Genomic DNA, 222,549 nt, shown 5'->3' with positions numbered 1-222,549 from the left:
AAATAAATAATGTTCAAACAGAAAATGCATAGACAGCAAGTTAAAGGATGAGAATGGAAAATACAAAAAAGGAAAAAGAAGAAAAAATACACACACACACACACAAAAAACAAAAACAAAAAAAACCTTTAAGAAGTAATCGTTTTGTTATTCAATAATGGTGTCGATTGTGGATGAGAGAGACCTCAGAAAAAATATAATTGTCCCACTACAATTTTTTTTACTAAAAATTAAAATTAAATAATTGTCAATATAATGAAAATATGCATTCAATGTACGAGGGTTGTTCGGAAATTATTGAGACATTTACTCTTATTTCCTTGGGGGAAAAGATAAACCCTTGAAATTTCACCAAAACGTACACAAGGATAGAGTTTATCAATGTAAAAAAATTATTGTCCATACCATGATTATATCATTCCTGGTAAGCAGACCAAGTTGCCATCGCCCAGTGACCCGGCGCAACCGCAAACTTACCGCAACGTCATTTTAACGCTTCATATTGATCCTATGTTTTAAACAGCTAACAAACAAAGGGAAATTAGAATTAATTCTTCATTTATCATCTTTTGTTTACATTTCAAGATGTCAACATTCGCATATTCCCTCCATTCTTGAATTTTGTGGGAAAAAATCGGGTCATGTCTAACCAAAGGTCAAATTACTGTGAAATGTCTCCTACCGTGATTCTGTGTACATATTTTTGAACTGTTGACATCAGTTAGTGTGTAAAAAGTACTTGTTATTTAGTCACTTTGTCTGTATTCTAGCTAAACAATTAGTGAAAAAAGACGATAAACTGAAGTTCTTTATCCCTTGCCATCGTATAGTTTTTATTAAAGCAACTGTGTGGCATTAAAAGGTCTTTTTCAGAATATTTCCATCAATGATGTATATTTGCTGCGCCGCCTTGACGTCAAATTTCTATATACCATCGTTTTCAAATTCCTATTGCTTGGTATATATATCTGTACTATATCCGTATTTCAACTCAAACACCAGTGAAACTTGATCAAACGTTAGTCACAATGAATAGCAAAATGGACATATATAATCTGATTTCTTTTAGTATAAGCTGCAAGTTTGCAGACACTTAGATAAACGATGTTTTAGTTTTCTTATTCTCCGAGTTTATGCTTGCGCCGGGTACCCCGACCACCGATTTGTTTATCTACTGTTGTAAACAAAATATTGAACATTTTTTAAATATTACTTTCTTTAATTATTTGTAAAGGTTTCTTCAATGTTCATGCCAATTTTCACCCTAATTCGTCACTTAGAAATGGAAATATCCGTGTTGTCTCAATAATTTCCGAACAACCCTCGTATATTGCAATATTCAATCGAAACCAAATTTACATTACATTGTGATTTGAGGATGCAGCATATAAATGACAATACACTGCCATCATTTCATTGTAAATTCGTTCATGAAAATAAAACATAAAAATAGCATGTATCAAATGATCCAAAATCAAGGAAGTTTGCATTTGTTATTCATACAGACTGTTATGTGTGTTTTAAATGATTGACTTAGTTGAATAAAATACAAAATGTTTAAATTCATTATATTTGTTAATATATTGACCTTTTTGGTGTTCTGCAAAAGAGTCACAGGAAAAGGACCGTGTCAAAGGTAAGCAATCTATTATATATTTATTTTATATCAATAAAGATGAAATTTTAAATATGTTAACTGCATAGACTAAGTGATTAAAATAGTTCTAATAAAACAAATCGTGTTTTTTATTTTATAATTTATCGCTTATTAATGAAACGGCGCATATCATAATCTGCATTGAAGGACTGTTTTGAATTAGAAGACAAAGTGTTGTTTTTATAAATGCCAAAATTTAAAATATAACACTTACCCATTTTATTATTTTGAACATCTGAAAATTTTTCCTACATTTTGAAACAATTTTCTTTTATTGAAACATTGCCAGTTCAAGGAATGATTTATGCCGATATTATTTTAGAATATAGTTTCGCTGGTCATATAGTTTCGCTGTAGAACATTCCATGTAAAAAGTAAAAAAAGTTAATGAAATGAAATAAAGGACAATTCTAACAAATGCGACAAATGCCAGAATCAGATCAGCTCGCTTTATTCATATGTGGATGCATTTCATTCAACAATTAAATTATTGTAACAGTTGATATTAATATATGTACGTGTATTCATGTTGCTTTTTTGGAAACATTATTATTATTATTGGTCTTCTTTGATAAAGAACTGTTTTATTAGTAACACATGTCAATTTGGATTGTCTCGCACTATTCAACGATCCATTTAAAACTAATAACATTTGTGTTTTAGATTCTTGAATGGATGTTGTCCAAGCACTTACTGGGATTCAGCAAACAAGACCTGCGTAGGTCCGTGAATATGTGTGTTTTTATATGTGATTATCTGTAATTGGCACTTTGTTTTTAATTACAAACGATTTATCGATATTTGTTTTTTTAAATGGAAAAAATGTAAAAACAATTAATATAAATAATGTTCAACATAACACGGGATTCGAAAGAATGAACACGCTAACTGTAAACGGTCAAACGTCTGGAAAGGTGACTAAATGACAAAGTTCTGTCTCTCACTTTTTTTGCCTTTCAGTAACATATCAGTCGATTGAATGCCATATATTCATCATGTAATTTGTATTAAAGTACCGATTTTTTTTTAAACATTGCGACAAGATATGACGCTTTAATTTAATACAAGGTTATTGATATTTTATATATTGATATATTGATATTATTTCGTTTAACATTTTACACAACACACGCCAAAATTTTGTTAATCGCTGTTGTTCGTTTGTGTACAGTCGAAGTTGTCTATTTATTTCAAATTATATCTCATTCTGACTTTAAATATCTTAAAACTTACAGTTGCATTCATGTTATTCTGGGGACACATACATGTATCTGTATGCAATAGAATTATCTAGATTCATTATATAAAACAAAAACAATATTAAACCCAAATGGAATATCAAATTTTGTAAATTTGATAAATACATATTTTTCATCAATTTATTTTTAAAATTGTAAACAATTAAGGTTTTATTTATTTTAAGGCAGTTTTGATTTATTTCTTAAAGCATGTCCGCCTGGCTACTTTTGGATTAACTGCAGCGGAAGGTGTCCGTATCCTTATTTTGGAGCTATGTGTGATCAATCCTGCCATTGTGAGATGCAGTTTTGTGACTTTATAAATGGGTGCACTAAGGGTAAGGAAAGAAGCTTTCTTTAACAAATACAGTACATGTGATACATGTCATATTCCACTATTTCTGTACCTGATTATTATTTGGCCACGTTTTTTACCTGTCGTAACATTGTTGTTGTTGTTTTTTTTAATAAAACCAAGTGTTGCTGCTATTGCAAGATTATTTTACCCTTATGAAAATGGAGTTCAAGGTATTCCTTTATTTTGCTAAGATTTTCGGATTTACTTGAATCTTTCCTTACCATAAAGACAGTGAAAATTACTAGCTAGACATTCATTTTAAATTGGAATATTTTTTTCACAGTGCATATTGTAAAAAGAGCAACGATACAATTAAACTCCTGGGACAATGGAAGTCAGATGCTTTAAATCTTACATCAGACCGGTTAAATTATGTACTTAAACATAATGACTTAGTCTAGTCAAAATATGTTCACTTTCTATTACGCTGTATCCAGAGCATACCGAATATCCGGTAATAACCTGGATTGAACGTCACAATACAAGTTACAAAGCACCTACTGATCCGCTTGACGTTACATTTGAATTTTGAATGGATTAATATATATCATTTTTTAAAGTAAACGCACTCAATTTGTACAGTAAATTACAGAAAATTAGATTATAAGGGATGAACTCAATATACACCCATATAACGTGGGTTGGAGCAATTTACGCTTTTTATAATTCTTCGCAGATTATAAAGCGTAAACTGCCAAGTTATTATAGCTTGAATCATGATTTTTTGAAGGTACTTCAACGTCACAAGCTAAAATCAAAACTCACGCTGGTGGCTGTTACAGTGGCTCTTCCATTAATATGAATTTACCTTTAGGATAAAATAGTAATATTTAGGTATAAAACACTATTGCAGACAAGGCAAGAAGTTAAAAAATGTAAATATATGCAATGAATCATTATTTTTAAAAGATAATCTCAATGCGCTAATGCGCATTACTCAATTTGTATGTACACACTGCTGCAGTTATAAGACTGTGTCCTTCAAAAAATAATATTTACATTTCCAAATATGTTTCCTTATATGAACCTATAGAATAGCGAAAACGTTCAATTCTGTATCATTTAATATTTATTCGTTTGATGAGATATCGGCGCTTCTGATTGGTCGAAAAATTTCTTTGATACCTGCATCAATAAAATTTTTGCTTTTGATCTACTTTTCCCAACTGTTCTGATCTAACACTATTTATAGAACGAGAATTTCCAAGATAAACACAGTCAATAATCAATAGAAAAATTATTATCTTCATTTCTAAATTGAACTTTTTCGTGACGTCACAATGATCATAGCACGGGCTTATTGCTTGTCGCTTGGATTATTGTTAACATAAAATCTCTATTTTGTCTATTTCAAACGTAGATATAAGTACATGTAATAAACAGCAAGGTTAAAAAGTTCACCGGAATATGAAGTTGGTTTCTACTGAGAAGTCTTTCGGGCTTCAAAGGATTTGATCACGTGACCAACTTTATCCTTATGACGTTATCTTGTTTTGGAGTCGCGATGATAAATAACGTCATCATTTACGAATCAACAAATCAGAGCCGATTAATTGAAATACACAGTAATAATTTAATTGTGGTTGTTAACACGTGCGGCATGTGATTTGATAGAAAAAATTAGTTTAATCTGTATAACCTGGTTTGCACGTCACGAGACACGTCAAAATGCACTAACGTCAAAAACGAACTAATCCCGTTTTTTTTATATTGACCGGCTAGGAATCATATCTAGAGAACATTCCCTCTATTTCAAATAATAGCCTCTGATTTGTTGATTCGTAAACGATGACGTAAATAACTCTTCGCGACTCCAAAACAAGGTGACGTCATAATAGACAGTCAGTCAAGGCAAGTAAACAACGGACGCGCAATGCGACAGTTTGCTATCATAACGGATACAAGGATTTGCGAATTACTGTGAAGTAAAATCGGGTAGAACATCTGTATTTTCATTCTTCCGGTCGGCGGAATATCAACAGTGACCATTTGATGCTGAGGATATTTTGGAAATGAACCTTGCACAAATTTAAATTCGTGAATTCTTTGTTGAGCTGAGAAAATTACGGCGATCTGTTTTCAATTACTTTCTTAAATCTTGGTTTGTTTCTTCATATAACAAAACAAATGTTGACTGTGTTTTCGGGCAACATTGATTATATTAACCCCCTTGGGACAAAAATATTGCCCTCCGCTTCGCGTCGGGCAATATTTCGTCCCTCGGGGGCTAATATAATCAATGTTGCCCTCAACCCCAGTCAATATTTGTATATTCTTAAAAGTAAAACGCACTCAATTTGTATAGTAGATTACAGAAAATAAAATTATAGCGAGCGCAGCTCGCCGGCGCGCAGCGCCGGCGCGAAGCGAGCTCTACCGGCAAGGCGTGTGTGAATAGAAAATTCGGACTAGTTGCACATTCATTCAACGGATTTTTTTGGCGTCAGTAAATCGGACCAGTAATGCATCGTTTTAATCGTCCCAGTAGTTCCCTGTAATCTTGGCAATTTTTATCACTTCACACTCTCACGAGAATCAGCAAGACAAATTTAGACAGTAAAAACAATAACGATGTAAGCGACATACAGTCAATGTTACCTCTAAAGTTCACCTCAGTACACTTTCAATCAAAAATAATCGTGTGACGTCACAAACGTTTACACATTGATCCGATATATTTTTTCGGAGTCAGTAAATTTTGACCCACAATTCATAGTACCAATGGTTTCCAACCTCACGTTCCAACATCACGTTCTCCCGAGAATCAAAGTAAAACATTTGAAAAACTTATAAGATGTGTAATTTTAAGAACATCATGCTTTTTAAGTAAATAAAACAGTATACTTCGCATACTTTTATTTCTCAGGGGAATTTTAAAGAGTAAGACGACAACTTAACCAACGTCAGCTTTGACGTCACAATAAGCACTGATAAGGGGAAATTACTCTAATTGAAGTTATTGTAAATCTGCTGAAATGACCAAAATCCTCTTAAAATCTTGCAAAGGCTAAGATAAAGAACAGCTGACGAATAAGGACATTTCTTCAGATACAGGAAACAGTTGTAAATTGCACTAATTTGGATGAATGCTCACAAATATTTTATTCGCTATAATTACGGTAATTTCCTGAAACGTCTTTTTTTAAAGGGGGTGGGTGGGTGGATGGCAGCCTCATCCAAAAAATCTTTGCAAGCAAAAAGAAAAATAAATCATGAAAATTCTAATCCTTCAGCTTTTTAGCAGTTCAATGGTTTCTTTATTTTCACTTCCATTTATTACATGCGGGGGCGGGGGGGGGGGGGGGGGACAACACCATGTTCTTTTAACATGATAAGCAAATATTTTTAAGCGTAAATTAAAAATAAAATTAAACATTAATTTTTTTTTTTAAGTGGAGGGGCAAATCCATGGTAAGTCGATTTTCTATGTATAAATTGACAAAAATGAAAAAAATTTTAGCATGGGGGGAGCTCTATGATGAGTCAAGTTTTATATGTAAGTTTAAGAAAAAATGTCTACTGCAAAAAAAAAGGGGGAAATCAATCAATCAATCATAATCACAATCACTTTAAAAGAGGAGATGCAATGCAATGAATATTTATATATTAAAATCTTTATTATTTAACAACATTGTATCTGAGATTAAACTATTGTTCTACATATAAATAAATAAATTATAACAAATCTTATAAACTATGAATAATGAAAATTTACTGAAAAATAGGTATGTTTTATTTTTTGGCATTCAAATTTCACGTTGTTAATTTTATTTTATTAATTTATTATAATTCATTGTTTGATCACATGCTGTGCTCGCCCCAACGGTCGCACCGTAAAACATATTAAGAAATGAACTCAATACCTACCCAAGTTATACTCGTATAACCTGGGTTGGAGCAATTTACGCTTTTTATAATTCGCTTCGCGGATTATAAAGCGTAAACTGCCCCAACCCAGGTTATACTCGTATAAGTGGGTAGATATTGAGTTTATTTCTTAATTACACAATATGATTCATAGCTGGTCAATATTAGAAAAAATTATTGACCGGTCAATATTTTTCGAATTAATTACCGGTAATATTACAATCATTGACTATTCGTCTATATAGAGTTATAAAGTGAGAATATACTTCTGGATATAACAATATGTTTTATATTATTACATGAGGTGTTGATTTTTCGATCATTTACAGGCAATGATATTTACACCACAGAAGCTGTTTCAACGAGTATACCTTTTAAAGGTAAATAGTAGTTCTTTCAGTTTCGTTAGTTACATATAAAAGTCGTAAAAGCATAATTTATACAATGCTACGAGTCAGATAAAGCAAATATAAAAATCACACAATTATAGATGTTCTATTGATCTCATACAATTTGATTTATATTATAAAGCTTTTGAGATAGTCCCTTTTATGACCCGAATTGAATTTTTTCAAAGATAAGAAAACGATGATTCAACGTTGTGTTATGCAGTTATTGTGGCATTGCATTGTGCAATGCAATTAAGTGCGTCATTTCGGAGATAAATCTAACTGTTTTAATGTAAAGTTTCACTGAAATAAAACTTGAAAGAAATTATTGTCTCTAAATAATTTTTCTTAGAGCTTAATCACCTGATTATATTGAAATAATGATCAGAAGACTTGAATAATCAAAGTTTGTTGATATACATGTACATAAAGTTGCGAATGCTCGTTAGTTTGAATTGACTCGATCTCAAACGAGGAACAGTTGTTGTTTTATAAAACAAACATTAGCCTAATGATTCTAAATTGAAAATATTGAATAATGATGCTTACAAGTGGTGGAATCAAAGTCTTAAGAAACATTATTTCGGTAAGTTCTTGTATGTATATAGAATATCACACTTTTGTTATGATCTCGGCCCTGGTATCAGCCCGAGCGGTTGGTATCGGCCCAAGCCCGAAGGGCGCGGGCCGATACCATCCGAGGGCTGATACCAGGGACGAGATCAAAACAAAAGTGTGATGTTGTTTATATCATATATCTAAATTCAAAGACTTTTATTTAAATTTAAATTCCAAATAAGGAATATAATTTATCATGAAGAATCTATAGATTTTTTTCGGATCTACAAAACTTGTTCGATTTTATTTCTTTTTATATGTGTTAAAACTGTAAGAGTTGTCGGACTTTGTTGACAAACCATCGTCATTTGAAATACAGTAGAAGGGAGTCTGTCGTCTGAAATGAAGCACTATCTTCTAGAATTCAAAATTATCGCGAGAGAAACTTCCCTCCTACGCAGCTTCGTAATGAGTCAAATTATTTCACTGGGATTTCGTAAGTTTCCCGTCAGATTCCATTCATAAAGATCCATACTGTTATAGCAACTAGAATGTTGTTTGAGAACGTCATAAGCGCGTCCATTACTTTAACCCCTTAATTTTTACAGTCTAATCTCTTTCTAAGATTAAGTCTAGTTCCATCCTTCTCTATATCCTCCATAATTTAAACGTTGATTGATAATAAATAAAGCGTGCTATTGTTCTAAATACACAACCGTTGTGTAGGTTACCTCCCCTTACTTGGATACAAATCACTCTTTGGCGCTATTTTTGATTTATTATTTTTCAATTTTCGGTAATAAATAAAAATATTCAGACGTGTAAGGTGATAATTTGTATTATGTTTTCGTTATTCTATCGTTATTTCACAAACTAGTCTTAATTTAAAGCAGAGATATATGGAAATTATCAATTTCAAATTTGAGGGCAATACACCCCCTTGACGACGGGCTGAGACAGAGAAATATCAGCCTCGAGGGCGATACAGCCCTAGCTTCCGGTTGCTGTCTCACCTAGTCCAAAACACGTGTATCAGGGCTGATACACTACTAGGTATATGATATAAACATAACTTAAGCATTCTGTTTTCATCTCTTCTTTTAGAATGAACTCCACGATAGCTAACGTGATTTGCATTTTGATAAATTACATACGTCGTCGGAAGCAAATTGAAAGGGGGGGGGATAAACTTATCATAAATTTTGACAAACAAAAAAAAAGGTTTTCTGTTAATTATGTTTTGTATAACTTTGCAAAAAAAAGGGGATGAGGTTCCCCCCCCCCCCCCGATCCGACGCCTATGCTTCACAGATATGTGTTTTCCTTCATAATTGTAATTTAAATCTTTGACAAAATCTTTTTGAAATTTTATATCATTTTTGGCAGTAGATATAGATATGTTGAAAGTACTAGCATATCTTCGAAAATAGGTCACTGAAGCGTTGGAGCGAAGGGCTGTGTCAAAAATAGTTAAGACCGGAAGTATTTGATAAAGCATTACCCGTCTGATAAAGCAAAGGTTTATCACACGGGTAATATACACCACACGTATGAGGTAAAGTGCTGTAACACACATAGGGTACTGAAAGGTTAAAATGACAAGATTTATTATGATGTCCCAAACGTTGAACGCTGTTAAATGCAACGTCACCAGCGAAAATCAAAGTTAACGCTTGTGGCTCGCCGCTGTTACAGTGGTTCTTCCATTGATATGAACTTACCCTTAGGATAGAATAGGGTACTAAAGGTGGAAGGCTGTATCGTCACAACATGTCTGAGATCCGTTCGAAACGCCATTTTGTTCCTGATTGATAACATTATTTGTTTTGCCTCGGACTAGAATGTCTCAAAGTCATTGGATGAATCGCATTACGTGATTGCCTTTAAATTTCTTTACACGGCGAGCGTCAAAATCAATACGACAACATGGCAGACGTAACATTATTTAAGCTGATATTTTACACAAACGTTCAACTATACCTTTAATTTTTAAGCCCCAAAATCTAAAGTGAGACCCTTTTGCCCGTGACGTAATATATAACGATCCTACAATGGCATCCAGGTTTGCACAGACGACTGTCGAGGATGATGAAAAATTAGAGAATAAAGCTATGAATTTAATTGTTATATAATTGTTATCTTTTTTGTTTACATATCAAACTTAAGGTCCTCGACAAAACAAAACACTTATTAGGTTTGTTACTGACTGTTTACAAAAACTTGTGGGGTCGGTAGAGTCCATAGTCCAAGGCAAGGCGGACCCCACAAATTTCTGTAAACAGTCAGTAACAATCCTGATAAGTAATAGTCGTGTTACAAAATAGCTATACACCGTTTAAATGTTTAAACGTGAAATCTAAATAATATACTGTTTCCTTGTTCTGCTGCTTTTGGCAATACGTTATTGTCATGTCATCTGCAACAGACGATCATACATGAACATATGTGAGGGATCATCGATATAGGTAAGCAGATATATAATATTTTTACTTAATCTAGATCTATATATCTATCTATACTACTATATTAAAAAAAAAGACTTGAATTTCTGGGCTTTAATACCGAGAAATCAGAAGAGTACTGTCATTTGTTTTATATATTTTAAACATCATTGGTACTTAAAGATTACCAATTTGTTTTTTGTTTTTCCTCAATCAAGCTTCGCTAATTAATCTGGAATTCTTCGATTTTACAATCTTGCGCATGTGCATTACATTCATGCTAAATCACGGGAGGCTCTTTAGTTTATGTTCCCGATATCACATTTGCATGGATAAACTCAGAAGCGTAATAATTTTATTGCAATTACGTGTAAATTTTCATTGAAAATTTGCCATATATTTCTGTTCATCAAAGGAAATACGGGAGATAACTCTAACTCATCGCATATAATATGAACAATCCCATGAGTTCCGAATATCAACATTGTGTATTCGAAGCGAGTAAAAAAGGTTGGTGAAAAAGTGTTAAATTTTTCATTATATAATATGAATTAAATTTTTTGGTGAAAGGTATTTACAGCATCAAAATGGTCTGTTATGAATAATTTGACTGGGTTTTTTTTCCAATGCAGCTTCGTCAATTTTCTCCAAAATCGTTTCGGAGGGATTCTGCAATTTTTTGCTACATTAAAACCGCTATATGGGAGGCATATTAACTGTGGTGATGGCCTGTCCCGAGACACAGTTAGATTATTCTAACTAAGCAGAGTGTAGTGAAATTAATACCTTTATTGTAGGCTTAAAGCTTGGTTATGTAAAATTCAAAAATACGGTGTGTCGATAGTATCCGATATCATAATTATGCAATGTCAACCCGTGCACGCACGGGTCAAAGTCTAGTATTGATTAAAAGAAGAAAAATAGCAAAACAATTATCCAAAGATAGACAACTGTAACTTGAAATAGCTTCTGTCTTGTTGCATTTCTTGTTTACACGTAAAACAGAGGACACTTACTATTGTTTGGCTTCGAAACACGGGCTTCATTAGCAACAGTCGTTTTTTTTTTTTTGAATTAGTAAAAATAGATAATAGTAAATAAATTCATTTGAGTGCAGTTTCTGTAAACATCAAAGGAATGGACAGAGCGTTTTACAAAAGATATATTATATTTATTATATTATATTAGATATATATATTCTAAAGTTATATTAAGATAGTAATGAAAATGCAATTTGTTATGAAATATGCATTTCTCAATTTTATTTTTTTTTCTTCAGATTGTGGGGCCATTTTAAAAGTTGGACAGAAAATGATCAATACGAATTTGCTCCCAATAACTTTGATCGTACATGTATATAGTATATCTATAGAAAGTGATTTTGTTTATTAACTTTGTTCTTATTTTTATCATATTGTATCAATATACTTCATTGACTACATAGTCGATATTCACAAGATATACCACAACAAGATTTAGTTTTTTGTTTTTGTTTTTTGTTTATTTTTTTTTAAACGATAAAGAATGTAGTAAAATGGGCGTGTCAACTTATTTTTGTCATTGAAATAATGTCTTAGATATATAAATGTAAGCAATTAGTTCAGACTTGACTTTCTGTTATATTAAAATTACCTTTGGTATACAGTAGTTTTACTGCTTTAGATATTTTTTTTGAGTGAGGATTTTCTTTATGGTCAGCAGGGGTAATTTAGGGGTTCGGACACTAAAGACCAGCTTTCAAAACATATTTCTTGCCAGTTTAAACATTCTCTTTTGATTTTGTTAATGTCTTTCATGTCTTTTATTCATATTATTTAGTTTCTTGGTGTAAAGAGGCAGCTATGAGTAAATGTTAAAGAGTTACCGGTAATGGCAATTAGAACCGTTTTAACAAGACTTTAAACAGTACGTGACAAACTCAAACTAAAGAAGGCGGGGTCTACTCATGGTTAACTGTCCAGTCATTGGCAAATAGATATGAATATATTAAACGCAATAAAACTTGCCCAACCTTATACAAAACTGTATTTTTCTTTTGAAACAGCGTCAATTTCACATGACAGAGCAGTTCTTAGAAGAAAAAAACTTCCCGATTTTTACAGTCTATGAATATCAATGAGCTTTTCTTTGCGAATTAGATGAAAGGAGGTCAACATTTGATGACAGTTTGTTTGAGGTGAGCAAACAAGATAGTAACGACCCATCTAAAGTCCAAGCCAAACTCTTGGTAAAGCGACTCTATCATACATGTATGTACGGTCCAACTATATGGGTAAAATCAAATCGGTAGACAATGTGTCACAATTTATACATTATGCATGTACACACATATCCTGCAATGATGCAATGGCAAAAAGAAAGTTAGGATTCACTTTCAAAACTAAATATTGAATATTAATAAGATACATATGTGATCATCTTTGAATCTGATATAAAATGATCATATTACACTGCATGTAATGCATTTTGTATATTTTACATGAACCTAATAGTTGTGATTAAAGGTACAAATCAAACAGACACTTAAAAGATTATATCAGTATCACTGATTACGAAAGTAATGAAAGTAGCGATACAATTACATGTACAACCATTTTAACCTTGGACTTCGTGATGTTGTGTCAAACAGCATATTCTCTTTTGAGAAGTGGACAGGCATAGCCTACATCCACTTCTCTTCGCAAGCCCTCATATTTTGATTCTGGAAAACGTGTAAATGTCGGAACCAAAGACGGTTTACACATCGAGCCATGTTTCGACTCCAGTTTCCCTGAATTTTTGAAACAGACCTATTATTTCTACATTTTAAACATAAATGCATCCATATATCACAAAAATATCACCACTAACCCGCTTTCAAATCATTTTCTCAACCTCTACATTCCGGGTTTAAATTATGAGATCACTCGCTACAGGTTTAAAAAGTAGAAATTTTAGAGTCGGATAAAACGGAAAATAGTGTTCCGATTGTAGACTTTAGATTAAAGGTTTTTTTCTTAAAATTTACAGAGCTATATAGAACGGTTTTACAATTTAAGACAAGTTAACAAAATGCATACGATAAAATAAGTAACTTTGTCACATAAAACAATGAAAACTCTTTATTTTAATCTTTATTGTATGCTATATTAATCAATGTTCGTTTTATTGTTCAAAATAGATGTAGAACAAAATTTGTCACCATAAAAGATGGTAAAAAAGGGAAGAAATACCACTTTGTAATTATTTGACTCAGTATTTGTTTGTATGTTGTAAGATTAAGTTGATTCAGTTACGTTTTTGACATTATTGTCTTAAATAGGTTTCCAATTTTATCCGAAACATAAACATTTAATCTGCGCTGACCTAGATAAACAATGTGATACACAAAATTTAAACCCGGGATGTAGAGGTTGAGAAAATGATTTGAAAGCGGGTTAGTGGTGATATTTTTGTGATATATGGATGCATTTATGTTTAAAATGTAGAAATAATAGGTCTGTTTCGAAAATTCAGGGAAACTGGAGTCGAAACATGGCTCGATGTGTAAACCGTCTTTGGTTCCGACATTTACACGTTTTCCAGAATCAAAATATGAGGGCTTGCGAAGAGAAGTGGATGTAGGCTATGCCTGTCCACTTCTCAAAAGAGAATATCAAACAGCAATGTGACGTACGCTCGTCTATTGCATTGTCGGCCATTAAGTCTGGGTAAATTGATATCAACACGACGTGTCCGACTCTTTGAGATGAGCTGCTGCATGTTGTTTGTAGCTTCACCTCTCCGAAAATTTAAGGTCTCGTTATAATTGCTCTGTGAATTTAACAGGAGAATGATTTTCGATACATGTGAAGGTTTCCATGGTAGCTACAGTCTACTTCGAAGACTAAGGTCAGTCTGTGCAAGTCCGTGGACTTCATGTTCTCAATGAAGCTTTCGTTTCGATCGATATAAAAAATATTTTTTATTATTCATAGCAACTTGACCATTTATGTTGACAATTTAAAAGGTAAACAATGCATCTTCAACAGTTTTTGAAAATTAAAATTATGCGTATCTTTCTTGGCCAACAGATAGGCCGGCGTTCTCTGGATAGCGTAGATTTCTGTTTAGTCATACAAGCATGAATTACAATCAATAATGAAGAATAGGGGGAAAACATACACTGAGTATCTATTTTGAAATCACACAACGGTTTACAATGTATTTAATTAATGTTTTTAAGTACATGCACCCTTTTCTACAAATGTATTAAGTATAACAAACAATAAATAAGAGCGCTTTCTTTCTCTTCACAGTTTGAAGAAAAAAAAACTGTCGTCTAAAAATAATGAGTTTCTGCTTCCGGTGAAGTGACGTCATCGATGATGGTGGTGGTGGTGCACGCGGTCGTGTTGAGCGTCGAATTCTTTATGACGACACACGAGCACGGGTACATTGGCGTGATGGACAAGGTAGTCACTGACGCTCCCCAAGAACGTCCGCCGGACCTTACTCATTCCTCTGGTCCCAACTATAATCAAATCGGCGTGTTCTGCTCTAGACGTCTCAATAATGGATTCTCCTACTTTTCCAGTCATTTGTTTCATCTTTCCTCCGAGCTGAGATAAAAACCAGAAATTGTATTGATTTGTAGCAAAAAAATCTTTAACGAGCTACAAGGCTTAACTTCCTTTATTTCCTGTGCTTGAACTAGGGTTTAAAGTGCAGATCATTTGTTATCGCTTGTAACAGAACAAGACATTTTTGTTCTAGTTACTTAGTGATAGAGCCCTCGAAAGTCTTAACGAATATTTACAATAGCCAATCATCTTGATTAGTTCTTTACAAAGAATAAAACAGATTTGAGTGTGCATGTACGTTGAACAATTGCATTCTCGTTGCCTAATCAGCTAAATGCATTTAGAAGATCTGAAATATAATAGTTGTTTGACAGTTCTTCAAATTTCGCGTTAACAATGCCTGTTAATTGTTCTTACGCCAAATTGTTTCATTTTCTCGGAGTACTTGTGGACCAGTTGTCGCGTTCGAATTTCCTCCTCCTTCACCAGTTCGTGCACAACCCCCGGGTCCGTAAGCATGGCAGCTGCAAAAACAAAAACAACAGCTTATTTCTAGACACAGGATTAAACTTTCAGAACCACAACACATGCCTCTCTGAGTAAAAATAAATAACATGTCTTTTCTCTTTTCTATGAAAAAAAAAATTAATGAAGTTTTATACGTGATTTTGATTTGCGATAAACAGACTGGTTCAAGTTTGGCACAGTGAAAGCGAAATTCCGAAGCATTTCTATAACATTTTCATCGCCTGTGAAGATTTTTTTTTACTATCATTCAGGTATTCCTTGTGTAATTTCAGTATGCAATTAGGCGTAGGTCTAGGCAATTTATTATCCTCGAGAATCCATTGACTCACTTAAAGTAATAAATTGTTTGTTCTCTCTCTCTCTCTCTCTCTCTCTCTCTCTCTCTCGCTCTCTCCCTCTCTCTTTCTCTCTCTCTCTCTCTCTCTCTCTCTCTGAGACAGTGACAAAAATTTATTCAGCTTTGTTATTAAGCAACAATCGTTGCATGGTAATTTTGTAAATATAACAGCTAATCGAAACACCAATGTTTATCATTCGGCAAATTTGAATAAAAAAAATTACAACCTCGGTTAAGCTGTTGGAGAATATAGTCTTTTTTGAACACGCAAGGATACCATTAGTGCATCTTGATTCTGTGTATCGTCGGTAATCAAACATAAACAATATAAGCTACTGTGTCGGGGTTTAAGCCCCCATTCTCTATTAACCCTATTAGACGATGGGAGTTCTTGTTTTTTGCTCATTATGATCTCCGACAACTTTAATGTGTCTACCATATATACATGTACAACTACTTAAGCAATTTTTACAGGCATCTTGTGTGCTGGGGCATTTTGTTCCAACGAACTACTTTTTTACATCCAAGGAACATCGATCCCAGGAAATGAAAAAAAAATCCTTAATATAATTAGAGCAAGATTGAGGTCGTCATGTTTTTTGTACATTTATTTATACATGTATATGCACCACTAAAATTTCGTGGAAAAAAAATATATATTGCATATGGCTCGAGTAAATTTTAAAGTGGTATGGTCAATATGGGTCATTACAGGCACCTGACGTTATATATATTCCTCATAACAAATTAAAAAAATAGACCCGTAGTATCCCTTTCATTATTAGCGAAGGGGAGCTACATGTATGTCATACTGTAAATTAGCTACCTTAAAAAATCCTGAAATAAAAGGAACGGAACACAGACTTATCTCGCCAAATATCCTTTTCCTTAAGGTGAAGGGAAGGGGTGTTGAGAGAGCAACTTTCACTATCACTTCTTAATACTAAGTTCCGATGAGAACAGAGAAAGGAAGTGGCACTTAGCTGTGTTGATTATAATACACGTTTTGACATGTAAGTTTGGATGAGACAATCCATGGCCTACCTTATACCACGTACCTGTTACTTCAGTACATGTATATCAATAAACTAATCGAACTCGTGCATGCAGTGATAATTGATATACTAATCGAACACGTGCATGCAGTGATAATTGATATATCAACATACGTGCCTGGATCACCCCGTGGAACTCGGGAACGTGCACCAACACAATATTGTCCCCGGTCTTTCGCACGTGGGTCAAGTAAACTGAAAGGAAAATTAATAAAACGAAAGTGAAATGGCTTTCAATTTGATCGTACATCTTTTTATGAATTATGTAAATCTGCTTTTACATCGCAGCCAATTTACGTAAAGAACATTTCTCTAGATTGATATTCAAGTTCCCGTACTGTAAGGTAAGGTTAAAAAATTAAGTCGAGAACATTACCTGTGACTATAAATATTTACCAGCGCAAAAATTTATTCAAACAAAGTATCAGAAAAAATCTAATAAGATACATAGTATTAATGAATCATATACCAATTTATATTTAGTAATAGGTCTCTGCTTTAAGGACGTTGTTTACTCAGGGTTTTGATTCTCAAATTCGGATTGTTATACAAGTTCAATGTCATTGAGGAAATTCGGACTGGAATATTCATAAAGATTGTGAATGAAAGTGTATTGCTTTGTATCTATTTAAAATCACTGCCATTCATAAACTGTAAATCATTTTTTAAAGAGTTTAGCAATATGTATTATTTTTACAATTAAGAAAATCTCAATCATAGTGTAAAACTTTTAGGGATTTTCCTTAATTTTTCAAAAAATATTCAATGGCCATTAACTCAAAAAGTAGGTCATTAACCAACTTTTTGAAAGTGAAAAATATAAAACTGTACAATGAAAGGTCTATAACACACAACAGATTGTTCTTCGTTATCATCAGTGGAATTTTTTTTTTTCATTCTGGGTAAAAGTAATCTTAAAAAAATTACATGGTGTTAACATAAATCACTTGACATGAAATGAACCCTTTCGACATCTATCTAATGGTAGTTTGCGAAGAATATAGTAGTCATCAAAATACAATTCATGTTGACGTTAGTACACTAAGTAACCAATTTTAAAGACTAATCGATAGTATTTGCTGCTGTTCTGATGCTCCCATCTTTGTTAGAGGCTAAGGGTCACAACATGCCGTCATGGATTACACTAACACTGACTTTCTCTAATTATTGGATCCCTACAAGACGAGGTCTTGAGAAATGCCAAGTGTTGTTTGATATCGGTAAAACGTTTTGAGCACGACTTTTTTATTTCAACGAGATAATCCCATCGCTCATGGTAACAACTCCATCAAATCTTTTAATCTTGGGTTCTTAAACTAACTTGTTTACACAGGTTTTCTCGTAAAAAAAAAATGGGTTCATGAAAACAATGAGAGACCGACCGAGAAAACCGTTCCCTTTTCACTTCTTAACTCATCAATTTTCCAAAATAATTGCATCTTAGGGACGGATTCCGATCGTGAGTAGGCAGATACGCGTTGTTCAAAAACAAAGAATTCACCAAAACAACATTCTCCTATTTCACTAATTAAGCAAATGACATCCACGTGTTTCAATCAAATCTTATATTAGAAGGCGTATGGTCATTTTTTTGGAATCGTGGATAAAATTAGAATATTTTCAATGTCTCGGTGGTGTCATATTTTCAGCACAGCTGTCCTTTATTTGTTTACTTATCCTTGAAACACACTATTAATATTTACGCTTTCGTAGCGAGATCCAATTGTCTTTCAGTTTATTTTTACAGAAGAGAGAATACAGACAATTTAACAGAAACGTTTCATTCACAAATTCTCTTAATGATTGGTAGGGGGTTAATTACTTTCACTTCAATGAAATTTGATTGAAGCATTGTCAGTGCCAGCTATTTCTTATGCCAACAGAAAGCATTGTGGTTTGTAACCATGAAGACCTTCTGACTGACCATAATTATTAATTTGCCAATCCTGTTTTCAACAATAAAGTTCAAACGAATTTTTATTAAACGTTTCAACCGACATAATTTTTATTTCAGATCTGGTAAACACTGCAAATTTTGCTTTAATCCATAATTGCATTGATACATGTATATTGCTCTTGTTATACAAAACAAAATAAGGGGGAAAAACTACATAAATACATATTTTAAAGGCTACCTGGGACAAACGCTAATTTTCTGTTGGCTTAAAAAGGTTGAATCTTTTTTCAACGTTCCGGGATTTTGAAACCAAAGTGGGTCTGTATCTTATAAATTGTGTATTGTGGCCGACGGTCATTATTTGTACAGATCTGTGCAAAGATCCACAAGTCTAACTTATTAATCGGAGTTCTTGTGAAGACTAATACAGTATCTGGCCCCGGGGCCATAAAACCTAGACGAGCTCATTTTTGATCTCAGTCTCCACTTATCCACTATAAGTGAGACTGAGATCAAAAGTGACCTCGTCTTAGTATTATGTCCCCGGGGCCAGATACTGTATTAGTCTTCACAAGAATTCTCAAGAGGACTGGGTCGTCATTTTTAGAATGTATTGATCTCCTTTGCAATAAGAGCTTTACATGAAGAAATAGGAAAATACTAAAATCTAAAAGCTGAGAATTATGGATTTTTTCTTGTTTAAGGTAGTCCATCCATAACTATCACATTTCATACCTAATAGATTGCAAGTTTGATCACTGAAATCTTAGTGTGATTTTATGGGGTTTATTAAATAATAAAGTTTCACCTTTGAAATCTTTAAAAAAAAATAATTTTAATAAATTTATCATATGTTGAAGTTAACATTGAAGTCTACGGGAAAAATGCATTTTTTAATATATTTCTTTAATACAAGTAATTTTCTCACATTTCTCTTGGTAAAAAGTTGCAAAAGCTTTCTCCGTATTCGAATATGCGAAAATGATTCATAGTTTACCATACATATTTTCAGAAAATGATTTTATCAATTTTCCTAAATGGCAGACACGTTAACTCTTTAAAAAAGTTTTAAGTGCACAAAGTTCATTTAATTGACTACATACATACACCCAAGTTTGGTCTATGTCAGCCTCATAATAGCTTTAAAATATGTATTTGATGTAGTATAGATCAATCAAAATTGTTAAATTCACCTTAATTATGGATGGACTACCTTAAAAAAATAGTTTATAGCTTAATAAATCATATCTAAAAATTTAACGTATATTTCCGATGGTCAAATTTGTTTATCATCCAGCCTCCTTAAGGTCTAAGGTTTTTTTCTCGATATATTTATTAATTAATGAACTACAGTTCAAACTAGTTGACTTTATACATGTAGATGTCTGTACTTTGTTTTCTAATTGTTTTCATGCGAGTGTCCAGTTTTAAAACACTTTAGAGCAACATGTACATGTACCACTATGATATGGAGCATAAGGTTGTGGGTTCGAACACAATTCGGTGATCTCTGGTAAAGTGGACTGCTAAGTGCTGATTTGATTGTTTGTAACTGCATTATTCGGAAATATTTGAATTCATCATTCTATAATACGGTTCTTCTTCTTCAATTTAAATTGTGATTTGTCAGAACCAGTTTAAACTTAACCCAAACAACTTTTAACCAGTTTTCTTCAGTGAATGATAAGGAAATTTTTAAAGCTAATCACCACAACTAAATACCTATCGTTGTGAAACAATAAAATATTGCCCTCCCCCTACATTTATACCTATGATAAGGTTAAGGGGGCAATAAAATGAGCAGCTAAATAAACAGCCTTTTATCAGTTTAAAATCACGTCACTACGTAACAAAAGTTGATTTCCCATGGTGCCTTTTGTCATCAAACCCTACATTTGAAGTCCAGCTTGGTGCGATTTATCTATATCCTGCAAAGAGACATCGTTTTGGCTTTTAAAGTAATCAGAATGCAGGAAAGGCAAGTGTATCTAATTACTTGCATTTAACGTGTTTGTTTTACAGAAGCTACGCAACATGATGGTGTCGAGATAATTGAAAATTGCTGGAAACGAGAGGATACCCAGAGCGATAATGATTAACCCCTTTATCATCTCTGCTATGCTAATAGAGATTATCGTACTTGATTATGAAAACATGAACCGTTAATTATGATTATTTGGTCAATCATGACACGGATTCATTTTAAGGTTCGTTTTTTTTTTCATTGATTGTATGTAAGAGTAACTGTGCAGAAACTACATGACTGTATGTTATAGTTAAATTAAGAAGAACTGTACCTAAACATAGTCAAAAGTAGAACATTTATACATTCAGACAGCTATTTATAGCTACAAAGTAATTGTTTAAAATTGAGGTCAGTAACTGTGTTACTGCACGCAGCTTAATGTATTTTTATAACAGTTGTAATTGTACGCAGTAACTAATGCACGTGCAGTAGCTATTACATGTAATAAACTGCAAGCATTTTAATGTACAAGTACTGTAACTTTGCGCACTTTAGCATAATACATGTAACAAAGTAAACGCATGTAATTTTATGTAGCTGAATAACTATGCTCGAAAATATTAATGTTTTAACCATCCGCAGTTGACAGCAGTAATGATGAAATTGAGCGCAGCTGCATATAAATGTCCAGTTTTAACTAATTTCAGTAGCAATGTAACTTTCACATCTATATGTTGAAATGTTTTAACTAAACATAAATAATCTTAGTGACCGTCTAACTGTGTGCAGCTAAAAATGACTTATCCCATCATTTTTCTCAAATTAAAAGTATGCTACCCAATGTAACTACATGTAATAGCATATTCGGTACATGTTTTGGTAATTTTGTTACACATGATTATCTTTATTCTTATTAATTGATAAAATAAACTAATTGATTAAAAAGGTCATCGTTCTGTTTGCGTGTATCTATTTAATTACTGAAAATTTCGATAATGCTTCAAAAGATAGATTATTTCCAAATATTGCCACTCCATGAAAACATTTTCCGCACGTGCACACTCGAGCATTAGCTTTCAAGTAAGGATTCATGGCAACGTCGTATTTTCAACAGTAAAATCCAGTTAATAGGCTATCCATTAATAAAACGACCTCAAAGTCGATTCATGTCGCTAATTAGAAAAGCTGACCCAGTATTTGTCGAGACATGCTTCAAAAGGTCAATTAATCTTCTTTATTTGTTTGGCTATTGGACATAATGTATTAGATGTTAAAAATTTTTAAACTACATACGGATAATTCTATGACGAGAATTTTGACCCATTGCATATTATGCGATTTCAAATACAATATTGTAACAAATCGTAGAACGTTTATCTACTATGGGTAAAATGTTTTCATTTTTGATCTGGTACCGTATAATTTGGTTATTAAGTACTGTGAAGAAACAGGCGAGTTTATGAGTCATGAATTAAGCCCTCTCCGCTGTAACAAATTTGTGAATATAAAGCGACCGGCATTTTTTATTTCTTATTCATTAGTAGTAAAACCTACATGCTGTAATGAGAGAAGGAACTTCTCTCAAAAGCAACAAAACGATTAAAAATGCTTGGACAGAAATAAACAAATATCACCCCCCTGTTTACACATAAAACGAGCATCTGTTTTATATTTGTTAAAAATACATGTAATTTCGAAACAAAATTTGCTATTATATTTCTTAGACGATGTTCTTCTAACATAAAACAAATGCTTTCTAACGAGATCACAAAACATTTCTATTTTTAACCACAAATCAATCTTCTTTGCTTTTTTAAAGTTCTACTTATCGTTAATTAAGCCGACTCCAAAAAAATGACTTCCTCATTTGAAGATCAGAATTAATTGTACTCACAGTTGAAGGCATATTCCGAGAAACAGCTGTCGTCCACTCCGATAATTACGGTCCGAGTTGAAGGTGCAATCACAGAGGCTGGCGAAGTGTTGGCCATATTTCCTCAAGTATTCCGATTTCCAGCGATGCCTTCCTTTTTATCACAATCTCTCACTTCCCATGAAGTTCTCTCCCGATGCGCGTGCGATGATATCTTGAATCTTCTCTCGCTGAACTCTCCCGGTTGGGCAAATCAACTGGTTACCTCAAGCCACAAGCAACACTCTTCGCTATTCATTCATAATTGTTTATGCCGATGATTTCTCTTCGGGGGCATCAGTTTCCGAATATCATCACAAGGTGACATTTTCCCTTCGGAGTTCATCGGAAATCGAATCTTCGGATATAATGGTATTTACACGTCGCGTATAGAAGCTGTGACTCGCACGGAGGTCGTCCATTATCTATTTCCAATATATGACTTAATCAACCTCTTGTGATTTTGATTTCGTTTCTATTGCAATTGTATTAACGCCCTACATCAAGCACTTAAAGGTTCTGAGATTGTGCTATTTATATTGATAGAGAGAGAAATCTAATTTTGTTGGATTTACGGCTAGATTTCAAGAATGATTTCTCATTTTAAATCCTTACTACCTCTCCCCTGTGTTTTAAATCAATTGTTTCATCTTGAAATCGTATTTGAAAGAAAATGTATATTCCTAAATATTATCTTTGTATGAGTGTCTTTCAGAATCCCTGGACAGAAATATATTTGAAAATGAAATTTATGAAACATGAAAAACAATAAATCCCCAGGTAGCGATGGATATACTGTCGAGTTTTATTTTTTAATTCTTTGGGATTGACAGAAAGAAATTTATCCTAAAGACAATCAATTGTATTTTTTCAACAACAAAAAAGAACTTCCTATTTCTAAACGGTTGGGAATTATGTCATTTTTGACAAAGGGAGATAAACCTAGACAATTTTTTATAAAAACTAGCGACCCATTTATAATTATACTTTTGAATGTTATACTTACGTTATACTTATTGAATGTTATACTTAATATAAACTTATTCCAGGTTGTCTTAGTCAAGATTTAATAATTTAATAAGATTTAATAATCTAGTTTAGATTATCTTGTTTCTGACACTCAGTTAGGCTTTAATAAAGAAAAATACATGTGCATTGAAGAAAATACCAAATTTACAATGATATGATTTAACGCATTTTACTGAAATACCAGGACAATTAGTGTTAACCTTCTTTAATCCATCTCAACTTTCGAAAACAATTTCTACCTACCAGGTTTTGTCACAAACCACAAACATGTATACAATAAAGTCACGAGAACTGTTGACGATATCAAACTTAAAAACATTGAAAACTAAGCACCAGTCCTATATTTTGAAAATCAAGGGGCAAGTCTGCTCTCCAGATTAAGGTGGTATGGGACACCTCCATATTGTGACGTACTATTTATCGAAGTAAACAAGAAAATCAAGTGCAATATAATAGATATTTTCTTTGTGAAAATTGTTAACAAACAGGGTGACGCAGTGGGTTAGAGCGTTCACCAAGAACCTGTAAGTCATGAGTTCGAATCCAGTTGGGGATCTTACCAAAAACGTATTTTTGATCAAATATTATTAAATTTCAAAACTCTAAACCGGTAAAAGCATTTTGATAATAATGTACTTTTATCCACATTAATATCGACAGATGTCCCATACAACCTTAAACTTATTTTAGTACTTATAATTCTTTAAGTATTAAATGTCAAACTCTGTATTTATTATGCATCTGGTCATTCAATATTTCTTTTCATTTTTTATTACTCATGCTTATGAATACGGGTATTATCATGCTGTGTACACTGTATAATTAGACCCATGGAATTACTATTTAACGCAAGTACATGTATATTGTTTGTACCTCATGTACCACTGAATATAAACGCATGTTTCATTCATTCATACTGTATTTCCCTCATATTAGGATTAATTATACATACATGCAACAAATATAATTATAAGTCAAAACATAAATATTTACATACATACACAAAAGGGGGGGGGGGGGTCCTACACTGGAGGGGGGCACAGGGTATGCCACTAACATTAAGTTAGGTAGGTTAAGCTTTAAGGGTCCGATTACAGCGTGTAGCAGTATCTTGGATGTATTAAAAAAATGTATTGAATTAATGCCAAATTAATTTTTCAAATTAATTATTTTCAATTATTTTTTTTTCGTATACTGTATTTAATTTTTATTTAAACCATGTAATAAAACCCTGATTGGTTCGAACTCAGAATAAGCTAATATATTGATCAACTGTGCCACGAATGCTGTTAGAAAACAGGTGTGAAAGAAAAAATATTATCATAATACTATACTAATTTTCATTGTTTTGATTTTTTTGTTTGTTTGGTTTTTTGGGGTTTTTTTTATGTTGACATTTCGGTTTATTAAATGGAATTGTGCCATAGAGCCACAACGACCTTGACCGAGAATAAACAAGAGGCTGGTGGTCATTTGTTGAATATACTGGTATGGATAGCTAACAAGCTTTACATTCCAATGAGACATTATATGCCAAACGCTTTTAATCTCATATTTACATTCGAGGCATTTTATTGTAAAAACAGAACATAGGCGTCGGAAGCAAATTGAAAGTGGGGGGGGGGGGGGGCTAGACTAATCCACAGAAATATTGAGAAAAAAGTAACTCCCAAAATCATGGAAATCCTAATCCGTGGGGGGGGGGGGGTAGTATACCTATGCTTCCAAAAAAAAAATTGCTTCTGAATCTAACTTCTCAATCTTTCAAGGTAAATTTAGGAACAATAATCTTTCCTGCGAGAAAAAGTGGGGGGGCTGAACCCTCTATCATGCTATGTTTCTAATGGTTAGGTATAACTTGGCAAAAAAAGTGGGGGGGCTAAGCCCCCCCCCCCCCCCCCCCCCCGGTTCCGACGCCTATGCAGAATTAGCAGCATAAAGTCCTGGTTCAACTAGTTTTAACCCACAAAAAAAAGTATTTTGGATTCAAATGAAGACAGTTTAACATAAATCGAGTTGTCTCTCTTACATTTCTAATAATTGCTTCTTTGTACAGACAGAGCTTGGATTGATCTCGATCGTACGAACAGGTTGCATGTGTGCCGTTAGGTTGTATATCCATGCTTTGAAGCAAATGCTTTGTGTTCGTTTTATCCATCTCAGGTGGAAGAATAGAATATAAGATGAAAGGGACAGGAAGTAAACGATTTCATTAGAAACCACCTGTCTCGGCCGAGGACGGTGGGTAATATTCGGCGGTGCACGAAAGTTCCAAACGCAGAACTCCATCAACAGGTATATATCGAAGGAGAAATCAAACTGTGTATACAAATGATTTAATTTGAAATGGAAGAAACTTACTTCATGTATAAGATTGAAGAGAGGGAGAGAGAGAGAGAAAGAGAGAAAGTTCCTGGAGTTTGCAATGATCACTTCCTTCATAACCCGCATAAATAATCAAAGAAAGCATTATATTGTTTATTCTTACATCTTTCTTTTAACAAATTAATTGATTGTAAAAAGTAAGTAATACTAACTAATTATTGTTAATATACATCAGTATACATCAGTACGCTAGATGGGTATTTGAGTCTGCCATCATCATGATTATTCCATGCACTCTGTGATTTTTCTTAGATTGCTGAAAGTTTCCACCGATCGAAAAATTGGTTGGAACTGGATTGTGTAGATTTCAGTCCTTTCAGTTTCTATGTATATAGCTTAATTTCTGTAAGAAGTAGAGAGAATCATACTTAATATTAATGTTTGTACATGTATGTATCGTTCATCTAACCAGTAGCATTGTGAATTATATATAGTGAACTCAACACTATTGAGGTAAAGCTATGGTTTACCCTTGACAATAGTACTCAAGTAATCCATTTTCTAGGTGCCTTTCATAAATGATGTTTCTGAGAAAATTGTATTTAGCCTTCGGTTAGCAATTAACACACACGTGCCTTCATTCAGCAATTTAACAAAACATTTTCCACTCGTCAATACAGCATTCAAACAAATTTATTTCAGCAGTAAATATTCATGGTATAATTTCAACTACATAAGAAAAAACCCCACAAAATAAACTCAAAATACTAACACAACAGTTACTAGTATAACTGAAACAAGGGCAAGAAATGGTAAAGCAAGTTCGCAGATATTGTTGAAAAACAGATTACAATTAATTAATCTGACTCCTACCATCTCATTGATGATCGGTGTCGATTACGTAACACGTCTACCGTCAATGAGTCGATGTACTAATGATAAAATCGCGTTTCAATCGGTACGCGTTGATTAAATCCATTAATTATGCAAAAGTATTAGATTAATGCAATTAATGGCTACTATATTTCACACGGACCTTGTTAGGTTAAGGTCAATTTCTTTGGAAATTCAATCTGATATGGCATTGCAGTTACTCCATCTGCACAATATGAAGAAAGGTTAGACACATGAAGTATGAGAGATGCGGGCATTAACAGGCACATAGCAAACATTTGTTCTTAAATCTGCATATAGAAAATTGAATGACCATCATTGAGCCCCCCCCCCCCCTTTTTTTGGTGAGATGTAAGAAATCGAAGTGAAAATAAGGAAATTAACAGTGAAATTGAAGTTAAAATACCCCCCCCCCCTTTACAGATTAGCTTTTTTATGATTTGAAAATTTCTCTTTATTTGTTTTGCTTGTCAAAATATTTTGGATGAGTCTGCCCCCTCCCCCTCCCCCCAATTGCAAAAAACGATTCTACGTGCCTGATAAAATATTGAAACTGTGAATATAGAAAAAAAAATAGAAACATTCATTGATGACATTTTTCTCTACATATGTAGTTTGATTTGCATATATTTACAAGATATAAGCATTGGTTTAAATTTTCTTTAAGATATTGGTGTAATAAATCAAACTCCAAACAGAAAAAGAAGTCATGCTAGAGATCCAGTTACTGGAACCATCAAGTTTTGAATGAAATCATGATGATAATGTGAATATGAACTCATACGCTGGCGTTCATATTACATGAATGTTCTACAAAGCACCACATGAATTAAAGATTTTTTTTATTCTGTATCTCGCAAAATCTCGCCGGGCCAAGATCTGATCTGATGAGTAAGCATCTTTTAAATAACGCGTTTGTCGAAGCTACATGCAAAGTGCATGTTTTTGAGAAGAAGACGCATGCTGTATGAATACTCAATTCTATTTTCAAAATTTCAATTCATTTGATGTAATTATAATACAACTACATGTGCAATATGGCTTCGTATTTACACTTTCCCATTATATTCAATCAAGGTAGTGAAATCATTAAACCTCTTTGAAAAATCATTCTATCCTCTATATTTGTCAAACCCCCTACTGTGTCGATATTTGAAATATGATTAATTAAGCTATAAAATATTATTAAGTGAAAAAAAAATCCACAATTTTTAACCCTTTTTTTTGAATATTTTCCTTTATTTTTTATATAGAGTTCTTCTTCTAAAGGAGATCAAAACAGCCTAAAAATGGCCACGACAATCGAGGCCTCTTAAACATACATCCACATCGATTGATGGTCGGAGTTGTTTTAACTATTATAACAAAACAACAATTAACTCCTAAAATAAGATACGAGAATTCATTAAAAACAAAACGTTAAAAAAAATCAAGGAACTGAGCTTTGTCGGTTTGTTGTCTTCGTTGGTTCATATAAAAAAGGTGCATTGCAATTGATTCTTTAAACAAGACTCCTTTAAAGAGTCATATAAATAAGTGCTCAATGCATGATAGAAGAAAACTGTCTAAAAGCACTAAATCATTCGTTGATCGAGCGGTGTTTGTTTCTTGCAATATTCTAAGAAAAGTGAATTATCTACAGCCCATCTCCCACGAAACGGGGATTGTGTAGCGGAGAGAGAAGATTGGGTTAGCCTATCAGATCAACAATTTGACTCACAATGAATGCTGACGAGAATATTTGGACAAAAAAAATGTGTATTCCTGAATAGACCCTGCAATGGGCAAAATGGACAAATATATATTGTATGCGCCAGTAATTAGTAGCACTACAACGATGGAGATCAATTAATGCATCATAATTTGTACACTGTCTTAATATAGTTGTGCTTTAATTTAACTTCTACGCTCAAAATGTGGGGCATAATCACTGGAAGACGTACAGATTACCACACACAATTCACCAATCAGCAAAGTACTCCAGCACTGAAAAGTGCTAGTCTTGCTTTGTAACTATCGCAGTATATTTCATTGATCATCAAAATTGTAATTTAAATATTTGTTGTTTTTTTTTGTGAATACATTATTAAAAATGGTTTGTCTTATGAAAAGACTTTTTTTCATTTCAAAACCTATTTAAAATCTTAACTTGTAAAGCTTTAATAATAACTATGAGACTATTGAAATACTCATTTTGTTGCTGATGTAGCGTCAAATGCGCAGACGACATGTACTATATATGTTGAATGTGCACGTGTCCTTATTGCTACTACACGTATTATCTCAAATGTCTAAAATTTCACATACATTTTACATGATATACATGCAAATGTTTCAGAGGTATTTTGTTTCATAGTTATTCAAACTGCATTCTATCTCTATGACACTTCCGGCGTTGTCAAATTAATTAAGAATGAAGCAGGTAGCTAGAGGACCAATCTGGTACTGTGATGAGAACTTTCGACGCTAGATGTCGTTCAATTAATTCTTCCGGTTTGTGGGCGATGCCATAAAACGTTGTGAACAATATATTTACAGCTGAAAAACTGTTGGTGGTAATTCAGACAATGTTTATGAATACCAAATGTTGCTTTTAAGTGGTCATAGCACTATCTTAGAGTAATGTGTAAATGCACCAATATCTTGTCAAAAAATAACATCATAAAAATGTATTACGATGTCTCCAGTTCCAACACTTTGCAAGATAAAATCAAATTTGTGGTTTTACTATTTATTTTATATATAGTGCTTCAAGTATCAAAGGGAAAAGGGGACTATAATAATTCGGAGATCAATCAGTCTTTTTTTTTAAAGTTCTGTTCACGCCTATATGCAAGGAAGAGAGATTACCCATTAAACCGAGTTTTTAATGTGCTTAGAAGTACCATGCTAGCATAAAACTGTTATGCATTGAAAAGCAATATTTTTGTATGAATAAAATGTTAAACGGTTTGAAATGTAAAACGTTGATTGAAAACGCTTTATACGCTTTTATCATGCATTGAACATCTATTCTGAATAAAATTTAATGATTTTTATCCCAGCACTTGTTTACTTTTAAATCGCGATTGTTCCTTTATAAACAGTGGTTGATTTCAAAATTTGCATTGTTACAAACCCATTCGGATGTTTACAATTGGTTGAGCCGTTTATATTTTTTCCTATCCCATTAATCATTTTTTGTGCTATGTTTGAATTCAAACAAATTCATCAAAAAGTGTTCTGAATAATAAAACGGTAGGGTTTTTTTCTATCTTTAGAACGACGACTGCAGACATAATGAATTATTGATATCATACATATACTTTGGATCAAATGGAAATAAGCACCTTTGTGTGGTGTGATTTGGAACCGTTTCTATAACCTGATATCGGGCATCCCAGTCTATATGAACCGACGAACCGGATTCTGGGCGGGCGATAATCTTATCATAATTCATTATTTGTTAATTATTTTCTCAATGACTGCTCTCTGTGGATTTGATCTCGAGTTGCTCCTTGGAAAGTCCGCAAACAGCTCTGTGGATATTGGCCATTATTCATACACGGGAGGTGACATATGAAATCCCAGGGACCCGTATTTTCTCACGTCGCGAAATTAAACAATCAAATTAGGACATGGATTTCAAATTGGCTTGAATGTGTACAACAGATGACTGAGATGGGGGACAGTAATTGAATATTTACTCGACTGAAAGGAAATAGCCCCTACAGAGCTCTCAGCTTGTTGTGTTTTCAATTGATGTTATTTGTTTAACGAACGGAGAACGGCTCTTAATTTCATCATCTGAGATGTAACGGTCCGCAAGAACAGACGATGGAGTTCTATATTTGGGTGTTTTTAGCTTTTATACCGTGTGTGTACAGCTCTATACCGGTGAAGAACGACAACTGTACCTACTTGTTTGACATGGAGAGGAACTCCATTAAAGTCACTTGTTCCAAAAATGTGACCGTCACAATCCGCGGCAAAGGGAACACTAAGTTACTGACCGGCAATGACCTAGCAATGCGGTACTGGTTCGAGGCCAACCAAAACGCTCACAATAACAAGACCATACGTTCTGGAAACTTTAACACGAAGGCTCTGAATAAACTGAAAGGCGCCAATCGGATTCTGCGAAAAACCAAAAAGATTCTGGGCAAACGGTTAGTTGCTCTAAACGTGACCTCGGGGGACCTTGAAGAGGGGGATGTAAAACTGAAGAACGATGTCGAAATTTTGCAAAGGTATCCCCCTGGGTCCATATTCGCTCATCAGTCCATTGTCGCGGCCATTTTGAATCAGTACAAGTATCTACAGATGGCGATGCTAACGCAGAACAACGAAATGAAACAGGTCGTCAAGTCCATGACGTCATTAGTTTCGGCCACCCAGAAGTCCATCCGTAGTGTTATGACGATGGGCGAGGAACTGCAAGAGCAGTTGGTTCTTCTCAATACGGCACTTGTTCGTTGTAATATGACAATCGTCAACAAGCAAAAAGGTGAGTAGTTTTCATGTTCAAGGACAAAACAGATCTTTTATTAAATGATTCCATTAAAAACGTTGGAAATTAAAAAAAACTGTCTTTCCACTTGCAGTTGTAATTTGAATGGGGTAGTGTGTACCATAATGGAATGAGTAGCAATGAACTGATGATTATTTTTGACGGTATATAATAAATAATGAAACAAGTCTGTCTCAAGGGAGAAAAAATGGACTGATACATGTAGTACGATCGTGCGCGATAGGAAGGTACGATAGATCTTGTATACGGAAGATGGCAGAGTCGCTATATACTGTTTACTTTTTGGATGAGTGGTGGTTCTGTGGACCCTTTGTAGCTATAGCCTTCGTGTACTCATTCATCCCGCGATATTGACAACTCGTCAAGGAAAATGATTGAAGTTACTTAATATAAACAATCTGATAAATGAAGGAACGCAACGGTTAGCCGTCCCCTCTATTGGTATAGGCTGTGAGCCTTTGGAGATGGTTTTGATTTTTTCCTTTATTGCAAACAATGTATCCTATCAACACTCTAAGATGTTGAAGTGTTATGTGTAAAAGAACGAGGATTGGGAATTACACAGGAGATATACATGTAGAGCGATATCTATATCAAATATTTAAAGCAAATTCAAAAATAATGTTTATAAATGTATAGAACAAAAGAAAGAACCAAACGTAATTTCTTTTCTTCTAACAATTAAATTAATATTATATCGTCATATGGACATGTTAAATGCATTGTAGTGGAATAGCATACACGATGCACTGGTATTTTGCAACGTAATCTTTGTATATTCCATGTTTTTCAAAAAATCCTTCTTTTTTTTCATTAAACCACTAACACCCCCTCCCCCATCCCCAGAAATTGTCATCATCGAATGCATGCATGTATATACATCGTTTACTAATGTAACGTATCTGTTGTTTATTTATATAGACTACTGTCCACGGAGACTGACGGCTATCTACCCATCCACAGACCGAGTGGTCAAGGTGGGAATCACTGTAGGCGCCATCATGAAAGATCCGGTTCCAGCTGGTTTGTACTGGGTGACGTATGACTTCAGTGACATCAACCAACTGGTCGGCTATAGGACGCTTGAGGACTTTGAACTAGACCTCTCCCCTGAAAGACGAAAGCTTCCCTTTTTCTGTGAAGGCACTGGTCATACGGTTTACAAGAATCAATTCTTTTGTCAAAAAATGATGACGAACAAAATAGTGCGTTACAATCTCATGGAATCTCGTTGGTTGGGAGAATTAGAACTTCCGGGAGCCGGTGCGCATGGTGCTTTTCCTTACCAATCGGACCGGTTCAGCGACATTGACTTTGCAACGGATGAATACGGACTCTGGGTAGTATACGCTTCCTCGGCGTCTAACGGGAACATTATGATCAGTAAGATTGACGAAGACAATTTCACAATATCAGAAACCTGGACAACTTTGATACCCAAACGAACTGTTGGAAACACTTTCATGATTTGTGGTGTTCTGTATGCAACGGAATCTTACACAAAGTCGCCAACGTTTATAAAGTATGTGTATAATACCCAAACTGGAGGCAACAAAGAACTTCAGAGCACAGAGATTCCGTTCTCCAATACGATCAGGAATGAGTTTGTCTCCAACTATATGCTTGACTATAACCCGCTGGACCGGAAGTTATACACTTGGAATCACGGGAGAATTGAAATATATTCAACTATGTCCGCAACAACGGATTAGCAATAAATTACATATTTTTAGAAGCATTGGGGAGGGTTTCGGGGCAGATTTTACAAGTCATTTAATCTTTTTTTTAGGGTTTTGTATTTTATCATTCTTACTACATGTAGTTATATCTATGATATGGTGTATTTATGTGTGGGTAAAGTGGACATGAAAGAGACTATTGATTAGCGCATCGTCAATAATATATACACCGGCCCCCTCAACAGTACCCTTATCGTACTGTGTGTTATCGGGAGTGATTTATGAGGGTACTATCTCTAATTGCATTCCCTACGATTAATTTTTTTTTGCTACACACAACACAACACAATGGTAGTTTTCTGCAATGACTCCATGAGGATTTAGGTTCATTGTGTAAAGTTTCCGTAACATCTGTTCGATATAGAATAGCATCCTTTGTTCTTTTTGTAACTTGTAAAAGTGTATGTAAGGAATAATTTAAGTGCATTTCCTATTATTATTTTTGTTAGATACTTGGTAATACAATAGTAGTGGAAGGCAATGAATTTATGCAATGACTCCATAAAAAGGATTTTGGTTTCATTAACATCTGTTCAATAAAGAATTTTATTCCATTTTATGTGGCTTGTAAAACTATGTTAGAAACAACAAGGGTACTTCCTCAAAAGTTATTTTTGCTAAGTACAACACAATACTAGTGGAAGACGATAAATTTGTGGTTTACGTCTTTTAGACTTTGGTTCGTTAAGTAAAGTTTCAGTAAAAAATAGCATCCCTTGTTTTGTAATATATAAATGTGTACAGTATAATTATGTATGTTAGGAATAACTTGGGTGGATTCCCTATCTATAGATTTACTATTTGCAACTAAATTGCGTGGAAGGCAATGGATTTGTGACTCTTAAATGACTTCGTTCTGTAAAGTTTCAGTAACATCTGTTCTATCTAAAATTGCACCTTTTGGTTTTGTAACCAATTTTATAAAAGGTGTAGGATAAAAATAGTTCCGGGAGAGGGAAACAAGTACAGATCAGGCACATAGCATCAGGGGGCCAGACCCCCCCCCCCCCCCCCCTTTTGTTTTTGCGCAGCAAGTTTTTAAGATTTTTCTATACAAAAAATTGAACAAACATGGAGTGAACGGTAAACTTGCCCCCCTCATGGATTTTGATTTTCAGGGTTTTGTAAAGTAATATTTTTCCCTGTTTTTTTTTTGGGGGGGGGGGGTGAGTCTGCCACCCACCTCTCATTTCAGAAACAATACTACGTGCCTGTATATGTGTACAATGCGTCTTGGTCTTGTCCCTTAACACTGCAAGCAGCCATTCTGTTTCAAAATACAAGAGAAAGTGTTACTACCATGTCTCTTTGGTTCTTTAAATGCTTGTCGACATGTTTATTCTTGACTTCCATTAGAACCCTCTTTAAGGACCATTACAGAAAATTTACTCTGACATCTGACAAGCCACATTTCCTCTGCATACGCATGTAATCATTTCCTCTATACTCGTGCAGCTGCAAGTTCAATCAATTAAAAAAATAAGATTGAAAAGAGAAAGAAAAATAAAACGGACGGTTTCTGTTAATCAGATTATTTTATTGAATAAACTTAAGGAAATTGGAAATGTTGTGTGGAAGTCAAGTTTTGTATATTCTTAATATTGGAGATGACAAATAAAAGCATGTGTCAGAGAATTGACCTCTCTCTCTCTCTCTCTCTCTCTCTCTCTCTCTCTCTCTCTCTCTCTCTCTCTCTCTCTCTCTCTCTCTCTCTCTCTCTCTCTCTCTCCAAACTACACGTACTAGGCCAAATTGATTAGAACTGAATCTGCGGATCAAATATTTTGTGATATCAAGTTAATAACTTAGTTAAAGGAGCGTTTGTAATATTATCCACGGTGTGAATTTATGGCTCAGTTCTAACTAATACATGTAACATTGGGGTGAACTTGTACTTTACCAAGGAAAAATGCGCCTTTGTAATCTACCAACGATAAATGCATATATGCAGTTTCCAGATTATATCCTAATGCAGAAATGACTGATTATTTATCTATTAAGGCACACAACTGGTTATTAATTCACACAATTGGATATTAATTTGATTGAGACTGCAACAGTCTATGGTATTATCAAATTAATGTTCTCCAACCTCTCTGGTATTAGTCTTCCTGGCGGGATATATCGATATAAAAAATCACTAAATTTCTTTTGTTTATGGATGAAATTAGAATTGCAGAGAAAATACGATCTAAGTCTTATGATTAGAACAATGCAGACGAAATAAACTAAAATCAACCCTTTAATTAAATTTGTTAGAAATTTGCACCTTTCTAGAGAGAGTTTTAATCAGTTTACACGTGTGAACTTTTCTGATCGCGTTGACAAATTGGAATCATTTCTATTCGCGGTAGATGGCCAAAGTCCATATTTACCTATGAATTTACACCCTCCTCGAATCATGAAATCTATTTCATAATTCATGCAAGTAAATCTACGAAATTACGTCATTAGGAAACTATGGAACAAAAACCCACGAAATCTGATACCCTACGAAAATTTATGATTCCATGTAATATTTGTTTTATGGTGTGTTCTCACATATCAATATTTATGATTCCATGTAATATTTGTTTTATGGTGTCTTCTCACATATCAATATTTTTTTATCAACTTGGTCTACCTGGATGAATTATTATAAATCCAGAACGGCAAAATTAGTGAATTTAATATATATTTTTAAATGCATTTTACAATTTATTCATTGGGCCAATTTTCAGGTCATTTTTGTTAAAAGCTTAATAAGTAGATTAGGTTTGTTCAAACCTCAACCTAAAGGGCTTAGGAGGGATGGGGGGGGGGGGGGGGGGGGTGAGTAAAGGTTTAGTCTGAAAGTAAGAAATAGAAATATTTGATATTAATGTTTTCTTACTTTTCCCTGATATAAGATGTTTGTAACGGGATTTAATATTAATTGCAAATAGCTTTTAAATGCTTTTGGCTGATGCATTTTAACAACATTATTCTGATTAAGATTCTACCTTGAAGTATCTTCAAAATGCTTCAGAAACCGATACTCGATATATCGCAAACGATTAAAATCATATCTTGAAATATGTCTATGTACACAATCATGAATTTTTTTATATTATTAATATGCATTTTAATTCTCTTGTCTCTTTCTTTTCCATTTCGTAGGAGTTTCTTTAACCTAAAACAAAAATTAAATGTGTCACACAAACGAACAACAATTAAGACATATAGATCTATGCACGTACTAGTATTACTTAATCACATGTATACATGTATATACTGTTTTTATATCTTCTATATAGCCTGAGAGAGTCCCTATAATATGAACCATAACTTAACATTGCACGGATCTGTAAAATTATCAAGGAGGTCCGATTGATAATTATGAATGCCCGGGGGAGAAGGGGACAATAAAGGAGACCTTTTTTTGTAGTTTTGTTAGTTTTACTATGTGAATTGTGAATACATGTAATTTTGAATTTTCCAGGGGAGGGGATCCGAAAATGGAAGAAAGAATTCTCTTTCCATGGGAATAGCCTATGCAGCAATCCACAGGCTATGTACAAGTTGGCAATGTTGCAAGTTTGTTTCAATCAAAGTCTCTTGGTGGCTTTTATACAGCGGACTAGAAGCATAATTATATATGCCCCCCATGAAGCAATATTGAGAAGAAGCAACTAATGCGACGAGCAAAGGGTTCTCAAGATATAATCTGAGTGGACAATATCTATAATCGGAGTATTTCAATGTCCTTTAACCATATCCACTCAAAATCAATATATTTACTCTCTTCTTATGAGGAACAAGTGTACCGAGTGTGAGGGTAAAAAAGGGGTTCAAAGATTATAAAGGTACAGCATCATTCTATGTCCTAGATAGTATACATGTACATCGCACTTTGACATGTACCAAATTCGATAACATGGTCATTTTTAAAATGATAATAATTCAAAATCATCATATAAGTATCATATTCAAAATTTTAATATATAATATAAACATAAAAAAATTTAAATATCATTTTTTCTCTCACAAAAACGCTTTCCCCCGTTATATGCAATTGAAAGAGAAAAGTAATGCAAACAATTTTTAAAATGGTCCCTACTAAAATCTAGTTTGATTTTTATGTTATTTTTTGATTGATTTTGATATATCTTAAGTAACTCTTACTCATATAAAATTTTCATAAAAATCGCTATTGTGGAATTGAATTTGGTCCGCCGTACTTAAAAGGTTTTAACAGTCAAAATCTACATCCAGATAGTTTGACCCTTGACCTTTTGGTCATGTGACGTTAAAATCAGTAGGTGTCATCTACTTTTTTAAAGTACTTTGGTATATATGGTACCGAGATTAATGTTTGCAAAGCAAAGGATTCTTACAATACTGATAAAGCAGACAACATTTATTTCACCAGTCAGTGCCCTTAGTAGTTTGACCCTTGACCTTTCACCTCATGATCTCAAAAGGTGTCATTTACTCCTTAAGAAAAAAAAAAACACCTACTTTTTCCCCAAGTTGGATGTGTATAAATATTCAAATTGTATTAATCTTAACCGTTTTATTAAGATGACATTATATAATCATCAAAAAAAATAGTAATGTTACCTTCAGCTTTCTGTGAATAGCCAGGAGTCTCTTAGCAAGAGTCCTGATGACATGATTTATTCTTGATGATGATTTCTTTTCCTTGGTTTTCTTTTCTTTCTATTCATAAAAAATAAACGCTATTAAACTACATGTGAGGATCCAGAATTTTTTTTCCGGGTGGGGGGCGGGGGGGGGGGGTCCGAATGAGATTCAGGTTTAACGGGGGGGGGGGGGGGTCCGTGGCATAGTTTTTAATATATCTATTGAAAAAAAATCGATTAATTTTTTTCATGAAAATGATCAACTATCTCGCTGGACAAATGCTTCCTCGGGCAATGTCCTAAAACGTTAAACCCAGATGAGAAAAAAAAATAGATCAAAAACATATTGTTTCACTGAATATACGTACATATAATTCATGTACATGTATTGTATTTACATGTATGTGGTTCACTTCGGTTTTTATAATATAACATAAAATATATTCCAGTGTCCTCTTTGCCATAAACTAACTAAAATGCACTTACTACGAGCGGCTCTTTAAATCTTTCATCGAAATACATAGCTGTATAGAAGTCTATTGGAATCCAATCTGGACAGTAGACGTGCAACTGAAATTGAAAAATACAAACGTGGCACAAATATTCTGTTTAAAATCCGTTCGCGTTTGATGATAAATAACAAGAAGAATGGTCAATAGTTAGCAAACTTACATAACTATTGGACAGGTAAGTCAGAAACTCATATGATGATGGCATTTTGAGAGGTCCCCAATACTGAAAATTAGTATGAATATGGATTCATGTACTGTAACAGTTTTGCTATGCATGCATGCATCAAATAATATTTCAGAGAATTTTAAAATTTGTATATACATGTACCTTTGTTTTTATTACCGATAATCCTCAGGTGCTACGCGGGTGATTGGTTGATATTTTTCTCCTTTTCAAAATGGATGCCTTTTCTTTATATTACACACCTGTCGCATGTGTAACAGTTATAGATGCACTGTACATCATCTATTTATACTCAATGAACACAAATGCTGAAGCATAAAGAGGTATATGCAATTGTAACAGCAACGCGAAGTCCTATATTACATGCACTCGATACAATGGTGTTATATATGTAGGTAAAATAATGTATTATTATTTATTCTTGATCATGAGTCAATTTACATCAATTTGTGTAAACTGCATGTTGATTGAGACGGCGAGACACGAACTGCAACCGTGACTGTACGTAAAAGAAAATAATATTTTAATATAATTAATGATCCATATTAAGGTTTATGGGAGGCAGAAATCCGCAAGAGGTTGGGGAAATAAAATTTTATATTTTTTAATTCGACTACAAAATAGAGAAAAGATACATGTAAAGATTATACATGTCTTCAAGTTTATTAGTATTCCGATAATGTACTAGTACTGTGTGTAAATATGCCTGTATGATTTTTACTTAATTTAAACATCTACATTATAGATGTCTAAATTATCACTAAGGCGTGCATCTAAAATAAGAATTAAAAAATCAAGAAAACAACAAAACTGTATTTCACTTCAAAATCTGCCTTTCAGATGTCTGAATCTATCATGAAAGCGTGGGTCTAATTTTTTATAAAAATCAAATAAAATCAAAAATGTTATTTTTGACGCTACAGTATATACAATCATGTATTTTGCTGGTCCTTGTAAGCAAAGAAATTGATTGACAGTAACATGTTTAAAATCTATGATATTATAAAAGTTCTAAGTTATTTCACACCAACCCATATTTTTTTAAAACCGGAATCGGGCGATTCCGAACAGAAATTTAGTGACCGCATATCAACATCCTGGTGACATTGTAATCGGATCAGCTGAAGATCGTAAGTTTGTTTCTCGTTCTAAGTCATTCCTAAAGAATATCAACAAAAATCATTTTAATTGAACAATAATTAGAATTTTCTGTAATTATCTTATCATTCAACTCTTGATAATGATTAGTGATATTGGGAAATCGTGTACTTTCGATTTCATCGAACACAGGTATGGAACTTGATCAGCAGTATGGTGACCTAGCACAAAAAGAAAATGCCATCTACAGTTTTGTTTTTATCACCACTTCGGAAAGCGAGTGGAAACCATTCCACGATACAAAGAATCAGGTATATTTACTTAAATTTTTCAGGAGAGTTTGGACACCCCCCCCCCCCCCCGACCCCACCCCCCCCCCCTCCAACTCCCCCTCTAGATCCGCGCATGTCAAATCACTCTTAGTTCAGTTTCTGGACAGTACTGTATTTAACAGTTTTGGCAGTTACCTGACAGTTTTGTTTTGTCTTGAGATTTTGACACATTAGTGCATCTTTGATCTTTTGCCTATCTACAGAAAGTTTTATACAGTTTAAATAAATGTACAACCATCTGTAGTTTCATTTCTAAACATATTGTAAATTTGATAAATTACACTAGAAGGTTCAGATTCATCATCAATTTACATTATTTGGTTTATTACAGAACACTTCTGGAATCAGATGCACTTAACTGTCTGCAATGGGATCCAGCTGATTTCCATAATGAAGAGGAATTTCTTAGCAAATTAAAGGAAAGTCATGTGGACTTTATCATAGCATTACATGCTTATAGAGCCGGGCAATTCCTTTCTGATAAAGGTGACTACATGTGTATATATTTGGACTGTATGTATAGTTTCATGTAGCAGTTCATAATTTGTGGACAGACAGACAGATGGACAGACAGATGGATATAGAGACAAAAAACTGTACAAAAGAACTGTCTATGGAATACTCTCTCACAAATTCAATTTCCAGGTGCAAATATACATTTACCTGGTACATATTGCATGCTAGTCTGCTTGGGTAGAATTGGAAATTGCTGACCAAGGTTGAGAAATGGTTGACAATGATTTTTCAAGGGATGTCAGACTAAGCTCCCTTTAATAGTCACTAGCATAAGATATTTAATTTGATATACTGAATGCAATCCAAATTGTTAATGCAAGCACATTGCAAAATTTCAAACACTTCACTGGCAACAGACCTTCAGACAAGAGCTCAGTTGAATGCTGCACACGTTTGTGCTGTCAAAAATGTTCAGTAATATAAAGCCATGTTGTAGGGCCTTGCCATGATGTATTGCTTTATATTCTTTCACCCTGGAGGTCATTGCTCCATCATTTCATTTTTTTTATATAGATTGTTTCTCAACCAATCAGTTCAAACTACATATACATGTAGCTTACAAATGCATTCAAGCCTCAGTTGGCTCTGTATTGGAGCATATTCTGATTAACTGGTTTAGAATAGGAACGAGTGAGGTGATTTGTGTAATGACTAAATGGTATAAGTGGTAATGTTTTGATTGACTTCAAGAAAGGGAATGTAAGCTTGTACATTTAAAAGAACTGTATATTTAAGCTTTAAATAATAATAAATTCTAGCAAACAGCTACCACAGCATACTCTCTGTATAATTCTGGGCTTGTTTTAATTATTTTCAATGAGCAGTTCAATGTTATAAATATTCACACAATCAGCAAAGGGGACAAATAATGAAAATCTAATATGATCTTATGTCAGTGTAGTATCCTTACACCTAGGTTCATTAACTCATATTTCTACATGTGGTTCATTTTGATGTCATTGTTTTCCATTTGTTCAGTGAATGTACTAGTATATGTACCTGTGAAATACATCGACTTTAGTATAGATTCTAGTCTAGTAGATAAGAACCATATATAACAAGAGCTTGGACTTTGGGTAGTTGTGTCAAACAGCAATAGGACGAAGGCCTGTCTATTTCATTGCCTGCCACTCAGCCATGGCTCTTTGAAATCAACAAGATTTGCCTGGCTTGAAACCAGCGTCATTTATAAATTGTTTTGATGTTACGTCCTACCGAAAGTCCAAGCTCTTTTTAAAATGGTTATATCTGTAATTGTTACCTAACGTTAAATGGAAAATAGACAAGTAAATTTTTGAAATACATATGAATTAAAACATTTTCGCATAAATGTTTTACTGTGGTTATGAATCAATATTTGCAGTACCTGTTGAATACATACTGATATTTGGCGGCACAGACATCAACCAGTTTCACGAGGATGACAACAAACTGAGGTTGATGACTCGAGCTGTGAAGGCAGCAAGGTTACTATGAATCTGGGTATCGTAATGTTACCAGGACCTCCCTGGATTTGTGATAGGATGTTTATGTTTTGTTTCTGTTTTTTTCTCCACATGCACTGGCAAGCAAATGGAGAAAACAACATCAGGTTGAATAAAAATCATATCACATCACGAAATCATGGGAGATTATTTTCTGCACATGTTTTTTTTTTTTGCTTGTAATGTCAAAAATATATAGGCCTACAAGTTGTATGCAATATTGCACTGAGCTGCTGTTCCCAAACTAGTATCACCATGAACTGAGTGAAAATATTTCTTTGTATGATTGCATGTACACTTGAAAAAATAGCCACTCTAACAGCCTTGTGAGAACGTAAAAAAGTATACAGTAACTGCTTTGCTTTCTCAAAATGGGTCAATTTGATTATCTTCTTTTTTTTCAGATACGTTATTACATTTAGTGCCCAAATGATGGACAGGACTCTCCAGATCTGGGCAAGTGCTGTTAAATGAGTTATTTCTATTTAGACTTCGTGACAACACTTGAATTTTTCATTAGAGTAACGCCCTTCCTTTTCCTTTCAGCCTGATTTGGACCAATCCAAAGCAGTTACAATTAAACAAGGTAAATTTCAGATGTTTAATTTGTGGTTTTAAATTAATCATTTTTACATGAAAGACGGTGAAATTTTTGTTGCTGGTGCGAATCCTAATTTATCTTAGCACCCTATCGTGTTCACTGTGAGTATTGAGCCGGGAGGGGGGCCTCTAAGCAATATTTCATTTGTTGATTTTAATTCTTATATGGAATTATGAAGTCGAATTTGAATTATTTTGTAAAGATTAAATTCAAAGTTCATAAAATACCAGCAAGTAACGTCATTGAGTTTTTTAGGAACCCAATTCTATTTTTATCTCTATGGCCTATATACCAGAATGTTAATGAAAACCCCGTCTATAGAATTGGCACTTGTATAGAATGCGCTAACTTGACGCAGAAAAGGGATTTTTGTTTTTAATCTGCAATTTTGTAACATAAACTGCACACCCCACCATTGATAGAAGACGGGCTTTTTTAATTAGAACGTCATCTCAGATGTTGATGAATGATTACTCCATAGGTATACAAACTATGCCGTCTTCTTTGAATCTGCGAGACGTTTTAGTGGAGCGAGGGCACGTGTCATCTTCTGAGGCGGGAAAAGCCTATATTTTCCTGTTTGTTGGTAGCATACGACCCGTCAAGGATCCACTGTATCTCGTCAACACAATGGCAGGTATCGTCTGCTAAGGCAGAATTATCGTCTGCTTAAAAAATCAGTACATTGTACAACTACAGAACATGGATTTGAATAATAAGTAAACCAGTGTAAATCTGTGTTTCTGAAAAATCCGTAAATTGCAATCAAACAAATGGTTTCTACTTTATAATGAAGAAAAAATAATCCTAGGCATACGTGTCTTAAACGTAAAGATACCAAAATACTTTGAAATTAAATTTCATTTTTTTTTGTAATATACTTCAAATATATGATATTTGTTGTGCTGAACGTCGTGTGGAAACTGCTTGATCTTATTGGTAAACCCACCAGTGACTACCCAAACAAATACATGAAAAGTGTAGTATACTAGTACGTTCTATTTTCAAATTGACACATTATAATATATGATTCAAGTTAAAATGATTTTGAGAATTATATATTTTTGAATGAAGAATGGCATAAAGAGAGAAAAGATGTACTCTACGTAATAATCGGACCAAAGGTATGAGCCCTAGCAAAATCCTAATCTACATAGAGTCACATTTCGACAATATATGTATTAGATGGAATTCAGAACCAAATTTGAATACATATTTCTCTGATCTTGTAAACTTGATCAATAACATAGAATGCATATTCTGTTCGCAGCAAGATGAGGATTATTTCAGTTCCTTCAAGACCAAGATTGCCAGGTTTGTGATCCTTTGATTAACAACAGTTCATTTTATATTATTAATTTATGTCAATTCATTGCTTTGAATAACGTAAGAGAATGGATTTCTTGTTTTTTTTGGCAAAACTTTTTTTTTTCAATTTGTTTGATGGTTTTCCTCTGCAGTAAAACTGGTATCATATATATGGGAGAAATGAGCATCGAAGACACGCATGCTTGTATGAAACACAGCAACGCCCTGGTCAACACGTCTGAAAGCGAGGGCATGGCCGCTGTCGTTTTAGAGGTAGCTGTTAATTTGTTTTCATATATTGTTTTACGTCATAGCGAGAACATTTTAGCACTGCACCCAGAAGGCGTGCAATAAAAGCAATAAAGCAGCTATTTCAAGAAGTATTTTTAATATGATACAAAGTCATTATATATATGAATAGTTATGATAAAAATACTCTTTTTATTCATGATTAATGATACCCATCATCCATTGGTTGTTTTAAGGCCATGGACTTGGGTACACTTGTGATAGCAAGACGAAATGAAGGAAACGAGTCTTTGATTCAACATGGCGTCACAGGCTTCCTGTTTTCTTCTCCTCAGGTATAATATTTTTAATTTGTCTTCCTGGTTGTGTCTACATCTTACACTTTGTAGCTATGCGAAGAAGAAAAATCTTCGTACTTATCATGTTTGTATTTCAGGAATTTAAAAATATTGCTGAGAAACTCATGGATGATGACGAGGCACAAAGAAGGGTAACTCTGGAAGCAAAAAATCAAATCCTTAAAGAGCACTCACCAGAAACAGAAAAGAACGCCTACCTAAAAGTGATAAATAACCTTAAACATACAAAATCAAAACATAAACTCTGATGCTAATGGTGCAGCATTATATTGTTACATGTATATATCGAAGCACAAGTAATACATATCATGATTTTTATCCCGCCAAAGGAGCTTGATGAAAGCTTCACACCATAGACTGCGGGATTTTTTAAATTAAACTAATTTTGTAAATACAGGGTACTTTTTATAAATTTTTACATGTTTAAAAATTTATTTATTTATAGATTTGATGCTCCTAGCAATGAATAAACAACTGTGATATGTATCCAATATATATATATATATATATATATATATATATATATATATATATATATATATGTACTCCGGTTGTTAATTGTTTGCTCAAGTAATTCGTTGTAACGACGATGATTACATGTCATATCAAAATTGATTGAGGTTAACTGTCGCAGAAAAATGTCTCAAGTTTTAGCACAATCATATTCACGAAGAATTTCTTTAAGAAAATTCTTGAACAAATATGCATCCAATAACGTGGTTCGGTATATTTTCTGCAAAGCTAACTACATGTATATGTACAGTTGTACTGAATTAAATAAACTGTTAAATTAAAGGGTTCTAACGGAAGCTTTATACTTATACATGTATATTTTCAATCATATCTTTGTTTACCTCTTGATGCTTTGTTATTTTCTTTTCTTTATTCATTTATAATGTGTGGATAGCCCCGACGGGCCGGTTGTGAAACCTACGCTTTTTGTTGTTGATATTACACTTGGAAATGTATACACATATCACTATAAATAAATGAATTACTTACTTACTACATACATTTACGTTCATATCTGCATGAGCATGAAACACCAAAGAAAAGGACTGCCTGGGTCGTCGGGGTCATTTCATTTTTAAACGTATGTACATGTATATTAACCTCTTTAAAAAGAAGAGCTCTTTAAAAGTATGAAGGTGTGTTGTTAATATTTAGATTTTAAAGCTTCATTATTTCGAATTTTGCTTTATTAGTCAATAGCTAACAGCTAAATATAAAAAAAAAAATCAAATCTTAGAAAGATTTAAGGTAAATCTGACGTGTAATTTATTTATCACTCATTGACCTGACGCTTTGACGTAATCTTTGTACTCATTAAAAATTATTAAATTAAGATGTTTAATTTTAAGGATAAAATCCCGTTTGTTAGACTTATATGCTATTTGGATAGTGTTTAGGGTTTTTATTTTAAATAAAGTGCAAGGTGTAAGATAGTGTTCATGTAGTGTTGTATATATCAACATTTGTATACAGTATACATGTTAACTCCTCCCTCTAGATATTTTAAAAATATGATATACATGACATTGTACTGGGAGGTGCAACATGCGCGGGTCCATAATTTTTTCCACGGGGATAAGAGGGATGAATGTGTTTGCCAAGGATGGGGTGGTTCCAATGCATATTCTTTTTCGATAATTTTGCTGTTGGAATTAAGTGAATTTTTTTTCCGCCCCACCCCCTTTCTAGATTCGCGCATGTGCTATTATTGGAATATTAGGGATCTTGAAATGAATGTAGAATGAATGCATTTATGCGTTTGTCCCAATACAAAGGTAAATAACTCTGCAAACCTTATCAGGTTTTTTTCTTGATCGAAAAGTTATAATTTATCCAATGTCGGACGAATACCGTTCGCGGCCGCACTTCTCCGAAACTTTCACGACACAAAATAATAATCATAAAAAAAAATAGAGCATTTGTTCCATGAAAATATCGAGAGATACATGTACATGTATAGTGTCACTTTTTAGGTCATTTTTCTCCTTCAACTTCATACGTGTACATGTTCATAATATTATGTAATTACCAGGTTATGTCGTTTGATATGCACCAGCAGGAAACAAAACTTACGCAGTACTATTTTCAATTTCGTGTTGAATTTGTGAATAATTTTGTAGAATATTAAATTATCATTTTTCGGGAGATTTTGGTTTCATTGTGTTTATCTTTAAGTTTTCATAAAGTGACCATATCTAATACTGTGGTGAAAATGTGTGACAAATGTTGCATTTGCAATCTTCCAAATATGAAAAAATAAATCAATTCTAAATTAGTTCCATACGGAAATGGATATTTCACTGACACGATTCAATTGTTCACATCATCATATCAAAAATATCAAAGAGTTGTGTAATTTGGGCAAATGCCTTTATAAATGCTCAAAATAACGATAAAAATATATTGTTTTTTGTTTTGTTTTGAGAACATACTCTTCATTATCCTGTTTACTTTTATATTAATTTTATCATCTACATTTTGTTATTGTAATACTTATGCACACGGCTGTAAACACTGCTATGTACACCCGCAGAATAATTTAAGATTGTGATGTTTTAAAAAGTCTACATATGTTTGTACACTTTATTTATGTATATATGTACTTGTTAAACCCATGAATCGTATAGCTCTTGGTAATAAACAATAAAATACAATCTACTAATCCTTGTAAATAGTTATTCTCCCAATTGACCAACCCGAACAACGAATTTACACTTCGTCAACTTTTTAAAATTTCAAGGTAGTTTCCTACATTTGAATTATTACACATATAATTAAGCTGTCACGGTAACTTGGATCGTTAACTTTCAGTGTTTTAATTAATTACATTATTAGGCATGCCATTCGAGGAAATATTTTTTAAAAAAAACCGCGATGAATAGACACGTGGTCTTTAAATATTTTGTTTTCTGTGATGTAGGCACATGTACAATTATTCAGCAGTTTAAGAACATCAACTGATCCTGAAGAAAATTATAAAAGGTCATTTTTTGGTTAAGATTAAGAGTTTTCAATTCAAACTACCAATATGTATTGTTTTATTTCTTTTGATATTTGCTTATAATGGGTAATGTAGGTTTGCAGGTACATAGAATACAGCACTATTTACCAAATAATTATAATGACAATAAGAATAATGAAATTTCTTAAAAGGAGATTTTGGACGTTTATTGAACTATTATCAGAAAATCAGGAAAGGAGCACATTTTCTGAGAGAAAGAGGGCTTACTCTGACAGCGTTAAAAACGGCACGATTTTGGGTATAAAAAACCCCATTGTATACAAATTGTCCTAATTCTGAGAGTTTATTCAGGAAACAGCATACCATGTTTTTACGTAATGTTATCATAGAACTCTTGTTGTACCTCTCTCCCACAATATCCAGGAAGTGAAAATTACATGTACAATTTACATACACACTTGATACCCCCATATCCGTGTAGCTCTACTTAAATATTCTCTGAAATTATTACCATATTAATCATGAAATCAATTTCGTATGTACTTTTAGTTTTAATGATGAAAAAAGTTTTTGACAAATTCCTGTTTGGTTTCGAAATCTTATCTTTCTTTGAAAATTTCTTTTATTCGAGTTTTGTGAATAATGCGCTAAGTGTTGAATTGGAGGGAAGTAAGGTTGAGCAATGGAGTACCATTGGTCTCGAGTCATTAAATGAACATTACCATCCCATTAAAGTGAGATAAAGCCCAAGGCTCGAAGATTTAACATTCAGGTAAAATATTTTACGGGTTTTTTTTAATTTTTCTTGATAGAAGCGCTAACTTACGATTATAATGTACTGATTTAATGTTGATCTTGTGAATCGAGATCTGCACGCTATGAAATGTGAGGATTCCACAGAAATACAAGATTTTTTTTTATTAATCTTGAATTGAAAAAAAAAAATCTGCCAATGCATAAACGTTATTTAAAATCTATTTTTAGCCTCGAGTGAGTAGTAGAAGCCTGAAATTGACGCTCTTCTAAACAGTACGGTTGTGAGTGTGCTGGCAGATGGCGTACAGCGTTTGGAGATTAGGGGGGTGATAAAAACATATGTTTATAGTGCTGTGGGAGAAAAAGGCAAAAACACGGGACCTTTTTCACTCAGATTTTCGACTATTTACTTTGGCGTACACTTAATATCGATCTTTTTTTCGAACTTGCATAAGATAAATAATCTGTATCTGAACATGGGAATATCGACTGATAGCATGTCTGGTTCTGGCGAATGGCGGTTGGGATTTTTCATTCACACGTTCGGTCATCTTCTCTAACAGGGATTTTGTAAACGGAAATGTGTGCCGTGAATTTACGACATCCTTTTCATGATCATGGAGGTAAGTACGTGAAGATTTTCACTATCACTTTTTAAAGGTCTTCTCCTTGATATTCAACGCGCCTTGATCCGCCTTAAGGTGGACGTTCAAGCATGAGCGTGTATTATCTGGGGACAGTTGAAGTATTTACTAGTATACTAGCGTACGTGGATACCGACGGAATCTACATACACTGGGTCGGTACTGGGGATTTTGTCGCGTTTTGTATGCTAAAGTATAATAATCTTTGACCGTGGGTTTAAACTGATATGGCGGGTTAGAAAATTATTACTCATGATAATTCATGCATGATCGCTACAACCTTAGATTATTACAGGCTTTTATTTTGCCAGTGACAAGCCGACTGACGGAAGGTTTTAAACGGAGTGCTGTGAGAATAATGTAACGAAGAAAGCGTCTACCAGACGACCCCTAGGAGGGGATATATTATTTTTTTATTTTTTTTTTTCTGGGGGTTGTGCTTTTTTATTTTTTCCTGGAAGTGAGAATGTGATTTTATTTTCCATTGGGAATTGCGTGTGTGCGTGGATAACGATGGAATCTCCGGGAACCACAGGTCCTAGCAACACGCTGCTAGTGCTCCAACTGAAGTCCCTTGTGGCGTACAAGTCCAACGACGAGTATCTATACGCCATGAAGGAGGACCTAGCCGAATGGTTCATGTGTCTTTACCAACTGGATATCACTGTCGACAACTTCTTCGAAATTTTGGAGACGGGGGTGATTCTGTGCGAGCATGCCAATAAGGTGAAAGGGTACGCAGATGAACAGCGCCAGCTGGGGAGACTGGCTGTCATCCAGTCCAACTTTGTCCGGCGTCTGGAGATTCCCCTGTATGAGGTTCCATATCGGAAGGAGGTGAAGCCCCAGACGTTCCATGCTCGGGACAACATATCAAACTTCATCACTTGGACCAAAGATTTGGGCATCCCAGACGTCTTGTCGTTCGAAACGGACGATCTGGTGCTTCGGAAAAATGAGAAAAGTGTCGTGTTGTGTCTGCTGGAGATTGCCAGGATTGGCGCCAAACTGGGCATGCTGGCTCCAACTTTGGTCCAGATGGAGGAAGAAATTGACGCTGAAATAGAATCAGGGGAACCCCCACCCCAGATCATAACGTGTGACATCAAATCATTGGATGAAATGGTAAGTCAAATAGCACAGTCAGTGCAATTGTTTTTACTGTATGTTTGCATTTTTTTCGAAATCAGGTCACACGGTATCTGTTTTGGGAAACACCTTATTTATTATGTGTCCCCTAGGGGCAGCATACATTAGTGGTTCGTTAAATAGTGTCCACTACAATGAGGTCCGTGCTTAATTTACCGGAAAATTTCATTTTGATGTACATTAAATCAGATAACGTTAAAAGAGTTTTTGATCAGATTAATATTGTAATGGTTGCTACTGCTAAATTAACCCCTGACAAAGGTAGATTCGTGTAAGAAATGAGGCGTCTAAACAGCTCGTGTTGTAAATTCGCTACTTGAAACGAGAATCTTAAAAGAAAGAAATACGTCAGGAGGATTTCTCTTTCTCTGTCTCTCCTGTATGTAAAACACTCTTTTTAAGCTACTGTTCGTAAAGAACCTCTCACATGAGTTTCCTGTACGAGTTAATTGCTGGAAAATGATATCTTTTTTTTACTGGCTGTGTTTACATAACATTGCTCTTTTCAAAATTGTAATGAAAAAAGAAGAGATAAGACAACAAATGCAAAATTTGTCCCACCAGTGTCACCGTGAAATTAATGAGAGTGGTGCAAGATATAGATATTGAGTGGTCTGGAATTTGACGTCGTTATGCAATTTGGGACATGTGTAGTTGGTCTCAAAGTGGTCTGTCTTTTTTTGTATGATGAGGAATAGAGGAAAGGGAATCGCTGACAGGCCTGACAATTACATACGTATATAGATGCAGGCTACTTGTGAAGAAAAAAAACCCGTGTGTTATGAGGGCCATTTCGTATGCTAAACAGCAGCATATTATAACAGGTATACATCCATTTCATACCTGAACACGATAGAACAAAAAACAGTTGGGCCCCCACTTGGCAGTTGATGGCGCATTTTGGAAGGTTTTAACCCCTATCTATTACCCCCTGTTTAATCAAATTGAATGCGCACGTTACCCCTTTTATAAAGCTTTTTATGGCTCTATATAATTTACAATGCCAAGCGACTTTTCAATCCTTCTTGTCGCTTTTGAAGTTTTGCCAGTTTTGAGTTCTTTCTTTACGAATATGGTGGCGTATTTGCTCCATTTCTTATGGGGACCATTTTCCCAAAAACTATATATATGCACGGACAAGTTCTACAATCTTTTAGTATGTTAGAGGGAAAGTATTATCTTTCAGTCAGAATAAAGATTAATTAGGTCTTTATCTTGAGCCTAATTCTGACCTTAAGTTTGGATAATCTGTGTTAATATTCAATTAACTGTAGGTGGTAATTGGCAAACTATAAAACGTTCTGTAGAATAGGGATTTAACACGAGGATTTAAACTGTCAGATTTCATTATTTACATTTAAAGTTTATTATCATGTTTAAATATATTTGAAATTTAAACTGACCCATGAATATGCCTATTAATCAAAACACATATTTTAATATTTCACATCATGCCTAATTAGCAATTAAGAGTTGTTTATTGTCGTGTCACATTAACACGATAATTGCTGTCACATTCCTAAACACCTGTTATTTCTGAATCTGCTATGTGAAATGTCGGAAGACACATGACGTAACTAGTAAACCCAAGATCCGCCTAATGATTTCAGAAACATGCTCGTCCTTTATAAGTTAGTATTATGCAAATAAGTTTTACACGTTTACACAGTTCATATATTTACATGTCATATGCTGTACATGTACTTAGAACCATTTTAACAAGACCTTGGACTTTCAGTAGGATGAACGATCTATTTATTGCGTCAAAACGAGTTGAAATGACGCTCTTTTCAAGCGAAATGTACACCGATTGCGTAGTCTTCGCCCAAAAGCCAGACAAATCGTGTTGATTTCAAAAAGCCATGACTGAGTGGCGTACATTGAAATAGAAAGGCCTACGTCAAATTGCCGTTTGACTCAACTACCCAAGTCCAAGCTCTTGTTAAAATGGTTCTATATTAAACTGACATGGGTACTATAATTTATAATATTAGTCCTTAGATCCGCCCCTATAATGATAAATGGCTTTTCGTTTCGTTGACACATGGCCCCTACTATTTCCGGATGTTCGATAACATTATATTATGCCTTATTTCTCTGTGTGTGTGTAAGGTCATGCTACTGTTATCGTCCGATAAATCCCCCTGTTAATATTATTCCATACAAAGAAAAGACAAAGATTTCTCTCCTTGTCACCCTTATATCAACTACTGGTAGCAGAAAACACAATCTCTTCATAAATGTTTACAGGAAAATTAGGATTTGTACTTCAAGGATCCCCATGCCAAAATGTTTACACAGAAACATTGAAAGTTCGTTTACTCAACTGTATTCGGGATTTGTTTTTCCTTACCAAATTTCAGGTTCACCTATTAGTAGACAATTTTCATTCCGCTGAGGTGTGTACATGTATTTGGATTTCTTTCTTCTGACAGCAAGATAATGGATAAAGTCAGTTGTTCTTTTGGTGTATTTTATTTCTTTGGATTTCGTCTCTCATTGAGAGAAATACACAATGTAGATCTAAAAGTCCTTTGTCCTCAAAGGCCATATAATCGGATCGCCTTGATAGAAAACAAAACAAGCTATTATTCCGGGGCATATTTTGGGTTTAATGAAACCGTCAAAGCAAATAATCCTAATTCTTTCGTTTTCTTTGTACAACAATAGAAGAGAAATGGCTCCATGATAATGCAAACTTTATTGATCTGCCGATTAAATGCCTGAATGTGCATTATGATGTATATTCATAAAGTTTTTGCACATACAAAGGTTATTACAGGTGGTGTATATATATAAATATATATACCGATGTTAAACCTGCTCTTTTCATTGGAATCTATATCAACTACTATGACATATTAGCGGATATGACTCATTCTAATCATTTTAATGGATTTTCTTTAAACATCTTTTCAATTCATTTCAAACTTTTGAAAAATGTCTCTTTGATGTGTTTTATTTGCTAAAAGCATTTAGGTCGTCTTGACTTTTTCAATCGCCTTTCAAATTCTCAAGTACGCGAAAGGGCTGATAGTTTTCTTTTGTTGTGAAACTCTCAAAAAGTGTAATATACATATGTCCTAGTTCAACTCAAAATGGAGTGCATTCTATCCCATCGCACTCTCTCTTTTGAGATCACGCACCATCTTTCTTCTGCTTTGATTTTACTTCCCTGTCCAGAGCCCATTCACTATTCGTTTGGTTACCATTTTGTCATGTCCATTAAGGCGAGAAAAAGGAGATTATTCACGCCACTTCATTCCTCCCCATTTAGTTCAGACGGTTAAAGGTTCTAGAACCTTTCGGGGGTTTTTTCGTTGAGGCATCTAGCTTGTCGTGTCTGTGACTTGCAGACTTTCCTGCATGTCGGATCACAAACAAACAACCTTAATTGCCAGTCTCCCTGATACAGCACACTGCGTTGATAGCTTCTCTCGGTCTCTATCCGCTGCAAAAGAAAAATACACACGGTCTTTATCGAGTTCATTTGTTGTGCAAATTATGCGTAATGCAAGAGTAAAATTAGAGCCGTTACGGCGGAAAATTAAGGAAAATCGGCATATTGAAAAACATCTGGCCGCGCTTTTCAGCAGCAGGCGATAGAGACAGACATGAGTTTCTTCTCCAACTTCGCGTCATTCTTGGGCGACCTTGCAACGATTTTCCGTAGTAATCCAGCGACTAGTCATCAAATATCTCATTCATCCTATCATTGTACATGTATGGCTCATCAATCAATAATGTTATTCCCTCTCTCCCCCTTTTTTCTCATACGTTTACGTATGTAACAGACTTACAGTACTCGAGCAGTTACATTGAACATGTATATGTCACAATTCAGCATTTCACAATTTGTTATCCATGAGTGTTCGTTACAATACAGCAGTACATCAAAGAGGATGAATAGGAGAGGTCTTGAGAGTGGGGGAGACAGCATTCAGTCGTCTGCTATTATACAGTCTTTATTTTGACACTAAGTGTACTATACATGCAGTAGTAGTAGTAGCGCTAGGTTTACGGTTACAATGTTCTACAGTGTGTCTGACACGACATTTGATGGTAGGCGCGATATGTGATGAACATAAAAAACAACAACGCCCTGTTATAATACATTTTATTCATACGGTCAATGGGGATACATATATATCACGCTAAACGATCTTGCTCTAATTTTGTACAGTTTGTGCAGCACAGCATTGCATAAGAGATTTTTTTTCGGGGGGGGGGGGGGGTCAACATTAACCCAACCCCCGCCCCCACCGAAAACGAGGAAAATAGCGTTTTACAGGAGTCATGTATGTATATGATAGTAGCTGCAGGTTTGTAGACCGGGAGCTACAGACCTGCAGCTAGTATGATAGGTGGTCTGGAGAAAGAAAGGCAAACAAAGACCATCAATTTTTCGTTCATTTTAGTTCATATGTAAATTTGATTGCTCACAAACATGGAATTCAACCTACACGGTTAATAAAACAACGAAATACACAACTATAAAATTACATTGTTTGACAATCAATTATACTCGCTCTTGTATGACATATTTTTATGTATTGTCATCTCAACTGTTGCCATTTATAGGGGTTTTTTTTCGTAACGCCAGAATGGGTGGCAAGTTTCAAGGATAGGTGACAATGAATCCAGGTGTTGTTCGTGTATTACAGATACTTATCGCAGCAGGTGTAAATGGCACTCGTTTACATATCCGAGTATCTACATATCTAACTTATTGATTTCCGCTACCGCTGTCCCCTGATTATCTCGGACACATTTATAGATCTCGAGTAGGCGTCCCTAGTAACTAAGGTCGTTATTTTCCCCTCGGACATCTTTGGAATTTACTCTATCGACAGATTCTGCGGTTGGTGGAGCCGTGGTCTGACACCGATCCATCTTCTTTCATTAACTGTAAAAATCTTGAGGTGACCCAAAACACAAACCTATAGACATTGGCGGATTGCCAAGGTTTTTTTTGCATTTTACGTGAAATATAGATGCACCGTTTCCGCTGCATGCAGCAAAAATTCGTGCTTGTACATTTCTTCTGTAGCAGTGTATTCGTCATGTCACTGAAAACATGTGCATCTCGATGTTGTCTGCTACTGACTACAATAAAGACCAATAGATCTTTGTATCAATCATTTTTGTCTCGGCAAAGGGTGTTTTTATAATCAGTTCGTACGAAATATGAATCATTTTTATCCACACATATGTTTATACTGTGATTATTTTATTCAAGCGTAGTTTGCCTGCCACCACAGTGCTATGAAACAGTTTGTCGTTATCAATAGTTCCAGCGAACCTTGGCAGGCCATCAAAAGTGTGTCAGTATTTTCAGCAATATTTATACACAATGGATAAATTTGTATTTTTATGTTTAGAATGGCATCGCAAATCAATGTTCTGGTAAAAAAAAAAGATGTAAAAGACACGTTTGCCAGATTTTTTATTATTTGTGAAGGAGTTCTGTACACTAATTCGTTTTAAAATGAACTCGTGAGATAAGAATTAAATAAATATCATATCTTTGGGAACGATCTTGTTAACGAAGAAGTGAAAATCGATTCTATATACATTAAATTGGCTTTCCAAAGTACCTTACGCAATATCTTTATCCTCTAAAAAGCACACGAAACAAAGAAGTCTACAGTTTTGTTCACGAAATTTGTCTTCCATTATTTGTTCAGTCCCTTATTTTTGCTGTTGTTTTGGGTGTTTGCTTTGTTCTTGGTGAAGAGTTTTAAAGTTAACTTTGTGTATATCTACTTTTGTTTAAGGGATTTTCCATGTTTGCCAAAGTGATGTTATATAAAGAAAATTGACAAGAAGATTTGTCACTAGGAGCGAGTTTTTTTTTCAGACAAAAAACAAAACATGCCACTGAAAAAAAGTTGGCAACCATGTTTACGTATACAACTATATGGATTTCACCCTTTAGAAATCAGTTACATACAGGATATGTCTAAAAATTTGAATGAAAGTAAATGCAATTGAAAAAACTTAGTTTTATTTGGTCCCTTTTATAACTTTACTTTTATTCGCCATATTTTTTTAGGTGATAAAATGCATCCTTGGACCCTGTTGAGTTCTATAAAAAAGTGATTGTCAAATAGGGGTATTCTAATCTAAAAGTTTTTAACAATTGTGTGGACAAATTTACATTTAACGCACACGGTGGCAATTACAAAGCAGGGACGTTGAAATTAATCATTAGATTATAGTATACGGTGATCTAGCGATCTATATACATTATACATATGATTAGCAGGTGCACTGTATTTTGAGAATATGGAATTTTTTTTATGTAATTAAAACCCTATTTAAATCTAGCTTAGTTTTTATCATTAGCTCTTGGAGTTCTAGTTTGACGAGTTTTTATTGTCAACTTGCATGCCAAGACCAAAAGATCAAAGTTACCCTGGTATGGAATTGCGATCATTGCCTTTTAATGTCCTCTAAACGTTATAAAAAGCCCTAGATAATTGTTTATTCTCTAATATTACCTAGGGATATGATTAAAGGGTTATCCCGAATAATGCCCCAAAACAGACAAAATATGCAAATAAAATACTATACTACTGAAATGAACGATTTACCTCAAAGTGAGGAACATGTAAAATGCATGCTGTATGTTTCTTTCTTTGGTTCTCTTGACGCTCGTAAAAACCATCAGAGCAAAGTGCAAAAGTTCAGATTATAGATAAATGAACAAAAGAATAAGAAACTCAGCTATTTTTTCGATTAAAAGCAGTTTGGTTTTTTTTTTGGTTTTTTTAACCAATCATTTGCAACATGACTTTCGTGCTTTAAAAAACCTCTCACAGCCCTGGTTTGCTGCTTGTTCAGAAAACTAACCCAAAAAAAAAACATGAAACAAGCAATTAGCGTAAAACTGGATAATTAACAGTAATGCCAGAAACGGAGACGATTTTAACAAACGGCTGCTAAGACTGATCTTTTGCTCCTCGTCATCGGGGAACAATGATGGCTGAACCATCTGGTGGTGCTTTGTCTTGGAAAACTCATTGTCATAATTGTTTTGATTGGTGCTTTGTCTTGGAAAACTCATTGTCATAATTGTTTTGATTAAAACCATAGGACTGCAGTTTTGCCGCAAAATTACCGTCCCTGACGCTTACTTAGGATTCCCTAAACGTTGTCCGCAATTTTAGCGGGAGACACTGTCACATGATGCATCATTGTCGTCTGCTTTCCTGAGTTCTGTTGTCGCCAAAATAAAAGTGATGACTCCATCTTTGACACGGTGTAATATTTCGGTACATAGGGGGTATCAAATTGAATTATTGTTAGCCCGAACCGCGAAATTAGATATGCACTCCGTAAATTAATTTTAGTCGTTAAGACGCAGCCAGGACCGTGTTATGTTGCACCAAAACAAACACATCAAAGACTATTTGTTCTATGAACACGCTAGTCAAAACCGAGCTATGCAATGGCCGAAAAAAAATAAATCATAATTTGCACGAACACATAGATAATTTTTTATTTTCTTCTCCTGCTCCTTATCTCTCTGATACACTTGACTCATGCCCTGTCTGGGTGCTGCTCTGTATACCAATTTTATGGTTCGTTAGTGCCCCCTTTCATCACGTTGATTTCCTGTAAGCAATATTGGTCAGTTTCACTAGGGACGGCGATGGAAATTGAACAGTGCCACGCAAACATCCTATTATAGATAATCAATTGTGATGTCTTTCAAAATCAACATTTTCCCTTATTTCAATTATGCATTTTCAATTCCAGTAAGCAACCTAACTATTGATAAAATGTCACTGATGCAACTGGAAGCATTTAGCATTGACACAAACTAGTTTTGCTTTTGTTTGGATCTTTTCTCTTTTTGTAATATATATTGGGGTCTATTCTTTCAGAGAGCAAAGTCGATTTTAATCGAATAATCATACGATTTTTTTCCGCCGTGGCAGACCCTTAATCTCTGCGATGAAAGTCAATCGACTTGCACTTTTGTGCATTGTTCTTTGTTTTTAAGGCATTTGACAAACGATTTTTCATAATTCTGAATGTCGTCTTGTGGCAGCCTAAGATCCTAATCAATGTTTAAACTACTAATTAAATCCATATAAAGCGTGCCCTCAACAGCGTGCGCACAACTTCACGTCTGCATGCAAGACATCAATATTGTTATATAATTGGCATTGTTTTATACCCCAATATATACACCCGAGTTAAGATTTTTGATTGCGATTAGGTTGTACCTAGTTTTGATGGTTAACACTAAAGGGTTGTGTATTGCTTGCCAAGACTATGAAGTTTTATTGTAATATTTCATGCACCCTCCGATCTTGATCTTGGAGATACGATGAAGAAATATAAAAATCTATCTTCCGGTCCGGCTAATGTTTGGTTGTTAAGGGATTCCACTGATGAAATCTTGTTGTCGCAAATATCTTGAAAATTGAAGATTCAAAATAGCATAAATAAACAAGTTGTTCAAGTGATTGTCCATCTTGAAGGCCCATAATGCCAGTTGTCTTGGAGAGCAAGTCTATTGAATCCAATGGGATTACGCGGGATGGAGAGAGCAATCCCAGGGATTTAGAAAGTCCTTGGAGGTGGGATTGTGATGAAGAGGTAGGTTGGTATGAGTAGAGAGCTCTTTTATTGAAAGGAGGGGAAAGTAGCCCCAAGATCCTGGCAGGTTATTCCATCCAATGACCCCGATCAGGCAGATGCCCCCTATGTTAATTTGGGTGTCAAGATAACGGTGGAACTAGATCCCTAAAGGGCCGATATTCTAGATTGATTTATTGGACGCGCAGACGTTCCTCATTGAGGACAAGTGTTAGGTGGTAGTGTTTTTGGCAATAGGTGTCAGAAATGTTAACGACCATAACAATGAAGATCAGAAGACATTCTTGGCAAAATGAATGAACTTGGTATCGTACTATTATAACCGCTGTGACTAGATCACAAACTTGCGTTAAAAGGGTCGGGTGTAGAATTTAACGATGAAATATGTTGATACATAAATTCATACAGGTATGAAGCAAATCTGATATATGGGGGCCGATTCACATCAAACGTCGTGAATTTGTTTTTTGATGTTTTTAAATGATGTCACGTTTGGTATGCGACTACACCATAAACATGTAACATACTATAAATGTTGGCAACAAATGGAATGCCGGATCGACTGTTCCAGTGAGTGAACTGAATGCCTTGTACATACTTTTGGGAATGTGTTTATAGATAATGGTTTTGTATACACAACTTTGCAATTGTTGAAAACATCGTCGCGTTTAATTTGAAATGAAAAAAAGAGATGGCTGTGTTTGATAACATACCACGTAAATGATACGAACGCCATTGTAAAAAATTGCACGCCATTTTCTTTCGTAAATTAAGAAAATATGTACGCTTTTTTATGCCCACAAACAGCAAAGAAGTTTATTTATGAGCATGCGATCGTAATACAATCTTTCTTTCGACAGAATTGATTAGTTATAATTTTCATGATGTTAGTAAAACAGCTGCTGAGTAATCAATCGACGAGGATAAAACAAAATTCTGCTATGTCACGACAAATAAAGTTTTATATTATTAGAAACGAACCAATGGAAACGTTTTTGAGTTGTAGACCCCCTTTTTATGGCGGCTGGTGCATATCACTTTCATGAACCTATAACACAACCTGAAATACAAACTTTGCGAAATCTTGTTAACGCTTTTCTTTATCTCGTTTTTGAATAAGAATGTTCGACATCTTTTTCGACTTATTGTCAAGTATAATTCACAAAATATATTGGCATCTGTTTGAACCTAATCAGAGTTTTTCTTGGCAAGAAATCATGATTTATTATCTGTAAACACGAATTCTTTTAACCCGGAATATCATTTTTGTGTGAAATATGGAACGAACATCTCCAAACACAGCATGAAAGCCAGTACAAAACTTCAAAAGATCATCAAAACTATTTCAAAGCGTTCGAAAAATAATCTTCTTGTCAAATGGGGGGCTTCCGGAAGATCTACTTTATCAGCCGCGTATGCATATAATGTAAGCTGGACATGACTAGAAATAAGGCAAGGTAATAGTTTACGCGTATATATTGACAGATAATGACTTAGCAGCAATTTTTAATTAAATGCAGCGGAAGCTCTTGCGTCATGTTGTGACGTTCCTAACAATTTTCAATTCAAAATCGATGTCCCTATTTTTGTGTAGAGCCGGGGTTTGTGGCCCATCTTGATCTCTCTCCCACTGACCAAATCAGTGGTCTATGGCGGTGATTGCTGGCGCAAACAGAGGTTTGGTTTGGATTGTTGAAGTGACTTTACTGGGATTAGTCTTATCAGGTTTTGAAACTTCAAGATAAATCAATGAGAGATCCAATCGAACTCGTCGACATTGCTTTGAGATGTGTCAACAATAACACTCTTCATTTCCATATCGAACTCTTTTTAGAATATTAGATCAACTAACCCAACGTTTACATTGCATCCCTAAATCTTTTTTTTTTCTTTCTTGAATGTACCGTAAGTTTAATCAGCTAAAATGTGTGGGAAAATACTTAACGGGGAGTTCAATCAAATACAAAGGAACTTGAAAATCTCTTTACATATATTATGTATGTAGTTGCAAACACAATTCGAATCAAATATTTAAAGAAGGATAATAAACAGAAATGCTTTGCGGGTTTCCGTTTAAACCTCATAGAATATACATTTACTTAATATAACAGAGAAGAGGGGCAGCGCCCCGTGAAATATTAAACAATGAACATTTGTCTTAGGGTAAGGAATTTGTCGTAACACGTTTTTTGCAACAACAACAAAAATCGATCGCAATCGGAAAAGTGAAAGGCGCTGGTAAATAAAACAGCCATTATGAATATTCCAGACATTTACCTGACAATTCTAAGTCATCGATTCCACAGCCTCCCGGGCCATTCTGTTGACGGGACACACCATTAGTGGCCATGTTTGGTCCGCTTTGGGTTATTCTTTTCTTTTGACTTTTTTTCTGGAACCGTATATCGTGTGCATTATCCATTCTGCTTTTTGCTTTTTTCTACTAAAAGTGTCCTTTTTCTGGTTTTTACTGAGTTTTCAATACGTGTCGTTTTAAAATTGTGAGGAAATTTGAATCACTTTGGTGTGACAATGGATTCTAATCATTTTCTTACTTGAAAATCGACTGATGAAAATTTTGTCTCTTTTGCGATTTGTGTTGTGATTTATATTTAGATCTAGCAAAAAGCAAAAAGTTGTGGATTAAGAGTTAATCCCAAAGGTTGTGTAATGTGATGGGAGTAACAGTTTCAATAGAGAATGGAATTCTAACAACAAAAACCGAAAATGTGCAATGTGCAGAAATAAATACTCATGAACCGGGGGTTATTAAGTTGTCGTCTGTTGATGACATCATCAGAGTTCTCCAGAAACTGGACGATGCTCGCTTGGAGAGCATTCCAGTTCATCCTGATACGGATGATAAAGTAAGTTGATGTGAAGGATTTGTTGTTGAATTTTAGAGCCTGTGTTACTCTAAATTCTTTGTGGTTTCTTTATTCTAGTAATTGGTGATAAGTGGTTTTCTCTCCTTTTTGTGTGTGTATGTGTGAATGATTGACTGAATTCAGTCGGTGATACTTTGATAGAAAAAATATACATAAAAGAAGTCGCACCCTGTCGTGTAAGCTTCCGAAAAGATTGTGAAACCAGATAGGCGTTCTCATTTAATTGTGTCGTGTCGAATATTGTAAGCTTTCAATAATCGTTCTTATATATAAGGTTTGGCGTGGAATTAAGACGTTCCTATTGTCCGACTGAATAGGTGCTCTTAAAAAATCAATTATGTCTTTAACAATTTTTGCTAGGTCACATTACCAAATATTTTTTATAAAACTGAATAGCCGAAGGCATCTTTATTTGGGCTTTTTGTTGGTGCAACAATAAATACAACACTTGGAATACTACTTTAACATTAAATCAGCAGATTTGTTGAATTTGCTCAAATATTGTGCCATAGTTCACGAACTTCCGAAAACTCACCGAATTAATCAATGGTTGGCCGTACTTCATCAATGACATACTATATTTCCATTATTAAAAACCAATTCGTCTATGGCCTAAAAATCGTTATTTCGGAACGACCTAATGATATAGTAATTGCTCTTTTGAATTTGGAAAAGCTTCTAAATCTATATGTCATGAAATAGACCAATGTCATTGTCCGTCAAAGGGTCATAACCGACGCATAAGTATGTCACTTCATTCGTCATTGAAAGAGAGATAACTCCAACTCCTCACTTACAGAGTGCAAGTTGATCGATCATGTCTCGCAGTTGGGGGAGGGGGCTGACGCCTTCACTCTTTGAAAAAAAAGAACAACTTCCTTTTATTTTTTCATTAAAAGAAAATGTATTTAACGTCAAAGACAATTGGCCCCTCCACTTTTTGTCTGATCCCTCTGTCCTTTTATTGGGAATCAAAATCTGTACATGACCATTTGAATCTCAGTAATTTAATTTTTGTAAAGGACACCTTTACATTAAAAATGCTGCTGCTTGCCTTTGTAATGAAGTATATACTAAACTAACATCGTTAATCATTTTGATTTCTTTCTCTAGGTGAAATGGCTGGCAGGTCGATGTACTTGCCCTGTACAGTTTCCCATCGTCAAAGTCGGGGAGGGAAAATACAAGATCGGGGACTCCCAGACACTGGTCTTTGTTCGGGTGAGTGACCAACCCTTTTTTTTAAAATCTTTTGTCTGATTTAATTACTTTTTCTCACAGTCCCGATTACTTCAGCGAAAACAATTTACTTTACATATTGGACGACCGAAAAAAAAAGACTTGCTCTTTGTAACTTATATTGTGTTTATAAACTGATCAAATGATTTAATTAAAACATCAGCAGAATTTGAACGATATTATATTACTTTATTGTTCTATTATTAGATATTACGTAACCACGTGATGATCCGGGTGGGTGGAGGCTGGGACACCCTCGAACATTACCTGGACAAACATGACCCCTGTCGGTGCGGATTTTCCGGTGAGAATTTTTGTGGACTTTAAATTACAAACATAAAAACCAATATTATCAATCAAGAACAAACTCTACCTCAACACAAAAAACCTATACTAGTACTTAATAAGAAATATTTACATTAATGCATCGATATGTGTATATGCATTGAACATGTATCTGGAAGAATCTACTAAACAAAAATGTGAAACTGCTCTCTCTGAACCCACTCACCATAACAAATTGGGATTCACACAAAGTGCATTAAATTCAACACCGCATTTGTGATTTGATGATTATGTTACTATATGTATATATTTGGGATGAACAATGAAAAAACAATTATAATGACTGGGGTTTTTTTTTACCTTTAAAAAAATAACTAATAAAAAATTTCACTGTGTAAATAATTTCTTCATGTTTTGTGATTAATTACATATAAGTCCTGCTTCTTTAACAAGACACTCCTTCCTCAAATTCAATATTGTTTTTAAATATTTAACTTAGTATTTAGAAATCAAAAAGATTTATGAATCATTGTTGATCGTAAACAGATAAATAAAGGTCCTTCCCTGATTATATTCTGTAAATAGTGTACATGTTTTTACCTTTCGTCACAAATTTTTAAAAAATCATGTCCTTTTAAGAAATAAATGTCCTATCTGTCAATGACATCTGATTCAATTGAAGCAAATTCGATGATTAAACGTTTTCTTTTTAAACTATAATCCGACCTCAATTCCAAGTGAAAACAGGCCTATAAAAAGTGGTCCATTTAACTGTGACGTCATGGGCGAGACCGGATGTATGGAAATTGTATTTACATCTCAAAAAGGATCGAAAAATATATAAACACTCCATATCAAAAGGAGTACTTCAAGTTAAAAAGAAAGCGACTTCGGAAGTGCAAATAAACAAGATAGAAATCTTGTGTCTGATGTTTTTGTGTCGACATGTACTTATTTCAAGACTCTCAAACTGAAAAGTTCGAAATTAACGAGGCCGGGTCTAATTAGTTCTGCCCTAGATTTTTTAATGAAATTTTTTACCTGAATTTCTACCGATATAATTATTATTTTAAGATTAAAAAATAAGACATTTACCACACCGTTTGTTTAGGGGGTCATCTCAAAGTTTGTTAATCTTTAACATAGGACCCTATGGGATTTCGCTTGAAATGTATCAATTTTGCACATTTTTTAAAACTTCTGCCCTAGGGATTTCTTTTTCTGTTCTACATATTAAAGTTACTGCTAAAAGGCATCAAATGGTCAAATAAAAAAAACCTTTTACCTCCTGGTTTGTTCCAGGGGTCTTATCAAGGTTGATTTTTGTATGCCAAATTTCCCAGATTTGTCAGATAATGGCTATTTTTTATTTGACAAACGCGGAAAAGGTGATCTTTATAGTATTATTAAAGCATTCAGACATATTTAAGTAATAAAAAAATATATAACATCACATATTAAGGGTCATTAATATAAATTACATGGTTACTGTCTTGAAATATATGAATTAAGCTATATTTAGGCGGGTTAAGAAAACGTGACAGAGGGTTAGGCCTGCTGAACCCTCTTCACGTTTTCGACCCGAGCCCAAATATAGCTTATACTTCGAAACAGATATGTTTATTCCACAATATAACATTAATTTTACGCATTAAACGAGCCATTTTCAACAAATTTCGCTGAATATCTGCAGTTGAAACTATCGCGCCATGGCGTCAACCAAGCAAAAAGATGACGTCACAATACAAATGAAACGCTGCGCGAAAGCGTGCGTACTCGTTCTGTACTCGGCCTCGTTAAGTACATTTCATAATTATATGCTTACAAATTTTAATTTTCAGAATGTTTGGGGGGGGGGGGGGTCCAGACACCAGATACAAAGATGTAAATCGTTTTGAAAATTCATAACATGTAGCCCACTTGGCGCAAGTTTTAAGAGACAGTTAATGGTATATATAAGTATGTGTATACAGACCAAAAGACATAGTTATCGAGTACATGTAGGTACATCGATGTGTTCTTATCAAGTCTTGAGTGTTGAATCAATACAGTTTAACGAGATTATTCGGCCACTTTAGCTATGGATTTATGGGGTCCATGGCCACCAAGAAACGATACTTTAGTTTTTAAGATGGTTGTATATATTCATTTATAAGTCTATCATTTTAATAGCACTGACCAACAATTTACTGTCAGAGCGCTATTAACATATTGAAATATACTTCACATTGAAATATACACAAATCAGCTGACTGGCCTAATTTCAATCCTAGTGCTTGTAAATGGGTTTTAATTAAATCAAATGCGGGGATTTTGATAGCCAGAGTAAATTCAGGTGCGATAATCCCCTCCGTTGGTTATCAATTTGAATTTACCTGGATATTCGATCGATAAATGGTATCTTTCTGTTGATTATTGCTTTCGTTTGACGTTATTAGAAATCGTTGAAATCCCTCTTTGTTAGGTACATGTACATATATAGACTCTACATAAATGCACACGTTTGTTATGAAGCTAATCGCTTTACTATAATCAAAAAAAGAGAAATTTATCGGTAAGTAAGGTGTGTTTTTTTTATTTTAAAAGAATGAACAAACGAGATTTTGTCCCACTCAATTCCCAAGCTCATAAATATACTTGCGCAATTAATCACTCTTGTAGTAATGATTTTATAATGAGATTATCAATGATTATCACCCGATAAGTAAAAGAAAACCATTTGGATTTGTGCCGAACTGAGTTCAATAAGATCTGTAGATAAATTCCAAAATACCATACCACGTAAATCTGAGCAAGACATTTTAAACAGTCATTGAACTTGGAGTTTAATGTCAGGACATGCAGCTCGAATGATTTTTTTTACATTTTATTTTATACACTCCTCAAACATCTGATTAAATCTTGCAGATGTAAATTCTTTCTATGCACTGTTTCACATATGTATTTAATTTTTATTTGAAATATCATCCCTGTTTTGTTAATGTTTTCAAAAGCTTAACTATGAATTATATATGATGAATCACAATGATACAGTTCATGATCACACAAATTTTTAACACTGGAAAATGTCATGCAGATAAAATTAGATTTTGATATAGAACGAAACTTTAAATGCCTTTTATATATATAATTTTTTTCATCTATATTTACATGTATATGCAAAGATTTAAGAGACATGCGTAGAAAGAAAGTCATATTGACTTTCATTTTTTATTGCGTCCTATTTTTCTTTAAAATCTGTATGTTAAAGTATTTTTTCGACTTGTTCTTCCGTCTCTTGGGAATGAGATAGGGTATCAAATGCATCTAATCAGACTATATTTCTCGTCACACATACAATCTAATTTATTGTTGTGACCTTAATATTAACATGATTTTGCGTTGAAATGTTCATTTGTCAACGTTTGAGAAAACTTTGGTGTAGAAACATCGTAGACCATGTTAAGGAAACCCTCCATGGGTTAACGCCTTCACGTACTATATATATATATATACTCGTATATCTTTTAAAAAAAGAATTGCTAAATTCAACACGTCTCGTATTGGAAGACAAGGTTACCTTTGTTTGGTCTGAATAAACATTTGAAAACAATAAACAAAGGTCAACCTTCCAAAGAAATCTTTCCATATCAATGTCTGCTTCATTTGTCTTCTTGAATAAGCATTTAAATTGCTTTCAGGTTAAAGGTACAAAAAACTGAACGGCGTATCTTTTCTATTTGTACAGGTCACAGGAATACCCCAATACCTCAATCCCAGAGAACCCCCACCCGTCGGGCTAGCACCCCCAATGTGTCTCAGACATTACCAGCGAAGTCCCCAAGAAAAATATCTGTTGGTCCAGTGTCACATTCCATATCGGAATCGTCTGAAAGAACATATTCACCAGCGCCGCGCATGCGTAGCGCGTCACCTGGCCCTTCTCCAGGAAAGCTAAACATTCAAAGTGTCAGTCAGAACTATGGAACCAAGCCCCCGGTTTCTCCGTTATCGCCTACTACGGGCAATGTAAATAGTCCCGGTTTTAGTGGTCAGCGGACGAATACTGTGCTTGCCAATTCACGGAGGAGTCAGTCCCCTGCACCCGTCAGTCGTCTGCGTTCTCCCTCACCCGTTTCAGGAATCAATAAGGCTCTACAACCACGTGAACAGACCAGTAAGGTACCGCGACCAGCCTCTCCCTCCAAGAGATGCCCCTCCCCCTCCCCTTCCGCTAGGAGTGCTTCCCCTGGCCCCAAGAGATGCACGTCACCGTCTTTTCAACGAGCGGTGTCTATGTCTCCGGCACCGAGTAGAAAAAACAGCCAAGCAACTCTTGTCTCAAACTATTCAAGGTAAGGGATTTATTCTGCCAATAAAATCAATTTTTTTTACTTCTCTATACTGGAAATGAAAAGTAGATTGAACACTTTATTGTCGGCAGGTTACAAACTAGAGAGTGTCATTTTGTTCACGTATTGATTTCTTACCTATTTCGGGAAAAACAAAACAATATCGTGTATTGAAAGCACACAACAGTTCTTCGATTTTTTCACGATCCTTTAACTGTTCATTCAAATTATTTATTTAATATGTCGTTGAATTACATGGCTATTTTAATAGAATGTGGTGTGGATATTTTTAGTGGCCTTTGTCCATATTCAACTGTTGTCGTCTGTAAGCATTTATCATGAATTTTTAAAGATATCGAATGTCTGACATGCAAGTTAGGACCTCTGCCTGTTTATCAAATTAAGGAACTACCATTTAAAATCCTTTATTTCTAAATGAGCTCAGGGGGCTGGTAATTACCCTCCTTTATGTAACAGCGACAACAAATCCCTTTCTTTTCAATGAGCATTAGATAGCACAGAACCCGACAGAAACCTTTCGCTAATTTTCTAAAGATCTTCACACACACAAACCAAAACGGAATGTTTGTACATATACTGAAAGGTATTTAATCGGACCCTTTCCGAACATGCACGAACGCATCCAAGAATTTTATGTCTCAGAGTAACCGTGCGTTTCTTTTGACATTTAAAAATTGTTTTCATAAATTTACCTTTAAACTTTACATATAGGGGAATATTCAAACCTTCAACACAGGGGTTTATGTATATGCCTGCTATTCGATTCGGAATTAAGATAAACAGATCTGCAATATATTTCTTTTGTCTGGAGACAGTGTACATGTGGAAGACCAGGAACAGTTAGGTAGTGTGTGTGTGTTTTATTATTTTACGACCCGAATGGGCATATTAAAACAGACACTAACCGCCAAAGACGGGTAATTATTGACAACTGACTACAGGGCCCCGTTTTAACAATTTAGCAGTAGGCCTGTCAAGGATTTGGAATTTCGACAGGTTTTCATCGTGATCTGTTACAAATAATATCGATTTGTCTTTCCCCTTTGGCGTCTTCTGAAGGTGTTGTGGGGGACCCTATCTCTCCACAACAAAGGAGCGCCACGCCAGGGATAACCATTTCTCTCGATAAGGAGGAATTCATCAAGTGTATTGGAGAAATAATTTCATTTTGAAATTGGAATAGATTCTAGAGCTCCAGGTAGAAAAAAGCAATCCATTTAAATTGATTTCTCATAAATAATTTCATATAAATGGGTTGAGGTCAAGTTTTTTCATCAGAGTAGATTATAAAATTGCAAATAGTTATTGTGTAGCCGTAGTTCCATTAACAGGTATTTTAAATGCGTCAACATCCAAGTATATCAGTAGAGATTTGTTTTGTGCTAAACAATTAATCATGGAAAAGCATGAAAACCGAATGGTTGAAATGCGATATGAAATTAATATCGAGTACTTCATTGTTGGACACCATCCATCTAAGACTTTAGCATGACCATTTCAGTTTCGGGTATTTTCGTATCAATCATTTTGTTATTCGATAAATTCTCTTTCTTTGACACTTACTCTTTGTTGAGAGATTATTATACAAAATGAAGTTTAAACTTTTTCACTGCTTCTAGGTCATGTATTTTCTACCTTAAACCAAAGGTATTTTTTGTATAAATTAAATTGCAAAAATTTGTTCGGTTCTTTTACAGATCAAAATCCATTCCAAATACTCCTCGTCCTGATCGTCGCCAGCTTCCTCAGCGACCAAGTATGGATTCTGAAGGAAACGACAGCGTCGGAACAGACGACACATCGGGTTCCAACTCAATGCAACCGTCTGTTGACATAAATCAAATCAGTACGATGACTCTGGACGAATTCAAAAACTTGCTGAATAGTGCTCTTTCGGTCCCTAACGGGAATGCGTCGGAGGGTAGTTTAGAATCTCCAAGATCCCAAAGTAGTACTGATAGTTCACGGAACATATCATCTTACGGAGCAAACAGAGGTGGTAAAAAGCCACCGATTAGTGAAAAACCGTCCCGATATAAATATACGGGGAATGCCAGCCGTAGTTTGGATACCAAGTCTTTCAAGGATCAGTATGCAAGTAATGGTTATTTCGAGATGGAGAAACCGAAACGGACAATACTTGCTTCTTCAACAGTATCGAGACCTAAAACACCAGTGTCAAATTCTGTGTCTAGACCTAAAACACCTGTAAGTTCTTCGGTTCAAAGACCTAAAACACCGGTCAGTTCTGTTCAAAGACCGAAGACACCGGTCAGTTCTAACACAGTACAGAGACCAAAAACCCCTGTCAGTTCTATACAGCGTCCGAAGACGCCTGTCAGTAGTGTACCTAGACCCAAAACAACCCCAGTAAGTTCTGTCCAACCCGGTTCAGTTCAAAACGTGTCGAGACCAAAAACACCGACATCTTCATATTCGATGCCTCGGCCAACACTGAACACAACTAGAACACTACAAACTAACGAGATCAACACTGTCAAACCTCACACAAAACTCCACGAATCTAAGTCAGACTCTGTGCTCAGTGAACGAGAACGACCAGTTCAAAATGTGAAACCTAATGTAAGCTACGTGTGCATTTCCTCCCAAGAACCAAAAACAGTGCCGTCTGGTGAATTTAAAGGAACGGAAACCTATACTTTATCTAATGATAGCGTAGATTCTTCATGTGACTTTAACGGTACGTCTTCATCGAGCATGACTCGCAGTATTACCGACCCTGGACCGGAAAAGGTGCCTCAATCCACACAAGAAGTACCGAAAAGCAATACGAATGACTCTCTCATTGCAAGCTTCAATGCATTACAAAAGTCAATTCAGGAGCTTCGGAATCGAGCCCAACAAGCCTGTATAGCAGTGGAAAATAACAAAAAGACAGAATCTAAACAAAATGAAAATAGTAAGATGGAGTCAACAAATATGGTTGTAACGTCTAGTTCAAGCCAACCAACAAATGAAACCACCACTATCAAACGCCCTGCAACACCAACTGGCAGACCTTCCACCCCCTCCCTAATCCCCAGACCGATGACACCGGTAGGTAATGTTTCCAAATCGCTAAGCTTGACGCAAACAATTGAGCCAGTGCAACAAGAAACGACTAGACAAGAGAGGCCACCTACTCCTAAGAAGGCCACTATTCTGGCTAAATCACCATCTGCAAACAAAGTAACGTCAAACACCCCTAAAAAGAGTACATCCTATACTGCGATACATGCACAACGTCGTTCAACAACTCCGGGTCCAAACGAGTTATCGAAAATAAAGAAGGATGATACTGGTGCTGAAATTCCACGATCAAAGACTCCGGGTCCAGGAAACAGGATAACCAATACTGGTAGTCAGCCGAAATCCTACGTCAGTCCAATTAGACGACTGACGCAGAACCAACAACAAACCTCAACATTTACAGCTCGAGAAATCCCAGAATCTGACTACAATAATCCAAGAGAACAAAGAAGTGTGTCTGCTAGTCCAGCCACACCAAGGAGGTCAAGTATCACGGGGCTGAAAGCAAAAACTCCTGTGAAACAAGACTCTTCTGAAGAAACCATCATGGTGACTGTAAATCGAGACAGTGGGCGACACAAAATCAATGTGAAAGACGGTGAGGAAACCAAATACAAAACATCCAAATCAAACACTGGAAGAATCATAGCTCGAGCCCAAACTCCCACGAACCAAAGGACATCAACTGAGAGTTTGGACAGGTCAAGAAGTGCAAAGCCTGCAACAGAGCCTAAATATAGACCAAGACCCAGAAGCGTCGATCCTGAGAACTGGAACCGGGGAGCAAACAAAGAGGAAGAAGTTTTACGAGTCAAGAGGAAAGATTCTGGTTCTCATGTTGTGTTAAACAGAACAGAAGCATGGGTAGAATCGGCCGCAAAGACGGTTTCAGTTGGGAAAACACCCTCAAAGAATAAAATTCCAGCTGGAATATTACGAAGATCCAAGACCCCTAATCCTTCTGATCTGGATCAATATAATATGGAATCGCGTCCGCTTGAGGAAATCAAAGCAGCCCTGACTCTTCCAGTCAACGGTTTACGAGATATTGCTGCAGACGAACTAGAAGCACCACCAGAGGACCCTGAAATGTATGAAACCATGGAGAAACTCTTCCAGAAAATGCGCGAAAGAGAGTTAAAGGCGTCCGTCAATGAAACGCCTGGTGGTGATCTCATGGGAGATATTGATGTTAACTGTATGGAAAATGAAGACAATTTGGGTAGTGATGAAATGTCTTTAGACAGTAATGAAAATATAAAGAGAAGAGGAAACTCTCCAGCTAGTAAACCCAGTTCCCACCAGTCGCCGGCATCTAGTGCAAGAGGTTCTGTTCCTTCAACTCCAAGATCTAAAACACCTTCGTTTTCTCGGTCTAGTTCGTCATCTCAACCAATCAATAGGCCTGTTTCAACTCCACCTCGACCAAGCACTCCGACCCGTTCTTCTGTTAGTTCTTCCAGACGATCTAGCATGAAGTCAAGTAATGGATCCGTCCCAGAATCCCCAACCACCGCCAATGTTGATCATGCAGTTATTATTGTATCCAAAATCAAAGAAATCCTGAAAACAAACCCACGCAAGGACAATAAAGAGGGACCAAGATCTAGAATTCCAGCCCCAAAGTCACTTAGTGCAAGTGGAAAATCCAGGTCATTTTCCAATTTATTTAACCTTAGCTCCGCAGAAAGTTCATATCAGAAAGAAAATTCTCCAAATCACAAATATATGAACGGCAATACAAATGGGGAATATTATGATGATGAAATGGAAGAAATTTCAGGCATTACTGCGCGAGCTGAACAAAACGATCAAACCGAGAACGTGCGTAGCCAATCCGGAACCAAGACACCAGTTCCAAAACTAGCCACACCCTTAACAACTGGGCGGACCGCCGTCCTTAATCGAGAGACCAGCACAGATAAGTCTAACCGACTCGTTCGCGCAGTGTCCATCTCTAGTTTATCCAGTTCTTCGAACACACTGTCTTGTACCTATGGCGAGGAGGAAGAATTTGTTTAGAACTTCGTCTGCCTTTTTGCATGATAATTTATCTGTGATATTTTGGACGTTTATGTGTTTGTGTGCGTGTGTTATGCGAGGGTCCATTTTCTTTTTTATGTTCCTAGATTAGGGAGAAATCACGAGTATATTGTAGGCATGAAGAAGTCTTTGAGTTGCTTATTTGTTCTTGGTCTAGAGGAATGTTCGGGCTATTTAAACACCTTTCTGCAATATTGATCAGATACTGACAGAATTACCAGTTCAAGCCATTTATCTTGCGTTTTGTATTCTATTTAGTTAGCACATTCCGGTTATCATTCCATAATGTCAGACAAGACCGTCGCCCATGGCTCAATTGTTTTCGATCTACCCTTCCCCTTAGGGCTTTATGTGATGCCTTAATGTATTCTCAACATAGTACTTAAAGAAGTCAATTCGTTATCTGTTCCAATGGCTATAAATGTAAATAACGACAAAGTTTTGTTGAAATTTTAATTGTGCCAAAAACATCCTCTGTTCTGTCCAATCAGCATTCACAAATATATTACGTGAGAGTGTAGAGATCACGAGCGCATGCGCAGTAGATGCAACACCTGAAATCGTCCATGAGAATGTTTTGTCTGTGATCATTGCTTATTTATGTCTTATTTATTTGAAATTGAAAATATTATATAATGCAATAAACATTATGAAAAATTATTTTACGACGTCATTTTTTTACGTGAACAATGAAAGGGATTATATGTTGACTTGTAGGTGAAAATATCCAGGACGAACAAATTAAAATATATTGAAAATGAGTAAATGAGCATTAAGACCTAGTCATCAAGTTCTCTAAGTATTATCAGAAATCATTATAGACGATAGAAAAATTGGCGATGACAAGCTTGAAAGGCATTTTGTTTATTGTCGGTCTCGTTCATAATAGGACCTTATTATGTCTTTGAGAAGGTATTAGGAACTTGCACTTGCTTACACAGGAGCTTTGTGTCCGATTAGAAAACAATAATGAAGTGTTAATACCTATATACTGAGTATATTGCAAGGAAAGGCTGGCCGTATAACCTACCGTATCGCTCGTTCAACAATTGTGCATTTGTTTGAATATATACGTGACACATTAAAAAGTAAATCCTGTGAAAAAGAAATTAATTGTTCAAAGAATATGGACTCGATCTCAACTGCTTTACAAATAAAACTTCTATCACACTAAATTAAAGAGAAATGTGCAATGTAAAAAAAATAATTTTTAATAAATTCGTAATGCTTCATACAAGTAGAATGAGTAAATTTGATTGTATTTTCTACTTAAAAGTCATATACATGTAAATATAATGCCAGAGATTAATATAAAATTCCAAATCCGGTGTATGTTATGAATCTTTATATATTACGTTGCAGTTGGAATCGTTGTAAAATTTAATGTAACATTGGATGGGGAAAATGGAGTTCGAAGAGGCTCATTTTCTGTTTCTGTGTACATCAGACCTGAAATATATGATGCAAAGTAATCATTAAATATTGTTTGATATATCTATTTTTGAAAAATATGATCTATTTAATTAATGCCGCTATTTACCTGCAAAACAAGCAGTCAAAAAACAGGCGATGCTTCCCGCAACCCATGACGTCATGACTAGTTTTGCCAAATCCTTCCGCCTCGAAGGGATTAGTGCACCGAGGCCGGATAACGTAATACCAACAGTTGTCGGGTTCGAAAACCCGCAGAGTGCATATGTTGCTATTGTTTCAGCTTTTTTCTGAGGAAAAATAGTCTTAAAGTATAAATTCTCATCTTACTGTGACTAGATCATAAAATCCAGCAAATAAGACCGCAAGGTATATTCTATTGAACTTTGGTCGATCTCATTTTTATTGTTGAATTGCAAGAACGTTCATTACCGATATTTGGTTCGCCTTGATGTATGACCCGAGTCTCTGGTAGCCTACAAACTCATTGATTACGGTTTTTAGCCCGACCACCTCTCCCACAACTCGACAATCTGACCAAGGCACACCCATCAGAAAGGTAACAGGAATCAGAGCAAAGGACAAAATCACCTAATGGAGGGAATACACGATTATTCCACGATACAAGAAAACACAGGTGTAGTGTAGCGCATGTGACGAAAGATTTTAATTTCTGAAAAAATTAATTCGATACTAAGATACAATTAGTTTAAAATACAACTGTAAGTTTTTGGAATGAAACTGACGTTGCTTTAGACTTGAAATATGTTATTATTGTGTTCTCTGTAACCGTGTTTCACTGTATGCTATATTTTTACAATTATTCGTTTCCCTGTGTATGTGTGATTGAGCTTGTTTTGTACTCATTAAAGCATTTTGGAAATCCAATGAAAATGGTAAGAGTATTATATTTTTTACTAGACAAAAATACTTGCATCAAGAGATAGGTCCTTTATGTCTACGAGACCTCCAAGGTAGGCAATAACGGCGTTAATGAAATGTAACAAGCTGAGGAAAGCGATCAGACTAGCCACCACCGCGAACACCACAAAGATGGCGTCCGTCGCTCCCCTAGCAGCCGCATCGATCAGGTTGGCGGTTTCTTTGCTGAAAATGTCATAAAGTAGCATTTATTTAAAATCAAAACATGATTGTTGCATTATCATGCATGATTATTGTTATATATATTGCATTAATTGATTAATCGAAGTTCTTGAATTGTAGAAACAATTCTTCAAATATTTTTAGTGTCGCTCATTAATTTCATGTTACATGCATATTTTCCCCTGTTTTCGTAATTTTGTTAAAAAGTGCATTTTCAAACCAAAACCGTAGATTTATCTAAAGAAAAAAAAGTGACAGTGAAGGGAAACAACAACCTGTCTTCTTGATGTTGCATTTTTGAAAGATCTCTCGTTTCCGGTTCTTCGACTTCCGGATAAATAATCTTAGAGACGGCTAGCCCCGCTGGCGCTGACATCAGAACTGCCGTCAGAATGTGGGCCGAGGATATCTACTGAATCAAAATCTCTCCTACATCATGCGTTCTTAAAATTTGAGATTTCATGTCGTTTGAAAAATACATGTACATGTATTACAATGGCATTGTATTTAATATTTGTTAACTTACTCCGTAAACGACAAAAAGACCAAATACGTCAGCGGTGACGCTGGCAAATCCTGCCGTCATGATGGCGTGGAGTTCTGATTGCGTCATTTTCTCTAGGTATGGACGAATCGTAAAAGATGCTTCCGGCTGTTTAAATCAAGTTTTAAAAATTCAGGCATCGGTTTATAAAGATATTGCACGTTTCGGTCTTCACAATCAATGATGAACATTTGCTATCTTTGAACATTTTTTTCCTCAAACAATGCGTTTCTCTAATACGAACATATTCATGATATTGACGATTTAGTGTCTTTGGGCGATGTTTAAAGAGTCAAAGAAAGCGTCTCTCTTCATGTAACTCGTTTTAAATGAATATTTGTTCATGACTGGTGGATATAAGACGACTGTGACAGGTACCTGCCCGAGGAAGATACTGGAGGCCGTACAAAGGGTCTCGGCGGCTGAGGTCCCCATGGTATAGTGCATGACCACCGCCAGCTTCTGGATCACCGCCTGCATGAGTCCACAGTGGTACAAGATGGACACGGCAGAGTTCACGAAAATCACTGTTGGCATCAGCTGTAAATGGAATACTGAATAGTTAAAGCAGTTTACTATTAAAATACTATCGTGTATTCTTATGCGGGCAAACTCTACAATATCATTTATCAAAAAGGCCTAGGGTATAGTGTTTATACTTTTTTTAACAAACTTTCAAAGAAAAAAAAAATCTACCTTAAAAGCAAATTCAAAATCCACGTAGTTTTCCCCAAAAACAAACTCCACACCAGCAATCACGTGACTTAGGAAGAGTTCGACTTGTTTCCCAAGGAAAGAAAAAGTCTGCTGTCCGACATTTGTACGGAGTACAAAAAGTCCGAGGAGAAACTGCAGGGCCAGACCCCATACTACGGGGCGGGGATCTATCTATATGAAAAGGGAGTTGTTATATTTGTGTCGAAATTGTAATTCCGAGCAAAATATCTCTAGAAGCAGGTAAACATGTGCACGCAACATGGCAATCGCTACTCTATACTAGAATGTATTTTGATCATGGAAACGACAACTGCCTATTTTTTGTGATAGCAAATAATATTCACAAAATATTTCTCTTTTCTTTTATAATGTATACAAAGGAAGACTACTCCGTCTGACTTGCAACTCCTCTCTATCAAATCAGGTTAATTTCAATCATTTATTATCAAAAAAAAAAGATTTTTGCAAAATTCACACATTTTGATTTTTTTCTAGTTGAAGGACGTGTTTTTTTTAAGTATCTTTAAAATGATTGTCCATTAAGAATACAATCTAATTTAACATTAGATTCGTTGATCTGCTCGCACATGGACGTACCCTTGTTTTGTGGTAGGAGATTAACCAACTGAATAGCAGCAATGCAAAAATACCGGCCAGTGACACGAGATTTCCGGGAGACGATAGATTGATGAGAATCATGGCGGCTACTAGCACCAGGGATATTCCAATGTACACAATTCTAAAATCAAACAACGTGTATATCATGTACAATTAGGATAAAATTTAGGGAGGCTGGGTGGTCAACAAAACCCTCAGATCTACCTTATATACACTTTTAGAGATGGTTTGCTTATCTATAAATCATATTTAATTAATAAAAAAAAAAGCATATTTTTTCATTTTTGAATTTAAATATTTTGCTATATCTTAATACAAAACTCTTCTGTTTAAGGAGATTAATATAGTCTAAAAATAACCACAACCATCGAGTCCCTTTAAGTAAATCAACTTTTTTATTAAAGCATTTGAGTTTAAGGTGCTATGTACAAACCTATGTTTTGATCATGAATCATTCGAATTACACATTTTTTTATAGTCGGCATAGCTCTCTGTTTGAACACAGTATAATAAGTAACACTTATAGTCATTAAATTAAGTAAGAAGCGAAGAGACTTTAGTTTTGTTTTCCTAAAATTAAATTTAAAATGAGTTTATCCAAATTTAGTATGTTCAGTAAGAAAACTAATTTGAAAACAGTAATTTGTTGGGGAAAAAAAGCTGGTCCTTGGGCGTTTGTTTTTAGTCAATACCACTATATTTCCATTAGTGTTTGCTAAGCAACGACGAAATGCTATACCTAGTGCTCACTTGAATGCAATTGTGTAAATTGGAATCAAGCAATTTGCCTGATTTAAATTTATATTTCATGACAATAATTTGGGTTGAATTGATCTCCGCAAAAATGTATTTAAAGAGTTGGCTACAATTTGTATTACGATTTTTATAGACAAGATGCTGCCTTTTGTCAATATTCATTTGTCATTGAATACATACATACTGAGTTTTCTTGACAATGGACTGCAGCAACCTTTTAACCTTGTAATGTGCATGCTTTTTGCAATTCGACTTCCAAACTTCCTCTTTACGAGCGCATAGCTCGTGCAGAAGCAGACGAATGCAGTGATGCATAGCAACGGAATGGCCTTCTGGAAGTTCATTGCCATGGCGAAGGAGAAGTACACGAAATAGGCTAACACTGTTGCACACAGGAGCCCTCTCTTGATGGTCTGTTTTACTGTCGCAGAGCGGGGTCCCTGTTCAGAATCTGGCTGTGGTGGCTGAGGCTGATCAACGTTATCTGAGGAGGAAAAATTAGTCGATACAATAGCTTTGAATTTTATTTTACCACAGGCTCATATAACATTACGTATAATCAAATGCACATGCTTCTACTGCAGATACTGAATAATTCCGTTTTAAGTTATGGAACTTGTAGTCTAATTCAATCAGAGCTGCCGTATAAATTGATTTCCTGTGATAAGCATGTGCATTATTATTATCAATATGCATGGTAGGCTTCTTGATCTAGAAAAACCACGATTGATTTTCAAGCATATTCTTGGACTATCCAAAATTCAAATGATTCGTGCCACAGAGTGCTTTTGCATCTGGACTTCGTAATGCACTGCGGTCCGATTCCTGTAGATGAACAAGTAGTAAATGTAGAAAACTTACCGGTAGGACTTAGTATGATGTCAGCCGACTCCATTGTTAACCCTCGTGGCTGGAATATTTAGGATTTTTTGGTAGTTAAATGGCGGCTAATCCTTGTGCCCTTGTCATCTACCTATGTAGGCATGCAAGCACTGTTGTAACATTTCAAAACCACGTGGATGCCATGCTCGTAAATCCCGAGTGGCGGGAACCAAGTTCTTGTCCGACCTTTTGGAGAAGTTACATGACCTACATTTTGTCTTGAATTTTCATCTTATACGAGAATTGCATAATTAGGGGATATAAAGTCGATTTTTAAAATATATATGCTCTTCAGATATATTTACATATATTACTTTTAAAAGCATGTCGAGCAACACACTGGTAACTTATATGAAAATATGAATCTTAACTTTTTTCTATCAGCACATTTTTCGTTCGAGGTACTCACGTTTTTAACGATTTTTTTTCTACACAGGTCCCCTCCCCCGGTCAGTTTTTGCATTGAGGCTGACAGTAGACGGAAGTAGCTGGAAATTGGATCACCTCGCCCTTTCCGTCGCTTTCTAGAAAACTATTATAAGAAAATGGCCGAGAATGGTCCGAATAGTGGTGGACTTTCGAATATTTTTTTTTTGAAAAATGAAAGCGAGGTATGCACGACTGACGTCATTGCTTCGTAAGCAAGGATATGAACACTTAACTTTTTTTCCAAAAAAGACTAATATCTTAACTATTTTTCCAAAAAAGACTAATATCTCAGAGGACGTTTTTAGGATTTTAAAGATGATGTGACATTTTAGGTCAAATGATCTTACGCCAGGTTTATGACAGCATTGGCGGATCCAGAGGGAGGGGGGGGGGGGGGGGTCCGGGGGTTGGAACCCCCCCCCCTTTCTCTGGAATCAAAGAATTTTTTTTTTGAAAACGTTTAATGCCTATTTAAAGGCAATTTTCCCAATTTATAATAAATGCTTTTAAAATTGCTTATTTAAAGAATTTCGTACTACGTCCCATGATTTTGTTCTTATATGAAAATTCCCTTTCGATTTTATATCAAAATAAAAAACATTGTACTCCCCTTCAGTATCCGATGTTTACTACACTGAGTAAACATGTGGAAAATTAAAGAAAAAATACATAAAATTAAGCAGTATCACAGATTTATAATAACATCTACAATGTATTTTTCTACTCTATTTCTTTAAAAAAAAATCGATAATTGTTCATACAGTTTTGAACTGACAAGCCATCGAGTAAAACGACGTTCAAGTACGAGTACACGCATTCGTTTTACTTTAAAAAGCCGCTTTCAAATGTATTGTTTAGTTAATTAACTTAAATAGTTATAATAGATGAGTTTTACTTCGTTTAATTTCATACGAAAAATACAAAGAAAACTACATGACCCGCTTATGCGGGTTATGCTATTTTTCTGGAATGCTAGCTACCTTCATACCCACATGAAACACAAAAGAAAGCCTTTTTTGTTTTGTTTCCAAGAATCGGAAATTCTGTTACAAAAATACCATGTAAAGGGTTTATATGTAAACCATTATGAAAATGCACAATTTTTCAAAACTTTTTAAATTTTTTTTAACATGATCGCATCTGTACTAGTCCGGGCGATGTAGCGCACCCATTACAGAGGTCGCATCAAGTTCCCTGGGAACTTGCTTTTACCAATGTATTACACACGTACCATCTTTTCAGCAGATAATTTATCCCAATTCTTTTGTCATATCCTATCATTTAGACCTTTATTTAAGAAAGCAATCGATAGAAATCAAAATCGATAAATAGTTCAGATTTAAAACATCAAAGAGATAAAAAAAAATTACCAAAATATCCATTTTTATATTAGTTTGTCGTAATTAGTCTGAGTTATTTTTTGTTTCTTAGTGTTTCTTTTCTATCAAGCATAGACGCACTTTCTCATTGCTGGAAACTTGGGTTTCTTAAGGCTAGATATTGTGCAAATCTTCCTTAACTAAACCAAAACGGCAAAACGCTCAATAATGCAGTGCACTCTGATGTTGAAATAGATGTGAAATAGATAGTGATGAGATAAATGTTTATTAAATACAGTTGTATACGCACGGAAAACGTTAAAAAAGTCATTGTTTATTGACAAATGATTAATTTTGCACATTTCCAAATTGCTGGATCCGCCTCTGGACAGGCCTCCAGATCATGGGCAAACTTTGACTTACTCTAACCACAGGGGCATCTTATAAAGTGTATTATTTATATATATGTCACAGAGAGCACAGAAAAGATGTCTCTGTGCTCTAACCATCTTCCATCAGTTAAAAATAATCTCAGTGTCGAGTCTTTCCACATGAGCTCAACGTATATATATTTTTCTTTCATTAAAAAACTTAGCCCTTACCGTATGATACATGTTAAGGTGTAAATTTTTATACATAAAATGTAACGTCTTTTAATCAAACATACTGACAGGAAAACTTCCACTTGTGAGGATCTTGTTTGGCTCACCTAAGTCAAAGTCACAACTGGGTTTTTCTAATTAAAATTTGTCCGTTGTCAGTCGTTGGCGTCGTCGTTGTTGTCGTAAACTTTTCATATATTAATTTTCTTTTCCAAAACCACTGGGCCAATTTCAACCAAAGTTGGTACAATGCATTATTGGATCTTGTTCAAATAAAGGGCCACAGCTTCTTAAAAGGAGAGAAACTTTTGAATTATTAAAACATTTTTGATATATAAAGCAACCTCCACCAAAACCATTTGGCAAGAGAAGCTCAAACTTGTGCGAAAGCATCCTCAGGTAGTGTGGATTCAAGTTTATTCAAATCATCATCCACGGGGATAGGGTGGGGCAACATTGGAGGTTCGAATTTTTAAATTTTAGGGGGCAATTTTTTACATAGGAATAGAGAAAAAAAATTTAAAATCTTCTTTAAAAAACCAATAGGCCAGGAAAGCTGTAACGTGTGCTGAAACATTCTGAATGTTGTGTGGAAATTTTTTAAATCATGATCTTTGGGTAGGGGCATGAAATGAAGGGGGGGGGGGTGGCAAATTTTTAACATAGGAATATACATGTATAGTCAAAAGTCTTTTAAAAACCCTCTTCTCAAAACCCAAATGTCCAGAAAGTTGTAACTTTTGTGGAGAAATCCTTGGGTATTGTAGATTTAAGTTTGCTTAAATGAAAAATTATGATCCTAAGGGTGGGACCACACTTGGGGTGAGTTTTTACATTGGAATGAATAGAGAAAGAATCTTTTTTCAAAGTAGCCCAAGGTTTAACTTAAGAATATGTTGAGTAAAATTTACTCTACTGAGTTGTCTAGATATTTTGTATTTAATTCTCAAAGACGGTCTTAATCTTTTCGTGGCTATTGTTGCTCGGGTGAGCGATGTTGCCCCTGTGCCACTTGTTTTTGCATTGATTCTCCTTGGTCGTTAAAAGTTCAGCTAGATGTAGAAGAGAATTTAACGATAACGAGGCTGATTATATCATTTATTACAATAATATACACTTGGCATTTGCTGTTTGGTACATATATTATACATGTACATGTAGTTCTTTGTTCATCTAACTGTCGTATAATATCGTGACGTTTAGAAATGAATAACATCCTTATTGGCAAATATGGTTTTCTAGTAAAGTATGAACATGAGTGTATTTTTAATGGTCACTCGAGGTCCAAGTACTGGTACATGTATTTGGTTTGTGTATGCAATACAGTATAAATATACATGTACATTTACATAACCAAAACAAGACAATACATCAAACACCACTTGCACATGTTCCTTGCCTACGTGGAAAGCTTCATTCATATTGTCTGTTCGTGACTTCCTCAACGAACAGTTAATTTATTTCTTAAAATGCTACAACACGAATGTCTAAGGATGGCTGTCGTCTCTAAGTAAGATAAAAGATCAATTATAAATAAGATGGTTTAATGGATATTCTACATGCTATTCCTCGTGTATACCCCATCGTTGGTCTCATCATCCTTTTTTCTGAAATTCAAAAACTTCACTCGTCTGGGTTATTCATTTTTCTGAAACTGTTTAGTTTAACCTGTTTTCTTTTCCAAACTTTAAACCTTTTATTTTCAACATTTCGCATGTAGTTTTTATACTTCAAATAAAAACATTAAATCAAAGCACTGAAGCAAAAGAAACCTGGCTCTTTTGATGTAACTATTCATACTGTGTAGTAAAGACTGGCAAAATCTCTCTCTCTCTCTCTCTCTCTCTCTCTCTCTCTCTCTCTCTCTCTCTCTCTCTCTCTAATAAATAAATAAATAAATAAATAAAAAAATCCGATGTCTCCTTTTTGACGTGACGATCATCATGAGACAAAATCCAAAGAAGTAGCCATTTTTGGCAAGGTTGCCACGACATTTTTTATACTAAATAACCTGTTTAATGGGTGTCAGGGTGTTAACGGAAATTTCATTTCAGTGCATGTTCCTTTTTTGTACTTTTAAAAGACTTCTTTCGCTTTAATTAGATACCTCCATTTTTCCGTATCTATGTTCTAGTTTAATGACTCGATTTTCACCCCAACAAGACTTAGTGCAGACAAACTTGGTTACCCCCTCTTCACTAATAGAATCGAACTTCAATATATTTTAATTTGTATAGGTCACCTATAAATGCGAACAAAATCATCTCATGTTTATTGACTAAATCATCATCTGACAACAAAATGTGTACTCAACGATTGTACACTTCAAAATTATCGTTCATTTTGACAAATCTAATCAATGAACTATGACCCCGTTGTAAATAGGCAAATGGTATAAAAGCAGACGACCGACGGAGTATCGCCATTACTTGTCTTGCTGCGTCAGTGAACGTACGGACAAAAATCTTACTCCTAAATCCATCCCTACTTGAGAGATTATTTCACCATCGGAACTTTCACCATGGCCGAATCCCAATGTCGCCAAAATTACCACCAGGAGAGCGAAGCTGGCATCAACCGCCAAATCAACATGGAACTGTATGCCTGCTATACCTACCAGTCCATGGTATGTAACACAATATGGCTTTGATAATGTTCTCTATAGAATCTAGGTCGCGATTTTTGCAGAAATTTAGAACACCATCGTTTTATTAAAATGACGATATAAAAACGGCACACATTTCCTGTTCGGCCTTGAACGTCTTTCAATAATATGTTCAATGGATAAATGTGTATACATACGCATGCACAAATTCATGTCGTCTGCTCGTGTGTATTATAGGCCTACTACTTCGATAGAGATGATGTGGCCCTTCCTGGATTCAGCAAGTTCTTCAAGAATTCATCAGATGAAGAACGGGAACATGCTGAAAAACTGATGAAGTACCAGAACAAGAGAGGAGGGCGTGTCGTGCTCCAAGACATCAAGGTACGCGTGTCCTATATAATGTTTACGAAAGATCAGATTACAATAAACATAGAGAAACTGCGCATTTGCTGCTTTTAATGATTTTTTTAAGGCTTACAGTAAGGATTTTCATTTTATAATTTTTTTGTTGTTACAGAAACCCGACCGTGATGAGTGGGGCACCGGCTTGGACGCCATGCAGGTGGCGCTACAGCTGGAGAAGACTGTGAACCAGTCTCTGCTTGACCTTCACAAGGTCGCTGACAGTCACCAGGATGCACAGGTAAAACATGTCGTTTTCGTGCTTTTAAACGTGCTTTCAAAATAAACGATCCTATTAAGATTTCAACTTTAGATACTCGATATTTTTAACCATTTTTTTTACCTATTTTTAAGATGTGCGATTTCCTTGAGACCCACTACTTGGAGGAGCAAGTGAACGCCATCAAGGAGATATCGGACCACATCACTCAGTTGAAGAGAGTGGGCAGTGGGCTGGGAGAGTATGAATACGATCGCCGCCTCGACTCGTAGCCCACACAGAGACTGTTACACCCAGCAACTAGTGTTTAGTGTCAAAATTTACTTTTTCTGTTAATTCAATTATGGTGGACATTTATAGTTAAATTTTGTTTTGAATCGATAATGGAGTTTTTAAAAATGGGTGTATATAATTATGAAAAAAAAAATAAAAATAGCAAAATGAAACTTATTTTCGCTAGTTTGTTTTTACTTTCTATATGAATACAGACATCTTCTGTGAGGTATGGAATTCAAAGTCCTGACGAATTTTTCCCTGATCGTTAACTTTCATTGATAATTCAATAGCTCATGTTAATTTGTTAAATTCTCCTACTACGTGTAACCCGTGTCGCTATATTGCGATTTTCATTAAGATACTGAATGTTCATTTACATGAAAAATCTTAATATTAAATGTTCTCGGATTAAAATGAATACATTTAGTATCAAATATTCGACTAATTGCTTTCTTTCCTCCACAAACAGATTTTATGACAAAACAAAACAATTACGAGGTTACTATAACAATACACGTAGAGATAAACTAAAATATTACAGACAGAATTGTGACATGTACAAAGCTCGAAGTTCTAATGCATAAATGAACAAATCCTTAAGACAAACCATGGTTAAAAAAGGCATAATTTTTCCTTAATAATGCTGCAAATTACTGGACAAGTTTTTAACATACAACGGACTCATCGCCTGAGTAACGAATAAATTCAAGATTATAAACAAATGCCTAGAAACTCAAGAAACAGTTTTTGAAAGTCTAAAGGTTGACTTCCGATCATGTTACTGAGAAACAGAGATTTAATAGATCAAGTCCCAATTATCCCTTTCATGAAAGGCAGTTAGCATCCGATTCAACAGACATTAATGATTAATGATTAGAAAATGAAAAGAGGTGAAAGTACAAACGCAAAGCTAGCGTTAGTCTGTTCCGAGTTTTGAAACCTGCTCAAACTCTCTGCCGCTCAAAACTGAACATACATTACCGGGTCTCCCTGAACATTGAACAAAATTGTCGATTGAGAGAAACACTAGTTCTAAACGCATGCAAAAATAGACGAACGAAATGAAATTATGCCCACTGCCAGAGTCGAACGTACATTAGCGTATTCCGGGAGGAAAAACTACGCCGTAATATGCGAAACGTCAAATACGCGATCATAAATACGAAACACAGAAGAGAAAGAACACCCCAATACAGATTTGTTACATGTAGGAACACAGTCTAAAATTTAATTTACACGAGCTGACGGTCCGCCGACCCGAATTTTCCGTAGCGATACAGGTCTCCGTCAAACCGAATTTCCCGTAAAGCTACAGTTCTGCAGCTAGGAAAAATAATCTCTCAATTCTAATTCATTTTCCAATAGGACATAAAAAAAGTTTGTCGTATTTTTTCAAATTAACTACGACGGATAATATATCTATCAATGTGTTTTTAAAAACGATAGCGTTGCTTCACTAAAGGTCGCGCACGTACTTTAAAGTTTATGCGTGTTGATTGCGACTGATTTAAAAAAACATTTTAGAAATACAATATTAAAATTTTTGCATGTGCGTGTTAGTAAATTGTTAAATCAGACCCGCTTCTTACTTGCTCACGAATATTTTATCGGTACTTATCTGTGGACTTTGGCTATCTGTAAGTGTGTCAAGTTCTTGAATCTATGACCCTTAATATGATGATAAATAAACAACAAATAAATAAAGCATAACATTAAAGTGAATGTTGTTTACGTACTTGTACTTAAACTAGGACACCGCTCTGCATTCAAATATTCCGAGATTTATAGGGTCATCAGATATTTTGACCAACAATCTGGGTATATTTTTTAAACCAATTGTGTGCTGGCAATATTGCTGGTCATGGGACATGCATGTAAATAAAGGCTGCGCTGTACAAAAAAAACCTTTCAAGCAAGCCATCTGACTGCTATAATTAAGGATGCTCGATTGTCAAACAATTAACCATCCTATCTACACACATAAAAAATAAAAAAAAATAAAAAAGATAACTTCAGATATAATTTCTTTACCTATAAACTATTGTTTAGTAAGGGAAATCAAAGTACCGAAGAACTGACGAGAGTTGATTTTATCGATGTTTATATATTTTAAAATCAATGATATATTATGCCTCTTTCTTTTATTTTTATACAGGGCTCTTCTTTTAAAGGAGATCAATATAGTATAAAAATGGCCAGGATGATCGAGTCCTCTTGAATTCTGCACAAAAATGTAACTTGTCTATTCAAATTTTGGCAGGTGTCCAGTTTTTTCATTTGACAGAAATTGAACTCAGTTTAATGAAACAATCGACAAATCCATAAGTTTAAATAATCAAGATCTCAACAAGTTATTATAAGGATATGCACATGTTTATTGAACAGCCACTGTTCTGAATTTACATCTGGAACATATTGCACTAGTGCCATAACAAGTATAAGATAAAAACAAATATTCATCTCTCTCATTAATATTCATCACCAGTCTCTTAGTATGTAATGCAACAACACTACACAAATAAATATAGCATAATAATACATTTATACAGCTCATGTTAAAAAAAATAATGATTTGACATGACTATCTGTAACAAATATTCAAAGAAAGGCATGGAGAAAAATTCCAGCAAACTTTGAGATTACTGTAAGATTTTTGGAATAAATTATCTTTTTAAAGCATTGAGATACATAAGCAAGACAAACATTCAATTAGCTATTTCAGATATCCTCTATTTCTTATATTTTGGACAACCTTAAACCAACTAAAACCCCAAAATAATTCTTTTGAAAATTTTCTATGCTTTACTTTCATTTACAATATGGTTCTAAGGAAAAATCAACATATGTTGATTATAAAATGTAAGTCTCTCACTTGCCCCCCCCCCTACATTCAAATTAAAGTTTCAAATACCAGTACATTTTTCATTTCAATACCTACATCCCCCGACACCCCCCCCCCCCCCCCCCCCAAAAAAAAATTCCCCAAAACAGAAAAATGTATGTGACTCCAAAATTATTTAATATAGAAAAGAATGTCCCTCCCCTAGAACCCCCCTGTCTAACTTTTGTATGCAAGCTTAAAGGGACAGAAAAAGGAAAAGGTAAGCTGGTCCCCTTCATTCCCTCAATATATCTACCCATTACATCTACCCCCTGTCCATCATTTGGATCAATAATTACGAGGGTGGTGGGTTAATTTCTGATTCTTTGAAAATCCAAAGAGGGGTCAAGACTCCAAACCCCCTCTCCCTTTAGCAGTTAATACTTGGAACATTCAACTTTCAAAGCCCTTAATATTCAAGGACAGACACTATACTGGTATATATCTGTACATTCTAAATCTTCAGTCAGCACTTACTCAATACATTTTTACATGGGTTTCATTCATTTACAAATAAACAGTGAACCAGAGAATAAGTAAAGTCAAGTACATTTCATAGTAAACACAATCAACACTCTTCTTTATTAGAGGTTTCATATTTTGTATTACTTTAGATTTACTATGTAAGCCTTTCTATGTGAAAGAAAACAGTTCCATAATTACATAATTGTATGCAACATATTATTCCCCAATTTTTTCCCCAAGTGTTTAACACTAAACAATCAGTGTTTCTAAAAAAAAAATTTTCAAGTGGATGTGCAAAAAGAGGAAAAATCATTTTTTTCCTTAGATGATATAATCTAACACTTAACAAAGCACTACTATAACAACAAAGAAAGACACTTTCATTTTCTCGTCATCCATGTATACATTCACTCTCATGTTGGATTAACGGAAAGAAAAAAATATTTTTAAAATCCACAACATGTATAAAACAAACCATTGAGTACTTTCTATACCACATGCAGTAACTACATTTCAGACTTCTACCAACAAGTACTATATCAATTTTAATATCCTTTGTGATAAGCTTAAAAATATCCCAGAAATTGCTCTTCATCTGTTGCTAAGCAAACATTGACTAGTGATCAGAAAAAGTTCACAAAATTAAATGCACAATATATATATGTGGCTAAAAGTGTAGATATGCCCAGATAGTTTTTATAACCTGGTAATCAGAATATGGAATGTATAGTTGCGAGAAAAATATATATCTGTACATACATGTGTGAAGTTACATATATCTGGTATAACTTGTTGTACTATGTATTTGGCAAAGAAAAAAACTGAAGTCTGATGCTGACTGTAAAGAAAAACAATGACAATGGCATGAGGATCACAGCTCCTAAGTTTTGTGGACAGGACACATTGTACATAAATAACAAAACAGGCCTTGCAACACCAAGAAAATTTTCTCTGGTTTGTTCATCAAATATACATCTCCTTTAGTTTTTTACTTCACAATGTAAAATGATGTACATTTCTTAAAGAAAGGCTTTTCTCCACACCATTTTGTATGTCATTGACATCAACAGAATTATTTTAAATAAAAACTGTTATAAAAAATACCCCTTTCTGTAATAAGCTAATATTCTTCAATCAAATATACCAAAAACTTTATATCAATAGCTTTTAACATCTTGAAACATAGTTTTCAAGATTAGCAAAACTGAAACAACAACAGTAAAAGCAGTTTCAATTCAATTCAGAATATTAGAGTTTTGCAGATTTAAATGACTGCTTACTCAAAGATACACTGTATATCTACATTTTAAAATACATTTAAATTTACTAATAAATGCTTGAAAACTGTAAAACAGTTCCTATAACTTTTCAAATGCATATATATCTCTTAAATACATTACAGATTAAAGAAAGCCTTTTGTTAGAAAAAAAGAATATTACCTATTTGCTGATTCAAGAAAAAAAAATCATATCTGTTGACAACACCCACAATAAAAACAAACAGTATACTTTATCATTATTCTTTTTTTCCAAACCTCATAACAATTCCGGTAACCTAAGTGCCGGGAGCATACTGTCCACACAATTGACCCACAAGTTGGCGCACACCGCGTGGTACTGCCGCCCACCATATGTCAGTTTGGCACACTGCTCCTCGCTGACAAAGTCCTGACAGGTGGCTTCCACGTCCAGTAAGCAAACACCGCACGCTCGGAACTGGGCCACTTGGTCATCTGATTTCAGAATGCCGTTTTTGAAATCGAGATCTTTGTCTTCAGGCTGCAATGTTTTCACAAACACATTTTCATATTGGTTTGTCTTTTTGAAAACAAACATTGCTTTACCACTTAACACAAATACATAGGCTGATATATGAAGTGCACAAGAGCATAAAATAGGTGAATTACATAAAATATGGTGTTAAGGGTTCTATGACACATGTCTATTTCACAAATGATATCCAATTAAAATACAATTCTCTTTATGGAGCACTATTTTTTTAATATGAAATTCATATAAAGAACATTTTGCATTTATAAGTGATATGAAAAATAAAGTGAAACATAAAAAAAACACTTCACAAACATGCAAGAAGTCTTTTTCTAAATTATAAGCCAACAGACTTATGAAAACAAAACTACTGGCTTAAAATAAATAAACAATGGAAAATATGTAACTACATATTTTTTTTTAGAATAAAGATCTTTGATCAAATACGGTACAAACAAAAGAGGAGTACCTACCATCATGTTGCCTCCAACAAGGAATGCTGCTAAGTTGTTCCACACCAGGTCAATATCTTTCAGGTGTTGTTTCAAGGTGTCATTGGTCAGCCCTGAAAGACAAAATGTCAAGAACTTCTCATTTTGGATTTATCTTAATTCAATTGCATTTATAATTTTAAAAATTCTGATTTTTTTAAAAATAAGCACTTTTGTTTATGTCAGTTTTAATGTTACTTGCCTGTTGACCCAATGGACAAATTTACCCTACACACAACTCTGTAGATTTCAACAATACCTGTAAAAGAGCATGAAATATGGATTGAATTAAAGGTCAAATGCATCTACGGTAATATGATTTTTATTAAGTTCAAATTCTATCTTCTCTAAATTTTATGTTCCAACCATTCCGATAAAGACTTAAAAATCTTAATAATACGTACATAAATCTGAAATGGTTATCAATAAAAAACTAGGTCATGAAATACTGATTACACTAAAAACCAACTTTTCCATGCATGTGAGAAAAATTTACGAGATTTGCGAGAATGTTCTAGTTGCATATATTTCTCACCACAAACAAAACCTTAAATATTTATCTACATTAGATCTGTCACAAAAATTATATGCCGCAAACCAGATTATAACCAGGAAATTGCAAAATACAGCTGTAGCAAATAAAATTTGGTTTATAGTATCTGCGTAGTGACGACATCTGAACTTTGGTCTTTAACCTTTGACAAAGTCGGAGCCCTGCTCTGAGTTGATGACCTCGTTACAGACCGCTGAGCTGCTGATGGAGTTGAAGACGGTGTTGGCCTCCTTAATGACCTTGTAACACCCCTCCAGGCACTTCTGCCACTCATGAACGTGCTTGTCACTGCCCTGGTGGAAATCAAACAACAACGCACTGAATATTATCTGAACTATTTGGTTATACATTAACACAGCTGAATGCTTGGAAAAATTGACTGATTCACAAATTAATGAATGATTTCAAGAGGAAAATTGTCTTTTTTCAACATGGTTAAGGTGAGAGTTTTGTGTCAAAGTAGAATTGTTTTGACATACCCGGTAAGACTATCAGAATTTTTTATAGTAGATGAATTTTGGATCTCTTATTCTACTTAATAATGAACAGTTAAACACTACAACCAGTGTTTGCTTAGACTGGTTTTTCGGTGCATATATGGTGAACTTGTCATTAAGAACTGGCATGAATACTGACTGGAATGTCCTCCATTAAGCAGCTGTATCTATCTCCAAGAACAGGAAGTGGCTCGGGGGCTTTACTGACAGGGGGCAGCACTGGTTCTATGTTAAACAGATTAATTCATATAAGCGGGAATGTACCTTGAAATTTCATTTTCAAAATTCATATTATATTACTGTTAAATAAAATCTCTATTCATTTCATCTCACTGTGTGTGTTAAATTCTCTACCTGAAAAATGAGAGAAGTCATCTTCTTTTGGATTTGTGACATTCTCTTCTTTGGTGTCATTTTGTGTCATTTCCACATTATCCACAGACTCCACTTCTACAGTCTTCAGATCCAGACTATCCAAGGATTTGGATTCAGGATTGATGTAAGATTTCTGGTGAGTCTCAAAAGTTCCAAACTCATTGCTAGATATGGATTGTGTGTCCATATCCTTGACTGCTGGAATCCGCCCTTTCATATCAAGACTCGACGTGGAAATTGAATCTTCAGAAATTGTCGGATTGCTTGGAAATCCTGATATGTTTCCAGATACACTTGATGAATCCTGCTCGGATAACTCTGTTTTATTATAAGTTGAGTCTTGGAGCTTGGATTTATTAGATGGAGCATCCATTCCATAAAAGTTGTACAGATTCTTTTTCTTTTCAGCCGGCGCTGCTGGTACATTCACAACCTCGTCTAAATCATAGCCACGGCTGAAATCCCCAAATGCATCATCCTCTTCATCCACGAAATCCATGGGTGGAGGAGCCCTGAAGTGATCGTCATCCATGTCTGAATCTGAAGACAATTTCTTAGTCTTGGGTTTTGGAGGAGTGGTCTGAGAGGGGGGAGTTTTCTCCCTTTCAGTTTCCACAAAATCATCCCTGGACACAACACTGACAGGGTTATCCTTAACTTTGAACAAACCCAGAATATCCTTTGTCTGTAGATTTTGCTTTTTCACCTCTACAAGCTGTGGGTTCTGATTCACACTTGCGGAATGAAATGCCCATTCATCTTTGCTTTCATCTTTTGTCACCACTGCTTCAGAAAAGTTTGACCAATCACCTTCAGGTGTTTCTTTTAGAATTTCTCCTTGCGATAAGATTGATGGCTCATCTTTTGGAATAGGTGTCACCTCAGCGCCATTGCCAAAAGCTGACCAATCAGAATCATCTTTAGATGTGATATTGGTTGAACTTGAAAATGATGACCAATCATTTTGTGTGTTCGATACAAAGTCTGTTTCCAGAACATCAGTTTGATTATTAATCTGCTTAATTTCATCAACCTTAGCATCCGTTGTAACTGCCTGAAAATCTGCCCATGAATCCTCCTCACTCTCAACAGGTGGCTTACTTTCAAATATAGATGGCGCCACTGACTTTGGAGTGTCCTCACTGAATTCAAATGCCCTCAGAGCGGCATATTTGTCCTCATCCCCAATTAAACAAGTTTCACTTTGTGAGGCCTTGAGGCTGTCCATTCCTTGCCGCTGTGAGGAATCGGATGGCAAAGAAGCGCTAGGTGCTCCCTGGAAGTCTGCAAAATCCGAATCAGAGGATTCTGGGGGAGACAATCCGAAGTGAGCTTTAGGTAAGCCTGGCTGTGCTTTAGCAGACTCCTTTTTGACAACTGGAGGTTTAGACCATAAGTTTCTGGCTGCTGGAATGGCGGAAAGTGTCGCATTGCTGGGTAGTTGTGATGACTGAGGGCTGGTGAATTTGGGAAGAGGCCGATGAAGGGGACTCTCAAGTTGCTTTTCCTGCTCCGATTTCTTCTGGTTGAAGTCATCCAGGTAGGACTCCAGCACCTTAAAATCCTCATTTTCCGACTGCTCAGATGATGTGAACTGACTACTGTCGCTCGGCTTGCTACCCGCGGATTTGAAGTCGTCAAAATCTTCATCCATGCTGTTTGGAGTTGAAACACCTAACAGGGAAAAGAAATAAGAATTTAATTGACAAACAGCAGAATATCACATTGATATATCAACATACATAATATATATATATTGGCATTTTATTGAAACAACTCTTAAAAAGTAGGAAAAGGCGGGGGAAAATGCTATTTCTAAAAAGAGAGAAGGAAGATAAATTGAAAGAGGAAAACTCATAAAACTTTGCATGAATAGCATCTTTAAAATTGTACAGAACATGTTTTAGATGTGATGTAACTTGTGTAAAATTAATCAGCAAATGGCATTTAATTGCTTCTGAGAAAATTTTTTGAATATAATTTGTTTCCTGTGAATTGAAATAAAAATTAGTCCTTATAAGCACAGCAATTCATGAGCACATTTTCTATTTGAGATTATTCATTAAAAAACATGTGTTAAATAATACTATCAGTTTACAAGAAAAATGTTATTAAGTCACAACCAACCAACATTTTATTGATGATAAGAATTCTAAGTGATGTTGAAACATTAAATGGAGTTTGACTTTGAATTCATCCAAATATAAATGTATTTCTTAAAAATAATTAATAATTGATAGTTAATTTGTTGAATTCAAAATGCTATGGTCAAATCTATTAATAATTAGCAAAAGTGGACTACATCCTAGTGTTATAAATGATTGCATGAAGACTGAAAATTTTCTTTAATCTAGTGCATGTACTGCATACCAAAATGGAGCCATCAGCCATCTGCTTGTGTGACGCAGAAGATTCAAGCCATTTTTTCGGGGGATTGTAACAACATAACAACCTTAATCTTTCATGGTAAAAATGATTAAACACCCCTACCCCACTCCAAATTTGGTAATGAATGTAAATCGATCAGCATGTATATCAAGCGGATGATGTGCAATAAAGACCCCAGGAGATTTATTTTGTATATAATTAATCCTTCAATAAATTACCCCTTTGATAAAAATTTAAACAATAATACAATAACGAAGATAGATACTTTTAAAAGTCAGGGTAACTGTTCATTGGTACATTGAAATACATTACTCATTAGTGCAAATCAGGTACATTTTTTCCTTGAACATCTAGGTCACTGCATTTTATCAATGTCTAAGTACACATGAAAGGAGAGAAATCATACCTTTCTGCACTCATTTAATATTGTCTAAAAACATTCAAAAATCCAAATATTCATCCCCATAGTAAATGGTTGTTTTTTTTACCTGGCATGAACTCACTTGACCTACAGCATGAACCGGAAGCTTTCATAATCTGAATAATTTGTACAAGTCATGTGATATACATTTTGCTGCACCTTTGGGAAAAAGCTGCTGTCGGGGGAAAATGGACTTCCTATTGTACTCATAGCCAGTAAATACCAGTAAGTATATAAATTTACAATCAGAAACTTCAAGTATTTCATTGGTTACAAGGGCTGCCTTCTACCTATTGAAACAGCTAGTAACTGGATTCATGCGAGAGCTTATTATATGCAACCACCTGTAATATATATTCAGATACTGTGTACATACATATTTACCTTATGTTGTCATGAAATACAGTACAATTGGCATAAACAAAATAACATATTATATCAGAGAAATTATTACCGGTAAGTATTATTACATTTTCCACATGCAATCACGTCATACAAATCATCACTTCAAAACGCTGGACTAGTCAGCAGTATAGTTTAGGGCAAGAGAAAAAAGTCTGTATTATACTTTTATCACACTCAAAATGCAGCATATAGAGCATAGAACCAATCAAGCAGCAGAGTACAGGGTGAGTCAAAAGTGCATGCAGAGGAGAGAGTTTTTAGTGCTACGCTGTAAAAGTACCTTTTTTGCCAGTTACATGTTTTCGTTGTGGAGAAGCTGAAACTTTATAAAAAATAAAAGACAGAAATTCAAAGGTTTGTGAATGAAAATACCATTCCTATACCATCAGGTCTGCAAGAAACTGTGAGATTGTTGGAGTAGTTTTGTTACAATGTACAGTGTATAACACACACAGATAAATGATATATGAAATAGACAGAATTCATTCTTTAATCATTCTCACCCTTTTGAGGGTTTGGGTTAATGATAGATTTTTTTCAACTTTTGGTCATAATAATTGTTTTTATTCCTTTCAAAAACAAACTAATGATAAACCTAGTACTATAGTATTTATAACATCATTTTTTTTAATGATCTCATCAAGTAATAAAGTTATTGTTTACTGACTCCCAATTAAATCTATTTGTTTAAATATGAAATGCATAAGGGAAAACCAACTTTCAAGTTTACTCAATCTTGATTATTTTATATAATACATGTACACATCCAGAATTTTTATTGCTATTTTTTTCCTCTGCTAGCTAGACTTCACAAATTTTCATAATATACCAATTAACACAAAATTTACACAACACTACACAATATTCCACGGTAACATGTCATAATTTCTTCATTTAAAAAACAAAAATTACAATAAATTGAAAAATAAATCAATCAAATTTTTCTAAATCTTACATTTTTTACTATTTTGCATAAATTATAACAAAAAATGATGCAATTTTTATCAATTAAGTAACAAACTGAATAACCATGCTTTCATAGACAACGAATCTTAAAGTTTGCACACACACACACACACACACACACACACACACACACAAATTTCATGATGCATGTGTTTCTTTACAAAGTTCAAACTTCATTCAAAGCAAAGTCACAGACTGTGAGAACAATTCAATGAGCAGAACGTCATTCCTTGAACATGAACCATGAGCAACCATTCCTTGAACATGAACCTACCGTCACTGAACCTCTCAAGTGCACTGCTACTCAACAAGACATCCTCTACTACAAGAATTCAATATTACTTGCATTGTCTATTTAATCAGTGCTTCAATTACCTTCCATTTTTATCTATATATTATTATATCTCAACTACCAATATAAGATTCATTATTGGGCATATCTTTCATTGTTATGCAAGTTTAACTTTAAAGATGATACCAAAAGTTTTCTGTATGGATTGTTAATACATGTAACATAATCAACACAATATCAAAATACATGTGTAATTTTCATTTCTACAAATGTAAGACACAGCAAGTTTTTTTTTTTATTGATAATGCTACATGTACAGTCATTGTTCATAAATGGTTTCTCCTACACATGAAAGCTACTTCCCTGGTTTGAATTGCATTTCCTCTGACATAATCATTGGACACTACCAGTAGTGTGTTCATATAGTAGATAGCTGTAAACAAGGACTAGCTATTCCAATATCACAATACATGTTCCTATCTTATAATGAGACATTGGAACAATTAGGGCTGTGTGTGTTGAAGTCTTCGCCTATCTGGGTTTTGTTGTATACATAAACCATGAAATTTCTTTAACAAGAATGAATTATTTGCAGACATCTTTACATGTATATATGCCTCCTCATAAAGACATACATGAACAAAATTATGTAAAGCTTTTTAATTACTATTAACAAATTATAAATTAAGAGCATATTCTTCAATAAACAGATTATTGATCATACACGACACACCAATGGAACACTGTCGAATTAAAAACTGAAACTCTCCGATTTAAAAGCTTCTGCTGACGTGGGTGTAGAACTAAGCTCCTTCCAAATTGTTCAACACCAATGAGCTAGCCTTATCTATACATGTATGACAATTTACCCAGCTTGTAATTATAATATGCAAGTACTTGTAGAATCTTACTTCACAGCAACACAGAGTTTATCTAAACTAGCAGCAACACCACTCATCTAGACTAGCAGCAACATTGTGCTTTGTAGCAACACTAGCAATAAAACAGTGAAAGAAGTCTTCCTACATTGTATGTCTACTGAACTAGCCACACAGTGTGATGTCATCATTCCAAGATACATTTCAATCAAACATGTAATAATATAGTTCATAAAACTTTAGACTTTCTGACTGAAATGGAGATATATTTCAGAAATATGTGTATATTCTGACTGAAACAACCACCCTTCAACCTACACCCCCCCCCCCCCCCCCCAACAAAAAAATGCCCGTTATTGAACAGTTTAGGCGTAGTAAAAATTTTCTGAAATATGGGTACATATTTGAATCAATAATGTTAAAACAGGAAGTCAAAAGGAGAGAGACCTTGTGGTGAGTAGTGATGATTAACAGGTGAATTAATTACCTGAGGAGTCGTCACTGCCAAAGAAGTTGGACACGTTGGAATGATCCATCTCTGGAGACATCTCATTGGGCAGGTCCTCTGGTTTAGGGACACTGTACAGGTATCTAATTAGAATAAACCAAACATCAGAAATATTGAGCTCTCTACTTCAATCTAGTATCAACAAACATTATTTTCAAAAGATAAACGATGTTTGCTCTACATAAAGTCATATTTCAAAAGAACATAGATTTTCTGCTTGTATGCAAACTTAGGCTTTGAATAACTGAACTTATTTTCAAAACAAGTTGATGATAGATATTAACTTTGGCAAAATTTTTCAAAAACTTAATATTTAATTACACAAGTACATGTATAACAATAGTAAACTTAAAATATGAATGCTTAATGTCAAATGTCTGTTCATGTACAATTTATTACAAAATATTGTAGGTAGTTCAAGCAACCCCCAGAGACTAAAGACATAATTATACACTCACTCAGGCTCTTTCTTAAGTTTGTTAGATTTCTTTGGTGAGGCTGTTGAAACCGATATAACTGAAAATTTAAAAAAATGAACATTTATTTAATTCACATGACTGTATTGCAAAATCAACCTAATGAGCAATGAATTGTTAACAATTGGCAACAGTTTATGGCAATGCTGATGGCAGAGGCAAGTTACTTTAGCTTGAAAAGAATGAAACTTTTATTTCAAATAAATATTCAAACCAGTGAATTTACCTGCAGCAGGGGTAGAAGCTTCTTGGAAATCTGCAAAATCATCATCCACAGATTGACTAGCCTCACCCCCACTCACACCCAGAGCCCCTATCCCAGGAAATCCCTGAACAGATACAGGTGGAATTCCTGGCATGGGTGGATTCCCAATGGCTTGGCTAACTGGCAATGTTGGCACACTGCCATTAATCCCAGAATTCCCTGCTGCAAGAGGTAGCTGAGATCCCTGAACTGGAACTGTTGGCAACGGGCCAGATATCCCAGAATTCTCTGCGATTGAGTTGTTTGGGGGTAGCTGGGTGATCCCTGGGGTACTGACTGGCTGAGTAGGGGGTGGAGGAGCCTGCTGACCCAGGAAAGGTACTGGGGGTTGAGGGCATTTCCTCAGCATTTCTGGCGTTAATGATGTTATGTTGTTCTGTTAAAGAAAAAAAATAAACACGTAAAGTGTACCATCACCAAACTATTATTTACAATTATTTACTAGTCAATGAGGTTTACCCCTGAAATTCTTCATACTAGATTTTTATATGATCAAACAGACTAATATGTGATACATGTACATGCATGCATTTCAAGTTTTCCAATAAAGAAATCCAAAATAAACCTCAAATGTAATCTCATCTTGAACCGGTAGTGCTGATTTACTGATTAACAATCATACAAGTTGTAATAAGATCAAACCTGAGCAAACGCAATGAGGGCCAGAATGAGGTACAGTTCCGGTTTAATCAGCTGACCTGGTGTAGCCTGGTTGGCCAGCGACCAGATCTGACCCAGGGTCTCCTTAGGTAAGCCACTCATAACCAGGATTGGGTACAACCGGTCCGTGGAAATCTTTCCATCACTGGAATAAATATACAATGATCAAGAATATAGATTGTCGGTGACAATGCACTAAAATGCTTTAACTATCAATATGAAATCTATCAAACTGAAATCAGCTATATATATATATAATAAACTAAATATCAATACATGTATCATTGTATGTCTTACAACTGTAAAAGACAATTACGATAGAACTGTTTTGAGATTTTCGCTCAGTGTTCAAAATATACAAAACTTCATATCTTGGTTACTATAAGGGGACTCCTGTAAATATAAAGAAGTCATTTGCAGTATTTTGTCTGGTTCCCAAACATCAGTTTCAAAAATACTGCTCTGCTTATTTTGATTCATGACCTTCCATTGTGCATAAAGACACAATTTAATGAATGTATTCTAAATGACTCTTACATATATAAACAGATCAATCGGTAATACATGTATATCCAAATAAACTAAAATTTTTCATTCAAACTATAAATAGTATTTTGTCTCCCCAGATAAACCATTCATGCAAGTGTGATTTATGAACTATAAACCAACTTTTATTCACGTGCGAGAAAATTGCCTGAGAAAGGTTCGTGAGAGCCTCTTGAATTGATCACAAATATTTCTTGCCACTAACCAGTAACTGAATGACGTTGGTATGTTTCTGTCTAGATAATCTTGTTTTGATTGCAAAAATTGGTAGCTGTAAATCTGTTAAACTGTAGTAAATCGCGAAATAAAGTTGTCGTGAATAAAAGTCAGTTTACAGTATCGCCACAAGGTTCAACAGCATCTACATACACTGTAGCAGCTTCAAGGACTTGTCTGTATACATATGGAACTTTCTCGTCATCATGACACCAAGCAGGAGCTTCAAACTTGACCAGTGTGACAGGTGTGGGCGGAGCCTGCACCGTTTGGGGAGGGGCTTGTGTAGAGGTGGGAGGGGCTGAGACTGGAACAGGCTCTGAAAAAGAGGTTCAAAAATTTCTGATTTCATGAACTTAAGGAGGCCGACTTTAGTTTGCATTGCGCATGTTTTTGCGCATTCTAATATAATACATTTGATTTATACTTCTTGTGATTTTTTTTCGATATCATTTATAAAATTGAACACAATAAACAAAATACAGATAAAAATATTTAAATTTTTAAAGGAAATTTTTATTTTTAACACGATTTTTACGTTGTGCGGTAGGGCAGCATTGCCATTGCGCTTTTATGACGTTATGATAAAATGAAGCTTTGTAGGAGTACGTTATAAAAAATAACATAAAAGAAAAAGTTAAAATTGTGCGCTGTTGAAATTTTATATACAGAATGATGCTATCCTCGAGGACATTTTCCTAATTTTTGGAATGAATCCATTATATCAATCATTATTCGTGACGATCCAAATATATAGCAAAATTTGGTGCATTTTAATATTTTGAGATGGCCCCCACTAAAAACCAGACGGTAGAATTTTGTGTTTTTTACATATAAGGTAGGAAATGATATTACTAATCATATATTACAATTTGAGAAAAAATGCTATTGTAGTATTTTTTTAAACTGCTTTGATGTGCGGAAAATGACAGTTTCCTATATATTCCTATAGTAAATGTACCTCTATTTTGAGATGGTCCCTAAAAAGAACCAGACGGTCGATTTCTATGAACCTTCGCAAATAAACTAGAGTTGGTTTAAATTACATATGGTTAAAAAATAAAGAGTTATGCTATTGTAGTTTTTCCGCAAAAAAACCCAAATCGGCCTCCTTAATTAGCCCCAACATCAATATTTCACAAAGTTTTCTATCATTAAGCTTCATATTTAGATATTGATACATTATTGTCAGCAGATCAACACACTGTGATTTAATGATAGAGAATCAGTTAGACATTGTGTCTTTCATAAAACTTGCTGGTATAACTAGTTTTTAAATATGTTAGTTATGTAAATAACTGCATATTCATCTAATTATCATCTAATAATCCAATATTGAATGGTGTATAATTTTGGAATTGAATAGGTTCTGTCTTATTTTGTACAAGACAAAGAAAACTAATTTAGATATTCTAAGACTGACCTTCCACCATGAACAGGTTGGTCAGGTCCTCCTCAGGCTTCCACTGGTGGGCGTGGCGACTCTGCTGGAATGTCTGGTGGTGGTGGTGGGTGGGGGGCAGCTCCTTGAGCGAGGGCTTGTGGAATGTTCTTGCTTTGTTAGGAGCCGAGAGATCAGAGCACTCAAACATCATGGACATCAGATCTACACAAGTAAATGTACCATATAACTGGGTTTTTTTATGCACAAACAGTTTTTTTGCATTTTTATTTTTTTCAAGTTTTGAATTTGATGACTATGAAAGTAACTCCAAACATTTTCGTGCAACTGATTTTTTTGCAGTTGCAAAGAAACTATTGTATTTTGCAACAAAAACACCAGACAATCCAGTTTAATATACAGTTCAATATGGCAATTTCAAATTTAAAAAAAATTAAAAATAACAAAAACTAAGAATTGTCTAAGATGAACCAAAATTGCTGCAGATCTTTTGCATCATATCTACCAATAGATGCAAAATCATGATCGTTGCAGAGTTAAACGTAAGTCACAAATCCTTGCACCATGTTTCAAACAAAGCAACCAAAAAGGTACCTTTCTTCTCTTCTTTTGGAGGAATGTTTTCTACTGTTTCCACTGTCTTTTGCTCACTGCCATCACTATTTGATATTGTTGGAGGTGTGGCCTCAGGCTTGTTTACATCCTGGTTACCATGGCAATCTTGCTGTCCAGCAGCAGACGATGGTCCACCGAGGAAATCACCAAAACCATCATCCATTTGACCCGTATTTTGTACTGAAGAAATTATCGAACCTTTTTTTAAAAGTTTACTCAAACATTAAAAATGCTGATCTTTTAAAAAATTACTTAATTCCAGATTTTTGTTTTAACTATGCTAATAATACTCTGAAGTGACTGGTGTATGTGATTTTTGAAAGAGTTAAGAACATGTTCATGTATATCTGAGTCCAGAATATAAATGGGTATTCTAGGGTTTCAATTAAGAAACTAAAGATGATCAGAACACTTTTTTACAAGTACGAAATTCTATCACAATTTGATGTCACATGTAAACAAAATTTTGGCTCCTCTATTTTATCTAAAGTTTTTCTTGATGTAGCAAGATAACTCCTGATGTGGAGAAATGTTTTGAAACATGTATGCTAAGAAAGCAGGACCAAAGTTAATATGTTTAGCTTTCTACCAACCAGCATTGGCTCCAGCTGAAGGAACTGAACTTCTGGGTGCTGGTTTCTCTGCTTTTCCAAACATGGACTCTATGAGGGAAGCAGCGTCCACTCGACTTGCTCCTTTGGAGAAGTTCTTCAGCCTCTGCTGTTGTTCCTGGAACTGCCTGGATTTTTTCTCCTGTTCCAGTGCTCGTCTTTGACTTTCCGGAGAGAGGGGGGCTCTGGGTCTGGGTGGGTTGTGTCCCCTTGGTTGAGCTCTAGGCTGTGCTGGTGCCCTGTTGATAGTCAGTATAGAAAACTATTCGTATCCCAGCTAAGACCTAATAGCTAAATTTAATGCAGTTTAACATATGCCATTACTTTCTACCGAAATCTGATACAGCATACCATGTATTTCTATTCTATTTTTTGTTCCATTGTGTTTTGGTTCCAAAATAAATACCGGTACATTCATTTATTTCAATTCGATTTTTTGAATTGAATGACTGTTTTGGAGTTTATTGCATTTTTAAGAGATGAAAAAGGCACCCCACTTACAAATATAAAGTTATATTGTAAATATTTGGTGTAACTTCATAGATGAAAATAAACTCAAAAGAAAAAACAGATCATCAATTCAAAGTAGAAATAAGTGAACTGTGTACAACATTGTATGAATAGATATAAGTACAAGGCTACATATAACAGTTGTGTGTTGTAATAATAACAAACCTCTGTCTGTAACCGTCTGTCAAAGCCTGGTTATACGATGGTGGGGTGACCCCTGGCCTCATTCCCATCTACAACAATATCAACAACAGAGTAAATATACAGGTAAGTTGTTCCTTTCAAAGGCTTTATTTGGTCCACTGCTTTTAACTTTCAGGCATGTAAAAATTGCATTCAGTCCAAAAGGCATGATTAAATTTACTTAAAAGATATGACATTTGGAGTGACTGATAAAGGCAAGTGACAAATTCAAGCTATCATATTACAGATACAGTGAATGTATATATGAGAGTTATTTCCCTGGCAATAAGCCAGGGCAATGTTTCTAGGAAAACAACAGGACTTGAATAATTACCTCTAGATAGACTGAGTTCTAAAATTTCCCCCCCCCCCTTAATTATCACTTACATGAACATACTATAACATAAATGTGCTATAAATATCATGATGATGTTTTAACACTTACACATAGATATTTTTGATATCCGTTTGAAAAAAAAATATGAACCTGACGTTCAGTCCAACAACATTGAGTCAATGAATACAACTCTCTTAAAGCTGCTTGGTCCAATTTATATCAAATTTTATGCACACTTTTAAACGATGGTTATGCTAAGTATACGTATAATAATAGACATTGCAGTAGTTTTCCCAGTTAATTTAGCCAAATTTCAATGAAGAAAAATATGTACAAAATTTGATAACAAAACAAACGACATAAAAGGGTACCGCCTTATTTCGCCTCATGTTAAAGTTCACCCCTGACGACGAGACGGTTATGGTTGTATTACATCTTTGACATCACTTTAAATAAAGGTCAAAATGATCAGACAAATTACAAATAAACGTGTAGGTTTTGTTTGCTTATAATTCTGAAGTTAGCTTTCTTTACAATCGATGCATAGCATGCGGGTTGAATAACCCCAATTATTTGGGGGACGAAAACGGTTTCCTTTTCCTAACATTCCCATGATGCATTTTGGTTTGTTTTTTTGTTTGCCCAAAAAGAAATCATTTTTATTTACTTTGAATATTTCTAACTTCGAAAGGAGACTGATTCTGCTGGTGAAAATAGGAGAAAGTCCATAACTTTCTAAGATAAATGGTTTGTATAGAGAAAAAATTGATACCGTAATAACAAAAAAATCAGACCAAGCAGCTTTAAAAATTATGTACAAGTACTGTAGGTACATTATTTTTAAGAGAATCGAATTCATTAGTGCAGTTACAGACCTGCATAGGAAACATATTTGCTTGCATCATTGGTCCTCTGTTTGCCATCATCATTTGCTGCTGCATCATGGGGTTCTGTGGTCCCATCATTCCTGGCTGTTGCATCATGGGGAAACCTGCCATGCCAGGTGGCCCGAACCCTGGATGATTGTTCATCATTCCAAAGTTCCCTTAAGTTAACATTACTTCACATTAGAAATAGAAAGTCTTGTATGAAATTGATATGTCAGATTCAAACCATTTGTAAGCATGTTCTGTGTCTGACTATAATCAAAAACACATCTTCATTTCATTATTTGAAAACGTGCCTTAGTTTTCCATTTACCCTTTATTGTGGAAAATCATATATTTTCTGTACTGGATTTTTTTTAAATTCTATTTCATTATTGGAAATATGAAATTTCATAAGTAACCCTATTTTTATAAATCTAATTAAACTACTGATCATTTGTCAGAATCATAACTTTAATTTTTCAATAAATATGATACTTCTAACAAAATTAATGGAAAATAAATAAATTTCACTAAATATGTTTTACCTGGTGGCTGCCCTGGAAACTGGGCATTTCTACAAAATGAAAATGAGGGGTTTTTTTTAAGACCAAATACATATGATAATAATGTGCATGTATAGATCATGCTTATAAATCTTATATAAACAGAATTAATTTTTTTGGTGGTACATGGCTTTTCAAAATTATTTCAATTTTGGATATGAAAACATGTGTATATACATTACTGAGCACTAAAGGGTCTAATTTTACTTGTAAGTTGGTAAGCTATATGTTTCCCTAATAAATGTTAGATATTCTGGCCCCACCATCACCAACTTTCCTTAAATAGTCAGCCTCAAATCTAGTATTGACCTCAAATTTATGAACTTTTCTTTTGGGGGATTTAAGTTAAGGATGAGTTAAATGGTGATGGCAGGATCTTAATATGCTACCACTTCTCAAAGAGGCAGATTTTGTGAGTGTGATTTCAATATTAAAGTGTTTTCCATTTTCTGTTGATGAATAATTTCACATATATATGTACATTTGTTGTGAATGATACTAGAAAATAAAATTATAGTAAATTATTCATATTTGGGGGCTTCCTTGATTAGCAAATGAAGAAAAAAGCATGTTGTTCCTTTTCCGTTTTTGATGTGGGGGAAATCTTGTATTATAAGGAATAGTCAAGTTGAAATGATGATAAAAAAAAGACAACTTTTAAAAGCTGGATACAAGTTGGTATTTAGGTGGTGATGTGCAAGCTCATTATCTGTTGGGGAAAGTTAAAAACAGGGCATTGATGAGAGGGCAAAAGGGTGGGACACTTTGATCATGAGTCCAATAATGATAATTTCATACAAACTTGTATTCTTTTTAAATTTTTTAACTATAACATGTAATATGTTTTACCATGCGACCATTTTGGCGAGCACAGCATAAATATTTGAATTAAATACAAACAGGTACATATATTGTATATGTTTTATCATGAATATTATAGCATGGCTTTACCAAATCAACGTGATAACAAAAATAAAATATTTTATGCTTCAGTATAAACATATAAACATGCATGTTTTATGAAGTGTTCTTCTAGATGCCGAAGCCAATAACATAATCAGTGTCACAATCAAATTCATTAGAAACATGTCAGCTGGATCTGCTTACATATTTTAATCTATTCATTAAGCTAAAGGTCGCATGCTCAGTCTAGACACTGTGACGTCACGTAAGTAAAGCAGACATTGCTCAACAACAATTTCCGTCAAAGTCACAATGCTCCAAATAATTTGCCAAGTAAAGAGATTAAAACAAATAGTTGCAAACCCTTTGTTATAATTAGCAGAATGTTTCAATTATCTTTATTTTGCATGATATTCTTAAAATTATGGTTTTACCTATTCTCACAAGAACATGACAGTGTTGGCATATGCAATTTACATTGAATTTTTGGGTACAATTCACACAACAGAAAATTCATTCTGTCAAAGGAAGCAATAGTTCAAATTTTCTGTTCACCTAGGCGTTGTCATTAGTGCTCACATTGCTTGCTGGTACTTTGTGCTGCGCTCCCAATAAGCTTTTAAATTCTTTTTTTTATTTTCGTTTGTAAATATAGCATGTATAGCAAGATAAATGTTTTAGTTTCTAATAACCTTGTCATATTGATTTTAAATTGATATTTTTATACATTATCTTTAAGAAAATCAGTACTTCATTATATTATATATTATACTCTGTCCCAAGATATTTTGGATTCACGTTTGGCTTAATTGTTTGACATTTATAAATACCTCAGGATTCAAATGATGCTCATTCAAAAGTATGAAAGTATGAAAAATTTCCAAGATTTCTCAGTCAAAACGCCCCTGTTGGCTTATCAGGTTTCAATATAATGCTAAAAAATGTGATGTCTACGGAGATTTTGCATTGCAGCAAGCCCGGATGATAACGTTGAAATATTGCGCGATGTATTCCGAGTGTATTCCGAATGGAGAAAAGATGTAAACATTCCCCATTATAAATCTCCGTAAGGAATCTGTTTTCGTTCCTGTGAATTTTTCCGAGTGAAAGATGATAATGTGTCAATGATATTATAAAATATCCCTTTCAACTATTTCAATTGCACTTCTTTCACAGGTAAGTGTATCTTTATTAAAAATCGTCCAAATGTGCAGCATAAATATCTTGGGACAGACTATAGTGGTACAGTCTTTAAAAATCATAGTACGCAAAATACACTTGTAAAATAAATTAAAGCCTATATATGTAACCAATATTGGGATGACTTTTTTTAAATTTTAATTTAGGAATCAAAGATATCATCTAGAGCAAAGAAAAACTGACGTGGTTTCTTATGTCATTTACAGATCAATGATTATCATCTGACACATATAAAATATGGGTGAGTTGCTGTGTTGGGTGTTTAATTAATGACTAAATATCGTTAATTGTGGAAATATGTATACTTTAAAATAATTTTATCAATAGAATGAAGACAAATATTATGAATGAGATAATATATATCAGATAATGTCTTTAAATGAAGGAGTTTACCTGTTTTCGTTCATCTTTGGAACTCTCTTTCATTTGAAGGTAAAAATATTGTATGACTAAAGAAAATTCAAAATTATTGGTAGGAATAACTATTTCCGAATATGTAGCTTTCACATTTTATTAATTTTTTACATGGGGAGGACAGTTATATCAGAATATTCATCTTACAAAATTGAAAAATAATCCCTTTGTTCGAATTATCAATGACGTACAGTTGTAGATAGGGAATTTGTGTAAAATGAATGAAGTGCATGTCAACAAAATGCAGAGTGCACAGACCCCAAAAACTGAATTCCCTTGGGGAGGGGTCAAAGAGGTAATTTTCTTTGCCCGGGGTTGAGTGGTAATTTTTTTTATGCGAATTTAATTAAGAAGTTGGATTTTTATACCCAATATCCATACATCTTTTAGATATGCGCACGACAGTGCCAATATATATTATTCCCATAGTCGGTGAAAAGAGTGAATTATTTGAACTTTTGAAATTGGAATATGCATTGTTTAAACTGTTAATAATTACTGCTTCAGATTAGATACAACTGTTTGCAAAGTTGTTCATAAAGGTCATAAATGTTTTTAAAATATATTAAAATAAATCGACTTGTATATATGTGATAAGAAATAGAACACACATATGGTAGCGGAATTACGAAAGTTTATATTTATTTCCACTAAATATGATTCCCTCTATTTCTTACGAAAAATTATTGCAATTCACACCTGTAACGAAACCATCTTCGCTAGTCAAGGGTTTCTGATCCGCACCGCTCCTCACTTCGTGAGGAGCGGCACGCGGATCAGAAACCCTTGGCCAGCGAAAATGTATAGAAACTGACGGACTGAATGTCTACACGATCCAGTCCTAACTATTGTATAGTTTAACGATCAACTTCAGCAACCTCAGAAAAATCACAGACTGCACGAAATAATTATGATGATAAAACATATTTGACCTTGCGTTAGCAAAACTATAACTACAGCATAGTGTGAGTTTCGATGACATCATTATATTGACTTTTGACATCAATTTGAAATATGTTTGCGCCTATTCATATACATCTTCGCTAGCCAAGGATTTATGGGGAGCGGAACCTTGACTATTTTCATAGCAAAGATCACCGGGTTTAGGGGGGGGGGGGCGGAGTGGACAGGAAAACATTGGCAAAGATGTATGTAATTAAAGAATGTTAAGACTCCTTCAGCATCAAATATCAAGTCTCTACTACAAAAGATTCAAATTTACAATGCTCAGTTTATAGGATGTCTTAATTTTTTCAAGTCTTATGCAAATACATATCAAAATTTATAAATTTTATTTCCAAATTCATCGATAAATAATAATCTTTTTTAACTGCCAATTGTTAATTGTATAAGTTCAAAAACGTATTTCAGTTTTTTAAAGGTATCCATGTAATTGAATGCTTTTTTGGGTTGCATGCAAAGTCATTACACAAATCAAATAATTTAATCCCATTGCAAAATGTATATAATTACATGATTTTTTTTCACTTCATAAGCTATATCTTTCAATTTATTCAATACATACAATGTTGTATTTTTTTAAATAAATATTTTTTAAGATTTTCTAAAGCAATGAAATAACGAAATGCCCAGACAAACGTCTGGGCATTTCATTCATGATTGCAGAAAACTACATTATTTTTTTTAAATACCGCTTTTTGGGTTTTTATACATTATCTTTAAGAAAATCAGTACTTCATTATATTATATATTATACTCTGTGCCAAGATATTTTGGATTCACGTTTGGCTTAATTGTTTGATATTTATAAATACCTCAGGATTCAAATGAGGTATGATTGCAGAAAACTACATTATTTTTTTAAATACCGCTTTTTGGGTGTGAGGAGGAGGATATTTTATTTGCAAACTTCACGTTCGTGAATAACCAAAATATTATAAACTGATTAAAACAATGATAAACTCGGAGATTAAAAGGCTCTCTCTAACTTGGTCATCGAACTTTCCTAAGATGAAGTCTTGAGACGCATGTGTAATTAGCAAATCGTTGCCATCGGTATTTGATCGTATATGTACATGTAGATAAAATGCGGTAAACATCGCTATTTGATGAGTCACCGAGACAGTCTTCCAATAATATCTAAACTTTTTGTGCAACCACATTACTTAATTATTTTTTGTTTCTGCCATCGGGTATTTTGTGTTCAAAGAGAACCAATAATAATGTATTCGAGCCATATCGATGTCGTGTGTGCACTTTGTAAAACGGGAAAAGGGAAATAAAACGCATTAATCATATTTTTTGGCCAAGAAGGCATGCAATCGATTCACCATCTTTAATTAATCACCGCGCTTATTGGTGGTAATATCAAAACATATTACCTTTAATCCCTAGTATACCTGACAATTTCTATCAAAAACTAATGCGGACTTGGAATCCTAATTAATTTGTTATTGACTTCATTATGAACTCTAGGTAGTTAACCTGTATGTGTACACCTGCTTCTGATATTTGTCCATTGGCGAAAGCTTAATGCTAAACAACAATAATCTTATCCCCCCGTCCACCAATTAAATGACACCCGTATATGTTAATTAGCTGGGATGACACTCCCCCAGGTACTAATGACCATGCGAAGCGAATAAATCATTTGACCCCAAAATGTTATATACATGTGTATATGTATGTACTAAATAAATATTGCAATCCGGCCATAACATAGAATTAAAGCGTTGGACTACATCTTAAGCATGGTTGCTGCACACGAGCAGGCGATTTTTTCCTTTTTGTTAATTTTCTGGACGTGTAGCGTGCATTCACAACAGGGTATCGGTCAGACACCGAAACTCATAGTCCGCAGACGAATCTTGTTTCCAAACTGGAACAACAAATTCGAAACGGGTGTAAAACAAATACATGCAGACTCTTCGATGAAGAATTTCAAGAATTTGGGACCTCTTGCTAGGGCTGTCAACGACCAACTTAAGACAATGACCCCACGACTTCTGAATTACCGTCGGGGCTTTTTAAACGAAAGAAGAAATTTTTTGAATTATCGTATAATGGAGCCGTTTAACTCCTTGCAACAACCATTCCAGTCTCTTTATCCACATGTTTTTGGCTACCAACGACAACCGCTGACCTTTGAGAAGAATTCGATTTCCAACGTTTACCAACATTTTGTTCCAGCGACTTGGTCGAATGCAAGAACGGATATTTCCAAGTTTCGAACGTCTAAATTTGGCCCAAATGCAAGACTTAGCCAAGCCATCAGAAATATACCTTTTGTTGCTGGTAGAACAGTTCAGAGACAAAGTCACACTAAATGGCCATTTATCGTTGGAACCTTTGATAATCCAGAAAATTTAATTCGCATTCCATTTCAGAGAGATTTCCTCACCCACAGTGAAAATGGAAACCAGCTTATGAAAGGCGTTGTTGGACCGCTAGATTTGACCAAGAATTTGCCATTGAAGTATCGACTTGGAGGTTCAAACAGTAACAGTTTGAACTTAGAATCAAGAGTAGACGATAGCCCTTTGGATAATGGCGTCGTCTTTGAGAACAGTTTCGAGAAACGCGGGCCTCTTCAACCGGGGGAAAGAGAGAGGGTTTACTACGATGGGAAAATCTTCAGAAGAACAAGAACTAAGATCCGTGGAGACATGAATGACAAAAACCTGAGTTCGCTTCGTCAAGACTTTCATAAGTTTTTGTCGTCTCCATCTTACATGTACACCAACTGAAAAACAGAGGAGCGCCCGAAACTTCGGTAAGTAAATAAACTAAGCTAGAAAATACCAGTACACGGTAAATGTCAAGTCTATGTCAAAAGGAATGTATATTTGTGATACAAATAACAGTTCAGTCAGTACGTCTATCCTTGTCCAGTTCCTGCAATCTCAATTACCAAAGAAAATAACAAAAAAAAAAAAAATAGGAAGGCATAGAATTAATTATGACGCAAAATAAATAATGAAAATATGATGTCACCTATATACATACAAGAAGGAGTTCTTATTTACTGGAGTTGTTACAAAAGTATAACAAAGCTGACTGGGTATTTATATACTTTTATTCTCTCATAACTGTGTATAATGTTGGATATTCGTCTATACAACCTGTTTTTTTTCTGATTAACCACAATGTTTTGCATCGGTGTTGGACTTTGAGCTTCAGTGTGCCTACCCCGGGGGACAAATGAGGTGTTACGAACAAGAAGGCGCTCTCAGTCTATTGGTAGACAGGCCTGAAAAATCGTCAGTAGAAATTCAGCCGTCCTAAGTTAACTAGTGCAAGTTGCCCTGACTCTCTATATAAGTCGCAGCGTTCAGCAACTTTTTCACACCATACATACTGCTCCGACACCTATTATGATACCTATTACTCTGTGTTTTGTAATTTTCGCTGCCTGCTTCGCCCTGAACCATGGGCAGCTGACAGGCGGCGGCGATCTTCCCTCTGTAAACTTTAGCGACTTTCCCCCGCCAGTTCCAAATGCGCCTGATCTCCAGAGAGCTGGACTCTATCAAAACCGAAATTCCCTGGGATCCAACAGTGGAAGACTTTCTGGAGCTCTCTCGGACCAGAATATGATTATGGAGCCTTCCGGTGGTATGGACTTTGGTCTCGGTAACCAAAACACGGCCTTTGGCAGACAGTCTGGGGGTTTAGGATCTGGATTAAACCAGAATCCCTCCTCCATGGGATCTCTTGGTGGCACCAGCTTTGGAAGTATGGGATCCGTCGATAGCGGCATGGGATCCATGGGTATGAGATCTGTCGATAGCGGCATGGGATCCATGGGTATGGGATCTTTCGATGGCGGCATGGGATCCATGGGTATGGGATCTTCCGATGGCGGCATGGGATCCATGGGTATGGGAGGTATGGATGTCGGTTCTGGATTTGGAAATCCCAGTGGGTCTTTTGGAGAAATCCCAAGCTCAGGTCTAGACCAAGGCATGGGCCTTTCTAACAGTGCTGGCCAGATGACTGGACAAGGAGCGGTTGCACCCTCCGTTGGCCCATATCAAGCAAACAGAAACTACTACATGGCAGGTCCTACCCCCATTGTTCCCGGTGCACGCGGAGTGACCAGAAACATTAGCAGACGACCAATGACCATCATGAGACCACCGCCCATAATCCTTCTCCCCCCTCCTCAACGTCGCCGCGGCCCGTTCTCTCTGTTCCAACGTCGCCCTAGGGTCAACCTGATCCCCATTGGACCCCCAGTGCCTCTTCCATTTACCCCTGGACAGTTCTAGAGAGCGCGGTAGGTTGTATGTAGTCGGTTGTGTCAGACCTTTGCAGAGTGTCTCCATGATATTCGCATTTTCGTTTTATGTGACATCGACTGGTTTTTGGGGAATTTATCATCAAAGTCTAAACAATTCGACGTCATTATATTTTAATAATCGATGGTTGGAGAGAAGGGCTGATTAAAAAGAGAAATAGATCGCTTAAATTTTAATGTAACGTATATTAATTTTAAATTGGTAACTTGTGTTAACATTTTTAAAATAACTAGTATTTGTATATATGCTAACATTATTTAATCAATTTCCAACTATTAATCGTATCTCATGATCACTATTCTAACAAGTACATTTAAAATTCCACCAGATTAGTACATGCTATTAATATTGTTAATACTGAGAGAAAAACGCATTTTCTCGAATGCTGAAGATGCATGCACGATTAAAGACAGCATTTTTGTTTTTTGTTTTTCAGCCTTTGGCAGCCATATTGCAACGTGTCAGATGTTGGTGACGTCACTTCAGCGCAACGTGTATTAAGTGTCCAATATCAGCATTAAAACTTGTATGAAATAAACATGGAGTCGGTGTTTTTGTCCTGCGGTACCAAGACTTTAACAATTTTATACGTTTGAAATAAAATGGTTATTTCTTAAAAATCAACGTTTTGCTGTCAAACTTTGGTTCAATAAATATATTTCAAAAATTCATTAGTATTTTCTTTGACTGGAAAAAAAAAAACTTCTTGATGGTCATGTTTGCAACATCAAATGATATCAGCCTTGGGACATAAGATCAACTGATCATAAAAATTCCTAGATTCCTTTAGTGTGTATATTGCAACAAGATCCTAATTTGCATTTTACGTTCTCTTGGTATGTTGATCGATATAAAAAATAATATTCCGAGTCTAAAATCTGAATACAAATTCTGACTTCAGTCGAAGACACGTCCCAATCACAAAGCCTGGTCAATATGACCAAACCAAAAATGATGTATTTTGCAAACACTAAGTGTGCAGAATCTGCGATTTCTGTTGAATTCTTTCAAATATAAATCATTGTTTTAAAACTCAGGGACATATCTGGTTTTGAAATGATGTACAATTTAGCAAGGGGTCTGAGACAATAAGGCTCCCTTGGGTCAAAGGCAAAGCCCTAATGGGGGCCCACTGGGCAATACTTCTAGAAGCTCCTTGATTCTGGCAATTTATAAAGCAGACCACTTGCCCTAAATCATGAATTCAGTTCATCATAGTACAAATTTTGTGATTATATTGTTAATCAAATTTTGAAGATTTGGGAATTACAAGGATTCAATCATTTTTGAATAAGCTCATATTAATCACAGTGATTGTAATATTACTACGAGAAAATGTTTAAACCAAGGCGTTTTTTGTGTCAATAGCATATAAGCTGCTGCAGATAATCCTGTTTCTTAAAAATGAGGTGCATAATGCAATAGGGAAGTTAGATTAACTGCAGAGTAAATTAATCCAGTCTCATTCAATACAGAGATGGCTCACCATATATTCCTGATGCAGATCTAGGCAAAGACAACTAAACAAAGCACTCATTTCATGTGTGTATTTTTACAAAATATAATTTAATCTGAAATCACATCACATATGGTCCTAATTCATACAAAAAACAAATTAACAATAAATACATTGGAAGTTTGTAAGTTATACAATATCATACAAATATCTATCTGCTTAATAAATAAGTTCTGTCTGAAGACAGGTACTAATATCGCAAAATGGCTTTCTAAAATGAACGGCATGTGTCAATCAAATTCCATAGGAATAAATTTTGTTTGAAAAGTCTTCACAACTTCTGCTGAGATGAACATACTCTCTCACGAGATTCTACTTCAAATATAAGCTTGATACTTTTCTTTCTCTAAATTATATTTCATGGAAATTTAAAAAATCAGCTTAATTAACCCTCTGTGCACTGAAAGGAACAATGCTAGCATTTGTCAAAAATAAGAAATAACAGAATTAAATCTCTCTATAAATTCAAAACACTGAGTCCTTTAACTGACATACTAGCATATGAAATCATGCAGCTGAAAAATGTTTTCCCCAACATGATCAAGTTTTGAATTGATCATGTTGATCAATTTGAATTGATCATGGGGAGGGGGGATAGGCACAAATTGGATTACTCGACTATCACAACACATCGTATAGCACCTATCACATGATAGTGGTTCCAAAAGCAGCACTTTCTCATGGAGAAATGTACACGTCCAAAACACAAGCAACCTCTATATTATTGTGTAACAGATTTTCCTATAGCAACTTTCCAATTGTGTGACATTAATGAACATATAAGTTACAGACTTTTCCATTCAATAATTTTCTTACAAACAAATAAATTTTCCGACTTTTCTGTAACAAAACATAATCTTTGGAATGCAGTAATTTTAATAAGATTTGTTGGAATGTACATTTCTTCTCCAGATACAAAGACTCTATTTCTATAATTAACTAACTGCTTCATATCACAGACAATTCGCAATTTAACAAAAAACACACGTAAAAAAAATCTATATTACATGCACTTGCTAACATCACTATGAACATCTTAACAACACAACTGCTTTTAGGATGTAACAAAAATATTATGGCAGCATATTTTGATTAAATGAAGACATTCACACGGACATTCTACATTGGCAAGAAACTCCAGAGTTCTTTCCCTTTGGAAAATGTCTCTCTTTGGCTATTATCAAGAAACACAGTTCCCTTTCAATCCAATGCAGAAAATTGTTTGTACATAAACCAATCACATACTACATAATTGTTCTGTCACCTGTGGCAAACGACTTGTGATGATGATGTGGATGATTGGAAATTGAAATCACAATGAATACGACCAGTCTGTAATATCTGTTTCCTAATCAAGCAACGAAACTACTGGCTGAGATAGGGAGAAGAAGAAAAATATTCACTATACCTGAGACAAATTCATCCCAATGTTTTCAACCTAGAATACATTTCATTAACTAAGCATAACATTGAAGAAAATGTTAAGAAAATGGCACTTGTTCTGAACAACCTCTTGACTCTTATAAATGAATTCACATATGTTTGTGCAATATACACAATCCCACACTCATCTTTCTAATGGACTAGATGAACTCGTGAGACTGGACATGAACTTCACTGACAGCCAATCAAAAGGCAAGATTTTTTCATCATCTCGTAAGTTTTTTGAAAATGTTTTTGCCCTTGGAGAGAATGCTGGAACTCTTCTTTTTCTGCTTGGCGTCCTCGGGGGATGTTGGCTGCAGTGTTGAGTAAAGATGGCTCTGATTGGCTACAGAGTTCATTGAATCATGTGATAACTGTTGGTCCAATTGTGAGCCAGGTCCCATTTTCTGCGTCTAGAAATATTTGCACAGATAATCCATTACATTGTCATATAGATATGCTTTCTATACACAAAAAGAAAAAAATATCAGTAACGCAGTTACAGTTGATATTTTTAAAATCTAAGGCTTTCCCCCGGAATGAATTATACATGTGTAATTATTGAGATTTAGATGATTTTTTTTTTTATTAGAATCTAATTCACTAACATGTGGTAGTTCATTGTGTATATATCGTTTACCTTGGTGCTAAAATTATATGCAGCATATATATATAATACAGTATTAATTAAGATATACTCTTGTTACCTGATCAGATTCTATTTAAATTAATAATATATAGCCTACCACAAAAATTAAAAAAAAAAAATATTTGAATTCATCTTTTAAAAAAGATTATATCCTCTTTAATTAAAGTACACTAACTTCCTTTGATAAAATAATGGATGCAAAGTATATATAAAATTTAAATATGCTTTATGAATTCTCAATTAACCTTTTTTTCTATGAAATCCTCAAGCTATTAAGGTCTTATACACGTATCTAATATCTTGCATAAAGTTTGAACTAAATGTTTTTTCTCCAAATAATATCAGTGTTAACAAAACTAAAAAACACAACTAGCAAATCACTCGAGTCAAAGCATTCTGGCATTGCAGATAGAAGAGTATAAAATAAATTAAAATTTCATTACAAATTATCATTGTTATGAACAACTGTGGAATCATTTAAATTTGTGGGGGCTAATTTTCATGGATTGCAGGTCTTTTGCTTATTTGTGGGTAATTTCATGGATGCTTTAGTTTTCAGTTTCAGTTAGAAACTAATTCTTTCAAAATTTTGTTTTGCTGAGGATGTAAATTCATGGGGGGAGGGCTACCCACAAATACCACGAAAATTGAGCCACCATGAATTCTAATGATTCGACGGTATGTCTGCATCTGTTAACTTTTTAACAATCTAATAGCGAGTCAAAACTTGCAACCCCCCCCCCCCCCCCAATAAAAAAATCCAAAAGTATCAAAACAATCATAAATCAAAAGATTTCCTCTTTTTATCAATAAAATTAAAAATATATGAAATGAAACTTCAAGCATCATATATTTTCTTCAAACCACAAAATGAGGAAATCATATGAAGCAAAAAAAGAAAACAACAAACTAACCCTCTTTAGAGGAGACAATGCTCTGTAAAGGAATACACAGGTATAGAGAGAGAGAAAGAGTGACAGCTCTAATCAAATCAGTGCACTAATTAAGAAGAAATAATTCTGAATATTGTGAGAGTAATTAAAAAGAGTGTGATATGAACTAAAATTAATAATGTAAAATGGCTGAACTGCATTTTACAAACCACTTTTTCCGATATCTCTGTCAAAAAGAAGAATAAAATTTCATGAGTGGCCATATATGACAGTATATTCCCGGCAAGAGCATTAGTTTCCTCCGACAAAGCAGAGTGACGATTTCGTCCATGACTGGTACTGTACTACACAGCATGCAAGTGGATTGTGGAGAGCCTATAAAAGTTACTGCTTCACTACATCCTCCTCTTTGCAGAAATTACAGGTGAAGGTGAATGCAGTCAAAATTTGCAGTTATCTTGCTTTAGTCATGTGGAAAAACTCATAGTGATTAATATTTACATAAACTCACGTCACAAATTTTTGATTAACATTGCAAATATTTAAAATTATTTGATGTGTTAAATTAAGAAAATCAATCACTTCAAGCAAGTAATTTTAATTTGCAAAACAATTACAACTTTCTGTATTCATTGATTTTCAAAACAAACTATATTAAAAAAAATTAATTGAATGCATTAAGATTTTTTTTTTAAATGCAAAGGTAAAAATAAAGCCGTACAAAGAAACGAAAAAACACAGGTACATGAAGTAGCATTTACTAAAAAAATAAAAATTAAAGCATTATATATATTGACTAGAAAATCATGACTGAGTTGGGTTATAGATTTTTGACTGAACACAAGAGGTGAATTTCCACACATGCATGCGTATGTCGACAGCCACGCCACCTACTTTGTCCGCTGTGAGGTCAGAGTTCCGAGACAAATTACTGAGACTCTCGCCTGACCTGGCAGGGGAGATAACACTGGCGCTCTCCAGGACTTCGTCGTCGCTCAGCGGGGCCTCCTGCAGGAAGTTGGAGGGAACCAGTCCGCGCCGCCCGTTGAACTCGCCCATGAAGAATCCGTCATCATCCATGTCACCATAAATTGTGATCGTGTCGCCACTTCTGAAGGCCAGCTCCACCTAAGAATTTTCAGATTAATAAATGTCTTAACATCAATACACTTGCTAATGAAATATATGCCTTCATAAAAAAAAAAAAAGCTAACGAAAATTTTTCATTACCCGGTACTTATAAAGCATGAAAATTCAAAATTCTGAAGTATATAACACTGGTACTACATGTATTTATATCAGCAGAAAATATACCTAACCATCAAACATCAATATATCATACATTATGAAACATGGGTATGATCTCTTTGGTTTTAACAAATTTTGTGTGCGGCCACCCTATAAGCTCCTTACCTCAGCATCAACATTTGGTGAAAGCTCCTGAGGATCATAGTCATAAAGTGCCACCATCTTCCTCATCTGTGCACTGGAAGTTACCGTGGAGACTTTGGCTGGACTGACCCTTGACCCCAGGTCAGCTGGTTTCATGTAGTTATCTGCATTAATTTTGTAACAACAGAATTAACAAATCATTAGAGCAATGGAAAATTTCTTGAATTAGTGAGTCACTTTTTAAAATCCCTGCAAGCCTGCATACAAGATAAGAAAAACGATGGTGTACTTAATGTAACAATACTGAGGAAAAGAAAAAAAAATTAAGGTACTAAAATCACAAAATAAATAATTCCATGATGAATTCACTTCTGAGAAAATGCAGTGTGCCAAAAATCTTGTGTTATAATTATGATAAAATCAGCATTGATTAAGACAAAGGTTTTATGTTGGACTCACTGGAGAGCTGCATGCTGGGATTGAATCCGGTCTGGCTCTCCTTCAGGAGCTGTTCCGCGAGTTCCGTGTCTTCCACCTGGACCTCGGACACCATGTTACACGGGACAAAGCCAACCCGACCGTTACACTCCCCACGGTAAAACCCGTCGGCATCCTTGTCTCCGTAAATCTGCGGAATAGTAATTATACATTCATGAATCACATCTACATGTATGCTAACCACTTAAATGGTGGAACGTTACATCATAATTTTTTTTAAGTGGACTGTTCAAGTATCCATTCTGAGAAATTTTATCATTTAAAGAAGGCTTTGAATTATTTGATAGCAACTTTCTTGTATTTTTCAAAAGCAGTCAACAAGTTTATTTTTGAAACATTGAAACCTTGAAATAAATGTCTTATAAAAAATCCAACTTATTCTGTAGATGTAAGTATTCAGTTATGTTATAATGTTACACCTTAATATATGCATCAGATTTATGCAAGAAGGTGAGAAAACTTGCATAACAAGTCCTTTCCCCAGGGAACTCAAGAAATTTGTCAAATACATGTATATAGGTCAGTTGGTGAACAAGCTATATAGATCCAAAGTCTAACTACAATTAAATGGCAAATATTAGTCATAAATGCTCTATATACTGCAAGTGCTCAAAGATAAAATATGGCTGAAGATGAGTGATGAAATGATGATGATTGGGGCTTATCTAACATTCAAAATGTGTATTATAGCATGTAACCTGAAAAACACAACAAAATTGAGAATATAAATCAAACTCAAATCTTTGGCAATTGTCAAGCTTCATTACCTTGATAATTTGCCCCTCTTTAAAAGGGAGTTCCTCATCCAAACATTCAACATTTGGTGACATACTCTCAGGGTCATAATCAAACAAGGCCACAAACAAACGGATTCGATTATCCTCGATCGGCGGATTGATCTCTCCACTGATCGAGTCCACATCTCCACTGTCGTCACAATCTGATAAGTCTAGTTGGGGGACATGATGCACTCCGCTATTGTCCAGTCGACCGTCAGAAACCGTCGATGCCAGGGACACATCGTTAGCATTTGAGTCACTGTAAGTCTTACTGTCCGCCAAGTCCCTGTGAGGACTAGAGTCCCTCTGAGGACTAACCCTGTGTGGACTATTCCGCGGACTTCCTCCGTGCCTGGGACTCCTCCTTTGAGGCTTGACCGGTCTCTGATCATGAGGTGGCGAAGTCTCATTCTTATTGGAGGCATGGCTCTCTGGATAAAGCCTCCTCCGAGGGTCTGGAGGTAACACATGATTTGAAGTGTTTTTCTCGTTCTTGTATTGCAATTCACTAGTCACATGACCATCCCTTTGTGGGGAATTCTCACGGGAATGCCTTGAATGTCTGCCATTGGCCACAATTTCCTCACTTGGAGACACACTCGCCCCTGGGGAGACCGGCGATATATTTCGTGAGTGTCCTTTTGAACTATGATGGTCTGTTCGTTTGTGTTTCACAGGCGATTTAGAAACGTCTAACTCCTCCTCCGATATATCCACAGAATTTCCCCTTTCACTTCCACTGTCTCTTGTAATTTCTGTAAAGTGAGAAATTGAATAGCTTACAGATACAATGCATACAAAATACAAATAAAAAAGGACAAAAGCATGAAGCATCCTTTCAAATTCTTTGTTTGGCACTAACCAATTGCTGGTATCCTTGGCGATGACCTCGGTTTGGGTGAAGTCTCATTGGATTTGTGAGGGGTGGATGTTGTATGGGACTTGGCGCCTGTATTCTGGGAAAGGATCATTCAAATTTATGAAATTACAATTAAATGATGAACAAATTTCTTCATTATAAAAAATTTAGTGAGCTTGTTACAAATACATACAGGAATCTTGAATAATAAATGAAATGAACTTGTTATGGAGTTAAAATTTGACTTTTAAAGTTTCTGCTTATATATTTCTACTGAACACAACAAGCAGTCAGCAAAGGCTATATATACACAAAAACACAGAGATACAATGTTCAGGCAAGACAGGAGGTAGGGCGGTGAGGCAAATAATTAAACTGCTTGGTGTGAGAAGGGGCTAGTGTTCATGCTGTCAAGATTTGGTTTGTTTCATTTTAGCTTCTTGTTTTCTTGCATTGTCTTCAATCTGTGTGGTATGTAATAATTTGTGTTTCTGTTTAGAATGTTTAAGTAAACTGCAATCCGAAATCGTAAACTTCAGCAGACAGATAAGGTAAATGGTATCCAGTCTGATTGACTGTACTTGTACCATAATCAGTGTCACAACATCCATGATATTATCATGGACATCCATAATATTAAAAAAAGATATGTCAATACACACACATTCTAGTCCCTAGTAAAATAACTAGCCATTCACATTCCAAGAGGAATATTAATTTAAACACTCTTCAAACAACGCAAACACCATATCAAAATTCAAAACATCGCAATTAGGCTATTAAAAAAAAACCACACCACCAATTAATTTCTTTTAGTTAATTTCAAAATTTCTACCACCAGACGACATCAACTAGTAGATTTTTTGTCCCATAATGCATTAGTAAAAAGTGTACACTCGGTTCACACGCTATGTGTCTAACCTTGCTGAGTGGGGTGTGACCGTTTAGCAGCTGTGGGCTGAGCTTACTGGGAGGCGGCCCCTGATCGGTGGCCTCCTCCAAAACCTCCTCCTCCACCTCCTCTGGGATGTCAGAAAGCTCCGAGGTGCTGCTACCCTCGATAAAATCATCCCCGTACTCTATATTGTCAAGCACTGGACTCTGTTAAATCGAAACATGTGGCCCTTGTAAGCAAAGAAAGTGCTGGAATTTCTTTAAGCGTTTTATGGGGTTGGAAAGGATAGTGTGTGGGTGGGATGGGAATTAAGGGATCCAAGTTCAGATTTCAAATAATTTTCATGTTTTGCCAAGTCAAATATGATAAATATTTCTTTTTTTTTTTTGGGGGGGGGGGGGGGGGGGAGGGGGTTGTGATGGGAAAGAGTAACATGTTTAAATTATCCATGTTCTGCCAAACTCCAGAAATCCAGGGTTCCAGATTTTTTGCTCCAGCACAATCTTTGGTGTCCAGACCATATAGAGCAGACCATGCAATTTGTTAATTAGATGACCAGTGTTATTTATCATGCATGTTATTTCCTTTAAAGCTAAGCATTCAAGTTATTCAAGTTAAATTTGTTATTCTCTTAAAGACTTATGAAAAAAAATAATTTCAAAGTAAACTTAATTGTTAATAAATATTATCATTTGGTTCAGTAAATTATGGAAATCTGAATTAATATATCAGCATCATGCCTTTAATTAAATGTTAAACATTGAAAGAGGAAGATCATATGAAGAAAGTTGAAAATGCATGTATAAATTTTAAGTGTGTCAGGATAAAAAAGTTCTTAAAAGTGCACAAGCTCAAAGTAAATAAATGTATGAAGAGAAATTGTTGGTCAAAAGTAATTTGACATTTTTTAAATGTTGGAATATTACAGATTATCAGTAATGAAGTTAAAATATACCCAGAAATGAATACAATGCATATTTGTTATTAATATCATACCATATCTATAATTCATTAATTTTAATTTGCTACAATAACCACGTATTATCCAGATGATGTACCTGCATTTAAATCCATGTTTCTCTGAATTTTTAAGCACTTTTAGTAAAATGAGTTGACACTCTTGATTTATGCATACTATCATTATATTCAATAGAAGTACACATATGCTCTTGCAATATTAAATAGAACCATGTTTGGAATTAGTAATTAGTGCAGAAAAGCTGATGTTAAAAAATATGATGGAAACATAGATGCATGCAAATACATAAAGATAATTCAATTGAGAAAAAAAAATACGAATGGAAACTAAATTTAAATGGGCAAGATTATAAACAATGTGAATGAACCTTTCAAGAATATGACATCAACTGTAAAGTTGCTCCAATTTTCACTCTTTCCATGATCTATTGTACTTTTTGATTGAAAAACAATTCAGATTGGAAAAAGTGATATACCGGTACATTTAGTTTATTGAGACTTCTTTGCTTCCCAAATTGAGTAAATATACGTATCCTAGATAAATTATAGTTTCTGCAGAAACTGCACGGATGCAATTTTAATGTCAAAATTTCTTCTCTCTGGTTATTGGCCAATAATTCTTGTATTTGAATGCAATGAATACTCAACACAGTTGATACTCAAGTTCAGGAAAGATTCAAGAATAGAGTACACTTTGTTAGGACCACCATTTTTACCTATATATGTAAGTGTTACAATTAAGTTTAAGAGTGTGTGGAAACTTCCAAAAACAAAAAAAAAGTCTGGAAAAATGATATCAGGTGTTCAGCTGGAATAAAATAATTGACAGTGAGGAACTAGGAAAACCTGTGTAGCAAGCTGTGCACATAGAAATGGCTGGCAGAAACGTGTTGTCATAGTTACCATGTTGCGCTCTGCTTCTGCAGCAATGCGGTTTATGACGGCATCAATGTCCTCATCTCCCTCCGATATGTCGGGAACAATTGAATTTAGGGGCATAGAGTTCTAAAGCAGGGGAGAGACCACATACAATTTTACTTTTCTGATTTGCATAGGTTTAAAGTAAATGTAGTTATTTCATTAAACCAGATACAAGATAAGCACTCAGTTAAGACTCTGAAAAAATGGGGGGGGCAAAACCATAACCTCAATCACCCTGTGCTAAAATATCAATCAAAATTGAGGATTTTTTCAAAATTTAAAATCAAACTTTTGTTCAATTTTCTTAGTGGTCAATGGGTTTATTTTACAGTAAGATAAAGGTGTTTGGTAATAAAAACCGCTATAATATTGGTAGTTATAATAAAGTTTGTATGATAATCAAGAAATCTATTCTATTTTATCGCGAAAGTAAAGCGTATGAATACCTTGACAGGTTGTTTGACAGGAGAGTCCTTTGTGACGTTTTTGGCAGCACCATCAGTGATTTCCTGGATAAGAGCCTGAGGGAGCTTGATCGAGTCCGAGTTTGAGGACTCGGTCTTGTCAGCCGTTACTGTGCGCACCAACAGCTGCTTTGGAATAAAGCCCTGGAAATCATCTGCACTCAGAATGATGTGGTCATCTGAAAAATAAAATTAAGATTCTTAGGTGAATAATCATACAATATGCTTTGCAAAAACTGTTAATCATCCAGATTTCAACTCAGCAACAAGTGTTGCGTGTAAACCAAATGAAAACAGGCAGATTTGAAAGTTTGAACATTTTCTGTCCTTCAATCTCTGTTTGCTACTTCTCTCACTGTTTTATCTGTTTTCCCCTTGTTAGCTACTTACTTGTAGGACCCTGGGCCTCTTTGACTCTCCTACCATCAGCAAAAACCACATAACCAGTTACCACTGCACCGTTGGAGAACCCCGAGGAGTCGATGGTGACCGGTATCCAGGTCAGCAGTAGCGTCCCCTCCTGGGGCCCCGCCTCCACCTGGACATTCAGTGGCGGCTCTGGAACACCTGTGTAACACCAAGGAAAATTACGATACAGCAAACAGTTACAACAAACATTCCTACCAGTATAAGGAATTCACATTTACAGCAAAGTCAGTTTGTTGTGATTTATTTTAGAAACTATAGGTAGAATGAAGGATGAAAAAGAAACTGGTTTAATGGTTTTTAACAACAGTTAAGTGTTTTTTAAAAAGACCAACGCACTTTTATCCTCAGATATTTGAGTCATATTAAAATTAAAATGAAATCAAGAAGCTAATGGAACCATTAAACAATTTTCACAGATGGCAATATGTAAACATATTTTTCTCTATAAAAATTCTAACAGTTACAGTTGAACTTCGATATCTCGAACACTGATATCTCAAATACAATGGATATGTTGAAGTGATTTGTAAGTCTTTTTCCAACCACTTATTTTTTAAATATTTTACCTTTGAAATCTCAATTAAATACTCAGATATCTTGTAGTTTTTAAGCATCTTGTTTGAGATACCAAAGTTTGATTGTATATTTTTCTCTATAAAAATTCTAAGTTATTCGCACTAACCTCCTGATGGTGTCTTGAAGATGACAAATGCTGACAGTTTCTCCTGTCTGCTGTTTGACAGACTGTCAGCAGTCACTGTCACTTTGTGTTCCATGGCAGGAGCCAGCCCTGAAGGAAAGATACATCAGGTCAATTCAAACCCAATTTTGAAATAAATCTCAAGCATGTGCTATAAATTGCATTAAACTGCTGAAGGATGGGAGTATTCATGCTTGGAGGGGTTTGGTTGGTTTGGAGAGTTCATTTCATTTATAGCGCATTTGATAAGTCAGAATTTTTACTCAAGAATTTTGGATCAATCCGAGGAAATCAAAAGATTTTTGGTGTAAAAAAATGAGAAGACATTAGTGGTATGATTTCTTTTGGGATTCACTTCATTTTTTGCAGGTTCACATATTAAAATGGATTCATTATGGAACTTGCAAAGATTTAGAGTATTACCAATAAATTCATCAAATGAAAAGATATAACTATTTGTTTCTAGATACAAATATATGACAGTATATAAAAATAATATTAGAAAATATATATCAACTATATATGTATATTTGATTTTATCTAGCAGCTATAGAAAAAATAATATTACCTTTAGTTTTTGCACAAAAGCAAATACGTTGAACATACACTAAAAATATCAAGGAATCTAAGAAACTTTCATTATTTCCAATACACTAAATTCTTCTTGATCTATACACAATATATGCATAGATTAACATTTGTCACTAGAGAATGTTTTGCAAGAAGGGTTATATCCCCTTACTGGAAAACCCGACACATTTTTGCACCTGGTCGCTAGACACATTTTTACACCTGGTCGCTACCTGTTAACGTATGAACACAAAGCCCTGGCTTCACTACTTGTACATCCTGTCCGTTAACACTTAGGGTGTGGCTATAGTTACTGTTACCCGGTAACCACGAGATTTGGGCGGAGTTAGAGGTTATTTCGCTAACTTTCAGGTCGCTAGGAGCAGGAACGGCATCTAGACAAGGCAATGAAAAAGGATTGAAGGTAGACAAAAAGGTAAGAATCAGGTGAGATTGAAGGTGGAGCACGTGAGGTTGTCACTGTGCTGGTTATATGTACAAATGTTCACAGCTAAAAGCTTTGGTATTAGGTACAGTTGTAATTTCAAGCAGATTTTATGTAGAGAATGCTAGATATTGTTATGAAGAATTAAATATCAGTATAATTGTAAAATAAAAAATTATCCTATAAAGAGAAATATACATATAAAGTTACCAATATTATAAATAAGAATAGTTTAAAACTGAGAAAGCCAAAGCCCTCTTTAAAAGAAATATCATACTGCAGAAAATAAGCTTTATTTTTAAAGAACAATTTTAATGCAAACTTTAAAAGTCTGAGAGTTTTTATGTGATTTTGTTAATACTGCCGAAAGAATTATAATAAAACCAATGCTTAGAAAGCTTGCTGTGGAATGGTGCACTGCCATTGACTTTCTGTTCAGTCCACAGAGGGATTCCTGTGATTAGTCTCACCTTTTCCGACCAGCATGGTACACTGGCTGTCTGCCGATTGTCCCAGGTTTGAGTTACACCTTACACTGACTCTGTGAACCTAACAAAAAGATTGAGAGGTTTAAACTGTCATGTACATCATTTGAATCTGATTAGTTGAAAATTATTTGACGAAATTCTACAAATTTATAACCTCAGTGAATAATGAATGGGCTTATGTATTGTTTAACATTTATGATTACATGCAGTTTTCAATACATAAAAATAATAAACCTCATAAACAACTGATTTTTCCCCAATTCACATTAATACATAAACATACACAGATTTTACTATGTTATTAACTAAGAATTTCTGAATTTCTAACCTCCTTGGAATCCATATTTTCTAGAAGAGCTTTCGTCCTCTCGTTTTTGCGGACCAGTGATTTGAACACTCCGTCAGCGTACACATGGTAAGACTTGACATCGAGCTGGGCGTGGTTGAGGGGGGGTTTCCAGCTGATGACAATACTGTTGGTCAGCTGACGCTCCAGGGTGAGCTCTCGCGGACACGGCAGTACTAAAAAACATCGTAGATATCCTATAGCTCATTGTCAATAAATGTTTGTAATAAAAGGATGGCAGTTGAGCACTTAAATACATAGATTATGATGTACAGCTCAATTTCAATAGTTTCATCTTGAACCTCTATTCACTACATATAAATTATTACCTTGTAATTTAAGATTTCAACTACTGCATGCTTAAGTTTGTACTCAAAATACAAAAGTTTTGAGACATAAGCAGAACTAGTTTATATAAAAAAGCCCCACTTATCATCAAATCTAAACAATTAAACTGGACCTACATGTGTCCACAGGTTGACTCTGAATCTTGACAGAGGTCAACACTTTGCTGCTGTCCAGGAGGTCAAGGTCGTCTATATCACTGCTATGATCACTAGCTGGACGGCTGTTGGACCGACTGTTGTTTTGGTTGATGAGGGGTGACAGTTTGTCGGGAGTACTCTTCATTTCTAGTGTCTTCTGTTTGGTGTCTAAAAAGGTTTAAAATTCATAAAACAACAATGATGACAACTCTCATATGAACAAACAATTATACCCCCCTCCCTCCCCCCCCCCAAAAAAAAAAAAATTTATAATAATTTCCCAAAATTTCTTTCTCCACAAACATTTATCATGATGTTTAAGAAGTGATTTAGAAAAGTTTAAATGAGAGGAATTGAACAAAACATATGTATCAACACTTATATGTATTTATACTGATTTTTACAAATCATACAAAACATGTACAATTTGATATAAAAAATAACATGTCCATGATTATTCTTAATACAGACATATTGTGGACAAGGAACTCCAACATTGTGGGTGTGTTTACAGTAATGTCAGTCCTGTTCTTACCCTTGCCCCCCATTTCCTCACTGCTGTCATAGTCCAGATCTTGCTGGATGCTGTTACCAATGATGCTGTCGTCGTCATGGTGATTAGCGTCCGACATGGCCGCATGGAACTCAGATAGGTCTTCATCTATAATTCAATAAACTTTCTTTTATTCTCAAAATTTCTTCCTAGTTATTAATAAACTGAGCTACATATTTCTTAAATCAAGTTTTTCTTTCAAATATTTGCATCAACATGAATGAAAAATAAATTATAGTCAAGGGAGAAGCATTTTTACCTGCAACTTTTTCAATGAAGTTTGAAGGCACAAGACCCCTCCTGCCATCAAGGAGTTCCCCGTCAAAGAAACCATCCTATGCAAAATGATAGCAAAAACTGATGAAAATACACATATAATAAACAAAGAACATATATTACAAAATAGAAAATATTCAATCAGCATACTGGAATTGATGAATCTAGTTTATGTCGACATATATATCTATGAATTGACTGCAAATACTTTTTGGCAAATCTGCAGTAAATATCTTCACAGATTTTATCTACCATGTTCAAAATAAAGATCACTTGATGCAAACATTTATATAGTTCTACAATGTCACCCATGAGTCTGCTTACCTCATCCATTTCTCCATACACCAGGACGTAGTCACCGGCATTGATGGGAAGCTCAGCATCAGGATTCTCATTGGGCGAATGCTGAAAGGGATCATAGGAGTATTTAGCCTGGAACACTTGTATTGGCCCTTTCTTTGCGAGGATGGAGTGGCGACTTTCATCTATGGCAGAAATCTTCATCTGGAAAAACATAACCCTTTAATAAATCCCCAACAAAAAACATCCTTTTTCTTCTTCCAAATTTTGTTGAATATTCATGAATATTTAAAATTATTGATATAAGCTTGATTACTGGATGTTCTCATAGATTGGACATTTCATTTTATAAATCCTAGATATAATTGATTTACTAGTATGAAATGAAAGCCTAAGATCTTCAGAACAATCATCAATAACTATTGAATTGCGCCTGCCGATTTTCGCCTCAGGACATTTTTCACTCCAGTACAACTTCATACTCTCTAATTGCCCCTACTCAAGTTGTCTGCTATATTTTAAGGTCATTCACATCTTTCAGAACCTGGTGTTTTCTCTCTACATTTGGACATAAACATAGCACCCAGCAGCTCCCTTCAGATCTGGCCAATTAAATTTCATTGATTTTTCACCATAACTATGATCCCAAGAACTACTCTCTTAGCATGCAGTCTTATTGACAGAACAGCTCTTAACAGAAGAAATTCACCACCCAAAAATTCAATCTTAAAAACTGTTGTCATCACTACCATTTAAAATATTATAGGCATGCAAAATTTAAAGAATACACAGTCATAAATGCTGATCCTGCATCACTGATTTGATAGAGCTCAGACTTGTATATATCTCTTTAACTGACATTGCTTTTTAACACAATACATGTATATTCCGTCTTGAATTTGATGAAAAAAAATAAATAAATAAATACACCACATTAACTTAAGTGTTCTTTTCTTACCACTGAGATAGAACTTAAGATGCCTCCAAAGAAAATGTAAGTTATCTGCCCTTACCTTTTGCTCTTTTTGACTTTCCATTCCAGAATCCTCTCCACGATCTACAAAAAGACAGCAGCATTTTGTCAGAAGCCAGTGAAACCAGCCCAGCTCTCTCTCCATCATACCATCACTACTATGCATTCAGTTCTAATGGCAAGCGATGATGGCTGTGATTTTAATGTGGTGAATTTGTAATAACGCTAATGGATGTATAAAAACTTTACTATCTCTTTCATCTCTTGACATACCAGATTTATACACTAGGGTTTACTCCGGATTATGAATATAAAGTAAATACAACTTTATATCAAAACTCTGATGTGCATTATTCTGTTAATAAAAAAGGGGTGGATATGTGTACGTGTCGATGAAACCATTTAGTAGTGTAAGTAAAGTACCAGTAGCAGTGTGTACAGGTATCAATAATCACCATCAGTACATGAATTAAATCAGTACAATGTTAAGCAAGAGGTATGTACCACAACAAACTGTTCTATAACAATAAATTTGTCATTTTACTTGAATCTGTTTAAAAAAAATTTAAGTACCGTCAATATGAAAATCTAATTCTATTACCGGTACTTGTAATATCTTGAGCAATGAGTCAATAACCCAATTTTGCACTAACTTTAATGTAGGTAGAAAAGCAAAGGTTTATAACAAAGCAAGAAGAAAGCAACTGGCAGAAAAGCAGAACATATCATTTGCTTTGTTTAGAGAACTCTATAAAAAAAATTGTAAATAAAGCTATAAACAGGAAATCACTGTACAAAAAACTAAATCCAGCAATAAACACCTTACAACAAAAAACAAAACAAGACCAGTCACCTTCACATAAAATATCCTCGTCTGAATCTGAAGCCTCCAATTCTTTTAATTTTTTGGCTATTTCATAGAGTTCTGGATCTTCAAACTCCCCCTGGGCTTTGCCTTGGTCAGGGGACGGATTTTGTGAATTGTCTAAATCTTCATCGTCTGCAAAACCTACGTACAGAATTCACAAAATACCAGTCGCAGATTTTTAACCTTTTATCAACTTTGGTTATGAAGGTAAAATTTTGCTTCATTCTAAAATTTATTGATAGAAATAAAAACTTTCAAATTGATGTAAACCTTTCCATAGTGTATTGTCTCTTTTTGTGCTTAATTTGCCTTCAGTTCCGTATATACTCGCCTATAAGTATTGTTCGCCTATAAGTCTTTTTACATGTACGTGAAAACACCATCATCTATGCCTTGCACTATCTATCAGTCCCTTTTGATATGTGTATGTAAAATTTTGACTATGACTGGACTTTAATTGTTAACTTTGTACATGTATAACAAATGAATTTGTCTGAAATATTTAGTAGCAAGAATTAAAATCAAGGAAGATCTCTGTGCCAATTAGAAATCTGATAAAATTATAAAAGATTTTATGCTTAAGGAAATATTTTGGCTTCAAAGGTTTCTGAAAATTATTTTTTTGTGAATACAAAGGTGAAAAAAAGAAGGAATTAATTGAGCAGGAGCAAGATTTTCAATGAATTAAAAGGACAAGATGATTTGAGGAAATTGGAACATGCACTGTCACCCATACATCCAGATTTGTGGTCGTTGAACATCGTAATATATATGCAAAGATAGTTAGATGATAGGGTCTGAAGGAATGTACCATAATTCAAAACAGAAAACTGAACATTGCATACATAGATTAAAGATCTACAAAATTATATAAGAATTTAATTAATATCAGCAAAATTACGTTTAGGACTTAAATTCTAGTTCTACTGAATAATCTGTAAAGAAAATCCACCCATGCAACCCGACCCTTTTTTAAGTTGCAAACATATATTTTTAGAGTGCATTAAGCCACAGAAATTGAGTACGAGACAAAAATATGCCAGATAGCTATTTTAATCCCCCATATCAGCTACTATATTCGGGTCAATTGATTAGTAATGACCATCATTTACGGAGATAATGTCAGAAGATTTGCCTGTATTTAGGTAACAACAACAACAGATAAATGGCTGATAATGACAATTAATTGGAATTTTTGAGTAAGCCCAGGCACAATAATTGGCAGCAATGAGAGGCAATTACTAGAACGTATGATGTCATTGGTTGCAGGTTCATTTATTTATACCTGTGTCGAGAGACTTGGTGGAGTCGACTTGAACATTTTCACTTCCAGGAAACCGACTCGATTCCGTCAGTTGACCTGCATTTGATTGGTGAAAGTTTTCTGAAAAAAAAGAAAACCAATGCACTGATCGATATAAGAATATACAATTCATAAATAGCATATCATCATTTCTACTGAAAATAAGAATTAAGAAACAATTCATTTTTTAAGAAAAATAAAATCTTCAATTTGATTTACCTTCAACAGGAAAAGAATGAGAGGTGGGCAAACTCTTTTGATTGGATGATTCTTTGTGATGAGATAAACTGTGATTGGCTGGATGAGATGGGCTGCGATTGGCTAAGTCTCTGTGATGAGATGGGCTGTGGTTGGCTAGGTCTCTGTGATGAGATGGGCTGTGATTGGCTAAGTCTCTGTGATGAGATGGGCTGTGATTGGATGGATGTTTGAAGTTGTTTTTGGAGGCTGCAGATCTCAGAGTCTGTAGTTCCTGTGTCAACTCTCGATGCCTATCCTCCTGTTGTTGACAGTTCTGCTGAAGTTCACTCACACGACTCTGCAGGGGAGAGAGAGAGAGGTTCAATAACAGGCTATTGATTAAAGCTGCTAATTAATGATGATTACAAAACAACTTAAGTAACAAAATCAGTCATTTACATGCATGGACCCCCACTCAAAACAACCAATTTCAATGGTTTCCTTTGTATGATACAAAATGCATTGCAACTTAACAATTACAGGGAACAGAAAACAAGACAAATTTGCAATTGTATCAAATAATTCCATTTTTTTTATGAAAAACTAATTATACTTTTGCTTTCATCAAGGAGTTAAACTGCTCTGACTTAACATACAGATACAGTACATGATTTGGCTGGATTTGAAATGAATATTCATGGAGTTTAATGAATTGTATTGATTACCTTTAGAGAGTGCAGAGCCTTATCATATTCCTCTTTGGCATCCTGTTGGGCCTGAAATAAAAGAAAAATCAGATGTAATCCTCACTTTTATCCAAAAATCTATATTCCCTGCATCTTTGGCTGCCTCGCAGACACATCTGAACGTTAATATAGAGCCACATCGACAGGACCCGAACTTCACAGAAAACCTTATTCTTTCAGTCTATTTAGCCGGCAGATTGGTAAACAATGGCAACTTAATCTGAGCCATTTATTATTCATGATATCTATAAAATATTGAGTTATTTGAAACTTGTTAACACTTGACTTATTAATGGGTCAGCTAGGATTTCTGGGAACTATGAAAATAAGAGAACTTGATTAGTCTCAAGAAATGTTAATTACCAGATAATTTTCCTATGATAGTTAATACCATGGTAGTTGTTAACCACAAAAGTCACAATAATTACCCAAGAAATCTTCCATGAGTAATTGTAAAACATGCTTGGACATAAATAATTCAAAGGAAAATTTGCTGACGGTTTCCATAAAGAGAAGACAACTGAGAGCTGTTTCATGAATATTTCATCCTATTTTTGCAATATGAGACAAAATGCATTTTCATTTCCTTCTAATATTGGCTATATATATTGATATATACTGACACATTTTTCAATCATTATAGATGTCAAAAAAGCATAGAAACTCAATTAAATGCTCTGCATACTGTATACACTAAACTTTTTAACAATTTTTCTACTAATGGCTGACTATTGATGAATTCAAATTGAAGCATATTAAATATTACAAGTAACTTCTCATTTGGGCAATACATGTATCAAAACTCTGCAAAATCACATTGAAAAAAGTTTTTAAAAAAACCAACCCAACCTGTATGCAGTAGTACACCCAAGCAGTTATAGAAAAATCTTGGTATATGGTAATTTTAACAGTTTTACATCTATGACTGCACAGTTATTTGAAAGTGCTTCCTTTTAAAAATGTCCATATAAAGCAACAACATTTATGACAATTCAATAGTGCATACACCTAGGATGAATCTATTTATTATTCTTGAATGTAATTTCCCATAGCAATAGAAGAAAAACACAGACTTTGATATCAATCTCTCCTTTGAATTGAGCACCACTTCCTGGTATGGCTTTAACTATCTTATTCACTGTCTGTGGAGGTCATCCCAAGGGTACATAAAGTACTGGTACTTTCCTATCATGTCCTTATCATTTTCCTGTTACTTATTTCCTTTTTATTGTACCTGAAGTACATTTTGTTGTATTCTCATCGACTTAATTTCTAATTTAGCAAAATATGCATATTTTTGTAAAACAGCCCTTATAGGTTAAACCAAGGAACAAAGATTTTGATTCTTTATAAGCATGAATTTGTTTTAAGGGTGTTTGTGGTAATACTATCTGACTGTATATATCTATATATTTTCACAGAAATGACACTTTTTCCATTGAATACAATGAAAAGTAATAGAATAGCAAAAAAGCAATTTATGCAACTAAGAAAGTTTACAGAATTACTTCATTTTTGCAAAATTTGCAACACGCAAAAAAAAAAAACCCAACCCTGATATACGATATTGTGTCCTGACACAGCCAAATATATATGTCTGCTCTATACACCATACTCTGAGATTCAACAATATTTTTTACCCAGGTATTTTCAAATATTTACATTTTCCAGTGTCTTTGCCTGTGATAACAATATATATCGATTTTGTACTATATAACCCAAAACTTCAAATTGGGGCGCCAGTGGGGTTTGCTTATCTATATTAAAATATTTCATTGTTCAATGGCTTAAAATTATATGAATATAAGTAATAAGGAATCATTCTTTGAATAGTATGAGGTGATAATTTCGGCCGTGTCGTGATTGAATCTATCATAAAGCCCTTTGGGCTTTATTGGATTTGATCACAACCGGCCGAAATTATCACCTCATAAAACTCAAAGAATGATTCCTTATTCCTTATATAATGATCACCTGTTGGAGAGAATGGAGCTGGCTCTGTTTGTTCTGTAGTTGCTGTAGTGTGGACTGATGCTCATTCTCCAAGTCTTTAAGGCGATCGGCCGAGTCCTTCAAACTCTGTGGAAAAAGAAAAAAACAATTCATTTAGTGCAGAATCCTTTAAATTTTACGGAACTGAAACAAAAATAAGGCTCTCTAAATTTATTTACAGAATCCTTTAAACTCTATGGAAAAGAAACAAAACAATACTCTCGTAATTTATTTACAGAAGAATTAACCATTGATCCAGTCATGGCCGATGGAAAAATGTGAGAAGCTGTGATTAAGTCTAATGTTTCCGGCTGGAATATCAAAGCAAAGTATTGGAGAATTTGATCAATAGAGCACTTTTAAGGAGTCCTAAATTAACACACGGTAGTTACACCCAGAAAGTACAAATGATCGTGCAAGTCTTCATTGTTGAATGCCTTCATTCTCTAAGGAGGAAACATGTTCATTTTTTTTTTTTTTCTAGAGTCATTTAAGTTGCACATTCTTTCTTTTATCTTTATTTTCTATCTTTGTGTAAAATTCCAGTTGGAAGAAAATAAATTTCTTCGGGGAATCTTGTCCAGAAGAAGTATAATTCTGTGTTAATATATCATGTAGTCTACATGCAACTAAAAGAGGAGAACAAGAGACAGGAATCCCATGTAACTGGCTTATCTTTATTAATTTATGTGGAAAGTACATAAAATTAATCATCAATTAATTAAATGATGATCGACGCAGTTTATCTAATAACACTTTTCTTCCTCTATCTTCTCTCATAAAGATACCCCATATAAAAAGCAATCAATAATGTATTTACGTGATAATATATTCTCTCTCTCTCTCTGTCTCTCTCTCTCTCTGTCTCTCTCATTTTAAATGTTGCATAAACCTTCACTACTCCACCAGTATGAACTTGACCGAGAGTAGGTATTGAATATATTGGTTTTTCCTCGTAATCCCAATCTAGCGATCTGGAACTCATGAATATATGAACACAAATGACAATTACAGATAGATTGAAACAAGTATGCTAGAACGATGTGTCAATAGTCGGTAAACATTCGCTATCTCACAGGAATGACCCAAAAAGGTCCCTTTGCGGAATTAGAATTAACAATAACCTGATTAAATAGTTTTCGAACTAATGCACATTGAACTTGATGTATTGGTGAATTCAGTATTCAGGAAAAGTATACAACTGATATCCACAGAGCTTGGATTGTGGCAATCTATGTACAAGTAATATTATACCATCAAGATCCACAGAGCTTGGACTCTGGCAATCCATGTACAAGTAATAGTATACCAACGAGATCTCAACAGAGCCTGGACTATGACAAACAAGACTTGACCGGTATATAGCTCTGGTAGCTGTTACTCACTTTGATGGTTTCCTCGAGACTTCCTACTTTGACGTGCAGTGCTGTTCTTTCTTGTTTGGCTTGATCACACTCGTGCTGGGCCTCGGACAAGTTCAGCCTCAGGATGTTGCACTCTTCACTGACCTGAAAAAGACGAATGAAGAAATTAAAGTTCTGATATCAATATCCAACAAATCAATTAAAATACATGTATATGTTTTTTTTAATAAACATTTATGAAAATTGCACCAACCCATTTGACTGGTCTCGTCAATATTCATTGGTACAAATAACAAAGAATACAAATATTTTTCAACTATCGTTCCACCAAAAAGAATTATTTTTAACACTGATGACAATTTCATGGATCAACTATCAAATCAACTAAATATTGGTATTCAATGAAAATGAAACCACAGTAAGTTTCTACTTAGTTATAATACTTAGAAATGAAAAGTATACTACACATACAAGTAAAGCATGAACTAATACCTTTGGTATTCATCAAGATAATCGGCAGTATTTCTTGCAGTTCAATACTCAAGTGAAATACAAATAATGACAAGCAAGAAGTTTAAAACAGGAAATATTGTTTTAAAAAACCCAACTCAACAATTTAAACCAAGTAAAATTAGTCCAAGATCGCCAATTCCATTCTCTGTATCAAGGAATTCTAGTTAACACAACTTTAGAAATCAGACTTACATTTATACTGTTGTTAAGATATGGCAGAAGAAAAGTCTCGCTACGTTGAGGCCTACTCCCTGAACATGAACAAATCTGCCCCATGATGTTCTGCAGCAAGCACCAGCAAACTAGAGTTTGCAGGTCTCCATGACTGTTAATCTCTCCATTAACATCTCTTAAACATCCCGGAACAACATTAGGACCAGAAGGACTGCTAACTCAGATTAATATGTATATCTCCTATATGGCATTCCACACTGACCAAGCACTGTCCAGCTATCCAATTCAGAGTAAACAATTTTAACCAGAGCTAGCTGCTGCCTTCAATTCCTCAGTGCACATTCCATGATAAGTATAATCCAGAAGGGGGCCCCAAAAATGTGACCAAATTCAGTTAACGGCAATTAAGCTTTCCTCGCTGAAGTAAAGTCCAAGTTTATAGACAACATAAAGCTTATTTTCCTTTTTTGTTTTTTTTATCAGGTTATATTAATTAATCATGTCCTTTGTCAAAGCACATTTCACTTTGAGAGCCAATATTTACATATTTGATCATCAGTCCCAGAAGAATATTTTTGGGAGGTAGCGAAATTTGAACATGAATTATTTACAAAAACCACCCATCAATCTTTGTTGGGTCCATTGAAATTCATTCACTGTCATCTGTCATCAAAGGCCCTTTACACCACTGAACAAGTCTGGGTGCAGAGCTGATGACATCACCAACCTTGTTAATATGAAGACTCCAAAAAGATTTACCAGGGTGTTCGATCAATAGCCGTAATTGTAAAAATAATAGCTCCCTTTAATAATTATAACCACATTACAGGTCTTTAGAGCTTCCAACACATTTTTCTTTCAGGTCACACGGGACCAACAATCTTCCTGTGACAGGAACAAAAACAGGGCAATTATTGGCTGCAAAAAACAGCAGCCACAGCAGAATAGTCACAGAGCTTAAAAATTGTGGAGAGATGGAGACAGCATGGAGCATGCAGCAGCATCCTTCCATGGAGAGCGACAGTTCATAAATACAAACTGTTGATATGATTCACTTATAATTACTGTCAACCTGGTAGTATTGGGGGTGAAACGAGATCAATTGCTACACTCTGGGTGTGCATAACCCCTGCATTGATGAGTTAATCTCTCATTATTATCCCCATATTTATTGCCAATAACCATTTTCGGCAGCAGTTGTACGCCAGACCCGCCATGATTGTAAATATCAATTTCCACCTAATACACAGTATTCCCCGGAGTATTTTAAAACAAATAATTTTCAACTGCCGGGCTGACACAGGATTAAGAAATTTGATCAATAATTCTGTCCCAACTTTTACTTTTGGTGCCATCTTATTGATATTCAATAATCTAATTTCAATGAAAATATCTATCTTACGATGATGGCTATACATAGATTCTTGAAAGTCTTGAAGAACATCGTCATGAAATATCACCAAAGTAACATTATAGTAACACAGTTCCACTTTGAATAAATTTGATAATCAACCAATTAATATTCCAGCATCCACTCAGCATGTGTATTATGATTATTTGATCAAATGCACCAGGAAATGCATAATTCAAACAAACCAACAGCCTAAAAAATGTTTTGCAAATTGTCTGGTAACTTGAATCCTAAGTAATGATCAGAGACGGCGCAATTAGCAATAACCTTTAAAGTAAACACACTCATTTCTATCAAGGCCTCAATCTACATTACAATGCAATGTGATTATAAAGCATCATAATGATCGGAGAAAGTTTATGATTTAAAAAAAAAACAGGATAGCAAGGCAAAACATAGGCACAAGGGCCAAGAAGGGTTATTCCAATCCAGCCGTCCATATTCATTTCCATCTGTTGGAGACAGAATACTGTAAACATCATATATTTGGCTGTGTAATCTACCTTTCTTAGTGTTCTTGGCTTCTGCTAAATCAAGTACCAGTATATCACTATTTAAGTATCAAGCAAAATATAGTCATGTATGTATGCATGCATATTCCAAAAATGCATTTGATCAAATCTGAACTATTGAAAAATCACTTTCTGCTTCTTACATGCATTAAATATAATACAATTACAGTAACACTGCAGAGAGTTTCATAAAAAAGCATGGTAACCTGGCTACAAGAAATCAGCAATCCAATATATTCTTAGACCTAAAAATTTTAATACAGTCTAAAAACTGACAACTTCCCCTCATTATAATGGCATTGATGGTGGGTATTCCTGCCTTCGGTTGAGGGCAAGCTAATTACATACGACTTCAAAGTCTCCAGTCTCTTTAGAGACATGGAAATGCTGTTGGTGTTTTGTGTGCAGTACTCAAGATATCCCTTGACGTCAATGTATCTCTAAATAACCTTTCTGGGGTGTTTGGGTTTTTTTCCCTCCTGTTACATAACAATTGTATGGATGAAATACTGAAAATGCACCTGAATTCAACCTTCCAAGATTGAAATTAGCAAGGACAATGCAACTAACTAATGAAAAGTTACCAGTATGCAGAAATTTTGGAATTATTTTACAAATTGGTTTTGGATGTAATATTTGTTGTGGTCACATTCATATTACCGTGAGAAGCATTGTCAGCATTATGTACTAGTTTGTAAAGCATTTAAAAATTGAATCATTGAATCCCACAATAATCTGAACCTGTTTAACTTAAAATGCACCTTCTATGATTTCAAGTCAAAACTATACAAAAGGAAAATGGGGAAGGGGTTTGAACTTACAATCAAAACCATTTGTAAGTAAATGTTTCCTAAACCGAAAAAAGATATTTTAAGTAAAAACAAAATGTAGGTGCTTTTGGTAATTTGAAACACCAAATAAAATCATATATCCAATATTTACAGCATTATGCCTTCATTCCCTGAAAACACTTATACAGTACACAAGCCAATTTCGGTATCTTGAATACCATGAAAATGTCGAACCGATTTCAAAGTCCTAATCACTATTTTCTCATCTTATTTTAACCTCAATATCCCTAACCCTTGAATGTGAGTTTTATTTCTTCAGTCCCCTATGAGTTCAAGATAATGTTCTCTGGGGGCAATGAAGAACTTTGGTTTCTTGTGTTTGATTCATTTTTAAAAATTTGGTAGACCATTCTCTCTCTCTCTCTCTCTCTCTCTCTCTCCTCTCTCTCTCTCTCTCTCCCCTCTCTCTCTCTCTCTCTCCCCTCTCTCTCTCTCTCTCTCCCCTCTCTCTCTCTCCCCTCTCTCTCTCTCTCTCTCTCTCTCTCTCTCTCTCTCTCTTCTATCTTGCTCTCTCACTGAAACCTTCTATCAATGTCATTGCAGTACATATCATGAATATAGAAAATCTATTGGCTATCTCCAGGGAATTGATAAAAGCATATTGTCTGGATCCTTGGCATGTAAGAATAGCTGATGGACAAGATAACTTGCAGTGAGCGATTAATTTGGGATTAAGGGTGCTTGATTTAATTCCTTAATTATATTACATACATACTGATGTTGAGTCAACTGTAAAATTTAACAAAAAACATAGCATTCAGCATATCGTCTAATGCATTAAAAGCCAGACAAAATGTTAAAAAAGTCAAAATTATTTTTAAATTATTGATCACGAGCAAAACCATCAGCTTCATGCATTGAAGTTAATATGGTCATAAACAAGTAACCATAAAAACAACATATATTTTACAGTTTTATCCAAAACAGATGTCACTTAGAAAAAAAAAATATTAGATTGTTTTACCTTAAATTTAAAATCCTGGAAATTACACCAAACCACGTTGATGATTTTCAACATTTCAACATGGAGGTGTAAAACGAACAAATGCCGAGTGGTGTCTGCTCTATCCGATGCTGAGGAACTCATCTCACTTTTCGCCCCTTCCTTTTTTCGTACACTACCTCATTATTACTTCATCAGTTTCCGACAGACCAACTTTCACTTACAATCGACACCTACAGATGCAAGCTTGTCATAACGTACACTTCAAAACTGCCGATCAATTCTCCCCAAGACATGTGGACAGAATTCAACTCTGCACAGTTTCCCCACAGTTAACTTTGATTTTCTTTCCTTCACTTGCAATAAATTCATCATCTGTTAACTGAGCTTCCCCGTAATTTGAGGGAGCATATACCTACGGGCTGCAATTGCCTGCATGATCAATTTTCATATCTCTATATTATGATTAAAATATCATAAAGCCCTCTTTCCATTAGTTACGTAAATGTCTATGAGGGCTGAACTCTGTTAGCTAATAAACCACATCAGCTGATTAATCCATTTTGTCACAATATGGGGAACAGCTAAAAGCTATCGGGACCAGGTAGCAGTCAAACCGAAATATCGGAGATATACTCCGATAAAAGTTCGCACCAGTGTAATCAATACTCATCCAAACAATGCACCGTCAATTTCCCTTTCTAGAAAATTTCCTCCTTATCATTTGTTAATTTCCTATATTACTTTGCGGCCTCATGGCGACAGCCATTTTTTCTTAAGGCATGGAAAATAAAATAAAAGAATAACATTTATCCCTCAAAAAAAAAAAAAAATTCATGGACTGCTGAAGAAGACATATGAGTTAAGTTGTCAATAGATATAGGGTAGCTGTCAAAAGACCAGTAAGCGCAGTGTGTATATGAAGTGAAAAACCAATTATATGGCCTATATTGTCATTATCTTCTCCCCCGCTGCGGTCTCTAGCAGACACCATAGTACACCTAGGATCCTAGCTCAGAGGCAGCAGGATTTAGCCATCATTAGCAGAAGACACTTCACCACCTGTGGTGTTTCCACAATAGTCTTTAAAATGCTGGTGTTTTTGGCTAGTGTCTCCATCAAATGGATCAGGATCATATATATCTTAAAAATCTTTTCTCCAGAGAAAAATAATGTTCTTCTGAATCTAAAATGATGGGTACCACTTTTTTGCTCTTTTACTGGCAAAGATATCCTTTTTGTTGAGACTTTGAAGACTGTAGAATTTAATTAAAAATTAAGGATTTTTTTTTTTTATCTTCTTTTAATTTTACATTAAGGATCACCCTGAAATCCATGGTGTCAGATAAGTGTTAATTTAGCTCTACCCACATCATTTGCAATCTGAGTCCATGCAGTTTAATAAGATGTCGCTTTCTCATTTCTTTTCTATTTTCTTCTCTTATGGAATGGTGTTTTCAATACACTGATGTATTTTGAAACTAAAAAGCAATAAACTTTCAAAGTCAAGCCCCAGAGGAACAAAAAAATTTAATATAAAAATAGAATATGGTGTTCTTGTCTCATAAAAAGCTAATATATCTCTGAAAAACTCTCTTACAGAAATGAAAAATTACCTGATATATTCTTTACTGTATATAAAATTACCACTTTAGAAGAATGAACATTATATAAGAGGAAAATATTTGAGACCTTATAGGTAATTTTGTAAAAAGAGAAATTTCATTTTACTCCACAGAATCAATGCACAATATGCAGTCAATGAAAAAAGCTTTTTTTGGTCATTCATATGGGTATGAAGGCAGTGAGCATTGCATAACCAATGTCAAATTTGAGCCAATCTAAATTTATATCAAAGAGAAAAAAAGAAATATCCAAAAAATAGATCTCTTAATGGAGAGACCTAATATAGGCTATCTTTGCCTGTTGTTCAATCCATATCAACTTATAAGCTTATATGTATGTTTTTGAATAAAATACTTTCTAAACTTAACTAGACCCCTTTTTTGACAGCCAAAAACATCAACAATTGTGTAAGATGGCCAAATGTCTAGGACATTGCCAAAAACTTAAACAATGGGACTACCCATGAAGTTTAATGATAAAAGTGACAAAAGTGAAAAGTCTTCTACGGAACTATTGATGAACCAAAAGCAGATTGGAATCATGCAGGTCACTATCACAATTGGGCACCTTTGGTCATCACTTATCTTGAACACAGTTTTCTTGAATGCAATTGTTGATTTCTTTGGATTTTTTGTCCTAAAACTTAAGAATTAAAACTTTCCTGCAGTAGAAGTCTCTTTTTAAAAAAATAAATCTGTGTATCTAACTTTTAAAGACCGGACGACCAATCCAGAAAAATCTCAGTTCAGTTTTGTATATGTGGAATATGAAAAAATAAATTCAATACCAAAACCTAAAAGATAATATTAACATTCACCAACCCCCCACAACCTTCAAGCTTGCATGAGGGTAGCAGTGATTAAAATGCAGAATATGACAGACAGAAAGACAATCAAATACTTTGGTTTCTCATGCCTGGTGGCCATTTCCTGGTCTGTCTCGTAAAAGTCCAATTACAGGTATGAGGCACTTCTGCAACAGGTTTCCCTTTCTCCACTAATTCTAATGACTAATAGCTGCAATTATGCTTCTGTATTTCCATCACTTTCCCAGACTGACATGGTTTCATCTATAATTGAGCACCCTTGGAGACATTTGCTAATGTGCCTGCTCATTTGTTGCTGCACATTAAAAGACATCATTTTCCTGTTTGTTCCCTCTGACAGTTGCTCATTAAAAACATTCTGCAGCAGCATCTTGCTAAGTGACAAACGGCTTAACAAGATTGTGCACTGGGTATGCATGAGTTTCTCATTTAGCTGTCATAGCCCATTCCAGGTTACTTTCAAAAGACATGCATGCACTTCTGACTTTCTATTTAAAACAAGCAAGCACTTAAAGAAGCACAGAACTTTAAGCAAATGAGAACATTAGCATCAGATATTCTACTTTAGCCCTTAAATTCTCTCTCTTCAAACATATATCAATAGTTTTCTCAAGAAATTCTCACCAAAAGCCACTCACAAAAATTCAAGATCAATGACCATTTGTCACTAAGGCTAGTGCAGCCATCTTTATAATTCTAAAATGGTTAACTTTCTGTTTATCTGTTAACTTTCCAAAATGTCCTGCCTTTATGTCTAACACTAAGAAATATACACAAAATAATCCAGTAAGCTTTAGAAAAAAAATGCAAATCTAGTAATTAAGATGTCTGGACCTATGGTGAATCTCAGTGACGGATACCAAGAATGCATCTGGCACACAGATCAGAAAATCTTGGACCTCATTAGTTTAACGGTCAGTCAGCAATTGGAACTAGAATTGCGGAAATAGAGTCGACAGGCTTAGACGTTTAGACATAAGGTTATTAAAAATTTAGCCTCCAACTCCTACTCACAATTTTCGCCAAAAGTAATGAATATATAATGTACGCTACAAATAGATATTCAATTTTTGTCGATCCGAATAAGTATGAAGTATTCTCTGTAGATCAACGTTACCAAGATTAGCTGTTGACATACATACTGCTTCATATAACAAATGATTTTTTCTACATCTCCGAGCCAATACCATTGATTCTACGAGTTTATGATGAAATAGTATGCAGTATTCAAAGAGACGCAGATTTGCTTTGATTATCAAGTTATATCATTTCAGGTAGAATATCTGATCATTCATTGGTACATGTGACAGCAAACTAAAGCATCCAACCGAAAATTCCACAAAGCAATCAATAATAGCTATTGATGTAACCCATCGATATATTTATATTCAGTAACGAAAATTGGAAAATTTTAATTTGAAATTTATAAGTTTACAATTAGATTTTAATTCATTCTCACAAATATGATTTTTATTTAATTGCACAGCCACTTCTCATATAACTTGGTCAATAGCTTTTTTTTTCCAAAACTAGTACATGTATCTTCAAAAAGATTAAAACATTTGACATGGTATGAAAGATTTTCTTGTAATATATGTTAAGTCTGTGAAGATTGAGATACAGGTACCAAGTAAGAAGAATGCAAATAACATACATCATATTTCTGATTTTTCAAATTAATTACGTGGAAATCTTATACTCTGCAGAGGAAGTAACACAGTATCGATATAATTATTACATGCAAAAGATAATTTTAAAATGAAACAAAATAATAACAGTAAATGATAAAATTTTTTTAGATGCATGTTTCAAATTGCAATGTGTCCTAAAAAGCATATCCTTTGCATATTTAATATGTGCCGGTAGTTAAACCGTCTATTAATTCTTTTCCAAATGAAAATTTTGCACTTTTGTCATTCCCATGAGTGCACTTAAAAGAAGGTTGAAAACATTCATTTTATAATGATAGCTGTGAAATGGAATGAATTTTAAATCTAAAACAAATTTCTTTCTCAACATAAAAAATTTTGAACCCACAACTGAAATGGAAAATCCATATTCCCAGAAGGCCATGCGAAAGTAGGAATGCTGGGAGATTTCCCTTGATGCTGGTCTATTAATGGACTCTGACTTATCTAGACACAATAAAGCAGAGATCGCATCAACCTGACAACCAGCCAGACACCTCCCGTGGATAAACTCCTCCATCATTCTGATTGGTTAAGTAAATTAAATGTGTAATACCATTAAGAAGTCCCAATTATGCAACCCCCCCCCCCCCAACCAACATACATTAAATCAATCGTAGACTACCAGTATATGCAGTACGTACTATGTACATGTATTAATAAGCACTACTGGAAAATATATACTGTAATTGTATTGTATTTGGCATGTACAGTATTTGGTGGAAAATAATTTTTCTGAATTAATGTACCAAATTTATCATTTTATCTACTTTAGACCATAATTTTAAACTTTTATATACCTGTAAATTTTAAGATAAAAAAAAATAAGTTTTACTAAACTAATCAAAACCTTAATATTAGATACTTTGTATGGTTTGCATGACATCACTAACAGTATATTTCTTGCCTTTACTACTCAAATATTAAGTCTGCCCCCCCCCCCCCCCCCAAAAAAAAAATTGGTTAATGGAAAGTTTAATTATTTTTTCTTGCAAACTCAGCAAAATTTATTAAAATTCGAAGGAATCAAACAATATTCCAATAACTTTGGCCCGAAAAAGATTATTATTATACACGATTCTTTCAGCCCCACATTTTTTCAGTTATCTTAACTTCATCATATTTTTCATCTATTTCTAGATTTCCAAACCATATTTTGTTGATGGGTAACTATTTTCACAAAAAGGAATGGCAATTGCTGTCAAAGTTAGCTATATTTAGATGTAAAATACTTGTATAAAACATAAAATAACACTGAAAACTTTTTGAAAATGTTAACACAATTTTTTGTGATACAAATTGTCACTTTCATTTCTGAAGTGGGCACGATAAACATTTCAATCGCGCTGACATTTCGTTACGCTGCTTGCGGAGGATTCTCACAGGATTTGACAGGAAGCATATCTGTCCTAATCAATAGCCAGCCAATCAATGCACTCCCTAAACCTCATCATTAGACTAACCACTGGCACTGACGTACGTATTTTAGAGTTATCCTTCTTTGCTTTTTAGATGTAAATCAACGGCTAATGCATCGATACCTCACCTTCCCAATATTTCAACTTCAAAAACGACCCACATATTTTGGCGTCATTTTATCTTCTTTTTTTTAAATTTCTAATTCATCCCCTTCACACAACATTTTTTGTTCACTTAGGCATGATCCCCTTCCTATATTTCATTGCACCACTCTCTCATTCTGACGAAAAGTTCATCTTTTTTGTTAGAGTTTGTGTGGGCACTTATGATGACCTAATACAACATGCAATCTAATTACACAGCTGATATCCAGTTTTTAATATTTTAAATTACACTGCATAGATCTGCTTCTAGCTCCTAAAAAAAACACTGACCTGTTCTAGATCCTGCAGGCGGTGTTGGAGATCGGAAACTTGGACCGTCAGTCGAGTGTTCTCGGCCGCACTCTCCTGTAAATCACTCTCCTGAGAAAAAAATAACAATATTGTTCTAGATATCTGACCCACTCTTGTGCAATTTTATTCAATAATATGCATTCGTAGGTGGTTCGCGAGGGTATAAAAGGTTTTGCACTATTGCAGAAAAAGAAAACATAACCTGCATCAGCATGTAAAATCTTAAATCCTGGAATGATTAACCCAAGAACCCCAAAATTGCCTATTTTGATTAAATGCAATATATGACCTTGACCCTAGTCAAATGACCTCAGATCAAGGTCATGACACATTAGTCCTTAAAACCCACTACTATTTTTACCATTAAAATCTTATGGACCAGTGTCTTGTTATGGTCATAGAGTGGTAAGGACTGATGGGTAGATATATTAAATAAGACATTACCATACATGATTCTAAAAATACACCTTACCAATCCCTCCCCCCCCCCCCTTTAATAAAATAATTATAACCAAAGTCCATTAACAGGAAAAAATAAGCTAGTATTGTTAATGTCTTTAAACTCATTAATGTCTCTAAACTGAATTCATTTTCATAGCACATCTCACACCATTATATCTAGCATCAGTCTTCAAACTTGTTAATTACCAGTAAATAAGTAAAGAACTACAAGTAAAGGGACATAATGATCTATTTTTGCCCCGTGTAATTTTCACCCTTCTTCGCTTGCAAACAGTTTCGCCATGTCTTAAATTTGCCCAGACACAGTTGTGTTTAAAGAGAGATAATTTGAGACAATTGGAATTTGCCCAGTCTTAAATTCACCCACTCAGACAACAAGGGCAAAAGGGGCAAAAATAAAACGGGGCGAATATTTCCCTGTATACAGTAGTGCTTAATTTACCGTACATGCAAAATCATTGTTCATAACTCTCGTAAAATTCTATTTTCACATTATGATCAGTAAAAAGGTGCAATACTGTGACTAAAATATTTCAATATGGAAAACTGATAATTTGTTGGTGTTTAACCATCATTAAACATTCCATGATTTCTCGGCACTTACAAGTTCTTTATTCCTCTGTTTTTCCTTTTTGATTTCTTCTGCTAATGTTTCACATTCGATCTTCTTCTGTGTAAGTTCGATTTCCTGAAAAAAAAACACAAAAATTTGAAACTAGTAAAGGTATCAAACTTGATTCATTCAGAATTTTCTACATAACCTTATAAACTACTGGTATTTTTTGTTGTCATGTTTTAATACATATCTTATAAACATTCAGAGTTTCTGATGGTCTGAGATTACAAGCAATTTCATTTATGCTTAAAATTTAGGCAAGATCTTGTCAATTTAAAGGCTCAAGCTAAATAAAGATATAAACCTTACATACATTGTCAACTTTTCACTTATCTAACCAAACTTTCAAGTTCATAAAATAAGTACACATATTTCTTGTAAATCATCAACAACTTCATAAAAAAGATGCTATCATCTTTTTCACCTCCAACCTGAGTTCAAAGTCTCTGAATCAATATTAACCATAAACTACAAATGAATTTGTTTGATCGTCCTTCCTGGACTGACAAGACTTTCATATACTACCCGGGAGAAACACTGGTCCTCATTTTTATAGCCAAAAAAGACCTGATAAAGCTTCTTAATTAAAAGAATCTAACTGAAAATTATTTCCATTTCACGTAACAGAGAATAGCCATGAGGGGCAATTCGTTCCTGTTACTCCCTACATGAAATGGACTTCTTGATTCATGCCACTTATAATCCCTTCAGCACTCAGTCGGAGAGAACTTATTATAAAATATGACTTATTGACAACCACATAAAAAATCTAATTCCAATGAGAAACTCTTTAACAGATCTAGACCTCTGACAACACAGGGAAAAAAAACGAAGACCCTTTATGACTCCTGCAAGGCCTATGGCTGAGCTGCATCCATCGATAAATCTACACAATTTTAGACAACAATATAAACTCACTAGCACAATAATTTGCTTGGTAAACGTAATTCTCAGCATAGACAACTAAATCTTGATAATGGAAATGTGGAACAAATCTAGAAAGCCATTTATTCCTCTGTTTAGTTATATCCTTTCTTCATGTTTATAGACGAGATCTGTTAATGAGACCGCTTCTCTCGCATTTAAAATTCATGAGTACAACATATACACACAAATTACTTCAACACCTTCTTTTGGATGCATCTGACATGGGATGGGACCCCCATGGTAGCTAGGTCAGTCAAATGAGTAATTGCTTCGTTGTCTGAGAAGATGCATACATGTATGAGGATGCCCTGACCAATTCGAGCTTTGTTTATCACAAATCTTAGTCATTAACAACGAACTAGGTTATAAGACACTGTACTACCTAACCCATTCACTTAAATCATGCACTGCACATCATAGATAAAAATTTAAAAACTTTACCATAGTTTGGTCAGGGTAGTTACTGCTAGGAATGTATAAAAACCAATTCTGTTCAATGATAATTAGCAAGCATAAAAAGTCCTGTTTTGGGTATCATGAAAAAAAATTAACCCATCCTGTACATAAAAAATCAAAGTACTGAAAGTACATTGAAACACACCTAACATGTTTATCAATAAACATGCTTTTGATAAAAAATACTTTTTAATACTTTTTATTGCATGAAAACAAGTGAACAAAAAAACATTTTAAAGCAATCAATATTTTTCTTATAAAGAATTTATATATAAATTGATACCTTTCAGAATTGTTCTGGGACTACATAAGTTCATTAGATGCAAGCAGCTCTTGCTATTTGCATCATTTAATGCCTATTAACTCTTAAAAACATCCCTCCAGAATAGTAAAATTGCTACATTGTTACAATGTTGTCATTCATCTTTATATACTCAGACATTTCAATCTAGCTTCTCTTCTGCTACATATCACAGAACTTAAGGTCAACCCCCTGAAATCAAATTTACTTACGAGTTTCTCTGTGTCTTCTCTGGCTTTCTCTAATTTGCTGAGTTCCTTCTGAAGTGTTTCATTGGTTGTCTCTAATTCCTTCAACTTCTTCAAATCTGCCTGCACAGCCTACAAGACAGAGTAAAGAAAGGGTATAAGATGTAACTGCTTAGAGCAAAATCAATTCCTATAACAATGAAGACTCTTTAATGCAATATTAGCGAATAGTAGCTCCTGATTTTGCAGACATTGACTGGAAAGCACCATGCAACAAAGAAAGAAATTGACATGAAATAGCAGCTGTCATAATCAAGTCTCTATCAAGCATCCCTTTAATAAGGATGAATTCTAAAAGTGTCCTTGGTATTCATGCATTGATCCATCAATATACATGCATAGCCCTCAATTTGGCTTTTTCTTCAATTTTGGGGGTTCACCCTCTTTCTCTATCAGCCAAAATATTCATTATTACCTTCCTATGGGGAAAATTGTCATAAAAAATGTATGAGATTTGGATTGCTTCTATAGAGGTAAGTTATATTTGTTGCAATAAATGTCAGACCACTGATGCCTTTAAACCTCAAACCTGAAAAGTGTCAAATTCAAGAGGGGGCTTCAACAACTATTGATTTCTTCTGCAGCACCCTAAGAAATATTCTAATGTCAATCAATCCCAGCTTAAATTATAGGGATTTCCTATTCAATAGGTTAATATCTTGTTTGCTGAACATTAAATATCGAAACACTATAAGCAAACAGCCATATATAGACACTCCCTGAAAACTCATTTCTATGGGGTGTGAAGTAAACAATTGAAACAGCTAGAAGTATTGATATTCTCCATGTTTTAACCCTGCAAACAAAACTCATTAGTACATAAATACTGATCTACTTTATCTAATTTCTTAGTATATCTCACTTCTTTTGCACTTTTTCTATGAAAAAATCTTCCATTAAAAATCAAGTTCCGAGTTCTTACCTTTAAGCAACTGACACTAGCAAAGTGTTGCAGAAGCCAAAATCTAGCACAATTGCAACAGACAAAAGCAGTGTGTGTATTATGGTCACCAGATATAAGAGTGGAAACAAGAGTGACTGGCCCTGATCAATTAAAAAATAGGTAAACAAGCAGACGTATTGATCTGGGTCTCTATCGCGTTTACAACTGTCTCCAGCACCACTATTTAGTAATCGGCAAGCTAGTGCTTTTCTACACCTCATGAAAAGTGCTTATGTCCAATGCAGACATGCAATTTGCTCATTAACAGGCAATTACTTTTTTCCTTCAATGCGGTCCATATTCCTAAACAATCTGCAGAACATTTGAAGCCACTCACAATCTCGATAATTTCAGCAAATTATTGGTCTTCTATGGAAAATTGTGGTTTTAGTATGAGCTGCATGGGCATAACCTAAAATTTTTATGGCTTCTCTTCTCTAAAGGGAAATATCCCTTTCCGAAAGACTCGATGTTTCATATGACAAACCATTATGTCATTGATATGGGTTTTTTCTAAAGCCAACACCTGACATCAAAGTGGAAATGCAAACAGGGATGGAACCTTTTGTCAAAGTGACTGCAATTTAAATCTACCATTGGTTATGCTTTAAAAGCTTTAAAAATTCAGTTCCAGCTAGCTTACCTATTTCCCATTTCACGACAAACAATGAAATCGCTCTCCTGCAGTATTGACAAATATCAAACCCATAATTCCAGACAGAAAATTGAATAGTGATTACCACTTGTAAATCAAGGACACTCTCTTCTGTGGCCAAGTCTCTGAGTGATAATGCACGACCACAAGGAAGACTTCAGCACCATTGATTAGGACTGCGATACACGGAGGATCTCTGAGCTTCGGGAGATAATCTGGACTTCGGGGACAGTGCCTGGGTATGCTGAACCAGAGGGCACCGTGATCAATAGAGTTATCACCTCTCCTGAACTCTGACACTTTGCCAGTCTCCATCTATACTCATTACTCCTACACTTATATTGTCTCAGCCTTGGAGAAATGGTCACCACTTCTCATTCTCTAGCTCATATTACATACTGTGCACCAATCTAATGAAGACATGCAAGATCTTAATTGAAATCTTTCCTGGCATGAATTTTCTGTAGAAGGAATGGGGCAATTTTCCTTGTAAAAGACTTCAATTATCACAATGGTTTTCAGTGGCAAGAATCTTTGTAGAAATAATTTATCATGGCTGATTTTGAAGGAAATCAGATCTCTGAGATTCTCTAGAGCAGATAGACTGTAATACGGCATAACAAGTACAATTTACCAAAACATTAGTTTCAACTTTTTTAGCCTTTCAATTTATCAAAATGGCAAGATTAAAGAAGTATGTGAGAGTAAGATCATATAAGCTAGTATTTCACTGAAAGATTGACACCTACAACATGTTTAGATTGTCATTTTAAGGGCCTACATTATAACCCTGATAGTATAAAGCATTTAGTTCACTTTATTCAACCTTGAACTTGCTTAGTTATTACCTTGACCTGACCTTGACATTTTGTCATTGAAGGTCAGGTCAAGAATGGGGAATTTTTATTCAAGAGCAAAAGAACAAATGGACAAAAAGGCATATATTGCAGACAAAAAGAAATATATTGCAGTTCCTGAAGTTCTAGACAAAAATACTTTTATATCTTTAGATAGAAATACTTTCATAAATAAATTGTACAACTGCCAAAAATGCATTTTGATTATTCAATTATTTTGTCAAATTCATTTCTCAAACTTTAAAATCAATTATTTATGAATCAAATATCTCCGATTTCTTTTATTATCGAAAAGTCAAGAGTAAAAGTTTGGATTTTTATTATTACATGTACTACAAAAAAGCTAGCTCCTTTATCTTACCCCAGGCCATAAATCTATGACTACCTACTGCACAAAATCTATAGACTCAAAATCAAACCTCACAAAAAATCACAGATAAAGGCACCCATACAAACAGACTTATTTGCACATCGTTCACTTTTCTTAAGAACTCATATTATTTCAAACCCAAATATGCAATGAAATTAAGAGTTGTATTTTCTCATCATTAGTGACTGAGGAATTTATACATTCACCTACCCCTGTTCACTGTAAGCCTGGTTCTGAATAAAATCCAACATTAACAGAAGAACAGTTCACACTCGAGCCAAATCACGTCCGCATTTGGGAACCACCAGAAAAAATTAACACTGAGTGAGGTATAGTAATAAGCCGTATTGAGTTCCTTCACTTGTACTCGACGACTTTGGCTTTCGGTGATAAATGTTCAATAACAAACCACTGCCTTATGTTAAACTCCCAGTATCTGTTTAGTGAACAGCATGCATGCACACACGAACACAAAAATGGAATAAAAAACCTGACCCAATGATCAATATTTTCTCTCATAAAAAAACCAAAAAAGACTCGGCGTGCTCAAATTTCAGCAGAACAAATCACAAGCGTTTGCCACCTATTTATGAAATCCTCAAATGGCTAGGATCTTCTCCTTTTTCGTCACGATTTGAGTAATGCTGAACACCTCTTCTTCTAGGTAGGGCTGCAGGGTTTACACAATATAGGAGATGGACATTCCACACTTTCGTCACAAAGAGATCTCGAGTCTCATAGACTTCATAAATCCATGCTCGCTTAGTATTGGAAATTAAACCAATAATGACCAGCAAGTCTAAGGGCTTCATTATATCGGAGGCAATTCAATAATCATTAATACCTCCCAGAATGAGATGATTTTCTCTGTGCTATCTCCCAAGGCTTTGTGCAAATGAAATATAACTATAATGTTCTGTTTAAATGACAAATTGGTCATAATTCATAATTTAGCAACGTTCCATAAAAGCATCGTATCAATGCATCAAAATAGGGGGTTTTTTTTGGTTTAATTCATCTTCAGGAAATGAAATTCTAGTGGAGAATAATGAACTGACATTGTCACAATAGAAATCTTCATTGTACTAAAGTCCATAGCTAATCAATACATCTGTTGTATTACATCACTGATTGTGACGGGGTTAGTGTGGACATTACGGTACTTAATTGGAATCAAAAGAACCTACAAATTAACGACAGACTACAATCACACTCTAATACGAGTGCAGTATGTTTTCCAATGAGATTACAGCTTCTGGAAAGATTCGTTGGGATTATGAAAAACATAACGTGGAAGTACAAATGTTTCCCTGCAACCTCCCCCCCTTAAAAATATGCAAGTTTGCAGTGAGAGAGCTTGACTATTTAGCACAAAAGCATGCAAACTTGGCATAGCAGTGCTATTGAGTTCAACTATTGTACAAATGTACATATATATATACCAAAACAGGAAAACAACTGGACAAGGGAATAGGTTTAGAGAAGAACACAACAAATTGGCATTGAATGTCTGTGGTGATGGCCTTGAGTGCTTAAACCAGCACCAAGAGGACTAAGTAATTACCGGTAAGTTAGCAAGTAGGTATACCAAATAGGTGTTCCGATTATCCATTGATATTTAAGACTTGAAAGTGATACTGTGCAAAATGAGTTGACCTTGATTCGAATGATAGGTCAACAGGTTCACAGATTTTATATAGAGCTGCTGAATGAGAAATACATTGTATTCGCAAGTCAAATAAAAAAAGACTAACACGGTATGTAACACAAATTTTCAAGGCAGGGGTATGTAGCAAACACTACATTATACAGATAGAGAAATGTCAAAAAAAAGAAGGGAGACTGATTTGAAATTAAATATAAACTGAAATAATCTAAAATGCAAATAAATACAAGATTAGCTGTTCATTTTTGTGCTAAAAGTTAAAAACATCCATCTTCGAACCATCAAAGAAGATCTTAAGAAAAGAAACTAGCTGTATAAATTGTGATTCAACTGAAATTAATGATAAGTGAATTTCATTCACATGGGGCAGTTTCGAGACTTATTTTTTGTTTAAAAAAATCATCAAGTAAATCAAATTTAAATTTTTGTAAAACCTACAGAATATGTATTACCAAAAATAAAAATTGGTGGAAGGATAGAGGAGAGATAAAATAACAAGATCAATCTTTAAATTACTCTTTAGAACTTTGGTTAATATTTCATGAGATATCTTCAGGATTTATAATCTTAATCAAGTGAACATAATGATTCAAAACATGGGGTCCTATAAGAAAATAAGAAGAGAGAGAGAGTTATATGCAAGGCAATTAAATCCCTTTCACCTGCACAGATAAAACAAATGAAGGCAAACTGTGAGCACAACATACAACCACGCAGACAGCACAAGGCGAGTGTGGCCCGTGATGGCCTCAGAGGGTCGAGGTTCTGTACTTACCGAAGAGAAACGACTCTGGAAATATATAACACATCTACATAAATATCCACAAGCGAAATTGTCGTGCACATTTTCAACTCAGTTAATTTCCTTAGCAGTGAAATATATTTTGCAACAAGACTTGTTCATCTCTTCCCCAGCCACCTCTCTGTGTATTGCTAACCTTAGTACTAGCATCCTTCTAGTTGTTTTTTCTAATTAAACTTCATATGAATTTTCGGTCCATGGTGCTGATATTCATTTGCACAGGACATTTATCTTCATTTCTCTACTTTTCTTTACAAAAATTTACAATTATTATAAACTTTATCTTTCATAATTCAAGTCCAAGTCATCTCTGCAACCATTGGTTAACCTTCTTTGATCAATTTTTGAATCTAAATTGATTAATTATTTTACACTAAATAAATTTTCTACGAATCCTTGAGCTAAAAGTTTTGTGCTGAAATATGTACCTTGCAATCTGTAATAAAACCTACGGTCTTAAACTAGAGTCTCTTCCTTTATTGGAATAGGAGTACTGTTAAGCCCTAACTAGTCAAGTTAATGACCAAAGTAATCTGCCTACTGTTGTACATAATCATTAACATGTAGAAATTACTCCATTCCAAATCAAACAGATGATCTATGATCAACTCTTTCCTTCTATAATGTGTTTGATCATTTTATGACTTTTTCAAAACTGAACATAAAAAAATAGAAATCTTTCTGAAATCTTCTTTGAATCCTTGTTATTGATTTCGTAACCTTACAAACAAAGCCACATCAGGTTTTGCCAAAATGATAGCTGCTTCTGATCTAAACACATCAAGACTTTACGTATTTATTTGAAGAAAAATCTAGTGAAGACTACTAATGATGATAGATTTGCTTTGTGTAATGGATGCAGTCACAATTATTAGAGCCGGAAAAATGGAAAGAGCCGAACAGAATCCTTGATTTTCCAGTCCATCATTTTGGATTTCAGCTAAACAGCATGCAATTTTCTCTCTCTGTCATTTGTATTCATTACATACAATTCAAGGTTCTGAGTCAGAAACTAAATCTTGCCTAATCCTTGCCATCAGACGGAAAATGAATGAGGAAATAGGATCTACATATTAATTAAGACTCTAAAACTCGAACTTGCACAAATCAGAAAAACCATGGCTCCATTTCTTCTAGTGTATAGTTCTAACATTCTTGTTAACATCTTTTCCCCTTTTTTCACATTGTGATGGATGGAAGTGGAGGGGGGTATGGTATTCACCAAAATCTACTTTGATGAATTTAGATAACATTAATTTGGAATATAAGTATCTTATTTTTAGATAGTTTTTAGATAGTTTTCCTTGATCAGGTGATATGCTGTAAACGTATCAAAATTTACTTGTGTTTTCTTTATAGCCTTTTTGGCAGATAGGGGCTTCCCATAAATCAATACGACCCCAAATGTAACACGATTGCAGCATATAATATAATGAACATCATAACTCTAGGTATTGAAATATTCTATTAAAAGATAATTCTCTCAGGTCATTTGAAAGCAAATGATTATTGACACACAGAAATCAACAATTCAGACAAGAGTAATTTGATCGTAAATAAAATTCTAAACACTGATAATTTTTTCCTGAAAACCAATGGATTTTTTATCTAGTTACCACACAAGGTCTTAACAGCAAACCCTCAACAGGGGAATGATAGCTTTAATGCTTGAACTCCCCTGAGGTTAGGCTCAAACAAGTTACAAAATCTATCAACTCTATGATTCTATTCCCACTTGTTCGTTTTTTCACACTGCCATTAATGAGAAATTTGGCCAAGCGGAATCTTTACACCATAAATTTCCCCCCCAGACGGCAACTTACCGGATTTGGCCGTATTTTGGCGAGCTGCTTCTCCATCTGTAGCCTCTCTTTGGCCGCCTGTTTGATAATGGTGACTAGTTCCTCTTTCTCTTCGTACATCTGCACATTCTGGTGACAGAAATCACAATCAAATGACATAAAACGACAGTCAAATGGGTCCAGCTAATTTGTTCACACTTGTTAGTCGCTGACAGCATTTTGACCCTTTCCAGGCCAGGTATCTGCTAATGACAGTCCATTGTAACTTATTACTTAGATACAAATATTTCCTTTCAGTATCAAGTTAACATTCACACACGTAGATAATAATTTCATCCTCTGAAAAACTATTGGCGTTTTGTTTAAAAAAAAATAAAAAAATATTTGACTGAGCAACGGACTTCAGACTGCGATAGACGAATCGATGTGATTTGATTATGTAACTCTTCAGGTGAAGAAAGCATATCTCAAGCTCCTAATCATTAGACAAGCAAGTGTTAATATATAGACATGAAAATACACCCCGCTATCAACAAATGATTACACGAGACCATCACTCAAACAAACAAGTTGGCATTTGCTGTTCAATAATCAAATTGTCAATAACAACGTTTGATATATTTCTTATCACTTGCTATTTTCCCTGCCTTTAATTACTATCAGTCTCATCAATCTATCATAACATTGGCTATATAAAGAAGCTGAACAATTCTTCCTCTGAATTGCAGTAAATTAATACATGTACTTAAATGGTAAACAAGGTGCAGTTTTCACATGATATATTCATCAATATTGTTTTTTAACATTAAGCCATCCTTTAAAAAATGTTTGTTTGGACTTGCAGCCCGGAGGTTTCAAGACCCAGGAGAGAAAGAAGTTTTTTTTTATTTTTCAAACTTCAAGTTTAACTAACTAAAAATTGGTAAAAAAAAAAAAAAAAAAAAAAAAAACTCTACATAAATTTTTTTTTTTTAATTAGCTAAGGCAATTCCAAACAAACAAAGATTTTATTTTGGCTTTACTGTACTTTTCTGTATGAAAGTTACTTACATAATTATGTGTTATAGTTCATCCCATGATCTGCTTGAATCCTCTTTTATCATTATGTTTTTCTTTTCTTATGCTGCTAGCAATTTTGATCTTTCTTCTATTGTAATATACTATTCATGTATACCTTCAAGGGCCCCAATTAAGTTACAATAAATCCCATCTTACAAATCCCCCTGTGTACCTCTGGACCAAGGAAGTCTGCATTGCTGAGAGTATCTGCCAGCTCCTGACACTTCTTGCGTAGTTCCTCGATTTCACGGTCTTTGGCCAGCATGGCTTTGGCGTGGTCCGCTAAATCTTTCGCCCTCTGCCGGGCAAACAGCTTCTTCATGTGATCTGACTCGGGCGGGCTCATCTCTTCCTTCACTTTCTGGTAAAAACAGGCAAAAGTAAAATAGATTTAGCTATATGTCAGCATATCTATAGTTCATCAGAAGTAAAAGGTATTGAAAAAAAAATCGTGGAAATCAATAGCAGATATATAAATGGGTAAATGGCAGTCTAATGGGCAAATATTGTACCAGTAACTAATGATAACTACAAATTTGCTTTCATTTAATTGTTTTGCTAAAGGTGATACTAAAAAAATTGTAAATGATAGGCTTGCTCCAATGACAACAGTATTTGCCAGTTGGTTTCAATTTGCATTGCATTCCTCTCCCAAACAAGGAGCAATATGGCTACCTTCATATTTTCCTGTTGCAGATGCTTGGCCTTCTCTTCCAGACGTCTAGCAATGGCTGCCAGCTCAGCATTGCGTTTCTTCAGTGTTTTGATTTTCTCTTCCAAAGGTTTCTGATCATCCTTCTGTCGTTTCTGAAAAAAAAGAGCATCCATCATGATGATGACATCACTTTTTTAATGACAAAACATTTGTCGAAACTCTCGGGCAGATCCGATCATTTTGTCTACTCACTATAAATTCACACCATTTTCTGGCACCCTAAAAATGGCAATGTTGTATTAATGTAAAGGATTTTGATTGTGTCTGATGTAATTCCATAGATATTCACATTTTAAGGGATTACTGTTGGTACAGGGACTGTAGATTGAATATAGCACGTAGAGCTAAAGTAATAAATGGGTTTCCGATTTGTACAAAACGCAACAATAAATGTGCATCAATATCAATACAAAACCTTGCATGACAGACCAACCAAATCATTTTTCTTTCATCTACAGAACTTATTCAAAATAATCATGAAGTGCTTTTACACTGCATTTTTTATTTTTTAACAGAAACATGGTTTTATTTTTACTGCATATCTTTAAACCAAAAAAATTACAGCAAAATATGATAAAGATTTGCATTTTTAAATTATAAAATGCTTTTCAGAGCAAATCATACCTTTTTTAAATTTTTTTTTTGCACAATTGTAATACACAGGGGCCAAGCCCCGTTCTTACCTATAAATTTAAATGTAACACAATGTTACATGTACATACAATGAAATTAAGTTCAAAATGGGTTTGTCCCCATGCAGTGCTCTTTTAATATGAATTTACGTTCAATTAACCTAACATTAAGTGATCCAGATACATAACAATAATATACTAAGAATCTTTCAATTAGCTTCATTACAATTAAATCCAAGTTTTTAAAATTGAAATTAAAGCTACTATAGGTTAAAATGATAAACTCCCATAATGGCAGGCATAAATATTATATTAGTTTTGAGGCCCATTTATATATAAGAACATGTATAAATTGATTAAATTACACATGTATATCTGCAAAAACCTGTTATCTTGGGGTTTTATATTCTTTATTTAACTTTCACATATCAAAAAGTATGAACATTTCCTTTATATGTGTACTAACATCCACAAGTCATATATAAAGGAAATTGCACTCAATGACATGTGTCTTAATCATGGATAAATTTCACAACCCATATGACAATGCGGTATCAGGTTTATATATACACATGTATTAGAGCATGCATTGATATGTACGTAAATATACACCTAGGTGTTCCATACATCCGCAAATATAACTTTTGTTATTCCAGTAAATACGGCTATACATGTTGCCTCAAACCTTGACTATACACAGTACAGGTTCATATATCTATCGGTCCTAATAGCTATCAGCTTTTCCAATTAATACATGCAAATATTTTTGTTAATCATATTTATGACCACTACCAAATTTTCCGGGCTTAATCCGCAAAACCAATACTTAGTTTCCTCCGACAGACATATTAAGTCCTTGCGATCGCATGCTTCAAATGTCCATTTTTTAATTAGAATCATGCTAACACTACAGAGTGCACAAGGTGGGTAACAATATTGAAACCTTTGAACAAAGAAAAGGAGCCATAGGAGTGAACTAACCACTTTATTTTTCAGTCCTTACAAAAAGGATTTTAAAGAGATGATTTTTCTAAAAGATATTTCAAATGATTATCCATCGATATCAAACTGCAATTGAGACATTCTTCAGCAAAATCAAAACAATTATTTTATTCAATTAAATTAATGAACAATAGATCACTCCTTCACTTCATGAATGACATAATTTCCACATGACAAAGAGCCATGTCATATGATAAATTTGTCCAGTAAAATGTATCTCTTACGATCAACTGTGTGTACATTATCATCATGTAGACATATTTCCTTAACCCTTTTCCTCAATAAACAGCTGATAAACCTGTCATGAAAACGTGGATAATTAAATAAACAAAACACAAATCATGTTCTTCCTGACAACCTCCACCAAGTTTCTGTTCATACAAGCTCCGACTATCATCGTCAATGTTAGTAAACAATGAGTATTAATTAAGATGCCGATAAAATGTAAAAATATTTTTTTACCTTTTCGTTCAAAATTTCATGCCTCTGGAAAGTCAGATGACAACAAAAGACTGGTCAGTGATAGGAATGTATACATGTAGTTTGTTTAAGCCAGGTACTGATGGCTTGAACAACAAAATAATGGCCCCCAGCCATGCGACATTCTGTGTGTGTCGTGTGATTCATGTCACAAAGTTTTTTTTTGTACATTTACCATCGACACTTTTTTGGTTTTTTGTTTTTTGGTCATGCAGGGTCAATATGTCTGTTTTAAGGACAACAATAGAAGGTGTTGTATTCCATGCGTCAGTTCTATTGTAACATGTGTGTTGGGAGGATGCCACAAAAATCCTGCTTCACTGGGTACTGTGTATGTACATATGGGTATGTAGGTAATACAGGCAGGTAGGTGTGCATGATGACAAGATCAACTGATAGGGGAGAGAGAGAGAGGGGGGGAGAGAGAGGGAGAGAGAGAGAGAGAGAGAATAAAGTAGAGAGAGATGAAGCCACATCAAAAGACATCAGCCTGATCATAAAACGTTTTTTACCTTAATTGTCTCCTGATTAGCAATAACATAGGGGACTTACGACCCTGGTCCGCCAGTGATAATGAGACACGATGGTATTGGAGGAAACACATCAAAGAAAATTGCCGAAGGCATTAACCACTGTTACCATAATCAATATAAGTATTAATCAAACCCAAACATTTTCAGGCAAAGTGAAAAAAAGGATTTTGATTACATTGTATCATGCATGGTGTATAAAGGCATTTTGAGTTGTTTCCCTTTGATAAAAAAAAACATGGCAAATCCAGTTTTAATGGGCACATCATAAGAACAGAAAAACAAAATGAAGTATAACCTAAAAATAAACAAAGTTTTGCTATATCACATATCGTATCTCTTTATCTCAATCTTGTTTTCTCCCCATTGTCTTTTAAATGAGCTATTAATGAATGCATTAATTTATTAAGACTTGCACATTTCTTTTTAAGCTAGAGTTTAATAACTATTGTGATTAGAATTTATACATATTAATATATTCCCCCCCCCCCCCAAGATCTACCAAATCCATTAAGTCCATGATATATTCATGCACGTAAATATTTATAAACATGTACTAGCAGTATTTACAATCATTTATTCACGGCAATACCCCCCAATAATTAAACTGAAATTTGGCCAATTACCTGCCCTTTCCCCGCTCTTGATTGACATACTTAGCAAATAGTTTGTAGAATGCAAAACCAAATCGTCAAACTGTGAAGAAATCCATTTGCTTAATGTTAACTGAAATGTAACACAATTTAAATCAAATATAAGCTCCTACACATTGATTTATATGTACCCCTTAGTTTCTACCACAAAAGTAATTTTGAAAACCAAATAGTTCAAATTTGACTTCCATTAAATCATTACATAAATATTGAAGCATATGTTAGTCAATGCTACGTATCTCTGATTGCATAAGAGCTTTATAAGCATTACAAATCAAATCGTTAATTGCCACATATTTAGGTCCATGCATGGGCAGAATTCAACTTTTTATGTTATGATTTTGTATCACTAGCATTTGCACCATTCTCTTACACTTAATTATAACTGCCTGCACTATGACTTAAGGAATCAAGTCATTTTTATTCTTTTATACACACTTGCAATATAATTTCTAGGAGATGAATCAGCTACCGCTGTAATCCATTTTCGATCCACATTGCTTTGCAATTTAGCTTTTGCATAACAATAGCTAGGAGTATTCAAATATATACATTAAGAGTCGGTCATAAATTGTTGCGGATGTCTTGCTTTCAATTAATAATTGCATATGATATTTTATGCATCTTTAAAGGAGATGAAAATTGATCTAAGAATGGTGATTTAATTAATCTGCAGGCAGTGCATCTCATAAGATTTGCTCATTTTGTTTATACACTGCAGGTCAAAAAGTTTTGATAAGTCACTTGTAAATAGAATTCTCTAAGTTAATTAAATATTTATCTACATATTTAAAGTTTAGCTAAAACAAAGGCTACATGTTCTGCATATTAAGCCTAAAATTACTTTGTCTCAAATATGGCTGCCATCTATTTTTGAGCAATATTGGCAGATCTAGACCGAAATCTTATAATGACCACATTAAGTTCAAACTTCTGGTCTAATACCTAATACACTGTTAAGTGTTTTAGATTAGGAGTAGAGCCTAGGGTTTATATCTGCATATCAATGTCAACAATGGAGGGTTAAACATTCAGCAAAGGGTTGCTAACACTTGGTCATTTAATACTGCAGGGGATTAGCTAGTACACAGTGCATCCAAGACCAGAACAGTGTATATATGCAAATAAAAATCCAATGAAATTTTGAAACGTAGAAAATTTAAAGGAGGGGTACTGTATATATTTCCTTATGAATTATTTGCTTAGGGAATACTTTCTAGCAACCTTTACACAACCAATTCTTTGATAATCAAGTTGTTTACATATTTTACTTTATAGATTTTTAAATTAAAAGAAAGCCCACAATGCTGATGTTATAGCTAGTAGAAAGGCTATATGGCTGGACCGGGAATCAAACCAGGGTCCCCTGCAATTCTAGTCAGGAGCTCTACCGCTGAGCTATGGTCCAAATAGCTCCAACTACTACATTGCTTTAGTATGCAACTTAAATATCATGCTACAATAACTTGTGCTTGGCAAAATGTACCGTTACATTAAAATGATCCACAGTTATGATGTCAAACTAATGATGTCAAACTTACCAGCGAGTCATTTTCAGTTTTCAGGAGGCCGATCTTTCGCTCCAGTCGCTGGGTCTGGGCCTGTAATTCTGCAATTCTTTTCTGCAGGTGTCGGTCCTTTTCTTCGGAGGACCTTCGATTCTACAAACAAAAACATCAACAGTTCAATAAATCTGAGCAAAGTTATAAACTTGGCCACCATCTGATTAATATAATAAGAAAACCTCATCATATAAATGTACTGGTACATGGATATACCCACCATGGTTAAACATTTCGGTGGTCTCTCTCGTTTAAAAATTAAAAAAATTAAAGTGAACTCTCTAGACTGCCATTATTGCATTAACTTACCAGGTCCATCATTCATGTACGAGTCAAACCTCTCAATAGCGACTTTACTCCTTTAAACTAATCAATCGTGAGAATTTGAACACAACACCTCCGTTATATGTTTTAAGATATTTGGGGTACATATATACTTGAGAAATGAATCAAACAACCTAACCGTGAACGGTTTCCAATAGTTAAAGGTATATAGACTTTAAAAGAAAATAAATATAAATCAGAATCACAAAAAAAAAAAGAAATCAACAGGAAAATATTCGAGCCAGTCTCGTATCATTAACAATGTAAAATCGGGTCAGGTTGACTAATAATGTACGTGTATATGAATTGTACACATAACACTGGCTCTATAAAATTTCTTCACAATCTGTAGTTTCCATTCAGGTATAGCCTTTGTCAATAGACCATTGATATTGATAGAATATTGATCTATGTCCAAATACAACGATTATTCTGCACAATGAATCTCATTTACGTCTGGTACAATAACTTCTTTTTTACTGTAGCAAACACAATATGAATAAATGTCTTTCTTTCTCTTCATTTTTCCCAATCCTTATACATATAAAAGTAAACTTACATATTTCTCTTACTAATCCTCAAGTTTTAGTGAACTTCGCAATGTAAAGCAGCAGTCTCCTTTCAATAAATCACAACAACAAACTTAAGCAAAATTTAAGATTAATTCGCAGGTGCACACGCTGTCCCATGCGAAGTGATATCCCCCGAATACAAGTACCCCCTTTGTTTACCTGTATCCGACATAATCAAGATACATACCATCTATATCAGAAATATATGCGAGCTCAACCCCTAACATCCGGTACAGTTTGTGCACAGATAAGCCATATTTCACTGAAGGTAAGACCAATGAGTGAGGCCCACCATCTGCTTAGGTGATTTCATTCAATCAATAGAGAGGAACATTTATCATAATATACTTGTATTCCATTTTATGGATTTTCCCATCATTTCAAAATTTCTATCTTCAGGTTGACAGGTTGTAAGAAGCGTTGAGAATCAACAGTTGTCCTTTTGTGAAGGGCACACACTGCGGAAGATGACCATGTCAGGTCAAGGGTCAAGGGAAAACACAGCTGTGGAATCTGATACGTGAATTTGAACTTCATTACAGTGAAAACCTTAGTTATATGTCTTTACAAAGGAGTTTCGAGACAAAATCAAGACAATGTAGGATTGGACAGTGTCAAAATATTAACTGGGATTCAAATTGCTGTTGGATGAAAATAGAGATGATCAAACTGCACAGGTGTTAGATTGAAGGCATGCAGGTTTCTGATTGTATAAAATCAATTTTTGCGACTGATGACACATAACCAAATGATATCCTTTATACATTTCATCACAGGGTTCAGGGGCCAAGATATTGTCAACTAAAAAGTAGGGATTCAAATCTGACTGCTCCATCCCTAAGTGTAGTGGATGTGGATCCTGTGGATGAAAAACAAGTCAAAAACCTGCAGGTCAATAAGTTGAAACATGAAAGAAAGTCTTAGTGCTCATGTATACGTGTTTTTCAGTAGTTCTATAGTGGATGTGTAGAATAAAATCCTTAATTACCTTATAGACTGTCAGATCTGATCTTTAATATGATCATAACCTCTAGACAGAAATATGTCTCCTATAAATGTTTTATTCTGTAAACTTGCACTTACATTACACTTAATTTTTCAAAATGTTTATACAAGTATACACATTTCTTATCAAGGTAAACCAAATATAAAATGAGAGTCAACATATATTTATATGTGCAGAAACTATTATAACAGTATGGCACCATTACACTTAGATTTATAATGATGAACAGTCAAACAGAATCGAGGTTGGGTGAGGTTCTTGTTCTGAGATTTGATCACGTACAAGATCTTTGTTAACGACAGGTTTTGTCGATATCTATGGATCTTTTAGATCCGATTTGATCAAACTGGATATAAAAAAGTGTCACATGGATTTTATTTTGAATGGTGGCCAATATTCCATGTTTAAAATTGTCCTTTATTTACAATATTGTTTGAGTGATGAATTCTAAAATAACATTTAAACAGAATCCACTTAAAAGGAACTCTCCTTCTGAGCTTGGATATTTTAACATCTCTGATCAAAATTATACACTAATAAATTTAAGTACAAAGTTTTATTTGAAAACTAGGGTTATGCAAATGTTATTATTGAATTTACAAATCCATTTGTGATTTGATCATTTGCAAATTTAAAATATTCATTCTACTGATTGTCAAGTGTTTGAAACATGTCAACTGTATGAAACATCTCTACTGTTTGAAAGCAAAAAAATTCAAATGAGAAACTTAAAGTTAACTTAATGGAGCTCAGGCTGTATAAATTCATGAAGCATTATTTTTTTAAGCCCTCGTTTATTAACTAGAATGACAAAAGATTTCTTGCTTTGTTGAGCAGGCATTATGAAAACGAGTCAACAAACAAATTATCTTCAGGAAGTCAACAAAGGCCCAAGCCTAGGACCTGAATGTACCGTTACGGCCCAAAGTTTATCATTTGTATGATAATGCCAGGAATGTCAAATAGACTAAATTCGAGATCCTATAGTGTGTTGTGATTGATTTAGTATTCTCAATCCCAATGTTATCAAACCTTGTATAACTGGCCAAGCAAATCATGGTGAACATGAATATCTATACAGTATGTGTTAAGTTTTTTGAACAGATTTAGGTTAATAAAGATTTGATATTATCTAGGCAGCCTCCATGTTAATATGTTGAAAATACAACAGAGAAAATTCTGACCTAAAATTGGCAAACACCAAATTGAGCATTTAACAGTTTAGATTTCTCTTTCCGAATCACAAAAGGTGCCAATTTGCTCAATTGCAAAAAATTTCACTGTTAATAAATTTTCCGTGTTTATTGATTATTTTGGTTGTAAGGTGTTGAGCATTTAATTACTTGCGCAAATATTTCTTCAATAGTCAAAGTATACAGACATTTTTGCCCAGATGAATTATACAGATGTAATATTTGAATGTGAAAATTCAATATCACCCTCTACATTTACAAGTGAAATATTACCCTGACAAATTGAAAAGAATTGGGCAAATCTTGAGTGATGGCTGTCTCGTAAAAAATCTCCACAGAAAAAAAAGGGATCAAGATTTCCGTACAGTCAGCGAGAGAAAACTTAATACGTCTATAAAAGGTTTCCTACTTATCTCAATTTGATCTGATGCCCTACATATACGGTGAAATATTTAATCTTGTCAACCTTATAAACCTGGCATCTTGAAAAAGAGATTTCAAATTCCATTACACAGGGGGGGAAAAATCAATAGATTACATAGAGACAACAGGTGAAGATCTAGAGGCCAGGTGATGTATATATTCCTGAAAATATTCCTGTGTATATCTGAATACCTGAAATGATTTTTTTGGGTACCTGAAACTGTATACCTATAAAGTAAATGCTAACCAAAATAACCAATTAATGAATGTCATTCTAGTATCTGAATAACTGTTTTCTTGAATGACTGTATACCTGAATTACTAAGCAATATGTGGAAGAACCTATATCCACAATGGATACCTCTTATCTCAATGTGGAGACAAACCTGGCATCAAATTAAATGCAGCATATTGTATTTCATTAATATCAATGACACGAATCTACATGAACACCAGAACGTATATATCCTATAAACATTGAATGAACTTCAAAATGACATTGTATAGGTCATGCAAATCCATAGAGTCCAAAAAGCAATTTGGTACAACATATTTTTTGAACAGCTAGAAAAACATGCAAAACGATAAGTGGAAATTGACAATAATTGGAGCAGGTGAGGATGGAGGGAGGGGTGACGTACCTGAAGGACTGAGGGGGGTGGGTGGTACACCCTCTCCTCCCTCTCTTCCTCCACATAAGCCCGGGTCGGACGACGTTCCAACATGCACTCCATGGTCCCTCACAGACCTGATGGCTTACCATCCACAGAGCATTAATTAATTAGAGCAGGCTCTTGGTTTGATAAACGACACACAACTCCCAACTTCAAACCCCTGATAAATCCACTGTGCATGCAGATCCCTCTAGGCTTGGCATTAAATTTGGGTTGTGTATTCCAAAAAACTTCATCTAACGGTATAGGTATGTATTAAAACTTTGGGTCCAATTAATCCCCCTACTCATTAAAAACACACAATAAGGAATAATAATGAATTAATCCTCATATTCACAGCGAATCAAAGTTTTTGTCAGTATGTACACATATGCTAACATTGGAGAACACACGTCTCTTAAAGCGGCCAAGATTTAAATCAACGATCCGTGAAAAACACCTGGTTTATTTTTAGCCACAGGTACAATAAAAAGGTATATCCCGGACATGCAGTGACAGACCATAGCAATGGAATGCGGGTCTTCGATACAGGGAGGAGAAAAAGGTAGCATGCACACGGATCACAATGAAAACTTCCTGATTAAGCTAATTCAATTGTGTAACATACACTGTCACCTCAGGGGCTTTGAATTGGATGCCATTATCTACTTGACAGCGAACTTTTCATTCAATTCACAACATTAGATGATAGAGAAGCTGTGTTAGATAACTCTTGTGTATGTTATCTCCCTTACTGTGGTAGCAGAAATATTTGGGGGGGATGAGTTATGAGTTGGGGGGGGGGGGGGGTTAGATTGGAAGAGGGTGTTTGTCCTTAAATCAAGACTGATGACATGTACAAGCAATTGGCTTTATGATAATGATTGTCCTATCACTTTATCTGCCATTTTAGAAACACACAAAACTTGACAAATTGCTCAGCCTATAGGAACGATAAATGACCTAAACAAATACTGGGCAATCACCAAATGGTCCACTTTGTGGGGCCTGGTAACAATCGAACAATCAGCAGTGATAAAAATCAATGATTTTAGTTTACTGACCAGCTTATAAAGCCATAAAAACTTGGGAAACCTAAGCTGACCAGACTTTATAAAGCAGGCCTGGGGCGATGTTTGAAGTCACAGTAGATACATAGTGTGCGCCTGATGAAGTGTCCACGCATTCAGCAAAAAGTCAACAAACATGACTTAACACACAACCAGAGGCTAGCTCGGGTTTAGTCACCTGTCTTAGTTGGTTATATACATATACCTGGAGTTCAAAGATAGTAGAAGTCTCAGTAGTTTTATTGGGTCCTTTCTACTTTTACATGTAACCTGTAAATCATCAGTTTAATTCTGTAGGCTATAAGTGATTGCAACTTAATTAAAGGTAATAAATGCCAGAAGTCCTTATTTTGCCAACACCAAATTCAGTGATATTGTGGCTTCAGAGTACTTTCACAAACTTATAAGTCAAGTGCATTCAGTACCTGGAGATTAATTACCTTCCTTGCCTCAAAACACCTTAGCAAAGAGAGATAACTCCATCAAGAAAACATCAAAACCCAAAGCACCATTAATTAAGCCAGGTTTTAGGGCATATTAGTACATGTATCAAAAAACACCTTCTTTCACAGGTAAACATGTTAATTCATTAATACTGTGTTTATAGTTCATTGTAATGGTGTAGGGAAATATTGGACTTTACCTTTATTGTGTCTTTTTATATCAATTCATGAGATTTCTATTGTGTATATACAAGAATGCAAGCTAGTAAAATATATCTAGTTTTTTCTTCATAGGCGTCGGAACCGGGGGGGCTAGGGGGGGCTTAGCCCCCCCACTTTTTTTGCAAAGTTATACCTATCCATTAGAAACATAGCATGATAGAGGGTTCAACCCCCCCCCCCCCCCCCCCCCCCCCACTTTTTCTTGCAGGAAAGATTATTGTTCGTAAATTTACCTTGAAAGATTGAGAAGTTAGATTCAGAAGCATACTAGCCTAGCCCCCCCCCCCCCCCCCCCCCCCAACGGATTAGGAATTTCATGATTTTTGGAAAAAAGAAAACTTGGGTAAGTAATTTTTTTTTGGAAGTATAGGTATACCCCCCCCCCCCCCCCCCACGGATTAGGATTTCCATGATTTTGGGAATTACTTTTTTCTCAATATTCCTGAGGATTAGTCTAGCCCCCCACTTTCAATTTGCTTCCGACGCCTATGTTCTTTACATGTGAACAATTAGTTGAATTGTCGGTTGATTAGAAATTTGCAAATTAATTTGAATTTTTTATAGGAAGTTTGTTTGAAAGGGTGTGGTGATGATTTATCGAGAAAGCAACATGGAAAGCGAGGGGAAATACAATTCACACTCCTTGGCAGGTAAAGAGGAATAACTCTTGCCATCCCCATGCAGTCACACAACATCTCAGACAAGTTGTCTCCCTTACCTTGACTGGCAGCAAAGTCTTTTTGGGTTTTTGAAATGTAACTGTATTCTTATGCTTCTGAATAAAAGAATTGTGACAAATATTTATATATAAAAAAATTGATCTTCAACAAAATATACATTTTACAAATGAATGCATTTATACAAAACAACTTATGCAGATATGATAATTATATGAAAGTACTGTGTCAAATCTCAGATGTTTACAAATCAAATCAATATAATCCTTGATTTTTTGGATTTGTAAAAATATCATTTAAGTAACAAAAACTACTTGGATAAAAGGTCTTACACTGATGAACACACATCAGAAACATTAGCTACTTGAATGCTAAATAATTTCATAAATTCAGCTGGGGTGAATTTTTATTTTTAAACGATTACCAGCAAATGCACAGTGTATTCATTGAATACATTCAGATAGAACATAGGGAGAGTCTCAAAATCAAAAGTCAATACACATAAATGAATCACATATAATCTATTTTTTTCATTTCTTTTCCATTCATACAGTCTGATGCCTTTTTGGTACAATTATCGTAATTGCTTGATTTTTTTAATTTCAAAACTCAGCACTTTAAAAGTTGATATTTTCCTTCAATGGAAGAGGATAAAACTGGACCATTTACTGGCTGTATACAAAAATCTCATTCAGGCCTTTAACATAGACCACACTGTTTATATCAAACCACGGAAGCCATAGATTGTATCTATTAAACCCGGCCCCAGTAATCTCTCCTCCCTTCTTAGTCCTTCTCAAGTTCCCTGACTCTTCAATAATTTAACACAGCATGTAATCTGATTATAAAAATATTTGAAAGTCAATAAACACCGCGGAAGCCCAGGCCACTTAAATACCTGGCTAGACACGAGTCTCTTTATCATTGATATTCAGTGCTTCTATTAAGCAAGTCCCAAGCCCCTTTCAAGCAATCAACCCCTCACCTCTCCCCCCGTCAATTCTTCAACATATAATCCTGTCTAGCACACCCCCCCCCCCCCCCCTCTTTTTTTTTACCCTATCTAACAATTAAATTTACTTCCAAAAGACATAATTTCTATCAAACAAAATATTTCACACCTTTACAATATCAATACTGGCTACTGGCCTCTTTTAACAGGCATAAGTTAGTTAATTAAATTTTTAAACAAATTATTAACTTACGTCTGCCATTAATGGATTGTGTTTTCTCTGGAGGTATTGAATTCCCGCATTGTGCAAGAAATTACGGGACCTCTCATTGTGGCGTTAATTGTCTGTGGTTTTTTGTTTATACATATACCATTTATTTTTATCCATTTAAAAAGATTAAATGGCTTTTGTTATACTTTTTCTTAACCACATTAAAAAAGGCATTAAACTACCCAGACCTAAGAAAGAGCTTGTGCTGGTGGAACCAATGATTCAAAAATACAAATAATTCATCATTTTTGCCATTGAAATTGTCAGTGAAAAAAAGTCAAAATACTGGTAATAGCTTATTGTTGAAGAGAAAAATATTAAATGCAGGTAACTGAAATACAATAAAACTTTTAACAAAATCCTTGACTCTTTTTGGCTATAATATATGCGTATGGTGAAAAAATAAAAATTGGTCTATATTTCCTTATTTTTTACTGCTATTTCTCAATGTTCTCAGCATTTCTATCAAACATTCATTGAATCCATTTCAAGCTTGAAATTAAAAATCTGAATGTGAAAAAAGGTCTAATGCCCCAACTATAGGAATTTTATAGAACGTAGTAAAAAAATACAGAATAAACAAGTATGGCAAACTGACAGCTGCAGCCATTTTGCTTTCTCAGAATACAAGTGCAAAATAGACCAGGCTGTGATACATATTTCATTTTCATTTGAGTTATTAGATCTAGGGAAAAGTCTCCTTCCTCTCCCCCTCCTCCTCTCTCTCTCTCTCTCTCTCTCTCTCTCTCTCTCTCTCTCTCTGCTCTTGGCATCTCAGGGTTATCAACTAAGATGTTATATAACATGCCCATTCAATCAATTCTTTTTATCTAATAATGTCCATGTCCTAATACATGTACTAAGTCACAATGATATAAGTGCTCATTGTCTATCAATATGCCAATACATGATGAAAATATGACTGCATTTGCCTTATGTATTTAATGTACGTTGTAACAGCAATTGGTCCATAAATCATTATTGTGCAATGCATATATATTTATGCAGTTTCAACTGCAAGCTATTTAAATTTCATGTGATTGTTTTTGTATTCATACTACCAGTGGGTTATTCAATTTGTATTAGACAGAATAGAAAGAGATTAGCAAATCCAATTCTGATATTATCATTAATAAATTGCATATTTTCAATCCCAGATTAGGTCACAACAATAGACATTTGTAATGGATAAACTTCCATTTACTACACACGAAATTCTTTTCACACCTTACCCATGAAAATACTTGATAAGCTTTAAATACTTTTCTGAACCAAGATATTGCAATACAGAAAAGGCATTGTATTCAACTATTTGCCAAATCTCAATTCCATGCATTGTTCTTACGGATAAATGGGTTCTACTCAGAACTTTCCTCTTATCTCTGGTTCTGTGAATAATTGATGAGCATGTTGAACCGATGTTGTTTTTCTGCAAGCAATTTTAAATGCTGTTTATACTTTTTAAGACTCCAAAAAAAGGCTCTTGCCTGTTGAAATATATACCAGTACTTGTTATTTGTATTTATCATAACTGATAAAAGCTAGCTATCTGCTTCACATTTTGCAACAACAAATTTAAAATATTTGGAAGCAGTTTGAGAGAGCCTCTATATATTGTAAATTCCATATTTTTCGTGTGAACCTAATTTCGCTGTTTTAAATTAAATCACGAGAATATAAAATCACTACCACCAATTTTTTGTAATAATTTCAAAAAGTTCAAAACTGGCTGAAAAAATGGAAGCGAAATTTTCATAATCGCAACGATTGCCCTCGCAATTTACACAGAGTCACAGATATTAATTACTTGCATTTGATAATCTTATCCACAGCATCTGACCCACCAAGCTTTGTCATTTATTGCTGAGACAGAGTTGGTACATGATACAAACATGCATGTATGACAATTTCATATACATTGCACCTGCAGCTGAGAAAATATGACACTGACATTGCAGGTACTCAACATTCCATATATGAAATAAAATCATAAGCTACAGGTATCACTTTCTTTTTTATAGCATACATATATACCCCAATTACAAAACTGATTAAAAAAATAACCTACTTCCCTTTTTGATAAATAAAAAAATCCTGTAAAATAGACACATTGTCAATATAAAACATGCTTTTATAGAAGAGCTGGAGAGGAAGAATTATGATTCCTTATAATTGATATTTTGGTATATATCTGTTCTATAAGTTTATTATACTTTTTCTAATACTAGGTGGAGTGACGCTGACTTCCCTGTAAATGTGAATTCATTGTAAGCATATACACTGTAATTACCATGTTTTACTGTAATATGTAGTCTGAAAATTAGATGCATTGAGATCAAAACAAGATAATAATGTAATTATCTTGTCATACAAGTATTGAATAACTATCATTTTAAATTTAGTTTCATACTTCTGAAAAGTGTTTGAACTGGCAGATAGTGGTTTTTGTTGTAATGGAGGCCAAACCTCTTACTGCTTTACTTAAACATAATTAAACGTCCCACCCTGTCTCTTATTCAAAATAAATTCCAGGGTTAAAAATGTACTCTTTAAAAAATGCTAGCCTAATGTTGAACATATACATCAATAGAATTGTCATAAATGTTTAAGGATTAAAGTTACATATCAATGCGGTCACTTCATTGTGGGCAACCAAGTTAGTTTTTCGCCATAACAATGGCACGATATGAAGAAGCATTCTTAAGAGTTGGAAACGAACCCATCGTAACCTACATATTGAAATGACAAGAATGGTTTTCGGGATCAGACACAACCTAATAATTCTTCTCCATTAGGATGACTTCTTCAGACGGGATTATATGAACAGTTTCTGACATTTAAAAAAAATATTCCGACAAAAAGAGCTCGGCTATTCAATGTTCTTATAAAATGAATACATGTACATAGAATTTGTCTACTGGCTTGTATATACACTCAAGGAGGGTGGCTTGAGAACAAATTGAATTTTCTGATAACAGTTTATAAATACATCTACTGACAATAAAATTTCCCAAATCTACATATGTACATGTGTACAGCTGTACATGTAAATATATTTACTGTATGTGAGGACGAGAATAAGTATAATTTGATAACATACTATCAATTCCTATGTATGATATGGTTGATACCTTTTTATTTGCATTAATTAACACACACTTCTACTTCTATTTTCGGGGGCAATAAATTTTTCAAAGATTCGGTAAAGCTTCATCATTGCAAATATTTCTAGCTGAAGACCAATACCTAAATGTCTTTGGTACATTTTTTTCAAGAAAATCTTCATCTTGATCATAAAAATTAGTCACCGGTAATCAGTTAATCTCTGGTAAATTGCAAAATACAGTCATCGCAAATAAAAGTTGGTTTACAGTTTGTGTACATCAGAATTTGTAAGGTTGTGCCTGAAATATCGCATATATATGCACATCAATAAAAATGTACAGATTTTAGACAAACTTTGTCCAGTACTCATGCCCTGACACACCTAAAATTTAGTCGCAAATTAATCTCATTTACAAATAAACAGATTAAATGATGACTTATAATCGTAAAAAACAAAAATAAAAGAACTTTGTACAAGCACCTAGAAGTTCCAATATAACTGGTTCAAAGAATGTTTTGATGAACTTTGGAAGGCATTAAAAGTACAGTGTACAAACACAATGGCAGGGTTGATTAAGCAAGAGAAGATTATGTCCAAATAGAGTCAACAATTTGAATTACTGTGTCACAAAATTAAAGAAACTCAATAGAATTCCAAGCTTATCCAACACAACAATATTGATGCATGGAGAGGGAGTCTTATTCTACATCGACACTTTGACATCAACAGCCACATTAACACCCATCCTACCCTAATGTCACCTTTATATAATTACACAACATGTATAAAGTATGTGTACCTATAATGCCTATACAGCAGGATGTTAATGACACTCAATGTCTTGAATAAAATTCCCCAGTACATTTAGTTAATATACAACTCATCGTCTCAAGACATAGTCTAGAGTCTGCATTATCGCGGCATAGATCTCTCTAGGAGAGAATCGTACATACGGCCATGGTTTTCGTTGATGTTTACTATGGTACTTAAATTCTCTCCAAAGACGGATAAGGAAATACTGGAATAATGAAAGTTTAAAATCAAACAATCTAGCTGCATGCAGATATCATATACATCAAATTCCTTATTCAGTTTCTATAGTTACAAATTTCATTTATTGTCTAAAAGCATATTTTTTTTGTGTTTCAATTTGGTAGAACTTGACATGTTTGGTAAAACTATTGAATTTTCTCTTCAACAATTTATTTGTAAAGAAACAAGCATTGTTACCATAAATGAAGAATTTTTTTTTTCCATCTCTATATCTCGTCCTAAGTTCCAATCATAGTTAATAGTCAGCGTTACATTATTATAAATTTATACCCATGAAGATTACCACTAAGCATTGCAGTTGAAATATCAATACTGGTCAACTGGCATGATTGGACATGAACATTTTCAGGAAAATCATCATCATCATCCCAAATTGACTGAAAGATGACTTTATAAATGCATGCATCCACCATTATGAATTTTCTTAAAAACAATATCAAATTCTAATAGTTTCAAGATAGCACATTCATATGCAGATCTAAAATTCATCAGTTACTGATGAATAAATCATAGACTGGTGGACAGAGAAATCGGCATTAACTCGGGGCAATCAAAATTACCCAAGACTGATTAACTCTATGGCATTCTATCTTTTTATACCATTGCCTCATAAAACTGAGCCCTATTTGATACGCTAGTTTACGCATATTTATCAGTGTCAGTTATGGCCTTCATGTTCAGGTCGTCTCTCATGAAAAATTTGTAGAAATAGTTTGGAAAAGCTACGCAGACTCCACAAGAATTGTTATGGAGTAAATTGATTATCGAACATCAATGCCATGAACTATCCTGTTCTTATATAACTGGGTTATTAAGAGAAATTGTTTCCCCTCTTTCAGAGTTGCTGTCCCATTTTCCCTTTCATCCGTAACTACTTTTTTTTTAGAAATCTTTAGATCGATTGTAAATTATTTAGTTCTACAAGCATGTGAAATGTGTTTTATTTGAATATTTTTATGGGAAGAAATGAGTCACTATGATACGACTGCATCACATATAATTCAAGGCCTTAATTGATATCAATGATTTGATCTCATGCATACTTGATATGAACACCAGAAATGTGTGATTTCCATTACACTTAGTTCACCATGTTTACAAACCTCAGGCATTACATGTAGGTTAAATAGATTTTTTTAATACTAAAATCAAACTACGCCAAACCAGAAAATTCCCTGGTCTGCCCTTATTGTTTCCATGTTCCCTTACAATGCCAATCAATTGGGGAGGGGGAGACCTTAGTTCTCCAGGCATATCTTTCCACAGGGTATCAGCACGCTTGGTATATTTACTAAATAAAATAATTGGCAAAAATCCTTTCATCGATTTCCAACTCAATCAAACGCTTTAATCACTGGACACCCAAAGTCTACAAGATAAATCACCATTCTCCTGGCAAATGCAAGCCGAAAAAAAAAAATTCCCTATGAAGAAACAGCCAAGTTTGACTTCTATACACAGGAGTAATTGGGTATACCATTGGTCTTAAAAAGTAAAACCAAACATTAATTTGATAAAGCTATTAAACTTTTTGACTCCTCTGGGTGGATGCCAAAAATGCTGATCAGGAATTTTAAAAACCCGTTAAAAAACGTTATGATTTTCACGGCTAGGTCCTTAAACTATAAAACTGAACGGAACATCATTGTCAATGATTGACAAAAAAGCCACCATTACAAAATGAATGAAAATCTGTTTTTTACCCAGTTCGAACATATCTAGATAATGACCTTGCCAAAAGGGGTACCAGTATTTAATATAAATGCTTTCTTCCTCTTGTGCACATGCTCAACTAAGAAATGACTTTATTTCACAAAATGGACGTGAAGTGGTTTTTTTATATACCACAGAGAGAAATGGATTTATTCGGAATAAAGCCATTTCCCTCTTCAAAGACTAGATTTAGGATAAAATCTTTTGCTGAGAACAAACACGAGAAAACTCCATGAAAGTAAATGTTGATGTACTTGTTTTAAATCAAGTAAGATCACAGCCGAATTCAGTGGCGATAATCAATCAAGGGAAAGTGTCAGAAAATCAATATCAAACTTATATACCATGTATACAGGCCATGATGTTTCCATTACAAAAATTTACAATTCAAATGTTCAGATCTACGTGATGCAGAATTCATATACCAAAATATTTTAGTCCATTTAACTTAATGCTAATTATTTTATTATTTTTCCCCCGTACTTTTAATATGTCTAAAAAGGTCAAAAATCCGATTTATCAACCTAACTGAATATGAAATTTCATATTTTCTCTCCATTTTTATCCTGTCAATTGATTTAAGAAGAACAAAGAATATGAACTCAAGAATCTTCCCATGTGAAAATGGAGGGAGGATTTTAATCTGTCAAATTTGAATAAAAAACAAATCAATTTTTGTTCAAATCTAATATCAGATGCAGACTCATTTGTAAATAAGTAAGAAATCAAATTTCCTGCACCCAGTTTTGCATAAATTAATGATTTCATAAAATCTGTAAACAATGTAATCGAATCTGGAACCCATGCCCCTCTATAGGTTCTTATCATAGATTCAAAGTTAATGAAATCAGAAGTAAACTTTGGATTTGCTGAATACAAATAAGAATGTCAGGTCTTATTTTACAGGTGCTATTTATATGCCTACCTCTTTGCTTTGGTCTTCTTCAGCATTTTCCTGGACGCTGATATAACGAAATGGGGACTTTCCATCAAGAGTAAAGGTCTTTCCTAGGGGTGTCGATCCAGGAGTGGATTTTCCCAGTGGCGTAGATCCAGGAGTGGACTTTCCCACTGGAGTAAATCCAGGAGTCGATTTCCCCAGTGGCGTAGATCCAGGGGTGGACTTTCCGACGGGAGTAAATCCAGAAGTGGATTTTCTGAGGGGTGTAGATCCTGGGTGGGGAGAAGGAGTGGCAGATGCCAAGTATTTTTCTATCTCCAAATCTTCTTCTGTACGCTGCGCCAAAGGCCGACTAGGTGTGCGACTAGATACCTCTGAAAATGGAGTTCCCCTGAGACTTAGAGATTCTGTGATCGACAACACCTCGTCCTCTGAAATTATTCCCTCACTTAAAGCCTTCTCCGCCTTCTTTAGTTTCTGTAGATTCCCAAAGGCAAACTTTTTGGATTCACTGAGTATTTTTCGAAGCTCTGCGTCATAACCTTCCTTCACCTCAGAAAACTCTTTTTCTTTCTTGGCCTGATCCTCACATTTCTTTTTGAAGTCTTTTTCTATTTTTTCTTTCTCCGCTTTGAGTTTTTCCATCTCCTTGGCCATTTTGTCTGCATTTTCTTCATACTGTTTTTTCTCCGACTCCACCACTGTTTGCAGAGCTTTCGCTTTCTCCTCATCAAACTTGTCCCTGAGTTTCTTTACCTCCTCTTCTTTGTACCTACATCATTTTAAGACAACATAAACTTATAAGAATAAGAATAATGTAATCAGAATCACTATAGTGCCATATGTAAACTACTGTGAAACTATAATTTTCACCTTTGAAACAGCTAGCATACAGATTATGTTATCTGATGTACTGTAATAATACCTTTCTATTTCAGAAACAAAATACTGTAGATTCCTAATTAATTAGATGCGAGGAATTAATATCCGTGTAAATTCGCGAGAAGCACCCTTCGCAGAGTTTTAAATCTCGCCATTAATTTTGGAGAGTTGAGAACTATAAGAAATAAGGATAAAAGTTCAGCGTTCGCGATTTTATATTCTCGCAATCTGATACAAAACAGCGGGATCGCAGAATTAAGTGCTCGCATAATATAAGGAATTTACAGTAACACATTCCACAAACAATTTATTTGAGAAACTCATGTTCTTGTAAAGCTTTATATTGGGACAACTTCATACTAAATCTTATATTAAGAGAAGCCTTACCTTAGCACCTCTTGTAATTCTTTATCTTTCTTCTTGGTGATGTTTTCCTGAAGGATCTCAATTTCCTTCTGTTTCTCTTGACTTAGCTTCCTCTCCAAATTACTGATTTCTTTTTCTTTCTCCTTCTTGTATGCCTCTTGCAGTGACTTGATCTCTGACGATTTGTCCCTGTACAGCTGTTTAGTCCTGGCTTTTTCAGCCTCCAATTCGCTCTTCAGACGAGCAATTTTTCGCTTGTAATCGTCGATGGAGTGACTTCGGTGTGATTTCTCACGTCTACGTCCCTCTGATTTAGAACTCATTGTGCTTGTTGGGGTAGAAGCTCGGCTGATGTCATTGATGTCGAAATCAAACTCATCTTTTAGGCTGAGCCTTGAGTAAGGTCGTCTGTTATGAATCTCCATACTCTAAGCACCACCTGTTTATTACAAAACACCATTTGCACAGAGATAAATTTGTGGTAACATACTGCTATATACTTTTCCATAAGAAGCTATAGCACACTCTGTAATTATGTCAATATTCAAATACTTCAGGAACTCTGTGTGAACTTTTAAAAAGGGAATAAACATTTCAAAAAGTGTTTATGAAATGCGAATTTCAAAATAAACTTTATACAGATATCCATTTAAGTCTCTTTGACATACATGACATGATATACATCATAAAAATACTTCCCATACAAAGAATATTAAATTCTTAAAGCCCTGTCTCTTTAACCTAACCTCTTGTGTAAACAAAACAAATTTATATGACTCATTTTCTATTATTTATCTCTAAATTGTATGGAGAAGTTTCTGAGAGTATTTTATAAACTTAAACAAAACGACACAAACGCTATCACAAAACTTACATGACGAAAAATATATGAAATAAACAACATTTCCCGGATTTTCTCTGTTGACGTTTTTTCACGAGGCCTTTAGCGTACCTAACAACAAGCTTTCAAACGACCAAGCAGTCGCATCGTTCCAACCCAAATTCTCACATTGACAGCTTAAATACCAAACAGAATAACAATCACACTCATTGTTTTCATACCAATCATTGTTGAATCACGGCCCATTCATAATCAAGAACAATATTTACCTGTATATTTACAAAGGAATCGGTCGCATGCAAGCACCAGCAGGCTTCAGACACAACTCTAGTGCTGGAAACACGGGCATCGTAAACATCATCTCACCGCTGTCGGATTGAGATAGAGATGAAATGAAAAATTAGAATGTTGGTCCCACTCATAATCTGTACTTTAAACAAACATTTAAAATCTAACAGGATTCGACAAATACCCGATACACATCGGCACACACACTGGAAATCCGCCAAACTGCTTAAAATATTAGGTCACGTGACTAGGAAGACTAAAATTCAGTCTCAATCCGGCAGGGCTATTTTTCTATAACTTTGGACTGGCTGAAGTAAATTATTAATTTTAATTCAGTGAATTTTTATTAATATATCCATGAAACATGTGCGTAATACTTCCAAGAGTAGCATTGTTTTAAGTTATCACATATACCAAAACTCTTGAGGCAAAGAAAGCAGACACGTACGGTAGTACATGTATCAAGGGACAGGTGCTGCCAACTACTTTTTCTCGCAGCAAACATTTCTCTAAAATCAACATATCTATAGAAAATTGAATTATGATAGAGTTGCCCCCCCCCCCCCACTCCCCTCAACTTTTTTTGAGCATAAAAAACATTAAAAATAAAGGATTTAATTTATTTTTTTTGGCTTGTCAGTAAAGATATTATTTCGGATGAGTCCCCTTCCCCCTCCTTATGAACAAGGTAAATGGAAGATATTAACACCCTTCCCCCCCCCCCCCCGGCAAACAAAACAAAATTATCACTCGGATCCACCTCGATCACGCCTACATGTATGATCCGCGCATTGGTATATTTGGCTTAAGATCTCTGTTTTATGTGTTTATGTGTCGACTGCCAAATTGTTTTGCCTCCCCCCCCCCCCCCCACCCACTTTGTTGAACATAGGTACCTTAATAAAATTCAAAAGCTGTATAGGTGTTTGCATAATCTTTAAAATTCTCTTCTCAGTAGCTTTAACAAGGATAAAGTGAACCAGTCAAATAATTTTTTACATACAACTACCAGGGTCGTATATATACTAACATACGTCCCTGTAACTACACAGTGGTTTATAATTAAATATGAAGACATGTTTCCATCTCTGTTAAAAAGTTTTAATATAAAGAAGAAGCAGTCATGCTCATACAGTATTACAAGAGCCACATCACAGTACTCAATCCTACATTCAAAAAACCGAACAATTTTCTGCTTAAAAAGTTTTAATACTCATGCAATTTAATTTGGAGACGCATATCAAATACATTTTAACTTTCAAAGTTTTAAACTTTGCATGTTTTACGAACAAATCACAATACAGTGTACATGTTGTATGTGTTAATGTTTTATAATATGTTTTTTTATAATCCGCTTTTCTTTTCTATATATATATATTTTTTTTTCGGGGGGGGGGGGGGTGCGATTCATGTATATATGCATACATAATTATTACATCGCTGCACATCTATATAAAAGTTATAATACATGTATAAACTGTATACAGTCAAAGGGAAATAACCCTTAAAATACCATGTAGGTTACCGTTTAATATTTGCATGAAAAAGAGTTGACGCGTAATGGCAACCAAGAGGTTCCCCAAAAAGTTAACTGATTCCATTTATCAGTAAATAAACATAAATGGATTGTGCAGCAGGCATTGCCTATGTATTAATACGTATAATGTACATGAAATTATAAATGCAACCCTGGAGCAGAAATTAAAAATATTCTGTAAATACGCTCAGGAGAGACTTTACTTAAAAATATTTACCTGTAATCATTCTTTTTGTTCCTATTTAGTTTTTACAACTCTATTAGGACTAAGGTACAGTACGGTGTATATATGCATATATTTTCTTAACGAAGTTAATAAGTAACAACATGTACAATGCTCAATTTACCACCTTGTCTAAATCATGTACATGTAACAGATAGATCGTATTACAAAAGATATACTACTACAGTACTTGTGTGTAGAATGAAAGAAAAAGTTAGCAGACTCACATACCCTCCGCTCTCCCATTACTTGATGCTGCACATGATGAATAGCAAGGTATAAAGGGCATATACCTCATTTATTTTACCTTTTTTCCGAGCATTTCAATTTGGTTCATTTTGACTGAAATTTTTGGTTGAGCGACTGTCAACTCAATAGGTAATTTCGCCACATGTTGTGCCGATATGAAATGCTTTTCATATCAGAGTGATATTGGAACTCTTAAAAATCATATGGATTCATACAAGAATTATGTAATGATAATCCTTATGCTATGATTCTGATTTGATTTGAACAACACAATACAGGCACGTAGCATCGGGGGGGGGGGGGGGGGGGGGGGTGTTAGGGGCAAGGTTACTCGCCCCCCCCCCCCCCCCCCCAAAAAAACCTTTTTTTTTGGCTTGTCCTCATCCAAAAAATCTTGGATGAGTCCTCCCCCCCCCCCCCCACTTTCAAAAACGATGCTACGTGCCTGCAATAAGTAATTCATATGAAAATAATATCAGTTTCAATATGAGAATTATATGTGGCAAAATCCCCTGTGGAAGTAAGGATAACGAAGCTCACTTTAAAAAGCCCTTTAATGTAATTTCAAAAGCAAAACACATAAATTTGATAGAATACGATATACAATCATGTATTTCTAGGCTTAATATAAATGAAACCACAAATTCGAGATCATAGTTTTTATTCAAATACATTAATTATGTGATATATGCTAGCTCCATAATAAATGACATTATAGGAATGCTGCAAAATGCAAGGAATATATATACATGTATAATTATGGCTTTTTTTTTCAAATGAAGACTTTATATGAAGCCTTATAGCAGCAGCAACGGGAAATCGTGTTCAATACGATGTACTTAAAATAAGACACATTGTTCAACATAAATCGGAGTTGTACGTAGGATGTCAAATGGCAGTTTGTAACACTATATGTTAACAACCTATGACCTAATTAAAATTCACACAATATTCTAATCACCACGCGTCCCAGACATGATCACACGTCCGCGTCCATAAACTGTGTCAATTATCCCGTGGGTGACTAGCAATATGCACCTCCTGAATATACTTGTCATATTGCTTGACCCCTCCACCTGGCATGTTAAAATGCTCAGCAAAATCAATTTTTACATCACACGGTTCGGGTACATTACTCTGCATTGTAGAGTGCAGATTCACTGAAGCGTGACAGTTCAGTGTGTCTGCAACCTGCGTGTCTTCTGCATCGGATGAAATGTTTGTTTGCACTGGTGGTTCAGATATTTCCAAATGCTGATCGTGCCCACCTTGAATGCCTTGTAGACTTGGACCATGAATAGAAAAGTCCACAGTTTCCTCAAGTGTCAGCGTTGGGCCGTTTGTAACAGATTTAGAACATCCTTTGTTGAAATTACTGTGAAATCCTGAAACACTGCAGAAAAAACTCTTCCTTTGCATGTTTCTTAGCAATCCTCTCACCGCTAGCTGGGCCATGTTTACTGTTGGTCTGTTGTGCTTTGTGTTTCCCCTGGCCTCTTATAAGTACGCACAGGGCTGTTCGCCTGTGTTGGTAAACATACTTTCACGTGGTGCATCGATGCGGAACGCGTTTACTGACCTTCACCTGATTTGATCCCTTTATGGATCATACGTCGGCGTTTGCACTACGTGTACTGTACTGTTTATATTAAACAGAGGTCTGATGTGTCAACAATTGCTAGAAAATAAGAAATTTCAATAATTAATAGAAAGAATTTATAAGAAATATTACGAATTGGGGGGGGGGGGGGGGGGGGGGGTTGAGTTGAGAGTATATGGAGGGATATCAGTGTCATGATTCTTATTTTGCAAATATTCAAAATTTACAGTTTTTTAAAACTCTAATTCATTTTTAACTTCTAATTCTAATCAAACATGTACATATATTAATGTTTTATTCTGATTTCTTAATTTTATGAACTTCTCGTTGAATAAAGAGTTAGAATATTTATGAAAACAGTGTAGTCAAACGATTTTTTATGTAAAAGGAAAACAACACGTACGAGTCTTAGGGTGCTATATATATCTAAGATATTAGATCTATATTTTTGGTCATACACTAATATTTCTTATAAAGGAAAAATGTACAAATATTTAAGTTTTAAATTTTGATATTTTCCCGTATCGTTATACAGATCGAGCTTTTCACATGTATCTAACTTTTTAAATTATCTATCTAATGTATCTATGTGTTTATGCATCTAATCATCTAAGTTTTAAATTTTGATATTTTCCTGTATCGATTTACAGATCAGGCTTTTTACATGTATCTAAAGGAGAACAAGATAGTCTAAAATAGCCAGGATCACCCAGCACTCTGGTTTTTTACATGAATATTTTTCAATTTTCATTTGGATTAACACTGCGTCTAAAGAGTATAAGTAATATTAAGTAATTAATGTTTATAAATGGGAAGGCCTCATATATTTAAAAGTCCTTTTGACGTGGAAATCGACCTCTACGTGTTTTTAAACATTTACATGTATGTACACATGTTTTGACAAAACAATAAAACAATATTTTCTTGGATATTGGCTTATGAACTTTGTTCTATACCACAAACAGCTGGTTCCAATGTTGGCGCTTAATAGGTCAAAATATACAATGCGTACAGTGAAGAAAAAACAATTTGATATATACAATGTATAGTCTTTGTTTGTTACATGTATATTTGTTATTTTTGTCCTTGTTTTGCAATTACTTGTTTACACCAAATTTTAAAATAACAAAAATTATAAGTCACATTCAGACAGACTGATATAAATGTACCTATATTAATAATAATAAGTGTATTATATTTATCATATAAATATGATTATAAAATGAATATTGTCTGTCAAAACTTTTATCTTATACGCGTACAGTCGAAATAAATGACTTTTAAAAGCAGCCCGCACCAACAAATAGGCTAAATAAATTTCAATAGTGACGTGCAAATATATATATATATATATATATATATATATATATATATATATATATATATATATATATATATATATATATATATCAGGCTTGGGGCGAATTACATTGTAAAGTAATGCATTACATTACCATTACTTCATGAATTTGGGCATTAAATTACCATTACCATTACTTGATTTTTTGAAGTAATGCATTACATTACCATTACATGAGTAAAGTAATGCATTACCATTACCATTACTTTTTTTTTAAAGTAAAGCTAATAAAGAGTTTTTGCAAATGTTTCAAATATACAACACTCTTTAACATATCTACAGCTTCATGCTCAGTATCAGGTTCAAATTCAATGAATAAACAAGAGTCATTCTTTATTTGCTCAATATATAATCATATTGTGGCAATATGAACAACATATTATATAAGTAAAATGATATTTATAGACATTTGGCATGATACAATATCAGATATGAAATAGAGACACAGGATAACATGCGTAACAAAAAAATCAATTTATGAAATAATGTTGCGGTTTTTAAAAGCTAAATATAGATATATCCCCAGATGAAACAAATCTTTATGATTTTGGACACTTAATTTTATTAATTTATAAACATATGATTTTTCCCAGTTATATTTCTTAATATATTTTAATCGTATTTCTTTTTCGGAGGACACTTTAAGACAAAAGATTGCTGTTGCACTTTATGATCGAAGTTTCAGAGTGTTCATCTTTTAAATGCATCCATCTTCCGGGCTATACTAAATAAATGTTTTGAAGGAGCAGTCAAAGCTTTGACTGGAAATACTGTTTGACGATCTTTATCTTAGGATAAATTAAGTGCAATAATAGATTAAATACATAAATCTTGTATTTTCTATCAGTCCAAACTAATGTACAGTGTAATTAATATACAAGAGAGAGAGAGAGAGAGAGAGAGAGAGAGAGAGAGAAAAAAAAAATAAGTAAGATTATTTTCAAATGGGTTATAATATTGGAAGTGATATTGATTTTCATCATGGATGGACAGTGCAAGCATTTTGCTTTTAAAGGTGCATGTCTGTCTCCTATTCTATTGTGACATAGCGAAGGGAAGGGGATTGGGGTGTTTAGCACTTCTTATAACAATAGATTGTTTTGATACTTAGATTATCCTGGGGGCATAGTGTGTTGTTGACACATTTCTTATTGAAGTGCAAACTAATTGGAGTAAATTGTTTAAATGATTAAAAACTCTTAATAACAACACTCTTAAAAATGTTATGAAACTGTGCTGTTATCTTTAGTAATAAAAACAATTCAAAAATGAATTTTAAAAACCCTTTTTTAATAAAACATGTACAATTAAAACATTTTTGTCTTAATTAGAATTATTTCTTTCTTCTTTAAAAATAGATTTAATCAAATTCAATTTCAACTATTCATTTATTCATCACATTTTTTTAAAGTGAACATGCATAAATATGCATAGTAATGCAAAGTAATGCCATGTAAAATTGTGGCATTGCACATTACTAGCATTACTTTGAAAATATGTAATGCATTGCAATGCATTACCATTACATTTAGCATTACCCCAAGCCTGATATATATATATATATATATATATATATATATATATATATATATATATATATATATATATATATATATATATATACACACACACACACACACACACAGAAAACACATGTACATAACGTTATTTCTGGTTCTTGACATTGCCTCTTGAGGAATTCTTTCTGTGTGATAACTCCTATGAACCTTTCTTAGCAGTTTTCAAAAGTCACATTCATTAATGTATGATAGAGAAGTAAACATATATCTTATTTAAAATTAGAAAAAAGGTTTTTTCTGCCATCCAGCATTTACAACATGCCAGTATAATATCGGGGCATTTGGACCTGGAGACAGAAATATTGCCTCACCCCTAAGGATATTGAGAAGAATATTATTTGTGTGAAAGTCCATTGTTTATTGCCACTGAGAAAGAAAAACGCACAATTTTTATTGGTAATCATACCTGACGTTTTCTTGACATTATGAAGAAGTATCCTTAGAGATTCCTTATCAAACGTCTGTCCAGTGTTTTGATGTCACTGTGACGAACGTATGGTAAGGAAAAGCATACAAGAATAAAATATTTTCATAAACTGATGAATTAGACCATATTGTTGATTAGAAAAAATGTAACCGTGACAAATGTTGGACAAGGAAACATCTGCAGGAATAGGATACTTTCAAATATCATGCCTGGCATCTCTTGAAAAGTATAACCAAATTCTGGAGAAGATAAAAAACTGTGTGAACCCTTATCAGACTTCCGTCCAGTCTTTTAATGTCACTGTGACGAATGTGTGACAAGGAAACACAAATAGGTTTTAGAGCTCATCTGTTATGACGTTCTCTTGGTATTATGAAGAAGTTCCCTTAGCGATCCCTTATCAAACTTCCGTCCAGTGTTTTAATGTCACTGTGACGGATATGTCACAAGCAAACACATACAGGAATATTGTATATTATCATAAAACATGTTTAAGTACATGCATCTCTCTTCTCGATCTTTTAATGGATGACACCAGAAGAATAATAACTGTGTGAACCCTCATCAGACTTCCGTCCAATGTTTAAATGTCACTGTGACGAATGTGTGACAAGGAAGCGCAACAGGTTTTAGAGCTTATCTGTGATGACGTTCTCTTGACATTATGAAAAAGTACCCATGTCGATCCCTTATCAGACTTGGTTAACTGTAAATTTTGTGACATTATTGTGACAAATAATTGACAAAGAACAGAAGCAAGTTTCATTGGTTATCAGCTGTCCAGCCGTTTCCTTGACATTATGAAGAAGATCCTTTAGCGATCCCTTATCAGACTTCCGTCCAGTGTTTGAATGTCACTGTTACGAATGTGTGACAAGGAAGCGCAACAAGTTTTATTGATTATCTGTACAGCCGTTTTATTGACAGCGTTTAAATGTCACTCTTACAAAAGCATGACAAAGAAACACAGATAGGTTGAAAGTATTTTCAAATTGCATGTTACGCATCTTTGAAAATTGAATCATATTGTTGAGAAGAAGAAAAACCGTGTGAATCCTCATCAAACTTCCTTCTGGTACATGTATTGTGATATCACCGTGTACAAAAAGTTACAATAAAACAAGAGAAGATTTGTTGGTTATCTGTAATGACGTTACCTTGGCATTATGAAAAGGTATCCTTCAATTAGCGATCACTTAGCAGGGAGAAGGAATGCATAAAGGGATTAAATATTTTCAAATAGCATGCTAAGCACCTCCTGATAGATGGCACCATATTGTTGAGAAGAATAAATACTATGTAAACCCTTATCAGACTTCCATCCAGTGTTGCTATTTCATTGTGACAAATATGTGACAGGGAACAAATGAGTTTGTTAGTTTTCTGCAATGGCGTTTTCTTGACACCATGAAGAAGCTCTCTAAGCGATGCCATATCCGACTTCCGTCCAGTATTTTAATGTCACTGTGACGAAGGTATGACAAGGAAACGCAAACAAGTTGTATCGGTTATCAGCTGTACAGACGTTTCCTTGACATTTTGAAGAATATCTTTTAGCGATCCCTTACCAGACTTCCGTCCAGTATTTTAATGTCACTGTGACGAAGGTATGACAAAGGAACGCATACAGGAATAAATAATTTTCGTAAAGCGTGTTAAGGTTCATGTATCTATCTATCCTATCTTAAATGGTTGACACGATATAAATGAGAAGAAGAATAATTGTGTGAACCCTCATCAGACTTCCATCAAGTGTTTAAATGTCACTGTGCCGAATGTTGTAGGAGGACAAACAAAAAGTTTTATTCTGTGATGACGTTCTCTTGACATAATAAAGAAGTTCCCTTAGCGATCCCTTACCGTCCAGTATATAATGTCACCGTGACGAATGTATGACAAAGAAACACATACAGGAATGATTCATTTTCCGAATTTCATGTTACGCTTGTCTTGAATTCACATCATGAAGAAAAAAAACTTGCTGAATCCCTATTGGGTTTAAAATTAAAAAATTAAATGTCACTTATATAAAAGTATGACAAAGAAACACAAACAGGTTTTATTGGTTATTCATAGGAAATGACGTTCTTTTTACATCATGAAGAAGTTTCCTAAGCAGTCCCTTATCAGACTTCCGTCCAGTGTTTGAATGTCACTGTGACGAATGTGTGAGAGGGGAACGCATAAAGAAATTAACTAACTACAAGCAGCATGTGAAGCATCTCTTGATAAGTGACACCATATTGTTGAGAAGAATAATAACCTTGAGAACCTTCATCAGACTTCAATCCAATGTTTAATGTCACTGTGACGGATGTGTGACAAGAAAACACAAATGGGTTTTATCAATCATCTGTATTGACGTTTTCTAGGCATTTTGAAGAAGAAGTTCCCTAAGCGATCCCTTATCAGACTTCCGTCCAGTGTTTGAATGTCACTGTGACGAATGTGTGAGAGGGGAACGCATAAAGAAATTAACTAACTACAAGCAGCAAGTGAAAGATCTCTTGATAAGTGACACCATTTTGTTGAGAAGAATAATAACCTTGAGAACCTTCATCAGACTTCAATCCACTGTTTAATGTCACTGTGACAGATGTGTGACAAGAATACACCAATGGGTTTTATCAATCATCTGTATTGACGCCCTTATCAGACTTCCGTTCAATGTTTGAATGCCACTGTGACGAATGTATGACAAGGAAACACAGACAGAAACAGGATATTCTCATAAAGCATGTTTAGATACATATGCCTCACTCCTCAATCTTTAATGAATGAGACCATACTGTTCAAAATATTATTAACTGTGTGAACCCTTATCCGACTTCCGTCCAGTGTTGCAATATCACTGTGTAATTTGTATGACAAAGAAACAAATAAAGGTTTTAGTGGTTATATGTATTGACGTTACTTTGACATTATGAAGAGGTTCCCTTAGCGATCCCTTATCAGACTTCCGTCCAGTGTTTTAATATCACTGTGACGAATGTATGATACGGGAACGCATAAAGAAATTGACTTACTTCAAGTAACATGTCATGTGAAGCATCTATTGGAAAATGACACCATTTTGTTGAGATGAATGAAAACTGCGTGAACCCTCATCAGACTTCCGTTCAGTTTTTAATGTCACTGTGACGATTGATTGACGAGGAAACACATCAAGGTTTGATTGGGTATCTGAAAGTATTTTAATATCGCTGTGACAAAGAAAAACAAGGTTCTAGTGGTTTTCTATACAGACGTTTCCTTGACTTTTGAAGAAGTTCCCTTAGCGATCCCTTATCAGACTTCCGTCCAGTGTTTGAATGTCACTGTGACGAATGTGTGAGAGGGGAACGCATAAAGAAATTAACTAACTACAAGCAGCAAGTGAAAGATCTCTTGATAAGTGACACCATTTTGTTGAGAAGAATAATAACCTTGAGAACCTTCATCAGACTTCAATCCAATGTTTAATGTCACTGTGACAGATGTGTGACAAGAAAACACCAATGGGTTTTATCAATCATCTGTATTGACGTTTTCTAGGCATTTTAAGGAAGTTCCCTTAGCGATCCCTTGTCAGACTTCCGTTCAATGTTTGAATGCCACTGTGACGAATGTATGACAAGGAAACACAGACAGAAACAGGATATTCTCATAAAGCATGTTTAGATACATATGCCTCACTCCTCAATCTTTAATGAATGAGACCATACTGTTCAAAATATTATTAACTGTGTGAACCCTTATCCGACTTCCGTCCAGTGTTGCAATATCACTGTGTAATTTGTATGACAAAGAAACAAATAAAGGTTTTAGTGGTTATATGTATTGACGTTACTTTGACATTATGAAGAGGTTCCCTTAGCGATCCCTTATCAGACTTCCGTCCAGTGTTTTAATATCACTGTGACGAATGTATGATACGGGAACGCATAAAGAAATTGACTTACTTCAAGTAACATGTCATGTGAAGCATCTATTGGAAAATGACACCATTTTGTTGAGATGAATGAAAACTGCGTGAACCCTCATCAGACTTCCGTTCAGTTTTTAATGTCACTGTGACGATTGATTGACGAGGAAACACATCAAGGTTTGATTGGGTATCTGAAAGTATTTTAATATCGCTGTGACAAAGAAAAACAAGGTTCTAGTGGTTTTCTATACAGACGTTTCCTTGACTTTTGAAGAAGTTCCCTTAGCGATCCCTTATCAGACTTCCGTCCAGTGTTTGAATGTCACTGTGACGAATGTGTGAGAGGGGAACGCATAAAGAAATTAACTAACTACAAGCAGCAAGTGAAAGATCTCTTGATAAGTGACACCATTTTGTTGAGAAGAATAATAACCTTGAGAACCTTCATCAGACTTCAATCCAATGTTTAATGTCACTGTGACAGATGTGTGACAAGAAAACACCAATGGGTTTTATCAATCATCTGTATTGACGTTTTCTAGGCATTTTAAGGAAGTTCCCTTAGCGATCCCTTATCAGACTTCCGTTCAATGTTTGAATGCCACTGTGACGAATGTATGACAAGGAAACACAGACAGAAACAGGATATTCTCATAAAGCATGTTTAGATACATATGCCTCACTCCTCAATCTTTAATGAATGAGACCATACTGTTCAAAATATTATTAACTGTGTGAACCCTTATCCGACTTCCGTCCAGTGTTGCAATATCACTGTGTAATTTGTATGACAAAGAAACAAATAAAGGTTTTAGTGGTTATATGTATTGACGTTACTTTGACATTATGAAGAGGTTCCCTTAGCGATCCCTTATCAGACTTCCGTCCAGTGTTTTAATATCACTGTGACGAATGTATGATACGGGAACGCATAAAGAAATTGACTTACTTCAAGTAACATGTCATGTGAAGCATCTATTGGAAAATGACACCATTTTGTTGAGATGAATGAAAACTGCGTGAACCCTCATCAGACTTCCGTTCAGTTTTTAATGTCACTGTGACGATTGATTGACGAGGAAACACATCAAGGTTTGATTTGGTATCTGAAAGTATTTTAATATCGCTGTGACAAAGAAAAACAAGGTTCTAGTGGTTTTCTATACAGACGTTTCCTTGACTTTTGAAGAAGTTCCCTTAGCGATCCCTTATCAGACTTCCGTCCAGTGTTTGAGTGTCACTATGACGAATGTGTGAGAGGGGAACGCATAAAGGACTTAACTAACTTCAAGTAGCATGTGAAGCATCTCCTGATAAGTGACACCATTTTGTTGAGAAGAATAATAACTTTGTGAACCCTCACCAGACTTCCGTCCAATGTTTAATGTCACCGTGACGGATATGTGACAAACATGTTTTAATGATAATCTGTAATGACAGTTTCAGGAAATCATAAAAAAAAATTACCTTATCGATCCCTAATCGGATTCCATCCAATGTTTTAAAATGACTGACGAAGGTTTGACTAAAAACACACATACAGGTCAGGGTATTTTCAAATTGCATGTTAAAAATCTCTCAAAGAATGATAGAATAAATGTGAACCCTTATCAGAATTCTGTCCAGTGTTTTAATGTCACTGTGACGAAGTTGTGACAAGGAAACACAAACAGATATGATTTATATCCGAATATCATTGTTAAGAATCTCTTGAATTTTCATTATGAAGAAAATTACCCTGTTAAACAGTTACCAGCCTTCCAATCGGGGGTTTTAATGTCAGTTTGACAATGTGTAAATCGCAAATAAGTTTTGTTAGTTACTATTCGGAAATGACGTTCTTTTGACATCCTGAAGAAGTTTCCTTTAGCGATCCCTTATCAGACTTCCGTCCAAGGTTTTAATGTCATTGTGACGAATGTTTGAGGAGGGAACGCATAAAGGACTTAACTAATTTCAATCAGCATATGAAGCATCTATTGATAAATGACACCATATTGTTGAGAAGAATGATAACCGCGTGAACCCTCATCAGACTTCCGTCCAATTTTAAATGTCACTGTGACGGATGTGTGACAAGGAAACACAAATAGGTTTAATTGGTTATATGCAATGGCATTATCTTGACATTTCGAAGAAGATCCCTTAGCGATCCCTTATCAGACTTCCGTCCAGTGTTTGAATGTCACTGTGACGAATGTATGAGAAGGGAACGCATAAAGAAATTAACTTCAAGCAGCATGTGAAGCATCTATTGATAAATGACACCATTTTGTTGAGAAGAATGATAACCGCATGAACCCTCATCAGACTTCCGTCCAATGTTTTAATGTCACTGTGACGAATGTGTGACAAGGAAACATATCAAGGTTTAATTGGGTATCTGTGTTTTAATATCGCTGTGACAAATTGTATGACAAACAAACAAACAAGCTCTAGTGGTTTTCTATACAGGCGTTTCCTTGACATTGTGATGAAGTTCCCATAGCGATCCCCTACCAGACTTCCGTCCAGTATTTTAATGGCACTGTGACGAAGGTATGGCAAGGAAGTACATACAGGAGTCAATTTTATTCAGACATATAAATATCTTAAGCGTCATTTGATCAATAAAACCGTGTTGTTGAGAAGAAAAATGTGTGAGCCCTCATCAGACTTCTGTCTAATGTTTAATGTCACCGTGACGGATGTGTGATAAGGGATTACAAACAGGTTTTAATGATAATCTGTAATGACAGTTTCATGAAATTATAAAAAAAAAGTTACCATGTCGATCCCTTATCGGATTCCATTCAATGTTTTAATATGACGTTGACGAAGGAGAAACACACACAGGTCGAATTAAGGTATTTTCAAAGTGCATGATAAACGTCTCTCGAAAAATGATAGTATAAATGTGAACCCTTAACAGAATTCCGTCCAGTGTTTTAATGTTACTGTGACGAAGGTGTGATAAGGGAACACATACAGATATGATTTATATCCGAATATCATTGTTAAGAATCTCTTGAATTTTCATTATGAAGAAAATTACAGTTACCAGCCTTCCAATCAAGGATTTTAATGCCACTTTCACAATGTGTGAATCACAAACAAGTTTTCTTAGTTACTATTCGGAAATGACGTTCTTTTGACATCATGAAGAAGTTTCCTTTAGCGATCCCTTATCAGACCTCCGTCCAATGTTTAAATGTCATTGTGACGAATGTTTGAGGAGGGAACGCATAAAGGAATCAACTAACTTCAAGCAGCATATGAAACATCTCTTGACAAATGACACCATATTGTTGAGAAGAATAATAACTGTGTGAACCCTTATCAGACTTCCGTCCAATGTTTAAGTCACTGTGACGGATGTGTGACAAGGAAACACAAATAGGTTTACTTGGGTATTTGCAATGACATTCTCTTGACATTACGAAGAAGATCCCTTAGCGAACCCTTACCAGACTTCCGTCCAGTGTTTGAATGTCACTGTGACGAATGTATGAGAAGGGAACGCATAAAGAAATTAACTTCAAGCAGCATGTGAAGAATCTATTGATAAATGACACCATTTTGTTGAGAAGTATGATAACCGCATGAACCCTCATCAGACTTCCGTCCAGTTTTTAATGTCACTGTGACGAATGTATGACGAGGAAACACATCAAGGTTTGATTGGGTATCTGTAAGTATTTTAATATCGCTGTGACAAATAAGTGAAAAGTTCTAGTGGCTTTCTATACAGACGTTTCCTTAACATTTTGAAGAAGTTCCCTTAGCGATCCCTTATCAGACTTCCGTCCAGTGTTTTAATGGCACTGTGACGAATGTGTGAGAGGGGAACGCATAAAGGACTTAGCAAACTTCAAGTAGCATGTGAAGCATCTCCTGATAAGTGACACCATATTGTTGAGAAGAATAACAACTTTGTGAACCCTCATCAGACTTCCGTCCAATGTTTCATATCACTGTGACGAATGTGTGACAAGGAAACATATCAAGGTTTAATTGGGTATCTGTGTTTTGATATTGCTGTGACAAATTGTATGACAAAGAAACAATTAAGTTCTAGTGGTTTTCTATGCAGATGTTTCCTTGCCATTGTGAAGAAGTTCCCTTAGTGATCCCTTATCAGACTTCCGTCCAGTGTTTGAATGTCACTGTGACGAATGTATGACAAGGAAACGCAACCAGCTGTATGTTAACAAATGGATTTTATCTATCATCTGTAATCATTATGACGTTTTCTGTGCATTATGAAGAAGTTCCCTTAGCGATCCCTTATCAGACTTCCGTCCAGTGTTGAATGTCACTGTGACGAAGGTATGACAAAGGAACACATACGGGAATTTTAACAATTTATTTAATTTGGACTGTCGCATTCTGTTTTATTTATTTAAGTATATATATATGCCAAAAATATATTTTGATACGAGACACCATATCGTACAGAAAAATAAAAACTGTGTGAACCCTTATCAGATTTCCGTCTAGTGTTTTAATGTGACAGAAAATGCTACTATAATACAAGGACGGTTTTGTACTTATTTGTGAGGATCTTATTTGAGGTGTACATTATAAGTGGGGGTATTTGGAGGAGGGGGTTAAGGGTGCTCCATTAATATAACTTTCATGCCAAGGTCAAACGACTAAAGAAGATACTAGTTTAGTTTTTTGGTTTTTCAGTTTAGTCGATATTTAAGCTATTAGTCTTTTCAATTGATACTAGTATTCAAGATGGATGCCGCTTTGCATGCTCTTTGTATTATAATAGATAATAATTTACATCTCATTAATCGATTATATTGAAATATGGGTTGTCTTTCAAATACATGACAAGCTCTTTTGAACTTGTTCAAGGGAGTAATTTATATAACTACATACTAGTATACAACTACGTTAAAATCTAAACACATATTTAATACGGTGGCTTAGACAACTATGTCCCCTTGTATGACATGGTGAGTTCAAATTATCACTAACGTTTCAATACTAAGTAAAATTCGTAAAAAAAAAAAAATAATGATAAACTTACCCGACGTTTAGATTCAGCTAAATCAGTTGGAATGATAACTTGATATGAAAGAGACTCGAATGAAAAATCAAATTCACTCAACGGGTTATATACTTCAAAAGGCGATGAAAAAATTAACTACTCAACTACTAATTTAGCTGCTCGTAATTAACGGGATTGGTTGATAATTAGGTACTCGAGAAGGTGGGAATGACGAAAGGAGTACTTGTAATGGCAATCAAAACATGGGATAGCTTAATTGATCCTGGTCATTTTACTAATCTTTTTATAAATTGGAATCACGGAGCAGTTACTCTAACAATTATTGTTAAAAAAGAGGTGTTTAAGTTCTAATTATCTAATGATGCGTGGTAAGAAATTTTTACTACTAGCCTTTTATTCCTTTTGACTATATCCATTTAATAATTGACATGTTTTTGCTGTTTATTTAATTTTTTATTTTTTTACTGTTTTATTTAAAAAGAGATATATATGATACTAATGAATGAGAAATATAAAAAATATTGAATTAATTCAATACATTAGAAATAAGGAATTTTTTTATTATAAACATTCGGAGAACGAGTCGCGAATGGCATTTATTTACCATACCTTGAAGGGTTAGCACACAATATAAGGTATTAATGAAAATGTTAATCAGTGCGAATACAATTAAACTTTTTGATACCTATTAGTTATTGTGTTTTACTTTTCACTTTTAGTGTCTACTTTTTTCACTTTTATTTTCACTTTTGATGAGTTTCGATGAGTATCGATGTATTGTCGTATCAATGAGATGTCTATTCCATAACTTGTCGTATCGATGAGCTGTCCATTCGGTGAGTTGTCGCATCGATGAATTTTTTCGATGAGTTGTCATGGACCCAAATAAGAGATATTAGATACTAATGAATTCAATAAGAAATGTATATTCTTATTACATGTATACCAAATAAAAAAGTTAAAACACTCAGAATTAGGTCACATCTGATTCATATGAATATTTTAAAGGGTGGAGGAATGGGAATAGTGGTTGCATCCTGTGAGTTTTCTTTTTCCGTGCCAATAATTTACAGTTAAACGATGGCTGGCCAAACTACATGGAAGCACAAGAGGGGGAGTCTATGTATGATTATGATGCCGATCTCGTGGGTAATATAACTCTGTTCTTTCTCGAATTACGAGCAATACCGATCAATGACTCCTAGTTTTGGAAATTAACTTCCACCAAAACTGTTCTGGTTAGATAAATGGTGGTCCCAAATGCACCCTACAAATGAAAGTCGCCCATTGCGCAAGCCCCATATTCGGTAACACACCCGCAGAATGTGCTGTGGATCTTGTTTGGGTCGGATTTTTTCGGTGTTATGAGGAGTTACAGACAACTTTATGTAAGTAAGTTGTCATGGTCCCTTCAGAAGAAACTGTTGATTGTGTGAATAGTTTTTTTTATCGAATTCTAACATACTTTTAGGAACCAATAAAAAAGAATTGGAGATTACTGGCATTGAGGCAAAATATATATTTTGAAAATGGTGTAAATAAGCACTTTCTTATTGAAATTCTGCCTGAATACTTCTGGTCACGTCACCAAGTTCAGATTACTGACGTCATATCAATGACAATGATACTGCACGGAGTCGGGTGTCGGACCTTCCGCCCCAACTCACGTGTCCAAGACCTGGAAGATGTCATTCAGATGAACAGGACCAGCAGACACAAGATCAAACTCAGCCGATATAACGTTAATCCTAAATCTGTCCACGAAGAGGGGGAGGAGATGCTGCTCCAAGACACCACCTTCATTAAGGTAATCTTACCATTCACGTTGTTTTTGGTGGGTCTCTAAACTGCATGTCCTATTGTGTTGTTTATATGTGCAATGGACCAAGTTACATCTATTAAGATCTACTAGTGTATGTACATGTACCAGTAGCTCTGTCATACAAGAAGTTTAATACATGAATATACAAAGTCGTTTGTTGTGTGATATGTGAAGCATTTAAATTTGCTGTTGGGAAAATAGTATTGTAACAAAATCACTATAATAAAGTATAATCATTATGAGGAGAATAATTGCTTCTATGAAATTCTCCTGCATTCAGACTAGTAGTGCTGGTTTTAAAATAACAAAAGTCACTATTTCTTCAAGTACTAGTATAAAGTGAACGTCTGTACATGTGTGGTGAACAAAGTCAAATCCACACGAAAAGGACGAATTATCGCAGGACCGCGAAATAACGCATTTTGGGGTTTTTTTCACAGAACAATGTGTTTTTTTTTATCTTACATTTTTCAAGAAAAATGAATAAATTAGAAGAGCTCAAAAGAGCTTGTAATCCTAATTTTGATGTGAATTAAAAATACATAAATAAGAAATATAGATTTAATATAACCTCGATGGTTAAAAAAATACGTACTAAGATATGCCGAAAAATCATTTTTCAAGAACAAAATATTGCGTGATAAATATTGGAGCATGCTGAATAAAGTGGGAGATGAATATTATGTAATACATATATAATCAAATAATAAAACCTAGGATCGTGGTCGAAGTATTATAGGACAGACAAAATAGCCTGAAACAACAAAAACAAAATATCAATGAATTTATAACTTTTTTATGAAATTTCATCAGATGGGACCTGTTTTTATCTGTATATATACGATCAGTGTTGTAACAGTTTTTGGAAATTGTCTAAATGCGTGAGACAACAGATAAAACGTCCTGGTGTGTATTGACTGCAGCAAAAGATCCTTAACTTGCGACTGCATGCTCTTGGTCTGTTCGTGTTGATTATTTACCCAATATACTTTCTCTGACTTTTGGTAAACCGGGAGACCTTTCTGAAGACCGAGGCTAGTTTGTCTGAATATTTTGGAGCCGGGAGTAATTAATAGTTTGGCTCTCAACCCCAAAACTTTGGTAAGCAAACAACAACAACAACAAAAAAGACATCGAATTCGACCATGGACCATGACCGCCAATAATTCTATCTGTTTTCCTCGATATTTTTGTGTATGCAAATAAATATTGGTATAAGATTTTTTTTATCCAGTTCCTTTTCTAAAGTTGTCGTAAAGATAATTTAAGATGATAAGTTTATTAACATTTTCAAAAGAGATATTCATAAAGTTATTTTTGATATTTATTTATCTCTCTCTCTTTCTATCTCTCTCTCTATTTTTCGATTCTACTGTACATTTATTGTGATTCAAAAACAGGTATAAACATATATGAATAGTGCATTACTTATGTACTATATACACTTGTATTTAGTTGCAGAGTAAGGAGAGCGAGCTTAACTTGCTTATGACAACATGCATGTCACTCATAATGTCATTATCAAATTAACGTCAAATTTGTAATTATAACATGTGCGTCACATATCCGAAACATAATAGTTAACGAAACATGCATTTTATTCCATTTAGTGTCAAAGCTATTGTATTTATAAATAACCCGACCTAGTCAATCGTTTTCTTTTTTTGTCTGTTAATTTGAGTCTATATAGACGAAAAAAAATCCCGGAGGAAGTCAAGCAAAAAATATGACGCAACACCTTTAAAAAATGTTGTTATCTGTGCGGTTTTTCTCTGAAAATCTTTCGCGAGTGTTAAATCCCTCTTTTTGACATGAAAAGGCTTTCATTGAAATTGAGCAATGGCTAACCAGCTAAACATAGGATTGCTGGCCCGAACAGGTCTATGTCAGGGTGGTTTGAGTCCAACCGCCCATTCTGATTACAGCGCCAGCGACTCTGAGACTGAGCTGAATCCTTCGAAACGCAAAGTAAGTGAAAATGCTATAAACAATTAATGACTAACCCCCCGGTGCTACAATCATTCCCAGTAACCACCCTAACCCCCATTTCCAGTCTCATGACCTCTCTCCCACGCTCTGCAGCGCTAAAATGTGATTTATCTTGTTTAATTAGTTCTTTATTTTTTCTTATTTGACATCATTAACTGTTTCTGACTGTAGAGTTCAACACATGTATAAACATAAATAACAAACGGCCACCCCTGATGCGCTTAGAATTTAAAGTTTCTATCATAAGATACTGTTCAAGTTGACTAAATTCGAGCACAAAATATTTCATCAAATCTGTTAACGAAATAGTGCCGACTAGATTAAATAAAAAATAGGGCACAATTTGAATAAAACGGTCGCATCACTGCTTGCTCAAATATGTCCTGTATTTTCGGGTATTTCACGTGGTTTAGTTTGTTGTGTAGGCCCCCCCCCCCCATCTTCCTCCCTTGATTTAAATGACTAGCATTTTTATAAAAGAGCCACATTTGGTTTGTACTGACAGTCATCGGAAAGTCGAATTAGAGCGACCTATTTAAAGTCTTTCAAAGTCATTCACTGTGAAGAAGTTTACATTATACATTTACTTGTTCATACCCGTAATTTAATTTTACAACATCACGTTGTCAAACAATTTTTTAAAAACGTAAATATTGTGTAAATCATGTTAAATTGAGAAATAGAACTTTTCGATAAACTGGAACTCTGTACAGTTGGATTATACAACGTATCTACTCGCTATGGGAAACGAATTTTCTGTAAGTAGCAAACTTCAATCATTTTTCGACGTTTAGAATTGTCAACAATGTTTTTTGTGTAAAAATAATTAACAATACTAAAAGTGGTCTCATAGCTAAAAAGATAGCATATTTCCTTTGTGCTCGCATATTTATAAAAAACATAAATCAATGAAAAGTTAGATCTGACGATATCATAAATTATAAATCTAATTATAAGGTATTTATGCAGCATATTTGGACGATTTTAAAAAAGATACAATAAATTACTTTTACATGTGAAATAAGTGCAATTGAAATAGATTAAAGAGAAAATATCCAAGAGGATTAATTCACACATGATAAAGTTTTACTTGGAAAAATTCACAGCAACTAAAACTGATAACTTACGGAGATTTATAATGGGGAATGTTGACATCTTTTCCCCATTCGGAAGTCACTCGAATTTCCTCGCACAACTTTTTTAACGTACGTTATCATTCGGATCTGTTACAATACACCGTAGAAATCTATTAGTTTTTTGGGTTTTTGACATTTTATAGTCGTTTATTAAAACCAGATAAGTTTGGGGGGGCGTTACAAAGGAGAAATTTAAATCTTGGAAATTTTTCATACTTTTGAATGAACATCGTTTGAATCCTGAGGTATTTACAAATATTGAGTAATTAAGCAAAATGTGAATCGATGATATTTTGCCATTTTATGACATTTAACCCGGAATATTCGTGGGTAAATATGCGTAATTATTCAAATTCAGAAAAGAAACTACTTGCCATGTGAAATTACATATCGTTGATTTTGAAAAAAAAGAAGATTATTAAGGGGGCTGGGGGGTGCCTGCCATTTTAGACAATATTGATCTCCTTTAAAAGAAGAGCTCCATATAAAAATAATAGAAAATGATAAAATTTTATATTAAAATATATGACATTTTTCTTTATCAAAAAGTAGTTAATAGCTTCAGAAATCGAATATAAAATTTTCAAATAAATCTGATGGTTTTATATTACATTATATTTCGACCCCCAGCCTCCTTAATGAATTCAGCTCCCGTCAATACTTCAGTACTTTGATTCTTACAACTAATTTACAGAGTACACACACGAATGGAAATGAGGTAAAATTAATTAAGATTATTAGAAATACAAAGTTGTAATATATAATGAACGGACTAACTATAGCACGAGAGAGAGAGAGAGAGAGAGAGAGAGAGAGAGAGAGAGAGAGAGAGAGAGAGAGAGAGAGAGAGAGAGAGAGAGAGAGAGAGAGAGAGAGTTTTTCAGAAATAGTTAAGAATTGTTTTCGCTTTTTGAACATTGGGAATTCATTCTACAATCTATATTTTACAAGACGTGTTCATTCATCTATATGAAATACACGTTTGTGTCCTCACATACATATACTAGGCTAAGAGTTTTGCCGACGAGCTACGATATAATAAAAGAAAACAATCAAAAGCCCCTAAAACTCATTGCAGATATTTGTCAAGGAAATTGATTTGCCATTATTTCCGGATATAATTATATATATATATATAATTCAATATACATTAAAAGACATACACGTCTTTTGCACACATACTCTTTGTGTGTTCTGTTGGACGGTCAATAAAATTCTAGTAAACTTTTTTTTCAAAATGTGGGTTTTTACCCATTCTTTTATTAAATATTTCCTTAATTATATTCATACAGAACTGCAAAAGAGAACTCTCTCTCTATGTAAACTGGTATTCGGTTAATAATATTCATCACGCAATTGACATAAAACAATTTCCTTAACAAGTCCACTAAAAAGAACTAAATAGAATTTTGAAGGAGACATGTATAACATTCGTTTTTGACTCCATTTTTTCTGCAAAATATAGATTCACTATGTGGAATACGCAGGAGTCTCTTAAAATTATTTTTTTTCTCGATGAGTTTGAAATTAAACGCCTGTTTAAAAAAAATAACGATTCTACACTCTAATTATATAATAATTAAATGCATTGATCCGATCCAGTAGATCAGATTGTAAGAGCTATCATTGCAAGTTGCCTCTCTTATCAAAGCTATATTTAATAATAATTATGCACAGGTTTTAACCACACAGTTTATCCGCTCCAAGAAGATGCTCATGGTCATGGTTACATGTAGCTAAATTTTGTTAACGAATTTTAAATAATAAAAGATTAAATCTTTGACAGTTTCACCAACGAAATTTGATAATCGAAGTTTAAATCTTTGACAGTTTCACCATACACGTAATACTTCCCTTTCCGGATAGTGCAATCATGGATATATTATCCCATATTTTCCTCTTCCCGCGTATATATATGTGCAATGTACATGTATATCTATTTTCTTATTACTTTTTAAAATATAATGCTTGCATAAACGGAACAAGATACGTGTTGCATTGTGCAATAGTTTTACGTAACAACAGAGACCAGAACAAGTGTTTTAAAATTATTTTCCGTCAACTCTAGCCCCCCCCCCCCTTGCAAAAAAATTTCCCAAAAATTGACCGTCATTGTTTGGGGCGATAAAAAGTTGAATCCTCGCCTTTGATCACATCTGTTTACATTCTACACAGTAAAAGTCGCGCCACATTCAAGAAGCACTCCTGTCATAAAGTTTTTGTTCCTGCGCCAGACAAACTCTGAGTGTACACATTCTCTCCTCAGTCAACATGATTGTACCGAAATTGTCCCCTAATAGTACGGCAGACAACAAGTGTGGTATAGGTTTCGGCGACGACTGAGAGAAATTGACATTTTGACCAAAAAATTATGGCGCCGGACGACAATTTTACTTCGAAATCAGGACTCTCTAATTGACCAATCCTGTATGGCTCTCTATTATGATGTTTCTAATTCAAAATATGGATTTTAATTTGGTTACCACGGCTAGATGTGAATCGTGTTTATGCTCCAAGGTATGGAAAAAGTTTTCATTTTCATGAAGTTTAGTTAATTTTACTTTTCTTTCTTTTCTTTCTTTCAAGGGTAAGGCCGTCACTTCATAGTATATGCTATCGTTAGATCCCATCTTGAAGGAACACCGTCATTTATGACAGACACAACAACGGATTCATCAAACGATAACAAGCATTAGATCAGATCGCGCTTCTTGCATAACTTCTCTTCTCTTTTTTTTTCTGAAGAAGCTAGATTCGTGACGCATGGGCATTATATATACATTTGCGTGTGTCTGATTGCTGGAAGGTTTCGGCCCTGTTACTTTTAATCCTGCATAAACAAGTGGTACATCTGTGCACTTATGCACCCACCTCTTTGGCTATTGAGCTGTCTCCGGTGCCTTTGTTCTTACATGTAACCCCCTAGCCGCGGAACTTGCAAAATCCGCTCTCTAGAGGAGGAGTTAAGTTATTGATATACAGTAAGAATGTTACAATTATTTTTGAATTGTTAAGAATGCTTACTTATTATTGTCTTTTTCATTATTTTTTTAAGAGAGAGAGAGAGAGAGAGAGAGAGAGATGGGGGAGTAGGATAATACCCCAATTAAGACACGAATTTGATGTAATTTTCAAAAATTTCTTTTTTCAAAATTTGTCAGAAAGTCAACTAAAATTCCTTTCGTTTTGGTTTCAAAGAATTAAAAAATGAATAGAAAGTGATCGTGGTTATAATTTTACTTGTTGTTCTGTGTGAACTTGATGCAGTGACAAATCCAGACGACAGCAGCCCATAACTGTGATAACGAGACCTTCATTATGAGCAATCTGTAAAAGCATGAAATGTCAGACACTATTTACAGAGATTATTGCAGAATATTGGATTACAAACACGTGTATATATGTATACATGTATACATGTATATGTGCACGTGAGACCATTGCAAAATCATAACAGTGAATTCTCTTGGGCTTATGAAAAATTGTCTAGACCATGTTTTGAAATCGCAAAATTTATATATGGATTGGATATTCTATATAAAAAGAAAAAAATAATGTTTTGGATCATTAAAATATCATTCTTTATTAAGTCTGACTGGCGACTGTTTAACACATCCGACAATTTACTAGACAGTTAATATAGATAATCAACCTAAGTGGGCGTTTTTAATTTTATCCCAAGGACAAAAACATTTTTATATTCTAAATTTACTTTATTGATACATGTAATGCAATGAAAAGGTCCGCTATGTTGCTATCTAGATTTGAACAGGGAACTTAGACGACAGTCTCTTTCATCATTTGCATCATTTAGCAATGTTCAGTTTATTACGTAACAACGTATGGAAAATGCACGAATAATTTTGTTTTGTATGTTCGATGGTGACCATGCGAGGATGATTTCGTGATCGTTCGAAATTTAATTATAACAGTATGATCTAAATACATGAACACGGGCATGTATTTTATACATGTACATGTATCGAATAAAATGCTCTTTTTTAAGGAAGGAGTTTTCTCTGGTTTTCGAATTTTTAAAAGTGAATTAAATTAATAAAGTTCATTAAATTAAGATAAAAGAAAATCAAAATATATTTTCTTTCTTCCTTTTTTTTTTTTACTATCAAACAACTTGGCGTAGAAATAGTAATTAACGTTAAGAATCTAACAAGGACTATATTTTTGGCGGAACATTGGCATGGGAAATTATCACATGTTTTTTGCAAGTCAGAGTTGCTGTAGATTCATGAGTCTATTCAGCATTGTATAAATAGATTTGTGTAAAAAAAATCACGAAAATCGGATTTTCTCTCTTGTTAAATAGTAATTTTATTAGCTTTTCTGCCAATTTATATCTTTTTATTAATCTTCATAATATGTAAAAATTAGAAATATTTTATTATTGGAAGCATAAAAAAATAATCAAAATTTCTTTAAAATTTAAGAAAATTAGAGGAAATGCGAGCTAAGCAAAATCGATTTTAGTTTAAATATTTATTACAATTTAGTTAAATAATCTAAAAGACTTTCTGATATTCTATCATTTCATTGATCATTAGAAACTTCATATCTTAAACATATGTCTACTTAACTATAGATAACTACATTTATTTTTATCACCCTTTAATTTGAGGGAAAAGATAGTGACCTTCACCTGACCTTTATGCGAAAACATGATGGTCAAATTTAATTAAACTGACAAAATCATTTCTTTTAAATTACATGATCTGTTTGACTGTGTCAAAATTTCATGAATTTCTTCTTATGAGAAGTATGTCCGATAATGAGAAGACTCCTTCCTTAACGTTCTGACTGAACGTAGCAATATATTAAAACTTTTTACACACTTTACATGAATATTCAGAGAGAAATATAAATAAAGAGAATGCAATCCTTTCTTCATCAGGGGTTCATACGGACTAAAAAGGAAGTGATGACTGCAGAAAAAAAATATTATATATGAAGTAAAAAGAACCCGCCGACATCATTATGTTTGACTGCAATGCTCATTACTTTCATACTTATATGAACCACAAAAGAAAACATTTTATTGTTTAAATTATTTTAGATCAATGATGCCCACTGCCGTTCCGAGACAAGAAATAAAAGCAATATCATAACTATTTTCTTCGATAAGATTTTGATCATTTTTTTTTCAATAGGTAAATACATATTCTTGATCTTTTATACATGCACCTAGAATATCTTTCACCATCCGTTGACCCGTCACCCGAGGTCAGCCCCTGCTATACTTTTAGTCCGTGCCAAGAGACATAGCAGCAAAGTGCATGAACTGTGAGGAAATAATTACGTACACACACGCGCGCTCTCAGAATTGCCCTTATTATATAAATCTTACGCGTATACACATATCGCTGCATTTCTTTTTAAATACACAATTATGGTGGCTTCTGCTTTTGTACTGCCGAGAAGTATGATGGCAAGATGTTGACAAGGTAGAAATTTTTATATCTTTCCCACCCTATCTCCAAATACACATAATCGCCCTTTAAAATCGAATCCCCATCGTCTAATCCCTTCTTAATCTTATTTACACATCTAATCTTGTTTTTTTGGTATGCACTTTAAATTTATGCAAATCATTTTAAAATTAGACAAGGAGAGGTTAATTTCACGTGAAGATTGCTTTATAAGGACGTTTAGAAATGGAGAATGAAGTAAGTCTTTAAATCGAAATTTATTTCTCCCGCTAATTCGGAAATGTGATTGAATTACCAAAATGTGTTTATTTTGTGCAATATACAGGTATCCGCTGCAAAATTAACACCACTCTACTCATCAATATCAAAACCAGATGTAGACCGGAATGTAAATTACGTCAGAGACCCGTATGTTACATTGTAGTTTTGACACCGCTTATATAAGTTTGCATGTATTAAACATGTATATCTATACATGTTTTTGTATCAAAGCGAACGGATAGAAACATACGGCTAATATTAGTAGAAGAATACAACAGTTGTTTTTCATTACAGATAGATAGGAAAGACGATAATAAAGTTTTTTTTCATTATTATATTCGCACTGTGTTAATGATATGGAGTAATAAATCTTAACTATTTTTAGCATTTTAGTTATTAAGTACACATGTTCTAGCGCTAATTAAGTACATGCGAAAAGTAACTTTTTAAACTTTTTCATAGTCAAAGCACTCAAAGGCTCAGAATTGGACAGTTTTATAGTAAATCAATCAACTTGATCGGGAATGTTCGTGCAAGTTTTGAGCCCCTGTTGATTGCGCCTGTTTGGTCAGCTAGAACAATAACAAAACAACAACAATATAAAATATATCCGCCGATAATTAACTACCTTGCCACAAAACCATAGATCTGTCGTCTCCAATCAGGTTCCCGCGCTGTTTTCCTCATCGAGTGCTGCACCAACAAACACACAATATCATTAGACGTCTCACCAACTCGCTTGTGGCACATCAGACGAATTTTCTGTTTCTTATCCATAATCCTCAAATAATTTTTTCATTTTTTTTATGAGTAATTGTATGAAAACATCCATAAAACATAAATGTTATTGTATATATGTTAAATCATTTTCTCTGTAAGAGTAAGACAAAACGCGCGCGCGCGTGTGTGTGTGTGTGGGGGGGGGGGGGGTGTTAGTAGTGCTGTATATCTAACACCAGAATTATCTATTTCATTATCTGAGGAACCAAATGAAAGCTTTGGAGAATTATTAAACAGTGAATTAGCCAAAGTAACATAATCGAATGATTATACCGACCCATAAATACTCTTCAATTCCATTCCCTAAGCGACTGCAGTGAATATTTTAATACTGTAGGGGTCACTAAAAGCAACCAATAAGAACAGCTAGCTCCCAAAGAGGTGTGGAATTGAATTACTTGATATCATAAAGACACCCCCAAAATAAATGTAATCGGCCAGGAAAAGCACACAAAAAACCAGGGACCGTTTTGTGGATCAACTTATAGAGCCTCTAATAACAACATTATGCCCAGTTTTATTTGGGGGCGCCAGAGATCAGATAGTATCGCAGAATTAGTTCGCTTGGCCTTGTTTGTATGGGTTACCCGCGTCAATCCGGTGCAATGATATAGAAATATCCCAAGCAAAAGCTTTACTTTGGCCGTCTGATTCTTCAGTAAGAATACCCGTGTACGCATCTATAGAAGAAAATGCATAATATGACAATCATATTCTGGTGCTAATTAAAATTATTAATTGCATCACTTGGAATGTCTGAAGAAAGTGGGTATATATAAGTGTGAACAATTCTGCCTGATGGAATAAAGCGAACTTCTGCAGTTAAATGCCAAACAAATGACGTTTTTGGGTTTTTTCTCGTTTTTACAAAACACCTCGGACCCGCAGTCTCGGGAGAAGAAAATGTGAATCTCATTGAAAAAAAAAATTCAAATGTGGAATATTTTAAATTAAGTGTGGTAATTGTTTAGAGAGAATTTGATCAATGATGAATTATTGTCTCACTGCCTTTCCTTCTCAGGCTCGACGAACGTCCATCCCGTTATCTCGGGAGTCGACGAAACGGAGAAAGCAATGTGTCAGCCATAAGCCTACCCGGCTCATGAGACCGCACTCGGATGAAAGTGAAGAAGAAACCAATAATTGCGTCAATTGTGATGCGCAGAGATCCACAAACAACCAGCACGATCTCCAGGCAGAAAACGCAGGTAAAAAAAAGAATTCCGATGGCAATATGGCGTTCCCTGCCCTCTCCGTGATGGGTGGTGGGGGACAGGTGGTGCGATCCCGGAGTAAATGTAACGTGAACGACCCCGAAGATGAACACAGGAGCCCCTATAGACACAGCGTGCATGTCAAAAATAAAGAAACAGTTATCTTGAATGTGGGAGGACAGATTTTCGAAACCTACAAGAGCACACTGACCAGATTAAAAACGTGTAAACTGGCCAGGCAATCAGAACTAAGGAGGTATTACCGCGAGGGCAAGGGAGATTACTTTTTCGATAGGGACCCTCAGTTGTTTAGTGTTGTTTTAAATTACTTGAGGACTGACGAACTTCACCTACCAACGTACTTGTGTGGTCCGGCAGTGCAAAGGGAATTCGACTACTGGGGTATAGATGAAGAGGACATCGAAAGATGTTGCTGGCAGCCTTACAATACATGGAAAACTCAAAACAAATCGTTAGAAAAGTTGGAATACGACCGAAAAAGGTCCATGACTCAACAACATCTGGAAAAGGACCGTCGAAGCCCTCATTTCTGGACCCGATGCAAAGCCATAGTATGGAATTTCCTTCAAAACCCAAATACCTCACTAGGTGCTAAGGTATGTCTTTATTTCTTTAGTACAAAATCTTTGTTATTGTGTTTAATAACATGTAGGTAAGTACAGGTGACAATTCTGACAGGTAATGTGAAGAAGAAAAAGTGCGCGAAATTCCGAGCACGTGTTTGAGGCCAAACAAAATGATCTCTTTTGACTTGTATGTATCTTCATCCTAGGTTCACCAAATTATCCGAGGGAAATGGTGACCACATTTATTTGTTAGGCTAAACATTACCACATGTGTTGTTCTGAAGACTCTACATTGCGCTATTTGTAGTATGGGTATTAATAATACTTTTCAATAGATATCTCACCTGTAATCATTCCATCTGGCAAAATCGCTCTTACCCGCAGACTGGTTGGCGTTACCTGTGTGTTTAATTCCGATTAGTGTATAAATATAAACCTGTTACATGTACTGGTATATCGTGAGAGGGTAAGTGTGTTTAGAGGAGTGGTTTTATATTAATTGATTATGATCGTTATTAAGACTTTTTAAGGTTGATTAACAAGAACTTGGACTTCGGGTAGTTGTGCCAAACAGCAATGTGACGTAGGCCTGTCTATTTCATTGCTGGCCACTCAGCCACTGCTCTTTGAAATCAACAAGATTTGTCTGGCTTTTGAGCTAAGACTACGCAATCGGTGCATATTTCGCTTGTAACCGCGTCATTTTTAACTTGTTTTGACGCAAGAAATAGATAGCTACGTCCAACCGAAAGTCCAAGGTCTTGTTACATGTATAATGGTTCTATTTAGTTACTGAATGCTTTTACATGTATATCATAGATTGGAAAAGAAAATATACGTAGAACTTAAATATGCAGATAGGGAAGCAATCCTATAGTGTATTTTAGATTTTGTCTAAATGAAAAGATAACGCAATATAGATGCTGTTTTCAAACTCTGTCTAAGAGAGATTCACGACCCAGGGACCAGGCCCCAGGATCATGAAGCAGTCTTAGACTTTAAAAGTCAAAATTTTTTCACTGTCTTATTAGCTTGTGATTGCAAAACATCGAAAAATTAAATGCTCATAAAATGTTTCTCTATATTAAAACAATAGTTATAGATTTAAGCGTATATTTACGCTGTTTTTTATTTTTATGAATGATAGAAACTTTGACTGGAGTCTAAAAATGCTTCATGATCCCGAGGCCAGGCCAGCAATTTCAGACAAGACAAAGTTTAGTCAGCCATTTATCATAGTATGACGATTGAGATTTGTAATTTTATATAACAACGTAATATCAAGACACCTGATAGCATTTTAATTTTGTCAGTGTTTTCAATCCAGAAACATTAAGATTGTGTACACAACTGACTTATGTCTACGATTGCTTCAAGGTCTTGGTGCTGGGTCTATACTATTTTATACTCTCTTCTTAGAGAATCTAGAAACGCGTTCATTTATGACAAGTTTGTCCAAATTTAACATATGCCTGAAGTCTTCGAATACATAACACACATACAACATACCAAAATATATATATTTTTCATGATAAAGTAAACTACAGCACACATCGTCATGCGCTAAAAATCAAAAATGAAAATAACATTACATGGCAATAGACATAAACACTTCCGATTAAGTTATTGTTGCCGAGTTGCTTGTTGTTTTGTCTGTTGATAGGTTATGTGGTAGTAAGCTATTAGTACATGCCTGCAACACACTAAGTGATAATGAGTGAAAAAATATCGTGAACACAAATACATGATGTGTTAGAGTATTTTGTTACATTGATTATTCGGCTATTGGAGTGTGAAAAATATTGCATAAGGTCACCTTATTGTATTATTTTGTTATGTCTTTTCTGGTTTGTTTATTTCTTAGTTGTGTAAAAATCTAATATAAACTAGAACCAAAACAAAACTTTAAAAATAATTAATAGATATGCAAACAACCGGCTGGTGGAGACCTTTAAGATGAACAATGCTATAGTATGTTTTTCTAAGGCAACGTTGTTTTGTTTACAATCGCTAATTTGAATACAATCAAATGTTTTCGACGCCCTGTGTAGTCTTACTCTACATGTTTTATGGTGGAGCTGCATGTGTACATAATTATTTTGCATGTTGGCATAAATTAGTTGCATGTCAACAAAAATTGTCGCATCTCGCGTGCAAGATGTAAGACACTGGTATTAATAAGTAAATTTTCCGATTTTCAAAACGGGTTGTTTTATTTAGATGATACATGTCAACAGAACAATCCTGCATGTAAAGAAAATTATCTTGCATGTTGATATTATTTTTTATATTGCATGTAGGGGCAGAAATATGCTACTATAGTATTTCCAACAAAATAAACATGTTGTTCAATTGTGCCTATTTGAACATCGAATATATTACATGTATTGTGACAATACATCATCATTAATTTTATCTAGAAGACAACAGAAATTGAATTGTCGAACAGCATGTATGTCACCCACCCCTCCACCCCCCCCCCCCCCAAAAAAAAAAACAATTAATTTAAAAAAAAAAAAAAAGCCCAGAACAATCAATATACATATAATGTAAACAATGATTGGTATAGATAAAGGTCTGAAAATACATGTAACATTGTTTTCCCACGTTTTGGTACAAATAAAGGACTGAAAATTAAATTTCTTGATTTGATTTGGCTATATCTATTTTCACCCCCCCCCCCCTCCCCCCAAAAAATGAAAGAAAAAAAAAGAAGAAAATTTGTGCTTTCATGTCACTTTACACGTAAATTCAAAATTCGTTGGGCATAAAAACCCCTAGATAAAGCATGCATGCATTCAAAATATTAACAAGATGTTCAGAGCAACAATGACCATAACAGAACAAAAAAGCTTTAAATGGACCTGGATTTTATTTGAACAAACTTGGAAGCCATTTCCCCAAGAATATTTTATTCCAAGTTTGGTTGAATTCGTCCAGTGGTTTTGGAGAATAAGATGAAAATGTGAAAAGTTTACAACAACGACAACAACAACGACAACAGCAACGACGACAGACAGACACTGGACAAATCTTGATCAGAAAAGCTCACTTCAGCCTTTGGCTCAGGTGAGCTAAAATGTGAAATTAAACATAAAAAGTTTCCGCTTTTAAAAATCGTGTAAAATTTTCTTTATCGATAAACATTCTAAGTAGTATAGCGAGAGAGAAGTCAACTCAGATATTTAAAATATACTAATAATACCACTCACAAGTAACTGAGCCAAACAGTTTTACTTGGTCCTCGCGGTGGCTACATGTACATATACTTGTACTTACTGCCATGCTGTAAATGTTGTATTGTATATCGACCACCCCCTTCCCCCCCCCCCCCCCCCAATCCTGTTATTTTCAATTTTGAAATGTAGTTTATGACACTTGTTAGTATCAATATAGTGTCACATGGAGAAACGGCACTTTTCATTTATTCTTATAAATTGTTCGCGTGAATATGCATACAAGTAGCATGCGAACCATTTTCAATTGAATAAGGTATTTGTTGGATTAATTAAGTGTTCATTAACTCATGTAATTCAAATTATATGATTGAAGTTTTCCAACATATTTCCACTCTTTATTATGTAACAATTGCTCGTGAAATCAAGATTTACATTAGAAAATTACTCACATTCCATTATAGGCTCGTTTTCGACTTCATTAATAATGAAGTTTCGTGGATTTGTCAAATGGTGTCAAAAACAAACAAAAGAGAATGTTATTGATAATTTACTTACTGACTGAGTTCTGAGTTACCAAGGTTTCATTTGAATAGCCACATAATTACATTTTGTCATAAGTTGGGTAAAAATTTCAAATTATGGGAGAAGTGTGAAGATCAGATTTTGTACAAGTTCATATTTTGATTTTTTTTAAAAAGAATTTATTTTTTTTGTAAAGAACAGTAGTTCAAAATACAATGTTCAGGAAATATTTAGATGCTGTTATACTAGAGTTACTAGTAACACCCCCCCCCCCTCCCCGGGGAAAGAAATAAAGGAAAGAAATAAAGATAACCCACTTGATATGCATTTCCATATACATATTATACTTATTTATAATGTTTTGTGCATGGACAAAACAATAACGACCGAGAACCAGAATTTACTTTAGCTTTCTTGGTGCTGTAGAAAATAATCATTATCATCACATAATTATATTACACTTGTTAACAAGAATTGCGTTGTGACGTCACATTTTATTTACACCCGGCTTCAGCAGGTTGTACGGAAATTTACACCCGGCTTGTTGATCAAGCAGATCTCGCGTTATAGCGACAAGGAAAAATTATCTCCCGTGCGGCCACGGTATTCAAGGCTTGACTTGGATCAGACTCGGATGCCATCGAATTGATCGAGCTGACGTAGTCCACAAATACCGTAATTCTTCATATGAAATCAAAAACTTCTTCCTGAAAAAAGATACCAGCAAAAACTAATACGTACTCTAATTGCACATTTTTTTGTACATGCAATTACATACATCACCTGTGTATAGGTAACACTACACTGTAACAATTTCCAGGAACCGCTGACATGTAATTAAACGTGCGCTGCTGGTCGCAACCCTCATCAATAAGATAGATAGAATAGGTAAAGTGTTGCTTCTATTTCAATAGCTTTTTCATTTCTATTCAAATCAACGTGGGAATGAGTCCACTGAAAGTGCACGACTAGTCTCATTAAATAGGCCGAATGGTCAGCAAGTTAATTACCCCCTCAGATCTAGCTTTGAGTTTCTTTGTATGATATTTTGTCCATAGACTACCGATATCCTTTATAAAAAAAATAATTTAGATATCTTAGCTTTAAAAATTTAAAATATTTTTCTTTATCTGTATACAGACCTCTTCGTCTCAGGAAGATTAATATAGTTTAAAAATGGCCACAACCACCCAGCCCTCTTAAGGTGGAATAACGAACCTGGAAAAAGTCACTAAAATTAACTGTAAATTATTAGATTATGAAAGATATAATGATAAATAAACTATAAATATGTCAAATAAGCGAAAAAATTGCAAATTGGGGATTAAAAATGAATATAAAAAATCAATTCAGTAAGTAACAACAAAAGCCCCTGCGAGGTTCGAACTCAGAGCGAGTTCGTACAGAGCGTACGGATCCCCGTTACTTAATCCACTCGGCTATGAATTAAGTTATATGTTACCGTCGATAAAATTCTTTTAAAAAAACCAAAATGTCGTTTCGATCACAGGTCAGCCATTTTTAGACGATGTATTATTCCACCTTAAAATGTTTCCATCCTTTGGTCTGTATATAATATGAATGTCATTTTCTTACTCTTAACGCCCAATTTTTCCTCTCTTTTCTAGAGAAGAAAACAGGATCAGATTTGCGACCCGCTAGCTTGTCTTTACATACCTGTTTAAAAAAAAATTGTAATAAAAAAAGTAAATATACACAGGATGTATATATTCATTTGTCGTTTCTACCTAAATTTCATAAATAAACAATCGGATGAGTCGTCGGCTGAAACACTCTAAATATAATAACAAACTAATGTTTCCCTGACGTCAACAATATTTTTTTTTCCAAAACGATTTTCACTCTATTGCCTGACCTGTTTTCATTATTTAATACGTTGCTAAGCGACAACTCGATTTCGATATATTCAACGCAAACACTCGATATGTTGCTAAATAAGATCGGGTAACCTACAATTCTAACAGATTTCCAGGATGAAAAAATCGGTCACTCCACGCCCGGAGAACGCTATGACGTCATTATCCAGTTACTTTACTAATCGCCTGTCCAGCATCGCTGTTCGCGCGTCTCTGTCACGTATAACACATTACGCACTGTATACAGATCATACTTTACACATAGATGACATTACTAAACTCATTTTCACAAAAAAATGCTGTCAACAAGACTGGCGGAGAGCGGTTAATAATTTTTTTTTTTTATAAATTTGAAAAAATGTTTTGCTAGTTTTGTTGTTCAAGTCTTGAAATTTACCACACTATTTTAAGCAAACTTTGAAAACACGTTATGCTAGTTTTGTCGATGAAATATTGAAAAACCCATGTCAATTAATTAATGTCAAAATGACTTATTTAATCAAATCGGATTTTCTGGACATTACATTACACCAGTATAATTAGCGAAAGTGAAAACGTCAAATTGCATGTATTTATCACACTATTTTAAAAAATTGTTTGTTTTTCTATTGAACATTCGTTGTCTTTGGATATATTTCCATGTCACCCACCCTACCCTCAGCTGAAAAAGAACGAGAAAATAAATAGTTTTAATCTTAATGCAGGATAAAACCTATGGATATGTTGAGAAGGTAGTCATAATAAGAATTTGTAACATCATGATATACCTGTAGTGTACAGGTCTGTAGCCCCCGGTATGAAAAAATTCGATTGGACGAACATCCGATTATTTTTCAGACAGGGAACCAGAAACTTTCAAATGAAATATATTGATGCTTTACGTAAAACATCGCAATACATTGTGATATTTTATTCTTTTTGATCCACAGCCCTATTAAAAATAGAGGGTTTTTTCTCAAAACATTTAGTGTTCATAGGGTCAATTCGCCTAGATACAATAGCAAATGTTTAATAATGTAAATATATTTAATCCAATGTACAGAATCTGAATTTGTTCTTTCAGATCTATGCGTGGATTTCAATCATATTCGTATTCCTTTCCATTTTCTCATTCTGTGCCGAGACTCACCCATTATTTCGAGTCTCAAAACACGAGCCGTTCCTCCAAGAGTTCGGGACCTTGTACGATTTGTTTACATTTTCCACTATCCACGGACCTTGGAACCACTCGATCAGCCAATCAAACATCACCACCACCCCCGACCCGGTGGTTCCGGTGGTCCCCAAAAATGAGACAGTGGTCCATCCCGCACTTGTTATCATGGACCTTGTTTGTGTGTCGTTTTTCACGGTAGAGTTCGTCACCCGGTTCATGTTCTGTCCCAGGAAGTGCCAATTCATCACAGCCTTACAGAATATCATAGACTTTATTGCAATACTTCCCGACTACATCGAATTTTTCTTGAAACTTTGCAATCCTCAAGGCAACGATTGGCCTTTCATGGATTTCATTTTTATTCTACGCATGTTGAGGCTCTGTCGAATATTTCGACTTATTCGCCACGTTCCCGGGCTATGGATTCTACTATACACCTTGAAGGCAAGTTTCAACGAACTTCTGCTCATGTTTGTCTTTCTCCTGATCGGGATGGTCATTTTTGCCTCTTTGATTCACTTTGCGGAACCGGACAGTGGTTATGACAACATTCCAATCGGGTTCTGGTGGAGTGTCATCACCATGACAACGGTGGGTTATGGTGATATGAATCCCACTAGCTTTCCAGGTTACGTCATCGGCAGTCTCTGCGCAATATCCGGTTTACTGATGATTGCTTTCACCGTCCCGATCATTGTCAGTAACTTTGTACTTTATTACACTCACGTGCAATACGGTTGCATTCGCCATGGGCGAGAAAAATCCAAATTGCTTGATACGGCGTATAACACAGATGAGGATGATGGCGAAGAAGGAATTTCAGTGGATATTCAGTGTCCAGTGGAAGAAATTAAAGTGACAATGGCAGATGAAAAAGAGGACAAAATATCAGATTCTGTCGAAAACGGTCAGTCTCAAGAAACAGACGGGAACTGTAATAATCTAGGATGAGGATAGTTGAATCTGCATGATTATTTGTTCGTTTGAGTGTATAACTGAATTCCCGCAGATATGTTTTGTTTGATGCATAACTTTGTGTTTTTTCTCAAATCATTCCAATCTTGTTGCTCATATATTCATCAAAGGAAATTTTCCAGTTTTTACCCCCCGTTTATGCATATCGTATTCAATTCTGAGGGCATTTCTAAGATTTTACATCGAATGAGGAAGGTGTTGTTACGTTTGTCTTTTAAGACAGGGGTTAACTCCGCAATAATACTGCACACTCATTTACTTTTATATATTACTTACCTATGTTAGAAGTTTAACAGCATTGTAGTTTTACATGTTAATTCTTTTATTTATGGTGGAAAAAATGGTTGAACAATCTACTCAGAGAGAGAGAGAGAGAGAGAGAGAGAGAGTGTGTGTGTGTGTGTTTTTTTTCAAGCATACACTACCTTTACTGATGTATGTGAATTTTAATTAAAGGTTATTAATAATTGTATTTGAGGTAGAGTTTAGTTGTATTTTATTTTGTTTTACGAGGGTTGTTCGGAAATTATTGAGACAACACGGATATTTCTATTTCTAAGTGACGAATTATGGTGAAAGTTGGCATGGTACGTTTTGCTGAAATTTCAAGGATTTATCTTTTTTCCCAAGGAAATAAGAGTAAATGTCTCAATAATTTTCGAACAACCCTCGTATATTCCATCAAAGTCTCTTTAACAACGTTATGTTAAATATTTAAAAAAAATGAAAAATAAGGATTTTATGAGCGAGTTATGGTATTTGCCTTAACATGACAAGACTAATGTTTAATTATTAACATGATTTACATGTACCTTAACATCAAGTCAATTAGTTTTAATGTTTTTCTTCTGATTTTTGTTCAATAAACAATTCATTAAAGTGAACATACGGTGTAGTTTACATTGTAAATATTTTTTAATATTAGGAAAGCAAAACTTCTGATTCCAATATAAATGAAAAAGTTGTTAACAGGATTAAAAAGTTATTGGGAATGCCCATATGCAATTGTCATTGGTTTTGAATTCTAAGAATTCTGTTATTTTTGTTAATTTACCTAGACCTTTGGTAGATGTTTTCTCTCCTTTACTCGAAAATGTTGTTTCCCAACTTTGATATACCACATTTTTCACCCAACTGTCTTTCTTTGCAATATTGAAGATTGCACAAGCAATAAAATTATTACCACTGATTTTTTCGATTGTCTTTTCCATTGAATGTTGCTAACGAGACATCTATTTGGGCGAACAAATTATCGATCAAATAAATATTTGGGCTTCCAGAATTATCAAACATTTGACCATGAAAATGGTTTCAGACACACGTGATTAATATTCATGTATATAAAAGAAATTTAGAATTCTTCAAATAAAAATCTCTTCATTGTAAATTTGATATTTTTGGCCACTTATAGATAGTGCCTGTTTGGGAGGGTAACAGTTGAAATTGACACCCTGAAAAAAGGGGTGTCAAATTCAACTGTTACCCTTCATTTATTTATTATACTTAATGTCTATATTTTAAAGAAAACTGAGCTGCTTTTATGTAGAAATTACGTTAATTCTACGTCGAACCGTATGCGCTTAAATCACGTGCATGTAACAATTCGTTGTGTTACCCGTTGCCAAGTGTGTTGCTAACGCTGAGGGTAATAGAACACATTATCAACTGCCTCTTCACCAATCAGATTCAGTATTTAACATGAAAGTAACATAAAACTATTGTTTAGTAAAGGAACAAATTCAAATATTTAAGCTTAAAATTTGAACGCATCTTTGTATAGAGTTATTTATCTCAAAAAATGTTCAATATACTGGTCTAAAAGGGCAACGACCATCCATTCCTCTCAAAGATATTGTCCTTTCAGACATATTTTATTTTTCAAATAAAATCTGCAATATGACTAATATTGCAGATTTTATTCGAAAATATGAAAACGAAAATCATGGATTTGAAACGTCCACTTCAGTACGCCTCGACGCGATTATAACACTTGGGTTATTTACACGAGCAAGAACTTTTCAGCGAGTTGACACACTTTCAATAAGGATCATGTCTGCAAGGCTGGCCGTGGCTTTTCGACGCTGCGCAACGAAAGCAAAGACTTTGGGCACTTTTTTGAACAATACCAAATTTAATTTTGAACATAAAGTCCTTTAGTGATTTGAAAAGTATATCTGACTTTGAAATAAATGAAATACAAAAATAAAACATATCAAATATAGCTTCGCAGTTTTCTATAAATATATACTTGTAATAATAGTTCTCCCTATTTTGTTCCAATCAAAGACCATTGTTTACAATCCTCTACCAATGAAAATTGTGGCTTGAGACGATTGATTTCCCCGTGTTTGTTTTCAACATAGGCGCATGACGTTAAGAATATCATTTCTTTTATGGGTAATGCTAATCCCTGGTCTGTACTTTTATTTATTAAAGTACAGGGGGTAATCCTATTATTAATATTTTTAACGTTAGTGACCTGTGGTTTCCAATGTTAAAACCAATCTAATATGTGATACTTTATATAGTAATAAAAAGGCAATTCCTATCAGAAATCTAGATATAAGCAAAAGCTAAATATAAACGAGACGCTTCAAGGAACGGTCAAGAAGATTATATTTACATTCAGTGTATATTTCACCAAATGTTTGTTCTGGAAATCCGCAACGTCCAATTTCCTTTGAATACACTTAGTTAATTCAAGCGCCATTGTATTGTAATATTAAAGAAAACGTTCAAACTTACATAACCAATTTGCTATGCAATCGTTAAATCATGTACATTTGTCTTCTTGGCACTATATTTTCATTCGCAGAGGCTGTTCCATGTATGTTTCATATCCCTGACTAAGCGCGTGTATAATGGCTTTAAAGCGACGATGCACATATATTTCATACAAATAGACATACGTATTAATACATATACAAATTTTAGGCATTGAATACTTATTTTTGGATGGCATCGGTCTTATAGCGAAGTACGGAGAAGCGTTTAATAGGCGGAAACTCCAAAAAGTTTCAACGTAATGTTTTGACTGACCTTTGTCCAATCAGATCGTAGCAGGGCGGAGATAAGACATTGCCGCTCGTGACTTGAATGACAGAGAGAAGAGATAAAGAAAGTTAATAGGGTGATGCAGATAAAGAAATCATCACTATTCACAAAATGGCAAATAAATTCATTAAGATCTATAAATTACATGTATATCCTATATTGGTGTTAGAACCATTTTTACAAGAGCTTGGACTTTGGTAAGTTGTGTCAAACAGTGATGTGACGTAGGTCAGTTTATTTCATTGCTGGCCACTCAGCCATTGCTCTTTGAAATCAACAAGATTTGTCTGGCCTTTGAGCTAAGACTACGAAATATAACACACCAAGCGGTGCAGTTGTAGTAGTTTAGCATGGTTAGTGAAATTTGAATGATTCATCCATTCATTAAGGTTATGTTTATCTTTGCAAAAAGTCGAAGAGTCTTCTACAATACCTGTTATTAATGGGAAATAAAGTATCTAATAGTTTACAAATATTGATAAGTTGGTTTATGTGTGTGACATGAAACAGTGTTTCAAATTTTACAACATTTGGATTTGTTATGAAATATTTTGGTATACATCAGTACATTTGGAAAGATAGTGAAATTCATCCCTAATTTCATTGCAGGCACAAAATTTACAAGTTCTGTTTTCTCATATTAAATATTGATACATGATATTAAACCATCTACCTGTTTCAATAGATAATTTAGCATTACCCGTTCTAAAATAACAATATTTCTTACAAAGTTTTGTTGGCAAAATCAATCAAGATTTTTTTTTCAAAATCTAGTGATTTTTTCAAAGCCTACAATTTAAACCTTTGGGAGAATTTTATACCTCGCTACACCATGATTGCTTAAATTGGTCTGATAAAATATTGAATACTGTCCTTTCTGGCATATATTATTTTTCAAAAAATTTCTGCAATATGACTACTTATCTCAGAAAAGACAATACTTTAGATTTTAACCAGGGTATGTATACTATGTGTATATAAAAAAAAGTCAACTTGAGCTCCTACAGTGCGGTTGGACTAATTCATCACAAACATTTTCTATATCCGGGGTGTCATTGATAAAAGATATATTTTCAGAAAATGTTTCAAAAGAGGTATATATTTATTCCGATATCATTTCTGCAAGCAATGAAACCTTTTGTGCCTCCTCGAGCTTTTCGTTCGGTTAATTAGCCTGCAGAGAAAAAAAGGTGGGGGTTTTTTTAATAAAAGAGAAGCTATAGTCAGAACATATATAGCAACAACTGTCATCACGATTAAAAATATCGAATCTTGTTTAATAAGAGTGAGAGAGAGAGAGAGAGAGAGAGAGAGAGAGAGAGAGAGATATATTACTGTATAGATTTTTCAATGAAAATCATTTAAATAGGTCATAACTTACCCATAAAATGGGATAGTATGTGTAATGCAAAGTAATAAGCTTTGCGTAAAAATTGTTCTTTTACCCATAAAACGTAAATAGCTTAAAGTTTGGTGCACGTAGCTGATGATGGAATCACGAAATGATCAAGATTTGACACTATTAAGTTAATTTCACCCTCACTTTAAGATTGCTTCATTAATTTGTTTTTTTTTAAAAATGTAAATATGTCAGAGCAAAAAAAAAATGTTTCCTTATGATTCATGCGGGTTACGAAGGTAGTGATCATTGCAAAAAATCTAAGGAGGCTTGATTGGCAATGAATTAACTATCAGATCTCCCTTAAACTTATATATATATATATATATATATATATATATGATATTTGAGGAGTAAACTATTATTTAGATAAGAAGAAATCCAAATATTTTAGATTTTAAGTTCAAAAGAGATAATGCACACTTAGTATACGATTTTGTCTATTTGCAAATATATCAGATATGTTCAATATTTATACAATATTTAGTTAAATATATAGAAAGAAACGCAAATTACACAAGTAGCAGACTAAGGGTGTATTTTGAAATTAAAAATTTTCAGGTTTTGTTAAGGATAAATATAAAAATAGTTGGAATGCAGTAAAATGTTGGATACTGTAACTGAGTTTTTAAACCACATTAAACCAAAGGAATCCGATTAAACTACAGGGAATGAAATAGAGGTAAACCTTACATTCAAATGATATTTGTTTTACGTGGTCTTCGTACTGAATATACAAATATTTCAATTCGCGTCTTTTCTTATACATTTTTGTTTATAGCCATATATATTGAAAATACATTGAATTTCTACATGTACATGTATAAATGTATTGAACGCGAGGCCTAGTGTTAACGCGTAGGTCTTTTTTTTTTATTTTGCGTCCGCTGGATCGATTCTCTCCAAGTAGTAAATATTTAATTTCACTTGAAGCATGATACAAATAGAAAGTATAAATTACCTGTATCTAATCTGCTGTATTATTTACAATTCTTGTACAACTCTTAATATGAGCACATCCAATATAAACAGATCTCTTCAATAACACTACACTCTGTTTATAGATAAATCGACACACCGTATTGTTGACATTTACATAACCAAGATATAAGCCTACAATATAAGCCTTAAAATAATGCTATTAATTTCACTACACTCTGCTTAGTTAGAACAGAGACAGATATTTATGTCTTTGGTTAGAATAATCTAACTGTGTCTCGGGACAGGCCTTCACCACAGTTAAAATGCCTCCCATATACATATGGAACGCCAAATTAACATATATTCAAATATTTGTACCTATCTTCAAATAAGTGTACCTATCTTCAATTCAATTGTACCTATCTTCAATTCAATTGTACCTATCTTCAATTCAATTGTACCTATCTTCAATTCAATTGTACCTATCTTCAAATTGAATTAGAGATAGGTACAATTCAATTATACCTATCTTTAATTCATTTGAAGATAGGTACAATTGATTTGAAGATAGGTACAAATGCAATGAATTGAAGATAGGTGAAATTTAAATAAAGATAGGTACAATTGAATTGAACCCATCTTCAATTACTAAAATATTGGCA

At 34.5% G+C, this 222,549-nt stretch overlaps 10 protein-coding genes and 1 long non-coding RNA gene across 50 annotated transcripts; 6 read left to right on the top strand and 5 right to left on the bottom strand.

The window, feature by feature from the left end:
* Positions 1-14,643: 14,643 nt before the first annotated feature.
* Positions 14,644-23,110, bottom strand: LOC105327522 (universal stress protein Sll1388). Of its 2 annotated transcripts, XM_011428071.4 has the most exons (4): positions 22,727-23,096; positions 17,084-17,164; positions 15,467-15,573; positions 14,644-15,088 (listed from the first exon to the last, which is right to left on the bottom strand). In XM_011428071.4, the coding sequence occupies exons 1-4, from the start codon at positions 22,821-22,823 to the stop codon at positions 14,846-14,848; spliced, it is 528 nt and encodes a 175-aa protein (XP_011426373.1). In that variant the 5' UTR covers positions 22,824-23,096; the 3' UTR covers positions 14,644-14,845. The 2 variants fall into 2 exon arrangements, with proteins under 2 accessions (XP_011426373.1, XP_065934828.1); XM_066078756.1 differs by lacking the exon at positions 17,084-17,164 and having other exon boundaries at positions 22,727-23,110.
* Positions 23,111-30,306: 7,196 nt separating this feature from the next.
* On the top strand, positions 30,307-34,960 carry LOC105327521 (noelin-2). The gene is made up of 2 exons (XM_011428070.4): positions 30,307-31,478; positions 32,424-34,960. Exons 1-2 carry the CDS (start codon positions 30,809-30,811, stop codon positions 33,212-33,214), a joined length of 1,461 nt encoding a protein of 486 aa, XP_011426372.1. The 5' UTR covers positions 30,307-30,808; the 3' UTR covers positions 33,215-34,960.
* A 4,617-nt stretch (positions 34,961-39,577) lies between these two features.
* Positions 39,578-44,976, top strand: LOC105327520 (glycosyltransferase 1 domain-containing protein 1). 2 transcript variants are annotated; one of them, XM_066078755.1, is made up of 12 exons: positions 39,578-39,671; positions 39,832-39,950; positions 40,303-40,457; positions 41,851-41,953; positions 42,376-42,427; positions 42,518-42,557; positions 43,054-43,209; positions 43,647-43,696; positions 43,840-43,886; positions 44,033-44,153; positions 44,366-44,464; positions 44,566-44,976. In XM_066078755.1, the coding sequence occupies exons 2-12, from the start codon at positions 39,877-39,879 to the stop codon at positions 44,734-44,736; spliced, it is 1,068 nt and encodes a 355-aa protein (XP_065934827.1). In that variant the 5' UTR covers positions 39,578-39,671; positions 39,832-39,876; the 3' UTR covers positions 44,737-44,976. The 2 variants fall into 2 exon arrangements, with proteins under 2 accessions (XP_065934827.1, XP_011426371.3); XM_011428069.4 differs by having other exon boundaries at positions 39,580-39,671; positions 43,843-43,886; positions 44,566-44,974.
* Positions 44,977-48,466: 3,490 nt separating this feature from the next.
* Positions 48,467-73,121, top strand: LOC105327518 (GAS2-like protein 2A). 6 transcript variants are annotated; one of them, XM_066078749.1, is made up of 6 exons: positions 48,467-48,841; positions 49,174-49,987; positions 62,626-62,733; positions 62,959-63,055; positions 66,764-67,370; positions 69,086-73,121. In XM_066078749.1, the coding sequence occupies exons 2-6, from the start codon at positions 49,376-49,378 to the stop codon at positions 72,438-72,440; spliced, it is 4,779 nt and encodes a 1,592-aa protein (XP_065934821.1). In that variant the 5' UTR covers positions 48,467-48,841; positions 49,174-49,375; the 3' UTR covers positions 72,441-73,121. The 6 variants fall into 6 exon arrangements, with proteins under 6 accessions (XP_065934821.1, XP_065934823.1, XP_065934822.1 ...); XM_066078751.1 differs by having other exon boundaries at positions 49,158-49,987; XM_066078750.1 differs by lacking the exon at positions 48,467-48,841 and having other exon boundaries at positions 48,962-49,987.
* Positions 72,788-79,265, bottom strand: LOC105327517 (sodium/nucleoside cotransporter 2). 3 transcript variants are annotated; one of them, XM_034480810.2, is made up of 12 exons: positions 78,923-79,265; positions 78,493-78,699; positions 77,812-78,115; positions 76,855-76,996; positions 76,237-76,428; positions 75,919-76,080; positions 75,523-75,648; positions 75,272-75,405; positions 74,828-74,999; positions 74,325-74,483; positions 74,002-74,182; positions 72,788-73,910 (listed from the first exon to the last, which is right to left on the bottom strand). In XM_034480810.2, exons 2-12 carry the CDS (start codon positions 78,524-78,526, stop codon positions 73,813-73,815), a joined length of 1,704 nt encoding a protein of 567 aa, XP_034336701.2. In that variant the 5' UTR covers positions 78,527-78,699; positions 78,923-79,265; the 3' UTR covers positions 72,788-73,812. The 3 variants fall into 3 exon arrangements, with proteins under 3 accessions (XP_034336701.2, XP_065934826.1, XP_034336703.2); XM_066078754.1 differs by lacking the exon at positions 78,923-79,265 and having other exon boundaries at positions 78,493-78,763; XM_034480812.2 differs by lacking the exons at positions 78,493-78,699; positions 78,923-79,265 and having other exon boundaries at positions 77,816-78,087.
* A 4,016-nt stretch (positions 79,266-83,281) lies between these two features.
* On the top strand, positions 83,282-84,477 carry LOC105327516 (soma ferritin-like). Of its 2 annotated transcripts, none has more exons than XM_066077644.1 (4): positions 83,282-83,489; positions 83,706-83,852; positions 83,989-84,114; positions 84,228-84,477. In XM_066077644.1, exons 1-4 carry the CDS (start codon positions 83,385-83,387, stop codon positions 84,363-84,365), a joined length of 516 nt encoding a protein of 171 aa, XP_065933716.1. In that variant the 5' UTR covers positions 83,282-83,384; the 3' UTR covers positions 84,366-84,477.
* Positions 84,478-87,984: 3,507 nt separating this feature from the next.
* LOC105327514 (synergin gamma) lies at positions 87,985-107,059 on the bottom strand. Of its 4 annotated transcripts, none has more exons than XM_011428059.4 (19): positions 107,009-107,059; positions 104,495-104,523; positions 103,956-104,125; positions 102,726-102,793; positions 102,033-102,289; positions 101,419-101,619; positions 100,846-101,028; positions 99,576-99,741; positions 98,643-98,805; positions 97,962-98,376; positions 97,718-97,775; positions 97,239-97,342; positions 95,856-95,903; positions 91,381-93,075; positions 91,166-91,251; positions 90,672-90,822; positions 90,179-90,235; positions 89,959-90,050; positions 87,985-89,494 (listed from the first exon to the last, which is right to left on the bottom strand). In XM_011428059.4, exons 1-19 carry the CDS (start codon positions 107,020-107,022, stop codon positions 89,252-89,254), a joined length of 4,200 nt encoding a protein of 1,399 aa, XP_011426361.3. In that variant the 5' UTR covers positions 107,023-107,059; the 3' UTR covers positions 87,985-89,251. The 4 variants fall into 4 exon arrangements, with proteins under 4 accessions (XP_011426361.3, XP_065934820.1, XP_011426363.3 ...); XM_066078748.1 differs by having other exon boundaries at positions 95,856-95,900; XM_011428061.4 differs by lacking the exon at positions 95,856-95,903 and adding an exon at positions 94,896-94,937.
* A 4,044-nt stretch (positions 107,060-111,103) lies between these two features.
* LOC105327512 (uncharacterized) lies at positions 111,104-112,961 on the top strand. The gene is made up of 2 exons (XM_034480815.2): positions 111,104-112,268; positions 112,727-112,961. Exon 1 carries the CDS (start codon positions 111,364-111,366, stop codon positions 112,258-112,260), a length of 897 nt encoding a protein of 298 aa, XP_034336706.1. The 5' UTR covers positions 111,104-111,363; the 3' UTR covers positions 112,261-112,268; positions 112,727-112,961.
* Positions 112,962-113,822: 861 nt separating this feature from the next.
* On the bottom strand, positions 113,823-179,902 carry LOC105327511 (RIMS-binding protein 2). 22 transcript variants are annotated; one of them, XM_066078735.1, is made up of 39 exons: positions 179,671-179,900; positions 178,582-178,999; positions 177,337-178,084; positions 169,358-169,414; positions 162,713-162,832; positions 159,971-159,994; positions 157,835-157,966; positions 157,332-157,520; positions 156,122-156,229; positions 154,272-154,286; positions 148,970-149,077; positions 147,062-147,145; positions 145,975-146,064; positions 135,599-135,721; positions 134,196-134,300; positions 132,201-132,251; positions 131,515-131,833; positions 131,278-131,376; positions 129,978-130,133; positions 129,165-129,208; positions 128,176-128,355; positions 127,835-127,910; positions 127,558-127,683; positions 127,002-127,190; positions 126,520-126,713; positions 126,174-126,252; positions 125,492-125,653; positions 124,671-124,778; positions 123,950-124,126; positions 123,542-123,738; positions 123,078-123,179; positions 121,223-121,402; positions 120,305-120,398; positions 119,431-120,197; positions 118,625-118,793; positions 118,187-118,329; positions 117,668-117,901; positions 116,983-116,999; positions 113,823-115,644 (listed from the first exon to the last, which is right to left on the bottom strand). In XM_066078735.1, coding segments are annotated over exons 2-39 (6,171 nt in total). In that variant the 5' UTR covers positions 178,986-178,999; positions 179,671-179,900; the 3' UTR covers positions 113,823-115,643. The 22 variants fall into 22 exon arrangements, with proteins under 22 accessions (XP_065934807.1, XP_065934797.1, XP_065934810.1 ...); XM_066078736.1 differs by having other exon boundaries at positions 115,454-115,644; positions 117,723-117,901; XM_066078725.1 differs by lacking the exon at positions 116,983-116,999.
* Positions 179,903-182,482: 2,580 nt separating this feature from the next.
* On the bottom strand, positions 182,483-192,388 carry LOC136273677 (uncharacterized). The gene is made up of 3 exons (XR_010711888.1): positions 192,310-192,388; positions 192,040-192,097; positions 182,483-183,376 (listed from the first exon to the last, which is right to left on the bottom strand). It is a non-coding gene; the product is annotated as an uncharacterized lncRNA (long non-coding RNA).
* A 4,727-nt stretch (positions 192,389-197,115) lies between these two features.
* Positions 197,116-217,697, top strand: LOC105325867 (potassium voltage-gated channel protein Shaw). 6 transcript variants are annotated; one of them, XM_011425604.4, is made up of 3 exons: positions 197,116-197,381; positions 208,025-208,834; positions 215,446-217,697. In XM_011425604.4, exons 1-3 carry the CDS (start codon positions 197,190-197,192, stop codon positions 216,487-216,489), a joined length of 2,046 nt encoding a protein of 681 aa, XP_011423906.1. In that variant the 5' UTR covers positions 197,116-197,189; the 3' UTR covers positions 216,490-217,697. The 6 variants fall into 6 exon arrangements, with proteins under 6 accessions (XP_011423906.1, XP_011423914.1, XP_065934796.1 ...); XM_011425612.4 differs by lacking the exon at positions 197,116-197,381 and adding an exon at positions 199,176-199,364; XM_066078724.1 differs by lacking the exon at positions 197,116-197,381 and adding an exon at positions 199,998-200,143.
* Positions 217,698-222,549: the final 4,852 nt, after the last annotated feature.

Source organism: Magallana gigas, chromosome 3 (assembly GCF_963853765.1).
Source record: "Magallana gigas chromosome 3, xbMagGiga1.1, whole genome shotgun sequence".
NCBI classification, from domain to species: Eukaryota; Metazoa; Mollusca; class Bivalvia; order Ostreida; family Ostreidae; genus Magallana; species Magallana gigas.
Note: the sequence above shows the minus strand (reverse complement) of the source record. Positions and strands in the feature narration are given on the sequence as shown.

Excerpts from the sequence above, each read along its gene's own strand:
- LOC105327522 (XM_011428071.4), bottom strand. The coding sequence starts at position 22,823 with ATGGCCAACACTTCGCCAGCCTCTGTGATTGCACCTTCAACTCGGACC. Across the intron at positions 15,574-17,083 it reads CCACGGGGTGATCCAGGCAC|CTGCCATGCTTACGGACCCG; the intron begins GTATGTTGATAT and ends TTGTTTTTGCAG. Across the intron at positions 15,089-15,466 it reads AGAAAATGAAACAATTTGGC|CTCGGAGGAAAGATGAAACA; the intron begins GTAAGAACAATT and ends TTTTTATCTCAG.
- LOC105327521 (XM_011428070.4), top strand. The coding sequence starts at position 30,809 with ATGGAGTTCTATATTTGGGTGTTTTTAGCTTTTATACCGTGTGTGTAC. Across the intron at positions 31,479-32,423 it reads AATCGTCAACAAGCAAAAAG|ACTACTGTCCACGGAGACTG; the intron begins GTGAGTAGTTTT and ends TTATTTATATAG.
- LOC105327520 (XM_066078755.1), top strand. The coding sequence starts at position 39,877 with ATGCCATCTACAGTTTTGTTTTTATCACCACTTCGGAAAGCGAGTGGA. Across the intron at positions 42,428-42,517 it reads ACAGGACTCTCCAGATCTGG|CCTGATTTGGACCAATCCAA; the intron begins GCAAGTGCTGTT and ends TTTTCCTTTCAG. Across the intron at positions 43,887-44,032 it reads TTCAAGACCAAGATTGCCAG|TAAAACTGGTATCATATATA; the intron begins GTTTGTGATCCT and ends TTTCCTCTGCAG.
- LOC105327518 (XM_066078749.1), top strand. The coding sequence starts at position 49,376 with ATGGAATCTCCGGGAACCACAGGTCCTAGCAACACGCTGCTAGTGCTC. Across the intron at positions 49,988-62,625 it reads TCAAATCATTGGATGAAATG|GTGAAATGGCTGGCAGGTCG; the intron begins GTAAGTCAAATA and ends TTCTTTCTCTAG. Across the intron at positions 67,371-69,085 it reads CTTGTCTCAAACTATTCAAG|ATCAAAATCCATTCCAAATA; the intron begins GTAAGGGATTTA and ends GTTCTTTTACAG.
- LOC105327517 (XM_034480810.2), bottom strand. The coding sequence starts at position 78,526 with ATGGAGTCGGCTGACATCATACTAAGTCCTACCG. Across the intron at positions 76,429-76,854 it reads TCTCCTACCACAAAACAAGG|ATAGATCCCCGCCCCGTAGT; the intron begins GTACGTCCATGT and ends CTTTTCATATAG. Across the intron at positions 74,183-74,324 it reads TCAAGGCGAACCAAATATCG|AAAAAAGCTGAAACAATAGC; the intron begins GTAATGAACGTT and ends ATTTTTCCTCAG.
- LOC105327516 (XM_066077644.1), top strand. The coding sequence starts at position 83,385 with ATGGCCGAATCCCAATGTCGCCAAAATTACCACCAGGAGAGCGAAGCT. Across the intron at positions 83,490-83,705 it reads GCTATACCTACCAGTCCATG|GCCTACTACTTCGATAGAGA; the intron begins GTATGTAACACA and ends TGTGTATTATAG. Across the intron at positions 84,115-84,227 it reads ACAGTCACCAGGATGCACAG|ATGTGCGATTTCCTTGAGAC; the intron begins GTAAAACATGTC and ends CCTATTTTTAAG.
- LOC105327514 (XM_011428059.4), bottom strand. Across the intron at positions 102,794-103,955 it reads CAAATATGTTTCCTATGCAG|ATGGGAATGAGGCCAGGGGT; the intron begins GTCTGTAACTGC and ends ATATTGTTGTAG. Across the intron at positions 93,076-95,855 it reads ACTTGAGAGGTTCAGTGACG|GTGTTTCAACTCCAAACAGC; the intron begins GTAGGTTCATGT and ends TTTCCCTGTTAG.
- LOC105327512 (XM_034480815.2), top strand. The coding sequence starts at position 111,364 with ATGATACCTATTACTCTGTGTTTTGTAATTTTCGCTGCCTGCTTCGCC.
- LOC105327511 (XM_066078725.1), bottom strand. The coding sequence starts at position 178,985 with ATGGAGATTCATAACAGACGACCTTACTCAAGGCTCAGCCTAAAAGAT. Across the intron at positions 162,833-169,357 it reads AGACTTTGCTGCCAGTCAAG|AATCGAAGGTCCTCCGAAGA; the intron begins GTAAGGGAGACA and ends TTTTGTTTGTAG. Across the intron at positions 130,134-131,277 it reads CACCAAGTCTCTCGACACAG|GTTTTGCAGACGATGAAGAT; the intron begins GTATAAATAAAT and ends TTCTGTACGTAG.
- LOC105325867 (XM_011425604.4), top strand. The coding sequence starts at position 197,190 with ATGACAATGATACTGCACGGAGTCGGGTGTCGGACCTTCCGCCCCAAC. Across the intron at positions 197,382-208,024 it reads AAGACACCACCTTCATTAAG|GCTCGACGAACGTCCATCCC; the intron begins GTAATCTTACCA and ends TTTCCTTCTCAG. Across the intron at positions 208,835-215,445 it reads ATACCTCACTAGGTGCTAAG|ATCTATGCGTGGATTTCAAT; the intron begins GTATGTCTTTAT and ends TTGTTCTTTCAG.